The following is a 233,788-nucleotide window of genomic DNA, read 5'->3' as shown; positions in this document are numbered from 1 at the left end:
CAGAAGCAGAGATTGTGAAACTGGGTTAAAAAAACAAAAAAGCAATAACAACAACAAAAAACAAGACCCAACTGTATTACTGTCTATAGATTAAAGAACAAACATGGGTTGAGAAAAATATATCAATCCCATTCAATACTGAAAAAAAAAACCAAACATAACAAACTAGGAGTAAGAGGAACTTCATGTATGGAAAGACCTACTGCTAACCTTATAATTAATGCCAAAAAAACCCACAAAACAAAAAATGGAATACTTTCCCCCCTAAATTGGGAACAAAGCAAGGATGTCTATTTGTTCTTACCACTGCCACTCGACATTGTGTTGGTGGTTCTAGCCAACTCAATAGGCACATACGAAAATAAATGCACCTAGGCTGAAAAGAAAGTTAAAAAAAAGTGTATTCATTTGTAAGTGACACTTTGTATGTGGAAAATCCTAAGGAATCCACAAAAAATTACTATAATAAACAAATTCAGGAAAGGTCACAAGATATAAGATCAATATACAAAAATCAATTACATTTCTATATATTAGCAATAAACAATTGGGAAATGAAATTAAGAAATCATTTATATACATTCATAATAGCATAAAAAAGAATAACATGCCTGAGAATCAATTTAGTAAAAGAAGTGCCAGACTTGTACACTGAAAACTACGGAACTTGGCTGAGCCATCTTGAAGTTTTCCAGCAATCCACACACTTCCCAGAGGCTGGTACTCAACCAGGATGGGACTTTAGACCATAAAAAATGTCAAATAATTGTACAATTTCCCAAAAGTCCTGCTAGGGTTTTTGTTCCAAATATATTAGGCTTATACATTATTAATTTGGGTAGAATTGACACCTGTACAATATTAAATATTCCCATCCCTGAAAATGACTTGTGTCCCCATTTACTGAGGTCTTCTTTTATGCCCATGAAGGGAAATTTAAACATTTTCTCCACAAAGGCCAAGTGCGTTTTTGTTAGTGTAATTTCTGGACACTTCGTATTTTCGTTGATATGATAAATATCTTATTTTCCTATTTTCCTTTCTTCGTATTTTCTAAATGGTTATTGTGGTTATAAAGAAAAGTTACTCATTTTTATATTTCATTTTAAATATGGTCACCTGGCTGAACTCTCACAAGTTTGTTGGTTCTCTTGGGTTTTCTATGGAAATGGTCATACCCTTCTGCTCTTGACAGTAAACCCGCAGCGACTAAAGGAGCTGAAACCGGGGCCGGGACGGCCTCGGACACACCTGTTTCCTGCGGGCGGGACAGCGCCTCGCGCTCCGCCTCGTTCTCGGAGGGGCGCTCGGCCCCGCGGGTGGACCCACTTCTCCGCGGACGCGCCCCGGGAGGAGGGTCGCGCGCCGCCCCGCCCCCGCCCCGGCCAATCGCGGCGAGGAGTCGGGCCGGAGGGACCAATCCGCGCCTCCCTCCCCGGGCCGCAGCCCTGGGGCAGTGTGTGGATCCGCAGGAAACTTCTCCCGCAGGACGGCCCAGCGCTGCTGCCGCCGCGGCGCCCCGCACGGCCACCTCCCGGGGCCTCAGAGCCGCTGGCCCAGCCCCGCGCGTCGCCCCGTCGCCCCGTCGCGGCCTCGAGCTGCCCAGGCTCCTTCGCTCATGGCGGTGGCCGCGCTGTACACGCAGGTAGGCAGGGGGCGGAGGGCCGGGCGGGAAGCGGCAGGTGCCAGTGCTGACTGTACCTGTGCCCGGCCGCTCCTGTGCACCTGGCGCGCCCGCTGCCCGGAGGGGCCGCGGAGAGCCCGGAACGAGGGCGCGGGGAACCTCGCCCCCCGAGGACCCGGGTCCCTGTCGGTGGGAAAGGCGCCCCTGAAGCCTGGGTCCCCTCGGGACGGGAAGACCGAGTGTCACGGGGGCCTGAGCTTCCAGGGGTCGCGCGTCAGGCCCCGTCTCCGCGTCGCTCCGTCCCTCTTCCCGAGCCGCAGGTGGAATCTGTTGCCCGCGAGCTCGCAGAAATCTCAGACGTGGGAGAATAATCGCATCCATCATCTTCCCGGCCCTCGTGGGAGCCTCTTGAACCTCTGGGCTCCGAAGTGTAGGAGCGCGGCTTTGGGGCTGCTTTCTAGAGTTACTGGGTCTTCCGAAGGCCCGCGCGTGTGTTTAAGTTCATCTGAGGCCAGAGCTGCAGCGGCCTAGACGGGTGGCCCAGGCCTCACCCTACAAGTTGGGGGCTTCCCAGGAACCCAGGGCTCCTGACGACGTGCAGTCCCAGGCTTCTCACCTAGCACTGATGTGGTGCTTGCAGTTTGTAAACCACCTTCCATATACACCCCTGACCCCAGGAATCACTGGAGCATTCCTCGGAAACCTCATCTTCCCTGGGGGCCGAGGGCTCCACACTTTAGGTGGGAAGGACGGCATTCCCACGCGGTGTCCAGAACTTTCTGAGATGACCTTGGTTAATAATTGGGATAAAAAGTGTGAAAGTGTTGGTTCTTTTGGAAAAAAAAAATCCACTTCAGTCGCCATAAAGCCAGGTCCTCCTATACCCTCATCCCCAGGATTCATATTGATGAGACTACAGCCCATTCATTTCTCCTGACACATGCCCCATCTTTATATTTAAAGACACGTTTGCTATAGATGGAAACAATAGTTGTAAGTAAATATTTCAATAGCCTAAGCAATCTTTTTCTTCCACCTTGTTTAATTAGTAACAGACCTTTTCCCCGCTAATGCATGTGTTTCCATTAATGTGTTCTAAATGGACAGTGTTTGAATTGCCTCTGTTCTAGGCTAGTTTTACCAATGAGAATAGGAGCCATCAGCTATCCAACAGTGCTTCTTTGGTCTTCAATTTACTGGAGGTTAAAAAAAAAAAGTTCTTGAATAAAACCATTCTTGGAAGATACTTTGGAGGAAAGAGAAAACTGTTAACCCATTTTAAGTAACAATCCCTATCATCAAGTGCCTCATAAATATATGTAGGTTTACAGTTGTGAGTACACGTAACACGGAGTTTATTCTTAGACTAGAGGCCCGGTGCACGAATTCATGCACAGGTGGGGTCCGGCCGGCCTGCCCCAATGGGGGCCCCTCAGGCTGGGCTGGTGGGGAGGAGGGGCTGCGGGCAGTTGGCCAGCTGGCCCCGCCCCTGATCGGGGTGTTGGGGGCCGATTGGGGGCCTGGCCGGCTGGGGGCGGGGGCCTGATCGGGGCCCGGATCAGGCTTGTCAGCTGCCGCAGTGTGCGTCATAGCCACTGGTCGGTCCGGTCATTCTGGTCGTTCCACCATCTGGTTGCTGGGCTTTTATATAGATAGATTATTTATTAATTATTGTATTATTTATTTGTATTATAACTGTAAACCTATGTTTGTCCACCCATATATGAGATGCTAACTTGGACCAGGCACAGTGCAGGAAAATGGATATGGAAGAGTTTTCTAGAGATGAGCTTGAATGGATAGAGAATCTGAGAATCCCAGAGCCAGAGGAACCGTGACGGCTGCCCCTGCCCACTTTGTGTCCAAGTGGGCACACGTGTCCCTAAGCTGCCGCCTTCCTTCCAGGTGGGCAGTCAGCCCCCCACGGTGTCAGTTTCAGAGGTGGATGCTCCCCAGTTTGTGAAGCTGCCTGTTTAGGCTTTAGAGAGCTTACTTCGATAAAGATTTCTTTTTTAAAAAATATACTCAATTTTTCTTTTCCCATATTCCTCTCACTACCCTATTCCTCTCTCCCAAGGAAAAAAAACAAACTACAAAGTAGCCCTAGCTGGTTTGGCTCAATGGATAAAGTGTTGGCCGGAGGACTGAAGGGTCCTGGGTTCAATTCCGATCAAGGGCATCAGTGCTAGGTTGCGGGCTCGATCCCCAGTGGGGGGCATACAGGAGGCAGCCAATCAATGATTCTCTCTCATTGTTGATGTTTCCATCTCTCTCTCCCTCTCCCTTCCTCTCTGAAATTAATAAAAATATGTTTTAAAAAAACCTACAAAGTATATTGTGTACATTTTCAGAGAAGGAAAATGGTAATATATATTCTCATATATTCTTTACTCTTCTTTTCCATATCAGCACACACTTCATTTTTAAAATTTATTTACTGACTTTAGAGAGAGAGAGAGAGAGACAGGGAGGAAAGGAGGTAGAGAAGGAGGGAGGGGTTATTTATGCATTCAGTGGTTGATTCTTGCATGTGCCCTGACCAGGGATGGAACCCACAACCTTGGCATATTGGGGTGACACTCTAACCAACTGAGCTACCCGGCCAGGGCAGCATACACTTCATTATAGTTTACATTCAATAATATTTTGTATTACTTTCAGGTGTATAGCATAGTGGTTAGACATTCATATACTTTACAAAGGGTTTCCCCCAATATTTCCAGTACCCACCTGGCACCATACATAGTTATTACAATATTGTTGACTACATTTCCTATGCTGTACTTTACATCCCTACGACTATTCTCTAACTACCGACCTGTACTTCTCAGTCCCTTCACCTTTTCACCCAGTCGCCCAACCACCCTCCCCTCTGGCAACCATCAGTCTGTTGTCTGTATCCATGAGTCTGTTTCTGTTTTGTTTGTTCATTTACATCGTTCTTTAGATTCCACATATAAGTGAAATCAAGGATTTCTTTCTTAGACGAAATCTAAACCCTCTCCCTTGCTTCCCTACCACTCCCCCCCTCCCCCGTTCCCCCCACCCCACCCCTGATGCACCCTCCTGAGTCTAAAGATCTAGCCGATTGTCCTAGAATGTCAGCCCACAGGACTGGCCTAAATCAAATGTTAGTGACTGGAGACCCTTAGCCACATCTAACCCACACACCATCTTAGCCACACAATGTTTTAAAACAACCCGAAACTCATTTCTGCACCCCGGCAAATAGTGACCCTGCCGTGGGGTGGCGGGGGGGCTGTCCATTCAGGGCTCCCTGTGTGGCAGCCACACTGACCCCCATGGTCGCTTGGCTGCCCCAGTCACCCCCTTTTCACAGTTACCTGCCTGGCCTCTGTCTAATCTCCTCCTGCATACGTCTTGAAGACAGGCATACTCTCTCCCATAAAATATTTATTGGGCACTTTCTGTATATAAAACTTGATGCTTGGGGAAGGTTAGAAAGTGTTGTGTGTGTTTTTACGTGATAGTCCTGCCTCTCAAGGAGTTTTCTGATTAGTGAGAAATGAGAAATGACAAGTGACCCAGCCTGCTAAGGCGTAGAAGGCAGGGAGGAGCATGCTGGGCAACAGAGCGAGAAGGGGAGGGTCATGGCAGCCAGAGGTAGGCCAGGCCTTACACTCTGGTGAAGGTTTTAAGGGGGGAGGGGGGGACAGGATCAAGGGCGGTGTTTTAGGAGGTTGGGTGTGCCAGCAGGGCCTGTGGGACTCTGTGCCCATGGGAGAGAGGCCAGAGTCACATTGCTGATTTGTCAGGTCATCTTGACTGCCCGGGAAAGACTGAGGGCTGCAGTATTGGAAATGGAGGATGAGGCAGAGTCTGGAGAGCATGTGGAGATAGGTGAGAGGAGAGACTGGACTGGCGTGTGTGCAGGAGAGGGACGAGCAAGGATGACATGGAGGTTAGCGTCTGGATGATTGAGAGTGGGGGCGCACCATTGACACAACTAGGGACAGCAGGAGGTGGGGATGTTCCTTAGGAAAGTCGTGAGGCAAATCCCTGCCAGGGTTGAGGTGGTGGGGGCTTCCAGGTAGTTGCAGGTTTGTGCAGACTCCAGAGGATGGGCCAGGAGTCTTGTGCCCAGAGGCGGAGTTGAGGCCCAGGCAGTGAGGGCCTCGCCAAGGGAGAGAAGAGGGCCAAGACAGGGCCCTGGGAAATGCATCTGATCAGGGAGGGAGGGGAAGCGGAGGGGCCTGGGCTAGAGCCAGGGCCGGGAGGAGGAGACAGGAGAGCCGGCGTCCGGAACCAAGGAAGAGAGGTTCCGAGAAACAGGGACTCCTGGGAGGAAGTGGTGAGAGCCGCAGTTGCTTCGGGGAAAGTATACAACGGCCCATCTCTTTTCCAGTGCAGTTTGGCGACATGCCTTAGAAATGCCCAGAGCATTTGACCCAGCAGTTCCACGCTGGGAAAACCAGTCTGGTCATTCTCTTCTTGAGGCCTCTAGAGGCTCCGTCACTTTCAGACTCACTAACCGGCCATGAGGTCCCGCCGCTCTGCCTCACCTCCCAGCCCCCTGCCCACCAGCTCCTGCCTTGGCACATGCTGCACTGACTTCTTTTTTTTTTAATTTTTTTATTGATTAAGGTATTACATGTGTCCATATCTCCCCATTGCCCCCCACCCCACTCCCATACATGCCCTCACCCCCCAGTTCTTGCATCCATTGGTTATGCTTATATGCATGCATACAAGTCCTTCGGTTGATCTCTTACCTCCCTCCCCCTTCCCCAGCCTTCCCGCTGTAATTTGACAGTCTGTTCAATGCTTCTTTGCCTCTGTATCAATATTTTTGTTTATCAGGTTATAATGTTCTTTACTATCCATAAATGAGTGAAATCATGTGGTATTTCTCTTTCACTGACTGGCTTATTTAGCTTAGCATCATGCTCTCCAGTTCCATCCATGCTGCTGCAAATGGTAAGAATTCCTTCTTTTTTATAGCAGCGTAGAATTCCATTGTGTAGATGTACCATAATTTTCTAATTCACTCATCTGCTGATGGGCACCTAGGCTGTTTCCAAATCCTAGCTATTGTAAATTGTGCTGCTATGAACATAGGAGTGCATATATCCTTTCTGATTGGTGTTTCTAGTTTCTTGGGATATATTCCTAGAAGTGGAATCACTGGGTCAAATGGGAGTTCCATTTTCAGTTTTTTGAGGAAACTCCATACTGTTCTCCACAGTGGCTGCACCAGTCTGCATTCCCACCAGCAGTGCACGAGGGTTCCTTTTTCTCTGCATCCTCGCCAACGCTTGTCCTTTGTTGATTTGTTGATGATAGCCATTCTGACAGGTGTGAGATGGTACCTCATTGTTGTTTTGATTTGCATCTCTCGGATAATTAGTGACTTTGAGCATGTTTTCATATGTCTCTTGGCCTTCCTTATGTCCTCTTTCAAAAAGTATCTATTTAGGTCTGTTGCCCATTTTTTGATTGGGTTGTTTATCTTCCTTTTGTTAAGTTGTATGAGTTCTCTGTAAATGTTGGAGATTAAACCCTTATCGGAGATAACATTGGCAAATATGTTCTCCCATGCAGTGGGATTTCTTGTTGTTTTGGTGATGGTTTCTTTTGCTGGCTGCACCGACTTCTTGCTGCCTCTCAGTGCATTCCTCTGCCTGGGCACCTGGGCTCCCCCTGCTTGAAATGTTTGTCTGTCTCTCCTTTGCTCACCCCTGCCTGCACCTTCCAGATTCCATTTGAGCAGGGCCTCTTCTGAGAAATCTTTGCCCTCCAACGGGCACCTTTAATGTGACTGTTAACGGCTCATTAGCTCTCTGTCTCCCCTGTGGACCAAGAGTTTCTAGAGAACATGGAGCACTGGGCACTCAATATGTGTGTGATGTGTGCATGCATGAGTGAAGGAGTTTTTCTGCTCTCAGAAAAAGCTACGGGCATGAAAATGAAGATGTTGATGATGGTTACTTTTATCTCGGTCACTGAGTACTTTTTATGTGCCAGATACCGTCCTCAAAACTTTATGTGCCTTCTTTCACTTAATCTGAATAACCAATATCCCAGCCTTACAAATGACCCAGGTTAAGTTGCCTAAGGTTCCATAGATGTGATGGAGTCAGGATTAAAAGCCTAAATTCTTAACACCTCCCACTACCATCCCCTTGATTTTACAGCCTTATCATCTTCCTCCTCTTTAAGAGATCTGACCTTCCTCCCACTCAGAGGACTGGTGGGAAGTCCATCCACTTCATAGCTGCCTCCCTTTACGCCGCGTTATCACATCATTTCTTCTAATAACAAATGGAAACAAACCCAATGTCCAGCAAAAGGGGTAGAATTTGGTGGGTTATAGAAGACCCACAGGATAGAGTAGTTTGAAGCCATTTAAAGTGCTACCTAATGAAGAGTTCTTAGCAAAATGGGGGAAAATGCTCGTGTTACATAAAAAATGAGGGCACAAAAATTATATATGCTGTGTGATCATAAACATGTAATATATATGTTTATATATGGCCTTCTTCCTTTCAAACCAAGGAGGAAGTCCATGTGTCAGTAACTGAAGACTGGGCAGTCAGTTGTATTATAGCTGCCAAAAAGTCAGGGAGGGTGAGGGCCGAGGAAGCGTCATTAGGTTTGGCCACTAGGAGGTCCTTGACATTGCTTCTCTTTCAGTAGAACTGTGAGGGCGAAAGGGGACGCCTGAGCATGGTCACAGGCTGAAGAGAGGGAAGTGGAGGACTGGGGTCTGAAGCTATAAGACAGGCACCAGGCGTGGGGTAGCCTCAGAAAGGAGGTGGGGACCTGAGGCTGTGGCCACAGGAGTTGAAGACGTAGAGATACTTGGAAGGAAGCCCAGAGGCTTGACAGCTGCTGCGAATGCCATGTGGGCAGGGCTGAGAGGTTGGGGAGAGTGACAGTACCACCAGCCTTTTCTCTTACAGCATCATTCCAGACCCTCAGCATCAAGGCCCCCTTCCTCTGGGTGAGTTCAATACCTGATATCTATCTTATCTTAGTGGACTGTTTTCTAGAGCTGGTCTGCTGAGCCATGAGTGCCAGGGGACTGTGGGGTGCAACCTCCTGTGATTGCCCTCAGTGCAGGCCAGCCTTAAGTCCCCATTCCGTTTGTTTCAAGGAGAGCTGCTCCTGTAGGTGGTGGCTGAGGTTGAGTCTGGTTCTGCCCCTTGCTAACTGGGTGACACCGTACAAGTTACTTAACCTCCTAGGTTTCCACATTCATAAAATGGACTTAGGTTTTACCAGTCATTGTAAGGATTAAATCATCTGTGTAAAATCCTTAGCAAAATACCTGACACACAATGCTTAATAAATTTTTTTTAATATTGATGTTATTATAATACTGTTGATTTGGGGTACCTGTATACTGGATTTTACATTTATCCCTATTAAATTTTCCAACTTGTTGTTTAGTGTTCTGCAGATTGTTTAGCAGTCCTGACCTCCTTGGCTAATAACATTTCATCTGATATTTGATGCACACGTGTTGTTTTTCATCTGAGATGTTGGTGAAAGTGATGAGTGGAGATGAGGCACCAGAACTCTATGGCACCTCTAAAGACCTTCCTTAAAGTATTCGCACTCATTCATCAGAACTCAGGTTATGACTGGTTTTAGCCACAGATTCACAAATTCTATTATCCTTCAACTGTCTGTTTCTTTCACTTGTGCATGAGGAACTCACAGTGAAAGAAACTCACAGACGTCTTCATTGAAGTGTTGCTTAAATTCAGATGTGAAGTGTGTGTTTTTTTTTTTTTGTTTTTTCCCTGCAGCACTTTTATTTTGAAGTGTCCTGACTAGCAGTCTGGGGTCCGTGGCTAAACTCAGGTCAAAATTCAGTTTAATGACTTTCCTTTTGGCTCTTCTTTCTATATATCACCAACAACTCTGGAAAACTAGATTTATCTGTTGTATTGTATATGGGTGGTTCAAAAGAGTAAAAAAAAAAGGGGGGGGGGACATAAAGACTAAACTACCACCTAGTCTTTCATTGATGCAACTGAACTACTGCAAATTCAAGTTTTTGTTCAAAGATGTTCATTGAACATCTGGTGCTAGCTAGGGGCAAATCAGTGTATTGGGTTCCAGGGCAAAAAGACAAGGCTCTTTAAGTTCAAATGTCAGTGGGGGAGATGGAAGTGAGCCGGAAACCTGGGAAGGGTAGAGAGAGCTCTAAAGAGGAAGCATTCATCTCTGCCTGGGGTGAGGGTGCCAGGGAAAGTGCCGCAGAGAAGGGGATTTTGAGCTGATTCAACTGCAGTTGCTGAGTGATGGGGAGAGGAGGGTGGCTCGGGGGTGGAAGGACTCGAAGTGTTCAGGGTGCTCTATGAACTGCTGGTGGTTTGGGTGGGAAGCGGACAGAGGGCGGATTCACAAGAGGGCGACCCAAGGAGGAAAGTTGGTTAAGATCGGCATAATGATCACTTGAGCTTGGGATTTGTGTCTGAGGACATTTCGGGGTTGATGTCTAGAAGGCAATTGGAATTGTGGTCTAGACCGATGGGGAGAGCTGGGCTGGAGGACTCGGTGGTACCGTGTTGTGAGAAGAGACCAGGAAGGATTTTGGGAGACACGAGAGGAGGCCTAAGAAGGGCCCTTGGGAACGAGGGAAGAGGAGGGAGAGAGGGAGCACTGTGTTACCACTCTGGCCTGGCTGACCCAGAAGGTGTAGAGTCCCTTCCAGGCCAGAAGGCGGCTGGGGAGGAAACAGGTGACATTCCATGATCCCTGTGAGGTCTGCAGATGCCAGTAGACCCCCTCAAATGGGCGGGGGGCAACCAGAGAAGATGCTGCTCTCTCTCACGTGAGCATGTGGGGTATGCGGATTGGGCACGTTCCTGGGAACATATCACTTCCTAAGGGTCGGTCAGTGCCTTTGCCTCATTCCCGCGCCTCCCGTGGCTTGGGGACACCACGATCTCCCGGCCGGGGGGAGGATTCCCAGGAAAGGTGTGGGAGATGGGCCTGCCCCAGAGGGTGGCCTGAGTTGGGTGGCTCCTGCTCCAGGAAAAGGAACCACACTGGGGAGATCACATGAGAGCTAGTCACATTGTTTGCAGGAACTGCGTTTGTTTGTCTAAATGCTGTAAAGTTAGCTCTTCCGCTGCTTTGAAGTGTTGCCTTGTGGGTAAAGGAATGAGAGGAAGAAGGGAGGGACCGAATGGGTGTAACTTATGTGGAACTGGGTAAACTTTGGTGTGTTTACTTACCAGGCTGGGTTTCAGCCTAAATGACTGGCAGCGTTGTCGGTAGAGGCACCGGGCCCAGTAGGGGGTGGGGGACCCGGGAACTCAGGGGGCCAAGGAGGCCACTGTGTTCACACCAGAAGAGAAGCAGACACGTCCTAACAGTGCCTACCATGTAACACTACTTTGAGCTGAAATAAACCAATGAGGCAAATGTAACGCGAGTGCTGGGAGAATCTGTGCGCCCTCAGCCGGCGGTTGCACCTGGTCCCAGGAATGTGTCCGCACCGCAGACCCCCACATGCTCAGGAGAGATCAGAATTATTTTCAGGGCCAGACTCGAGTAGTTAACGAGTAGTTCAAGTAGGAGTGCTGGCCCTGGCTCCCCTGGAGGCCGCACCTTTGAGACTGTCTGTGTGGTATCTGGTGGGTTACTGACCTCTCTGGGCTCCAGTTTAGGGGTCAGGAAAACAAAGGGCTTAGATTGGCTGAGGGATTTGAGCATTACTTCTCAGACCCCAGGCTTCCGTGGAGGACTTGACAGACCTCAGCTGCAGCCCCCTCTGGGCTCCCGCCTGGACACCTCCATTTTCACCTCTTTCCCCGTTTCACTGAAGTCAGCTTTCTGCGGCTGTGTGAAGAACCCCTGGAGTAGACAACCTTCATGGGCCCTTTCAGCTCTAAAATCCTACCGTGGCCAGTTCGTGATAAACTGGGATATTCTGTTAATGATTTCAGCTTTATGAGGTTAGTAAGAAATACTTTCAGTAGCAGACCTGAGGTAGAAAATGGTAGCCCGTGGCAACAAGGATGCATAGAGTGTGGGCGTCTGTGTCTGAGAGGTGTGTGTCTGTGTGTGTTTATTAGGCTTCTGTCCACCTGTTTGCAGGGGGAGGGGTGTATCTGAGGATGTGTCATTGCCTGCCAAGTCATGCTTCCTCTCTCTCTCCCTCCCTCTCTCAGGTCTTACCCTCCCATGCTACATTTCAGCAAGCTTCTGCTCTTAACTAGCTGTCAATAATTAAAGCAACCCAAATAACTTAAGGAGTCATGATTGATATCCAACCAATTTTAAATATATATTTTTTATTAAGTGAAGCAATTTATGTTAACTAGCAGATTAATAGCTATGCTCCTCAGCCAAATTTGCCCAAGTCTAGCACTGAAACCCTGAACTGTGTTTTACACTTATTTTTTATTTCCTCCAACATCTTGTTATGAAAATTTTAAGCGTAAAGTTGAAAAAACTCTACAGTGAGCATCTGTCCCACCACCTAGATTTGAGCATGAACATTTCACTGTATTTGTTGTATCACATATCTATCCATCTTTCTATCCTTCTATCCAGCCCTCAACCCATCTTATATGGAAGCATTTTAGAGTAAATTGTATATGTCAATACCCGTCCTCCTAAATACTTTAGTATGCATATTGTTAAGAGTCCCTATTTGTTCTGTGTGTAAAATTTCCAGACAATGAAATGCACAAATCTTAAATCTATGTTCTCTGAAGTTTGAAAGTGCTTTGCACCTGTGTAACCCAAACCCCATCAAGACATAGAATGTAGCCATCACCCCAGAACATTTCTTCAGGCACCTTCCCAGTCACTCCCAGGCTCTATCTACCCCTAGAGGCAATACTGCTTGGATTTTCCCCACTGTATGTTAGTTTTACCAGTTCTAGGACTTCATGTAAAGGGACCTATATAGAATGTACTCGCTTGTGTAAAGCTAGTGCTTCAAAGACTCATTCAAGTTCTTGCTTGTATCAGTAGTTGACTTTTTATTGGTTAGTAGGATTCCATTGTGTGAGTATGCCACAGTTGTATGTCTTTCTCTTTTTAAAATGTATTCTCACATTAATGGACATTTAGCCTGTTTCCAGTTTGGGGCTATTATGAAAACTGTGGAGCTCATCTTAGCTCTGTTCCTGGGAAACTTGGAGGCCAGTGTTCTGTGGGCAGTGAGGGTCAGACACTGCCGGCCTCTCGGGCTTCATCCAGATCTGGGATCCTGGGCTACTGCGCCTTTAGATTCAACAGCTTTCTTTCCTAGGTGCTGCTTAATGTCTTCATGGGGGTGCTTTCCAGTTCTTGTCCCTGTTGGCCTACATTAGGGTATCCTGGAGGGGTGCCCTACTGATAGAAACTGCTGGTACTTGATCTGAGAGATGAAAATATGCACATATGCACAGGCCAGTGATTGGCTGGTTAGTAGGAAGACCATGGTGACTATGAGAAGATGCCTTTCCTTTTTGGTAACCCGGCACTGTGCATAATAGATGTTTAGCAAGTGTTTATTGAATGGATGAATGGATGAATGGATGAATGGATGGATGGATGGGCAGAGGAATGAATTTACAGACTGCTACAGGAGACTTAGATGTGGGGTCTGGGGGGAAGGGGATGATGTAGACAGCATGCCTGGAGGAGAGAGAAGAGCAAGTTATGGACCCTAGGATGGCAGCTGCAGTGTAAGCACTTGGCAGTCATCTTACGTTTATTTTTCTAAATATATATATATTGTTATTAGAAGGATTTCTTACCTTTTGAGACAGCATAGAGGGACCTAGAGAGTATTATGCTAAGGGAAATAAGCCAGTCAGAGGAAGACAAGTATCACATGATCTCACTCATATGTGGAATCTAATGAACAAAATAGATCCAGAAACAGAGAAGCAAAGAAGAGAATGTGGAAGGAAGGCGGGGAGGGTGGGTAGGTGAGAAGTGATCAACCAAAGAACTTATATGCTTGCATATATTCATGACACATGGACACAGACAATAGGGTGGTGAAGGCCTGTGGAGAGGGGCAGAGGCAGGCTAAAAGTGGTCAGTGGGGGAACAAGGGGGACATACGTAATACTTTCAACAATAAAGATTTTTGAAAAAATATATATATTGTTATTGATTTCAGAGTCAGGAAGAAAGAGGGAGAGGGAGAGGGAGAGGAAGGGGGAGAGGGAAAGGGAGAGAGAGAAACATCAATGATGAGAGAGAATCATTGACCGGCTGCCCCCTGCATGCCCCCTATTGGGGATTGAGCTTGCAACCCGGGCACATGACCTGACCCGGAATCAAACCATGACCTGCTGGTTCTTGGGTTGACACTCATCCACTCAACTACACAGACTGGGCACCTCGTCTTTATCTCGAACAACATTCAGGTATGACTGGTAAATTTTGGAGTGTGGGTCCACCCTCTTCCTAATATGTGAATTACTAGGCGTGTGTATTCATCGGCTTGGGTTGACATAAGACTATACTACAGCCTGGATGCTAAACAACAGACACTTACTTCTCACAGTCTGGAAGCTGGGAAGTCCTATAGCAGGGTGTTGGCAGGGTTGGTGTCTGGCGAGGACTTCTCCCCCTGGGAGGAGACAGCTGCCTTCTCACTGTTTCCTCACATGGCCTTTCGGCAGCGCATCAGGTGGAGAGAGATTGTATGTGTGCGAGCTCTCTGGGTCTCTTCTTATAAGGACGCTAATCCTAAAGATCAGGGCCTTATGACTTCATTTAACCTTAATTACCTCCGAAAGACCCTGTCTCCAGTCACATTGGAAAGTAGGCCTTTAACATGAATTTTGGAGGACGCAGTTCAGTACACAGCAGTGTGGTTCTGCCTGAAGCCTTGCACATCAGCACCGGGTGTACCGATGGCTCCTTGGGAACTGAGCTCGGCAGCTCCATCTGGACTTGCATTTCCCACAGTGGGAACCCTGGGCTGCTGGCCTGGGTGGCAAGATGGGGGTCATGCTGCTGTGACATTACCTCTACAGCACTTTGCAAAGTGCTTTCAAGTACAGTGTCTAATTTAACCTCCCAGCAAATCTGTGAGGTAGGCCTTGTTGTACCCATTTTATGGATGCGAAAAATGAGGCACGAGAAGTTAAGTGTCTGGCCCAGATCCCCATGGTCCATCAGCAGTGAACCCAATCTCTGCTCCAACGCTTGCAGGCAGCACTCAGGTCTTCCCTTTAGGGCACTCAGGGACTTCTTGTCACTCCCAGGGTTTCAGCTTTCCAGGTGGATGTAGGAGGCTTTGGGAATCCCGTTGTCTAGAAAACGAAGCAGCCAGGCCTGATGCGTGGCAGATACACTAAAGCTTACCTCCTAAGCAAAAATTAGGTGCAAGTGTTCCTATTGAAGGAACAGAAACAAACCTTCCGAGTCTAATCACCTGGGGATCTGTGTCTTATTGTCGAAGTGCTGGAATTAAGCCTGTCTCATTGTGCTGGTCAGTACAACAGGGTTTGGATTCCGGATCCTGAAGACGTTTGGAAATCTGCTGAAATAGCAAAGGACTACAGAGTCGGTGACAAAGTCCTGCGACTCCTGCTGGAGGATGGAACGGTAGGTCCTCGCTAGCTGTGGCTGCCATGAAATATGAAGGGGTAACCTGGGTATGTGTGAGTCGGTGCGGCCGGGGGTGGGGGGGGGGCACAGATGGTCTCTGTGGGAGCAGCCAGGGGAGGGCCCATGAGGGGCACCCAAAATGGCCAGGTGGTGCTGTGGATGCACTTGTGTGTGTACCACTCTCCCTTCTCTCCCCACCCCCCTACCCCCACCCCAGGCTGCCCAACTGAAGGCCAAAAGTGCCCTGCCTCAGCTGGGCCTCTCTTGCACCGAGGTGGGGCAGGCAGGGCACCGAGGTGGGGCAGGCAGGCCTGTGCCCTCTGCTGCATTTCCAGGGAGTCCGCACTGTTCGGAAAAGGCTGAAAGGCGATTAGCCATTTTGGTTTCCTAGGTCTTAGCTCAGAGACTGGGCAAAGAAAGACAAGAAACTTGGAGGGAAGTCATTTGAGCCCGAAGCATAAACTGGCAGAAAACAACATCAAGATGGGAAGAGAGCCCTAGCTGTTTGGCTCAGTGGATAGAGCATCGGCTCATGGCCCGAAGGGTCCCAGGTTCAATTTCTGTCAAGGGCATGTACCTCTGTTGCAGACTTGATCCCCGGCCCTGGGCAAGGCAAGTGCAGGAGGCAACCAATCCATAGGTCTCTCTCACTTCAATTTCTCTCTCCCCTTCCACCCTCCCCACTCTCTAAAAATTAATGGAAAAATATCCTCGGGTGATATCAGGGAAGAGGAAGAGAAACAGAGCAGGGAGACAGAAAATAAGACGGGAGTGGGAGGTGTGAGAGGAGAGCAGAGGGAGAGCGAGTCCGGCTGCAGGTGGATAAAAATATGAAGAATTGGAACCTCCACATGGGAGCATGATGGGGCGATGAGGAAAGTGACGGGAGGTGGGACAGGTGGACAGGAATGTCCAGCTTTGTGTGACATCATCAGGGCCTCAGTCCGTGTTGGTGTGGCGAGGGAGAGACGGGGCTGAGCAGTGCCTGTGGTGGAGCATGTTGGCGAGGACTTCCTCTTGAGGCTGGGTATGACCAGCTTCCGCACATTTGCCTTTGCTTTAGTTATCCATCGTGCGTCGTCCTATTCCTCCCGGTGCTGATGACATCCCACTGGGCCCATAGCTGAGGTGGCTTCACCTTTTTAGAATCAAGTATGAGGATGCAGAGCTGGACAGAGGATTCCTGACCCATCTGGATGCCAGAGTTGGTCTGGGGAAGATCATCTGAATATTTCCATAAAATGCTGGAATTTTCAAAGCATGCAAATGGCCTCTGTAGAGACAGGACACCCTGTTTCCAATCAGAGTATCCTGGATTTGGGAGTCACTTCCTGAGATACTGAAGGAAGATGAGCATAGATGTATGTGAAGGGCACATCCTCTAGAATCAATATCTGGATTCAAATCCTGCCACAGCTACTCGCTGGTCTATGACCGTGAGCCCCGTGATTGCTTCATATGTGAAATGGGTTAATAACGGCACCACAGCCGAAACCGGTTTGGCTCAGTGGATAGAGCGTTGGTCTGCGGACTGGGGCGTCTCAGGTTCGATTCCGGTCAAGGGCGTGTGCATTGGTTGCGGGCACATCTCCGGTAGGGGGTGTGCAAGAGGCAGCTGGTCAATGTTTCTGGCTCTCTGTCCCTCTCCTTTCCTCTCTGTAAAAAGTCAATAAAATATATTTAAAAAAAAAATAACGGCACCACAGCACAGGGAGGGTTGCTGCAGATCAAATGAGATGATCTAGGTGTGCGTGTGCAGATGCAAGAGACATGTAGTGAGAGGGTGCTGTGCCTCCATTAGCCTCTCCCTTCCCATCCGAAACTGCTCGCAGCATTTGTGGAAAACCTCCTGTGCACAGCCACGCTTCTAATTAGGGATCAGATGGCTCTGGGAGAAAAATCTCAGACAGCAGATGCCGTGGCGGCTGGCTGCCTTAGTAATAGCAGGGCCTCAGGTGGCGACATTCCTGGCCCTGAGCCAGCTGCCTGGAGGAGGAGGGAGAGGCAGGTGAGATGGAGGCTGCCAGGCTGCTCTGTAACTTGACTCTTTGTATCATGAAGGACAGAGCCTGCTTTGTGTAGGAGAATGGCAATTCTGCCCCGACTGCCAAGCTGATGTTCTTCACATTTTCTCCCTCTATCCACCCCCCCCCCGCCCCGCCCAGGCTGTCCCTTCCGTTTGTCTTTCCCTCTCTCCCTCTGTTTCTTACACACACACACACACACACACACACACTGGCTGAACTGGAAAAGGAGGCTGTTAATTTAAAACAGAAAACTCAGGGAATGTAAAAATTATGTATGAGCAGCATTTTTCTTTTATTCTCAAAAGTGTGTAGATGAAGAACGTTCTGCAAACATAATGACATTGACCATGGAACAGGGAGCTGCGCTGAGGACTCACGTCCAGTTGTCCGGGATTGTCCGGAGCTGCCCTCCTTACGCAGAGCAGAGCAAGCAGCCAACAAACCACACCCTGTCGGCGTGGACAGGGGCCATCCTGATGCAGGCTTCAGGGTCAGCCAGACCCGTATCATGTGTGACCTTGGACAAGGGCTGAGCCTCTCTGAACCTGTCTCCTTCACTGTTGCTCAGGATAGTCATGTCCTCCTTGGAAGGCAGTTTTGAGGATTAAATTAAACAACCAGTGCTGAGTGCTGACACAGTGGGCACTTGCTAAGGGGCAGCTGGCTCACCTTGAGCTGGTCCAGGACCAGGTATCGAAAGGAAGGCAGCCTGGGAAGGGGGAAGGGAAGCAAACTTGCTGGTGCCTTGTTCAGTCAATTCCCAAGCTGTGAACGGCAGGTGAAGGCAGTTAGAGCAGGTAGCCATAGGCCCCTTGGCGCTCTGACATCTGGAAGGTGCAGTTGTCTGAGGTGTGGACACTGCCAGGAAGGCTAACCTGGCCTTCACTCTGCTCAGGCAGCGGCCTCCGGAACACAAGGTGCAATCGGCAGAGGCCAGCCTGGGGTTCCCCAGCCCGGGGCTGAGGTTGGTAAGCACAGGCAGCCCTGCAGGGGGAGCCTCGCTCAGAGAGACCACCACCTGCACGGGCCCCTTCGGACACTTCTCATCCCGAAGTGTGTCAACTTCCAACAGAGATTCGGCAGCCTGAGAGCTGCAAGGGACCTTAGGTGACCATGTCATCTTTAGCAGCAGGATTCAGTTTTCAAATAAAGACTTCCAGGGCACCCAATACCTAAACCACATACGAGTAGGGCCCTGTGGTAGGACTGGGGGTGAGGCACCTGATCTGGTCCAGCCAGTGTTTTCGCAGATGAGAGAAGAGAGGCCCAGAGAAGGTGAATGACTTGTCCTAGGACACACAGCCAATACCCCAGCCCCTGGCTCCCACTTTTAAAAGCCAGCCATGAAGATAAGTTTCTCATTGCTCTACATAAGTTTGGTTTTAGAGTGTCGGGGTCACTCTGAAGGGAGGGAGGTAGAACAGAGATGGCGGTCCAGCAGAAACACCCAAAATCTTTCACTTCCAGAGCTTGACGTTTATCTTTGTGCACAGGAGCTGGATTATTCCGTTGATCCGGGATCTCTGCCTCCGCTCCGGAACCCTGACATCCTCGTGGGGGAGAATGACCTCACGGCCCTCAGCTACCTCCACGAGCCCGCGGTGCTCCACAACCTCAGGATCCGCTTCGCGGAATCCAAGCTCATTTACACCTACAGCGGTAAGGAGCGGCTCCCGGGAGCAGGCCCGCGCAGACACAGTGTGCTGCCCAGAGCACCCTGAGGATACATTCCATAGTCCGTTTATATTGGAACTAGAGGCCTGGTGCACAGATTTGTGCACCAGTGGGGTCCCTTGGCCTGGCCTGTGGGGATGGGGCCAAAACTCATTCTCCGACATCCCCTACGGGGCTCTGGATTGCAAGAGGGCCCAGGCCAGGCTGAGGGACCTCACTGGTGCATAATTGGGGCTGGGGAGGGGCCGCGGGAAGGCTCCAGGGAGTGTCCAGCCCATCTCGCCCAGACCAGATTGGCTGGACTCCAGCAGCAAGCTAACCTACTGGTCAGAGTGTCTGCCCCCGGTGGTCAGGTGGTCAGTGCATGTCATAGTGACTGGTCGAACAATAGAACGAACAGTTGGACACTTAGCATGTTAGGATTTTATTACATAAGATTGCTGACTTCGGTCAAAATGTGTAGTCCCACCTACACATGTGCCCGCATCTCCACCTAAACAGTACAGGCATTGGATCTTAGAGAGTCTGTTATGAAAAGAAGTGTCTGGGTGGAGAGAATTTTCAACAAGAGCTAAGGTTGGACTACCAAGAAAACTATATGTGGATGAAGCTTGTGTTTGAGTTTCCCAGTGGAGTTGATAAATTTATTACTTATTTGGGGCAATGACGTAATCATCATATTTCCATTGAGAATTGCCAAAGCCGCTCAGTATTAGGGCAGTCTCATCTGTCACCTCATCGGTCCCTCTTGGAGTAGCCCAGACATGGGGGTGGCATCGGCAGGGAACTGATTCAGAGCGCTGAGTGACCTGCCCAGAGTCACACAGAAGGTTTTTCAAGTGGCAGAGCTGGGGTGACGGTGAGAACCCCATCACTGTGTCTAACGTCTTTTCTCAGGAATCATTTTGGTGGCCATGAATCCTTACAAGCAGTTGCCCATCTACGGAGATGCCATCATCCATGCCTACAGCGGGCAGAACATGGGCGACATGGACCCGCACATATTTGCGGTGGCAGAAGAGGCGTACAAGCAGATGGCCAGGTAGCCTCCTGCGGGGCGGGCTTGCTCTTGCTCTCCTAATGCTCCTGCATTTGCTGGGTCCTCGCCGGGGAGGGGAGACATCAGGCTTGGTCTCATTAGATGTGACCGTCAGACCGGAGGGGCCCCGGTAGAGCAGACTACCTGTACCAAGTAGCAAATGACTCTCAGCGCGTACCTGACCTGTTTAACCGAGTCTCCTGGGTTTGGTTCCTTCTGGGTGCTCAAAAGTTGTTCCTACAAATCCGGCACTAGCAGGTGCCTCTCTTGCAGTGCGTTGGATTGGAGGAATACTGACGTATTCCCCCCTGTGAGATGTGGAAGCTTTCTGACCCACCCAGGGCAGCAGAGCCCAATGGTAGATGAACACAGGTTTCAGTGTAGACTTGGGTTTTATCCTCATTTTGCCACTTGTTTTTTGTGTGGCCTGGTGGAGTTCTTGCTTTGCTGGCAAACATTTATTAAAAGCCTCCTGTGGACCCATGACCACGCACACATGCCTGTACATCAGCCTTGCGCCCTCAGGATGGCCGTGACGGAGGTGCCCGGGCAGTAAACAGAATCCAGAGCCACCGCATGTACGAGGCTGGGATTGGCACTTAGATATTTTTACTCCATATGTAATTTCTTTTTCCCGTAACCAGGCTCTTTTGGCTTCAATGTCCTCATCTGTAATGCATGAAGAATAAAACACCACCTTATCTTTGTAGATCCTTTCACAGTTTGCAAAACAACTTTCACAGTAATCTTTGAGTTTTCCAGCACTCCTGTGAAGTCAGCTGAGCTACCATCGTTGCCCTCATTTCACAGATGAAAACCTGAAGTGAGGGACCTGGGCCTGCTCATTATTTACCATGTAACCTTGGGCCCAGTGCCTGGTCCCCCTCAGTGCCAGGGTCCTCACCTGTGAGCTGGATGCATCCATTCCAAGCTCCACTGCTTGTCATCAGGAAAAAATAATGGCGGCTTAAACAGGGTAGACGCGTGTGGTTCTGTCCTGCAGAGGAGTCTGCTGGGCAGTCAGGGCTAACACAGGACCTCTACCAATCACCAGGGCCCTGGTGCCTCGCTGTCCCCACCCCTGGGTGGCACTCGTCATCGGGGCCAAGCTGATACTTTTATTTTTTTTAGTATATTTTTATTGATTGCAGAGAGGAAGGGAGAGGGAGAGAGAGATAGAAACATCAGTGATTAGAGAAAATCATTGATTGGCTGCCTCCTGCACGCCCCACACTGGGGATCGAGCCCGCAACCCATGCATATGCCCTGGACCAAATCAAACCCGCAATCCTTCTGTCCACAGGCTGACGCTCTATCCACTGAGCCAAGCCAGCTAGGGCCAAGCTGATACTTTTAAAATAAATTTAAAAAATGTTTTTTATTGATTTTAGAGAGAGAGAGAGAGAGTAAGGGAGAGGGATAGAGAGGTAGAAACATTAATGAGAAACATTGATCAGCTGCCTCTGGGGGTCGAGCCTGCAACCCAGTCATGTACCCTGACCAGGAATCAAATCGGTGACCTCTTGGTTCATAGGTTGGTGCTCAAACACTGAGCCACACCGGCTGGATCCAAGCTGATATTTAGCCATTTCCTGCATATGCTAGGTGACAGAGTCCCAGGGAAGGTTGTGTCCCCTCCAGGTGAAGGAGACTTTCCAGAAACCCCACAGAGCACTTCTGATCACAGCTCATTGACCAGGCCCCACCCACATGGCCATGCCTAGCCACAAGGGAGCCTGGGATATGCAGTTTTTCATATGGGCAGCACTGTGCCCACTAAAAATTGGGGCATAGTCCCTAGGAAGAAACGGGAGAATGAATGTTGGGTAGAGAATTGCCAGTTAATAACCAAATACCTTGGTTTCTGCCACAGCAAGTTTTCTCCCAACCCTAACACACCCGTGTTGTCACAGTGCATTCTGGGATTTTCCCTGGCTCCCTGCAGGTCCAGGACATCCGCTTGATTAGTGTCCCTGGCTCAGGGTCCGAGGGGCCAGGGCTGCTCCTGGGTGCCAGCAGTATGCGCTGCTTGGAGCTGCAGGGCTGAGCCAGCTTCAAGCTTGAAAAGCCAGGTTTCTACAGGTCTGTCTGTCTGACTGTAGTAGCAGAACAAACATAAGACAGGCTCCTGTGGGACTTGCTGAGGCTAGACTGGGATCGGGAGAGCCCGGCATTAATAACCCCAGCCCCACCGTACCCGGCCGGCCACGGAACACTGGGGGTGTCACCCACCTCGGAGTCTTAGCTTCCTCCTTTGAACCAGGAGCGCTCGCTCTCGCTCTCCCTCTCCCTCTCCCTCTCCCTCTCCCTCTCCCTCTCCCTCTCCCTCTCCCTCTCCCTCTCCCTCTCCCTCCCCCTCCCCCTCCCCCTCCCCCTCTCCCTCTCCCTCTCGCTCTCTCCCTCTCCCTCTCCCTCTCCCTCTCCCTCTCCCTCTCCCTCTCCCTCTCCCTCTCCCTCTCCCTCTCCCTCTCCCTCCCCCTCCCCCTCCCCCTCCCCCTCTCCCTCTCCCTCTCAAGCATTCACAAGGGAAGCTGTGTGCTCTGAGCTCTGGGTCAAGTCTCTCTCTCTGAGTCACTGTTTTACTTATCTGTCAAATGGGTATAAGCGGCATAGGATTTTTGTGAGGCTTGAATGAGAATCCCTGTAAAGTATTCACAGAGCCCCTGACACATCAGCCGTGCCGGATACATAAAATGGCATTATAATAAAGTTCTACCACTATAATCTCATGACATGAAAAGTTCAATGCATTTTTTAAGCTCTCTGAGTTATGCAGCACAGCATTTTGGCTTGCAGAGCATCTAAATATGTTCCCAAGCATATTTTGAATAACTGCTCTCCAAATAATGTCTTTAAAATGTTTCATATTTAAGTGGGGGTATGCAGAAAGGGGTTGACATAGGCTTGAGACTGCTCTCACGAGAGGCCTGTTTGCAAACATGGCCCATGGCTGGCCTCTGGGGACCTGGCTTTCAGGAAGGTTCTCCCCATTTCCTAATTGATAAGAGTGGCTCGCTGTACTGACGCTTACTTCCGTGGTTCATGCTGAACATCTGCTTTCCTCTGGGCACCTGGACTGTTGGTACCCGTTAGGGGATGCCTGTGTGACCAGCCCCAATGGGAACTCTGGGCACTGGGTCTGATGCGCTTCCCGGGTAGACAGCATTTGCGCGTGTTGTCACAGTGCACGGCTGGAAGAATTAAGTGTGTCCTGTGGGACTGACTGGGAGAGGACTCCTGGAAGTTGACGCCTGGCTTCCTCTGGAGGTGGCCCCATGTGTCTCTGCCCTTTGCTGAGTTTCTTTGTATCCTTTCGGTGTAATAAATCTTAGCCGTGCCTACGTGCCTACGACTCCATGCTGAGTCCTGTGGGTCCTCCTAGCGGACCACTGAACCTGGGATTGGTCTTGGGGACCCTCAGCACAGGAGACAGGACACAAAATTGTGTCTTCAGCATGGTCACATAGGAAAAAAGACTGGAAGGAAATTCTCTGGAATGCTGAAAACAGGTACGCTGGAGCAGCGATTTTCAACCTGTTTCATCTCACAGCACATAAACTAATTACTAAAATTCTGAGGCACACCAAAAAAAAATATTAATTTTGCTGATCTGACAAGAAAGTAGGTAGAATTTTGATTCATTCACACTGGACAGCATTGTTGTGTTGGCTGTTGTCATTTTCTTATTTGACAACCTAAGGGAGAAGAGGTCAGTGCCCTGACTAATAGTCAGGTAGTGCATGTTTTACAAATTCTGTGGGAAAACCATTGTGCCTGCCGCCAGCGCCCGGGCTGAAAAGCACTGCTTTGGAGTGATGAAAGTTTCCCTTCCAGCTTGTCTGCATTTTTCTTAGTGACTAGATTCTGCTCTTGTAATAAGAAGGAATGTACATGTTAAAATCCTTTCATTTGTTTGCTTTAGAAACAATAAAAATCAGTCAATAATTGTGAGCGGGGAGTCGGGTGCTGGGAAGACGGTGTCTGCTCGCTATGCCATGAGGTACTTTGCCACCGTCAGCAAGTCGAACAGTAATGCCCACGTGGAGGACAAGGTGCTGGCGTCTAACCCCATAACCGAGGTGTGTGCCCCGGGTGGGCGGGGGCAGGCTGGGAGGCAATGGCATGTGGTGATGGAGAGGTGGGCTGGTCTGTGTGTGTGTTGTCCTGACTAACCATAGTTCCCTCCCTTGAAAGACCTCACTAACCAAAGTTCCATGCTTCTATGTCTCTGTCCAACCTCAGAGGGAAGGTGAGGGTGGGTGGGTGGGTGGGAAGAGATTAACCAAAGAATTTATATGTATAAATGCATAACCCATGGATGCAGGCACTAATGTGGTAAAGGCCTGGGGGTGGGGTGGGGTTGGGGGGCCAGGTGCAGTCTAGCAGGGGTCAATGGGGGGGGGCGAAAAGGGGACACCTATAATACTTTCAACAATAAAGATAAATTAATAATAATCTATATGTATAAAGAGCCAGGGGCCGTCACATCCTAAACAACTGAACAGATGACCAAACAGGCTGAGTGGGGCAACAAGGCCGGCAGGGGGATTAGTGAGGGGCAACCAGCCTGGCATGGGGGGCAGTTGGGGGCAACCAGGCCTGCAAGGGGGGGCAGTAAGGGGCAACCATGCTGGTGGGGAGGCAGTTAGGGGCAGTCAGGCAGGCAGGCAGGTGAGCAGTTAGGAGCCAACGGTCCTGGATTGTGAGAGGGATGTCTGTTGGGTTAGGTCCGATCCCTGGGATTGGGCCTAAACCAGCAGTCGGACATCCTTGAGGGGTCCTGGATTGGGGAGGGTGCAGGCTGCACTGAGGGGACCCCCCCCCCCCGCCCAACCGTGCACGAATTTCGTGCACTGAACCTCTAGTAATAATAATAAAGATCAAATAAGTGAGGGTGAGAAACAGCCTGGAACTCTGTTCTCAGTGGGAGCTGAAGGAGATGGGGCAGAGATTGCTGCCTCTGAGGCTCCCCCGTCTGTCTGCTGGGCTAGAAATTCTACCGGCAGATTTCAGGAGCCCCCTGTTTACATTTACATCCCGGGGAAATGTCCTCAACCACAGACACCAGTGCACAGAGACCAGCAGTTCTGCAGCCAGCGGGCACCAACTGTCCTGAACTGAGTGTTAAATGTGCAGGCATTGTATTGTGAGCTATTGTTGAACCCATGGGAGTTTGAAATCAATCATGGTGGGAGTATCCACACCTTAAAAATCAGCAAAATGCCACATAGCAAGGCTCTTCCTCTTCCCTGCAGCGGATTCATCAGCATAATATCGATGGTCACGTGTGGGCAAGGCCAGCGGTGATAGCAGCTAGGGGTGAGGACACTACCCTCTCAGAAGAAGGGGCATCTGAAAGGCTACGGGCAGGACCCAAAGGCCGGCTCTGGCTGCCTCGCAAAATGGGAAGAGGATTGATTTGGGTTTATTTGGAAGTGGAGCAAGTAATTAAGAACATTAGATTTCTAGACCTCTCCTCTCTACTTCCTTCTCAATGAATATTTATGTATCAGACCACCTATTTTGTTTAAGCCACTGTGCCAGATAATATGGGATGTAATGAAAAAGAATAAGACCCAGTCCCCAAGTTTTAAGGCTCCTCTAACATAAGCATATTTTCAAGTTAAATAGAAACATAAGTCACAGTCCAAGGTAGCAATAGAAGAGTCCAGAAGCCCTGCCCAGTGAAGTGCCCAGTGGGTGATTTTATGGTTATTTGTTCAGAGTTGGCCTTGCCCACCAGCCTATAAGCTCCATGAAGGCAGGACCAGGTCTGTTGGGTTAACCCAGTGGTCGGCAAACTCATCAGTCAACAGAGCCAAATATCAACAGTACAACGATTGAAATTTCTTTTGAGAGCCAAATTTTTTAAACTTAAAGTATATAGGCAGGTACATTGTTATTAACTTAATTAGGGTACTCCTAAGCTGGCCTTTGCTAAAAACTCAAGGGGCCAAAGAGCCGTATGTGGCTCGCTAGCCGCAGTTTGCCGACCACTGGGTTAACCTTTGCCTCCTGAGCACGTGGCCCATAGCAGGGGCTCGGTAAATACACGTCGTAATGGAGTGTGGTGACCGGGCAGGAAGCACAGTACATATGCATCAGAAGGGCACTTCCAGACAAAGGTGCTCAGGAAGGGAGACAGGCAGAAGAGACGGAATTCAAGGATGGAAGTAAAAAAGCTGAAATCGTGCTCAGAGTGTGTCTGTGTGTTGGGGTTCTGGGGAGGGAGGGGGGGAGAAGGCAGTTTTTTCGGTTAAAGGGAAGTGGTAAGGGCTAAGGATAGAAATAAAGGTTGAATGAAGGATGTGGACTTTTAATTGAGCATTTATACTATGTGGGGCATGGATGAGGTGAGGCACTTTATATTATCTCATTTTCCTCCCAATTCTGTAGGGTGCTTATTTCCCCATATTACAGAGAGAGACGAAATAACATTTCTAGCATCACACAGAGATTAAAAAGGAACCTAGGGACCTGAAATATCAGAGCCTGCGCTCTTTCTGTTCTGCTCAGCGTCTCCCAGAGATTGAGGAGAGCTGCTTTCCCATCCCCCAACCTCCCTCTGCTAATACCCTCCCCCCCCCCCCTCCATACAGGATTGGATTTACTAACACTGCTCCAATAATGTGAATGCAAAGAACTTTTTAATGTGGTTATTTCAAGGGAGTTCTATGCTTTGCAGGCTGTTGGAAATGCCAAGACCACCCGCAATGACAACAGCAGTCGGTTTGGGAAATACACAGAAATCAGTTTTGATGAGAGAAATCAAATTATAGGAGCCAACATGAGAACTTACCTGCTGGAGAAATCCAGAGTTGTCTTTCAAGTAAGGATAAAAATACTCGTTAAATTTTCCTTTTCCCAACTTTTTAAGTATTGTTTCCATTTATATACTCATTAGACAGCCTACATTGTTCTGTGACTTGAATAGAGTCACTTCATTTACAGTTTGTTTGGTTTCTTCTGTTCTTAAAAAAATGTTTTTAAAATTTTCATTGAATTTATTTGGGTAACATTGGTTAATAACATCATATAAATTTCAAGCATACCACATTATAATACAACATCTTTATACTATATTGTGTGCTCATTACCTGAAGTCTAGTCTCTTCTGCCACCATATATTTGACCCCTTTTTTTCTTTTCATCCTCCCCCACCCTCCTTTCTCTCTGGTAAGTACTGAGTCAAACTGACCAGGGCCATTTGTTGCTTTTGTTTTATATCCCACATAGGATTGAAATCATATTGTTCTTATCTTTTTTTTCATCAGACTTACTAGTATTTCAGTTATAATACCCTCAAGATCCATCCATATTATCACAAATGGCAATATTTTATCCTTTTTTATGAGTAGTATTCCATTGTATATATGCCCTACATCTTCTTTATAGTCTCCCATTGAAGGACACTTAGGTTGTTTCCGTATCTTGGTTATTGTGAATAATGCTGCAATGCACTTAGGGGTATATATCTTTATTTTATTTTTTAAGAGTAGTTTATTGATTTTTAGAGAGAGAGGAAGGGAGAAAAGAGAAACAGTGTGAGAGCATAGCAGCAATCAGCAGCCTCCTGCGTGGCCCTCTACTGGGGCAACCCCCAGAGACTAGACTTGAGGTAACGAGTAGTGTTGGTCTGTGCACCAAAGGGTCTTGGGTTTGATTCCCAGTCAAGGGCATGTATCTGGGTTGCAGGTTCCATCCTCCGCTTCAGTCAGGGTGCATGCGGGAGGCAATCAAGGTGTCTCTCTCTCACATTGATGTTTCTCTCTGTCTCTCCCCCCACCCCCTCCTTACCCTCTTACTCTCTCTAAAAATCAGTGGAAAATATATCCTTGGGTGAGAATTAGCCAAAAATTTTTAAAAAATAAAAAATAACATTTTCTCTGGGGTCATTATTTGGAGGGCCATCAGAGCCTCCAGTTCTCCGTCTGTAAGAGGCAGGGCCGGCCTGTGGGCCAGCAGAGGGAGCAGGGTGGGTGCCAGCATTGCTGATGCAGCAGAAACCAAGGTAGGTGCCTGGGTCCCCAGAACAGATCAGCCATCGAAGACCCTCTGGTAGAAACCTCACATTTTCATTTATAAAGATTGGTGTAATTTGGGGACTTTTCTTTCTTTTACAGTCAGAAAATGAACGAAATTACCACATTTTCTATCAGCTCTGTGCATCTGCACAGCAGTCGGAATTTAAACATCTTAAATTGGGTACGTGACGGATGGTATGTGGAAGAGTCTCTCTTTTACGTAGGGGTTTAAATTCTAGGTTAACTTCTTCTTACAGTAACATCACTTCAAAAATATATTCTGTCCAAAGGTACAAGATCCTTGGGTTTTGGTGTGGGATGGATGCCTCTAAGGAGATAGATAAGAGCTGGAGGGTAGGGTGGACCCACAGAGAGGGGAGCCCTTCAATTCCAGGCTTCTTTTCAAGGTCATGGTGATTGTGTCATGCAGCTAGAGCCACGTGGATAAGGCCTCCTGACAACTAGAACTTATGCTCTAAGTCTCCAAACTTTTCTTTTTATCTGAACTCCTTGGTCATTTTCCTAATGTGTATGACATATTTGTTCCTTCTAAGATAGAGTACTTTTATCATAATTTGAACTTCCTTGATGACTCAAGGTCACCATTTAGGAAGTCATAATGAAGTCACACGAAGATAATATCCATGCTTTGTGTGCTAAACAGACTGTGAATAGCGAATGTGGAAGAAGGGTTACCTATTATCCAAATATCAGATACACAGGAGGTCATGATCTTGTTTGTGGTGATGTTTATCAGAGTACACATATATCAAAACTCATCAAAGGGTACATCTAAAATGTGTGTGGCTCATTGTACATTTAATAAACCTCACTAAAAATGTCTGTGACACAGACATTTGCACAGAAGTTTGACACAGAAAGCTGCATAATAAAATTGTTAGAAGTGGGATCAAAAACCATGAGCTTGGAGGCAGCCTGTGTTTAAATTCTTGCCCTGCCATCAGTGCGGGACCCTGAGGAGCCTCAGCTTCTGCGTCTGTAGGTAGAATTCTAGGGAATAAATGGAGTAATGTGTGTAGAATGCTTACTATAGCTAATTAAGAACTTTCCTTTTTTATAAACTTGCATGTCCAAGTTTTTATGCTACAGATGTAACCATCTTGTGATTTCAGGGAGAGCGGAAGAATTCAATTACACGAGGATGGGCGGCAGCACCGTTATTGAGGGGGTGAGTGACAGTGCTGGCATGGAGGAGACGCGGAAGACCTTCACACTGCTGGGTAAGGGAGGCGTCCTGTCCACGGTGTGGCCATTTCCTCTTTTAAACAAATTTAAAAAGTTTAAAAGCAGGGTGCCCAGCATGCATGTGTGCAGAATATTCCTAATAAATCCTAACTTTAGAATGAGTCGATCAGAACATAGAGGCCAAATGATCAAGACTGTCTTTCCCGGAAAAGATGGAGCCCCCAGCTTCTTTGTCCTCTGCCTCACGGTTGCTGGGAGACGCCTGGGCTGTAGCCCTGTGGGTGCTCGGAAGCACTTCTGGGCTGACCAGGGAGTAGCTGACTCAGCTCAGAAGTGCAATGTTGACCCCAACTGGCCTTCGTGGACCTCCTGATGATGATAAAATGGTGGGCACTTATATGGAGTTTAGGTGTCACCCTGGGCACTTTACCATGCTTATCAACGCATTTGAACCTTTCAGCCACCCTGGGAGGTAGGCGCTAGTATTTCCTGCATTTTACAGCAGGTAAGCTGAGGCACCAAGATGGTAAATGATTTACCCAAGGCCACATGCCAAGTATGGAGGGAACTGGAATTGAACTCAGGGTCTTAAAACATCTCATTTAAAATTTTTTATTTGTTTTCAATTACAGTTTACATTCAATATTATTTTGTACTAGAGGCCCAGTGCACAATATTTGTGCACTGGGGCAGGGGGGTCCCTCAGCCCGGCCTGCACCCTCTCACAGTCCGGGACCCCTCGGGGGATGCTGCCTGCCGCAGAAGCAGGAGAGGCTCCCGCCACCACCGCTGCACTTGCCAGCCATGAACCTGGCTTCTGGCTGAGCGGTGCTCCCCCTGTGGGAGCGCACTGACCACCAGGGGGCAGCTCCTGCGTTGAGCGTCTGCCCCCTGGTGGTCAGTGCGTGTGATAGCGACCGGTCATTCTGCCATTTGGTCAATTTGCATATTAGGGTTTTATTATATAGGATTAGTTGCAGAGTATGGCATAGTTACTTGATAATCACATACTTTATGAAGTGTGTCCTCCTAATATTTCCAGTACCCACCTGGCACCATACATAGTTATTACAATGTTATTGACTATATTCCCTATGCTGTACTTTACATCCCTGTGACTACTCTGTAACTTCCAATCTGTACTTCTCAATCCCTTCACCTTTTTCAGCCAGTCCCCCAACCCCTTTCCCCTCTGGCAACCATCAGTCTGTTCTCTGTATCTGTGAGTGTTTAAACATCTCATTTTATATGGAAACCAAATCTTGCATTGCTAGGAGGTTGGCACAGGTGAAGCAGGTACTCTTCCCAGTCTTTCTCCAGCTGCTTTCCCTACATGGAGCTCATGTTTGGAAAGACTGTCAACCAAATGGTTTTATAACAATAGTCATTCTCTTTCCCTTTTTGTATTAGTCTAGGCATCCACACATAACTGCCAACCAGAGCTTCTGATCAGTGTGAGACCAGAGCCAGCTCAGCAGGTGACAGGGCGTGGCTGGCAGAATGCCAGGACTACAAAGGAATCTGCATGCTTTCCTTTCCATGTGCCTGTTGTTCAAAGATGCTAGCCCCAGACCGTGTTCTCTTCTGACTGCCTGTGCATTGGCTGTTAGACCTCACAGTTTAGTACTTAATTATCTGTTGTCATGTATTTTCTTTTTTTAAAAATTCTTACCCAATGAGATGCTTATTGATTTTAGACAAAGGGGAAAGGAGGGGGGTCAGGGAGGGAGGGAAGGAGAGAGTGGGGGGTATAGGGAGAGAGAGAAAGAGAGAGAGAGAGAGAGAGAGAGAGAGAGAGAGAGAGAGAGAGAGGCATCCATGTGAGAGAAGCATCCATGTGAGAAGCATCCACACCAGTTGTTTGCCTTCTGTATGTGCCCCAACTTGAAACTGAACCCAAAACCTAGGTATGTGCCCTGACCAGAACTTGCAACCAGAACTTGGGTCGATGCTCCAACCAACTGAGCCACACTGGCCAGGGCGTGCTCCAGTTTTTCATGTGTCATAACACAGGTCCTTGATCTCATGCAGGTCCATTATTATCTCCGGGCATCAGTTTTCCATCTGTAACCTGGAAGCATAATGACAATATTTAGTTGTTCCAGTTATCTATTGCTGTTCCCCAACTATTCGTGGCTTACAATGACAGTTTATTATCTCTTGTGATTCTGGGTGGACTGGGCTCAACTGGGCACGTCTCACGTGGGACTGTCGTGTGATGGTGGCAGGGGCTGGATCCTCTGTGAGCCACGGTGGCTGCAGCCACGGGGGCTGGGCGGTGTCTGTCTCTCCACGTGGACGTCCCCACAGCTGCTGGTCTCACAATGAAGGGACTGCACGTGTGTGGCTACCATCTCCCAGAGCCGGTTCCAACAGGCTCAGATGGACTCTGCAGGGCTTTTTATGAACCATCCTCAGAAGTAATGTGGTCTCACTACTGCCACATGCTAATACTCACAGCAAGCCATAGGCCAGCTCAGACCAGGACTCATGGAGGGAGCCATGCAGGCACGAATGCTAGGAGGGGGCCCTGGGGCCACAGGAGTAGCCACCACAGTAGCTGTGAGTGATGTTGTGAGATGAAGAGATAATGTCTGAAATGGTTTATGAACTGTGCCATGCTGTATCAGAGGTCAGTACACCTTTAATGAAAGCATGACCTCACTGCATGAATCACTAAAACATATCCTAGACCAAAGGTTGGCAGATGGCATCCCATTTTTGTAAATACAGTTTTTATGGGGACCAGACACACTCATTTGTGTAAGTATGGTCTGTGGCTGTTTTCACGCTGTGGTGGCAGGTGAGTAATGGTGACGTCAGCGGCACTGCCTGCAAAGCCTACCAAGAAAACCGTGGCTGACCCTTGTCCTAGATGAGAGTTTTCTTGCGATATGGGAAAGACCGAGGGAGTTCATGAAGCCGTCTAACTTCACCCAGTGTGTCCAAACACGCAAGTCCCCTGGTCACCCAGGGCCAGGCAGAGGGGGATGTGATTGACTCTAGAGGTCCAGTAACTGGATTCATGCGTGGGACCAGATGACCCCGTAACTTCATCATCCTGTGACCCTGCAGCCAAGGAGATCATGCTGTGAGCTGGCTTCATGGTCTCTAAACTGATGTCGTCCAACACAGTACCACCAGCCACAAGTACTTTAATTAAAGTGAAACGAAATTGAGTTCCTGTTTCACTAGGTGTGTTTCAGCTGCTCATAACACGTGTGGCCCGTAGCTCCTGAGCTGCACAGCGGAGCCATCATGTCGGAGAGTCTATCTCCTAACAGGTGAACGCTGCACCTGCTTTGCACGGCCTGTCCCATCGGCTCTGTCTCCTGTTTGTGCGCAGTGTTACCTGTCTCCGGCGGAGCCCTCCTCCAGGGCAGGTGGCCTAACTTGAATCTTACGTAGGCTTATCAGGCACTCGGCACGTCACCTCCGTTAAATGTGATTGCTAGTTGTGGTTGACTTGTCCGTGCCTGTGTTCTGTGATGGAAACAGGAGAGAGAGGCGGGCCGGTTAGAAATGAGGTCATCTCGTTCAGTTCACACGCCGCTTCACACCAGCCCAGGAAGCGGGCCTCGGAGCCCGCACACCCTCTTTGCCTGGCCTGGGTCGCCAGGGCACCTCCACGTTACTCACACCGGGTAAAGCTAAGACGGCTTCACAAACTCCACAGTCTGTCTACACACCGCAGTGGTCTGTTTACATAGGACATACCCAGCCTGACTGGGGGCAAGTGCCCTAGCCCTCCTGTGCCTTAGTTTCCCGTCTATACAATGGGAATAATCCGAATACTTGCTTTATAGAGTTGTTGTAAGCATAAGAGATGACCGTGCCCGAGAGACACAGGGTCCCACCATGTCCCCTTCCCACCCGGCTCCTGAGGCACCTCCGCCAGCCGGCCAGCTGCAAAGTTGCCCCCTGAGGAAGCAGAGGTGGTGCGTGTTGATCGTAAGCTCCTTCCTTTGTTCGCCTCTGACTCTTTGAACCCGTCCTTTGATCCTCGCCTGGCCAGCTAGAGCTCCCACAGAGAACACCCTGGACAGTCAGACCCAGCCGGGACTCGGGCCCAGGGGACCGGACATTGTGCTTCTCACTGAAATCTAACTCAGGCCGGCGGAGCTTTTGTGGAACGTTGTCTCCTTCGAGGAAAGTGCTGCACTGAGAGCTTACGTTCTTTCCCATCGTGGCTTTGGACTTACTTCCCTATTGTCGAGTCTGGAGGGCATGGCGTGGTGAAGAGGCTTAGTTATGGACCATGCCGAGAGGAGTGTCACTTTTGGTTGCTGTTCCTCGTCCCTGGCCTGTCATTGGTCATGGTGGCGGCCTGGGAGGTTGTTTCTGCCAGAGGTCCCAGTCCTTCAGTGGAGCTTTCACCGCCATGTGGCGAGGCGGCGAATGCCTGGACGCAGTTTGAGCTGAAGTCATCCGTGCATTTTTGGTTTGAAGTCTCTTGCGACTTTGATTTTGTGTAATCTTTGAAGTAGAGAAGCCACCTAGGTTTTGAAATATTGAAGAACAGGACCTCGCTGCTATTGAAATATCCCAGGAGTCCTCAGCCAGCGGCTCTCGCTCGGCCTTAGGGCCGGCTGCTTTGTGTCCGGAGAGCCTGGGGGCAGGTGGGGTCTCCGTTCCAGGTGCCATCCCGGTGCAGACCAGGGAGCTCGGACATCCACCTGAATGAGCCTCCCACCCGGCTGAGTGTATCTCCAAGCCCCTGGACTCACTGCAGTGTCATTGCCACCGCCTGCGCTTACCCTTCCACCCACCCGGCACCAGGCTCCTGACCTGGCCGAGCCCCGCTCACCACTGGCAGGTTCTCCACTGTGATTTGTGGGAGTCAGTCACAAAGTCCTTCCCAGTAGCCTGTTTGGTTTATTTTCAGCTCTGGGAAATGCACGAATCCCTTCCTGATGACCAAATATGCCAGGCATTCATAATCTGTATTCCGCCCACAGCAGTCAGGGTGCCAGTGGGAAACATGGGGCACACTCCAAGTAGGAGAAAAGGAGGAGGGCTTGTTCCTGAAGGGAGCAGCTATAAGGATGTGGGTGGGGCTTCGGGGGCAAGAGGGGCAGTGGGGACCCAGTGCAGCAGCAGAGCTGTTCGCTGCACCTTCCTGCTCAGGCCCAGGGGTGTTACTGGAGCCAGAAAGAAGGGTTTGGAAAGTCAGTGCTGGACCAGGAGCAGTGACCTTACATCAGTCAGCAACATAGTCAGCTTGGGGGATGTTACCAGAAAAGAGGCGAGCAGATCAACCCCTCTCTCCTCCTCCCCACAGCCCCCACTGGTCAAACCCAACCAGAGGCCAGAGGTCATGACAGCCCATGCCATGGTCCACACAGGTCAGCCCCCTAGGGCAAGTGAGATAAATCCAGCACCCACCATAAAAATAATTCAGGCGGCTTGTGAACGAAAAAGAAAAATGCACATTAAAGATAAAGCAAGTACATCATAGGATAAACGAGAGCCGATGCTCCCAGGCACCTGACACGAAATGGTTATGTGGCTATTAATTTATGTGGAACTTCCAGCAGCCTTGGCTGAGGGGGACCTCGCGGGTTGCAGAGTTCACCCTGTGCATTTGCACAAGCCCACCTGGGGAGAAGTGTGAGCCAGGTTCACCTGGGTCCACTTTATGCTCCCTGTCCCAGCTCTTGGCACTGTGGTCCTAGAGTATCTTAAAGGAACCCAGGTGTTCGCTTACTAGCGGCCAAGTAAGAGAAGAAATGCAATATTCCTAATTTGGGAACATTTTTGTCTTCAGGTTTCAAGGAGGATTTTCAGATGGATGTATTTAAGATCCTGGCAGCCATCCTACACCTGGGCAACGTGCAGATCACAGCAGTGGGCAACGAGAGATCCGCCGTCAGTGTAAGAGGCTTGCTTGTTCCACCCTGCCTGTGTTTGGGGGGTCATCGGTAGAACGTCTCAGGGTTCCCCTGTTTTTGCTTTTTAGCACCAGGCGCGTTGGACCAACTGGGGAGGCCAGCTTAATAGGAAGAGGAGAGCAAGGGTTTCCATGGGTTGTCTTCAAAGAGTAAAGCTTCTTTCTCTTGCAACAGAAGAGGAGGGGGAAGTGCATTTTCTATGTATTTTTCTTTTATTCAGCAAATTTTACTAGCACTGCTATGTGCCAGGCACTGTTGTAGGCTCTGGAGAAACAGCAGTGAACAACACAAAGCAAGGTGCCCCTCGAGGAGCTTTTCATCAGAGGAGAGGAGACACTATAAACAATGACAGGCTCTGGCAGCTGCTGATGGCTGTTCAAAAGGAAATAAGGCAGAGGAGGGGCAGAGAGGAGCAGGGCCTTCGGAGAAGTTTTCTGAAGGCCCTATGTGAAAGGCCGCCTCACACCTGAATCCTTCCTTCTTCCCTATACGGCAGCAGTGGGCAGAGGCCTGCACACAAGGACGTGAACTATGCCTGTGTCTGGGGCAAGGGGGTGTAATTTCAGAAATAGCAAAAAAGCCAGTATATCCCAAGAGGTGCGAGTGAAAGGAGGGGTGGAAGGTGAGGCTGGAAAATGGGGGGCTGAGGGGTACAGGTTATGCAGGGCCTGAAGGGCACGGGACAGTTGTAAGAAGAAAGGACACCTCTTGCCTCTTACCGTGTACGTTCCGTGGCAGGTTCCTTTATTAATGGACACTAGGTAAGTTTTCGTGTGCGTCTTCTGTGACACATGTGAGTGATGCTTGGTCAGGGGCACGTGTTTAGTTATTCTCATTAATGTCTGCACGGGGAAGAAAAGAGCACTAGTAAAAAACACGTCTATGAATGCAGATGGCAGCAGTGTCCGGCCAGGGGCAAGGTGCAGCTCCCGCCGCTGGGCCCTCCCGCTTCATGCCCAGGCCTGGCCGTGTCTCTGAGTCCTGGCCATTCTCACGCCAGCTCGTCCTCCTCTCATGCAGGCTAAGCGGGGGCCCAGGGGCCCTGGCGGGGGGCCCGTGCTGGCTTTGTTGGCTGACGGCCCTGATGGGGCCCGTGTTTGTTTTCAAAGGCGGATGACAGTCACCTGCAGGTGTTCTGTGAGCTCCTGGGCCTGGAGCGTGGCAGCATCGCGCAGTGGCTGTGCAATCGCAAAATCATCACGACCTCGGAGACGGTGGTGAAGCCCATGACCACGCCCCAGGCCGCCAACGCCAGGGACGCGCTGGCCAAGAAGGTCTATGCTCACCTGTTTGACTACATTGTGGAGAGAATTAACCAAGCGTTGCAGTTTTCAGGCAAGCAGCACACTTTTATTGGTGTTTTGGACATTTATGGGTAAGAGCCTATCTTTCCCCGTTTGAATGTCGAATGCCCATTATCCTTAGATCATTTGGTTCTGGTTCCTCCTCTGTGTTTCACATGATCAGAGAGATGGCGTCCTCAGTTTTTGCACGCACGGATGTTAAGTCCAGTCTCCTGAGCGACAGTGTCTTATTTAGTGTGTCAGTAAACGCTAACTTAACAACGGCCACCTCGAGAGCTCACTGTGGCCAGCGACCATGTCGGGTGGTTTCCATGTGCCGCTCACCTACCCCTCACTCAGCCCTGAGATTATCCCCTGTTAGGGTGGAGCAGCGAGGCTGAGAGGCTGGTGGGAGGACCCAGCACCGAGGGAGGCCCTGGCCCACTTCTGTCTCCTGATAGAGACCCCCTGAGGTGTGGACCCCATGTCCCTTTCCCGTTCACAGGGAAAGACGTCCCAGAGGTCCTGCCCTCGCCCAGGCCCCCAGGCTGGAGGAGGACTCACACCAAGGCCTCCACCACCCTGCCTCCCACGCCTACGTCCTCATCCTTTCCCGTATAATGCAGATCTTGCATTTGCCCCAGCCCTTCCCCAGGAGTCCCCACGTTGGAGTTCTGTTCTTCTTCCTTCTCTTTGCCCCATCATGCGTTCCTAAATCCCAGGTCAGACTCACGAACGATGCTCACAGACAGCCAGAGGGCGTGTGCGGCCAGGCCCGTGTGGAGGTGGGCTCAAGGGGCATCACATTCCGGCTTTATTTGTTGGCACCTGGCCTTCCACGCCCAAGCCCTCCCCTCCCAGACCAACCCTGGCTTCTCTCTGGGACAAGGGGCAGCTTGTCCCACGAAAGGCACCACAGTGTTCCCCCCACACAGGGAGCGGTCAGTCCCCCAGGTCTGTGAAAAGCAGCCCAGCCCCCTCCCCATGCAGAGGGGAGAGCCGGGCTGGGCTCCCCACCTGGGGAAGGGCGGGCAGGGGGCACACTGACCCCAGGTAAAGAGGGTGCCTCAAGGGAGTTACTTTGTTTAACTTAGACTCAGTTAATACAATGACTACCAATTAATAGTACATGTCAACAGTTATAAAATACTGAGACATTGCGGGATCTCGAGTAAATTATTTACCTTTCCTTGTTCTAAAAAAAAGGTATGTGAGCAGCCAGTAAGGATGTAAGTAGACTTGTAAAAGGGGAACAGTCCTGCCAAACAGTAGTCTCTTTGTGGTGGAAATAGGTGATGGTTGTATTATTCTCTGTGTTTTAAAAAATGCCTCAAAAGTAAATAGGCCTTTATTATAAGAATATTTCATTCATCCAACAAATATCTATACAAATATCTAATTGCCAGCCACGGTGTTGGGTGTGATCGGTGAACAGCATGGACACATGGCCCCTGCCCTTTTGGGACGTAAATTTTAGTGGAGTGGGCAGGTAGGTAATTAGGTGGGGATGGTTTGTTTGAAAGGAATGTGTGAGAGTTAGCTGGGGGTGGGGAGAGAGGAGGCAGCTGAGTGCAAGGAGCAGTAAGTGAGGAGAATGGCATGTAGGCCAGATTCAGATCCAGGAATCTGAATTTTTTGGCTAAGTGTGCAAACCTGAGACAGGAATAATTATAAATTCACAAGAACTTCTTAGAGTATGTGTTAAATTTTAACTTTAAAATTAAATTCCTCTTCAAAAAGTATAAAAGTAACATGCTTGCCACCACCCCTCCAAAATGGTACCCCTCCAAATAAATGGTACCCCTCCAAAAAATAAGCACCCCTTTTTAAGTAATGATGCTGTTGCCTAGGGTGAATCCTTTCATGCCTTTCTCCAGTATGCTCATGTCTATGTGAGCCCTGTTCCGTGTTCACCCTGAAACAGAGAGAACTGAGATGTTTGGCCTAGAAATGAGGCAGCCTCAAAGGCAGTGCCCCCTTACTCAGAGCATTTAAAGATGAAGCTGTGAGCTCTGAGGTGCAGCTGAGAATGACTGAGGGCTTGGGGTCCCCCAGCCAGGGGTGTTTGTGTTCTCCGGCCCCAGAGCTGTGAAGGCCTGGGCTGGGAGGTTGGACCCTGGGAGTGCGCACTGCAGCATACCGGACGTGTGGCCCGGAGGAAGCCACAGAACCTCTCCGAACCTCAGCTTCTGCATCTGTAAAATGGGGCCGCTGTTGCAGGGTATGATGAAGATCAAATAGGAGAATTGGTAAAGACATCTTCAGAACCATAAGCATCGTTCAAATGTGAAGTGTTGCCATCGCCAATGAGCTTCTGGCATTTTAAGTCATAGATTTAGTTCTTTCCATTGGGTTGTGAACTTTAGCTCTGGGGAAGGTGGGCAAAAGGGCAGGAAAATAATCACTGATGAGTGACATTCCGTTCCTGCTCTAGGAAGCCCTGCCTCTGGCCTTGGCTGTGCGTGTGGAGCACAGTGAGGCCCTTTTGACCCTCCCCAACCGGCCCCGGCCTGTCCGCAGTGTCCAGACTCAGGACCCCCGCCCTCGAGTGGTGTGGAATGGGGCTGTGTGGGTTCGGTTCCTGCTCCGAGTCAGCCTGGAGCTGTTTAGAGAAAGTCGAGGCCCTTCAACTGCCCAGGAAGTCTAAACTGAGCCAAGCTGGCTGTCGAGTGACACTCCCAGGGGATCCATGTTGGCAATGGCAGGAACCCCAAGGGATTAGAGAAGTGAAGAACCACAGCTTTGGAGGCACCAAGAGCTGGGGTCAAATGGCATGTCTGGCACCATTTGCTGGCTGCCTTCTCCGTGATGGTCACCATCTCCTGGGACCCTCACGTGTGACAGTGGGGTCGCTGTAGCCTCCACCTAGGGTGGTGTTGGGGCTGGAAGTGATGTGTATCTGTGCTGATGCCTGAGCACCGGGGAACTTCCTCCGGGCAGAAGCATTCACCTGGCCGGGTGGGGAATTTCATGCATGAGTTTTGTTCAGCCAATAACATTGGATAATTCACATAAACGTCCAGATTTCTGGCTTTTCTGGAGAATCAGGTGATCTAGCATCCTGACCTGCATTCATCCATGGCCACAGCTGGCGGGAGCTGAGTAGCAGCTGCCCCACTGGATAATCCTGTTTGCCACAGCCCTGCACAGCTTGCTGGCCGCTCTCCAGCCTGCTTCCCCTCTCTGTCACCTGCCCACCTCCTGCCTGCCAGCCCCCGAGTGGGCAACTTCAGGGCAGCGCCGGAGACAGCACTGAAAGTCTGAGGACGGAGGCAGGACATGTCTGCTGCAGACCTGATGGGGTCTGCTGGGCTATAGTATTAAATGGCCGTGCCCTTTTCTTCCAAGAACTGGGAAAGCACCCTGGAGGGGGCAAAACTGGGCTGCCTCTCCCTCCAACAGGCAGCGAGTGGGGAGTAGGAAAGAGCATTGCTTTTTTACCGAAAGCATCAGTGTTCTAGCCCGAGGCTCATAGCAGTCTGACATTGCTGTGTGGCCTTAGACAAGTTTCCTAACCTCTCGGAGGCTTATTTCCTCATCTACAAAGTGATGATAATAGTATGGCTGTGCATGAAATGACACGTGATATTGTGAGGTGCCTGATTTAGTGCCTGCCTCAGAGTGGACTATGAACTTTGTCCAAAAAAATACTAACCAATAAATGATGTATATGTCCTCCAAGTTACATTTTAACTTGTTTAACTGCATTTCAGCTTTGAAACCTTTGATGTGAACAGCTTCGAACAGTTTTGCATCAATTACGCTAATGAAAAACTGCAACAGCAGTTTAACCTGGTAGGTGACTTTTCTTTCTTCTTGAAACTCATTCTTAGCGCTGAGTGCAGGGAATCTGGACCAAGGCAAGCCAGGCTCTTCCCTCTCCAAGTTGTGATTAAAGGAGCCGCACACTGGGTCACTGCACCACCTTGTGGCCATATCTGAAATCACACCTTCCCACCTTCCTATTTTATCTTTTTGGAGCCACCTGCCTGCTCTTCAGTTCCAGTTCCTCATCTGTCATTCTTGGGTACAGACCCCAATATGCAGCCAGACCAAGTGGTTTTGTTAGCTTCCTGAAGCCCCCACGTCCTTGCAAAACTCTGTATCTTTGCACCTGCTGCTCTGTCTGCTGTCACCCACCTGCTGTTCCCATCCTTTCCCCACCCCTTCATCTTCACCTGGGGAGCTCTCCTGCTTGTCTTTTGAGAGTCATCTTCTCCCACACAACCCCGAAGAAAAGACAGAATGACATCCTGGAGAGCATGGACTTTTTCCCAAAGTGAACTGGTTTGAGTCTCAGTTCTCCCACCAGCTTCCTCTGGGACCTCGGGCTCTCTGAGACTCAGTTTCCTCACTTTAAAAATGGTTCAATAGCACCCGCCTAATATTGTTAAGACCTCATGTTGAATCATATTCAGTAACTGTTTCTATTCTTTCCTTTTTCTCACCCCAGAATTAATCCATGTGTAAGCATTAAGTGTTATGCTATTGCAAATTTCTATTTTATTAGCATTCTCAAGGAGTCCTGTGTTTCGCATTTAATGACCCCAACAAAGCTTTATTCCAAGTAGATATGCAGTATAACTAAAGTATAAATCTGCAGATCCTGCCCTCTCCCCAACACAACTTAAAATAATGCACACGCAAGACACCTCCTGGAAATAGCATAGCAGAGGCTGCAACTCTGTTTTCCTCCTGTTCTTCTCCACCTCCTTTTTTTCAAGTCATCTGTCAATGTGCAGAGCTCCTGGGAGGGGTAATGCCTTAAAATGTCAGCACTAAAGCCCTAGTGAGGACTGTCTCCTAGCTCCTGTCCCCTGAATCTGGCTGCTGCTGGGCCCCCGCACCTGGTGGCCTCAGGGAGCTCAGCAGTGACAGAGGGAACCCACCGCCTTCCCCTCTTGGCCTCTGTACCCTCCCTGCTTATTTCTGTGGTTAAACCACTATCATTGACACAGTGTCCTGGCCTAACGTTTGTCCTAACTATGGCTCTTGGTCATCTTCCTCCCCCAGAGTCCTCCGGGTCACCTCCTGTGTGTCCGGCCACAGCAGAACTGAGTCCTGATGGGCTTCTCTGCCTCCAGTCCTGCCCCCACCCCAAGCTGAACTACCAGGCCTCATCCTGACCCTCCCTCACTCATCCCCTCCCCTTCCCGGGTCCTCGCTGCCCCTAGGAAAAGGCCACCGGACCAGATTCTCTAGGGCACATGGGGGCTTTCCTGCCCCCCTCCATCTTACTGTGCTTTCCCATCAGCCCCCTTCGCTGCTGTGCTCTCTCTCTGGCTGGTTCTCAACCACCCACTGTGCTTCGGAGCTGCTCCCACTGGATGCTTCTGTGGGAGGCTCTCCTCACAGCCCCTACCCCTGCTGCCTGCAGCCGGGAAAAGCCTGAGCCAGGCTCTGGGAAGGCCCCTGATGCCCTCGCAAGTAGTGAGCGAAGCTCTCCTAGTGGCTGGCTCCTCACACGGCCCACAGCCAGCATTCTCGGCAGGCTGGCTCCATCCTGGAGAGCAGCAGTGCGTGAGCAGGGCGGCCCGGGGACCACCCTGAGTGCCATCGGTGCTGGAGGTGATGGGATGCGGGCACCCACCCAGACCGGGTGGGGAGGGAAGTCTAAACCCGCAATAGGAATTCACTGGCATTGGTCATGGATAAGGGGCATAGCCTGCACCTCTGGGTCCTCGACAAACATTGCAAATCTGTCCTGTATCTACTACATCTTCCAAATGCTTACACCCTACTCTTCAGAAGCACACCTCAATATTCTGTTTTACTCTGCATTAACTTCTGGATTCTTCCCAGCATGTCTTCAAACTGGAACAAGAAGAATATATGAAGGAAGATATCCCTTGGACTCTGATTGATTTTTATGACAACCAACCAGTTATTGACCTGATTGAAGCAAAAATGGGCATTTTGGAGTTGCTGGATGAAGAATGCTTGGTAACTTAAAAAAAAAAATTTCTCCCCCCAAAAAATTTTTTTTCTCCCAACTTGTGAGTAGTAACAGATGAGCATATTGTAAAGTGGATTTTTAAAAAATGTACATGTAAATTTTTTTAAAATATATATTTTATTGATTTTTTACAGAGAGGAAGAGAGAGGGATAGAGAGTTAGATCGATGAGAGAGAAACATCGATCAGCTGCCTCCTGCACACCCCCTACTGGGGATGTGCCCGCAACCAAGGTACATGCCCTTGACCGGAATCTAACCTGGGACCCTTGAGTCCGCAGGCCGACGCTCTATCCACTGAGCCAAACCGGTTTCGGCTAAAAACGTACATGTAAATTCTTGATGTGCTACCCAGTTGGTTGTATATTAATGTTGGGCAGCGTTCACAGCAGGAACCCATGAGGGCCAGGTGAGTCTCCCACCTCAGCGTGTGGGGTCCACCCTTGGGTCACATGCACGACCCCTTAGGTCACGTCCAGGAAGGAGGCGCCCTTTGAGGCGGTCCCTAGGCGTGTATAGAGTGCACATGGAAGTAGCAAGTGACCCCGTGCCCATTGTTAATGACTAACAAGAAGTGAGTTCCTGATTCTATGACTCACCCATCGGGGGGTGTGGCTGAAAAGTCAGTGCCATACCCTTGGGGAGAAGAGGTCCCTAGGAGTTCTCCTCTTCTTCGTTCCCCCTGCGAGGAGCAACCTCGTGGTGAGTCAGCCTCGCAGTGCCCTGCATGGGGCCACAGGAACAAATAATCCCCAGGACACTAGTCATTTTTTGGTTTAAAGGTGGTGTTCAGACATAGGTTCTGTTTCTTTTTCAGATATTTGTTTGTACCAAAAAAAGATTATAACGTTGAGGACTTATTGGTATTTTCTCCCTAGAATTCTCAGTCCCATGGCTTTTCTCACAGATCATCTGTTCTGGTGGCCCGAGCTTTAGTACCTGCAGTGATATAAGATTAAAGGGCCAGCATCAGTGCCATGCACTCTGGAATGATCTACTCGGGGCAGGGGACAGAGGACAAGGTGGTCTCTAGAAAATCACAGATATCCCTAGGTGACCAGTGTCACACAGCAGTATTCAGGAGTCATCCTATATAATAAAAGGGTAATATGCAAATTGCCCCCTCGACCGAGAGTTCCACTGGTGTTCAACCAGGGGGCAGGGCCCGCCAACAGCCCGGGGCCTCTCCCCGACCCCTCCCCCTCTCCCCCTCTCCCCCTCTCCCGCCGTCCCTGTCCCGGATTGGCGCCCCCCAAATGGGGGCGGGGCCGGCCGGCCGGCCAACCTCCTGCATCCCCACCCCCCCAGCTGGCAGCTGATGGGGTGGGCAAGCCAGACCCCACCTGTGCACGAATTCATGCACTGGGTCTCTAGTTTGAACATAATAAGGTATTAGATTCACAGCATTCAGGCTGAATATACTTGATAGCTTTAAAATTACCAGTATCAAGAACAAGTTTTGCAGCTAGCTTAGTTTGAGGAGGTAAGATCTTAGTGCAAGGAGCTAGTTATTCATTAGGCAGTGAAACAAAGAAAAACTTCTCCAGGAGGGTAGGGAACTACATTTAGGTGCTAGTCTTTCTCCATAAAACTGAGAATAAAGTCTTGTGCACATAATGGAATCAGTGCTACTTTTCCCTGAACCTTTGGACTTCTTTGGAGAAAAATATAAAAACACTGCCCATTTTACAGAAGTAAAATTCTTCATTCTTAAGTTATTATATGACCATTTCCTTGTAGTTTATAACATTTTGTTCTAAAAGTGCATTGATATAGCCATTTAAATATCACTCTGAAGATTGTTGAGATCAAGGACAGGTTTATGCATAGAGTTGCTTTTTTATAAAAGCATTTATTTATTTGTCCATTTATTTTATCCTCACTTGAGGTTATGGGTGTGTTTTTTTATTGATTTTAGAGAGAGAGAGAAATGTCTATCAGTTGCCTCCTGTCGTGTTCCAACCAAGGATTGAACTGGAAACCTAGGTATGTGACCTGACTGGGTATTGAACCCACCACCTTTTGGTGTACCAGACAACACTCCCACCCACTGAGCCACTGGCCAGGGCCAGAGTTGCTTTTTAAAAAGGATCTGTGGATCTAGAGCCCTTCACTCCTAAGGCCCCACATGTCCTGGTTTCTTAGAATAAGTGCTTTTCCATAGAAAGAAATGAAATCTTAATTATTTGTGACAGCATGGATTGACCTAGCAGGTATTCTGCTCAGTGTAAGTTGGTCAGAGAAAGACAAATATATGATTTTGCAGATATATGGAATCTAAAGAAAAAAACAAACAAACAAAATAGAAATAGACTCATAGACACAAAGAGAGAACTAGTGGTTGCCAGAGGGGAGGAGTGTTGGGGGAGAGGGTGAAAGGGATAAAGGTCTCATTTGATTGGAATGTTGTCCCCCATACACCAAAAGGTTGCAGGTTCCATTCCTAGTCAGGGTACACACCTAGGTTGTGGGTTCAATCCTGGTTGGGGCATGTTCAGGAGCCAACTGATGTTTCTCTCTTACATCGATGCCTCTCTCTTTCTCTCTCTCTCTCTCTCTCTCTCTCTCTCTCTCTCTCTCTCTCTCCCCCCCCCTTCTCACCCCTTTCTCTCTGTGTCTTTAAAAATCAATAAAAGCTTGTCCTTGGGTGAGGATTTAAAAAATACAAATTAGTACTTACAGAATAGTCACAGGGATGTAAAGTACAGCATAAGGAGTATAGTCAGTAATATTGTAATAACTATGTATGATGTCAAATGGATACTAGATTCATCAGGGTGATCATTTAGGAAGTTATATAATATCCAATCACTGGGTTCTACTCCTGAAACTAATATAATATTGTATATAGACTGTAATTTAAAAATTATTTTTAAAAAATGAGCACTTTTCCTTGCCTCTACTCAACCTTCCTCTCTGTTTTCTTTACTTGCTATTTGGTTTGCTTCCTCTTCCAGTTGCCACATGGAACTGATGAAAACTGGCTTCAGAAGCTGTATAATAATTTCGTCAACAAGAACTCTTTGTTTGAAAAGCCCAGAATGTCAAATGCATCATTTATCATCCAGCACTTTGCTGATAAGGTACAGTGAGTCTGGGAGTATGCTGTGTGGGGAGCCAGAGCTGCTTCTCATGGGAGAGGCTGGCCAGGGACTTCTCGGGTCAGATCCAACTCATGGGGACATGAGTATACGCAACAATTCTTCATTTGTCTTTATCACAAAACACATGCATTCCTGTTGTACTGCTTTAAAGATAAACATATTGCTAATGGTCTCCATTTCTGAGTTTGGATTTATTGTGAATTTATCAACCTCTTGTCATTTTATTTTCTATATGAAATTGTTATAATCAAGACAGCATAATTATTTCTTATAACAAAAGCTATGCCTTTTTTTGAGGTTTTTCTTTGTTACTAAGTTGTAATGTATTTATTATATTGGTGACATAGGTTGACTGAAGATGGTGGGTTTTCTAGGTGATCTTTGTTTTCTTGATATACCTCCTATTTTTAATAAAACAAATGTTACTCTATTAAAAAAGAAAATTAATTTTAAAAATCACATTGCAGAAAGCTTAGAAAATACAGGGTGGGGTAAAAGTAGATTTACAGTTGTGAGTACCCAAACAACTTATTCTTATATTATTATTTATTAACTAGAGGCCTGGTGCATGAAATTCTTGCATGGGAGGGGGTGTCCCTTAGCCTGGCCTGCACCCTCTCTAATCTGGGACCCCTTGGGGGATGTTCGACTGCTGGTTTAGGCCCGATCCCACAGTTGGACATCACTCTTGCAATCCAGGACCACTGGCTCCTAACCACTCACCTGCCTGCCTGCCTAATGCCCCCAACTGCCCTCCCCTGCCAGCCTGGTCACCCCCAACTGCCTCCCCTGCCAGCCCAGTTGCCCCCAAATGCCCTCCCCTGCAGGCCAGTTCACCCCCAGCTGCCCTCCCCTGCCGGCCTGATCACCCCTAACCCCCTGCCAGCCTGATCTCACCCCTAACAGCTCTCCCCTGCTGGCCTGATCACCCCTAACTGCCTTTGCCTCTGCCCCCACCACCATGGCTTTAGACCCAGTCTAATTAGCATATTACCCTTGTATTAGTATAGATTATATAGGAAAGGATTACTTAAATGAGGAGGGAAAGCCTTTTTCAGCAAGAGGAGATGCTCTTGGCAGACACAAATACATAACCACTATATCTGGACTGATAGCCAGCCATATGCACTATACTGCCAAACTGGTTATTAAAAAATTGAACTGCTTTCTTACACCTTACACCAAACAGCTGTTGCCCTTAAAACCCCTCCTCAGCCCCCACCTTAGGTTCTGCCTTCGCAGTTCACCCAGATTAGGTTCTGATTGGTCGGTTTCTAGGCCAGTCAGCGTCAAAAGCTCCACCTCCTAGGCAGCCATTGGCTCCTCACAGTTCACCCAGATTTGGTTCTGATTCATATGTTTCTATGCCAGTCAGCATCAAACGCTCCACCTCCTAGGCAGCCATTGGCTCCTCTGGGAAATCCAGAATGGCCCCGCTTTCACGTCGGTACCAGCCCTTCAGTCATGCCCCTAGTCTGCTACCGGGTGTATCTCTGGCCACTCTGAGAAGCGGCATCTGAGACCTGTGCTGGTGGCAATTTTGAATTCTCATCCCTGACCTTACCTTCTTACAGTGCAAGCCCCGTGAAGGCAAGCATTTGTCTTGTTCCTTCTTAGTTCATTCATAGACTTTACCTGTGTCTATGCATCTATGCTAGCACCGCATGGTGACTGTTTGAACAGTCGTTTCTGTCATCACGGTCACTGCCTTTATATATATATAGATTATTGTATTATTTTCCCTACAAACAACTGCAAACCTACTTTTGCCCCTCCCTAAAGAAAGGGGGGAAGACAAATCACCATAACCACCTGCCATAAACATGCCTTCTCATCTTGTTTTCCTTTCCCAAGGAAGCTCACTCTCCTCAGTGGCTGTCACTCTTCTGGCCTGGCCAGCACTGGGGATGCTGGGAACAGGCTGTGCTTGCCTGTCCCAGCCACCGGTGCTGTGAGTCAGCGCATGCTGGCCATGCGAGTGACCGAGGGCCTGGGAGGGACAGAAAGCTGGAAAGCAGTAGCAACTCTGTGTGCTAGAGGAGTGCTGTTAAATGTGATAGCCTTTTAGTGCTTAGGGTTTCTCAGATTTGGTTCCTGAAGAGAGGCATGTGAGATGGATGATGATATAACAAGTTATACTTACATTTTCAAGTTGTCCTTTACAATTTCCCATTTGGTCCTAAAGAGAAAAGAAAAGAAGGATCAGACTTCATGCAAAGCACCCATGGGATTTATTTCAGGAGGCCCTCTTTATACTAGTAACACACAGTTTCTGTACATCTCATGCTCTCACCTGGCACTTCCGAGAAATGCCTCGTAAAAGAATTGATGCAGTAACTCGAGTTGGCTGCGGATTGGTGGGAAAAAACACACACGCTGTAAGGGCAGCTTAGCTCGCAATTCAGTAAGCCGAGGACAAAGTCATTTAGAAAGTAAGGCAGCTATGCTTAGATGCAACAAGATGGCACATCTTCCCTCGGTCTCCTGGCCCCCAACAGAGGCACGCAGCTCTCTGCACCTTCCCCACAGATGGTCTCCCCAGATCGAAAAGGCTCTACATTTGTCACAGCTTTGCACATTTTAACAAGTGGCTCACACCACCAGCCTGGAAGAAGTTATACAAGAATCCAAGCACTACACTTCATTCACAAGGGAGTGTTTGTAGACAGTCAGTGACCCCAGTGAGGACCCTTCCTCACCCAGAGGGACAAGCAGAGTCCTTGCTCAGGGGTCGCTCAACACCCTCCCTGCGCCAAAAGCCTGTATCCTCGTAGTTAATATTTTATTCTCAAACATTTTTTTAATTTATGAAGAATATATGTCACATATTAAAGTACATAACTCAGAGGCAGATTCCTGAAGCCTCGTGAATCTGGAGGGGCTGCGTGGAGAGCTTTTCTAAGCCCGATTCAAGCAGTGCAAACACTCACCCACTCTCACCCCGACTCTAAGAGCTTTGCTGGCTCTGGGAAGCTCTGTGGTCAGGTGGTCAGGTTCTTTCCCTTCTGCCCCATTAATGCTGACTTAACGAAAGAACCCAAAGGGCACCGCTGAAATATTTCCCTCCCTGGTGGCTTCTAAGGCCAAGTGAGCCCCAGTCCAGGTCTTGTTAGACCTTTGTGTACATTAGCTGCCCACACTGCCCACAGTGAGAATGGTCAGTGTGGCCAGAGGGAGTGGACAGGCGAGAGAACAGAGTGATCAGCGGCCAGTGGGGAATCCAGGCAGTGGGCAGCCGGCCTCTTCCATCCGTGACATGTTCCCAGCTTTCTAAACTTCAGTATCTGTTGGGGTGGCTGTGATCGACAGAAACCGAATCTCTTTGTTAGGAGATTGCCTTTAGAGTCCCTTCGTACTCTTCCTGTAAAAAGAAAAGAAACTCCTGGTACTTAGATGCTGTCTGCGCTTGTCTTTTTGGAAATAATGAATTCCTTTCTCTGCATAGGTTGAGTATAAATGCGAAGGTTTCCTTGAAAAGAACAGAGACACCGTCTATGACATGCTGGTTGAAATCCTGAGAGCAAGCAAGGTTTGTCAAGTCCCGAGGGGTAATTAATGTTCTGCATTATGCAGATGCGTGTCAGGAAAAGAGTATGAAGTGTGAGTGAGTGTGTGTGTGTGTGTGTGTGTGTGTGTGTGTGTGTTGCAGTGGCAAATTGTAAGTCAGACATACAAAAAACTATTTTAGAATTGGGACTAAAATATGTGTCTAGCTGCTGAAAGTGTGCAAATCTCCTCTGTATGCAAACTCAGAAATCAGATGTGCAAATAACAGAGAGGAAGGACAGCTGATCCAGCCATTTAAAGAACCACAGCTCACATTTTATTCATTCAGTCACAAATATTTGTGCAGCTCTACCTTTTGCTAAGTACTTGCCTAGGTTCTGGGGATACAGCAGTGAGCAAGGCAGACAGGGTTCCTGCCCTGTGGAGCTCACATCCCGGAGGGAGCACCAGAGTTAAGCACATAATCGGCAATGGTAGGCAGTGCTGAGCGTGTGAGGAAAACCCAAGCACGAGGGAGAGAGAACCACACAGGGAGGGACAGCGGCTGTGGCCGGGGAAGCTCCTCAAACCCACGGTTCTGTGTGGTCGCTAGTGTCACCAAAAGAGTGACTTCTGGCTTTTTTTATTTCCTCTTTAAACATGTCTTTATTAAAGAAAGGCTATTTCATAAGCCTTCATTTTTGTGAAGATTTGGTTATCATAATTATTTTCCTTCTTTTAAAAGATCCCGGTCCTTTGTTGATGTTCAAGTATTTTGACCATTTCCCAGATGAGCACGGGCACTTCCACTAATGACAATAAATCAGTCACTGGCCATTATTGAAACTGATTCATGATAGAGAATCCATGTCCATGTGCCCCATGGAAATGGCCTGAATCTTGTATACAAATTAGTTGACTTAATTCGCCAGTTGTTTACTCACCCCCAAGCGTAGCCTGGGGTCCAGTCTGGAAGACAGAGGCAGATCCTGGGGAAGACCGATGGGTCTCCCGTAAAGCACACAGGCTCTCGCAGACTCAGGTCTCAGACCCACTCCTCCATGGGCACACCAGGATGCATCAGGCAGGGATTCTGCCCTGAAGGAGATCAGTGTCTGATTTAAAATAAAAAATAGGAGGTTCGCTCTAAGAAGATGGACATTTAAAGAAATAACTGATTAGGTAGAAAGTAATGAGTGTCTTAGAAGAGGTACAAATAAAAGATTAAGATAGTTCAGAGAGATTTAGAATTCTTTCCTGCTGGGCACCAGGGAAGGTATTGTGAAGGGGTAGGTGAAAAATATGTTAACAAGACCTTGAATGATGGGTTGGGTTTGGGTCTGAGGAAGTGAGGATGTGGGGTGGGAGGTAGGCCTTGTAAGTGTTTCCACCTTCCCGACACTGAGTGATGCCCGCATGTGGATAACCTCTGCTCCCATTCCCGGTCATCCTGAAGGAGGAGATCGCTCAAGGAATTGAGACTTGATATAAAGATTGTCGTTTGACCCTCCACTGGTTTGGATGGGCTTGTTGTGGTCATTTACATGGCTTGTACCAGCTGAGGGCTGCGGGTGAGCATTTTTGGACACTGAAATCCTCTCTGCTCCTTCCAGTTTCACCTCTGTGCCAAGTTTTTCCAAGAAAGTCCAGTTCCCCCTTCCCCTTTCGGTTCAGCGATCACAATGAAATCTGCAAAGCAAGTCATCAAGCCCAGCAACAGGCAGTTCCGGACCACCGTGGGGAGCAAGGTACCGGGAGGTGTGGAGGGTGAGGGGCCATGGGCTCAGCCAGGCCCCAGGGAGCCGGGCACTGGGCGGACCCACATTGTAGGCCTGGACATGGCACCACGCTCCATCCAATGTGGTGTAAACTCAAATGCAAAGAAAAGCAGTAGTTCCCCGTGGTCGCACCTCAGCCTCCGAGGGCACACACCTGGGCAAACCGCATATTTGCACAGTAGCGTGACTTACCACACTTCCTGCTGTGTGGGAATGTGGGACAGAGCGGTGTTCCGTCCAGGGCGGTAGGACACGCTGATAACCGCAGTCATGGGTTGAAAGCTTTCATAATAGATGTTTAGCATGAAGTTAACTTTTCCTCTTTACTTACCAAGGTGGGGCCTTTTTTTGCCGCGATGTAAGCATTCCCTTTCAGCACATTTGTTGTCTGACTCTGACTCCTAGTTCCGCAGCTCTCTGTCCTTGCTCATGGAGACCCTCAACGCGACCACGCCCCACTACGTTCGCTGCATCAAGCCAAACGATGAGAAATTGCCCTTTGAGTAAGTGCTCTCACGTGGCAGAGTGTTTCCGACATAATATTGGAGAGTGTGCCCAAAATTGTCTTGAACTTTACTGTTTCTGTTTCTGATTCAAACGATCCTGCCCTGTACACATAATGTTAGCACAACCCCTGTGGCCGAGCCCCTTATCTCCCGCATGAAGCAAAGTGGCGAGAGGTGAAGGAACAGTCTGCACTTGAAGTTTATGCAACCGAGAAAGCCCGAGTGTGTTCCTTGGTTCTGAAAGACTTTGTGTGTGTTTAAAGGAGAAAGGCTGAAGGAGGGGCCACAGTTTCACGCTCTGACATGGCAGGAGACATGAGACTTTTCTCTGGGGCCCCGGGAAAGAGCTCCAGACCTGTGAGTGGGAGGTCTCGAGTCCCTCTTAGCTGATGGAGCTGAGGGCTGGCTGAGGGGAGGTGCTGTCCTGGAGGTGGTGGATGTGGTCACCAGAGGGTCAGACCAAGGCAGAGGGCTGCCTGGTGGGTGTCTTGTAAAGGGAACTCAGGCATCAAACGAGCACTTGGACAAGGTCAGCTTGAACATTTCTTCCACTCTTGTCATTCGAAGCTCAACCCAGTGGTGTTTCCCCATAAGGCCTTCTCCCTGTCGCCTACATCAGAACCAGCCGCTCCTTTCTCTGTGTCCTCAGCTTCCTGACCTGTGTCACAGAGGTGCCATTTTCATTTGACATCAACAAGCCCTCATTAACTATCTGCTGTGTGTGGCATGTGGGCTACAGAGACGGCCCTGCTCCCTGGGAGCTCCCGTTCAGGGCAGCTCTGCTGCACTACTCATGGGCACGATCGTCCACGATGATGGCTTAACGCCTTGTAAAATCCTCTTCTTTAAGGTTTGACTCCAAGAGGATTGTCCAGCAGCTGCGAGCCTGCGGCGTCCTGGAAACTATTCGCATCAGTGCGCAGAGCTACCCATCCCGGTATGCGGTCTGTCCTTGTTTCGGGGGAAGGTGCCCAACTTCAGGTCTGTGCTGAGAACCGAGGGAGTGTTGGTCACATACTTTCGTAAGATGCTCCCAAGTTTTGTCCCACTGTGCTAGGCCAGAACAGGGTGATAGGCAGGCAGCGCGGAGGGTGAAGGGGGGGAGAGGGAGGGGAGGGGCAGTTGCCATCACCACCACCCCATCCTCAGCTGCTGCCGAGGGTCACCCGTGGCCTCCCAGTGCCTGGGAAAGGGAGTGGGGATGGGGAGAGGACATTGTTGGAGCTGAGCATTAATAAAATCAGTCCAGGTGTAGACAGATGTGCTCTGCATGAGATTTGGGTGGTGTCCCAGCTGGGTGGTGGGTCAGAGGTCAGGGCCATCACCCCAGAACAGACTGCACCAGCAGTGTCAGGTGACACGTTTCCTGTCTGGCACGCCTTCTTACATCCACTTTGACTTTCCAGGTGGACGTATATCGAGTTCTACAGTCGCTATGGTATCCTCATGGCCAAGCAAGAGCTTTCGCTCGGTGATAAAAAGGAGGTCTGCAAGGTGGTTTTACACAGGCTCATCCAGGTCAGGTTCGCTCACCTTGAGTCGCAGGCTCAGACCAAGAAGTGTGTCTCCCAAACGCGTTTCCTCGTCTTTGCCTCAGTCTCTGGACTGTAATTGTCATGGTGGCTAAGAGGAAAGAAGATGTGCCCTAAGCCTGTATGCGCTAAGGAGGTCAGAGCAGCGGGCTCATGGGCATCACCTCCTGGCAGCAGGAGTCTCCTTTAGGGACCCACATTCCAACCTTGGCTTCTCCCAGTGTCCTCCTGTCTGGCTTTGTTCGCCCACATCCTGGGGATCTTCCATGGGCCTGGTTTATGTTGCACAGTCCACCAGACGGTCACCGAGCCAGGGTTCCAGACGGGGCCCTCGGTGTGGGTTTAGATTATTGCCGAAGCAGTGGGTTATGATGGAAAAGAGGGAAGGAGTTATGACGGTCAGGAAGGGGGTCAGAGAGGAGCCAAAATGAAGACAGAAACCAAGCCTTTCCCGGTGCCTGTGCCTCTTCGTGGACAAACAAGTCAAAATATAAATTTCTAGATCATGATCAGAGTTTTTCTGCTTTATGTCAAAGAACAAAAATGTAAACATATCAATGTTTTGGGCATCTTTGAATCTCTAAACATCTTTTCCAAATACTGTAGAAAATCTGAAAAGATTTTGTTTCTGATTATTTTTCTCTTCCAGGATTCTAATCAGTACCAGTTTGGTAAAACCAAAATTTTCTTCAGAGCAGGACAAGTGGCTTATTTAGAGAAACTCCGATTGGATAAACTGAGGCAGGGTTGTATTGTGATACAAAAGCACGTCCGTGGCTGGCTCCAGAGGAAAAAATTCCTCCGCGAGAGACAAGCCGCCCTGACCATCCAGCAGTACTTCCGGGGGCAGCACACCGTCAGGTAGGTGGGAGCCAAGGAGGCGTGTGCCGTTGTGCAGCTCTCTTTGCTGGTCACGTCCGGGAGGGGGAGGGGCCTGTCAAGGACAAAGGACTCAGGGTGCATGTCCCTGAGGTGGCCATAAGCCTCCAGATGAGAAGGGTGTGTCCCTCAGGCAGGTAGTGCTGACTCAGCCCGCTGTCCCCATGTGGGACAGGTGACAACCAAGACCCAGAAGAGAGGAAGCCCCAGTCAGGGCGTCTCGGAGGAGGTCAGAATTCCCCATGAGACCAGGTGGAGGGACTGGGCCGCTCGTCTGTGAGAATTGAAAATGCCTAGGAAGGCTAGGGTCTTGGTGAAGCCCCTGAGTAAAGACGCCATAATAGCCACTGACCAGCCTACCGGCAGAGGACAGGAGACAGAGCACACCTGAGGGGACTGACAGGGAGGCCCTGCTAGCAAACGCAGAGCCCTCGGGCAAGGCTACGTGATGGCCCAAGGGGATGGCTGAGCGCAGGGCAGTCCCACCAGCCATGCCCGTCCCACCCTCCTTGGGAGCTCCCAAGAGGCCATGTTGGGCTGGCCAGTGAGACAGGCCTTGTTCCCAAACTGCACCGTGTGCTTCCATGTGTGTAGCACGGCTTGCTCCCTGGCTCGCTCCCGGGCATGCCCTAGGATAGTTGTGAAAGCAGGGGTGTCACTGAGCCTGACCTCTTCCTGCGCTTCTCCACGTGGTTGGTGCACCACCACCTTCCTCTCAGCCCGCCCCAAACCGGACTTGCCATCACAGCCCACGTGCCCCAGGCAACCGGCTTACACGCACGTGCAGCCAGGCTCGCCCTCCTGAGCTTCTTAGTTCAGTTAACAATGGCAGCCTCCAGGGCAGGAAACCCTAGACTTATCTTCTTCCCCAAGAGTGTGCTCCCTTTCCAGTCGGGAATCACAAAGCCTGACTATATTCCACGCACCCTTCACTTGCCTCTGTGTCGGTCCCGCTCGTCCCATTCCTGGGCACTTGACCTGGGTGAGGCCTCCATCATCACTTCCTTACACTCTTAGAGCATATTCCTTCACCTGCCGCCTTTCTCTTCATCTTCCTAATGCAGGGCCTGATCCAGCCACTGCCCTGCTCCTGTTCTGGATGCCTCCAGCAGCCCCTCTTTCCTACCTAAGAGTATTCAATCTTTTTATTTTTATTTTTTTAAATATGTTTTTATTGATTTCAGAGAGGAAGGGAGAGGAAGAGAGAGATAGAAACATCAATGATGACAGAGAATCATTGATTGGCTGCCTCCTGCATGCCCCACACTGGGGATCGAGCCCACAGCCCAGGCATGTACCCTGACTGAGAATCGAACTGTGACCTCCTGGTTCATAGGTTGATGCTCAACCACTGAGCTACACTGACTGGGCAGCATTCAATCTTTGCTATGGCCTGGATGCATTCATAAGAATGGAAGCTCCGTGAGGACAAGGACCATACTTGTCTGGTTCCCATTACATCCATACTAGGACCCAGCATAGTGGCTGTCACATAGTAGATGTCCAATATATATATATATATATATTTCAACTAGAGGCCCAGTGCATGAATTCGGGTGGGGTCCCTTGGCCTGGCTGGTGATCAGGGCTGATGGGGGCCAATTGGGGCGATCAGGGCCGGCTGGCCAGGGGGAGGGACAGCAGGAGATTGGCTGTCTGCAGGAGGTTGGCTGTGGGAGTGCACTGACCACCAGAGGGCAGATCCTGAGTTGAGCATCTGCCCCTTGGTGGTCAGTGTGTCGTCAGGTCGACCGGTCATAAAGGTTGCTTAGGCTTTTATATATATAGATATATATTTTAATAACAAATGGTTTCCATCTGTTTTTCTAACCTCATTGACTACTAATTTTCTCCATGTATCTCATATTCTAGCAATTTTAGACAGAGTCTCTTTTTCTGAACATTCCAGCACTGCTAGGCCTCCAGTATGAAATGCTTTTCCAACCTTTGCTGTCTACAGCCTTTTCCATCAAGGGCTGGCTCACAGATCAGCCCTTTCCAAGCAGTTCAGTAAGATCTCGCTTACAGATCTTTTAGCAGTCATTCTATTTCTCTCATATCCCACTTGGCCACTTATAAGTCTGGTTCACAAGGTGGTAAATCCTGAAGGTAAGAGCTTTGTCGTCTTCTCCAGTCCTTTGGATAGAAGTCGACAAATGTGTTCTGTGAGAGCTGTTGGGGCCCTGCCGTTTCTCTCAGTTATTCACCTCTGCCATGTAGCATGACATCAGGCACAGGGAATATTGTAAAGCATAGGCGTGGTGTGTTCCTGTAAACCCTGACCATCACAGGTGGACAGCTGCAGGCTTGGCCCTGAGGCCCTGGTTTGCCACCCACTCCCTGATCTAGAGCCTTCAGCCCAATGGCCCACAGAATGAATAAACAGGTGAAGGAGCAAGAGCAATGCCAAGGCACGGTTTTGTTGCTGCCGTCCCTGTGGGCATGAAGGAGATGGATTATCAGCCTGGATGTGAGGAGTGTGAAGTTCCTCATGCCTGGAGCCAGCATATTCAGATCAGGGTGAAAGGGGAGACGGTAATGACTGATCTCAATCTGGCATTACAATAAACCACTCACAGAGCATAATGTGTAGATTTGCAAAACATGTGACTATTCCTTAGTAGGAAAGAGCACACGCTGTAGAAGCCAGTGCTCTGTGGGTAACAGGTTGACTCCCCATTCTTCTTAACCAAGGAAAGCTGTGACCGCGGCGGCCTTGAAAGAGGCCTGGGCAGCCATCATCATCCAGAAGCACTGCCGTGGGTACCTTGTCCGCAGTCTGTACCAGCTGATCCGTGTGGCCACCATCACCATCCAGGCCTACACCCGAGGATGCCTGGCCCGGAGGAGGTATCGCAAGGTGCGGCCGGGACCACAGGCTTCCCCAGAGCTCGTGTTATTTTTCAGCAGCAGTACTGGCATATCTTGCTCTTCACAGATATTGTGGGGTTTTTAATATATAAATTGAAGGTTTGTGGCAACTCTGTGTTGAGCAAGTCGATCAGCACCATTTTTCCAACAGGCTCAGGTGATGGGTAGCATTGTTTAGCAATAAAGTATTTTTTATTGTTATGTGCTTTTTTAGACATAATACTACTACACACGTAATAGACTACACTATAGTGTACATAAACTTTTACATACCCTGGGAAACCCAACAATTCATGATACTCACTTCACTGCGATATTCACTTTATTTCGGTTTCTGGAACTGAGCCACAGTACCTCTGAGGTGTGCCTAGAGTGAGATAGTGTTTCTGCATGAAGACCTTCCTAGAGCAGGAAGCTCTGGTATGTGAATGTCCGGACATGGCTGCTAGAGGTGGGATTTGGCTATTGTTTCAAAGTCTGTTGTTGGTCCCTATGGGTGGATTAGAAGAAGTCCATATTTTGCACTGTGGGAACATAGTGGTAGTTGCACCTCCCAACATTGGAGGCGTTGATGAGAGAAAGAATGGCGAGCCAGTTTGCATTTCACAAAATCTTGTTTTAAAGATGCTGAAGGAACACAAGGCTGTGATCCTTCAGAAATATGCGAGGGCCTGGCTGGCCCGGCGCAGGTTCCAGAGCATCCGACGGTTCGTGCTCAACATTCAGCTCACGTACAGGGTCCAGCGCCTGCAGAAAAAGCTAGAAGATCAGGTAGGCGTTCCTAATGCATCTTTCATAATTACTTTTTCCAATAGATGTATTTTGTCCTGGCCAGTTCCTAAGCTATGCAGTCAAATTTATACTCATGCCAGGAGGTTCAGTTCACATGGACCCTGAGCTGGGAAACAGAAGCACATTTTAAAGGGCTGCTGCATATGGTCGTGCAGGTTGTACACTGCACAGGGCAGCTGCCCAGGAGGGCTGGTGGGGCTGAAACCAGCCTGGTTCTGCTTGCCAACCCATGTGTTCTGGCACAGAGATGGGCTGCCTGGAGGCAGGGGTGCCTTTTTTAATTTGCACAGAGCTGCTGTCTGGGTGCCAAGCCAGGCTCCCTCAGGGAGGTCTTGGCTCAGAGGAGCTGCCATTTCCTAATCTGCCCGAAGGTCCATCTGGCCTAGCTGCAGCCCTGCCTAGTGTGAGAAGACTCCCCGTGCCATTCCCACTGCTCTCCGCCCGTGGGCAGGGGCTGTGCAATATGCAGCGTCCAGGCCTATGGAGCTCACTCCTGGGCTGCCTCTGTTTATACTGAGAGTTTCCTGAGGTGAACTTTAAATGTAGCCTTAACTGTACCATGAGGATCCTTAGTGAATGGATCGACGTGCAAGCAAATACACTTGACATTTTGATGCAGTTTCCCCTATTGCTCTGCTGTGTGGCAGGCCTGTGTTACGTGGCTTGTGCAGAACATCGCACCACGTTCAAGGTGTTGGCTGAGCTGGTTTCCACTGAGTTGTCTCCCCTGGGCTTGCAGATGGCCATCTCCTCACCATGTCTTCATAGATAGATAGATTGATTGATTTTAGAGAGGAAGGGAGAGGGAGAGAAATAGAAACATCAACGATGAGAGAGATTCACTGATTGGCCGCCTCCTGCACGCCCCATACTAGGGATCGAGCTGGCAACCCGGCATGTGCCCTGACCGGGAATCGAACCGAGACCTCCTCCCTGTGTCTTCACATCACCTTCCTTCTGTGTGTGTCTGTGTCCCGATCTCCTCTTCTTATAAAAACACCAGTCATACTGAATTAGGTCCACCACATGGCCTCGTTTTACCTTAATTGTGTTTAAAGTCAGTCACATTCTGAAGTGCTGGGTATTAGGACTTCACCATGTGATTTGGGGGACTGGGGAACCCGATTCAGCCCACACCACGAGAGTTGCCTGGTGCTCTGGGATTAGACCGGCCCCACAGAAAAAGAACCCCACCAGCTCAGGAACATGAACCGGCCAGCGCTGCCTCGCTGTTTTCACTGGGACGAGGATGCTCATCCACGCCCTCACAATGATAAACGCGGCCAACTGAGAGACTTAGATGCCGTGTTAAAGGCTGTGAGAAGCCAAGGGAACGGCTTCTTTATTTGGGATAAACCCCTGAGCACCTGCTGTTCTTCTCTAGAACAGAGAGAACCACGGGCTGGTGGAGAAGGTGACCAGCCTGGCTGCCGCTCGGGCCGGTGATGTGGAGAAGATTCAGAAACTGGAATCGGAACTGGACAGGGCAGCTGCCCACAGGCGCAACTTTGAGGAGAAGGGGCAGAGATACAAGGCTGCCGTGGAAGAGGTCGGTGCTGGTTGTGATTGGCGACAGCTGTGAGTCTTCCCATGGGAGGCACCTCAGCGTGTGTCCCCACAGAGCTCCCGCTGTCAGAGGGGCCTCCCTCTCAGAGGACAGAGGGCAGAGCCGAGTCTAGGGAAGAAACACAATATGACGTTGCCTCTTCCTTTCGACTTTTGTCAAGAGACGAAGGCCAAGAAGGAGCCCTGCGGCTGCTTCCCCCTCTGCCAGGACCATCTTGGTCCCCTGTTGCTGGCCCATCTGGTGTGAGCCCTGGGCACCTCACCCAGAACAGCAGTGCAGAGCTCGGGCGGGGCGGGGGGGGGGGCGGGGGAGGGAGGGTGTCAGAAGAGCAGGAGATGTAAAAATCCAGTGTCCCTGCTCTAAAGCTTGTCTTTGCTGCTGTCTGGCTGGGTGGCCTTAAGCAAGTTGCCCTCACCCTCTCTGAACTTCAGTTCCTCGTATGTAAAACAGAAATGACAAAAAGTGACTTGGCAGTGTTGTTATGAGGATGAAATTTTCAGGTGAAATCATTTAGCTAAATGCCTGTCACAGAGCCCTGCACAAGCGTTAGCTGGTATTTTCTAACGAGGTGTCCTTATTCCCATCCATCCTCCTGCACGTTTCAAAGTCCTCAGCACCCAAGGTTGTGGCAGCCTGGAGTCCTAGGCATCTCTCTGCCTCTCCAAGGCCTGGTGCCTGGCTGCTTGCACTGCTCACACTGCCAGTCACCAACCATCCATCAGCGCCTTCAGCTGCCAGCCCGGCAGACACTTGACCAAGAAGAGCTAAAATAGTAGAATTTATATCATGATCACACAGCCTGCCTTCCTGAGTCATAACACTCTCAAAATGTGAATCCACAGTATGTCACAAATAATTTACATCACATTAAATAGATAAATACCCTGTGTGTTGAAAAGCTCAAGAAAAGGATAGAGAAGACTCCTTGACATGTGAGGTGACCTCGGTTTGGTCTGGCTCCTTGATCTCAGCCCTTGCAGGCTGGGAGCTGGTGTCTGCTTGCAGTCACCTGGAGCCCTTGCATGCAAAAGTAAATGCAGTGTGATGCCGTGTGCTGGTGCTGGCTGCTATCCACGGATAGAATGTGTGTGTGTGTGTGTGTGTGTGTGTGTGTGTGTGTGTGTACACATGCATACATACATACACACACATACATACATACACATAATATTTTTAAAAGACACAGCTTTTCACCAAGTAGGACAGTGGTGACAAAACTTAAAATGAGGTTTTCCAAAAAGTTTTTGCTTCCCTTTGCTAGAAATTGGCAAAGCTTCAGAAGCATAATTCGGAGCTGGAAGTACAAAAAGAGCAGATACAGCGGAAGCTTCAGGAGCAGACTGAAGAGCTGAAAGGTAAAGCCCACGGCGGCCTGATTCATCCACCCATGCGTTCGCTTGTCCAGTCATCCTGGAATAGCTATTGGCAGTGAACCGCGTTTTAGGCAGCATCGGGAGTCTCTGGTGTATACTTAGTATAACAAGAACATTGTTGCTCCACATAAAATAACTATATTTAAATTGTGGTAACATTACCCTATAGATTCATCTGTTTATTTCCATCTTGGTCAGACAGCACAGCAATCCCTGTCTCAGACCCTCCCTGGGCCACTTGCAAGGTACAGATGTTTGGCCATAAGCCTGGAGCCTTTTCCTCACAGGTGGAAAAGGATGTGTGTCTGTGTGTGCGCATGGGTGTGCTGTGGGGGGTTAGGATAATGTTGGAGTCGTGTTTGTTGTTTGCCAAGGATTTGCAGTCAGATGGCATAACTGTCCACCTTACTTGATCTAAGGGGTACCCTGGCCCTGAACTAAGGGTACGCTTACCTCATGAGCCACAGCACCCCCAGGCTATCAGGCACAGATGCTTGGAACCAGTGGTGGTACCACTTTTATTTAGGGGTGTGAAGCAGCCACTCTTAGCCTAGCTCTGTCCATTTGTAGCTTTCCAACTTGAATTCTAATCGTAAGCACTTGCTAAACCCCAACAGGCTCATGAACCTGGTGGTTCCTGACCAGGTGGTTTAAATCACCACACTCAATTGCCTGTCTTTTCCAGGGACCTTTTTCCTTAAGCTCTGACCTGGGGCAGTGAGGCCCGAGGGTTCAGGCCTGGGCATCTAGTATACCCCTGGCCCCCGCCGGGTGGAATCCGGAGCACAAGAGCCCTGGGGGTGCGGGTGAGAGTGTGAGAGGAGCCATGTCAGGAGGAGGGAGTGAACATCCCGAGTCCGGTCCATGAGAGGAGGAAAGGCCGCCCAGATGAAGCCGAGGACGGCGTGCCTCCTGCTCCAGAGTCTGTGTGCCCTGCACCCCATCTCCAAGGACTGATGATGAACAGGGCAAGGTCAGAGGTCAGGTCTAAGAGTAAACCTTGAACCTAAATGAGGGGAGGCCTTACCCATCGTTACCTTTCTTATTACAATACACTCCTCTTGGGTGCTTGTTCTTTTTTCTAACTTTAAGTGGCATTTCCCACAAGAACATTTAAATTCCCACAAGTGTGTCTTGAAAATTACATATTTGGTAGCATTAACATGTTTGGGTGGATAATTTTATACCTTCTTCAAAACGTGTTTGAAAACTGTCAAACCCAGTGTTCATAAACTGCTTGTCCCGAGGGTCTCCCTACACATGGCAAACAGTGCTCTGGGAAAGGCACCAGCCTTCACTCATCCTGGGACCCAGACGGAGGGATGTTATCAAAGGCTTTTCCCCTTTTTGAGATTTCGACTTGGACAGAAAGTCACATGTGAGCAGCCTCTTAACCTTCTTTTCAAATGGCCCAAGATGGTACGCACCAGAACAGCCAATTCTGGAGTGAAGTGAAAATTGAAATTATATAAAACTAGAAGCCCAGTGCACGAAATTGCGTGGACCTACCCACCCTCGCGTGCCTCGCCATGCCCACCCGCCTGCTGCCCCGCCCGCCCACCAGCCACCAGCCGTGCTGCCATCAGAGCGGCTCGCAGGCTGGGGGGGCGGGACCGAGAGGTGCTCCATGCACCTCCTGGTGACCAGGCTGCTTTGCTCCGGCCACCACCGTCACCTACCCGGTTCCCCATCCTGTCTTTGGTCATTATGGCGTTACGGCATTACGGCCATGGGCTTTTTATATATACTAGTGGCTCAGTGCATGGAATTTGTGCATGGGGGGGGGGGATGTCCCTCAACCCGGCCTGGACCCTCTCCAATCTGGGACCCCTTGGGGAATGTCTGACTGCCGGTTTAGGCCTGATCCCTCTCGCAATCCTGGACCACTGGCTCCTAACAGCTCACCTGCCTGCCTGCCTGATCAACCCTAACCATTCTGCCTGCCGGCCTGCTTGCCCCCAACTGCCCCCCCACCAGCCTGCTCTCTCCCAACTGGCCCTCCCTGCCAGCCTGCTCACCCCCATCTGCCCCCACTGGCCTGATCACCCCCAGTTGCCCTCCCCTCCTGGCCTGATCGTCCCCAACTGCCCCCCCACCAGCCTGCTTGCCTCCAACTGCCCCCTCCACCATCCCGCTCGCCTCAACTGCCCCCTCCTGCCAGCCTGATCACCCCCAACTGCCCTCCCCTCCTGGCCTGATCGCCCCCAACTGCCCCCCCAACAGCCTGCTTGCCCCCAACTGCCCCTCCTGCTGGCCTGCTCGCCTCTAACTGCCCCCCCCTGCTGGCCTGCTCACCCCTAACTGCCCCCCTCCCCTCCTGGCCTGATTGCCCCCAACTGCCCTCCCCACTGGCCTATCGCCCTCAACTACCCCCCTGCCAGCCTGATTGCCCCCAACTGCCTCCCTTGCTGGCCTGCTTGCCCCCAACTGCCTCCCTGCTGGCCTGATTGCCCCCAACTGCCCCCACCGCCAGCCTGCTTGCCCCCAACTGCCCTCCCCTCCTGGCCTGATCGCCCCTAACTGCCTCTGCCTTGGCCTGCCACCATGACTTTGTCTGGAAGGACATCCGGAAGGTCTCCCAGTCTAATTAGCATATTACCCTTTTATTAGTTTAGATAGACATGCCGGCTTCTAAATTTAACCTTAGGCATCTTCCCTCGTGTTTCTGGCTGACTCATGATGTTCTAAAGTAATCATTTGATTCAGGGACATTTGACACTGCACTGGACAAACTATTAAACTGTTGGCTTTTTTTTTTAACCAAATAATTTGGAGGATTGTTATTGTCACTTCATCCCTGGGCTCCCCTCTGGGACAGGACTCAGAAACCAGGCAAAACTCAAGAATGAGGTGTCAGCTAAGTACAAATAGGGACACCAGGCTCTGATGGGCTGCATCTGTCATCCTGCTCCTATTTTGAAAGGCACCTGTCGTTTGTGGACATGCTGGGGACGTGGGATTGTCATGGCCAGAGGCTGTCCGGACCCCATGCTACCTTAACCTGCACTCTGTGTTAGAGACCCCGTATTTAAATGAAGACATTTTATTATTTTCTTGGTTATCATGAATGACTGGTTTCAGTCAAGGTACCCCCCAGGACACTTGGCAAGGTCTGGACACATTTTTAATTGTCACAAGTGGAGAAGGTGCCACTAGATTCTAGTGAGAAGAGGCCAGGGATGCTGCTCAATATCCTACAGTGAACAGGGAGCTCCCCCCAACCCCCCACGATAAAGAATTACCTCCCTTAAAGTATCATAATGCTAAGATTGAGAAACCCTATCATAAATTGATCATTTTCTCCCCAAAGGGTTTCTGTTTACTTGTAATAAAAATATTTATTATCTCAAAGCCAATATGCCTAATTTTAATCAAACAAATGATATTCAGACCAATAAAAGTAATATAAATGAAATTATAGATTTCAATATGACAAATTTGTGAGGATTATTATTTTGAACCCCCGGACCTGTATTTCTAGTTTATGAAAGTGACAGTTACACTCGTTGTCCTGTTAGGAATAAATACCCCATGACTGTTCTTGCATTCACACTTTCTTAAATAAGACGTGAAGCAATCCAGGCATTGGTGTGCATTATGTCAAAAAGCGTTGTCTTTTCACAGGGAAAATGGATGACCTCACCAAGCAGCTCTTCGAGGACGTGCAAAAAGAAGAACGACAAAGAATGTATGAAAGATGGGTTGCCTTACAACTGCCGCTGTCTCTCTCTGCTGTTTTCTACTTTGCTTCTTGGCTTGCAGAGAGCAGGTCACAGGCACAGGAGAGCGGGGTGTGCATATTTGTAGGCAGTGAAGACGTGGAGGTTTGCGAGAGCGAATGCCCTCCCTGTGCACCTTGCAGACACTGCCCGGGTTCTGCAGTGTGGGCAGGGGACCCTGGGAATTTCTTGATTTCCCTTTTTTGCCAAGACAGTGAGGAGTTCAGACACTGCCACCCTTTCAACTTCCATGAAGCCTAAGAAGTAAGAGTATTGCCTAGGAAATACACCTCCCTCTCTCCCCGCTCCTGTTACACCTGTTCATGTGACTCTTGTCCCACACAGTAAGGGATATGAAACCCTCACAGAAACCAAGGCAGCTCCCTATGACCTTGTCAATATCAAACCCTTTACTAATCTCCAATCTGGGCTCCCTTCTCTTAAGAAGTCAACTGAAAGGTTTTAGATCTCAAAGTAGGGATGCGGGGCAAGGTGTTGGGAAGAAATGGAACATTCTTGGCATCCAGGGTGTAGGGGGCTAGGAGGCTCAGGGCTGCCTGGGGTGGTAGGATATGCAACCTCCTCGTGCAGTTAGTCAGTAGGCTGGGTCTGGGTGAGGAGGAGGATGCCAAAAAGTTAGGGGAGGGAGTGTCACTGAAGAGTCCAAAGAGCTAACGAAGTGTCTCATGACCCTGCATCGGTTTTAAAATAGGGATATTTGACTCAAAAATCTATTTTTCAACGAACTTGCAACTCTAGGAGAGGAGTTTGGTTTTTGGACCCTCACTGTGTACTGGGGCCACTTGGGAGTGACCATTGCAAGCAGGGGGCTGGGAGAGCCAGGCTGAGGCCAGGTCACCTTGAGCTCTTTGCAAACCTCATCAGCACTCACCTGTAGCTCCATCTGGTCCCTGGTCAGCTGACGGGGGACATCTTGGCCACGGTCACAACCCTACAGAGGCGCAAAGAAGCCCACAGTGTGTGGGAACACACCGCCTCATTTAGGCTACAAATTTAAGATTGTTTTTACATGTGACTGCCGGCTGCAGTCTGCTTCTTCAAAGGTATTTTGCTGACCTCTTAGGAGTACTGTGGGGTTTCTTTGGTTTTGTTTTTTTAATATATTTTTACTGACTTCAGAGAGAGGAAGAGAGAAGGAGAGAGAGATAGAAACATCAATGATGACAGAAAATCATTGATTAGCTGCCTCCTGCACGCCCCCTACTGGGGATCGAGCCCACAACCCAGGCATGTGCTCTGACCGGGAATCGAACTGTGACCTCCTGGTTCATAGGTCTACGTTCAACCGCTAAACCACACCGGCCAGGCGACTGTGTGTGTGTGGGGGCGGGGGGGGGGGAGGGGGTAGGGGGGGGGAGCGGGGGGGAGATTAAAAACCTGAAAACAAAGTTTAAATTTTTTATAATATCTATAAAAGGAAATGAAACAAAAACCTATTGGGAATGTGACTCTCTTCCTCAGGGATTTTCCTTTTGTGCTATAAAAGCAAGTCATAAAATAAACCCGTCGACAGTTTAGCAAGTAGAATGATAACTCATAAACTCATAGAGCCCCTAGGTCTGCTTCAGTTCTAACTGGGCTGCTGTGGACTGTGTTGGCTGGTCTAGGTCATGGATCTCTCTTCAGTTATTTTCTTGGTCATTCATCCCATATTTAATTGAGCAACCATCTCAGGAGGAATTGGGTTTTCATGGAAGTTGGGGCATGAACCTTATTCTAGAATCTTTGAAGGGCTGGATGCTTTGACATATTAAATGACTGCACTAACTTGGGTAGGACCAGGCCAGAGCCCTCCAGGATCCTTGGGACTTGGCAGGGGCCAGGACTTGGCCGAATGTGCCAAGGTCTTTGCCGAGGGAAGTGGCCCCTCCAAGAGAGCCACATGGAACTGGGATGGCTTTGGGAATACAGTGCCCCAAACACCACTGAGACTTTAAGTTCAACCTCCCGTGCTGTGTTTCCTCTGTGTGGGACCATGTTAGCCCCACACTTCTCAGATCAGAAAGTGTAAGAAGCTTCCTTACCCTAAGGGGACAGGAAACAGTCAGCTAAAAATAAGGCCATTATTATGGGAACTGTCACAATAGATCCTAATTAACTTGTCTCCTCCTTTCTGGAGTCTCCTCTTATTTTCAAAATGATGTATCGTTCTAACTCAGGGTAAAGACTTTAGAGACAATTCTGAATTATTTTTCCTTTTGCTGCCTAGTCTTCTTGAAAAAAGCTTTGAACTGAAAACACAAGACTATGAGAAGCAGATGTGCTCTTTGAAAGAAGAAATCAAAGCTCTCAAGGATGAGAAAGTGCAACTGCAGCGCCAGCTGGAGGAGGAGCGGGCCACCTCGGGTGGCCTGCAGGGGGAGGTGGCTCGGCTGAGCCAGCAGGCCAAGGTAGAGGCTTCCGCTTCCCCAGCTCCCTCTGAGTCAGGTCACTGCACAGGGTGTGTGTGTGTGGGGGGGGGGGGGGGGGTGAGGGGTGGTGGTGAAGGGAGAGCAGCTTTACTTTCCCACAGGATCAGACAGCGAAATGCAAATGCATGTGTGAAGCCAGAAGCGAAAGGACCCTGATTGCTTCAGTTCCTCCCAGTATAAACCCCCAGCCACCTCTGATTTAGCAATAATGGCTTTTCCTACTTTAAAGGTCAGCTCTCTTTTTTAAAATTACATTTGCATAAAGTTACTCAAATATCTTGACCTAGAGAATACATCCAAATTAAATTATAAATGGACATGAGCTCTTACACAGTCCATCATGGTGTTATCCTATATAATAAAAGGCTAATATGCAATTTGTCCCCTCAACCGGGAATTCATGCACCGGGCCTCTAGTGTAACTATAAATGCCTGTATTAAAATTACATTGCCGTACTGTCAGAATCTTACATTTTAAACTGTTACCAGCAACTCTCACAAAAGCAATGATGCATGCTTGGACAGTCAGGCTTAACTGGAATTCCTGCCCCGCCAGAATGTTCCTGTGTTCTTAAATGCAAAACATGTCTTTGCAAGGTTGGAAAGTTTTTAAGCTTCCACTGAATATGTGAAACACATGTTAGTAGATGTTTGTGAAGATTTTGCAAATATTCTCTGATTGTCATGGAAGAGCCATGCGTGGTTTAGAAGAGCTCTAGGAATCACCCCGGACTTGCCTGTGAACTCCACAGCAGAGCTGTCCATACTCTCTGTGCCCTGGGCCCCTGATGCTTAAAGTGGAGGGTGGGACCACCCAGCCCTGTGACTGCCTCACTCTCAGCAGTCACATGAGACGGCTGCCCCTCTGGGAGTCAGGCCGTCTGGCTACGGTCTGCATCCTGGGAAATCGTGTGGCTACACTTGGAGTAAGGCACCGATATTTGTCACTTCCTCTTTGGTAACGAAAACTATGATCCAGACTCTCCAGTGTGGCGATTAGTCTCATTTGCAAAGAAAGTAAATGTATCATCATCAAGTTATCTGTGTTATAATCTATCTATATAAATACACTTATAACTTACAACAATGACTGAAACATTACAAAGAGCGGGGCTTTCAGATTGGATAGTCCTGGGGCTCCATCAATTTGCCGTGTGATCCTGAACATGCCATTTATTCTATGCAGCTTCAGTTTTCTAACCTATAAAAGTCACCCTACTCGCCCTATGGGCCTGTTTTAAGGAAGAGGTTGTGTATATAAAATGACCAGCAAATGTCAATGTGATCTCCTTTCCCACGCCCTGTAGAAACAGGAGTTGTATGTAGGCCTTAAACACTTGGACTAACTGAGAAAATGTCAGCGAGGGCTTAGTCAACTCTGTATAGCCCCCATAGCTGCAAGCACAAACCTGACATCCTTGCTCAAGCTGAGCCGATCGGTGAAAGAGGCAGGATACAGCCTCCCCTCCACAACCAGGGCTGCCCCTCAGGGGACCCCGGCACGCCCCATGGCCACCCCCAAATCCTGGGTGTGCCTGGCTCTGCCACTGTGCCACTCCTAAACCCAGCTGGAGCCCAAACCCACACTTCGCAACGTGGCGGCCTTGCCCACATCCAAGATTTCAAACTGCAGTGAAAGAGAATCAGCCTCTTTGACTTTCCTTCTCTGGGCTCTCCTTCCTCCCCACCCCACCAAAGCTTGTAGTAATTAGTCATTGTTTCCCTTTAAGTAGGGAAACCAATTCTGTTGATACAACCGAGTAGATCTGGAAATAATTAACAGTATTTTGGGGCAGTTAAACATGTATCAAGGCCACGCTGTGTGTATGGGCAGGGATGGTTTAACAAGAGTTTAGCTAAGAAGCAGCAGTGAGGACACCCTGCATGGGTAGACGGTGCTGTAAGAGTGTTCCCTCTGATAAAAATTACAATAGCTCTTTTTTCTTCACCTGGTCATTGCTGTGATTCAGACAATCTCTGAGTTTGAAAAGGAGATAGAGCTACTTCAGACACAGAAGATAGACGTGGAAAAACATGTGCAGTCACAAAAGCGGGAAATGAGAGGTAAGAAAACCACGAGGCACCGAGCCCATGGGTGCAGACTGAATGTATCATAAGTGTCACTGGTAAGGAAATGCTCCTTTGACTGGCATGAGGCTGGTTGGTTAGCTGGTTGGTTGGATATATGGCAAGCTGAATAGCTGGTTGGCTCCATAGCTAGTTGGTTGGTTGGTTGGATAGCTGGTGGGTTAAATAGCTGGTCAGTTTCTTAGCTGAGGGGATGGTTAGCTGGAGACTCTGTGAAGGTAACTGGGCCCTAGAAAAAGAAAGGGAGAAATCAGGCAAGAACGTAATTTATACCAGCTCTTCTTTTCCTCTCAGAAAAGATGTCAGAGATCACCAAGCAACTTCTCGAAAGCTATGACATTGCAGATGTGAGAAGCAGGTAATCATTTTTGCATTATCAAACATTTAAAAACATGTAACACATGAGAGAGACGATAGACTTTCTTACCCTCCTTATTTTCCAGGCTGTCTGTGGAAGATTTGGAGCATTTAAATGAGGATGGAGAACTTTGGTTTGCTTATGAAGGACTAAAGAAAGCAACCCGGTGAGGAATTCCCCCAGGGTTCCTTTTTCCCCCAGAGATAATAGATGATTGGAAAGTGAAAAGTTTATCTTACATAGACTTGATACATAAAATAAATTTCTTACAGTAGAATGAGCTAATAATCACTGGAAATATTTCTTTGAGAATTAAGTAATTGGTAAAAAAAGTACACTCTTTATGGGATAAAATGCTGAGTGATAAAACTCATAACCTATACAATAAAACTGATTATATCAAACTAGAGGCCCAGTGCACAAAAATTCATGCACTCAGGGGGGTCCCTCAGCCCGGCCTGTGCCCTCTTGCAGTCTGGGACCCCTTGGGGATTTCCACCTGCCAGCTTTAGGCCCGCTCCCTGGGGGATCATCCTCTGGCAGCCCAGGAGCCCTCAGGGGATGTCCGACTGCAGCTTGCGGAGAGTGGGCCTAAGCCGCAGTCGGACATCCTTAGCGCTGCCGAGGAGACGGGAGAGTTTCCTGCCACTGCCACTGTGCTTGCAGCCACCAGCCCAGCTTGTGGCTAAGCGGAGCTCCCCCTATGGGAGCGCACTGACCACCAGGGGGCAGCTCCTGCCTTGAGCATCTGCCCCCTGGTGGCCAGTGCAGGCCATAGCAACTGGTCATTCCCAGTTGTTCTGCTGTTAGGGTCAATTTGCATATTACCCTTTTATTATATAGGATTGGTTTTGACAAATGTATAATGAAATGTATCTTTACCATTATTGCATCATACAGACATTTTTTAAACTATTAGAGTAAAAATATAACTTTAATAATGTCTAAAATAATATTTGTTATTAACTGCATGTTAATGCCACATATGCTTTTTAAATTTTATAATTCTGTGTTTCTAGTTCCATACCCTGTAGCGATGTACACATAAGTATGCTTTCTGTACTTAGCGCTTGGCTCTAGTGGTGGGTTTTCATAACTGCTGCACGTGCACACACTCAGAGCGAAGACCAAGTGGCTAATTTCTCGGTCCCTCCTCTAACAGCGTCTTGGAGAGCCATTTCCAGTCCCAGAAGGATTGCTATGAAAAGGAGATAGAAGCTTTGAACTTCAAAGTGGTGCATCTAAGTCAAGAAATAAACCACCTGCAGAAATTATTTAGAGAAGAGAATGACATCAATGAAAGTATTCGTCATGAAGTTACCAGGCTGACGTCAGAAAACATGGTATGGTCTCAGCCATGGACCCCAGTTGTGGGCACTATTCTAGAGATGTTATTCATTAGCCAAGTCATATGCAGTTTCTTGGCAATAAAACATTGGATCAGACTTACGTTTTCTAGGAGTGAAATACTTGGGTCAGAAGAGAAACTTATATTACCCCAGGCTGGAGAGCACTCTGATTTGAAAGTATGTGTTTTTTCCATAGGATGAGTCCACATTCTGGTGTGTGTGTGTGTGTGTGTGTGTGTTCTAAATCTAGCCAATACCCCTTGGAAACTGACAAAAGCAACATTAAGGTAAAAGGATAATTCGAGAGAGACATGCATTGAGGTCAGTCTCTCTTTTCCTGCTCCTCATCTCACCTTTTCAGAGGCTTCCCCTCCTGTGATGCCCATTCTTTCCTCCTGCACATGTCTCATCCTTTCTTCTAACTCGCGCCTACTGGCATGGAGAGAAATCTCCTCACTCAAAACTATCCCTTTCATGACCCCACATCCCCTGTAGCTACCACTCCATTCCTTTCTTTTTCCCTTTTTCTTTCTTGGTAATCCTCATCCAAGGATATTTTTTCCATTTATTTTTTTAGAGAAAATGGAAGGGAGGTGGAAGGGAGGAGAGAGAGAGAGAGAGAAACATTTATTTGAGAGATACATCGATTGATTGCTTCCCTAACGCTCTCCAACCAGGGCCAGGGAATCAACATGCAACCCAGGTACATGCCCTTGACCAGTGGAACCTATGACCTTCAGTGCTCAGGCCAACACTCTAACCACTGGGCTATGCCGGCCAGGGCACCACCCCATTTCTTTGGGGGTGTTGTCAGACTTCTCAGCAGCCATCCAACTGCAATCTCTCCATTCACCTCCTATTTGCTCTGTGGCCACCCCATTTTGTCATGTGCCCCTACCACTAACTGGTCTGTCTGAATCCAGCTGGACACAGAGGGGTCATTTCCATCCTCCTCGTTGTCTCTCAGCGGCATTTGATGACTTACTCGCTCCCTTTCCTTCCTTATTGTTCTGATGGCTTCCAGGGCACCACCCTCCTAGGTTTCTCATCCCCTTCATGGTTCACACTGCCCCTTCTCAGCTTCTTTGCCGTCTCCTCCTCCTCTGCCTAACCTGGAACTACTAGGACCTCTCAGGTCTGTGTCAGCAGGTGAGGAGCTGTGGCCCCGGCACAGCGAGCAAATGGAGCAGGAGTAAGGACCTTCACATCTTTCTTTGGTCCTTGGGTGAAACTTCATGAGGAATCTGTGTTGAAATCCAATTGCACAATCAAACAAGTATTCTTCATTTGAGCGTTAGCGGTGTGGGTGTTTTCATAAACTTGGACAACAGAAAAACTGTTTTTACCTGCTTGAGGGTAGAGGTGACAGACATTTAAAAAACTGTACAGTTGGACAAGGACAAAGGATTGAGCCCCGCCTAGAATGCAGAGGGCGCAGTGCGACCCCCTCGAGGTGGTCCGTCCCTAGATGAGGAGGTGAGGTCTCTGGGTCTGGACCAGAGAGGCTGCTGCCACCTCCTCACATCACCCTCCCTCAGCTCAGCATAGAATTCCCATCTGCCCCTGCCCCTCCACTACACACCCTGCTCTCCAGGAGACATCCTGATGGGGACCGTGGCTGTGTGGAACTGCTTCCTCTGAGCGTGCTGGTATTTCTTGTGACTATATAGGTCCCGAGGTAAAAAAATCATGATACCAATCCAGTATAATGTCTTAGCTGGCCTTCTTATACAATTTACTAGAGGCCCAATGCACAAAATTCATGCAAGAGTAGGCCTTCCTTCCCCCAGCTGTCGGCACCGGCTTCCCTCTGGCACCTGGGACCCGGGCTTCTCTCGCAGCCTGGCTTCGTCTGGAAGGTTGTCCTGAAGGATGTCTGGAAAGATGTCCAGTCTAATTAGCATATTACAGTTTTATTATTATAGATTAGATGTATGTTCCATGGGGTTAAACTCCTCAGCAGTTGGATTTGCTTCTGACGAGCTCTGAGATTTTAAACTTCACATATAAAAGTATTTCATAGTCTAATATTTCTAATCCTTCTCTAAAGATGATCCCAGACTTTAAACAGCAAATCTCAGAACTGGAGAAACAGAAGCAAGACCTTGAAATCCGTCTGAATGAACAGACTGAAAACATGAGAGGTAACTGGACCCCTCAGGGACCTGCTTTTAGAAAAAGGTTTTCTCCACACAGGACATGACAGAAGTCACTGCACTCGGGGTCTAATACTCTGACCCCCCGTGGGCCAGGCAGGGGCATGAATGTGAGGAGTGGGCTGGGTGGAGGGTGCAATAAGGTGCATGGGCATCAAAAGGGGGAAGCTGCCTCAAGCTCTGGGGATTGTTGCCACATAGAAATGCAGGCCCAGTGTGGCTTGATAGTCCTGGTTTTTTGTGTTTTGTTTGTTTTTTTAAGAGAAGCCATTTTTATGAGAAGTAAAAATTTTATGTGAAATATCACAAGTTTTAAATAATGACTTAAAATATTTTAAACATTGTTTACGCCAAACAAAACCTAATCTCTAGCTGGATACAGCTTAGGACCCCTGACAGCTATACATAGGACCAAGCCCAAATTGGAATCCAGTGATACAGCCCCAAGTACTGACAGTTCTTCTCACTGTAGGAAAATCAGAAGAATTATCTAATCAGTTGAATCACACTCGAGAAAAAGAGGGAATACACACCAGAGAGAAGGAGAAGCTGATGGATGACATTCATGCAATGCCAGAGGTCAGCGAGGGCTTGAAGAAACAGGTTGAAACTGAACGCAGCGTGGAGAGTAGCCTCCGGCAGGAAGCGTCTCGTCTCACTATGGAAAACAGGGTGAGGAGTTGACTAAGTTGTTGATAAATGACTGCCTGCCTGTGTGCAGATGTCACAGAACGGGGGACAGGGCACCTGGAGCACACGCTGAGCAGCTGTGGGCCAAAGCCACAGTCAGAGCACTCTGTTTCCTTTTGCAAAAGACAGGTGGTCTCGGAGGTTGAGCCCACTCGGGAGGCTCAGGGCTCACAGGGACGTGCCTGATAAAGCGAAGGGAGGTGGGGTGCAGGGGTCCTACGCATGGTCCCATGGTGGCACCCATCTGGGAAGACGATGTCCAAGTGTTCTCCTGGCGGTATGAATGTCCTTCCTGCAAACTTCATAGACAAAATGTTCTTCCATGAAAGATCATGATAGTAGGCAACAGACTTTAAATCATGAAAGTTTTCATCAAATTGAAGAGGCCCTTGTCAAAATGAAATTTGGCAACTCTGTGTCGGTCCCCAGCAATTCTTTTGTTAATAATTGGTGTGTGAAGCCTACAAGACTGAGACACACTAAGTAGCTGTTGGGGTGCTTTCCTGGGGGCTGGAAACTGAAGCCCTTCCTGGCCGAGCAGCCTCTGCGACGTGCCCAGGGGAGGGCTCACCAGGGCAGTGGGCACCTGGACATGCCCACAGGCCCTGCTCCCCATGGTCAGGGCCCCCATTTTCTATCTCACATGAAAACTATGATAGGGTGAGATTATATTTTACAGTGTCAGGATTTGACTTTGAAGAATGATTATATCTAAAAAGAGGAATCCAAGGAGTTTGATATCTAACAGGAAATAACACATTCCAGTCAGGGGCACCCAGATGATGGCCATGTTTTCTCAGGGGACACAACTTCCTCAGAAAATAGACTCATCAACTCACACCAGGTAAACAGCTGTCCATGGAGCCTGTGTGAGGATGTCCTGCCTGCCTACGTGTCCCTGGGTCTCAGTTGGGGCCAGTGGTAATGGGGATGGGTCACGTGTATGTTGCACGTCTTGTCCCGTGTGAACTGTCATTCCTTAGCTGTGAGTGTGCCTCTGGGTATGTATCAGGCCCTAATTGTGTGGGATTTGTGTGAGTTTGTTCCCGATGCTCCTGGACCAGTGAGGTCCCACACAGTGCCCTTCTTAGGAGCCCCGGCTGTGTGGCTCTGTTCCCAGGTGGGGACGGGCCAGCCTGCTGCCTCCACACTGAGCTGGGGAAGTCACAGCTTCCTGTTTTATATCTACATGGTCCATCTACATGGTCCTTCCAACGAACTCCCCCTAAACCAATGGGGAGCCTTGGTGCTACCAATGAGCTGATGATTATGCCACAAAGGACTATAATTCCTATAGATTAGGTGCTGGTTTTACCCACAAGTGAGGCTTAACTGCATTAGTTTCCTAGAGCTCCCATAACAAAGTACAACAAACTGGGTGGCTTAGAACAATGGAAATGTGTCTCTCATACTTGTAAGGGCCAGAAGTCCAAGTTCAAGGTGTTGGCCCAGCCACACTCCTCCAGAGTCTCTAGGGGAGAGGACTTCCTTGCCTCTCTCAGCTCCTGGCGACACCTGACATCCTTGGTTTGTGACAGTGCACCCCAATCTCTGCTGTCCCTTCACATGGCCTCCCCTCTGTATCTCTGTGTGCCCTTTATCTCTGTTACTAGAGGCCCGTGCACGAAATTCGTGCACTGGGGAGGGTGTCCCTCAGCCCAGCTTGCACCCTCTCTAATATGGGACCCCTCGGGGGATGTCCAACTGCAGGTTTAGGCCCGATCCCTGTGGAATCGGGCCTAAACCTGCAGTTGGACATCCCTCTCACAATCCGGGACCGCTGGCTCCTAACCGCTCACCTACCTGCCTGATTGCCCCCTAACTGCTCCCTTGCTGGCCTGATTGCCCCCTAACTGCTCCTCTGCAGGCCTGATTGCCCCCAAATACCCTCCCCTGCTGGCCTGATCACCCCCAAGGCTTTTATTAGTATAGATATGACCCTGCACAGAAAATTTTACTAACCCTGCTTTACAATAAGGGCTTGACGATTGAATCATTAGGACCAGACACCAAGATTTCCTTTCTTTGAATAGTGGAGGGAATACTTATCTTGTCTTTAAGTTGCCCGGAAATTAAAATGAGATAATGACTTAGAAAAGTATAAAAGCACCATATAAAGACAACTGTCTTTTTAATGAAGTGGCAAAATGAAAAACACTTTTTATTCTCCCCTTCCTTCCTTTACAGCCTTTATTTAAACTTTGAATTTATAAAAATTTCACTCCAATTTTCATTTCTTTACATTCAACATTATTTTGTATTGGTTTCAGGCTTTATATTAGTTACAGAATAGTGGTTAGACAATCATATACTTTACAAAGTGTTCCCCGATATTTCTAGTACCCACCTGGCATCATACCATCATTACAACACTATTGACTATATTCCCTATTTAAGTGACAATGGGTTTACAGGTTCCTTTCAGTCTTTCTTTTGTGTTGCTCGTCCTTCCTTTTCTTTCTCACTTCTTCCCTCATTTTCTTTATATAGTATCTCAATTGGCCATCAAAGCTCAGTGAAGGCACTGGGACATGCTTCATCCATTTTACAGACCAGGAAACTGAGGCCAATTCCAGTTGGCTGTGGAACTTGACTCAGCACACAGGAAGCCCTCAGAGCCATGCTCTTTGCGCTTCCTAAGGGGCAGCGGCCCAGCAAACAGAACAAACCTTCCAGTCAGGCTTCCGAGCCTCTTTCTCAAGCACCTCTTCATTGCGGATGCTCCACATTCTTTCCTTTCCCCCCATTCTTTACTGCCCCCCCTTCTCCGAAGCAGGTGGAAGGCTTCCCACTCACTGCCTAGGCATGCTCTGCTATGAGGCAGGGTGTAGCGAGCTTGCTTTTGGGTCAAGGCAGGAGCAGGAGTCACTGCCTGTGAAGTGTGAAGGCCGCCTGAGCGAGGCCCATTAGCACTGGGAGCTTCTCTGAATCACATCAGTCAGTCCAGTACCCTGCAGTGCAGCACCCCTCCACTGAGGAGGCACCACCCCTCAACCCCCGCCTCAGGGGTGAGGGTCCTTGCCCCTCTGCCAGGAGTCCTTCCATGCCCCTTGATCCCTGGCTGGGCCCACCCACGTCTTGGGGGCACTGCAGAACCTCTGTCTCTCTGCAGATGAGGCAGATCCCTGCCCTAGGTCTCCGCAAAGCTATGAATCTGTGGCCAGAGGCCTGGTCTGGGTCTCAGCAACCACATGCCTGCAATGTTCCCAGGGACCCTGGGAGCAGCTGGGCGAGTCCCGCCTCACCTCCCCGGGGTGCCGATCTCCCCAGGGACCCCTGGGAGAGGCTGGATGGGCCCGGCCATGCCCCCGCAGGTTGCCTATATCCCCAGGGACCCCCGGGAGCGGCTGCATGGGCCCGGCCACGCCCCCCCAGGGTGCCGATCGCCCCAGGGACCCCCGGGAGCGGCTGCATGGGCCCAGCCATGCCCCCCCGGGGTGCCGATCGCCCCAGGGACCCCCGGAAGCGGCTGCATGGGCCCGGCCATGCCCCCCCGGGGTGCCGATCGCCCCAGGGACCCCCGGAAGCGGCTGCATGGGCCTGGCCATGCCCCCCCGGGGTGCCGATTGCCCAGGGACCCCCGGAACTAAGAGGACTGGGTGCCGCCATCTTGATCTTCTCAACGGCCGGATAGGCCACATGGAGTCCCGCCCCCCAGCCTCCCGCTGGCCCAATCGTGGGCGTAGCGGAGGTGCGGTCAATTTGCATGTTTCTCTATTATAAGGTAGGATAAGGACAGTCTCATTGGATTCAGGACCTACCCCAATCCAGCGTGATATCATATTGATCTGTGGTTTAATTACAACGGCAAAGACCCTATTTCCAAATGAGGTCACATTCAGGGGTTCTCAGTGGACATGAATTTTGATGTTACACATTTAATCCCATATCTGATCCTTTAAGTCAAAGAAAATCCTTATTAAAAAAGAAATAATAAAAAGTTTTAGTGATAATCTCACTATTTATCAAAGAAATTCAAAATTAAAACTAGGTAATATTTTTGCCCCTGAAATAATAGAGATCTTATGGTGCTGGTGAGGCTGTCATCATATATGGTGTCTGGGAACATAAACTGGTGTAAGCTCTCTAAAGAGGTGCGTTTCCTTTGACTCAGGGATGAACCGATAAGATTCTATTCCTAGTAAGCAATCAGATATGTGGACAAATAATAGTGTTAATAATCATAACAAAAAAAGGGGGAATAAAGTGGATGTCTAATAAAAGTGGGTAGGTTAATTACTGTATATTACTGTATCCATTAAAATGATGATTTGGGTATGTTATCAGACATGGGAAAATATCTGCAATATAATTCGAGAAAAATATAGGATATAAAACTTCACATACAGTATGATCCCAATTTTGTAAAACGTATATGTGCCATATTAGAAAAAAGAAAGGAATGAAATAAAATGTGAGCAGTGGTTTCTTCCAGATTATGTATTGATGGGTGCTTTTTTTGGTTTTTAGACATATAATAGGATGGGCTCAAGTTAGAAGACAGTATACCCACACCCCCACTTCCAAGGTCAAATAAAGTTCCAAAGGTGGTAGCAGGGGGAGAGGTGGCCACAGGGGAGAAACAGCACGATTTCTCTCTGCCCAGGAGTCCCCGAAGGCACAGGGCACAGTGAGCATGGTGGGCGTTGCTGAGCTGGAGGGGCCTAATTCCTTCCTATGCCGAAGCCCCTGGGATTCAGGAAGAACCTGAAGACCCTGTGCCCTTTAGAGGAAATATTTATAGGAATCCCAGACTCTCCCTGTTCTTGAGCCAAAATCAGCCCAGGCAAGGCCACCCTTTTTTAGGAAGGAAGATCAAAGCCAGGACTCCAACCTCTGAAGAGTTTCTTTGCCTCCAGCTTCTAACATTCAGGGAGCTTACTTTCCCACATTCATGTTTTTTAACTCTCTACAATGGACATTATTTTATTAAGGGGAAAATAGATCAAGATAAGTATGGTGTATGCATGCAATAGGATATCATTCAGCCACAAAAAGGAATAAGGTATTGATACAGGCTACAGCATGGAGAAACCTTAAAAATATTAATGAGAGAAGCCAGACACAAGGGTAGATAGAGACAAAAGTAGGTTAATGGTTGCCAGGAGCTGGGAGGGAATTGGAGACCAGGGGGTGATGGCTAAAAGTCACAGGCTCTTTTTGGTATGCTGAAATGTTCTGGAATTAGATGATGGTGATGATTACACACAGACTATATACAAACCATTGGGTAGTATAGTAAACTATAAACTATATGTGAATTGGATAAATTATCTACACTAATAAAAGAGAAATACGCAAATTGACCTTCACAACACCCACCAGCCAATCAGGAGTGAGTATGCAAATTAACCCAACAAAGCTGGAGCGGCCCCACCCCCTAGCTGCTCCGGGCCTCTGAGCAGCATGCATTCAGGCACAGAGCGCCAGGCAGGGCGGGATGCCTGCTATGAGGAGCAGGGCAGGGGGCAGAGGGAGCTACAGGAGCAGCGCTTGGCTGGAGCAAAGACTGAAGGCTCCGGCTGGAGTGAAGATGAAAGGCGGCGGCCAGAGCAAAGGCCTGGGTCCCGGGTGCCAGAGGAAAACCGGTGCTGGCAACCAGGGGAAGGAAGGCCTATTGCACGAATCTTCTAGTAGCTCAATAAAGCTATTACCAAAAAGTAAATTTAGATGCTTCTATGCCAATGATCTTGTTTGTTTTCATCTCTGCAGGATCTCGAAGAAGAGTTAGACATGAAGGACAGAGTGATTAAAAAGTTACAAGATCAAGTCAAGAGTCTAACTAAGACAATTGGAAAAGGTGGGAGAAATAACATTTTCTTATTTCTTGAACTTTCAGCTAGGGTCAACATGTGTTGATGAAATGTTGATGAAATCATTAGTTTTTGATGTGGCCCAAAGTCTTTGAAACCCAAAGGAATGATTCTCAACTGGTGGAGTTTGGGGCTCAGTGATGGGGAATGGAAAGAAAGATCCTTTGAGGCAGGCAGATCGCTCACCACTCCTCAGATATTACCACGTCTGTCCTTCCCAACCCTCATTGTGTCCTCACTGTTGGAATGGGTGAATGAACTGCCATCTCTGCATAAGGACTTCCACAGCCTCCCACTCCTCACCTCTTTGCCAGAGTCTCAGTCCCTTTTGCCTCTAAGATTACCTCCTTTGCCTTTCTCTTATCACCTAAAGCAGAATGCATCAGCTTCCCTTCCTGTATTAGTTTTCTATTGTCATAACAAATTACCCCAAACTTAGCAACTTAAAACAACTAACACTGTGTGTTGCTACACACAGTTTCTGAGGGTCAAGGATCTAGAAGCAGCTTAGCTCAGTGCTTCTGGCTCTGAGTTGCAGTCAAGTTGACAACAGGGACACAGTCATCTGAGGGCTTAACTGGGGCTAAAGGCTCTGCTTCAAGTTCATTCACATGACTGTTGGTGGGAAGCCAATATCTCCTAAACACTGCATACGTGGCAATAGCTTCCAGGGTTCCTGTAAGGAACATGCCCACATATAAGTCTTCACACTCAAGAATACCCAAAGTTATGGGGGAGAAGGAGGACCTATGTAATACTTTCAACAATAAAGATTTAAAAAAAAAGAATACCCAAAGTATGATGTCTTTATCAGATACATCTGCTTCATTTATTGTTCTTCCTGGTCCAGATGCAATTTGCCAATCAGAGGTTATTCTTTTTTTATTCTTATTAAATGCTTTTTAAAAATTCTTACCTAAGGATATGTTTTTATTGATTTTAGAGAGAAAGGAAGGGAGGGAGGGAGAGAGAGAGAGACATCGATATAAGAGAGAAACAGGATGAGCCACCCAGCCGGGGCCAGAGGTCATGCTTACCATAAACAGTGTTGCTTAGTAAAGCAGTTGACACTCTACCTTTATCAGTATCCAAGGGAACAAAGCTAATAAGTTAAAAGAGAAATTCTCACGCAGTAGAAAGAGAGTTCTGTAACTCTTTATCTACACCACCTTCTTTTTCACCCACCAAAGGCTACTCTTATTGGCCCAACTGGAGTGCTGCCTCCTTCAAGAAGCATTTGCAACAGCTTCAGTTCACCTCTGTGTGAATCCTTTTGGCCCTTGTATTAATTTCCTGTGGCTGCTATAACATCACCACAAAATTAGTGACTTAAGAGAGTACAGATTTATTCTCTTAGAGTCCTGGAAGTCAGAAGTCCAGAATGGCGTTCACTGTGCTAAAATCACATATCAGCCAGCCAACATTTCTTCTGGAGCCTTCAAGGAAGAATCCATTCCCTGGCCTCTGCCAGCTTTTAGAGGCCACCGCATTCCTTGGCTTATGTGCCCCTTTCCCCATCTTAAAATTCAGAAGCATGGCATTTTTTAAACCTTTCTGACTCTCTAACCTCTGCTTCTGTCATCAGACCTCATTCTCTCAGAATGTACATGAATCTTTGAGGATCAGAAGGCAGACTGTGGCCCACCCAAAATGTCCCTCTCCCAATCCTGGGAACCTGTAAATATGTTACCTTACATGGCAGAAGAGATTTGCAGGTGTGATTAAGTTAAGGGTCTTGAGATGGGGAGATTATCCTGGATTATCCACATGGACCCAATATAATAAGAGAGACAGGAGTGTCAGAGCGAGAGAAGGTGATGTGAAAACAGAAGTAGATGGAGAGGAGATATGATGATGGAAGCAGAGATCAGAGTGATGTGGCCACAAGCCAAGGAATTCACATAGCTTCTGGAAGCTAGAAAAGGCAAGTAATGGATTCTCTCCTACAGCTTCTAGAAGAGCACAGCTCTGCTGACTGATTGATTTTAGCCCTATGAGATCCATTTTAATCTTCTGATCTCCAGAACTATAAGTTTAAAATTTTATGTTGTTTTAAGTCACTGTTATGTTAATTTCTTACAGCACATGGGACACTAATACTGTCCCCTCAGGGCCATGCACTTTGGTACTTTGCACACAAAATGTTTCATGAATCTTGCTTCCTTAACTGTAGCATCAGATCTTAAAGACAGGGAGGGGCTACCTCTTGAATTTCTTTTGTATCCCAGTGTGCTAGATGCGTGCCAGGCACTCATAAGGATTTCTTCAAGGATAACGCGACCTTTTCAGCAGAAGCTATACTCACTGATATACTCCCAGATAAGAATCACTATCAGAAGAAATTCTTCAGCATTCAAGAAAGTTTTCATTGATCTGAAATCACCAGAAGTTCAGGTGCCAACCAGTCAGAATAGGGTAGGAGATGTAGAGTCCTATTATAACGCCTGTGGAAGTTGTTTTTGAGTGTTTAACTAATTGTTTACCTCTGTCTGCAGCCAATGATGTGCACTTGTCCGTGGGACCCAAGGAGTACCTGGGAATGCTGGAGTACAAGAGGGAAGATGAGGCCAAGCTCATTCAAAACCTCATTCTCGGTAGTGAAACCTGGAACTCTGAATTTTTGCTTTGTTTTGCGAACTTGAACATCAGCCATTGCCACAGTCCTGCGTGCTGGCAGTCCCTTCTCTTCTTTCACTGCTTCCTGCCTTAGCCCAGAGTTTCTCAGCGTCAGCCATGTTGAGCAGATACTAGTAATTCTTTGTTAGGGGTGCTGTGTGCACTGTAGGATATTGAGAGGCATCCTTGGCTTCCACCTGTAGAAGCCAGTAGCAACTTTTAGTCATGACAATAAAAAGATATCTCCAGACATTGCCAAGTACCCCGTGGGGATGCATTGCCCTCGGCTGAGAAGCACTGCCCTAACCTCCTCCCAACCCTAATCACAGGGCCCGGATAGAAGACCCACTTCCACAGCTTCGGGTCTCAGAACAGGGTCCCTGGTGGGAGTGAGCGTGGCTCCTGTGCCCTATTTGACTTCTGAGAAGTGTATTTGCAGGCAATGTGACTGGGGCTTCCCAGCAACACCCCGGTAGCAGGAATGTCCATGTGCATCATGCTCAAGGGTTGGTGGTCAGAGAACTAATGGGACTATTCACCATGACAACCACATGCCTCTTTATCAACTGGTCCCAGGATCTCGGAGCAGGAAGCCACTGTGCAGCCTTTCTTCCTCCTCAGCTAAGGGAGGAAGGAGCACCCCTACCCTTCCTTTCCACCCTCACTGGGGCACAGCTTTGGAGCCTCCTCTTTGTCCCCCCCGTTTGTATGCAGCCATAGGGAGGTCTTTGTTTGCTTATCTTAATCCTATATAATAAAGAGCTAATATGCAAATGATCATCACACCCTCATTCTGTCAGGCAGTTAAGGCTCAGACACTCAACACTGGGGAGAGAGGAATGGGGACCAGCCAGGCTGCGGCCTGGGAGAGGGACAAGCCGCCTGACCTGTGGTCCCGGGTGCCTGCTGTTACAGGCCGGGCGAAGCCGCCTGTCCATGGTCCTCTGTGACTGCAGCCAGCCTGGGTGAAACTGCCCCAGGTCCTGGGTGCCCGTGGCTGGCCAGAGGGAGGGAATTCTGGGCCCTGGGTGTGGGGCAAGGCAGAGGCGGTTAGGGGCCATCAGGCCATCAGGGGAGCATTTAGGGGTGATCAGGCTGGTAGGGGAGCAGTTAGGGGTGATCAGGCAGGCAGTCAGAGGTAGTTAGGGGTGATCAGGCAGGCAGGCAGAGGTGGTTAGGGGCAATCAAGCAGGCAGGCAGAGGTGGTTAGGGGCGATCAGGCAGGCAGGCAAGCGGTTAGGAGCCAGCAGTTCCGGATTGCGAGAGGCAGTCGTACATCCCCTGAGGGGTCCTGGATTGGAGAGGGTGCAGGCTGGGCTGAGGGACCCCCCCCTCCCTGTGCACGAATTTCGTGCACCAGGCCTCTTGTTTGTTCTATAAAGATTTTCTCTCCCCTTCATCCCATCTGTCTCCCCACCATTCTCTCCTCTCCAAGCCAGCAAGGCCTCCTCTGCGGGACTGTTGTGCTCCTATTTTCCAGATTCAAGGCAGGTGCATGTGAACACTGAGATCACATTGCATCCTTATCATAGAGGCTGGGGCGGGGGTGCTTGGAACTGTGGTTCCTCTCTTTCACTAGAGATCTGAAATCCAGGGTCTCCACACCAGGGAGAAGGTACTTTGCAAATGAGAAGGAAGAGGAGCAGGTAGCATATGAACATTTTTGCCAAAAGGAGAGCCAAACTAAATTCTTCAAACAGAAAAGACATCCCTGTGCATTCAGGTGTTGCACCGAGTGCATCGAGCACAGAAAAGCAAACCCCTGCCCCATAATCAGAGGTTCCTTAGGGGGAGAGCTAACCACCCAAGGTCATCCTCACTGACTCTTTCTGCTCCAGACCTGAAGCCCCGCGGCGTGGTGGTGAACATGATCCCTGGGCTGCCGGCTCACATCCTGTTCATGTGTGTACGCTATGCAGACTCTCTCAATGACGCCGGCATGCTCAAGTCCCTCATGAACAGCACCATTAATGGCATCAAGCAAGTGGTTAAGGTAGGAACTACCTTTGACATTGGCCCTTGGAATTATAGGTCCTTTAGCAACATCTGTGGGGATGACCAGATGCCCATCCTTCACCTCCTGGCTTTGGTGAACCACATGATTCCTCGAACCAGTCTGAGGCCCAATCGGTGAAAGAAGCCAAGTTGTTAGGAAAAGACAAGTTAGGTCAGGGATCCCCAAGGGTAGGAATCTGCCAATTGACCTTGAAGCCTTACTTGCGAGATTATAGCCTCGTAGCCACCACCCCATTATTTCTATCCCTTCAGGGTGTCAGAGTCCCGGCTATAATGTAAGAAGTGTGAAAGGTGAGGAATGGGAAGGCCTGAAAAATTACTCATCTATAACTGTCCTTTCTAAAACTACATTGTACACCCTTAGTCCCAACTCAGAAACAAAGACGAGCTGCATGCTAGTAGGAAGCAGTAAAATATAGATCCAATATTTTCATTCCCCTACCACATGGGGAGCAATGTTTGATGTTGGGATATAATTGAATTTTTAGTTGCAAAAGGTCCTGTCTCACTTTTAGTAAAACATATGTTCTAGTAAAATCATGAGTAATTAACTCCTATTTTAAATATCCTAGGAAAAGAGAAGAATAAAAGCAGTGGATGCATGAGAGGTTAGAGTAATTCTTCCCTCGCCTCCCAAATATTTTGCGCCAAGAATTCATCAGGAGTTAAGAGGAGAAAATTAGCATTTGTTTGGTCCTGGTCCTTTATTGTCTTTGTCTTCACAGCAGCCACCAGAGTGTCCTAGGAAGGGCCTCCCATATGTGGATATTTTCCCTGTCCATATTTTCATAAATGGGGTTTTCTTAGGACACATTTGCATTGTATCCAGGATGCAGGCACACAGTATGTGCCCCATCTTGCTGCTCTGGAATGTTTAAATATTTAGAAAGTGAAAGATGCATGACACGAGGAGCATAAATACTTTCCCACCAGCATCTTCTGTCTCAGCTTCCCCAGCGCTCCGTCCTCTGCTTTTGCTGTTGCCAGTGCCTGCCCCTTCCGCTCCGGTGCACAGCACATTGAAGCAACCCTCCCTTGGCCCCACACCCTTAGCCACGGGGCCTTTGCCTCTATCCCCCTGTCCCCCCGACTGCCAAGAGCGTTTAAACTAGTGCTCTCCGCCAATTCTCCTTTTCATCCCTTGCCATCTGGCTTCTACCCCTATCACTCCACAAAAAGACCACCGGTAGTTCCTCTTGCTGAATCCAGTGGTATTGCTGTAATTCCTATTCTCCTTAAATAGAAGAAGCAGTAGCAACATCTCTTTGAACACCTTGTACCTCGTCTTTCAAATCCCAGGACTTCCCCAGTGTTCCTTTCACCTCTCTGATCACCATACCTCTGCCTCCTCCGTTGTTCCTCTTCGTCCTGTCCCATAAGTGGGGGTGTTTTCCCCAACAGTCCTGGATCCTGAGCTCTTGTCTGTCCCCCGCTTTCAAGGAGGACCATCCTCCCACTTCTCTCAGGAGGTTTTTTCAGCTGCCCTGGTTTCCCATGGTCCCTCCATCCTCTAAGCACAGTCTACATCCACTACATGGGCAATCAGCCACCTAATTACTGTGTCTCATATGTTATGTCCATCCTCCCAGTGGAATGTGAACTTTGGAAGGCAAGGCCTGAGATTGACATTCCGCAGGGTCCGATTTAAGCTTCAAACAAGTAACCTGCTAAATAACATAAGGGCCTATCATTATAGCACAAATTTAATAAAGACTTTAGTGAATAAAAGAGGACTCCATTTTGAGCAAAGACACTAACTAACCAACAGGTAAGGTAAGTCTGATCTTGTTCAGAGGCACCAGTAATCACCAACTCCACCGTTGTCTTTTCTTGTTTTGTTTGTTTTTTTAAGGAGCATTTAGAAGACTTTGAGATGCTGTCCTTTTGGCTTTCCAATACTTGTCATTTCCTCAATTGCCTGAAGCAGTACAGTGGAGAAGAGGTAGGGATGCTCGTCTGCTCAGTGTTCTGTGCCTTGACTGCCGGTCTATAACCTCCTCCTGAGCCAGAGCTCACTATGGGGGTAGGAATTGGGGCAGCCAGCTCCAGGGACAGCCTCTGCCCTCACTGGCTTTCTGGCCTCCTCCTCACCCAGGAGGTCAGCCTCCTATCACCAGGTAGACAGAAGTGACAAGCAGAAGACTTCTAAAAGGAGGCTTAGACTTTGGGCATGGTACTGAGCCTCAGTGTCCTTGAGTTTTAAATCAATGGGGTAGACTAGATGATTTTTAAGTTTCTTTCTGATTGTGAAATTCTGAAGTTTTCAGTATTAGGTCTCTAAACTACAGCCTTTAGTTCAACATGCCTGTTCCTTCAGAGCTGTTCTCTATAAAATTCTGGTTGTTCCTTCATAGTCTGTAAATCCTTGGCCATTTTGAAGGGACTGACATCAGAAAGGAGTTTTCCACCTTCAAGTATTCACAGAGCAGAATTTCATTGATTAAATAATAACAAAATGGCTTTTAGGGTTTTTACTGCTCTCCAAAATAGTTGCACCATTTTATAAAGTGTCTCATTCAGTAGTGTATGAAGTTTCCAGTGTCTCAGACCTTCACCAACACTTGGTATTAACAGACATTATTTACCAAGATCATGGACATAAAACAATACCTTGTTGACTTAAATTGAAATTACTTGATGCCAATGATATCAAGCATCATTTCATATGCTTATTGGTCATTTTGGTTTCCGTTTAAACTACCTATTTACATCTATTCTTTATTTTTTTAGGGGTGATTTTTTTCTTATTTACTTATAGAAAAATCTTACATATTATGGATAGATTGTGGTATATCTTCTAATTTTATTTATGGAGATCTTTTTCATACACAGTTTTTGAATTTTTATGTACTTAAATCTATCCTTATGTTATATGTTTCAATAAACTCTTCCCTACCCTGAAATCATGAAGATATTCTCTTACTTTCTTCTAAACTCTTACAATCCAAATTTAGAATTTAGAATTATGCTTTTACCTATCCCAAATTGGTGTGATTAGCTATTCTACATTAATTTGCGAGGTCATGATCACATATCTTCTTCCACATGGATAGCCAATTATCCCAATGAAGAGAAAGTAAAACAAAATATAAAAGTATTCCTACTGGAACTATAGAACAAAGGAAGAAATAAGTAAAGAAGATCCAAGCTCTGACTAAAGGAATGCCAAAGTGTGTGGGGAGGAGAGGTAGAAAGGAGAGGGGAGACACAGATCATCCATTTAAGAAAAACTTGCATCTACAAGGCATTAATGGGAAAGGATATTATATTATACAACAGCATTTACTTTTTGATCCTATTTTTGCCCCCTTCGGCCATGTACACAATGTTCTTTCCCCTGTCTGTTTTTCAGTTACTATATTTTTATTTCTAAAACTGTAATGGTTCTTTTTCACCTCTGCCTTTTATCATAGTGTCCTATTCTTGTCTTAATGTTTTCCTTTTATCTCTTGGGATATGTTAAACATATTGTATTCATCTGCTTGGGATGCTATATACAAAGTACCATAGACCAAATGACTTAAACAACAGAAAGTCATTTTCTCACAGTTCAGGAGACTTAAGTCCAGACCAAGGTGCCAGCAGGGTTGGTATCTGGTGAGACTCTCTCTCTCTCTCTGGCTTGCACACAGCCACCTTCTTGCTGTGTCCTCACATGGCCTTTCCTCTGCATGGGGGCGGAAACAGATTGAGCTCTTTAGTGTCTCTCTTATTATAACACTAATCCTAACAGATGAGGGCCCTACTCTTATGACCTCATTTGACCTTAATTACTTTCTTAGAGGCCCCATCTCTAAATATAACCACATAGGAGGTACAGGCTTCAACATATGAATTGGGGACCAGGGGGAGGCATGAACAGTCAGTCCCTAACACACATTTTATAATATTTCAGAGTAGTCTATAACCTGTAATTATAAAGTTGTGAATCTCATTTATCTACTGTCCTCTTTTAGCAGTTTGTATCCTTGGGTGCTTTGCAGGTTTTTTCTGTGAGCTTCCATGGGAGTGGTTTTCTACTGTGGTTTACAGGCCTGGGGGCACATATTTGTAGGAGTGATGTTTAGTTAATTATACAACATAAGTGCTACTCCAAACATCAAGAACCTTTTTGATACAAATCAGACATTAAATTGTAAAGTGTGGGAGTATAGTAGAAGCAGATTATGACATCATTAATAGAGATAGTATTTTCATTTCATATGTGTCTATATTATTTTAATATTTATATGCCCCAAATTACTTTCAGGAATTCATGAAGCATAACAGTCCACATCAGAACAAGAACTGCTTGAACAATTTTGACCTGTCAGAATACAGACAGATTCTTAGTGATGTGGCTATACGAATATATCATCAGTTCATTATCGTAATGGAAAATAACATTCAACCAATAATAGGTAAGAAAAGACTTGATAACCAAAAATATTTATAGTAACATTGAGGCCTTAAAAAATAAATCAGGTGTATGGTTACAATGTGTGGTTATAAAGAATATAATTTCTAAAACCAAGAAAACTTAGTTGTGTATATGTGTGCCTTTTAATTCTTTGTTTGCTTGAAGCAATTCCATATGTAAAAGTACGTGGTTCATAGTTTTTTCCTGTAAGAGCGATTCATCCGGAGGGGAAAACCTTGGAAGAACTGCAGCTACTTACATGGCTAATCCTGGGTCTTAGACACGTGTTTCTGAAATCCTAAAGTCCGTCTCAAATTCCTATATCCTTTCTTCAGTTTTCTGAAATGTAAATACCTTAAATGGTCCCAGACCATGAGCTATCATGCTAACCTGCTCCCATTCCCGCGATTTTGAAAGAAGAGGTCTCCAAGCCTAGCCAGGGGCTGCTGCCCTGTTGTAAACAGCATCTGTCCCATCCACCCTGCAGCCTGTGCTCCCCAGGCCTTGAGTCTATTGCTTTGTCACAACTACACCCACTACTAAGTCTTGTGGAAAATGTCACACCTCCTGAAACAGACACACAGAGCAGTGAGAAAGTCCTCTGGGTGTGCCCCCTGCAGTGCCGGGCATGCTGGAGTACGAGAGCCTGCAGGGCATTTCTGGCCTGAAGCCCACGGGCTTCCGCAAGCGGTCGTCCAGCATCGACGACACGGACGCCTACACGATGACCTCCGTCCTGCAGCAGCTGAGCTACTTCTACAGCACCATGTGCCAGAACGGCCTGGACCCCGAGCTCGTGAGGCAGGCCGTGAAGCAGCTCTTCTTCCTCATCGGGGCCGTCACACTCAACAGCCTCTTCCTGCGCAAGGACATGTGCTCCTGCCGGAAAGGGATGCAGATCAGGTAAAACCCAGACACCACCACTTCCTCATCAAGTCTGACACACACTCCGTTCCTCCTTCCCCGAGAGCTGCAATGCCAGGGGTAAGGGGCACGGGGGAACATGACTCTTAGAAGCTTAGAGTGTCTGCCATCCACTGCCCAGACCGCCTCCCATCACTCCACACTGTGCTCATTTGAGCTGTGGCAGAGTGGCTTTAACTGGGAACTAGTAACCCTGTATTTTAAAAGCCTGCCTTCTGTGGTTATCATACACTCACCCAGGGTTTACTGACCACCACCTCTGTGAGCAGCACTGCCTGGTGCAGGACAGAGGAAAGCAAGGACAGGGCTCTTCGCCAGACATAGGCATCATAGATGTTTAGCAAGTGTTTATTGAATGGATGAATGAATGGGCAGAGGAATGAACTTACAGACTGCTACCCTCGAGGGGTCCCAGATTGGAGAGGGTGCAGGCTGGGCTGAGGGACAACCCCCCACCATGCACAAATTTTGTGCACCGGGCCTCTAGTGTGTGTGTGTATTTCAGAGACAGGGAGAGGGAAAGAGAGAAACATCAATGATGCATGCCCCCCTACTGGGGATTGAGCCTGCAACCTGGGTATGCCCTGACTGGGAATCAAACCATGACCTGGTTCATAAATCGGTCGACACTCAACCACTGAGCCACACAAGCCAGGCTGTGGTTTGTTTTTGTGAACATTCCATGTGCAGTTGAAAATAATTTATATTCTGTGGTTGTTGAGTGGAATCCTATCTAATAAAAAGGGAATATGCTAATTGACCCTCACACCACCACAAAGATGGCGGCGCCCACAGCCAATAAGGAGGGATATGCTAATTGACTACCCCGCCCTCAAAGATGGTGGCGCCCACAGCCACAGGATGGTGGTGCCCAGTCCCCTCAGCCCCAGCCACTCCGCACGCCTGCCTCCAGAGTCCCCCAGTCCCCTCAGCCCCCCAGCTGCCCAGGGCCGGCCTGAGGTGCAGGCAAGCCTCAGATGTTGGCTGCCCAGCTGCCCAGGGCTGCCCAAGGCTCAGGTAACCAGGGCCGGCCGAGGCTTGCGCTGCTGGCAGTGGCAGCAGCAGAGGTGTGATAGGGGCGTTGCCTTCCCCTGATCGCCAGGTCGCCTCCCGCCCCTAAGGGCTCCCGGCCTGTGAGAGGGGGCAGGTCAGGCTGAGGGACCCCCCCACCCTCTAATGCATGCATTTTCATGCACTGGGCCTCTAGTGTTCTATAAATGGCAATTGTTGATGGTGTTTTTCACTTCTATACAGGGCGGGGAAAAGTAGGTTTATAGTTGTGAGTACACAAAACACAAAACAGTTTATTCCCCCCACATCTCATTTGGATATCATTTCCCTTTTGCCTGAGGAAATTCTTTTAGTAGGCCTTTTAGAGCAAGTTCACTGGCAATTATTTCTCTTAGTTTTCTTTTACCTGAAAATGTCTTCATTTCACCTTCATTCCTGAAATATATTTTTGCAGGCTTTAGAATTCTGGGTTGACAGTACTTTTTTTCCATCACTTTAAAAATGTTTTACTTTATTCTGGCTTTCATGATTTCTGATTAGAAATGCACAATCATTTGAATTATTGTTTCCATACAAGTAATGCATAGAATTTCTCTGATTGCATTCAATTTTTTTCTTTGTCTTCAGTTTTCCACAGTTTGATTATGATGTGTCTGGGTGTGATTTTCTTTGGGTTTACCCTCTTTGGGGGTTCCCTGAGCTTCTTGAATCTGTAGGTTTCTACATTTCACCAAATTTGTGACATTTCCAGCCAGTAATTTCTTCAGATACTGTGCACCATAATTTCTTCTTTCCTTCTGAAACTTTGATGATATAAATGTTAGATCTTTCATTATTGTCCTCTGAGTCCCTAAAGTTTGGTTCATTTCTTTCAGGTGTTTTTCTTTCTCTGTGCTCTTCAGATTAGATAATCTCTATTGATGCCTTAAAGTTCACTGGCTGTACCCTCTGCCATCTCTATTCTGCTATTGATCCTATTCAGTGAGTTCTTTTATTTGTTATTGTATTTTTTATGTCTAAAATTTTCATTTTTTAAATATCTTCTATTTCTTTTCTGAGACTTTCTATCTTTTCATTTATTTCAGGATAGTTTGTCTTTACTTTTTGGAGCATTTTTATTATAGCTTCTTTATAGTCTTTGTCAGGTAATTCCAACATCTGTGTCATCTCAGAGTTGACATCTGTTGATTATCTTGTTTAAATGTGAGTTGAGATTTTCCTGGCTCTTTATATGCCAAGAACAGATAATTCTCAACTTATGAGGGGTTACATCCTGATAAACCCATTACAAGTTGAAAATATTGTAAGCTGGAAATGCATTTAATACACTTAGTAACCTACAGAATATCATAGCTTACCCTAGACTACCTTAAACGTGCTCAGAACACTTACATGAGCCTAAAGTTGGGCAAAATCATCTAACACAGAGCCTATTTTATATTACTTTGACTATCTCATATAATTTATTATAAATATCACTTCACATCATCGTAAAATTGAAAAATTGTAAGTCAAACCATCATAAGTCAGGGACCATCTGGTAATTCTGAATTGTTCCCTGGACACTTCTAATATTATACTATGAGACTCTGGGTCTTTAAGTCCTATGGAGAATGTGGATATTTTTATCAGATAGTCAACCCATTTGGGTTCAAGCTGCAAGTTCTGAGTATCCCCTGGGGGCTGTGGTTCCCATGTCAGCTCATTTTTCAAAGTCTTTGTAAAGCTATTTAGTTCTGTCTCATGTATAACACACAGTGGCCAGACTGAAACTTGGCTCTTGCTCTATCCCATAGTTTAGTCCTCAAATCTGTATGTGCTATTGAGGGTCAGATCCATGCGTGGGCTCAGGGGTGCTCCCAGGAGTTCATAAACAACTTAAAGGGGTCACTTTCCCAAGCTCCTTCCTCTCCATAACCCCCCCTGGTACTTTCCAGCTCCCTACAGATCCCCTGTTTGCCATCCCCCCTCCAACTGAAAATGGGGGCTTTACTTTATTTTATTGATTTGTTTGTTTATTTATTTATTTTTTTAATCCTCACTGAGGATATTTTTCCATTGATTTTTAGAGACAGTGGGAGGGAAAGGGAGAGACACAGAGAGAAACTTCGATGTGAGAGAGACACATCAATTGGTTGCCTCCCGCATGCACCCCAACCAGGGCCAGGGATCGAGCCTGCAACCGAGGCATGTACCCTTGACTGGAATCAAACCTGGGACCCTTCAGTCTGCAGGCCAATGCTCTATCCACCGAGCCAAACCAGCTAGGGCTGGAGGCTTTACTTAACTTGCTGTGTGGCACAATTCCTAGAAATATCCCCATCTGGGGGCCAGGTGGTGGGAGGATAGAGCAGTGGGAGTTCTTGGACTATAGCTCCTCCAGTTGCAGTAACTTCCCTCCTCTCAGAGTTTTAGGTTTCTATTGGACCCTTTGCCACCACTGCCTGATATCACCATCTGATTGTTTGGGGATTGAATATGACAGAATGAAGAAAAGGAAAGACAATGGAGAACAAAGAAAAATGGGAGATTTCCACCCTCTCTCTGAGCATTAGGACACCTCTCTTCAGCTCCTTGAGCCGAACTAGATTCCTCCCCCTGAAGCTCATTGTTGGCCTCAATGCTCACTACTAAGTTTCAGGCTGCTTTGAGTTCAGGCCAACGAATAGCAGGAGGGAAAAACTGGCAAACTCACTATCGAGTGGAGATACTTCAAAGTCTGGTTTTCTTCCCCGATCCACCTGCTACTGTTCACTTTTCAGAGTCCCCAGACAGCTGCTCCAGGAATATGCAGGCTTTACAGCTGCATTTGGTGGGAGAGGCATAGGGGGGGGGGTGCTTTCTCCATCGTACCAGGAGCCAGGACTCCACCATAGACTTCTGAGCAGGAGGATTAACATTTCAAAATTCAGATTTAGAAAGTGCTGTGGCAGGATTACGATGGATAAGAAGGGGTGAAATGGGAGGCTCATTAGGTATCTATTGTAATAAGAACTCAAACTAGCAGGACAAAATAGACAATGAAAAAAAATGGGGGGATGAACCAGTGCAAGAAATGTCATTTCACTCATTGCATTCCTGCGGAATACACTAATTCAGCATTAGCGTCTCAGTGTTATAACCAGAGAGAGGAATCCCTATCCCCTGATCACCTAGTTCAACACTTCCTTTCTTGAAACATTGATATGTAATTTATCTGCCATGAAGTTCACCCATTAAAAGTGTATAATTCAATAGTTTTTGGTATATTTACAGAGTTACACAACTGTCACCACAATGTAATTTTAGAACATCTTCATCACTCCAGAAAGAAACCTTATACTCATTAGCAGCCACTCTTATCACTACCCACATCCCACCTCTCCAGTCCCCTCGCCCTCAGCCTACACAACCATGAATATATTTTCTTTCTCTATAGATTTGCCTATTTTGGACATTTTTATAAATGGAATCATAAAATATATTGTCTTTTGTGACTGGCTTTTTTCACTTAGCATAATGTTTTCACAGTTCATCCATATGGTAGCATGTGCTAGTTCCTCATTCCTCTTCATTGCTGAATAACATCCCATTTATGGATATAGCACAGTTTGTTTATTCATTAGTTGGTCATTAGTTGGTAGGCATTTGTGTTGTTTTCATTTTTTGGCTAAATTAAAAGCTATGGCCTGGCCAGTGTGGCTCAGTGGTTGAGCATTGACCTATGAACCAGGAGGTCATGGTTCCTTTCTAGGTCAAGGCACATGCCTGGGTTGCAGGCTCAATCCCCAGTAGGGGGCATGCAGGAGATAGCCAATCAATGATTCTCTGTCATCATTGATGTTTCTATCTCTCCCTCTCCCTTCCTCTCTTAAATCAATAAAAATATTATTTTTTAAATTAAATACTATGAACACTTGTGGACAGTTTTTTTGTGTGGACATGTTTTCCGTCTTCTTGAGTGCATATCTAGAAGTTGAATTGCTGGGTCATATGGTTCTTTTATGTTAAACATTTTGAGGAACTGCCACACTATTTTCCTTAGCAGCTATACCATTTTACATTCCCACTAGCAACGTATGAGTGTTCTCAGCATTCATTTACCCAGAGAGTTGAGTAACTTCCCAAGCTCACACAGTGGACTGGTGAGACGAAAACCCATACTTCTTAACTCGTAAATCTATGATAATTAGTGACAGAAAGGAGAATTAAAAACTCAGCGGACTGAAAGAAAGCCTTCTGCCCATTGAAAATGTTCTGCCAATTTAGGAAAAGAAATTAGTTTTCATACCAATGTAAGTCTTCTCTTCAGATACCACTGTTTTTTCCCTTTAATGATTTGCAAGTCTATTAGTGACTATTTTAATAGATTACTTTATAAATTATTGCAGTCACTATATTTGGCTCAGATTTTCCCACAAAGTTTATAGCTGTAATAGTCCCTCACCCTAGACTATCATGTTCCTTAGAACCAGAAATCATGGTCCTACACCCTCATATTATAAATGAAGAAACTGCTGGACTGTGATCCTGGTCTCAGTGTATTCTCAGGACATACTAGGGGATTCGGCACCCTCCCCTAACATGTCCTATATGGATTGCCCACTGTCTGCTCCTTTGGCTTTTACTACAGGTGCAACATCAGCTACTTAGAAGAATGGCTTAAAGATAAGAATTTGCAGAACAGCTTGGCCAAGGAAACTTTAGAACCTCTCTCTCAGGCAGCCTGGTTGCTTCAGGTCAAGAAGATCACAGATAGTGATGCCAAGGAGATCTTCGAACGCTGTACCTCACTGTCTGCTGTGCAGGTAACCAGGCTTGCTGAGTGTCTCCCTGATCTTCACTGACAGACCCTATCATTGGTGTCAGCATTCCTGGCCTAGCCAAACATGGAGTGCACCTGAGTCTCTGTGTGCTTTTTGGTAGCATAGTATCTCGCATAGCCCACCCTCTTATCTCATAAACATTTATTAAATACTAAGTCCAGGCCTCAAAAACACAAAAGTGCATATGACATATTGCCTACGCACTAAACTTACAAATGTGGATGGGGGCAGGAGGCTGGAAGAGGAGAGTTGTCTGTCATCTAATTGTGTGATTTGTCTTTGCTCCCTTCAATGCACTTCTCACCTTGTTTCCTTTCCTTGGAAAGAAATAACACATGGTTCCTAGAGCCAAATCCTATATAATAAAAGGGTAATATGCAAATTGACCCTAATGGTGGAACTACCGGGAACGACCGGGTGCTATGACTGCACTGACTACCAGGGGGCAGATGCTCAATGCAGGAGCTGCCCCCTGGCGGTCAGTGAGCTCCCACAGGGGACGCTCCACTCAGACACAAGCTGGGCTGACGGTTGTGAGCGCAGCGGTGGCGGTGGGAGCCTCTCCTGCCTCCACATCAGTGCTAAGGATGTCCGACTGCAGCTTAGGCCCACTCCCCCAGGGGGAAAAGGCCTAAGCCATCAGTTGGACATCCCCTGAGGGTTCCCGGGCTGCCAGAGGGATGTCTGACTGCCAGCTTAGGCCTGATCCCCCGGGGAGCGGGCCTAACCCAGCAGGTATACATCCCCCGAGGGGTCCCAGACTGAGAGAGGGCACAGGCCAGGCTGAGGGACCCCTCCCCCAAGTGCACGAATTTTTGTGCACTGGGCCTCTAGTTATAGTATAAAAGAGCTACCTGTGGTTCCTAGCTGTCCCAGAACCACCAGAACCATTATATCACAGGCAGAGCTGTCTTTTTTCATGGTCTAACATGTCTTCTGTATGGTTTGCAGATCATAAAGATCCTTAATTCATACACGCCTATAGATGACTTCGAGAAAAGAGTGACTCCATCCTTCGTTCGCAAAGTACAGGTGAGATCCTTAAGAATGTGCCTTTTAATTTTTAATAGAAGACAATTATATTTAACTAGAGGCCCAGTGCACAAATTCGTGCACCAATGGGGTCCAGTGGGGTCCCTTGGCCTGGCCTGTGGGATTGAACCAAACCCAGCTCTCCAACATCCCCTGAGGGGTCCCGGATTGTGAGAGGGTACAGGCCAGGTCAAGGGACCCCACCGGTGCACAATCGGGGCCAGGGAGGGATGCGGGAGGTTGGCCAGCTGGGGAGGGACCGCAGGAGGGCTCCAGGGTGTGTCCGGTCTGTCTTGCTCAGTCCTGATCAGCCAGACCCCAGCAGCAAGCTAACCTACCAGTCATAGCATCTGCCCCTTGGTGGTCAGTGCACGTCATAGCGACTGGTCGACTGCCCCCTGGTGGTCAGTGCATGTCATAGCAACTGGTCGATTGTCTGCCCCCTGGTGGTCAGTGCACATCATAGCAAGCAGTTGAGTGACCTTAGCATATCATTAGCATATTACACTTTGATTGGTTGAACAGACGACCGGACAACCAGACACTTAGCATATTAGGCTTTTATTATATATGATTAACGTTCTAGAAATCCAGGATTAAAGCATATTCACCAAATAAGCAGACAAAGCAGCAGGAATTTTCCCTGTCAGGTTCCCAGTTTTCAAAACCCATGTTACCTGGGGAAAGGGAACAAAAACACCAGAGGTGACTGATGTTCTTAGTTCCTTCAGCAGGTCCTGTTTCTTATCAGCCTTTGAGTGCCAGGCAGGTGAGCAGAGGCTGAATGGAAGCAGAGACCTATGGACCCGTCTTCCTTGTTTTAATCCCAAAAGTTTCTCCCCAATGAACTAGGGCAGCAGTTTGGTTCAAGGATCACTGGGATCCTCAAGACCCTTCTGGGAGGTCTGCAAAGTCTCCCTTTTTCCAATTCCATATCTGTACGAGGCCAACTTTTTTTCTTATACTTCAGCCAAAAAAATGAATCATGATAGGTTGAATGCAGAAGCAGATCTGAGATTCATTCCACCTATCATATTAAGTCAGACATTTAAAAGATCTACAAAAACATAAGATAATACCACTTCTCACTAATCTTTTTTGTTTTAAAAATATAGTTCTTTTTCAATAAAAATATATAAACATGTGTTGGGTTTGCTCTTGTCATTTTATTTATTTATTTATTTTGCTCTTGTTATTTTAGTGAATGAATACATTTTAAGTTATTGCTTTAAATACTAATATGGTAAATATCAGTAGTTAGACCCATATACACGAAGGCTCTTGGAATCCTCAATAATTTTTAAGAGTATAAAAAGAGGTCCTGAGACCAAAAATGTTTGCAAACCCTTGAATAAAAAGAAACCACTGAGTGCAATAAAAATTTAATACTTGAGATCTATTCATGTCTGGGCTTGGGATTCTGCCATGAGAATAGTGAAGAAGAGAGAACAGATCGATTTAGTGGGAAGTTATCTTCTGAGTGAAACAGACAAGGAAGCATTCAGGAGAGCTGGTCTGGAAGTCCCGCCAGACCTTTTCACCTGGGAATCGTGCTGTTAAAGGCTCTCTGTGTGTCCTCCCATGGCCTTTTGAAAGGAGTGTCTCCCTAGAGAGGGAGTTTGTGGTGTTTTCCTTACTCCTGGCTTTCAGATAGCAGTGAAGCAGAATGCACACGTTTCCTTACTCACTTCTCTCTGGTTCTCATTTCAGGCTCTCCTCAACAGCCGAGAGGACTCCGCGCAGCTGATGTTGGATGCCAGCTATCTCTTCCAAGTCGTCTTTCCTTTTACACCCTCTCCCCACGCTCTGGAAATGATTGAGATCCCCAGCAGTTTCAAGCTAGGCTTTCTCAATAGATTGTAGCAGGGGAAGAGAATAAATGCACTTTTTCCTCAAAAGCTACACGAAGGTCAAACATGAGGGATGTGGCATATTAATTGGAACTGGAAATGCTCTAGAATGTGATTTAAGGAAGAAAATGAGAACTCTCCCAAATGGGCCACATCTCCTCTCGCTCACAGTGGTGATGTTGCCACTGTCATTTTACAAAAATTAACACACACCAGCTGTGGCCTTGTCTAGCTCTGGAATCCCAGCTGGCTTTTACTAGAATTCCTGGAAGCTCCCATTTTCTTCAGGTGTCTCTTGGTCTCCATCTACCTTGTGACAGGGCTCCACCCACAGGGGCGTAAGATCCGGGGACACAGTGTCTCCCAGATTTTCTAAGGTTCATGTGAAGCCTGGGTACATTTATGAAGTCACAGTGGGGTCCAGGGCTGAGTCTTCCAAAAGTCCCCTCACCCCATGCCTGTTTTGGGGAGAGGTGAGGAGTGTGTGGGGGGTGGGGGGTGGGGGAGTTCCCACTGACTCTTTACTAAAAATGCTCCTGCATAAAAAAAATTTATTATTTCAGACCCTTCTAATTTTTAAGAGAATATTCAATCTGAATGAATTATATGAAGTATTTTATGTATTTATCTAATTAAAACCAACATATTATTAAAGCTTAATTGCCACACCATTTTTCATCTCCTCCTCCAAAAGAACATTTCTTAAATTTTGTCTGCCAACACATTTGCCATCATTTTTTATTGTTTAGTATCTTTCACATAGTAACCTTTTTTAAAAATATATTTTTATTGATTTAAGAGAGGGAGAGAGAGGGAGAGAGAAATAGAAACATCAATGATGACAGAGAATCATTGATCGGCTGCCTCCTGCACACCCCACACTGGGGATCGAGCCCACAAACTGGGCATGTGCCCTGACTGGGAATCAAACTGTGACCTCCTGTTTCATAGGTTGATGCTTAACCACTGAGCCATGCCAGGCAGGCTCATACAATAACTTTTAAAAACTAAGTTTAAAAAGACAACCTAAATTATTTTCTCTATCTTATCAGCATTGAAATATGTTTTAAATTTTCTCATAAAAATAACTGAAGAATTATGTTAGGTCCCTCCTTTTGAGAAGTCTGTGTTTCCCAAGCTTTATGACTATTCCTTGTCCCCCGAGATATCTTAATTCCTTCCTTTCAGATCATAAAATGTCACTTGGTAAGCCCTCCTAGCCTGTGGCCTGCGGACCCAGTGCCCTTTGCAACACCCCAAGAATCCCAACCGGCCCTGCTGTTTCTGACAGTCACAGGCAAGAGGAGTGATTCTGTAACACAGACATGTATCTTAGAAGTGGAAGTCACACATGATTATGAAGAAACATCACCCTACTAACATGGAATAATGTCTTTTCTTATAAGTAATTTAATTTAGTTCATTTAGATACATGTATAGGGAAGAAATGAAAAGTAGAACTTTGTAATATTTTAATCAATGAAATAAATTCCCATATGAATTGGGTCAGGTTCTTTTAATTGCTAAGAGATTATATTTTTCTTAAGTACACAAGCTTTAGTGCCTTTCTTTAAGGGTCATATCTTGCCGGGGCTGACCGTCAGCCCCTGAAGGACGGACGAACAGATTCCTCCGGCACAGTTTCACTGTGGGGGCGGGGGGGGGGGGGGAGGCTGAGGGACGGCCGCTGAAGGAGCCAGGCTGCCTCGGTTGCCTGCCTCTTAGGCTTTTATTGGAATTTTTAGCTTTAGATGCAATCAGTGGGGTGAGTAATCTTGGGAAGACACATGTGTTTACATTGTCCTCTAGGCAAGGGCATCCAGGGATTAAGCAAAGGATCCCAGTAAACACCCGGGGCTGCACATGCACAGGCTTGTTTGGAAAGGTCAAGGAATAATTAGGGGCTCCGCCTTCGACACTCCCCTAAGTCTCCCCTACGTCGGAATTCCGATAAACAGGGCAGGCAGCCTTCCACACACTTCCCTTTTATCAGAATGGCGTCCTTACAAACTTTCCAACCAAGTCTCGTGTGCTCCCCAACATCATCTCATACTATCGCATAAAACGTATATAAGAATTCTTAGAAAGGAAGAAAATATGCCCTAAGCCCTGCCTCGGGCCGCACCTCCGTGGGGCTCCCAGACTGCTGGGTTTGTGATCCGCACCATGCCTTCCCTGTGCCCCTTCCAGACCTTCCCTGTGCCATGAGGAGCCCATCGCCCTTCCTTTTCCTGCTCCCATAACTCAGGTTCGTGCCTGTTCTACAGCACTGACCCTCGGCTGGAAGCCCGTAACGCTGCCCAGTCCTCTGCTGGCCTGGCCTGTGGACCCTGGAGAGCAGGTCCACTCTCCCTCATCCCTGTTGCATCTTAATGCTGGGGAGGTGGGGGGGACTGCAGGAGCCAAGTCCTGCTGGAGGTGGCAGGATCGGGGTGGGTGGTGGTGGTCAGCCTTGGGAAGGAGTAGATCTTGTTTGGGGACCTGCAGAGGCTGAGGCGTGCATGCATGGGAAAGGGGGGAGCGGGGGTCCTCATCCCATAAGCTTGATCAGTTCTTCAAGGCTGAAGAGGGGAGGGGTGGCCAAAATTAATGAGGTGCTGGTGGGATGAGGATGGAGGAGGCAGGAGGTGCTGATGACATCCAGTCACAGGTGAATGTCAAGGTTGCCCAGGGGAGCAGGTCGTGGATCCAACCTGTGAACTCTGCCTCCTCAGAGGGCAGACGGAGAGCTAAGCTCAAGAAATTGGTCAGCGGGGGGTTCCGAGGGCACCTGGCAGCGGGGTGGGCAAAAGGTTCAAGGAGCGAGTGCCTGATGCAAATGGCAGCGAGTGCCCCGCGGTGCACGCGGGCTGCCAGTGGGCGGTGGAGCAGCTGCTGTAATGCCCAGCTAAGGGGATTAGGTGTGCTACAGCCCCTTTGCACCTTGGAGCTGGCGGCTCTAACTTCTCACCTTTCTGCTGATCAATTCCTAGTGCTAACTCTGTGGAAGGTATATATGTATTGATGTTAAATTAGAATACTTGGACTTCCGTAAGAGCTCAGAAAAGTGTTCAGGTATGTACACAGCAAGGTGCTAGCCGTGGTCTTTCTGTGTTCAGGTATGTACACAGCAAGGTGCTAGCCGTGGTCTTTCTGTGTGGCGGGAGCACAGGCGAGGGCTGGCGGTGTTTGTTAATCTGTATGTTCTAATTTTTCTACAATTCATGTGCATTTCTTTTGAAACAATGCTTTGTTTTTAAAATATATTTAGTATTGGGATCAGGGGGAAAGTTAATCATCTTTAAAATCATTTAATCAGTTTTAAAAATGGATCCAGGTTAATACTCTAAATGTCAACATAAGCCTCAGAGTGCAACTTATGGAATTGAAAGAGGTTTTTGACACTAAACATTAGTCACAGTGAGTCTGAGATACATCCAGGTTGTCACGTGTTCCATAGTTTATTCTCTTTTATTGCATATGTCATAAATTATTTATCTAGTCTACTAAATATGAACACTGTGTTTTTCCAGTTTGGAGCTATTATGAATAAAGCTGCTATGGCATTCTTCTTCTTTTTCTTCCTCCCCCTCCCTCCTCCCTCTTCCCTCCTCCTCCTCCTCCTCCTCCTCCTCCTCCTCCTCCTCCTCCTCCTCCTCTTCTTTTGTACCAATTTTTACTTTCCACAGCAAGAAAGGAGGTCCATTGTCCACATCCTCACCCACACTTCCAATTGTTAGTATTTTTCATTTCAGGTACACTAGTGGCTCAGTAATGATAGCACAGTGTGATTCTAACTTTGCTTTGATGACTAATGATGTTGAGCTTTTTATATGTTTATTGACCATATGAATATCTGCATTTGTGAAGTGTTTGTTCATATCTTTGCCCATTTAAAAAATAATTTTTACTGAGATATGCACAGAACAAAGAACTCGCCGTCTAATCCAGAGCACTCCCTTCACCCCAAAAAGGAGGCCCATACCCATTAAGCAGTCATTCCTGACCCTCTCCTCGCCTCCCTCTAATCTACTTTCTGTCTCTGTGGATTTGCCTATCTCGGACATTTCATATAAATGGAAACATAATTGGTGGCCTTTTGTGTTTGTCTTACTTCACTTAACATAATGTTTTCAGGGTTCATCCATGTTGTAGCACATTTCAGAACTTTATTCTTTTTTATTGCCAAACTAGAGGCCTGATGCACAAAATTTGTGCACTCGGGGGCGGGGGGGTGTCCCTCAGCCCGGCCTGTGCCCTCTTGCAGTCTGGGAGCCCTCGGAGGATGTCTCACTGCTGGTTTAGGCCTGCTTCCCGGGCCTAAGCCGGTAGTCGGACATCCTTAGCGTTGTTGCAGAGGTGGGAGAGGCTCCCGCCACCGCCGCTGTGCTCACCAGCCATGAGCCTGGCTTCTGGCTGAGCGGCACTCCCCCGGTGGGAGTGCACTGACGACCAGGGTGAAGCTCTTGCATTGAGCGTCTGCCCCCTGGTGGTCAGTGCGCATCATAGTGACCGGTTGTTCTGCCGTTTGGTCGATTTGCATATTAGCCTTTTGTTATATAGGATAACATTCTACTTTTGGATATACCACATTTTGTTTATCCATTCATCAGCTGATAGCCATTTGAGTTGTTTCCACTTTTTGACTTAAATGCTGTTACAGGCAAGTTTTTATGTGAACATGTATTTCAGTTACCTTGGGCATCTACCCAGGAGTGGCTTTGCCAGTTCAGATGGTAACAGCCCTGTTTAAGCTTTAGTGACTACCAACCATTTTCCACAGTGGCTGGACCATTTTACGTTCCCACCAGCAAAGGGTAAGGGTTCTTTTGCCCATTTTAAAATTAGGTCAATGAAGCATTATTTTGAAAGTAAAAACTGGAGATAGTCTATATATCCAACAATAGATTGGTTTAATAAATTATGATACTCCATAGTAGAGAATAATACTAAAGCTATTATCAAAAATACAGATAGATCTAAAGTACTGACAGAATAAGTTAGGTGAAGAAAACAAGTAGTGAACAGTCCTTTTGTATAGCTAACAAGGCTCTATCTAAGGCAGTCTTCAGCAAACTGCAGCTCACGAGCCATGCGGTTTGCCGCTCTGTTGACTAGTGAGTTTGCCGACCACTGCCTTAGGAAAAAACACTTAAAAAACATTTTAATAATGTGCTAATGTCTTTAACCTGAAGTCAAAACTTCTGGGTAAGGGTAATGCCTTACACAGTGGTCAGCAAACTCATTAGTCAACAGAGCGGCAAACCACGGCTCGCGAGCCACATGCCATATGTGGCTGGTGAGCCACAGTTTGCTGACCACTGATCTAAGGCATCAGCAAAGTCTGGAGGAATGTGCATCCATCTAAACAAGGGGAGTGAGTGCGGGGCAGGCAATGGGCACCTTCACTTTTGACTTTTTATCTTTGGCATTAATTCTTTTTTAAAATGTGGGAGGGGGCAATTTTTAAACCATATATTTAGGTGAAACATTTCAAAGAAATTTTGTGGTTGGTGTAGGGTTGGGGGAAGGTTTGAGAAGGTCTGTTAACTTTTTCTGCAGAGCAGCTCCCCATCAAAACTTGTTAAAATGGGGCATTTTAAAAAAAATACATTTTATTGATTTTTTACAGAGAGGAAGAGAGAGGGATAGAGAGTTAGAAACATCGATCAGCTGCCTCTTGCACACCCCCTACTGGGGATGTGCCCGCAACCAAGGTACATGCCCTTGACCGGAATTGAACCTGGGACCCTTGAGTCTGCAGGCCGACGCTCTATCCACTGAGCCAAACCGGTTTTGGCTAAAATGGGGCATTTTTATCGTGTCCTTGTCAAAATGCTCATTGAAGCATTTACTCTAGCTGTGAAAAGTTCCCTCGTCGTAAAAAATGATTATGACAATAAGTACAGTAGAATATACTAAAATTAAATCTAGCTCATGATATAAATACTAAATGAAAAACCTATCAGGATATAAAACTATAAACAGTATACATGAACAAATTGTCCAAAAATCTGTTCTTAATGTAAAAAGGGATCTCTCTGGACAATGGGACTATGGGTGGTTCTTTACTTTCTTACACCTTTTTTATTTTTTTCCAAACTTTCTACAATAACCATGTATAACATGTATGGTTTTAAAATACTATAATCTTTCAAATCTGGTTTGTAGCTTGCCCATGTTTAACCAGATCTAAAATGCTAGTTATGTGATCTAAGGTTGATATGACCAAAACTTGTGGTCTCCATTAAAATAAAGTGTTTTCCAAGAATATGCAATGACACGTGAAGACAAAAACACTATTAAACAAAAGTTGAAAGTTGTATATGGTATATAATTCTAATTTTTAAAAAGGTATACACATATATGTTTATGTTTTTTTCTAGTATCTTCTATGTTTATGAAGATACTAGAAAAAACATAAAATGCTATCAGAGGTCAATTATTTGTTAGTATTAGAGCATGTAAATGGTTAACTTTCCTTCTTCATGTTCTTTTGTTTCCAATCCTATATAATAAAAGCCTAATATGCAAATGGACCGAACAGCAGAAAGACCGGTGGAACGACCAGTTGCTATGACACACACTGACCACCAGGGGGTAGACGCTCAATGCAGGTGCTGCCCCCAGCCCACAGGCCCCAGGCCAGCCAAGACAGGTGACAGTGGAGGGCCCCCCAATTGCCCCACCAGTTGCCCTGCCAAGGGAGGTGTCCAGCGGCAGCGGCAGGATGATTGGGGGGCAGGCCTGGCTGGTGAGTGGGCGGTGCCACCCCCCCAATCGCCCCATCGGTCACCTCCCGCAGAAGGAGGCGACTTGTGGTGGTGGCGGGGGCTGGGGTTGGTGAGCAGGTGGTGCCAGGCCAGCCAAGGCTGGTGCCAGCGGAGGCCTCCCGATTACCCTGCCAGTCACCCCACAAATGGGCCCTGATCGCCGGCCCAGCCTAGGGACCCTACTTGTGCATGAATTTTGTGCACTGGGCCTCTAGTTATTTATAATGAACATAGGCAGCTCTTATAACTAAAAAATGGGAAGGAAAACATTGTCCAGATTTGGAATATTGACATTCTATTCTACTTCTAGATCTTCCTTGATCTTCCATAACTCCTAGCCTCCGTCTATTCCTTCTCCTCTTGGTTCTGGTTCTTCTCGCCTTTCATTCCTGCAGTTGCTTCTGGCCAGAGCTCATTTCCTCTTCCCAGAATTGATAACAGTCTCTTAACTTAGTTGGTTTTCCTGCTGTACATTCTGTCTCTGACCTACTTCTGGAAGCACTGATGCTGAAATAATCCACTGGACATTGCTCCCTTGCTGAAAATCCACAGCTCACCTTCCTAATGCTATTACTTGGAGTCCTCAGCACGACCTTGTGACTGCCCCCTGGGCAGCTTGGACAGTAGAGGGCAGCATCACCAGGGCCCCACCACAAGCCAGGCTCTCGTGGGCAGAACCTTTCAAGTTCTTTCACTCACTCGTTGTGGCAAAGCAGAGCATCTTCATGGTGCTAGCTTGATGGTAAGGGTTGTGGAGTCCCACTACATACAGATTCAGGCTGCACTGCTGACCTTGAACTCGTTTGACCCTCGGCATTTCCTCAGCTGTCGTACAGATGTCCTGCCGCCCTCCCAGGGTGGCTGTGAGAGGCCAGGGCTGAGCACGCTGTGGCTGGCAGGAGCTGGTTCCCTCTGTCCTCTCATCCTTTAGGGCTGTCCTCAACTCCTCAGTCACTTAGAGATCCCAAGAACTGTCCCAGCTGCCCCTTTGCTGTAGGAGTTCACCCCAACTCATGAAACCCCGTTCTCTCTGCAGCCCTGTGGTGACCTCTGCATTGTAGACATTCCTCTACGAGGTATCCCCACTGTCACCTGCCCCTCCAATACATCCCTCACAAATTTGGCTCCGTGGAAATGGTCAGACAAGTGCCTCAAAATATCTGTATAGTCAGGGGGTCATTTCTTTGAACCTTGGCGTGGCCCAGTCTTAGGAACACCTATTCAATCGGCATGGCCACAATGGCTGCCCCCGCCCACCTTAACCTCCTGTCGTCCATCTCTAGCAATGGTACCACAAACCCTCAGCCTTCCGAACGGAAACCTAGGAGTCATCGTAGACATCTCCCTCTCCCCGTCTCCACACGTTGCCAGGTCCAGCTCCTCCTCCTTCCTAATTGTGGTCCACATCCATCCCACAGCATTGGTTTAGCTCAGGCCTTCATGTGTCTTGCCTGAACTTTGGCAACAGGCTCCTCTCTGCTCTGTCCACATCTCCGGCCTCTCTCCCTCCTTCCTGCTGCTGCTGCTGCTATTACAGCAACTCCCAGGGCAGCATAACAACTCACTATATCCCAGCCTTGAGCTAAGTGCTTCCTGCTTAAAATCCCCCTGACAACCCTAGGAGGTGGACTTAAGATCCTCATTTTATAGATTAGCGAACAGAGATTCAGAGAGATTAAGCAACCTGCCCAAGCAGCAGGGCCAGGGTCCGCTCAGCCAAAGCCGGCACCTTAGCCACTGGGCAGTTTTGGTTCAACGTTGCCCTCCCTTCAGTGGCTTGGGCCAGTGGACTTCTGGGTGGAGAGGCAGGGACCCTGGGTCTGCGCTGTCACATGTTTAGTAAGGAAGTGGGATGCTGCGTTCCTGGCAGGGAGCCAGCATGCATTTACACCGACTCAGCACTGGTTGGAGTTAGGCTCTGCCATTTTCTGACTCTTTACTCCAAAAGTTCACCCTGAAGGGAGGAGTTGTTTTTTAAATTTCAAATTATACTCTTCATTACAACAATGCTTTCCATGTTGAGCCCCACAGAAATGATATTGTGCTGCAAAGATTACTTGTGTCCATGTCTGCAAGCTGCCAAAACAACCAGTTAAACCTAAGTTCAGAAGACCTATTGTCTGATGCTTCCTGATAGATAAGCGAGTTGGTGTTGACCCAGCACGTTGTAATAAATCAAAGGTTGCAGATTAACTGCAGATACTTTATCCCAGTGTAGAGGTCTGAGCAACCACCATGACGAGCTTTAAAACAGCGTTTTCTGTTGGCTTTTCTCACACACGCCCCTTCTCTCTCTCTCTTTCAGCTTCATCTTGCGTTAAAGATGTGTGATCAGACCTTTCTAGTTAACGTATTTGGCTCCTGTGACAAATGTTTCAAACAAAGGGCTCTGAGACCAGTTTTCAAGAAATCTCAACAGCTCAGCTACTGCTCAGTATGTGCAGAAATTGTAAGTGTAACTTTAAAAAATTTTAAATAGTGACCTATCTTAAAACAATGTCTAATGTGCGGGTCCTGTGACAGATAAGTTGCCACAGAATCAGTGTACACACACAAACATTTTCAGCGTGGCCAGGCTGGGTTAGGCAGAATAGCATGGGGGAGGGTGTGGGCTGGTCTCTGCCTCCCCGGGTTCAATCCTAGTTCTGTTCCTTGGTGGTTGTGAATCAACAAACTCACCTCCCTAAGGAGGTCTGTTTTCCCACCTGCACTGGTAAAACAGGAATAATAGCAGCTATCTCATAGGGCTTTGTGAGTATTAAATGAGTTCATTTGATAAAGGGTTTTAAACAGTACTCAGCACAGGATGTGGCCAATGACTGTTCCAGTGTTTTAGCTGGTACGCTTTTTTAGAGCTGAGGCTTTTCGCTTTTGTCCCCTATTAGTCTTCTTGGCAAGCAACCAAGCTAAAAGGGACACTGGCAAATCAACAGCTTGGGAGCATCTTTCCAAAGGCCCTGTGCCCTCTGCCCCGGGAACGGCTCTGTTGAGACTGAACCACACAGGGCCGCAGTAATGAGCACAGTTAAGCTGAAGGAAAAGTGCTTCTTGGACCTAAAACCCAACCTAAAACCCAAGCCTTCAGCAAGGGCTAGAGACTAAACATAAATCCTGACATTTTTCCCAAAGTACACAAAATCAATCCTCACCAGAGGTGGCTATGCACAGGTCTTATATTCGAATCTTTAATTATGGAAGATGTGTATTCAGATCTTGCAGAAAAAAAAAAATGTCCCGAGTATGACTGAAGCCCTAGGAATTAGACCAGAAGATTTGCAAAGCTCTGCTTTATAACGTGGCTGAGCCCAGCCGAGCCCCCATCTGGTCAAAAGTGGTAAAGCACTCTTCCCTCAAAGCCTAGCAGGAAATCCCCAATTATTAACACACTAGAGGCCCAGTGCACGAATTTGTGCACATTGAAAGGCAATTAGAAGAAATATTTTTGACGCCAGGGAGGGACCTAGGAGGTTGGCTTCTGGGTGTGTCCAGCCCATCTCACCCAGTCCCAATCAGCCGGACCCCAGCAGCAAGCTAACCTACCAGTTGGAGTGACTGGCCCCTGGTGGTCAGTGTGCATCATAGCGACTGGTCGAGCAGTTGGACACTTAGCATATTAGGCTTATATATATAGATAGATTTTAAAAATCCTCTTATCAAAAAGAGAAGAAAGGTGACTTTTACATTTTATCTAACTAAAGAGGAAAAGGCAATATTCACCCTCCTGCTTGTATTGTAACCCCTGACAGTGCTTTAAAAAATTATTCCCATAAAGTAAGTGGCACACAGGGAGGCACACAGGAAGGCACACAGGAAGGCACACGGGCTTGGTTTAATAACCCTGATGTCACAGAGTTCAGGCCCAGGGCAAGGGGCTTCTGCCTGCCGCACGTTATGTTCTAAACTTGACTCTGCAAATTGTCAAACTGAGGACATTCAATCCTGAAAATAAGCCTGCTTTCTGGTGGCCACCCTCCCACCCTGGAACAGTGCTCTTTATTAATCTAGCTCTTCTGTTATTTATTTTTAATTTTTTTAATATATATATATATATATATATATATATATATATATTTATTTATTTCAGAGAGGAAGGGAGAAGGAAAGAGAGATAGAAACATCAACGATGGGAGAGAATTGACTGGCTGCCTCTTGCATCTCCCCTACTGGGGATCAGCCCGCAACCCAGGAATGTGCCCTTGACTGGAATCGAACCTGGGACCCTCCAGTCCACAGACTGGCACTCTACCCACTGAGTCAAACCAGCTAGGGCCAGCTCTTCTGTTTTTTAAACAACTTTCTCCGTGGACAGAAGGAGCCCAAAATCCCAGAGGTCGAGTAATCTGGGACCTCATAGGTTCTTCCCAGCTCAGAGGCCCTGCCTGGAGATCGTCTGCAGGGGCTGTACCAGCTCTCACCGTAACAAGCACTTGGGGTTCCCACACAGTCAGGCAGCCTCCTTTGGCTGAGGAGACACCCAGATGACTGACAGCTACCTTTTATCCGAGTGTTTGGGAGTGTGTAGACAGCCCCCCGTGGGCCCTTTTCATGAATAGGGTCGCCCCTGTATCTCCACCACTGCTGAAATGTAGCAGATCTCCAGCTGCTCCACTTTTTAAAGAAGTAGCTAAAGCCAAAGTACAGGAAAGCACTTTTCCAGCTATTACGAGTAAAAGTCTGGTAGGCTTTCCAGACTGGAAGAGGTTTGGGATTTCTCTTACACAGAGAGCCTCCAGAGGAGATCACACACCAGCGTGAAGCACCGCTCATCCCAGGTCTACACAGATGGGCAAACGCACACAACCCACCAGGCCCAGGAGGTGCCAGCCTGAGAGGGCGAGGAGAGGATGCTGCTTGGATGACCCTGTGAGAAGTGTCCCATGCCCTAGTATCTCCTCATTTAAATTACTTCACATGAGTTGCTCCAGTGTACAGGCAGCCTTAAAAATAATAGCAAGCAAATACTGTGTGCCACACATTGCTCAGAATGCTCTACTCAAGCATGTCAAACTCGCGGCTGGCGGGCGGCAAGCCTCGAGGCATGTGGCCCGCCAGCCGTGAGTTTGACAGGCTGGCAGTCATTCCTCATGAGGACCCCCTCTGGGCTGTCTAATCTAGCTAGAACCTAAGCTCTTAACCTGTGCTCTGCAAACTCTTAAAACAGATCTATGAAGAGGTGAATGTATCTAAAACATGTATACACTTTATACACTTGATATTTTACTTAATTACATTTTATATATTTATACATTCTGCCACATGTCCATTTAACAAACTAACATTAACTGAGCACCTAATCCTACCTAATAATAGACAAATATGCAAATTGACCGTACCTTCGCTATGCCCACAATTGGCCAGGAGGCGTGGGGAGGCGGGACTTGGGGGGGCCGGGGTAGCTGATTGGGCCGGTGGGACGCTGAGCTGCATCGCCAGCAGCGGCACGAGCTCAGCGTCTGCGCCATGTCTGTGCTGCGGCACAGAAGGGGCCTCTGGGGCAGCGAGCTGACGTCCCGCCGCGGGGACCATCAAAAGCGGGGAGCTGAGTGCCTGTCCGCTCAGGCACTCAGCTCCCCCGCAATCGAAAGCAAAAGTGTGGGAGCTGGGTGCCTGTCCGCTCAGGCAGCAGGCCTTTCAGAAGCCTCCGCCACACCGGAGGCTTCTGAAAGGCCTGGTGCACCAGCGATCGAAAGGAAAGCGTGGGAGCTGGGTGCCTGTCCACTCAGGCACCCAGCTCCCCGTGGTCAAAAACAAAAGTGTGGGAGCTGGATGCCTTTCCGCTCAGGCACCAGGCCTTTCAGAAGCCTCTGGAGCCTGGTGCACCAGCGGACAGGCACCCAGCTCCCCTGTGATCGAAAGCGAAAGCGTGTAGGGCACCCTACACGTGCATGATTCAATCATGCACTGGGCCTCTAGTGTATTTATTATAGAGATTAATATTAGTATAGATTCCTTCCAACTTTTCTTAGGGAGGGCTCAGGATGGCAAGCCCAGGCTGGGTTCCTCAGGAGGGAGGGGCTACAAAGAGGCGATATTTCCCTTTAGAATGTGTACTGTGACCTGCCTTCCCAGTCTGGACGCACACACACATGCAGGGTCACGGAGAGGGAGAGAGGAAGCAGCTTGGGCGGGGTCCTCCACACCGACGTCCTGAAGCGTGTAACTGAACGGAGCCCGGCTGCCTGGGCCCAAATCCTGCCTTTGCCTTTCTGGGAGTGTGCACCCAGCAAAGCACTGAACCTTTCTGTGCCTCAGTTTCCTCATTTGTAAAATGGGATGATGATGGTACCCATTCAGGGTGACTTCGGTGAGTTATTAACGTAAAGGGGGCTGGAAAGGGGATGCCTGAGTGTCACAATGTGCGTCCTTGAGCGAGTTGTAGCGACCCCGCACTGCAAAGTGGAGGAAGCTGCCTCCGAAGTGACTGGGGTGAGACCCCTGGACAGGGGCTCAGAGGCCGGGGTCTGGGCCCCCGAGTGCCATGGCTCCTCCCTCCCCCCCCCGGGACTAATTCCCCAGCGAAGAAGGGAACAGCAAGACCAGCAGCGGGCCTGCTAAGACCCCGGAGCTTCTCGGAAGTCAACAAACGAGGAAAGTTTCCGGTTCGCTGTGGGGGGAGCCGGACCTCGTCGCCCTCTTCTCTCCCGCTTCTGCAGGAAGAGCCCTCCCGTCCCAGTGCGGGGAGATCCGTGCGGGGAGATCCGTGCGGGGAAGCGGGAGGGGGCGGGAGGGGGGAAGGGCAGTGTCGCCGGGAGTTCGCCAGCCTCCCGGGAGCCGGGCCGTCCGGGCTTGCAATCCCAGCGTGGCCCTCACTACCTGCGCGCCCTCCACCCAGTCGCGCCTTCCCCGAGTCTCGGTTTTCCCACCGGGAAAACGGGCGCCGTGCTCCCGGCTTCCCCCGGGCGGAGTGCGCAGCCTCGCTGACCGAGGCCTCGCCCGGGGCTGTGCGCCAGGGCGCAGCAGGTGCGGGGCGGGGGCGCCGAGGGGGCTGTGTGCCCGCCCGGAGGCCGGCGGAGGGGTGGGCCCCGCAGCCCCGCTCGCAGCCGCCGGCGTCAGCGCCGGAGGGCGGGGCCGCGCGGGGAGACGCGGCTGGAGCTGCGCCCGCGGCTCGGGCCTCCTCCGGCAGCTCCCCGCATCCTGGCTCTCCGCTTCCCTCCCCGCCGCGTCCCCGCACGAAGATGGCCACGGACGGGCTGCACGAGAACGAGACGCTGGCGTCGCTGAAGAGCGAGGCCGAAAGCCTCAAGGGCAAACTGGAGGAGGAGCGGGCCAAGCTGCACGACGTGGAGCGTGAGTGCGGGCCGGGCGGGGGCTGCGCGGGCGGCGGGCCGAGGGGGCGAGGAGCGGGGTGCGGGCGGCCTGGGCCCGGGGCGGGAGGCGGCCCCGGGGTCCCTGCGCCGGGTGAAGGCGGGGGGTGGCCGCGAGCCCCCGGGCGCGCGGGTGTGCGGTCCGCGTAGGCGGCCCCTGGAGGCTCCGGGCACCGCGCAGAGCCCCCGCCCGCCGCCGGGCCGGGCGCCCGGAGTGGCAGCCCCTGGCCGCCGGCCTCCCCAGGAAGGACCCTGGGACCAGTCACCTTCGTCACCTGCCTGGAAGGTGCAAACGGATCTCCTTCGAGCCCTTCCCAGGCGGAGGGGTGGGGGTGTTGTCAGCTGTGCTAGCGCGGAAGCCGTGGGGGCGCGGCCTAGGGTAAACTGTTTTGGTTTTTAATTGTTTGACCTCCTCCAACACGGTTGTGTCTTTTCTCAGTTTTGCTTTACACGGAACCAGACTCTGATTTAAAAGCTCATTTTTCCCATCTGCCCCGTGTCCTTGGGGGTGGAGAGCCGGATGGGGGAAGGGAAGGAGAGGAGCTTACCATTGAGTTCATTTGTGGCTGTTTTAAAAGCTTTGGATGGATGAGGTTGGATTGGCATACAAGACAATAGCAGTGTTAAACTTGCAGTATGGACCACTACCATCATTTGGAACCGGCTCCGTGGTTTTATTTGAGTGAGCAGTTAGGTAGCAGGTGGGCTGGGTCAGCTTCTCTTTTCCATGCCGCATGGTTCGCCCTCAGCAGCGCTTGGGCTCAGGGCCAAGCTTGGGAAAGGGGTCTTACCTGCTGACTTTTCAGCTCTGAGGGTGGCAGCTCCCCTTTGCTGAGCAAGACCTCCGCTTGGTGCCCTCAGGCACACCTGTACATTGTGCTCCCCCCATCTGTATTTGGTACCATCCCCTTTAAATTCCGTGAGAAAGAACGATGGGGTTCATGCTAGGCCCTATAGCACTGATTCCTTTCTTTGAAAGTTACTTGACAGAAGCAGGTGACCTGAATCTAGAGTGTGCTATGCTTTGGTAGGGGCCTCCTTTAAATAGGAGTCACACTAAGCCCCTATATCGTTTATATGCAGCTACAATGAGCTATAAACCCCTAATAAAGTAGTTAAGCAAATTGGTAGTTATTTTCTTACATAACAAGAACAAGGGTAGGCAGTCACCAGCTTTGGTTCAGCTGCCCAAGGTGCCATCCACACTCCTGTCTCTCTTCACCACCCTGAGAGCACTGGCCTTTGCCCCATGACTATAATATCGCTGCCACAGCTCCAAACATCACCCCTGTATCCAGGACAGGAAGGAGGGGGAATCTGGTTACCAGCCTCTGTTTCTCCTTTTTCCAGAAAGCAAAAGTTTCCCCCAAAATTTTCTTTCTTCCCCACAGGTTTTTGCTTGTGCATCACTGGCCAGAACTAGGTCACATGTTACAAGGGAGGCTGGGAAAGGGAGCACTGAACGGGGCACGTTGCCATCCTCAAACAGAGCTGGGTTTCTGTTATCAGGGGAGAAGCAAGGCGTGGGTATTGGGAGGCATGGGGCAGCCTTCCCCGTTTCTTTTTGCAATTTTGTAAACTGCGGATGATAGCGACGATGCTGTGAGCGTGGTGTTCTCTGAGGTAGGTCTGATGTCTCCATTTTACAGATAAGGAAACTGAGTCACACAGAGATGACAGGACTTGCAAAGAAAGACCCCAACTAACAAGTGGTGGGACCAGGATTCCAGCGCAGGCAGTCAGCGCTCCAGCCCAGCCTCACTTCAGCTTTTCTGCTGAGCCTCTGTGCTCGGTGCAGCGGGGTTCTCCAGAAACTCTCTTACTCAGGGTACAGGCTGCCCACTGGGATATTTTCCAGCCTTTTCTGTGAATTTGTAAATTGCCTTAAGGCAGAGAGATAGTCAAGATGCAGCTTTTCCACAGGGAACCTGTCCTATCAGGATGTAACGCCCTCAGAGATCTGGACCAAATTTGGCAGGGTGGAAGGAGCTATCCTCCCCTGTCCGTAAGTCAGGATTTTTGAGCTGAAAAGAAGTCATGTGGTCATGTTTCCCTTTATGCCCCTGCAGCTTCCAGACCACTTCTGCGCCCCCTCATAAAACCCCGGCTCCTGCCAGGTGTCATCCACGCTACCCTCTTCTCCCCCATGCGGCTGTCTCCTGACCTCCCAGCCAGGCTCCTTCATTTCTTAAGGACTTTGGCACATGGCTTGAGCCTTTCTTTTGACCCTAAGGCCTGCCCAACTTGGTCTCTTCAGGGTGACCCTCTAGCACAGCCCCCTGGGGTATTGTTAGCAGTCAGAACTCTTTCTCCATCAGACCCCCCCATGGAGATCTCTGTGATCTAGGATCACTGCGCCCTTCTCTCCTCCAGTCCCCAAGCCCTTTCTTGTACGTTTTTACATGGTTGTCATATAGATGGCCCTGTGACCCTTACCCTGGTTGGGGAAAGCTTTAAACCATAACCTTAAAGTGACCAAGTCATCTGGGTTTGCCTGGGACACTGGGTTGTAAAATGGAAAGTCCTGTGTCCCTGGAAACCCTTCGGTTCTGGGCAAACCAGGACAGTTGGTCAGCCTTCTGTTCGCTCTGACCTGCCCAAATTCTTGGCGTAAAAAAGTCACAACAACAACAAAAGTCCCAACAAAATTGTAGAACATAAACTTGGAGGAAAAGGGAACTTTTCCCTATTCCAGACTCTCAGATCTTCTTCACCTCTCATCCCTTTGACCTTCAGACAGCATCCTTCTGTGGGGCCCTCATCCCCCAGTCAGACCCTCGGCCAACATTACATACAGGAAGTGGCTCATGGGGGTGGTCTAGGGGGAAGCCAGCCTATATCAAACTCCATAGCGGGAGGCCCCATGCCTCTGTCCCTGCCTTTGCCGTTATTCCTCCCGAGCTTCCTGCCTGGATGTATCTCCTTGTCCCTTCTGCTTGCCTTCTGCCATTGGAAAGTGCTTCCTTGCTTGAGTCTAAGGCATTTGAGGTTACAGCTTGCAATAGTTTCCCATTGCTGTTGTACGCATTTCTACGTCGTGGCTTAAAGCTACATAAATTTATTCTGCTGCATTTCTGGAGGTCAGAAGTCTAAAATGGGCCAGCAGGGCTGCATTCCTCCTGAGGCCATAAGGGAGAATGCACCCCTGCCTTTTCCAGCCTGTGGAGGCCATCTGCATTCGTTGGCTTGTGGTCCGCATCACTCCAACCCTGTTTCTGTCATCACATCTCCTTCTTTGGCTCTGATCCCCCCTCTTTTAAGGACCTTGTGATTACAGTGGGCCCACCTGTATAATCTAAAATAATCTCCTCATCTCCGATCCTGAACTTACTCATGTCTGCAAAGTCCCTTTTGCCATGTAAGGCCACATATTCACAGGGTCCAGGGATTAGGATGCAGATATCTTTGGAGGACCTATCACATAGCTCTTAATTAGAGAGACCCACCTGCTTAAACCTTCTTGTCTTCACGCACTAAAAGTTTTCTTCTCCCAACAATCCCATCCCTCCCTCCCTTCCTTCCTTCCTATTCTCACCCAGGGATATGTTTATTGATTTGAGAGACAGAGAGAGAAACATCTATTGCCTTCCATACATGCCCCCACCAAGGATCGAACCTGCAACCTAGGTATGTGCCCTGACCAGGAATCGAACCCAAAGCCTTTGGGTGTACAGGACAATTCTCCAACCAACTGAGCCCCCCAGCCAGGACCAACCCCATCCCTTTCTTTATGAGGCTGGCATCCGGGAAGGGTTAGGGGATTTCCCTAAGGTTATGCAGCTACTCTAAGGAAGGATGGGGAGTAGGCACCAGCATTCAGGCTCCTAGTCCAGCTCTCCTCACCATGCCAGGCCATCCCTCAGAAAGTTGTGATCTACATTAAAAAGGGGGGAAAAAGTAAATTTGTGTGTGTGTGTGTGTGTGTGTGTGTGTGTGTGTGTGAGAGAGAGAGAGAGAGAGAGAGAGAGAGAGAGAGAGAGAAGTTGTCAATATTGTGGGTTGGGGGAGGGGAGCAAGTTGCAGAACAGTGTATATAACATGAGCTCTTTAGCTTAATCAAGAGATGCCCCAGGGAGTGGGGAAGTAGAGATACTTTTCACTTTAAACCCATCTGTGAATTTACTGCTTTTATGATTTTAAAAAATGAGTTCTGGAATGGGAGTCATGATCAAGAACATGGACAAGAATGATGTCCAGAAGAGTTCTTAACTTGAAAGTGAGCTGATGAGTGATCTAGGTCGGAGACAGGGTAGAAGCCGCCAGAGCAGGGCGGGCGCTGGGTTCCTTTCAATCAGCATGGACGCAGCCTGGTGGGGCTGTGGGGGGACATCATGCAGACTCCCCGTTCCTCTGGGGAAGGCTCTGATATTGTCTAGGAAGCAACTCAAAGAAGATGTCTGTAGTTTCTGTAAGTACGAATCCAGAGGAAATTTGGGCAAATCACAGGATTTATCACCCAATGCTATTTGCTTTTCTGCCTGTTCTAAATGTAGCTTGGTGAAAGGTTTTATTCGCAAAGGCTTGTTAACCTAAAAATAAAAAGGCCTTTCAAAGTGGAGGCAAGAAGCATTTATTTGAGATCAATAAGAACAGCTATTCGGGGAGCATTGATTCAGGCAGAGCCCAATAATGTCCCGATTAGGAGACAAAGGCAAAGGGTATTTATGAAAATGGGAAGGGGAACATTACATCAGAAGGAGGAAGGCATTTCTGTTGGTGCAGATAACAGTGATGTTAATTCTAGACAATGTTTTTCTTATTTTCAGTCTGGTAGTCATCAGTCCAGTAGTCATAACGGCGTTCTTATTACCTGTGCAAATAGTTCTTTGGGGCACAGTGTTGCATTAGGCCCAGCCCACAGGTTATGTTGCCCTGTTTTAATGTTCCAGAGGTTTTTTTGTTTCATTTTTAAATATGTTTTTATTGATTTTTAGAAAGAGAGGAAAGGAGAAAGAGAGAGAGAGAGAAACAGCAATCAGCTGTCTCCTGTACGATCAGTGGGATTGAGCCCGCAACTGCCCTGACCAGGAATTGAACCGGTGACCTCTTGGTACATGGGGTGACCATGGAGCCAACCGGCTGGGCTGTTCCAGAAGTTTGAGGCGTAAGATGTGCATGGCAGCTCCTCTGGTATGGCAGCACCAGCTCCACTTTAAAGTGGCTTCCTTTGTTTGTTTTCGTTTTGGACAGACTTGGCGATGGGAGCCTTGGATGATTCTGATTTTAGGGTGTAGGAAGAAGTCTAGGAAAACCAGATTTCTGGATTAGTCTGGAACAAATGTGTTGATTCCCTTTTTCCACGCTCTGGGGAAGTAGGCTGCGTGCACTGAGGCTCGTAGAAGTGAGTCTCCCGCAGAGTAATCCTCGCCCCAGCTGTTCTTCCCTGTGCTGCCCGCAGCCGTTCATCCGAGGAGCAGGAGGCACACCGCCTTTCATTCCCTCTCCCTTTTCTCCTGCTCTGCATTCTAGTGCACACGAGCTAGCGAATGCAAATGTCCCTAGAGCACGTCACAAACTAATGCCCTCTGTAGCAAATTTAGGGATGTACTAGTAGAAGGACGCAGGCCATGCATAACCGCGCCAACCCAGAGGTAGCCACTTTGAATATTTTGATGTATTTTGTAGCTTATGTGTTTTTCTGTGTATATCTATACACATCCTTGGGACTGTCCTAGGTATTGAGTTGGAGCCTCGTTTTAATTTATCCCAGTGGATTGAAAAGCTCCCCAGGTCTGTGCAGTTCTTCTCAACGTCAGCATTTAAAAATTATTAGGTGGTATTCTACATGGTATTCCATCTTAAATGCTGTACCCTGGCTTCACCCTTCCAACTTTTCATTAGGGAATTGTTTTTACTGTGGCTGATGCATGGTTTTAAAGAAATTCAAAAACCTGTGACAAATGTCCTGAGGTAATGTGATTGTAGATGTTTTCCTTCCATCCAGGAGTGGGAGGGTTTGTATATATCCCACCCCTTTGGATCTTGGTGGAATCAGACTGAGTTTTGGAAAATTAACTTTGGAAAATTTTCCCTCTTTGAGTCTTTTGATTTACCAAAATAGTGGCCATCAAAAGACTGTGTATTGGTAGAAAATTTACAAAGTGATTCAAGATCCTTTTTTATCCTTACCTGAGCATATGTCTATTGAACTCACTTCCAGTTGTTTTTATTTATTTAATAAGTAATAATAGTAAAGGACTTATAACCTCCTGAGTGCGGTAAGAATCCACGAGCCCACACTAGTGTAAACGAATGAATAAAGAAGTTGGGGTGGAGGAAAAGCTCTCTCTGTGTTAGAAAGCCAGCTTGAAAATGCAGAAGGGATGATGGAATTAGAAAAATCACCACTGGCCGACTCTCCCAATCACCAGCTCAGGCAAGAATCATGAGTGGGTGGATGTTACAACCAGGTATTCGAGTTTGAGGAGTAAGAAAATATTTATGTAGTCTCAACGTGCATCCCCGTAAGGTACTTTTTCATTACAAGAGGCAAAATGGTCACTGCAGTGGAGAAATCTGGAAGATGCCACCTCAACCAAGCGCTCACGCAGGTGCGTCCTGGTGGGCCACACGGGCAGGAGCTCTGCTCAGCTGGTGTGTTCCTGCCGGATGTGGGTCACCCGGACCTGGTCCCGGGAAGCAGCAGACAAGCCCAAACGGGGGAACAGAAGGACTGGCCCTGAGAGGACTGTGAAAACTGACTGCAACCCAGGGTCTTGGGGTCTCCGTTGCTCTAAAGCAGGCATGTCAAACTCAAAGGCTAACACGGGCCAAATAAACAAGGGTTAAGTTTATGTGGGCCGCAAAAAAACACAAGCTTCAATTTTCATAGAAACGTAGATTTATTTCAAAAAGTATAGTATAAAATAGAATAAGATCAACGATAAAATTAATGTTTTCTTACATACCGTTATATTGGCTAGGCCACAAAAATATTTGTTGCGGGCCGCAAGTTTGACATGCTTGCTCTAAAGCTGTTGTGGGACGGTAGAGGGCATCTCAGTAAGGCCTGTGGGTTAAGCCCGTGGTCGGCAAACTGTGGCTCGCGAGCCACATGCGGCTCTTTGGCCCCTTGAGTGTGTCTCTTCCACAAAATACCACGGTCTGGGCAAGTCTATTTTGAAGAAGTGGCGTTAGAAGAAGTTTAAAAAATTTGGCTCTCAAAAGAAATTTCAATCGTTGTACTGTTGATATTTGGCTCTGTTGACTAATGAGTTTGCCGACCACTGGGTTAGGTGTAGAATTGTTTCAGTGTTCATTTTCTGACTTTGGTGATTACACTGTGGTTATGTAAGAGTTCCTTCTTTTTAGGAAAACACACTGAAGTGTTTAGAGAAAAGGGAGGGGGGGGGAGCAGGAAGGAAGGGTTTCCCTAGAAGGCGCGTCAGCCCTCTCAGCCCAGACTCTTGGGAAGGAAGCTGGTGGGGAGCACAGCAGCTCCTGGCTGAAGAAGCCCCAGCCGAGAGGTTTAAAGGAAGGAGATTGGACTCAGCCTCCACCAGAAAGAGAATGGGGCTCCGTGAGCAGGAGGGACCACGGTATCCCTCGCCTGGGTTTCCTCACCTGCACGATGTGGGGCTGGACGGCACAGCTCTGAGACCTTCCTGCTCAGAGGAAACGGGTCTCCCTCTGAGACTCGGCAGTGACAGCATCTGGATAAGCCCCCCAGAGCTCTCCCCGGGCCCCAGGAAAGAGGCTGAGGCCCCGGCTCCTGAAAGACCGGTGTTTGCAGCTCCTTCCCGGGATAGGCACCTTCCCTAGGTCCTGTGTTCAGACTTCCAGAACATGGCATTGATCTCTGCCCACACTGGGAGTTTCCGGTAAACCCAACGTGGTTTGCTCGTCCGTTCTTTCCCGCAGCATGCGAAGGGGCCACCTACTGTGTCCCAGGCCCGCACTAGGCGCGGGGGTCAGTCGGGAGCCACAGGCCTGCCACGGAGCAGCGTGAGCACGCACTGCGGCACCTGCTGGGGTAGTTTTTGTCAAGTCACTTTTCCCTGTGACGAGAAAGTGGCAGATAAAAGAACCAGACGCCGCAGCGTCCCTCCCAGGGCGTTGTGTGAACGCGTATTAGCCAGGTGACCCTGTGCGCCTCAGTCTCCTCACCTGTGACGTGGGGAGAGCAGTCGCACTCTGCCGCCACCTGCCCCGCTTGCAGAGCTGTGGCCCTTCAGCTGCAGAATTCCGTACACGAGGCGGCCTTGTCCTTAGTCCCTCAACCTGCACGTGTGGCAGTGGCTTCAAAAACACAGAGAGAGACCGGCACCGTTGTCTCTGCCCCCTTCTGAGCCTGAAAGAGCGCGCAGGCGAGGGCGTGGCAGAGCCAAGGAGGCCCCAGCGGAGGAAGCCCGGGTCTGCCCTGAGCCGGCGTGTGGCTCAGAGCCTGGCCTTGCTAGCAGGCTGACCGTGGCCTTGTCCTCCCAGTGCACCAGGTGGCGGAGCGGGTGGAGGCCCTGGGGCAGTTTGTCATGAAGACCAGGAGGACCCTCAAAGGCCACGGGAACAAAGTGCTCTGCATGGACTGGTGCAAAGACAAGCGGAGGATCGTGAGCTCGTCGCAGGTACGTCGCCCTGTTGTGTGATGGTGAGCGGCTTTCCGGTTTCGGAGCGGAGGGGGAGAGCGGGCCTCCTCAGAAATCCTTTCCGGTCTTCCCGCCTCTGCTTCTTCGCCAAAGGACGTGAGTGTGGCGTGGCTGAGAGTTCTTTCACCCCGCAGGGCCGCGCTAACTTGGGGGGATTTGGAATGGGTCCTGCTGAAACGCTGTAAACTCTATTTGACTCACCACTTAAAACTGTTTCTTCCTGAGCATACCTCACGGTCTTATGTGTGAGGGAAGCCAACTGTAGCACAGTGGGTTTTCCCAGATTGAGGGCCACGTGGTTGAGAGGCCACCACGGCTTGTTGAGCAATGTTATGCCTTAAAGAACAAATTTAAGATATATATTTTGTAAAGACTTTTTAAAAACAGTTCCCCAGAAGGCAGGGGAGGGGGTGGGGTAAGAGATCAACCAAAGGACTTGTATGCATGCATATGAGCATAATCAGTGGACACGGACACTGGGGTGGTGGGGGCTTGTCCGGGGGAGTGGATGGCCGAGGGGGGGGGGGTCAATCGGGGAAAAAGGAGACATTAAACAATAAAAATAAAAACAGTTCTCCAGGATAAGGGCTGAGAACCCACCCCTATCTGGTGATGAGGATGAAAAAAAAAAAGATATATATTTGTGAAGCCTAATTTTTCATTCATTTCGTATAGTTGACATAGTTTATTTTCCATCTTACATTAGTTATCTATTGCTACATGACAGATTACCCCAAAAGTTAGCAACTGCAAACAACAAATGTTCATTCTCTCCCGTGGCTCCCGAGAGTCAGGGACCTGGGCAGCTAGGCGGGGTGGCTGGCTCGGTTCTCTCAGGAGCGTGCAGGCTGGACGCTGGCAGGCTGCAGGCAGCGATGAGGCCGAGGCTCACTCTGAGGTGGCTCACTCACGTGGCTGTGGCTGCAGGTCTTAGTTCCGCTCCCTGGGGACTTGCCACAGGGCTGCTCAGGACATGGGGGCTGTGCTCCCTAGAGCACGTGATCCAGGAGAGGGAGAGGGAGGCAGAAGCCCAGGGCCTCCCTGACCTGGCCTCACATCGGCTGTATTCCCTTGGTCACACAGACCAACCTGATATAATGAGGGAGAGGCCCATCCGGCTGTGTGAGACCCGGATGACTGGGGATTCTTGGAGCCTGGCAGCCACTGCTTAGTATTTTTTAGGTTCATTGTGATGTTACATGCATTGAACATACAACTGTAAACTGAAGTCATGTATTTTCATAGCCAGTTTGGGCTTCCTTTCACCCTTGCCTTCATCCCAGGTTTTTCAAAAGGGCAATTTGTTGTTGTTTTTAATAACCCTTTTAACTATAAACACTGTATATATCCTACATGATCCACAGCTCCAACATCCACGTCAGGGCTGTTTTGACAGGACCCGTGTCATTAATCGCCTGTATTAGCTACCAGTCTAGTATGTCACATAGCGCCTGCTTGTTTTTATGTCCATAAAAAGTTTAGCACTCGCACTTCACCACGTTTAAGAAGCACTGGAAAAGAGAACACAGAAAGGGTTTTGCTGCCACCACCCTGTCACAACCATTCTTTTTATTTTAGAGCGCTTCTTTCTACACTTTGTTTTTTCAAATGCTCACTTTTACAACGTGCTTATTGAGATGTGCGTGTTCCCACCTCGCCTTTCAGACTGTTTTATCCTTGAAAGAATAGTGTATGTTGGATTTTTTTTTGTCACTCTGATTAGAAAGGGAGGCGGGGTGGAGGGCTGACAGGCTCCATCCACCCGTGTCTGCTGCAGAGAGAGTGGCTGGGGGGTGGGAGGGAGCTGGGGACAGCAGGAAGGCTCTGGAACAGACCTTGAGTGACTCAGAGCCGCCCTTCTCCCTTAAAAGGCAGGAGATGAGTCAGCCTGGCTGTGTGGGTCAGGGTTGGGGTGGAGGCATCCTCTCGCCAGGCCCGCAGGCCCTGTTGTATAAGCTGTGCTCACGGAGGGGCCACATTTCATTTTATCAGACTGATTTTAGTCTCTTGGGTGCCTTTTTCTCTCCAGAGCGCACAGCAGGTGGGCAGCGAGGACAGGCAGGCCGGCAGTGCGGTGGAGGAAGCCACCAGTGAAAGCTGCCTGCGGGCGGGGGAGGGAATGGGGGGGGCTGCTCTGCACTGTGACCTGACCCTCCCACACATCGTGCTTGGAGTGCAGCCAGAGAAGTTAGACCAGGAGACCAGTGTCCTTAGGGATCTCGAAAGGCCCAACACTGTTGACTTGGACCTTGTTTCGGGCCCTCAGCCACACTCGGCATGAGCATGGAAGTCGTGCAAGGCGAACAGCGGTGTCACTTTAGATGATCACACCCTGCTTGTGCCCCTAAGTGGCAGTACCGCCCCCTCCCATCATCTCATTCGCCAGATTTGGCTCAAAATGGCTTGAGTGATTAAAAACATCAAGCCTGCTATGGAGACTGCGGATTCACCATCTCCGAGGGTGCCCGGGGGACCCATGCACTGAAGGAAGTCAGCTCAGCCACCCTCTGCCACTGTCGCCCAGAGCCACCACACCTCGTGAGCTCAGGTAACTGTGTTGTAGGGACCAGAGCCCCTGGATTTCTCTCTGGGCGGTTTGTATGACAAACAGATGACGTGGTAGTCACTCCCCACACCCCCGTGTGGGCTGCAGCATGGTCACAAAGGAGGTGGACTTGCTGACAACTCCTGAACGGTCTTCTCTTTTCCCTCCAGGACGGGAAGGTGATCGTGTGGGATTCCTTCACGACTAACAAGGTAAGGTGTCCCCGGCGCACTGGGGGCACCTCCGAACCCCAGCCTCATTAAAAGGTGCTCTGGCCCAGCTCCCCAGCCCCGTCCTCGTTTCCTGCCTCTCGGGGAGCCTGTCTAGGGATGAAAACCCCACAAAGCCCATCTGTGTTAAGACAGCGCAGCAGCCCACTGTGGCGTTCATTCCTCTCGAGCTGACACCCCCTGCCCACAGGGGAGCCCGCAGAGCCCCACGGAATGAGCTCACACTGGAACAGGAAGGGGCGAGGCCTGGCACACTGGGCCCCTGCACACAGGCAGCTGCGTTTATTCCTCCTCGGAGTGACGATAAGAGGTTCCCAGCGCCCCAGCTTCCTCTCCCCTCTCTTTGGCCAGACTCCATGGCACCGTGGACTTGAGCAAACGGTGGGTGAATCCCTGGCTGCGGCGGGTTCACGTGCTCTGTCCAGGGCGCAGTGGAGTCTGAGCCCCTTGCAGCTCTGGCCTGAGCGTGCACAGCTGCAACGCAAACCTAAATTCAGACTCTCCTAAAGAGAAAGACGGAAATCTCTAGGTGTGCTCGCACGCCTGCATCGCGTTGGCATTTACAGTAACGAGTATTGTGTATTGAGTATGGATTCTAACATTTACTTAGAAGAAAACCTTCCTTTTCACGGTACTAAAAAGGAGACGTATTGTGACAGATTTGAGCGATGCCCACATTCTGCATTATTGAATGTGTTTAGTAAGTGCCATGTAGGCAGCTGTTACCTGACCAGATCAGGTGAGGCCCCAGAGCCATCTGTAGAGCAAGTCCCTAGAGTTTAGGCCCCTGGGGAAAAATAAACAGTTTGCAAAGGGCAGTGTACATCCCTACCTCCATGGAGGACTCCACCTCTCCCCGCATGCCTAACAGAGCGTGCATGGGGTTGTGTTGCTTCTGTTTATACCTAGCGTGGCATGGAGCACACCCTGCCCGGTTTCTGGGAGCTGTAGGGTCACCACTTGTGACCTCTGGCCAGGAACCGAGCCATCACTTGTAGGGAAAGGGGCCTGGGATGCCCTGTGCTGAGAGAGCGGCCACCTCGCCTCACTCACTGGAGGGCAGTAGGTGATTCCCAGCCTCTGAGAGGCTGCAGGACTGTGAGTGACACCAGAATGTTGACAGGCAGTTCCGGGCCTGTTTCCCCATAAGAACACAGAGAATCTAGAGGAAAGGCCAGCGCTGGCATGTCCTGCACAAACTTAGTCCCATTCCCTCCCGTCACAGACGAGGATGAGGCTGCGTTAGTGCCAATGGCTGGTTTGCTGGTTGCACATCTTGTTGCTGTTGGAACCACGTTGTTGAATCGTGGCTTTGTTGTTTGCTCATCTGCACGCAGGAGGATGTGGGTGACTCGACCACCATCCAGGAGCCGGGGACTGTTAGGCTTCGCACTTCATTCTTCACTTTACAGGTTCTCTCACCCCTGAGCACAACTCAAGATCAGCCTCCCACCCCCATTCATCCCTCCCAGGAGTGGTTTAGGACTCAGGGGACCGAGGCTCTTGTGTACTTTCAAGTAAACAAACTTATAATATACACGTAAACAGTTATTCAAGGTTATATTTTGAATATGGAAATCAGAGTAAATAAGGTGAAGTATATGTTGGAAATGAAATTCGGATGGACCTTTAAAAGGAAAGGAGCCCAGTATTCATTCATTCAGAAGAACAAGTGGGGTATAACATTAAGAAAAAAGTAAAGCCTTAAGGATTTTTTTTTTTTTTTTTGCTAGTCGGGATTTTAACTTTTAGAATATATGACATAACAGCCTGATCAGTATGGCTCAGTGGTTGAACATCAACCTAGGAACCAGGAGGTCACAGTTCAATTCCTGGTCAGGGCACATGCCTGGGTTGCAGGCTCGATCCCCAGTGTGGGGCATGCCGGAGGCAGCTGATCAATGATTCTCTCTCATCATTGATGTTTCTATCCTTCTCTCCCTCTCCTTTCCTCTCTGAAATCAATAAAAATATATATTAAAAAATATAGAATATATGATGTAATGTTTGGTTGATTATATGGGGCTGAGTGAGACTCCTTGTCAGTTACAAGCTAATTGTTACCCCATTCCACTGCCCTTTGAAACTATAACATACGTAATTCAGTAAGATGGCCAGTGACTTTTTAAAAAGTAAATGTTGAGATGTGTGTGTGTGAAGCTGCCCTTGTTTATTCTATGAACGGTTCACACTGTGTTTCAGGAACATGCGGTCACCATGCCCTGCACGTGGGTGATGGCGTGTGCGTACGCACCGTCGGGCTGTGCCATTGCATGTGGGTAAGTAGGCCCCACAGCAGCTTTTCAGTTGTCCTGTGACCCATAGAACGCTGTTGTATAGGCAGAAATACACAGACAAGAACTTGTAATTTTTATTGTTTGCTTGTTAAACAATGTGTTAACTTGCTCCCTGAACATTATATATATATATTTAAAAAGCACAAAAATCTCTTTCATGATTATTTTCATTACAGAGTGACAGTGGTATAAGCTTTAAAACTATGCCCCTGACTCAGATGCAAACATCTTGGAATGCATGTTGGTAACGTGTATCAGACACCTGGAAAAATGTAGAACCTTTGATCTAGTGATTTTACATCTAAGAACTTATTTGAAAGCAATGACTCAAAATATAGAAAAACACATATGAATAATAACATTTATTATAGAATTATGTAAAATAAAGCCAAAGACAAAAAAGGGAAACAATATGTCCATCAAAGGAAATTGTTGAATAATTGTGGTACCTGAATTGAAAGGAATATTAGCAGCCATTCAAAGGAAAATGCTTGACCACAGTAAGTGAAAAGAGCATCTAGGTTACTAGGAAGATTGTACCTTAACCTCTGTTCTCCTGAAGATCAGTTTAACAGGGTTGAGCGATGAGAACTGCAGCCACGTGGTTCCCTGTCCCCGTGTTAAACAGTTGTGGGCCATTTAAGATACGTCCACAGTAGAATCTCAGCCATGTTTAGAAAAGAGGCATTAGTATAAAAGCTGTTTTCATCTCATGACACACATAAACCAGTTACTAGAATTCTGCAGCACACCAAAAAAAATGGATTTTTTGCTGCTCTGACCAAAAAAAAGGTATAATTTTGACTCATTCACACCAGACAGCTATTGTTGTGTTGGCTGCTGTCATCTTTTAATTTGACAGTCTAAGGGAAAGAGGTCAGTGCCCCTGACTAAATAGTCAGATACTGCATGTTTTACAAATTCTTGTGGCACACCCGTTGAAAACCTCTGAACTAGACTGAAAACACAGTACTAGTTCTTTCTGGATGATGGGACTATGGATGATTTTCTCTTTATAATTTTTTTATTTTTGGTTTTTAAAAGTAAGCACATATGTTTATAATCAGGAGAAAAAAGTTTTTTTTTAAATATGAAAACCCTGGGCCTCCAAGCAAACATTCTGGAGCCTTCTCCAGCCGGAGTCACACCAGCCATCATCCCCAGTGTCCCCCTCTTTGGGCAACTACTTTGGGGGCACCTTCCCACTCTCTTTCTCTGCTTGCTGAGACCTGGTGTGCCTTGGGAACCCATATTCACATACATGTATTTCATATTTTTGAATAACTCAAAAGTAGATTGTCTCTTCATTTTATAACTGGAAGGCAATACATAAAATTCATCCCCATCTACTTCCTGAAAGGATCTGAGGTGACCCCAATAAAAGCCATGGGTATATATACATATATATTCACAGAAATAAATATATACCACATATGCAAGAACAGTTATTTTATATATATATGTATATATCACAGTTATTTTATATATACACACCACACAATTATAAGGTAGGTACTAGGAGTTCAACCAGCTGTACAGTTAGAAGGCACAGTCCCCATAAGACTCCCCTCTCTTGAGATTCCAGCTGCAAATTGAAGGGTCCCCACCATGACCCTCTGGCTCAGTAATTGGCCAGGATGACGCACAGAACTCAGGAAAGTGCTGTGCTCAGGCTCACGGTTTTATCACAGTGAAAGGATGCCGTGAGAACCGGCCAAAGGAAGAGAGACACGGCAGAGTCCAGGCGGGGTGTGAACACGAAGCCTCCACTTGTGCCTCCCTGTGGAGTCACGGCCAGCATCACCTCCTCCCAGCGACAGCTGTGACTCTATGCCTTTTGGGACCAAAGACTTTATATTCACTCTCCAGTCTCCTGGTTTCTTCAAGGAGGGCGTGTCCCAAAGCCCCCGTTACAGATCACACCATTAGGCTGTCGGGTGGCCAGAGCCCCAAGCCAACAGACATCCCCATTAAGGATCACCTCCCGTGGCCAGGGCACAGGCCACACATTGCATTAGGTGCAGCCAGTTCTTCACTACTCAGTATAGAAATAAATACTCCACATTTTTTTTTCATTGCAGCATTATTTCTTTTTTTTTAAATTTCTTTATTGATTAAGGTATCACATATTTGTCCTCATCCCCCCATTCTCATCCCACACCCCTCCCCACACATGCCCCAACCCCCCTGTTGTCCTTAACCGCTGGTTAGGCTCATATGCTTGCACACAAGTCCTTTGGTTGATCTCTCCCCTTTACCCCCACCCTTCCCGCCCCTCCCTCTGAGGCCCAACAGTCTGATCCATGCCTCCTTGTTTCTGGGTCTGTTCTTGTTCATCCGTCTATGTTGTTCATTATTTCCCCTAGATGAGTGAGATCATGTGCTATTAGAAATACACTTATAAGAACCGAAAATGAGACAAGCAATAATGGTTATGGTGACAGGCAAATGAATCAGTCTGTAGTGAGTTTCTTTCTGGGCCAATATACTCCACATTTTTTAACTCTGGGATAATATGTTTCTAATTGGGCATTAATTTTAGTAAACGCATAGAGTTCGCTGAGTTACGTAATTGCTCAGTATTTGATGTTGAGATAGCAACTGTCTGGTTCTAAATTACAAAAAATATATGGGCTAGGTCACAACGAATACAATAACACAGTGAACAGTGTCTTCAGCGGCAGTTTAGAAATGATGCTGTGCCTCTTTCTTATTTTAACCCTCACTCCATGGAGCCCAGTGGGAGATTCCCATAGGGCAGGGGAGCAGGCAGGGAAGAGAACACATTTCCAAGACCCACCCGCATGGCTTTCTGGCGACACCCTGAGAGTCCAGATGGCGGAATGGCTAGTGCCTCAGTCCCCGTCATCTCCGCCTCCCTGGGCCGGGGCATGTGGTGGCCGCCTCGCAGGTTGTCATGAAAACCAAAGCAGAGGAAGTTCAAGGTGTGAATATTTGTGAAAGCATTTTTTAAAAATATGGGTGCAGTGGATGCGGAGAGAGCATCAGAAACTAAACTGGAAAGCCTGAATCCTCATCTTAGGTAAAAGCACCATCTCCCCCACTCGGACCTTCCCCTGAACTGCTGACGGCCACTATGGTTAATTTGAGTTTCCAGTGATAATCTAATGTAAGGTTTCCCAGCCGTGGCCTTGAGACATCTGTGTAACTCTGTGATCATACAGACCCACACCTACGCCACATTTTCTCAATGTCTTTATGGGTGATAATGGGGATATTTTATCTCCATCTGCCTGAACCGGGCTGTCTCAGTTGGTTCCAAACTTGTAAGCTAAAATTCCAGCAGTATTGACACAGTCCCCTTCTCAAAAATAACATGCTAATTGATTACATATATGTATAATTACATAGATATGTAAGGTTTTTTATTTGAGAGCCATATTCCCCAAGAAGCCTTCATTCAGGTATTGTACACTTGCTCTGAGTGACTGGACTGGGTGTCCTAGAGGAATTCAAAGTTGAATAAAATTTGGTGCCTGCCTCCAAGCAAGTAGACTATAAAAGTAATACTAATGACCACTTACTGGGCATCTATCATGTGTTAAGGACTATTCTGAATTCTGTACAGTCTTCACAACAGCCCCTTGTGATACGTGGGTGGGATCTATTCATTTTATAGTTGAGGAAACTGAGGCTCTGAGAACCTAAAAAGAAAAAAAGAAAAAGAAAAAGCAAGATTGCAAAAGAGCTAGCTACTAAAGCAGAAGTTCAACACCAGATGCGCCACACTGCAAACTTCGCTGCCTCTCATGCGTTGCAGGTAATCCTGAGCAATGCACAGCCCAGCAGAGCTACAAAACTTGCAGCGTCCGCATGGTGCGCCTCGAGGGTTGGGGAGCCCTGGTCCACAGCAGGCTGGTTCTGGCCACAGCCAAGTGCACGTCATTCTCACCCACACGATCTAGAAACAGTCTTGCCCAGGCTAATTACTGGTAGTCGACTACCCCTCACCTGCAGTTCCAGGCAGTTGGAAAGCGAAGGCGTCTGTCCCCCAGGCCTCAGGAGAGAGTGCTCTCTCCTAAATCTCTCTCCCATTAAAAGGAGGCAGGGCTCCTGGGAGTGAGGCTTATTGTAGGTCTGGGGCAGGACAAGAATAAAGTGAGCCTAGGATATTTTCTTGCTCCAGAAAGCAAGGAAACGTCCAGAACCAATAGAGCGGTATCAAAAGGAAACAGGAGCTGCGTGGAGAGCACCCCCACTCTGCAGATTTGGGATGATTTGGGCATCACGTGGAATAATGATAGTAATAGACCATAGCACAGTCGAAGAGAAAAGGGAATCCATTGAGTGTACAATGATACTGATGAAAGGGGGAGTCTTCAGCTAATCAGCGCAGGAGGAATTATCGAATTAGAAGGTCACCATTTTGTACTCCTGAAGTAATGTTTGCTTAAACAGATAATGCTGAAGCCATTATATGAAAGGCTGTCAGGGAACAGGGTATTCTCATGCTCTCAAAGTATCACACCACACATAGTACTTATTACAAAGGAACCCCCTTTCCCCAGGAGAGATCTGACGGTCCCTCCTCTAACCCCCCAAAGTCGGCATCACCACCCTTGGTGTGACAGGCACCACAGCCTCCTGAAGAGGGGCAGTAAGAGAGAAGTACACAGTGTCACCTCTGTTGTTGCCAGAGTGTCGTTCTTGAATCTAACCATTAAGAGACAGTGACAAATCCAGAATGTGTGACATTCTATACGACAAGTAGCCTAAGGTCTGTGGTCGTGAGCACCAAAAAACAGACGGAGGGCCTGTTCTAGATTAAATGATCTTAGAAAGATATAAAAACCTAATGCACTGTGTGACCCTTGATTGGGCCCTTGCAAATTCAGGTGTTTAGATGTAACATGTCATGTCTGCAATTTGCATTCAAATGGTTCAGAATTTGTTCCCGCAAAACGTTAAGTTAGGAGTTTAGGTGAAGGGATTGAGTATTCATTGTACTATTTTTCTTTCCGTCTTACTGTGCATTTGTAAATCTTCAAAGTGAAAGTTGGGGGAAAGGTTACAATGTGTGATACTGCTCAAGGGAACATTTTTTTGAAAAGTCTGTGTGAATGAGAAAGTATACGCACACTCTGTTGCCCTCCATCAACCTTGGACACTTCTTTCTTCCCATGCCAGGGGTTTGGATAATAAGTGTTCTGTGTATCCACTGACCTTTGACAAAAATGAAAGCATGGCTGCCAAAAAGAAGTCTGTGGCTATGCACACCAACTACCTGTCGGCCTGCAGCTTCACCAACTCGGACATGCAGGTGAGTGAGGGCCCGCGGGAGGGGCCAGCCTGCGGGAGGGCAGGGGAGGAGCCCCAGGGGAGAGCGGAGGCTTTTCCAGGGTTCCTCTTAGCAGGAGGGGTGCTCCAGAGGAAGCTCCTGTTCCTCGTTGGTTATTATTATTTTAAATAAAAGCAGAAATGAGGAAAGCCAGGGCTATGGGCTGTTGATAGAGGAGATAAACTACATGCCATATTGAACATCCTTCTCTGATTGCCTTGTTGGGGGTGGATCAGGGAGCCTGGGGTGGGAAGTCCATCTCCCGGTCTGAGAGGTGGGTCCAAGGCACGGATGTGTGTGCAACTTCACGGAGCGGCCAAGTTCCAGAGTGTGGGCGTTACACGCCTCGCTGAATCTGCTTCACGCTCCTGTTTGGACAGATGCAAAAGAAGCAGCTTTAGGTAGTAAATCCGTGCCCTACTCTGAGTAAACCCAAAGTAAAAACACTACTCAATACTCTGACCACATTTTCTTAGCGAGTTGTATAAGTACACTGTGGTTTATTTCTCCCATCTATTCAGCAAACCTTTCTAGATGTCCACCTCCCACGCTGCCAGGCGCTACCCGGCTCTGGGCCACAGGGACACTCAGTCTCTGTCCTCAGGGACCTTCACGGAAACCAGTCGGGACTGAACAGAAGAGAAGGCTGGGAGCTCAGGGCGGGAGGGGTGGTCACAGACCAGCTGCACGGAGTTGCCTGGACCAGCCTTGGAGGGGGAGGGTGTTGCCAGTGAGGTGTGAGGGGAGCCCAGTGGGGGGCAGGCAGCCCGAGAAGTGGGCAGGGACACAGCCCAGGGCTCCCCAATGCCCTGTGGATGGAGGGCAGCCCTGCAGGGGCTGGGTCATATTTGGACTTGTTTTAAGCAGGAGAGTATGCATCAGATAAAGCCTTCCATGGCCCACTCTGGCTTCAGCTGACTCCGTCAGGAGACCAGGTGACTGGGTCATTGTTTAATTGCTGACAAGAGGGGTGTCAGGCTTGACGTGTAGTATTTACACCTGGTGTTTGGGACCAGGAGCCTTGCAGACCTGTACAGCAGAGGGTGCTGTGGGCCCAGCTGGCTGCAGCAGCCACAACCTGACAGATGCCTTTGAGCCTGAGGAGTAGCAAAGCAACAGAGGATCTTGGTGTGGAAGAAGGAAGCCACAGAGGGACGCAGGCACAGGGGTCGTCGGGCATCTCAGGTGTCTCTGGTGGAGACCTATCACCCTCACTCTGAGTTGGGGACTGAAGGGGGCACCGGTAAGGCACAGTGCTTGTTTCCTAACAGGCAGCCAGAGGGAGACAGAATAGAGGGAAGTCCCTGGCCACACTGGCCACCTCGCCAGGGCACCAGGCACAGGGCACAGGGCTTGGCTCAGAGTCAGACAGCGGGGATCGAATCCTGGCGCCACTGCATTCCGGCTGGTCAGTCCTAAGCAAGGTGTGTCCCCTGTTTTGTTTTCTCACCTGCGAGTGAGGATGGCAATAAATGCCTCCCTGGTAAGGTTTTCTGAGGATTAAATTAGATGACTGGTTTAAAGTAATACATACAGTCCCTGGTAAATATTAGCTCTTACTATTATATTATTGATATTAACACAAAGCTTCATTGCACAACAGTTCAGGTACATGGCCTAGTGTGGGTACTAATGAATTAATGAACCTGAAGCTTCCTCCCATTTCTGGGATCAAGGATGAAAAAAAGAAAAACTTGCCCTGCTGCTGTGGCTCAGTGGTTGAGCATCAACCTATGAACCAGGAGGTCGCAATTTGATTCCCAGTCAGAGCACATGCCCGGGTTGCGGGCTCGATCCCCAGTATGGGGCCTGCAGGAGGCAGCCGATCAATGATTCTCTCTCATCATTGATGTTCTCTCTCTCTCTCTCTCTCTCTCTCTCTCTCTCTCTCTCTCTCTCCACTCCCTTCCTCTCTAAAATCAATAAAACTATACTTTAAAAAAGAAAAAGACAAACTCAAGGGGCTGGTATAAGACTATGGCATTAAAGCTGTAAATTCTTCACATTCTAGAATAAATGAGTGACACAGTTAGAGGTTATGTTTAGTGCATTTATGGTACTGAGTGTTTGGTTTTAAAAATTTATTTGTACTTACATTGTAATGAAGATCACAAAAGTATTTTTAAAATATTAAGAATTTACTTTTTACTTCTAAAAGCAATCCCATTTGTTTGATTGAAGAGTATGGTATGAAAAATGACCAAATTAAAGAGCTAGTCTGTGGCAATCATTTAAAGCAGATTATTTGGACCTGGCGTCCCAAAAAAGATTGGATTGACCCTTTGCAAGTGCTAGGACAGGAGCGGTGTGGAGCCTGCACTGGTGGGGGTGGGCCTGGAGAGATTGGAGGGAATTGTAGCATCGTTCCAAAGACAAGTACCCAAAGTAAGATGCGGTCAGAGTCCTGTGTGTTCATAAGCTACTTTTAGCAGCCTTGCTCATCTTGTCGGATGTACATTTGACAGAAGCTGAGGCTGTAGGGAGTCCCATGGACAGCTGCAGGGGTTTGCAGCCTTGGAAATTCCCCGAATTTGAGAGCTGCCTCCCAGTGGGGACCTTGAGGAGGACTTTGGGGACTAGACCCAAGAAGCCTGAGTGCTCCGGAACTCACCCAGCTCTTGTTCCGGGAGGTGCTCCAAGGGGCCTCTCCTGGGAAGAGATCCTAGGCCTCCCCAGACTTCCCAGCAGGACGTCCATGCCCGCACAGTGCAGCCTCAGGCACAAGGCCAGGTCGGAGCAGATTCCCCCCTGTGATGTGTTCCCTCCCAGCAGAAGAAAGGAGATTCCTTCTCAGTGCTAGGCCTAGCGAGCAAGAGAGCGGGGAATGGGAAGGCGGGAGGGGAGGGAGGAGAAGACGACAGCAAATGGAAATTAGAGGTGCAGCAGGTCAGCGGGCCTTTGCATGCCAGCCGTCCTTAAGGCCCGATTCCTGTCTTCTTTCCTCAGCCATCAGTAACTGTCACCCACAGAGGCCTCTCTGTGGGCACTTGACATTGCACAACCACTTCCTGCACTGTCTTATCAGCTCCTCCAGGCCCTGGAGCAGCCAGAAGGTGGGGCCCAGGGAGGTTCTGCTGTGACTTGTGATCCCCCCATGGCTTCTCCTGGCTCCGGGGTGCTGCAGGGCCGTCAGCTGGGTCTGGGAGCCCTGGATCTCACTGCCTTTCTCCCAACCCCACGAAGGTATGCTCAGCCGGAGCCCAAGCCTCATGCACTGGCTCTGCCCCGTGCCTTTCCCCAGGCAGCCCAGCGTTCCTCTCCCTGTGCGGGCCAGCCTCACTGACGGCTATGCAGAGGCTGCTGAGGGATCGCTCCACTGAGCTGGCAGAGTCTCCGAAAATATACCCTGATCTTATCATTCTGATTGGAAGCTTTCCAGAGCTTCTTTTTGTCTGCAGACTGAAGTCTTCACTCTCTACACAGACACACCTTTCATCCAGTGCAGAGGTAGGCGGGCACTGCAGTGCCCTCCCTCCTTCACCTGGCCAGCCGTCACTCACTCCTCTAAGACCAGCTCAGATGCCCCAAGAGTGCGTTTGGTGCCCCTCCCATGGGCCCACCTGTATCTCAGCACTTCTCACACTCTGTCATAGTGATCAGTGTCTTGTCTACAAGTGTCTACAAGACCGTCAGAAAAACATGCCATTCGGCAATGCTAAGTTCCTTAGACCTTCTGCAGTGAGGGAGAGAACCCAACCTGAGAATCTCTATAGGCCTTAAGGTGGAGGAATCAGGGAGGGCTGCTTGGAGGGTTTCAGATACTGCACTGGGTGGTTTTCAGGTGGACCTCTCACAATGAGAAACTGGTTGACGATATAATAGCTTTGGATTGGTGAGCCCAGCGAGATAAGGGTCTTAAAGCCCGTCTTGATGACAAAGCAATTAGTTTTGATAAGTTTTTTACGTGGTTCACAGTCTTATTTTGCAGGAGCAGGCATTACCTAGAGCTGTGGTCGGCAAACTGAGGCTCTCGAGCCACATGCGGCTCTTTGGCCCCTTGAGTGTGGCTCTTCCACAAAATACCACGGCCTGGGCGAGTCTATTTTGAAGAAGTGGCGTTAGAAGAAGTTTAAGTTTAAAAAATTGGGCTCTCAAAAGAAATGTCAATCGTTGTACTGTTGATATTTGGCTCTGTTGACTCATGAGTTTGCCGACCACTGACCTAGAGCAGGCAGGTAAGTTATTTTACCTTGGTCACTGTGTTATTTAGCACAGCATCAAGAGAGTATGCCTGGTCCCAGAACTGAATAACACGGAGACAGGGGATTAGGTTGGTTTCTGCTTTTACAGCCAATCCTGTTAAACTGAGCGAGCTTCTGGAGAGTGGGGGCCAAGACCCAATCCTCCTGCAAACCCTACCCCTAGCAGCGCGCTGGGACATCATCGGCACGTGACCAGTGCTTGCTGGCACCGTGCGCACCTCTCAGTGGCCCGGGAGCCTCTGGGGAGCGCCCTGACCTGGGAGAAGCAGCAAGTGGACAGTGTCTAACAGAATGCTGCCTCCACCCTTGCTGCTCCAGATGGGGTCCAGCGACCAGCGTCGCTTCACCGGGAGCTTGTGAGAACTGCAGAATCTCGGGACTCGCCCCACACTCTATAGCGAGCAGCCGGTGACCGGGTGCTCGTTAATGTCTGAGGAGCACTTTTCCTGTCTGGCCTGTGCAACAGTGGGCGAGGCTGCTGGTGGGAGTCAGTCACGGTTCTGTTCAGCACACGGTCACAGGTCGTGCATGCCAGGCAGTGGAGAGCCCCGTGGGCACAGCAGGGAGGCCTCCCGTCCGTGCCCTGGAGGACAGGCACAGGAACGCGCGGCAGTGACAGGGTGTCGGGTGTGCGTGTGCGTGTGCGTGTGTGTAAGGGGCCTCTTTTCCCTGATGGCCTTGCCCCTACAGAGCTAATAATGACAACACACTCTTCCTGTCCTTTCCCACGTCAGATCCTGACGGCGAGCGGTGACGGGACATGCGCCCTGTGGGACGTGGAGAGCGGGCAGCTGCTGCAGAGCTTCCACGGGCACGGGGCCGACGTGCTCTGCTTGGACCTGGCGCCCTCAGAAACGGGAAACACCTTCGTGTCCGGGGTAAAGACCCGAGGAAAACGTCTAGAGTCCTTTGTCTACCAGGGAGGATGGTGGTGGCAATTCATGTCACTTCCTGGGACTAGATGGGATGGGTCCCTGAAAGGGTGTTCAGGTACTCCTTAGCTCCCCTCTGTACCCCCAGGTCCCCACTGCACCCCCAGGTCCCCACTGTACCCTCAGGTCCCCACTGCACCCCAGCTCTCCACTGCACCCCAGCTCCCCATTGCACCCCAGCTCCCCATGACACCCCCAGGTCGACTGCACCCCAGGTCCCCACTGCACCCCAGCTCTCCACAGCACCCCCAGGTCACCACTACACCCCCAGCTCCCGCAGCAATGGTGGTCTGGGAGGGCCTCCCATTTTGCCCCGACATTCAGCAATCACGGAAGGATCTGGAATGTTCTCCTGATGTGACTGCTATCACTTGGGGCATGAATCTGCCACATTTAAAAATCATTCCTCAGATAAATAGCGGAGTTTGTATCTGACAGCATTGCTAGTGGCCAGCAGGGCACACGCTGGGTGAGGCAACACTGTGTTGTGAACAGGGCTTCGGGGCTGGGGGGACACTCTCCTGCCCCACCCCTGCCAGTCACCATCGAACAGTGTATCTGAGGTCTCAGAGTTGGGGAGACAGGCCACGGTGACACAGAGCAGCAGGAGGCTAGGAATCAGGAAGCCTGGGTCCCGGCTTTGCTACCTCACTCTAAATTCCATCATCTGTAAACTGGGCGTGATACACAATCGTTCTTGCCTCCCCCTCCCCAGGACATTATGAATAGTAGATAGAAGAGTTTACATTATGTTACACAAATAGTAGGGGCGAGTATTTTTGTGGACAGCTAGGAATAAAAATGGGGAATTAAGCTGGCTGACCTGCCCTCGAGTCAGTCAGGAGAGAGTGGTGAGAGGCCGGTGATGCTACACCATCAAATTGAAACATGGGGTTCAGGGTGCAGACTTCTCGTGGATTCTTGTCTGGCGAAGTTGAAGAATAAATTCGTGGACTAACAGATTTCTTTTATAAAAATGAGGAAGTTTATTGGAAGCTTATACAAACTCCATCTGGGCAAGAATCCCCAAATGGGACCCCCCTGGGGAGGGGCCCCCAAATGGGAAAAATCTCTCTCTCTCTCTCTCTCTCTCCCTCTCTCTCTCTCTCTCTCTCTCTCTCCCTCTCCCTCTCCCTCTCCCTCTCCCTCTCCCTCTCCCTCTCCCTCTCCCTCTCCCTCTCCCTCTCCCTCTCCCTCTCTTTCCCTCTTCCTCTCTCCCTCTCCCTCCCCCTCTCCCCCTCTCCCCCTCTCCCCCTCCCCTCCTCCTCCCCCTCCCTCTCCCTCTCTCTCTCTCTGATGGGAAAAATCTAAGTCCAAAAATCTAAAATCTGTCTCATGTCCCTTTGTCTCTGGTTTATATATGTTGTAGTTCTTTGTCTAAATCTGACCCTTTGCAATTGGACCCTTTCCTTAATTTAAGACCCCTGGCTTTCCTCATTGGTCATTCTGCTACATAGTATTAGTTTTAAAGTCTAAAGCCCACGTGGTCCCCCCCCCCCATTTTCTCCCCCTTATTTTGCAACATTATCCATCTAATCTGTTCAGGTTGGAGTTGCTTTTGATCTCCCTTATGGCTCTCTCTCAGTTGTCTTGGCCAGAGATGTTTTATTACCCCTGTGGCTTTCCCAGCTGCTCAGGCCAGAGATACCTCTGTCCTTGGTTTATGGCTATTTTAATTGCTCAGGCCAGAAATGCCTCCATCCTCCCTGGACCCTCCCTTCTTATCTGCCTAATTAAGCTAGCTAGCTAACCCTTATCAAAATGATGTTTGCAGCTGGAAGACATAAGGTCCTTTGCTCTCAGCTGTCCACCTCTTAGTTCTGGGCATCAGGTGAGGGCTCTCTGGCCTCTAAATAGCAGGGACCTCACTTTTGTTCTTAGAGGTTTGGCCGTCTCTGTGTATTTCATTCCTAAACCTTTGTATAACTGTTTATCTCTCCTCAGCTACACTGTTTACTCAAATTGTCAATGTCATGGTAGATTCTGTTGTCTCTTTCAGAGCACTAAACTCCTCTGATTTAGTGTCCGCTAACCATCAGAAGACACTCAGTGCTGAACCCACAGCAGGTCTTTCTGAGATGTCAGTATGGTACCTTGTCCCCGCCCCCTTCCTCTAAGATGAAACCAACACTTTGGACACCAATTTTAATCTATTACTTCTTCTAGTTGACAAGTGAGAGACCCTATCATAGTCCCCAAGCTTGACAACAGGACTGCTCTGCAGGACTTTCTCAAAATGCTCCTAGATCCATGCTCTTATAATGTAGGAATCTTATGTTTATGAACCTCTGGGCCGGGCTGGCAATCCAGAGAGAGAGGTTTACAGGTCTTGAGGTGGAAGCCCGGTAGGGGACTTGCCCAGGCAGCCAGCTAACTGCTGGCAGGGCCATGACTGGGCTCCTGCTCTGCTGATTCCCAGCGGGTGCTGCTGGGGTGCAGCTGGCCCAGAGACACCTAGAGCTCCACCTTGGCTCAGGGCTGCCCCTGACGCCTGAGACAAAGCTGGGAGGTCCCACCTGGCAGCCACTGTCTGTCTGTTCTCCCCTGTGGGCTCAGAGAGGCAGCGATAGAGGGAGGAGGAAGGGAAGGGAAAATGAAGACCTGGGAAATGCCCTGGGGAAGGTGAGACGTAGGCTCTGGACAGTTTGTGCCGAATCAGAAAGCTGCCAAAGAAGAAAACATGCTCCAGGGGGAAGCTGGGTCCTTCCCTGGTCCCCCGCCCAATCCAAGGTCTAGTTCTGGCCTTCCAAGGGCTCATCTGTTAAAATGGCCTGAAGCAAAGCTGGTCTCCGACATACATGGTCTGTGTTACATAACTGGAACGCATGGCTGTCTGTGCACGGTCCTTGCAGCGGCCTTAACTTTGGGCAACTTTGCATTTGTAGGGATGTGACAAGAAATCCATGGTGTGGGACATGCGCTCCGGCCAGTGCGTGCAGGCCTTTGAAACCCATGAATCAGATGTCAACAGTGTCCGGTCAGTGAGTAGGGTGTTCGTCTACTCCTCTGTTCTCCTGGGCTCCTGGGACTGGGGTAATCCTGAGCCCACCACCGCCTCTAGGCTTAGTGTACTGGCCTGAGAGGCCTCCCAGCAAGAATGGCTGATCTGTGGTGGGACTGAACGGCGCTCCAAAGCTCTCGGAGACTTTAATATAATTGTACCAGGGGCACTGGTGGCGTCTTCCCTATTGAGTATTTCTCGTTCATTAATTCAACAAATATTTATTGAGTACTCCTAGGCTAGACATTATTCCAGGAACTGGGAATACAGTTATGAATAAGATAGACAAAGTCTCTCCTTTCCTGCAGGGGACAAGAAAACGCACAAATAAACAAATGTATGATTTAATTTGAGATACTGATAAGTGCTCTGAAGTAAAGTAAAACAAGGAGATGTAGTGGGATGGGTTGTTTCTTAGAATGGTCAGGGAAGGCCTCTCTGAGGAGGTGATATTTAAATTGAGGCCAGGATTATAAAGAGCTGGGGGGAGATGAGAGGTTCAGGGACCTAGAAAAGGCCAGATTGTTGAGTTGGGGGAGAGGGTGGCTAACATGATCTATGTTTTGCCTTTATATATATATATTTTTTTTAAATATATTTTATTGATTTTTTACAGAGAGGAAGAGAGAGGGATAGAGAGTTAGAAACATCGATGAGAGAGAAACATCAATCAGCTGTCTCTTGCACACCCCCTACTGGGGATGTGCCCGCAACCAAGTACATGCCCTTGACCGGAATCGAACCTGGGACCCTTGAGTCCGCAGGCCGACGCTCTATCCACTGAGCCAAACCGGTTTCGGCTATGTTTTGCCTTTAAAAGATCATTCTGGCTGCTGTGTGGAGAACAGGTTATAGGGGAGCAAGAATGGAAGGATGTGTGACAGCCGGTTAGAAAGAAGTTGCATGAGATCAAGAGAAAAGGGATGGCGGCTGGAACTAAGAAAACATAGTAGAGACAGAACTGTCTAGAATTGGGAATGCTCTGAGGTCTTACCTGACCTGAAAGCTATCAAGTTAGGCTGCCACAAGTTCATGGCTGCTGGTAGATAGAAGACACGAGACTCCTGGATCAGAGATGAAGGACAGTTTATTACTCAGAGCAGTGGCAGTAGTCAGAGTGTCAGCATTTCTGTGCCGGTTACTGGAGCCCAAATTCCACAGGATGACATGAAAAGGGCCAAATGACATGCAGGATCTATGAATTGGATCCTAAGAAAGAGGTCAGTACTTGACATATAAATTTGGAAGATGACACTGTCCAGGCAGTATATATAATATAATCACCCAGGGATCTTCATTATGCTTAGTGGGCAATACTAGGCTTGTTCCCCTTAAAAGCAAAAACAAAATGAGACAACTTAGTTACAGTAGGAGTAGAAATGTTAGTAAGAATTTTCTAGCTCCCTGCCCTCAAATATGGGATAAGATAAAAGGAAAAAAAGGCTATTGCTTTTTGCAAATACGTAGCAATTACCTAGAAAATCAAAGAAAATCAATCCAGAATTTACTGCAGATAGAAAATGAAGTTACTAAGGTGCAGGACAGAATATCCACAAAAGTCAAGTAAACCCTTATGATGAAATACAGAAAAAAAGGCGCAGTCTCTCACCCATGCTTTTGCCTTTACCCTGACCCTCTTCTTCTGAAGGCCGTTATTCCACCAGGTGTCCACTGAGGCCTGCCTCTCTCTGGGGAGCGGATTGTAGAAAAGAGAGTGACGGTGACAGAAAGCATCGTTATTCACTGGAAGCTCTTTATTCGGCCACATTCCATGCCACAGTCTTTGCTGTCTTATTCCCTCTTGACGAGGAAACAGGCTGTGCAAGGTGAAGTCACTTTGCACAAGTATCCCATGTAGTCAGCGGTCAGTGCAGAGATCTGCATGTGGCTCTGCGTGTCTGATCCCAGTGTCTGTTTATAACCACTTTCTTATCCCTGAGCTCTGGGCCGTGTCTTAGGAATGAGGTATGTGGTCAAGGAAAACTACGGGTCCGGGGACCTGGCCTGTGTTCCATGCCTGGTACAGATACCTGTATTATCACATTTACTCCTCACCAACACTCTGCAAGGCCAATGCCACTGTCCCCCATCGACAGGGAAGAAAACTGGAGGCCAGTGGGTCTGCCGGATGAGCTTCCCTTTCTGGCCTCTGTAAACAAATGGTCCTTACGTCCCTAGAAGTGGAGATTCTGATTCCGAGGGCCTAGCATGAAACAGCCTTCCCAGACGGTTATGACGGGCATCCAGGGTTGGGAGTCACCACTCTAAAGTGCGTTCTCCCCAACTTCCTCTCTGCAGGTACTACCCGAGCGGAGATGCCTTTGCCTCAGGATCAGATGATGCTACGGTATGTTTCTAAGTCATTGAGAGCTTTCTTATTTGCGAGAGGGATGTGCTGCCTTCATTTTATTTTAAATAACTTTTATTTTGATCACAAAAATAATGTGTATTCGTAGAAGAAACCTTGGGGAGAAATTAAATTACCTTAATCTCCCTACCCAGGAAAAGTCACAATGAGATGAATTCCTTTCTCTCTTTCCTTGTTAAACAAAATTTGCTTTTTTTCACTTACTAATAGATTGTGAACATTTTCCTATGCCAATAAACATTGTTCTATATTATTTTTTCTTAGTGATTGAATAGTTTCCCATGTTATAGACAAAACCATCATTTACTTAGCCAGTCTTCAATTTTGGGACATTTAGGTTTTCAAGGTATGTGTTTTTTTCCTGTTAAAAAACACTGCTATAAGTAAGTATTTTTGGAGCTTCTCGTTATTTCCATAGAATGAATTCTCAGACATGAACTTACTGAGTTAAAAATAGGCCTAGTTTTAAAGCTTTTGATACTAATTGAAAAATTATGTTCACTGATTTTTTTAAGAGAAAAGAAATACCTTCTTGTGCCCTGAAAATACGAAATAAATTATTAAATAATAGTAATAATAGTTTTGATTCTGATTCAGTACTATGGAAGAAATTACAAAGAAATAGATTGAGAGTTTTGATAATAATGCAAATTTAAAACTTATGGATGTCAAAAATATATAACCAAATGTAAGTGCATACATTTTGGAAAAATCCTTGCTACATGTATGCCAGGCCAAGTCGAAATCCTTTAGATATGAATGGGAAGGCATAATCAATAAGATGTATACCACAATTTTATTTTGTTTTATTTTTTTAAATATATTTTATTGATTTTTTTACAGAGAGGAAGGGAGGGAATAGAGAGTTAGAAACATCGATGAGAGAGAAGCTCTCTCATCGATCAGCTGCCTCCTGCATACCCCCTATTGGGGATGTGCACGCAACCAAGGTACATGCCCTTGATCAGAATCGAACCTGGGACCCTTCAGTCCGCAGGCCGACGCTCTGTCCACTGAGCCAAACCGGTTAGGGCTGTATACCCCAATTTTAAAGAAAGATAGAATGCAGACCATTTATAAGGCAATACATCCAAAATGCTAAATAAACTGAAAATGTTTTCAAAATCACCTCTAATCCAAAAAATGCAAGTTTCAATGATCTATGCTCAGCTGCAGGAGAAATGCTCAGTGTGGAGGTGGTGCGGTGGGGAGCCTGGGCCCAGCCTACTCAGGACCCTGGGTACCAGCCTTCTAGAAAGCAGTTCTGTGATAGAAGAACTTTCAAAATATCTCTATCCTTTGATCTGGGCATGCTATTTCTTGGAAATAATTCTATCCTAAAGATTCTATTCCATAGCTCTTATAAGGAAAATATCAGGGATTTTTACATAAGAATGGTCACCATGGGAGAGAATTATATATATAAAAACCTAAGCGACCATTACAACCGAATGACTGGTCAACTAGTCGCTATGATGCTCACTGACCACCGGGGGGCAGACACTCAATGCAGGAGCTGCCCCCCGGGGGTCAGTGCATTCCCACAGCCAGCCTCCCATGGCCGGGCGACGGCATCAGCGTCTGGCGTCCGTTCGTTCTGCGCCCAGCCCGGCAACCATTGCCTCCTCTCCTGACCCCGCCCGGGGCCTTTGGCCCCTGGCTGGACGGGGACGGGGAACCGGGCCTGGGTGGCGGCGGATGTGGTCCCTTTCCCAGGGGGGCTGAGGGCCGGCTCCCTCCTCAGGGCCAGTGGCCAACCTCCCATGCCCTGTCCCTCCCCGCGGCCAGCAGGCCCTGATTGGCCGGCCCTGATCAGCCCTGATCACCGGCCAGGCCTAGGGACCCCACCCGTGCATGAATCCATGCACCGGGCCTCTAGTTTTATTATAAAAGAGAAAAATTAGACACAAGCATCTTTTTAACAGGGTATGGCTAGATTCTGATATATCTACATGAAGACTAACAACCACGTTAATTATGTTTTTTTTGGAAAATTACTTAATGATATGAGATAATGCTCATAATGAGAAGTGTAATAAACATCCACCCTGTGTTATTTTTTATTTCATTATTTTTTTAATACACACATAAAACAGAAGTAAGTCTGAAGGAAATAGATGTTAATCAATACCTCTAGGATTTGGGGTGACTTTTATTTTATTTTCTATGCATTTTGAGTTTTTCTGAATTTTCTACAATGAACATGTATCCTTCATCAGAAAAACGGCTGGGTTTCATTTTAGGTTTTGTACCTGAAGAAGCCTTCTATATTTGCTGTGTCTTTAAGTCTCCATTGGAGATGAATAGGAATTGGGGCTGAGGGAGAAAACACTAGGAGAGAAAACGTAAGAGGTGTTTCCCTTACCTCTCAATCTACACAAGCCATTGGCACCTGCTGGTGGCTCTGTGGTGTCGCCTCACCAGAGGGGAGCCAGAAGTAAGTGCTTCTTTGTTTGCACCCCAGTGTCGCCTCTACGACCTCCGGGCAGACAGAGAGGTCGCCATCTATTCCAAGGAGAGTATCATATTTGGAGCATCCAGCGTGGACTTCTCCCTCAGTGGTAAGATTTTATGTCAGAAACTTTCCCGGGACTGTGAAACAGGACCTAAGTGACACCCAGCTCTCTGTCAAGAGGCCCCTCAGCTAAACTTCCTGTGGGCCCATATGCCCAATAGTCTCCTTTCGTGCCAGTCTCCCCCCACCCCCACCCGCCGGGCTTTGTGAGCCCTACTTCGCCCTGCCCTCAGCGGCTGCCCCAGCCCCAGTCCCTTCAGGGGAAATGAAGGCTGTGCCCATCTAACACTGTTCTTCAAGGCCGATGGACAGGCAGTCACATGCACAGAGCCTTGAGGCATTGCTTCCCCAGCCTTCCATTCTCCCTTCACACCTGACAAAGGACTTTTTTTCAGAGGTGGAGGGTGGGTGACCCTTTCTCAATGAAGCTCCTGGCACCTCTGCCCTCACAGGTGGGGAGGCTGCTAGTGAACATTAAGGCAGCACTGATACTCTGGGTCACTGGACCATTCCATTTCTCAGACACTCCCCAGTTCTGCATCTGAGCCCTCGTGCATGCATGCTGCTACCCCTGCCTGAAACATCTTTTCTCTCTTTTCTCTGCGTGGCAAACTTCTGTTCGACCCTCCAGAGCCCATCAAATGTCATTTCCCCTGCAATGTCTTCCTTGATCCTCCCTCTGTGATGGCATAGCACATTACACACAACTGAGCACTTCCATTACAGCCCTTATCACATGGGGCTGTGATTTATGTGTCTGCCTCCCCAGACCACCCTCCACAGGGCCAGCAACTGCGCTTTCTCCTCCGAACCCTCAGGGCAAGGCACAGTATCCGACACCCGGGGGCACTAAATCACTGTTTACTGAAGGAATGAACAAATGAACGAATGAGTGAGTGAATGAACGAACAAGCAAGCAAGCAAGCGAGTCATGAAAAGAAAAACAGGAAGGAAGGAACTGGTTTAATAACTGACACATCCTCCCGCTTGCAGGTCGCCTGCTGTTTGCTGGATACAACGATTACACCATCAATGTCTGGGATGTGCTCAAGGGCGCTCGCGTCTCCATCCTGTTTGGACATGAAAACCGTGTCAGTACTCTACGGGTTTCCCCTGACGGAACTGCTTTTTGCTCAGGATCCTGGGATCACACCCTAAGAGTAAGCGAGGAGACTTTCTATTTTACTCTGGGTGTGAGAAGAGGAGTGATTGGCCTTCCTGAAAGCAGAAGTCCCAGTGAGCTAGGAGAGGCCCGGACAGCTACATGGAGCTCAGATTACTCAGAGCCACAGAAGGAATGAGTGGCCTGGGAGGTAGTGAATGCCCCATCAACACAGGTGTTCACACATAGATTACACAACTATGTATCAGCATGTAGTTGAGGGAATAGCTGGACTAGGTGATTCAAAAGGTTCCTTTTGACCCTAAAAGTATGATTCTTCTGAGTCTAGCCTTTGGCAAACCACAGATGGCCAGTCTCGCCTCTTAGAATTGCAGGGTTCTTGTGTGGTCACAGACCCCTCTGAAACCAACAGAGGGGCTTTAGGAGGGCATGAGCCCCTGAAATCATATGCCATATTTTATGTGTGTCCTCCTCATGGCTTTTAAAAAATATATTCTCAAAAAGCTCCAAGACTTTGTCGGGTGTTGGCTCCCCAGAAATAACTGTTTGCAAAGCAAAGCTCACCGCAGTGTGGAACACCACCAACTTGACAGTCTCAGTCGTGTCTTAGGAGGAAGAGCAAAGGCAGATCCTTGAGGTTCTAGGGATTTGAGGCAGATCTTTTGATGGAGGGACTTCGGTGGCATAGAGTTTAGGATTGCTGGACACAGGCTGGGGGAGGAGGAGGGTTTCGAAGATGGGCTTTAACAGGGACCAGTCACTTGATGCTCTGTTGTTCTGAGAAGTGCGTCTCTTCTGAAGAGGATACTTGACTCGTGTATTTGTAGGATAAAAAGGTGAATGGACTTTTGCAAAGTTCCTGAAAGAAACAGTAAAGTTATTTGTGACTTCATTCATCCTCCTGGTCAGGAGTTGCCTAAATTAGTAAAGTTGTGTTCATGTACTCAGAGAGCTGTCTGGGAACAAATGGCTTCTGTTGCCAATCTAAGAGTTACCAGCCCCACATAGGAGGCCACAGATGCCCTTAGACAGTTAACTAAGGGGGAGGGGCATCAGGTCCAAACAGACACCTTTCTCCTCTCAATCCTCAGGGCAAAGCACGGTACCTGACACACCTGGGCACTAAATCACTGTTTATTCAATGAATGAGCAAATGAACACATGAGTTGCTAAGAGGAAAGTGTTTTATTTTCTAAGACATGCAAGTGCTCTATTTTGGATGGACTGTGTGTGTGTGTGTGTGTGTGTGTGTGTGTGTGTAAAGAGACTTTGATTTGTCCCTTTAAACTCAGGATTTGTAAGTTGTTAAGTACTAAAGAAACTAACAGTTATCTGTTTGTGTCTTTGCAGGTCTGGGCTTAATCGTTTCCTCACAATACACTTTTAGGTACCTGACGTTAGAATTTGAAATCGCCACATGTCAATAGATCTTACTTCTAGAGGACTTGAGAGTTTATCACAACTTGGCTGAAAGGTCACCAAACATCTCCAATATTACTATTAAAACTATCACCCCTGGAAAAGGACCACTGTCAGCCTTCAGCACTAGGAGGACACCTTCAAGTACAGTGTTGCTGGGGGTTTTGTTGTTCTTTTTATTTTGAGCACTTTTAAATTTTATTCATTAAGAAAAAAAATATCCTATCTAATAATAGAGTAACATGTAAATTACCATCACTCCGCTATGCCCACGATTGGGAGGCTGGGGGGCGGGACTCGGGGTGGCCTATCCGGCCATTGAGAGGCACGGATCCGCTGCCACTGAGGGGGGCTACCCTGCTGTTGAGAGGCGCAGGGGGTGGGACTCCCGCCCCCTGTGCCTCTCAACAGCCAGTTCCGTGGCCGCTGAGGGGGCCTGCTGCGGACACCCAGCTGCGCCTCTCAACGGCAGGGTAGCCAGGTGTCCGCGGCAGCCCCCCTCAGCAGTCGTTGAGAGGCCCCCCTCAGCGGCCGCAGACCATCAAAAGTGGGGGAGCTGGGTGCCTGTCTGCTCCGGCACCAGGCCTTTCAGAAGCCTCAGCCGAGCCGGAGGCTTCTGAAAGGCCTGGTGCACCAGTGGACAGGCACCCAGCTCCACCGCGAAAAGCGAAAGCGTGTAGGGGACCCTACACGTGCATGATTCAATCATGCACTGGGCCTCTAGTATATATATATATTGATTTCAGAAAGGGAGGGAGAGGGAGAGACAGATAGAAATATCAATGATGAGAGAGAATCATTGATCAGCTGCCTCCTGCACGCCCCACACTGGGGATTGAGCCCACAACCCCGGTTGATGCTCAACCACTGAGCCACGCCAGCTAGGCTAAAATTATTCATTTTTAAGGTTATTCTTAATTATACTCGGCTCATCTCATTCAATTACCAACAGAATCCAGCATCTAATGTGTTTCCTGTTGCTTCTTTGCATCAGATTTGTGTCGGAGCACCTTAGAACCTGGTCTCTGTCGCTGCGCTGTGCCTGGGCCTTCCTCCGGAAGTGCTGATTTCAGTGGCTGTAGGAGGAGGGCCGAGTAACTCATCTGTGATGGGAGGACGTTCCAATTCCAAATGTAATTAGACAGATTCGCTTTTTTAAAAATGTGTTTTTATTGTAAAACTATCTTTCCCAGTCTTGCATCATCTTGTCTCGTTTCACATAAAACATTTTAATCTATGTGAACTGTTATAAATGAAGCAGGTGTGCGTAAGATGGACAGGAGGTTTACTTTACGAATCAGGTGATGATGTTGATAGGAGTGTTATCACGTGGACAGGACATTTTCTTTCAAGGGCAAAGCTGAACGCTGTTTGCGACACACACGCTTCTCAGAGCAAAACCTTTCTGTGTGGGACACAGGACGGTACACTCAGTGAAAGACCTAGCACCAGTACAGTCATGTGAGGATCAGTGGCATCCCTCAGCCTACGGTGGATCTTGTCCATAGCCATTCTACTCATATTTATTGCATTATGGATGTAATCGCATATGCAAATTAATTGCTAGGTTTCGAAAAATAATGTTTTATATTGAGAAAAATAACAAAAAAGATATCTTGTCTTTATTTGAAATTCAGCAATTCCTTCTGGAAGATACCAAGTGCTTTGTTACAAAACCCTTTGTTTGTTTTATCTTGTGTCTAAAGGTATAGAGATGAAAATGCCTTATTCATCAAGATGGCATGCGTTAGGGAAGTAAAAAGTCACCTCAAATTCCAAAAATCACTCCTGGGTGAGGCTTGCCCGTGGCTCCTGTGGTGCCCAAGGGCTGTGTCTGCTGCATCCCCTGGATCTCTGGTCTCCTCTCAGCCCTGTTTCCTCCCCCCCCCCCCCCCCCCCCCACCCCAGCCCTTCTCCCAGGGCTAGTTCTGGCTCTGCAGGCCCAGCCCCAGGCCCTGCTGCTCAGAGAGGCGCTTCCAGAGTGGGCACAGCCATCGGATAGGCCTGGACCTGGCACCCATAACCTCGGGGGTGCAGGACCACCCTCAGACCTACTTGGTCAGGTATCATAATGGACCAGTCAGGCCATCTTTTCCACCTGTTTTTAAAAAATAAACAGAATGGTTATATTCAGTCATTTGTGAGGGTTTTACTATGCAATAGCCCTGGTGAGAGAGCAATAGAAAAGGCTCCCGCTTGCCTCTGAAGAGCCCGGAGGGAAGAAGAGGACGTGGTCCCCAGGGACCGTCTTCAGCCACCTCCTCTCCCCCGCAGAGGACCGCCTGGACAAGGGCTCTGGGAAATGGGCACAAGGTCCACCCAGCTGCTGAGGGGGCAGGTCCCACAGTGTGTCCACGGAACCCCTGAGCTGCACTCCTACCTAGAACATTCCAAACTGCTCCTCGTCTCCTAGCTACGGCATCCCCACCTCCCACAGACCCTGGCCTGCCTCTGCACAGAAAATTCAAGCTTTATGTTTGGAGAGGCAGAGCACATCTTCAGTGAAAAACAGTCCATAACTTTCCAGTTAAAAGACAACTGTAAGGGCCCTATGGGAGTATTTTGTAGATTACTCACCCCCGGGCAGTAAGCCACCTCCCCTGTAAGTATTTCATCTCACAGTGTGTGCTGTTGAGTATTTATTGATGAAATACTTGGTTGGGAATATACTACACTATATGGACACTCGAGGGGAAACTCCAAGTAATAAATTGTATTTTGCATATTGAAAATAATGCCAAGTGGAGTTTTTCAACCAGTTTGTCTTTTTTTAGAAGACTTGGGGGCAAACCCACCAAACTGATTGTGGTGAAGGAGCCCAGTGAATGTGCCCCTGTGTGTGTAGCCTTGGACCCCCCTCCTCAGCCAGAGAAAAGAAGTGGGAGGCGGGAACGGAGTCCCCTGAGGAGGTGGGCCGTGATGGGGGTTGATGGGAAAGGCCTGTGACCTGAAACCAGGCAGCTGCTCCGGAAAGACCCAGCAGCAGGCACTCCACATCCCCTTTCCGCTCCCCGCCCCTTGGCCTCCTCCACTCCCTTCCCTGGATTATATGTAGCTTAATGGCAGCAAAGGTTGTAAAGGCCTCTGCATTCTGGGCTTTCATAGTTGTTTGGCCAGCTGGCTAGAAGGTGGCACACTGACAATTAGGACTCATCTGTAAGCTAGAGGAGGACAGCATGGTGACAATGGATGTGACCTTAGGTTCAGACCCAGCTCTACCCATTTTACAGGATATAGGGTATCATCCAAATTTCTCCCAGCCTCAGTGTCCTCATCTATGAAATGGGACAGCACTAAAGTATATACCTAGTTCAGCCTTGGCACATCTTCAATAGGGTCAATTCCCTGCTTCTGAGTTTTGTCTGTCCACCATCCTCCCTTTCCCTTCTCCCTTTCCTGTTACCTTCCTCTCCCTTATCTCTCTCTCTTCTCCCATCTCCTCCCTCCTCTCTTCCTATCCCACCTCTCTCCTTGTCTCCTTTCTTGCTCCTCCTTTTCTTCCTCTCTCTTTTCCCTCTCCATCCCGTCCCTCCCTTTTCCCCATTCCTTTCCTTTTTCTTCTCCGTCTCCTCCCCCCATTTCCTCCCCTCCATAAGCAGCCTCATTCAACTATCAACTTAGTAATTATCATCAATTAGAAAACCATCTGGGCCAGGGTTCTCAAAAGTTTTTGGTCTTATAATCCCTCTATACTCTTAAAAATTGAAGACCCCAAAGAGCTTTGTGTTTGTGTGGATTATATCTGTCAATATTTATCATTAGTAATTAAAACTGAGAAAAATTGTAAAACAAGAATAGAGACTAACCCATTCCACTAGAAAACTCCTGAGAGAATGAGCATTTAAAAAGCCACACATACAAAAAGAAAAGGTATTATGAAAAAAGTTTTGACCTTGGGGATCCTCCGGTGGGGACCACACTTGGAAAACAGCTGATCTGGGCTAAGCACCTTTTTAAGCACCTCTTTGGGAGGCCTCCCTGAGGCCAGGAAGGCCCTGGTAAGGAGCTTAGGAAAGGGGGAGGAAGAAAGGAGGGTGATTAGGGGAGGAGGGCTTAACGAGAAGCTCTCAGAGGATCCTTTGGGGTGACCACAGGCCCTGTAAGAGATCCTGGAGAGGCAATGGGAAAGGCTAGAGACCAACTGAGGCCTGTGAACGGCTGAATATCTTTTCAAAGGAGGACACTTGAAATCCTGAGTAAGTAAGCCCAGCTGATCAGTTAGATAGAGGCTGGGGTGGGGACCATATCACTTCACCTGGCTTTCTCCCAAGTCCAGGAGAGCTGACTGAGCAGGGAGTTGTAGATCTGCATTGCCCAAAGGTGGCTGCTGGCTCAACAACAGGTTAAAAATACAGATCTTTAGGGCCTAGTATATGAAATGTCCAGAGCGGGCAAATCCATAAAGACAGAAAGCAGATTAGTAGTAACTTAGGGCCAAGAGTGGGACGAATGGGGAGTGACTGCTAATGGATATGATATTTCCTTTGAGGAAATGGAATTACTAGCAGATAGTGGTAATGGTCAAAAAACTCTGTGAATATACTAGAAACCACTGAACATTTTATAAACTTGACCCCAAAGGCAAGGGAAGTAAAGGCAAAAATAAATGAATGGGACTATGTCAAACTAAGAAGCTTCTGCACAGCCAAAGAAACTAACAACAAAACAAAGAGGCAGCCAACCAGATGGGAGATGATATTTGCAAACAGTAGCTCCGACAAAGGTTTAATTTTCAAAATATATAAAGAATTCATAAAACTCAACACCAAACTACCCAATCAAAAAGTGGGCAGAGAACCTGAAAATACGCCTCTCTCAAGAAGACATACAAACAGCCAATAGATACATAAAGGTGTTCAACCTCACAGGCAATTAGGGAAATGCAAATCAAAACTACAATGAGATACCACCTCACACCTGTTAGAGTGGCCATTATCAACAAGACAAGCAATATCAGGTGTTGGAGAGGTTGTGGGGAAAAGGGAACCCTCATCCAGTGCTGTGGGGAGTGTAGACTGGTACAACCACTATGGAAAGCAGTCTAGTGATTCCTCAAAAAATTAAGAATAGAGCTACCATATGGCCCAGCAATCCCTCTCCTGAGTATATACCTAAAAAAAATCCTCAAAATCACGTATTCACAAAGATATATGCACCCCTATGTTCATTGCAGCATTATTCACAGTGGCCAAGGCATGGAAACAACCTGCAGTGGAGGACTGGATAAAGATGCGGTACATCTACACAATGAAATGCTACTCAGCCATAAGAAAGGGTGAAATAGCACCATTCGCAACAACACGGATAGACCTAGAGAACATTATGCAAAGTGAAATATGTCAGTCAGAAAAAAGCTAAGAACCATGTGATTTCACTCATAGGTGGGAGATAAACCTGAAACTCGTGAACACAAACAGCAGTGTGGTGGCTGCCAGAGGAAAGGGGGTTAGGGATGAAGGGGGTCCCAGTTAAGGTGACAGGAGAAGACCTGACTTTGGATGGCAGGCAATATACAGATCTTGTAACATAGAAGCCCACCTGAAACCTCTGTGTTCATGTCAATCAATGTCCCCCCCAATCAATTTAAGAAATATTCTTTAAAAAAAGAGTATCTCCCACAGACACCTGGCTGCTGCCGTCCAGTTGAGAGATGCTGATAATCCTCGCCAGTGGAGGCTGTGAGTAGCCTTCGTCAGCCTCTCCTTAAGAGAAGGCAAGCGTCTACCCAACTTCCCAGACTGTCCCCTCCAGGTTCTTGGGCCCCAAGCCAAGAGCTAGGCAACCATCCCAAAGACGCTCCCTCTGCCCTGAGGGCCGCGTGAGTGCGTGCACACGTGCACGCTGCTGCACCTAGTTTTCGGACCCGCCCAGGTGCTGGTGGGATGCGCATTAAAGGCTCCTTTGGGGCCTAGAAAAGCTGCCCCCGGGCGCGGCGGGGCCGGACTGCCCATCCCGGAGCCAGCGGAAGCGCAGCCAGGCCCCGGGCTGCCGCCAGGCCATGGAGAACCCGTTGAAGTTGCGCACCCTCCGGCTGCTAACCGACTACCTGGAGTACTGCGCCCGGAGGCCCGGCTGCGCCCCGCGCCCGCCGCCCTCGCTCGAGGCCGCGGTGATGCGCTCCCTCTCCTCCCGGATACAGGAGCATTACCAGCTCTCCTGGACCCGCTTCCGCCGAAGTCCGGGGAACCGCGTGGAGAGGGTGGCGACCGCGATGCAGAACGTCTTTCGACACCCCCGGGGCCCCAGCTGGGGCCGAGTGGTGGCGCTCGTGGCTTTCGCGGGGTTCCTGCTGGAGAGACCGCCGGCAAGCCACACGTGGGCACTGAAGGAATGGGATGCCAGGGTTGACCGGGACTGCCAGAGCCTGGGGACCTTGCTGTGCGCTTGTCTCACGGGGCAGCACCGCACCTGGCTGGAGGCGCAAGGCGGCTGGGTGAGCGGGGCGCGGGACCCTGTGCGGAGCGGGGGGGGGGGGGGGGGGGGGGGAGGGGGGGGGTGCGGGGCGGGCATCCCAGGGCAAGCCCACGCAGCTGGCACCCAGAGGGACCTAGGGGCGGCGTCAGTCCTTGGGGCGTTCGTTTCAGCGGCACGTTCGGTGTGAATCCGGTTTTCTTCTCTCTTGGCCGCTCCTAGACGGCTCTCTGGCTCGCCTGCTCAGGAGCAGCCGCGCAGGACTTAGGTTTGCACACCCTCCGGGTTTTAGGATGCGCCCCCGTTAGGCCTCGATGCTTTTGGTCATGAGAGATCCCCAAGCTGGTGAAGCCAGCAGTAGGGTGGTCCAGGCCAGGTGAATTCTTCCTCCTGAGCCTAGTTTAAACACCTCTTCGGAGAGAAGCACACTCATGGACTCTGCAGCTCTGCAGGCTGGAGAGCACCAGCCAAAAACGTTAGAATGAATGAAAAGCCATCCTCTTCTCCCGCCTTCACACCTCTGGTGAGTGGGCAGGGACACCCAGTGGCAGTGATGACTCAAGGTTCCTTAACTTCAAATACACTGCACCCAGCCCTAAGTGAGGCGCACCTAGGCATCCTGGCTTTCAGCTGTATCTCATTTGGTCTCTGTGGTTTAGGCTAGAGCAGCGATTTTCAACCTTTATCTCTCATGGCACACATAAACTACTACAATTCTGTCCCACACCTACAATTCTGTCCCAAAAACTACATTACTTTTTTTTTTGTTTTGTTTTTGCCAATCAGACCAAAACAAGAAGGTATAATTTTGATTGACTCACACTGGATAGCTATTCTTGTGTTGTCATTTTTTTATATATATAATGTAAGGGGAAAAAGGCCAGTGCCGCTGACTAAATAGTTGGGTACTGCATGTTTTAAAAAAATCTTGCGGCACACCAGTTGAAAATCGCTGGGCTAGAGGGCCAGGCGCTTGGCCTACAGCTCCCAAATCATGCTAAGGGTCAAATCAAGCCACCATCCTTCAGCAAGAGGGTAGCATATCTCTTGAATTCTGAGCAAGATCCCTGTTTCTTTCAACTTTATTGGAGTTGAATCAACGACTGAAGTAACCCAGATTGTAGAATAAATAGAGCCCAAACTATTTAAAAACAGCCATTAAAATAATCCAGGGAGCTAGGCAAGACATTGTAGGAAATTTAGCCTCATGTTGGCAGTTTCGTAGTGATGAATTGGGCTCCATTTGTGAAGAATAGGCAGTATCTAAACCAGAACCTTGACTTTGTATGAACAGTTTGGGGTGTTAAGCTTCAGTTCCTGCATACTTTGCAGTGTGTGTGTGTGTGTGTGTGTGTGTGTGTGTGTGTGTGTCTTTATCTTCAATCATGGAAACCTGTGAGCTCTAAGAACCCCACCTGAGTTGTTTGTCTTAAGGCATTTGGCCCCTAAGAGCCCCCTGCTTAGAGGAAATTGATTGAATTTTTTTTGGGGGGGCGGGGGGAGAGGAGGGCATTGTTTCTGCTCTTTAGCTAATCAACATTAGCAAAGGAATATCCTTTTAACATGAAGTCAAAATTTCCCAAATGCATAAACGGGGCATGCCCACCACTCTCCCGGATGCTGTTAAAATCTAGAGTCTGGACTCCAATTCACTTTCTCCCCACTTTTCTGAATGGAGCTGCTTGCTGTGTTTCAGGTGATAACTTTCGACCTAGTGTTTGGCAGTTTCCCAAATGGCATCTGTCCTTTGCTCAGGAAAGAACATAACATAATGGCCTAAGTCAGGAATTTTGTGGGTCAGCTGCAGAACACCGCAATAAAGTGAGCATAATCTCTTTGTGGTAGAAGGTCTTGCCTTCAATTTGTGTTTAAAAACAAAAGAAAACAAAAATAATGCAACACTGTGAAGTACAATAAAGCAAAGTGCAGTAAAACTGAGGTATGCCCCATAGGAGTCTACATCGCTTTTGGGTTTTGAAAGAAGTGAATCAAAAGAAGAGGAGAGTATTCCTGTTCTAAGTGACAACCTGAAGTGTCCCCTATGTCTTTTTCTACCTCCCATAATGAACTATTTATAATTCAGAACTCATCAAAAGTTCCTAATTGCAGGTTGCCTATTTGGAATTTCCTTTTTTAAAACTTTTAAAATCTAGGAGTTATCTTACTGTTTCATCTCGAACCTCCTGTGTATTTACTGAGTTCAGGTTTGGAGCATTATGAAACAATCTTAATTTTCCTCTTCTCCCTCCCCCTCGTAGGATGGCTTTTGCCACTTCTTCAGAGTTACACGGTCACGTCGGAGGAAAGTGATGGTTCCGTTTCTTCTGTCATGCCTTACACTAACAATCATAACCTATTTGTGTAAAAATTGAGTTGCAAAAATTTTAACCTATTTCCACCTGCCTACCTGTGACCAGCCAAGCGTATGTGAGATGTGGAAGAACAGAGTAAGGCACCTCCTGAGACATTTTTATCTGCATCCCTATTCGAAGTCCTGTGGTGACAATTCAGCCGGTGCTTTAACACCTGACAAGTACTCAGAGGAGTGTTAGGACAGAGGCACTTGAGTGGCTCTTCCCTGACTGGGGAAAATGGGAATCTAAAGGCTTATTGCTCCAAAGAATTGTAAATGGGAAACCTGGTGCTATGTACTGCATTTAGATAAATATAAATATGAGACTCTCATCTGTCCTCAATTTCCTGTGCTACTGCTGGGTCGGGGGTGAAATGGTGAAATGCTATCCAAAGTGCTCCAAGTACCAGGCTAACAAAGAATGTAATAGTAACATCTTCATAAGGAATTCTTTCTAAAGCCTTTGAAATTGAATTCTCGTGTTTCTAGAGTTAATATTAAGAATTTATATTTCTGACTTTAATAAGTTGTTAAATGTCTTCAAAGTTTTAATAAATGTATGAATCTTTTAAAAAAGCTTAGTTGGTTTTCCTTTGGGATACAATAAGCCTTTATTTTATTCTTAGGAATAACTTGAATTGATGGCAATTTCCTTTTTATATATATTTATCTCTTTAAATACAACATGTACAATTCTTTCTTATTACAGTTGATGTATGTACAAGATAATGATTAGATAATGATTAGACATTTATATAACTTAACTGTTCACCCTGACAAGTTTACTACCCATCTGACACCATAGTTATTACAATATTATTGATTCTACACACATACATATATATGTATATATATGTATATATATACTAGTACATATTACTTATGCTGTACTTTCCATTCCCATGACTATTTTTATAAGTGGCAGTTTGTATTAATCCCTCCCCTTTTTTCATCCATCCTCCCAAAACTCCTCTCACTTGGCAACCATCAGTTTGTTCCCTGTATCTATAGGTTTCTTTTTCTCTTGTTTGTTCATTTATTTACTTTTTTTTTTAATTCAATTACAGCTCACATTAAATACTTTGCATTAGTTTCAGGTGCACAGCATAGTGGTTAGACAATCATAATCTTTAAAAAGTGTTCCTCCAGATATTTCCAGTACCCACCTGGCACCATACATGGTTATTACTATCTTATTGACTATTTCCTATGCTGTACTTGACATCCCCATGACTATTTTGTGACTACAAAGTTGTCCTTTTTAATTCCTATACCTTTTTCAACCTCCCTCCTCTCTGGCAATCATCAGCATATTCTCTGTATGTATGAGTCTGTTCAATTTTCTTATTTTCTTCTTTAGATTTCACATATAAGTGAAATCATATGGTATTCGTCTTTCTCTGACTTATTTCACTTAGTGCAATACCCTCTAGGTCCATAATGCTGTCACAAATGGTAATATTTCATTCTTTTTATGGTGGAGTAGTATTCCATTATATGTATGTACCACATATTCTTTATCCAATTGTCTATTGATGGGCACTTGGGTTGCTTCTATATCTTGGCTACTCTATCTAATAAAGAGGGAATATGCAAATTGACCATCATGCCATCACAAAGATGGCAGCACCCATAGCCACAAGATGGTGGCGCCCAGTCCCCTCAGCCCCGCCGGAGTCCCCCAGTCCTTTCAGCCCCGCTGGGAGGTGGCAGGTGTGTGGAGTTGCCAGACCCACCCTCAGCCCCCCAGCTGCCCAGGGCCGGCCCAAGGTGCAGGCAAGCCTCAGATGTCAGCTGCCCAGCCATCTAGGGCTGGCCCAAGGCACAGGCAAGCCTCGGATGGCAGCTGCCCAGCCGCCCAGGGCCGCCCGAGGCTCAAGTAACCAGGGCCGGCCAAGGCTTGTGCTTCCAGCAGTGGCAGCAGCAGAGGTGTGATGGGGGTGTCGCCTTCCCCTGATTGCCAGGTTGCCTCCTGCCCCTGATGACTTTTGGACTGTGGGAGGGGGCAGGCCGGGCTAAGGGACCTCCTCCAGTGCATGAATTTTCATGCACTGGGCCTCTAGTTGTAAACGATGCTGCAATGAACATAGGAGTGTATATAATCCTTCTAATTAGATTTTTGGGTTTCTTCAGATGTATACCCAGAAGTGGAATTGCTGGGTCATAAGGCAGTTCCATTTTTAATTTTTTAAGGAGACTCAATACTGGTTTCCACAGTGGCTGCACCAGTGTACATTCCCACCAACAGTGCATGAGGATTCCCTTTTCTCCACACATCCTTGCCAACACTTGTTGTTTGTAAATTTATTGAGGATAGCCATCCTGACAGTATATAGTGATACCTCATTGTGGTTATAATTTGCATTTCTCTGATTAGTGAAGTTGAGCATCTCTTCATATGTCTATTGGCCATCTCTATGTCTCTGAAGAAGTGTCTATTCATGTCCTTTGCCCATTTTTTGATTGGATTGTTTTGGTTTGGTGGTGTTGTGTGTTTTTTTTTTGGGGGGGTGGTTGTTTTTGTGTTGAGTTGTATACTAGTAAGTTCTTTATAAGTTTTGGATACTAACCCATTATAAGATGTATCATTGTCAAATGGCTTCTCCCATTCAGTAAGTTGTCTTTACATTTGTTAATGGTTTCCTTTGCTGTGCATAAAACTTTGTTTGATGTAGTCCCATTTGGTTTTTTCTTTTATTTCTCCTGCCCAAAGAGATGTATCAGAAAAAAAATATTGCTAAGAGAAATGTATGATAATTTACTGTCTTTGGGTTTTTTTCTAGAAGTTATATAGTTTCAAGTCTTGCTCGAATCCATTTTGAGTTTATTCTAATGTATGGTATAAGAAGGTGGTCTGGGCCCAGCCAGTGTGGCTCAGTAGTTGAGCATTGACCTATGAACCAGGAGATCACGGTTCGATTCCCAGTCAGGGCACATGCTTGGGTTGCAGGCTCCATCCCCTGTAGGGGATGGGAAGGAGGCAGCCGGTCAATGATTCTCTCTCATCATTGATGTTTCTGTCTCTCTCTCCCTCTCCCTTCCTCTCTGAAATCAATAAAAATATTTTTTAAAAGAAGATGGTCTGGTTTGACTATTTGGGGTCTTCTGTGGTTGTATATAAAGTTTTGGATTATTTGTTCTAGTTTTGTGAAAAAAGCCATTAGTATTATATTAGTTGTGGGTTTGCCATAAAAGGCCTTTATTATGTTGAGTATATTCTCTGTATTCCCACTTTGCTGAGAGTTTTTACCATAAATGGTAATACTCTGTTGAAGATTTTTGCCTCCTGCACGCCCCCTGCTGGGGATTGAGCCCACAACCCGGGCATGTGCCCTTGACTGGAATCGAACCCAGGACCCTTAAGTCCGCAGGCCAACGCTCTATCCACTGAACCAAACCAGCTAGGGCTGTAGTTGATTCTTGATTGCTGTTGACTCTTTTGTGCATAGGGTCGACCCTCAGGCTGGCTGATTGTAAGGACTGACACTGACCACAGTGTATGACTGCTGTGTGGGTGCTGATCACATAAAACAGAATTCACCCAGAAGGTCTGGTGCTTGCTGAGATCTCCCCTGGGATGTGCCACTTGTGAAGCTAATTGAGTCATACTCTGGTGTGGTCATACCCTGCCACTGGGTGTGTTGGTTCTGGAGCCTCTTGGAAGAGACTCCAGGGTTATAGGTCATTGTCAGATGCTGCCTGTGACTGGCCTTGGGCTACAAAGCAATCCACAGTTTGTAGCAGCCTCTGCTAGTCCTGGATGTGCATGGGAGGGGCCAAGCTGCACACAAAGCCTGGCTTCCACCAGCACCAAGCCTTGGGTCAGGTCAGCAAAAGACCCAAAGCACCCTGAGATCTGCCTCCGCCAGCTGGCTGTTTGTTAAATTCTCTCTGAAAGAGTATCTAGCAGTTGCATCTGGAAGGTTCTCAGTGAGTCACCAGGTAGGGGTGAATGGCGTTCACCAGGATGATAGAGATTCAACCTCGGCACAAGTACTGGGTCTGAGGCCACTCAGCAAAAGTCTCAATGTACACCAAGGACAGCTGCCACCCGCCTGAGGCCTGTGGATCTTTGGTGTGGAGCGGGGTCTCAGGGAGTCATCAGGGAAAGGCCAGTAGAGTTCATCAAGCTAAAACCAATTAGTATTTGGCCATGTGGAGGGAGGGCTCTGTACAGGAATGGTGGCACCAGTTGGGGTGTGCAAGGGGTGGGAGAGAGGAGGAGATGGACCTCCTTGAGAGCCATCCAAGAAAGTCTGCGCCATGAGTCCAGGTTGATCACAGCCAGCAGCCTCCTCCACAAGGTACAAGCTTGGCTGGGTAGGGCCACAAGGAGTTGGGAGGCTAGTGCATCTCTTCAGGCTGATGAGGCATGGAGAGGAGTGCTCGACCCAGGAAAGATGGAATTTATGGGCAGTATGGAAGATGGACTCAGCACAAGGACAATGGCCACTATCCCTCTATCCCTCTCCTTGAAGCCACACAACCCGATCTCTCTCTGTATGACTCCAGTCTGCTGAGTCACTGTCTCTCTACTGGTGCCCAGGTTGAGTGAAAGAGAATTTGCATGCTAGCCCTTTAAGAGGGCACCTGGGTTTTTAGCATCCTCCTATCTCTCCCTGGTGGACAGAATCCATGCTGATTTTCACAGCCAGATGTTATATGGCCTCCTCTTCCTGGCACTGGTGCTCTGGACTAGTGAGCCCAGCATGGGGTTGCGATACCCCAGCTCCTCAGTGCCCTTCCTACCTATGTTTATGTGGTTTCTTCTGTAAATGCTTGATTATAAGACTTTTGTTCAGCTATTTGTAAGACAGTTGCAACTGTCAAAAACCAAACTGTGCGTACTGAATAAAACAAAGCAGAAAGATGAATTTATTGCCAGGCTTTCGCTGTGCCAGCTGGGAAACTCAAGGCAACAGAAACAATGAGTTGCGAATTGTTCACAGACCAAGGGGGTTTTATGAGGTACATGTGGAAGTTATTTGGCTTTGTCAGTTAATTGGTTGCCTAGGGGTCTTCCCTGTTTGAATCAGGGCAGCTGAGTCACAGGCACAAGACTCATGAGATGGCATGAACAAACTTGGTATCTTGAGGTTGGAGAGTATCCTCTGCTGATTTCTGGGAAGAGCTGTAAATTCCTATGAGATTGGGTTAAGTTTCCTTTGTGGGTCTGTGTTGACCTTCTCTGTTTTATCCCTGAAATAAAACCAAAATAAATTTTTTCTCCACTTTGTTTTGGTTCTGCAGAACCAAGTCCGTAGCTCATATTGACCAAATCACTGCTAACATTGCTGGGTTTGGCTGATTTAGCTGAGGAGGTCAGTGTAAATGGTAGTGGCAAACTGCTCAAGATGACAGGCTGAGCAAGCCCTGGAAAGAGTTACAATTGTTCTTGGTTCTAATAAATTGGTGATCGAAGAAGCTGGGCACTCCACTCATAGTGCTCTATATGTTATTCACGGTTTAGTGAAGCAGAGAGCTTATCCCAAGAGGTGGTGTTCCAGAAGTAGAGTTGACATGGAGGGGAGTGCTTGACCCAGAGGGTAGTGTTTGTCTATGGTTAATTGAATATTCACAAACATTGAGTGGTATGGAATCTTACTGCATTGGTGTCCTTTGCAGGAGTTATGGAGGTCATTCTGTCTATACTATCTGGCACTGACGGCCTGATTCCCGTTTCTTCAGTGACAGTATTAAGAAACCAGGATGCCCAAAGAGAAAATAACTACAGGCACTAATGTCCCACAGGGTGGTATCTCCAACTTTTGAGGAACTGGTTATCTAGCCTTGGTTGGTTTCAGTCAGTGAACTGACTCTAACAACTGAAACCATCCAAAGCATCAGCAAATAATGTGGTAAACACTCAGTAATCTGGATACCTCTGGCTGACTGGCGCCATCAGTGACACTGACCGTGAGGCTGGGCTCAAAGATCTCCTTGGTGTTCCTTGTTGTCTGGAAGATTGCTTCCTCTATGGATTCCTGGGATCAGTCTTCCATTTGGCATTTGCTTAAAATTATATTGACACAATTTACTGAAAATAATACATATTTTGTTTCAAAAGTGTGTCTCTCTCCAGGCCTTCCAGGTCATTTTTAGGCTTGGCATTTTATGAAACATCTGGACCTGCTCTCTTGACTCATCTTAGGGGCCCTTTCTCTTCAGAACATTTGGCTCTGCCTGGCTGTCCTGTCACCGCGCATTCTGCACTGTGACATGATAAACTGAGTTCGTCTTTCATTGCTGTGCATTTTAGGGTGTTTCTCCTCTTACTGGCTATTGAAAACAAGGTTGCATAGCGTTTTTTTATACATAGTCTTGCACCCATGCATGATTACAGGTTGTCCAAGCCCTGGAAAGAGTTGTAGGAGGGATACATAAAATGCCCGAGATTCTGAGTCACAGTTTATATGTACTAAAATCTGGCTACTTCAAAATTATTATTCAAAACTAGAGGCCCAGTGCACGAAATTCATGCACGAGGTGGGGGATGTCCCTCAGCCCAGCCTGCACCCTCTCCAATCTGCGACATCCCTCTCACAATCCAGGATTGCTGGCTCCCAACCACTCACCTGCCTGCCTGCCTGATTGCCCCTAACCACTTCTGCCTGCCAGCCTGATCAACCCCTAACCACTCCCCTGCCAGCCTGATCAATGCCTAACTGCTCCCCTGCCGGCCCGAATGCCCCTAACTGCCCTCCCCTGCAGGCCTGGTCACCCCTAACTGCCCTTCCCTGATGGCCTGACCGCCCACAACTGCCCTCCCCTGATGGCCATCTTATGGCAGCCATATTGTGTCCAAATGGGGGTGGCCATTTTTGACCACATGGGGGTAGCCATCTTGTGTGTTGGAGTGATGGTCCATTTGCATATTACCTCTTTGTTATATAGGATAGGATCTGCCAATCCAAACTTCACAAGGGTAGGGAATGCTTAGCTCCTTACATACTTGCTGGTGTTAATTCATCCTAAATTTTTGCCTTTATGGCTTTTGGAGTTTGGGTCTTCTTTGTCATCCTTGTCCCAACATTATAAAGAAAGTATTCTATGTTCTTGGTCACTGATCCATTCTGGAATTCTTTTAGTGTGGTGTGAAGTGGGACTTACTTCTTCTGAAAGAAGAATCAGGGTAGGTATTTCAGCATTGTTTATAGAATACCTATTTTTCCCCTACTGACTTGACTGTATGCTCTAGTTAGTTGTCTTACCTTTCGCTCTACCAATAGCACTTTGTCTCAATTACTATATGTTTATAGTATGTTTGACTATTTGGTGGTATAAGTCTTATCTCCTCCCCCACTGTTCTTTTTTAAAAATTTCTTGGCTATTTTTGTGAATTGTTTAAATTTTAAAAACCAGTTTATAAAGAATCCATTAAATAAACATTTCTTTAGGATTTTTATTGGGGTGGGATTGGATTACACATCAATTTGGAAATAAGCAGTATCTTTACAATATTGTGTCTTCTAAGAACACAAACTGCTTTTCCATTTATTTCTTTTATGATTTTCTTTTTTTTTTTTTCTTAATATATTTTATTGATTTTTTTACAGAGAGGAAGAGAGAGGGATAGAGCGTTAGAAACATCGATGAAAGAGAAACATCGATCAGCTGCCTCTTGCACACTCCCTACTGGGGATGTGCCCGCAACCAAGGTACATGCCCTTGACTGGAATTGAACCTGGGACCCTTGAGTCCACAGGCCGACGCTCTATCCACTGAGCCAAACCGGTTTCGGCTCTTTTATGATTTTCATCATATAGGTCCTATGTTCTTGTTGAGGGTATTCCAACTCTTTGAGTTCTGTTGCTATTGGGAATGGAATCTGGAGAGGCTGTTTTGCCTTCCCAGAAGCCCTTTCCCTTGACACCTCCCTTTTCTTATGGGAAACTCCTCCTCCTTTGTTCTTAAGCCATCTGGCTCTGGTGGAGTTGACTTCTCCGCACTTTGCCCCACTCCAACATCAGGAACATGACCCAGACCTGGCCTAACAGAGCCCATCCCTAAGTGAAGTTAACAGGACCCAATTCCAGGATTGCTGTAGACACTATCAGGTGAGAGCCTTGTTCTGCTTGGGTATCTCCACTGCACAGAGAGCCTGCCTGGAAGAGAAGACCTCCCTGAATGAAGCACAGAGGTCAGAGATTTGGGGTGGGACGGACTGTGGCGAAACAGTTCAGGTGTGTGACATTTCAGAAGTCACACAATGTGGCTGTACCTAAAGATACTTGGGCCTCAAATTTCCTTTTCTTCGTAAACTGATTTTTTTTTCTTTTTAATTTGTCTGTATTTGCCATAACCTTTTAAAGCAGGATATGACTAGAGCACTACACTTCTATTCACAAAACTTGCTCTGAGTTACTTTCAAACGGCTTTACAACATGCCTAGGTAGCTGGTATTTCTGCTATGCTAAACAATTTTTTTCTTTGGAGACAAACCCTATGGATAGTTACTACCATCATGTTGGTCAGCTTAGCATACTAACTTCTAGAGGCCGTACATGCAGTTGATAACTTAAGGGGATGTTAGGCTTAAAAAGTAGATCTTAGGGGATGAAGGTTGTTTTAAACACGCATCTCAGAACACTTTAGTAACAAAAGATTCAGTCTACTTAGGAATCTGCTGAGAGATAAACACTTCAGACCACAAAGCTAACAAACATTAGGCTACACGTATCTTACAACAAACATAATCCCACTAGAGGCCCACTGCACAAAATTCATGCACGGGGGGCAGGTCCCTCAGCTCAACCTGCACCCTCTTGCAATCTGGGACCCCTCGGAGGATGTCTGACTGCCGGTTTAGGCCCAATCCTGCAGCGGGATCAGGCCTAAACCGGCAGTCGGATATCCCTCTCACAATCCAGGACCACTAGCTCCTAACCGCTCGCCTTGCCTGCCTGCGTGATTGCCCCTAACCACTCTGCCTGCCTGCCTCATCGCCCCTAACCACTCTGCCTGCCTGCCTTAATGCCCCTAACTGCTCACCTGCCTGCCTTATCACCCCTAACCACTCTGCCTGCCTTCCTAATCGCCCCTAATTGCTTGCCTGTCTGCCTGATCACCCCTAACCACTCTGCCTGCCTTCCTGATCACCCCTAACCACCTCTGCCTCAGCCCCTGCCACCGGGGCTTCATCCGGAAGGATGTCCAAAATGACATCCAGAAGGTCATTTGGCTGTCCACTCTAATTAGCATATTACACTTTTATTATTATAGACTAAAGGCCCGGTGCACGAAATTCATGCATGGGGGTGGGGGATGTGTGTCCCTCAGCCCAGCCTGTACCGTCTCCAATCTGGGATCCCTCTCACAATCCAGGACTGCTGGCTCCCAACCGCTTGCCTGCCTGCCTGCCTGGCTGCCTGATTGCCCCTAACCACTTCTGCCTGCCAGCCTGATCGACACCTAAATGCTCCCCTGCCAGCCCAATTGCCCCTAACTGCTCTCCCCTGCTGGCCTGGTCGCCCCAAACTGCCCTCCCCTGCAGGTCTGGTCCCCCCCCCCCAGCTGTCCTCCCCTGATGGCCTGATTGCCCACAACTTCCCTCCCCTGCCAGCCATCTTGTGGTGACCATCTTGTGTCCACATGGGGGCGGCCATCTTGTGTTTGAGTGACGGTCAATTTGCATATTACCTCTTTATTACATAGGACTAGAGGCCTGGTGCACAAAATTTGTGCACAAGGGTGTGTGTCCCTCAGCCCAGCCTACACCCTCTCTAATCTGGGACCCCTCTCACAATCCAGGACTGCTGGCTCCCAACCACTCGCCTGCCTACCTGCCTGATTGCCCCTAACCGCTTCTGCCTGCAAGCCTGATCACCCCGTAACCACTCCACTGCCAGCCTGATTGATGCCTAACTGCTCCCCTGTTGGCCTTATTGCCCCTAACTGCCCTCCCCTGCTGGCCCAGTCACCCCTAACTGCCCTCCCCTGCTGGCCTGGCCACCCCCAACTGCCCTCCCCTGAAGGCCTGGTCACCCCTAACTGCTCTCCCCTGCAGGCCTGGTCCCCGCCCCCTCCTGTTCTCCCCTGCAGGCCTGGTCCCTCCCAATGCCCCCCCCCCAACTGCCCTTCCCTGCAGGCCTGATTGCCCCCAACTTCCCTCCCCTGCAGGCCTGGTTCCCCCCCCCCCAACTGCCCTCCCCTGAAGGCCTGATCACCCCCAACTGCCCTCCCCTGCAGACCTGGTCACCCCTAACTGCTCTCCCCTGCTGACCTGGTCCCCCCCAACTGCCCTCCCCTGCCGGCTTGGTTACCCCCAACTGCCCTCCTCTGTAGGCCTGGTCACCCCCACCTGCCCTCCCCTTCAGGCCTGGTCCCCCCCAACTGCCCTCCCCAGTTGGCCTGGTTGCCCCCAACTGCCCTTCCTTTCAGGCCTGGTCTCCCCCAACTTCCCTCCCCTGCTGACCTGATCGCCCACAACTGCCCTCCCCTGTCTTGTGGTGGCCATCTTGTGTGTTGGAGTGATGGTCAATTTGTGTATTACCTCTTTATTAGATAGGCTACATTCCCTCTATACCTACTTTGAGCATTTTTATCATAAATGGATGCTGAATTTTGGCAAATGCTTTTCTGCATCTATTGAGATGATCATGTGATTTTTATCCTTCATTTTGTTAATGTGGTGTCCACATTGATTTTCTAATTTGTTGATGTTTAATAGTCCTTGCATCCCTGGAATAAACCCATTGATAATGGTGTAAGATCTGGTCTTTTTTTAAATATTTAAGGTTTGCTAAATATTTTGTTGAGGATTTTTGCATCTATTTTCACCATGGATATTGGCCTATAATTTTCTTATGGTGACCTTGTCTGATTTTGGTACAAGGGTAATGCTGGTCTCATAAAATGAATTTGGAAGTGTTCTCTTCAATTTTTGGTAGAGTTTGAAAGGATTGGCATTAATTCTTGAATGTTTGATAGATTTCATCAGTGAAGACATCTGATCCTCGACTTTTGTTTGTAGGGAGTTTTTAAATTACTGATTCAATCTCCTTACTAGTATTTGCTCTGTTCATATTTCTATTTCTTTATGATTCAGTCTTGGAAGGTTGTATTAGGACTTTATCAATTTGTTGTCCAATTTGTTGGCATATAATTTTTCATAGTATTCTCTTATCTTTCATGCTTCCATGGTATCAGTTGTAACTTCTCTTTTATTGCTTTTATTTGAGCCCTCTCTCTTTTTCATTAGATTTTTAGTGACCTTCACATACCCAGAATCACATTAATCAATCATTAGTTCACTACATACTCATCATTGGTCCGTGCCTGCATGGATTTCTTATTTATTTTTAATGAAACAAGTAAGGATCGTAAACCTACCACACGGTATAAAAGCCGGGACTTTAACCAAACATATCTAGCTCTGTGGTCTTTCCAAGTCTTTGCTTCTTCAAGCACTTAAAACTACAAAATTAAGTGCTGTGCTATGATGTGACAGGGCTAACCTAAACTGAGAATTCAAGGATGGCCTCCATGTGGAGGTAATGTTTGAGTTCCAGGAAGATGAAGATCCCTGAGGAGCAGAGAGGAAGAAACCAGAAATGTGATGGAATTAAAAAGGAGGCAATGCTTTAAGACAGCGGTCACCAACCTTTCAGACCTCACGGACCACTGGTTGACGACCGCTGCTTTAAGAAGTCAGGCCTCCTTAACATCACATGACAAAGACTGCAGGGGTAATTTAGAGCTGACTTGATTTCTGATTTGATCCACAGGGCTCTTACCTGGAGTGGAAGTCCTCATTCTCTTCCCACTGGATCTTGACTGGCATCTCCACTCCATTATCCTTTTTACCAGCAGGGCAATGATCCAGTGAGGTGTCAAGTGTATATTCTATATCTAGTTGCCACAAGGACATATAAGTGGATCCACACAGGGCAAAACAATGTTGTTCAAGGGTCAGCTGTATAATCTAAGTTGGCTTCTGATAGTCCATGCCTAATGCAGCACACAAATGATCATGCATATTTTACGTGTCAGTTGTCTAACACCCACCTGATTAGTATACTCAGCCTTCATGGCTATGTCCATGACCACTGTTTATACCTATAAAAGTTATATTGAACATTATTGTGTTAGTGAGCTAGGGTTGCCATAACAAAATACCATACATGGAGTGGCTTAAACAACAGATATTTATTTCTCACAGTTCTCTAAGATCAAGGAGTCAGCAGCATTGGTTTCTCCTGAGCCTCTTTCCTTGGTTTGCACTCAGATGGCCATCCCTTATATCACACATCCCTTGTATCTCTTCTTATGAGGACACCAGTCCTATTGGATTAGAGCCCTGCCCTTATGACCTCATCTAACCTTAATTACCTTTTTGAAGGCCCTGTTTCCAAATATAGTCCCATTGGGGGATAGGACTTTAACATATGAATGGGGAGGGAGACACAATTCTGTCTTTAACAACTGTCAATCCCTCATCTGCTTTGAAGGGGGACCCAAGCAACTCTTTCCTCTTAGCAGTCTTCCATGTTGAAGCCAGAAAGCTTACTTAAAAGCCAACCTATTGGTGTGAAATTCCCAGTATTAAGTCCTATAATGGTGCCCTCAGCTTTCAATACAGTTCATATTGCTTAAATTAACCCATAAGCATCTATGGCATTGACATCTTGGTCAACTCTCTGGCCTTAAATCCTGCTATGTACAAGCCACCCACCACACACACTGCCTTTTCCCCCTCGGCCTCCCCACTTCCCCCCGCTCCCCCACCCCCAACACACACACACACACACACTGAGTTTCTTCTTTATGGAAGTGATTACAACTTTCCAATTTCAGGTTTTGTTCTGTGGGTTTCCATCTGCTCTTCTACCTATTGCATTCTTAAAATTGATTTGAGAAGGAGAGGAAGAGAGACATCAATTTTATTGTTCCACTTACTTATGCATTCATTGGTTGATTCTTTATGTGCCCTGATGGGAGATCAAACCTGCAACCTTGGCATCTCAGGACAACATTCTAGCTGAGCTACCCATCCAGGACTACCTGTTATATTCTTTATACAGTTGAATCTTATTGCTATTCACAACTTGGCTCAAGTGTTTCTTCTTCTAGAAGCCCCCTTGGGAGAATCCTCTCCTTCACAATACCTTCCCTGTGTTCACATTCATGCCTCAAACTGTGTCGCTTGACTTGTCTGTACCCATCTGAACCAGCACCTCTTTAATAGCAGGGATTGTGTCCTACTTAATCCAGTTGTATTCCTGTGCTTCACACAGTGTCTGGAATGAGACGGAGGAAGGGTCCTATGGAACTAATTTGAATACTGATGTGAATGAGATACTCTCAATTCCATCTCCTAAGCAAGTAGCTCTGTGTGGGGCTGTTGTGGATCCCTGCCTGTGCAGATGATCATGGGGGGCATCTTTTCTTATAGATTTGCTCACCTATCACTAGCTGGCCCTGGCTGCTGAGCTGTCTTGCTAATGATCATGACCCAACCTCACTATTTTTTTTTTTTTGCTTTGGTACATTTATATATTGTAATATGCTTGCCACTGTACCAATATTTATCACATTATATAATTGTATTATATTATCTATATTTATAATGTGTTACGATACTATTTTATACTGATCTCTATGGTTTATTTACATTCATTGTAAGTTTTTTACTCTTAAACATTGATCTTATCCCCTCCCCCGCCACACACACCCATTTCTGGGTAACCATTATAACCTATTTTTTATAAGTTTGACTTTTTTAGATTCCACATATAAGTGATATCATACAGTAGTTGTCTTTCCCTGTCTGCGTTATCTCATTTAGAATAATGTGCTCAAGGTCCATCTATATTGTAAATAGCAGGATATCTTCCTTTCTCATGGCTAAATAATATTCCAGTGTGTATATATGTGCCAGATTTTTTTATCCATACATCTGTTGATGAGCATTTAGGTTGTTTCCATATCTTGGCTATTGTGAATAATGCTGCAATAAAGTTGGAAGTGCAGCCCTGACCAGGTTGGCTCAGTGGATAGAGCATCGGCCTGTGGGCTGAAGGGTCCCAGGTTCGATTCTGGTCAAGGTCATGTACCTTGGTTGCAGGCACGTCCCCAGTGGAGGGTGTGCAGGAGGCAGCTGATCAATGTTTCTCTCTCATCGATGTTTCTAACTCTCTATCCCTCTTCCTTCCTCTCTGTAAAAAATCAATAAAATATATTTTTTAAAAAAGATGGAAGTGCATAAATCTCTTAAAAATCCTCTTTTCATTTCTTTTGAGTATATACCCAGAAGTAGAATTGCTGGATTGTAATGGTAGGTCTACTTTTTTTCTTTCTTTCTCTTTTTTCTAATGGTAGGTCTACTTTTAATTTTTTTAGGAACCTCCATATTTTTTTCATAGTGGCTAGACCAATTTACATTCCCACCAACAGCATACAAGGGTTCCCTTTTCACCACATCTTCACCAGCACCTTTTGTTTCTTGTCTTCTTGATGAAAGCCATTCTAACAGGCATGAGGTGATATCTCACTGTGGTTTTGCTTTGCATTTCCCTGATGATTAGTGATGCTGAGTATCTTTTCATGTGCCCTTTTGCCATTTTGATGTCCTCTTTGGAAAAACATCTATTTAGTTTCTGTACATTTTTAAATTGGATTTGTTTGGTTTTTGTTACTCAGTTGTATGAGCTCTTTATATATTTTGCATATTAACCCCTTATCTGGTATATGGTTTGCAAATATCTTCTCCTATTCTGTAGGTTGCCTTTTCATTTTAATTGTTACTTTTGCTGTGTAGAAACTTTTGAGTTTATGGCCCCGTTTGTTTTTGTTGTTTGTGCTTTTAGTGCCATGTCCAAAAAAATCATTGCCAAGACCAATGTTGAGAACCCTTTCCCTTACATTTTATTCTAGGAGTTTTGTGGTAATAAGTCTTATGTTTAAGTCTTTGATCCATTTTAAGTTAAAGTTTGTGAGTGGTGTGATATAGGGATCCAATTTTATTATTCTGCATGTGTTTCTGTAGTGTTCTCAACACTATTTGTTGAAGAGACTATCCTTTACTCATTGGGTGTTCTCAGCTTCTTTGTCAAATATTCGTTGACTGTATATGCCAGGATTTAATTCTGGGCTATTCAGTTTCATCAGTCTGTGGGGTCTGTTTTTTGTGCCAATACCATACTATTTTTATTACTATGGTTTTCTACTATAGTTTGAAATCAGAAAGTATGATACCTCTGGCTTTGTTTTTTGTTTTTGTGGGGTTTTTTTCAGGATTGCTTTGATTATGTGGTCTCTAGTGGTTCCACACAAATTTTAAGATTGTTTCTATTTCTGTGAAGAATGTCTTTAGTATTTTGATGGAGATTGTGTTGAATCATGGCTTGGCTCATATGAACATTTTAACAATATTAATTCTAACAATTCATGAACACATGATGTCTCTACATTTGTTTGTGTCTTCTTTGATTTCTTTCATCAAAGTTTTATAGTTTCCATTGTATAGATTTTTCACTTACTGGGTTAGGAAAATATTTAAGTGTTTTATTGTGAATGGGACAGTCTTTATTTCTTTTTCAGATTAGTATAAAGTAATGCAGCTGATTTCTGTATGTTGATTTTGTATCCTGCAACTTTACTGAAATTGTTGATTGGATCCAACAGCTTTTTTCACTAACTCTTTTGGATTTTCTCTATATAAAATCATACCTTCAGGCTCACTCGCTGATCCGGCGGCCGGTGGCTACCAGGCGTGGAGTAGGCACCTATGGTGATGGGAAATCCAGTTATCAAAATTGGCTCCAGAAAAGAGAACCTAACATCCATTAACAATGGAAAATTTTGAGAACATTACCAAAAAGCCACCATTCCTCAAAACACCAGGCCCAGATGGTGTTACAAGTTTAAAAAAATCCTTCATGAAGAAGACAGATCTTAAGCCACATGATGGATTCAGAAGCTCATAAAAAGAGGACGCCAATCATAACATCTTCAAAACAAGAGATAGCAACTCATATTACAGATGTTGGTAGACTGAAACATTATTTGTGTGGCTGCGGTGCAGCTTTCAGCAATGTAGTGATCGTATTTCCCATTCAGAAGGTGCTCTTTCGGCAACAGCTGTATGGAATCAAAACCAGGGACGCAGTGCTTCAGCTGAGGAGGGATGGGTTTCAAAACTTGTATCGTGGAAGTCTTCCCCCATTAATGCAGAAGACAACTTCACTGGCACTTATGTTTGGTCTGTATGAGGATTTATCTTGCTTTCTCCGTAAGCATATCCGTACCCCAGATTTTGCAACCCATAGCATGGCAGCAATACTTGCAGGGACAACAGAAGCAATTTTCACTCCATTGGAAAGAGTTCAGACACTGCTTCAAGACCACAAACATCATGATAAATTTTCAAACACTTACCAGGCTTTCAAGGCACTGAAATGTCATGGAATTGGAGAGTATTATCGAGGCTTGATACCTGTTCTTTTCCGTAATGGGTTCAGCAATATCCTTTTTTTTGGCCTTCGAGGTCCTATTAAGGAGCATCTCCCTACTGTAACAACTCACCGTGATCATGTGGTCAATGATTTTATCTGTGGAGGTCTATTGGGTGCCACATTGGGAATCTTATTTTTTCCAGTTAATGTTGTAAAAGTTCGCATGCAGTCTCAAATTGGTGGGGAATTTCAGTCTTTTTCCAAGGTTTTCAAAATAATCTGGTTAGAACGAGACAGGAAATTGACAAATCTTTTCAGAGGTGCCCATCTAAATTACCACCGGTCCCTCATCTCTTGGGGCATAATCAATGCAACTTATGAATTCCTGTTAAAAGTTATATGAAAGAAATAATCAACTAAGTGCCGTTTACCAATTGATTAGACCTTCAAAGAAGAATGTAGTTTGGCCTCATTCCTAAATGGCCAAATATAAGTTGGTATAAATTCAGGGCACAATGAATTATGGCAAAGCTGTTTCCCTTAAGCACCAACAAATTCAGAATAAAAGGTTTCAATAGGAAAATTTAAGGGTTTGGGGGTTTTTTGTTTGTTTTTTTTAATATGTTTCTATTGATTTTAGAGAGAGGATGGGAGAGAGAGAGAAGCATCAACGATGAGTGAGAATCATCAATTGGCTGCCTCCTGCATATCCACTACTAGGGATCGAGCCCTGGGCCTGGTGCCCGGTACCCGAGCATGTGCTGTGACTGGGAATTGAATGGCAATCTTCTGGTTCCTGGGTCAATGCTCAATCACTGAACCATACTGGCCAGGCTGTTTTGTTTAGTTTTGTTCTCATTATTACCTGAGAACTTTGGGCTAATTGCTTGGTTAATAGCTGTCTATCTGCTGGATGGCTTTTGATGAGGAAACTAATAGTCAAGATGGTCTTTTTCCCCAAAGTCTTTAAATCTTCTGTATTAAAACGTAAGTGGCCATGACCAGCCAGAGAAAAGGCTCCTAGGGCCCCTTGAATTCGGCAGGCTTACTTTTATTACTCCATTTCTCCTCTCCTCTTAGGAGGAGTTGCAAAGTGTAGTCTTTGCTAAACTGAAGCATATACACAAGGAACAGGACAGATAAGAAAGCTTAATGGGCGTAAGCTTTTCATGATAAATTGCTTGCATTAGTTAATGGGCGTAAGCTTTTCATGATAAATTGCATAGCACCTTTTGGGATAGTCATTATCCACGCTGCTTCTATTTAGGCATGGTAGACTCAAGCAGCTAATGAAAGCTCCCATTGGCTTTCTAGATTTGAAAGTTTCTGTTTAGTTCTGAATGTGACCTTAAACCTGTCCAAAATATCCTTGTGTTAATTTCACTTATTCCATTGCCAAAAGGTGGGGAGACTTAAATTTTGTCATAGGCATTTCATCTTATTAAGTTTCATATCTACACTAATAAAAGAGAAATATGTAAATTGGCCATCACTTCGCAATGCCCACCAGCCAATCAGGAGTGAGTATGCAAATTAGCAGGACAAAGATGGTGGCGGCCACAGAGCCAGCCAGAGCAAGCGGGAGGCTTGGGTTGCACCTGGCAATGGAGGAAACCAAGCTTCCCGCCCACCCAGGCCGGCCGCCGAAGGAGGGGCCTGTGGGTGGTGGACACGGAGCCGGCCCGGGCGCACACCAAGGGAAGGACCTGTGAGCGGAGGACATGGAGCCGGCCTGGGCAGCCGCTGAAGGAGGAGCCTGTGAGCAGAGGACACAGAGCCAGCCCGGGTGCGCGGGAGGCTTGGGTCGCCATCGCCTGTGCCGGCAGCCAAGGGAGGGGCCTGCAAACAGTCCTCAGCCCCTTACCCAGGCTGTCCATGTCCCCATGGGGTGAGGGGTCCCCACTGGGGGGCGAGGCCAGCCTGCAAACAGCCATCAGCCCCTCACCCAGGCTGGCCACGCCCCCTCAGCGGGGACCCTCACCCCATGGGGGTGTGGCTGGCCTGCAAACTGCCCCAGTCCCTTGCCCAGTGGGGACCCCCACCCCAATGGGGGCATGACCAAACTGCAAACCACCACAGGCCCCTTTCCCAGGCTGCCCCACCCCCAAGGGAACCCCCACCCTGATCCAGGACACCCTTCAGGCAAGCCAGCCGGTCCCCACCCATGTACCAGGCCTCTATCTATACTAATACAAGGGTAATATGCTAATTAGACTGGGAGACCTTCCAGGAGACCTTTCAGATGTTCTTCTGGACAAAGCCATGGTGGCGAGCCAAGGTAGAGGCGATTAGGGGCCAAGAGGGGAGGGCAGTTGTGGGTGATCAGGCCAGGATGGGATGGCAGTTGTGAGTGATCAGGCCGGTGGGGGGGGGGGGGCAGTTGGGGGTGAGCAGGCCAGCAGGGGGGCAGTTGGGGGCAAGCAGGCCAGCGGGGGGGGGGGCAGTTGGGGCGAGCAGGTCAGCAGGCAGAGTGGTTGGGGCAATCAGGCAGGCAGGTGAGCGGTTAGGAGCCAGCAGTCCCAGATTGCAAAAGAAATCCCAGATTGGAGAGGGTGCAGGCCAGGCTGAGGGACACCCCCCCCCATGTGCGAATTTCGTGCACCGGGCCACTAGTTAATTATATAAAGATCAAACTCTCTTTAGATCAATTTCTTTGAATTATTGTTGCCAACTTAGCAAAAAGCTGTCCCCTTTAGGTACTAGTTTATCTTACTCAAGTATTCTGTTCTCTTGAAACTCCTTTTAAAAATACTTCCATGCAATTTTATTTTAAAAGTCTATTTAATAGGAGCCCAGATTTTTATTTCTTTCTGTTTTCTCAATGTTTTGGAGGAGAGGGGAAACTCAGGAATGCTTTCACCCCACAATGTTAGCTATGTTTTTTTAATTTTATTTTGGTTTAGCTTTGGAAATAGAGACTTCCATTAGGATTTTTATATTTTGGGAATCCAATTTTACTATTTTATCATTAAAACAGTTTGAGATGATCAGATCTAAGTAAAGATATTTGAAGAGTTAATTTTAAATTTCTAGAAGTAGGAAATAGCTGGATAGTCATCCCTTACCTAACAAAAACGTATTTTTCAAAGGAATCAGATTTTAAAATGTATTTACCCGATAAGGCAAAATGATTCATACAACAGTTGAATGATTAGTAAAACATGAAACATCCTAGAAAAGTGGTTTATTTTTTAAAAACCTACATCTGTAAATATGTAGTTATAATTGCTTTCCAGCATCTGACATGGCAGAGTAGTTAGGATTCTTACTACCAGTTTTGCATCAGGCTGGGTAATTGCATATGAAAATGTGCACATAATGGTCAAAATAAAATCAGGGTCTCAATCGGTAGTTTATTCCGTTTCTGGGCAGATAGTCCAAAACAGATGTTTACCTCTACATGCAGTGTGGCTGGTCAAATAAAATGAACATCCTTCTTCCAACCAAAAGGATTAGGAAGCATAATCCAGCATTTGTTGGGCAATAATCAAGCTCAGGAGATTTACAACAGCTCTGTTTGACAATGTTGTGCTAAAAATGGCAGTTGACTTAAGCAACAAAGGTGCAGATGTAAGGATTTCAGAAAATTGTCACCAAATAAATGTAACATCCTTTGGCCTATCAAATAGAGTCAAGAGGATTGGAAGTGGTTCAGAAATAAATGACATTGGTACCTGACCCCTCATTTGTGTGTGTGCCCCTGAGTACTGCCTGTCTAGGTGCTCAGCATGTGGCAGGTGTGTGAGCCTGGGGTCATGCTCTGGCTCTGGGAGTGGACTACCCCGGCCTTTGGTTCCTCAGGGCTTGCTTTTGTCTTTACACTCCATGCAGGTGGTAGAAACCTAAGTTCTAAAGCACTTTGTAAAATACAAGTGAAGTGAGAATGTGAAGGAGGATGCTTTGGTTTCTGCTGTCTCAGTCTTCAGCAAATAAAAATTTGACTTCTTTTCCAATTTCGATGACTTTTATTTCTTTTTCTTACCTAAATGTTTTAGCTAGGACTTCCAGTACTATATTGAATAGGGGTGGTGAGAGAAGGCATCCTTGTTTCTGATCTAAAGGGAAAAGCCGTCAATTTTTCTCCTTTGGGTAAAATGTTTGCTGTGGGTTTGTTGTATATGGCCTTTATTATGTTGAGATATGTTCCTTCTATACCCAATATGTTAAAGGTTGTTTGTTTTATTTAATCATGAAAGGATGTTGTATTTGTCAAGTGCTTTCTCTACATCTATTGAGATAATCATGTGATTTTTATCTTTCATTTTATTGATCTGAAATACTACATTAATTGAGTTGCATATGTTGAACCATCCTTGCATCCCAGCGATAAATCCCACTTTGGCATTTTGTATAATCCTTTCAATGTGTTCTTAAATTTGGTTTGCTAATATTTTATTGAGAATTTTTATATCTATATTCATCAGGGTAGTTTGTCTATAGGTTTCTTTTTTGTGTGGTATCCTTATCTTGTTTTGGTATTAAGGTAATGTTGGGTTTGCAGAATGAGTTTGAAAGTGTTCCTCCTCCTTGATATTTTGGAAGAGTTTGAAAAAGATTAATTCTTCTTTAAATGTTTGGAAGAATTCACTAGTAAAAGTCCTCTAGTCCTGGGTATTTTTTTTTTTTATTACTGATTCAACCTCATTACTAGTTATTAGTCTGCTCAGTTTTTCTATTTCTTCTTGATTCAGTCTTGGTAGGTTGTATGTTTCTAGAAATGTGTCTATTTCTTCTTGGTTATGTAATTTGTTGGAATATAACAGTTCATATTAGTCTCTTATGACCCTATGACTTTCTGTAGTTTCAGTTGTAATGTCTTCTATTTTAATTTTATCTGAGTCTTTTTTTCTTAGCTAAAGGTTTGTCCATTTTATCTTTGAAAGAAGCAGCTCTTACTTTTGTTGATACTGTCCATTATTTTTCTGGTCTCTTTCATTTATTTCTGTTCTGATCTTTATTTCCTTCTTTCTGCTAACTTTGTTCTTTTTTATTTTTCAATTACAGTTTATGTACAATTATTAGTTTCAGATGTATAACCCAGTGATTAGACATTTCTATAACTTATGAAGTGATCACCCCAATAAATCTAGTACACATCTGATACCATACATAGTTATTATAATATTATTGACTATTTTCCCTATGATGTACTTTACATCCCCCTTACTATTCTATAACTAGCAAGTTGTACTTCTTAATCTCCTCACTTTTTCACACAACTCCCCAACCCTTCTCCCATCTGACAACAATCAGAATATTCTCTATCTATGAATTGGTTTTTGTTCTGTTTTTCTCTTTAATTTTTAAAAATGTTTTTATTTTAGAGAGTGAAAAAAAAACACTGATGGACTGCCTTCTGCATGCTCCCTACCAGAGATTGAGCTTGCAACACGGGCATGTGCCCTGACTAGGAATTGAATCCACCACCTCTCCGTGCATGGGACAATGCTCAATCAACTAAGCCACACCAGCAAGGGCTTTTGTTTTTTAGATTTCCTCATTTAAGTGAAATCATATGGCATTTGTCCTTCTGTCTGACTTATTTCACTCAGCACAATGCCTTCTAAGTTCGTCCATGCAGTTGCAGATGGCAAGATTTCATTCTTTTTTTTATGGCTGAGTCATAGTCCATTGCATATATGCACTTCTTTTTTTAAATGTATTTTTATTGATTTCAGAAAGGAAGGAAGAGGGAGAGAGAGAAACATCAATGATGAGAGAGAATCATTGCTTGGCTGCCTCCTACATGCCCGCCCCACAATGGGGATAGAGTCCGCAACCCAGGCATGTGCTCTGACGGGGAATTGAACCATGACCTCCTGGTTCATAGATCGACACTCAACCACTGAGCCACGCCAGACAGGCTATGCACCACTTCTTTATCCACTCACCTATTGATGAACACTTAGATTGCTTCTATATCTTGGCTATCCTAGCTAATAAAAGGGTAATATGCAAATTAACCATTACTCCGTCACAAAGACAGTGGCACCCATAGCCACAAGATGCAATGAGGCAAGCATTCTACCCCAGCCTCAGAGGGCCTCTGGGCTTTGGGCATGGAGTGGCCAGGGGGAGGGGGGAAATAGGGGAAATGCTTGCGTTGTTGCCCCGGCGATGAGGCAAGTGTTCCGCGCCTGGCGGCAGATGGACCTCTGGGCTGCAGAGAGCCTCTGGGCAGCAGGCGCGGAGCAGCCAGACCCCACGCAGAGCTACTGGTGCACAGATTCATGCGCAGAGCTACTAGTTGTAAATAATGCTGCAATAAACCTATGGATGACAGATATGTATTTATTGCCATTTTATTATTCATATTTTAATCTTTTTGCTTCATCTTCAATATGACCTTTTAACATTTCTTTCAAATATTTTTATTTTATTATATTTATTGGGGTGACCAATGTATAAGATTGTATAGGTTTCAAGTGTACATTTCTATGATACATGATCTGTATATCACATTGTGTGTCCACCATCCAAAGTCTATATACTTTGGGTGGTGGGCACACAATGCAATATACAGGACCATATATTTGGTCCCCTTTACTACTTCCCCACCGCTCTTCCCTCTGGTAACCACCATACAGTTGTCTGTGTCTGAATTTCAGTTTTATAACATTTCTGTAATACTGGTTTGATGGTGATGAACTCCTTTAGCTTTTCCTTGTCTGGGAAGCTCTATCCTTCAAGTCTAAATTATAGCTTTGCTGGGTAATTTGGTTGTAGGTCCTTCCTTTTCATCACTTTGCATACTTAGTGTGAATCCCTTCTGGCTGGGACCCCTCACTCCTCAGGGAATGCCTCCTCAACCAAGGTATCCCTCCCAATTTTTATCTACCACATGTGGCTGTGGGACTAGCCCCTTCCACATCTCTGCCCCTCCTATCAGTCTTCTGTGGTTTCTTCTTTATATTTTCCTTATAGGACTTCTGTTTGGCTAGATTTCAGGTGATTTTGAATGATGGTTGTCCTGTAGCTTAGCTGTAATTTTGATCTAGTTGAGAGAGGTTTTGAGTATCACATTTACCTCTGCCACCATCTTGACTGGAAGCTGGGTTTTATTCATTCTTTTCCTAGTTCCTTGAGGTATAAAGTTAGGTCATTTGAGAACTTTCTAGTTTCTTAAAATATATTAATTGCTATAAACTTTCCTCTCAGAACTGCTTTGCTGCATTCCACAAGACTCGATAGGTTGTATTTCCATTTTCAAGATAATTTTTATTTGCCTTTTGATTTCTTCCTTAACACAGTGGTTATTTAGAAGTGTGTTGTTTAGTTTTCACATATTTGTAGATCTTATTTTCTTCTTGTTGCTTTCTAGTTTCATACCATTGTGGTCAGAAATGATAGCTGGTATGATTTCAATCTTCTTAAATTTGATAAATTTGCTATCATATTATCTATCCTAGAGAATGTCCTGTATATGTCTAAGTTCATTTGTTCTAAAGTATGGTTCTACTCCAATGGGGGTTTTTGTTGAATTTTTGTCTGGATGATCTATCCATTACTGACAGTGGGGTATTGAAGTCTATTTCAATATTATCAAAGTAGAAATAAACAGTATAATAATTGTTTATCTGTTAGTATTTGCTTACTATATTTCAGTGATCATCTGTTGAAATTGTATATATTTATGATTATTGTAACTTCTTGATATATTGACCCCTTTATCATTATATAATGACTTTCTTAGTCTCTTGTTACCATTTTTGGCTTAAACTCTATTTTGTCTGATAAGTATGGCTACGCCCTCTTTCTTTTGGTTTCCAGTTGTTTGGAATATCATCTTCTATCCCTTCACTTTGAGCCTGGGTATGTCTTTAGAGCTGAAATGAGCCTGCTGTATACAGCAAAAAAGTTTTGTTTTTTAATCTATCCAGCCACTTTATACCTTTTGATTGGTGAGTTCAATCCATTTATACTTAAACTGATAACCGATATGTAAGGACTCACTGCTGGCATTTTCTTTTGCCTTCTGGTTGTTTCTCCATTGTTTCTTTTCCTTCTATTTGCGTCTACCTTCGTAATTTGGAAAATCCATGGTGATTTTCTTAGTCTCCTTTTTTTCTTTATGTTTCATGTCTCTGCTCTAGATTTTTGCTTTGTGGTCACCATGAAGTTGACATAGAACATCTCATAGATAAAAATATTTCAGTCCTTTTTCTTATACCAGTTTATCTTCATTTGCCTATAAAGGTTCCATCCCCTTTTATTATTATTATATATTATTCCAAAATTGAATTAGCTCTCTAATTCTGACTGTCATCTTAGAGTTTTATGGAATTTCATCTTTTCATTCAACTTGAAGAGTTTCTTTCAACATTTTTTGTAAGGCAGGTCTAGTAGTGGTAAACTCCCCACTTCTTGCTTGTCTGAGAAAGCCTTTATTTTTCTTTTATATCTGAAAGATAACTTTGCTAGGTAAAGTATTCTTGGCTAAAAATTTTTATCTTTTAATATGTCGTTCTACTTTTTTCTGGCTGGCCTGTAGCGTTTCTGCTGAGAAATCTGCTGATAATCTAATGGGAGATCTTCTCCACCACCCTGCCCCCATAATAACCATGTTTTAATCATTGACATTTCACAGTTTCATTATAATGTGTCTGGGTGAAATTGTTTTTGTTTGTTTGTTTGTTTTTTGTATTGGGATAATATGTTCTATTAGCTTCATGGATTTGCATATCCAGTCCCTTCCTCGGGTTTTGGAAGTTCTCAGGTATTATTTCTTAAACCCTCTGCCCACTTCTGTCTCTTATCCTTTTTGTACACCCATTAATCTTATGTTGGCTTTTCTAATAATGCCTTATAATTCCGTAGGGTTTCTCTCTCCTCTTCTACCTGAATCATTTCTAAATTCTGATCATCCAGCTTGCTAATTCTGTCTTCCATCTGATCTGCATTTTCAGTGCTCTCTAATGCATTGTTTCTCACTTATTGAGTTCTTTGGCTCCAGTATTTCTGTTTAGTTCTTTTTGGGGCATTTTGTTAAAGTACCCTTTTGTTCATTAATTTTATTCTTGAATTTATTGAAGTGTCTTTTTCAGTTTTCTTGTAACTCATTGAATTTCTTCATGACAGCTATTTTGAATTCTTTATCGGTTTTCAATATTCCATGTTTTGGGGGTTCGATTGCTGGAAAATTGTCACTTTCTTTGTGTGATACCATGTTACCATGATTTTTTTCATAGTATTTGATGAAATGTGCCTCTGCTGCCACATTTGAAGTAGCAAACAACTTTCCTATTTAGATAAGGCTTTCTTTACTTTGATTCTAACAGTTCAACTGATTGTCAATAAGAAGCCTTTCTTTTGTTTCCCAGAAAGTGGTGCTATAGCACCGCTTTTTGGTTTCACTGACTGTAGCTGACCAGCTTCTGAAGTGAGACACACACATAAAAAAGCCGGTGTAAAAAAAGGGGGGGGGGGGAGATTGCTGGTTTGGGTCAGGGGTTGAGTGTCAACCCATGAACCAGGAGGACATGGTTCAGTTCCTGGTCAAGGGGCATGCAGGAGGCAGCCGATTGATGATCCTCTCTCATCATTGATGTTTCTATCTCTCTCCCTTCCTCTCTCTGAAATCAATAAAAACGTATTTTTAAAAAATAAAGGGGGGGGGGGGCGGGCAGAGTGAGGGTGTGCTTTGGGTGTACTCATGGCCTGGTAGGGGGATCTTCAAGTGGAGGAGTCACAGCAGTCCATGGAGCAGACCTCTTACTGGAATCCTAGGGCAGACAGTTCCTTTAGTTGTCGTCGTCGTCTGCCTGTCTTCCCTTCCCTTTCCTTTCCCCCCCTCATAGAGGTCTAAGGAATATGCATGTTACTGAAGAGCGGTGGGACCCTCCAGTTGCACCCATGCAGGTGGGCAGACTTTCACTCCCCCCTGTCACTTTCCTCCTCCTCTGCTGCAAAGGGCACCACTGACACTGCTGCCACCACAGCTCCCTTGGTTCCATGACCACCTCTGAGGCCCAGTCCACTCCCTTTCCGATCACAAATGGATGCATCTCTCGGGTGTCTTGGTGTGCTGTGCAGGTACACTTTGTTCAGTTATGGATGTCCCTTTAGTCGTAAGTGAAGGGTAGAGAGAAAGAAGAAACAACTCATGTTACTAACATCACTCCCAGCTTTAACCTTGGAGCCAAATGCCAACATTTGTAGTCTTCCTTGGAACACATCCTTTCTTTGTACAAAACCAACACCAGACGGGAATCAAATCTGTGGTCTGGGTCTCAGAAGTAATACTTACTCAGTGGAGTTAGTGAGGTAAGAAGAATAACAGTACTATTGATGGCTGCAATTCTGGAAGTCAGGTGGAAAAAGTGTTTCAAGGAGGAAGGGGAGTGATCAATTGTTGAATCTTGCTGATGGGTTAGGTAAAATGAACATGATTGTTGGATTTAACAATATGGAGGTCATTGGTGATCTTAAGAAAAGCAATTTTGCTGGAATGATAAGAGGGCAAACTTGAATGAAGTGGGTTCAAGAAAAAATGGGGGGGGGGGGGGAATCAGCATGTTAGAATATATTTCAAGGAATATTGCCATAAAGAGAAGGAAAACATAATAGCTGGAGAGGAAGTGAAATTGAGAGTAATTGGACCCACATGTACTTGTTAGCCAGTTCCAACAACTATCAATACTTTGATAATCTTGTTTCATCTATAACCACATCCTTTTTCAGTGGAATATGTTAAAAAATCATGACTTCACCTCTGATAATTTTAGCATGTATTATTTATAGATGGGAACAAAGATTATGATCACTCCAGCAGTATTAACAATAGTGCCTTAATATGATTTAATATCTTACCTGTGTCTAGCTTTTTCCAATAGAGAGAGGCTTTTTAAAAATATATCTTTATTGATTTCAGAGAGGAAAGGAGAGGGAGAGTCAGAAACATCAATGAAGAGGGAGAATCATTGATCAGCTACCTCCTGCACACCCCCTACTGGGGACCAAGCCCACAACCTAGGCATGTGCCCTTGACCAGAATCAAACTTGAAACCCTTCAGTCCGCAGGCCAACACTCTATCCACTGAGCCAAACCAGCTAGGGCGAGGAGAGGCTTTTTTAAGGGAAAAATAACATCTTGGGAATGATCCAAGAGATGGAACACTAGATGATGCAGGAAAGAGAATGGGTCTTGGTGCCTATCTGAAGAAGCAGGGTCAGGATGATCACCCATGTTTCCTACACCCCAATCCAAGGAGGAGAAGGAAGGCAAATTATTCCACTTGGCTGCTATTAAGAAACAATACAAAGAGTATCCAAGGTGCGTGGTCCAGAAGCAAACATAGCTCCTGGGCTCAGAAATTTATCTTTGCTTTGGACACAATCTGAGTGCCAAGTCACTGGACATTCTATTTTTGAAGAACCGGTGTTAATGAGTGGTCCATTTCAAGGCCCGGTGAGCTGGTCATTGCAGAATTCTTCCATCTGGGTCTGAAAGGGAAAAACGGCTGCTCCCCCCACTTTCCATTTTATCCTTGAGTTTCTGCTTTATGATTTGAAAGTTTGCAATATCAATTTAAATGTTCTTCAATTGTTTCATGGCTAACTGAAAATTTATTCAATACATGATTTTTCCTCTTTTACCTTTCCAGTGATTTTTCCTCTTTTACCTTTCCAGTAATAATAGAATATTACTCAGCAATAAAAAAGAATGAAATCTTGCCATTTACAACAATGTGGATAGACCTACAGGGTATTATGCTAAGTGAATAAGTCAGAGAAAGACAAATAACTTAAGATGTCACTTATATGTGGGATCTAAAAAAAACAGACTCAGACACAAACAAATTAATGATTGCAGGGGTAGGTGCGTAGGGAGGATAAGCAGAAAAGGTGAAGAGGAATAAGAGGTGCAAATATTATAAAATAAATAAGCCATGGAGATGTAGTGCACACCACAGGAAATACAGTCAATAATATTTAATAACTTTGAATGGTGACAGATGGTTACTAGATTAGTGTGGTGATCACATCATAAAGTTATAAAAGTTGAATTACCATGTTGTACACCTGAAATATTGTATGCCAACCACATTTTTTTTTACTAAAGCACTCAGATTTTTTTTGAAATTTTTATTTATTTAATAAATCTTTATTGTTCAGATTATTACAATTGTTTCTCCTTTTCCCCCCCATAGCTCCCCTCCACCCGGTTCCCACTCCACCCTCTGCCCTTACTTCCCCACCACTGTCCTCATCCATAGGTGTACAATTTTTGTCCAGGCTCTTCCCGCACCCCCCACACCCCTTTCCCCCTGAGAATTTTCAGTCCATTCCCTTTCTATGCCCCTGATTCTATTATATTCACCAGTTTATTCTGTTCACCAGATTTTTTATTCACTTGATTTTTAGATTCACTTGTTGATAGATATGTATTTGTTGTTCATAATTTTTATCTTTACCTTTTTCTTCTTCCTCTTCTTAAAGAATACCTTTCAGCATTTCATATACTACTGGTTTGGTGGTGATGAACTCCTTTAGCTTTTTCTTATCTGTGAAGCTCTTTATCTGACCTTCAATTCTGAATGATAGCTTTGCTGGGTAGAGTAATCTTGGTTGTAGGTTCTTGCTATTCATCACTTTGAATATTCCTTGCCACTCCCATCTGGCCTGCATAGTTTCTGTTGAGAAATCAGCTAACAATCGTATGGGTGCACCCTTGTAGGTAATTAACTGGTTTTCTCTTGCTGCTTTTAATATTCTCTCTTTGTCTTTTGCTTTTGGCATTTTAATTATGATGTGTCTTGATGTGGTCTTCTTTGGATTCCTTTTGTTTGGGGTTCTGTGCGCTTCCTGGACTTTTAAGTCTATTTCTTTCACCAGGTGGGGGAAGTTTTCAGTCATTATTTCTTCAAATAGGTTTTCAGTATCTTGCTCTCTCTCTTCTTCTGGCACCCCCATAATTCTGATGTTGGTACGCTTGAAGTTGTCCCAGAGGCTTCTTACACTATCTTCAACTTTGCTTTTCCAGCTGAGTGTTTTTTGCTTCTTTGTATTTCAAATCTTTGACTTGATTCTTGTGTTCCTCTAGTCTGCTGTTGGGTCTCTGCATAATATTTTTTTATTTCAGTCAGTGTATGCTTAATTTCTAGTTGGTCCTTTTTCATATCCTCGAGGATCTTGCTAAATTTATCGGCCTTTTCTAGGAAATTCTTGAAAAACCTTATAACCATGGTTTTGAACTCTATATCCAGTCATTTGTTTTCTTCCATTTCTTTCGTTTATGATCTGTTTCTTGGTCTCCACATTTTTGCTGCTTCCCTGAGTTCATAGGGTAGCTTTGTGTGCTAGGTGTCCTATATGGCCCAGTGGGTCGGCCTCCCCAGTTACCTGAGGTGGACACTCTTGGAGCACTCCTTTGTGGACTGTGTGTACAGCCTTGCTGTAGTTAAGTCTTGATTGTTGTTGGTATCACTGGGAGGAATTGACCTCTAGGCCAGTTGGCTGTGAGTATCAGCTATGTCTACGCCGGGAGAATTTCTGTGCTGGAGACAGCCTTATGAGACAAGACTTGCAAAATTGCAAAAGCCTCTGTGCTCAGCTTGAATGGGGCGGAGTCTCAGGGCTGAGCAGACAGTCTTGGCTTCCTGTCAGCCCTGCCCTATGAGGCCCTATGAGGCCCCTGGGTCTCAGTGTCCCTCGGTAATCGCTGCAAGCACCTCTGAGAGAAAGCCACCCTCGAGTTTCACCCACTGCCAGACAGTCCAGTATCTCCCCGAATGAGTCTGGGTCCCCAGAGTCTCGCCCAGAACTGGAGTTCAGTGTAGTTGGGAGCTTCTGGTTCCCTCCAGCTAGAGAAAGCCAGCAGCACACTCAGCAGTCAGTCATTTCTGCGCGCACTTGCACATGCGCCTCTAGACCTCTGCCTTTCGCGGCTCCCCTGAGTTTCCACCTGACAGTCCAGATTCCCCCGTAAGAGCCTGGGTCCCCAGGGGCTCGCCCGGAACTGGGGTTCAGTGCAGTCAGAACTGGGGTTCAGTGCAGTCAAGAGCTTCTGACTCCCTCCCACTAGGGAAAGCCAGCGGAAACCTCAGTAGTCTGTCCTCTCTGAGCCCACTTGCGCGAACGCCTCCAGACCCCTGCCCTCCGTGGCTCCCCCAAGTCTCCATGTGCCTTTCTCTCTACCTGACAGTCCTGACTTCCTCCGTATGAGCCTGGGTCCACAGGGTCTTGCCCGGAACTGGGGTTCAGTGCCGTCAGAACTGAGGTTCAGTGCAGTCAGGAGCTTCCTTCTCCCTCCCGCCAGAAAAAGCCAGCCAGGCACTCATCAGCCCTTCCTCTCTGCGTGTGTGTCTCCGTACCTCAGCCCTTTGCAGCTCCTCTGATTCTCCGTGAGCTTTCCTCTTTCCTTCTAGTTGTGGAATTTCCACTCAGCCAGCTTTCCTGTGGTTCTGGATGATGTCCGTTCTGTCTTTTAGTTGTAGTTTTGAAATAGTTGTGCGAGGCAGCAGTTTAGGTGCTTACCTATGCCGCCATCTTGGTTTCTCCTCCAAGCGCTCAGATTTTTTGTACTTTGAGAGGCAATCTACTTCATTTCAACATGTCTGAAAGTTACATTTTTCTCTAAGTCAAAAGCATAAAATTATTTGTTTCCTTTCGGGAAAATGTACAGAGAGAACTAAGGCATTCATCCATTCCCTGACTACTTTCCCAGGTATTTGACCTTTAATGCCCAAGTTCTCTGTACCTCAGTTTCCTCACGGGAGGTTGTGATGTTAACATGAGCTCATAAGAAAGTTACCAGCTGTTCTCAGAATTTCCAAATGGGAAGAAGTTGGAATTTATTTTAAGACATTTGGGAAAGCAGTTGTTGACCATTCCTACATTTGTGCTGCAACAAACACAGCCAAACCCCCAAAGAAAAAGGTTCTTCTTCACTCAGGCATCATCGCGTGTGACCCAGCAATGGACTGGGCAACATGGCCAGTAGCAGTTTTTAAAAAACCCAATTGTACTTTTTTAATGTATTTATTTATTGGATATTTCGGTTAGAATTCTTAATATTGAGTGAAAAATGCTTAAAGGCTTTGTTCTAATCAGGACCATTGTAAAGCTACTTAGTTGAAATTTCAATTTCATGGTTCTGTCATCTGCATCTTTATTTGCACACTTTTCTGTAAGAGAACCCCACTGGCAACATTTGTGATAATTTGAGCATCAAATAAAACATGATATTTAAGGATAGAATCTGTTGAATAAAGTTTAAAAAAAAAAAGAAAGCACGAGTTTATGCTGATATAAACAACCAAGTGAAGAAGAGAAAGCCATTTCTCTAAGGAGACCTGGTTCCTTTGAGAAGCAGATGGTACTAACATGCTGAATTTTAAGTTTTTACATCTGTAGTCATCAGACTTCAAAATTTATTTTGTTAGCAAGACTAGGTTTAATGGAATGAATGGAACAGCTTTTTGTCCTTTGGTGTTCTATCATTTTTATTACTTGAAATGTTGATAATAGGAAATCAACTATTTTCAAGGTTTTCAAAATAAATTATCATATAATTTAATATGTATTTTGAAGCTTTCGTTTAAAGCATAAATAGTATTTTCTTCCTTCTCACACAGTATTGAAGACATTACAATTCAATAATCAATAGTAACATTAGAAAACTGGGTGTCAGTGTGGAATTTCCAGATTTAATGTCAATGGGAACAAATTGAAAGTAGGACCCAGCAGAGCTGAGGGAACTTCAGCCCACTTCAGGCAATAAAGAGACTCTTCAAAAAGAAAAAAAAAATTAAGCTTTCATCTTACAAAACTATGGAATAATACCAAGATCAGAAGCAGTAAAGGCGCAAAGGAGGGAGCAGTCCCTGGAAACTGGCTGGGGATTAAAGAGTGACTCACTGGGCCAATTTCCCACCCCCAAATGCTTAACTCTCACTTGTGTCCCAGTGGAGTAAGGCACAATGACAGCTTCCTCAAGAGAGAGTCTGGCAAGGGAGCCTCCTAGAGTGAGACCTGAAACCTCAGAAGCATTAGGGCTGGAGATCACAATACCATAGAAATGCCCAGGCAGAGACAGGCTAGCTAAACCCCTCACTCGGGGCTCTTTTACTTCCTGCTCCCTATAATCACCAAAGGTAGAGATTCCTGGGCCCCCCACAAACATAAGGTCGACTTTCCTCGGACCCAACAGTTACCTCAGGTAGATTTTCCCTGAAACCACAATCATCTAAGAGTTTTCCAGGCCCCCAAAATCATCTAACATAGAGTTTTCTAGGCCAACAATATCATTGAAGGTAGAATTTTCCAGCTCCCCACAATTGCCTAAAGTCAAGTCTCCTGACCTGAACAATCACCTAAAGCAGACTATCCTGTCCCACAAAATAAACTATTCCAGCCTCCACAATCAACTAAGATAGACTATTCTGACCCACACCATCACCTATAGTCAAGTTTCCTGGCCCCTGATAATCACCTAAGGTAGAAATTCTGGCTCCCTGTAATCACCTAAGATAGAGTTTCCGGGGTCCCCACAATCATCTAAGGTAAAGATAGCAGATGCCCACAAACACCAGAGACAGTTTCCTAATCCCTTACAATCACCTAAGGTGGTTTCCTGCTACCCTCACAACCCCCAATTAATCAAAAAGGTAGACTATTCTGACCCCTAACAATCAACTTAAGGTCAAGTTCCTGGCCCACCAGAATCATTAAGGTAGACTCTCCTCATCCCCTAACAATCAACTAAGATAGAGATTCCTGGCCCCCTTAATCACCTATAGTTGAGTTTCCTGCCCCCACCCCTGGCACTAGGCAGAGTTTTCTGGCCCCAGAATCACCTAAGGTAAAATTTCCTGGGCATTCACAATCACATAAGGTATAGTTTCTTTGCCCCCACAATCACTAAAGTAGAATTTCTTAGACCCATATAATTAACTAAGGTAGAATTCCCCTGGCCCACAATCTCTTAAGATATAGTTTTCTGGATCCCTATAATTACCTATGTTGCTTTCTTATGCCCCTGAAATTACCTTAGGTCAAGTTTTCTGAGCCCCAACAGTCAACTAAAGTATAGTTCTCTTGGCCATCAACTATATAGGGTAGTCCTTCCTGGGCCCACATCACCTAACAGAGTGTTCCTGGACCCCCAAATTTACCTAAGGTAGAGAGTTCCCTTGACCCACATCACCTTAGGACAGGGGTGGGGAACCTTTTTTCTGCCAAGGGCCATTTGGAAATTTATAACATCATTCTCAGGTCATACAAAATTGTCAACTTAAAAATTAACCTGCCAAAACCGGTTTGGCTCAGTGGATAGAGCATCGGCCTGTGGACTGAAAGGTCCTGGGTTCGATTCCAGTCAAGGGCATGTACCTTGGTTGCAGGCACATCCCCAGTGGGGGTTGTGCAAGAGGCAGCTGATCGATGTTTCTCTATCGTCGATGTTTCTAGCTCTCTATCCCTCTCTCTTCCTCTCTGTAAAAAATCAATAAAATATATATATTTTTAAAAATTAACCTGCTATATTTGGTCAGATATTTAATTAACTCACTCCTAATTACTTGAAATGTTGATAATAGGAAATTATTATAATTTATTTAATAAATTTATAAATGTATTTATAAATTATTATAAATTTTACCTGATTGTAATGCCTTGGCAGAGCTAGACCAAATTATTTTGTGGGCTTTATAAGGCCCTTGGGCTGGACACTCCCCACCCTTGCCTTAGGAGTTTTCTGGTCCCTACAATACCCTAAGGCAGTGGTCGACAAACTCATTAGTCAACAGAGCCAAATATCAACAGTACAACGATTGAAATTTCTTTTGAGAGCCAAATTTTTTAAACTTCTTCTAACGCCACTTCTTCAAAATAGACTCGCCCAGGCCGTGGTATTTTGTGGAAGAGCCACACTCAAGGGGCCAAAGAGCCGCATGTGGCTCGCGAGCCGCAGTTTGCCGACCACGGCCCTAAGGTAAAATTTCCTGGCCCCCACAATCAGCTAATGTTGAGTTTCCTGGCCCCACACCATCATGTAAGGTGAAGTTTCCTGGGCCCACAGTCATCTATGGTCGAGTCCTGGGCCCTCAATATCATGTAAGGTAGATTTCTTGGACCCTCACAATCAACTCGGTTGAGTTTTCTGGGGCCCCACAATCCTTATGCTCGAGTTTCATGATCCCCGCTATAATCACCTAAGGTCAAGCTTCATGGACCCCCATAATCAACTAAGTTCTAGTATCCTGAGGCCCGCATAGTCACCTAAGGTTGCATTTCCTGGGGCCCCAAATCACTGAAGGTAGAGTTTCCTGGGCCTTCCATCACCTAAGGTAGACTATCCTAACCCTCCAAAATCACTTAAGGAGCGTTTCTGGAGCCTCCACAATTACCTAAAGTTCAGATTCATGCCCCCACCCCCACAATCACCTAAGGTTGGTTTTTCTGGGCCCTCACAATCATCTACAGTATACATTTCTGGATCCAACAATCACTTAATGCAGAGTTTCCTGGGTCCCTTTTAGCTGTGGCAGTTTCTTGGGCCCATACACCTAACGCAGAGTTTCCAAGGCACACAATCAACAGAGGTAGACTCTCCCTGGCCATAATCACCTAAGATCATTTCTTTTGACCCCCATAATTATGTAAGGTAGAGTTTACTGGGCCCCAATAATCACATCTTGAGATTTCTGGGCCCCCACATCAGCTAAGGTAGAGTTTGCTGGGCCCCTCAACCAACTCAGGTAGATTATCATGACCCCTCCACAATTAACTAAGGTCAAATTTCCTGGTCCCCCAAAATCATCTAAGGAAGAGTTTCCTGGGCTATCACAATCAACTATACTATCTTAGGCACCTACAATCACTTAGATCAAGGTCCCTGAGCCCTCACAGTAGCCTAATGCAGAGATCCCAGGCCCGAAGCAATTACCTAAGGTAGAATTTCATAGGCTCTTACAATCACCTACTGTGGAGAATCCTGGGCCTTCTTAATCACTTAATGTGGAGGCTCCAGGAACCCCTCAATCACCTAAGGTGGTGTTTCCCTGCAAAAATATAAATCACCTTAGGTTGAGTTTCTGGGATCCCCTCGATTACCTAAGGTCAAATGTCCTGAGCCCTCATAATCTCTTAACATTGAAGTTCCTGGGCATCCCAAATCAACTAACATATTCTTGGGCTCCCACAATCATCCAAGCTTGAGATTCCATGTATAAGAATCACCTAAGTTCTTTTCTGGACTCCCAAAATCAACTATGGTCATTTCCTGATCCTCCACAATCACCTATGGTCATTTCTTAGACTCCACTATCACCTAATATAGAATTTTCTGGCCCCATACAACCACAGAAGGTAGAGTTTCCCGATCCCTAACAATCACCTAAGGTAGAGTTTCCTGGGCCCCACAGGCACCTAAGGAGGACTATCCTGGCCCCTACATTCACCTAAGTTCAAATTCCCTGGTCCCCCCCTCCCCCAAAAAATAACCTACATTTCAGTTTCCTGAATCCTCAAATCACCTAATGTAGAGATTCTAGGGCATGCAATCACATTAGGTAGAGTTTTTCAGGACCAAAATCATCTAAGATCATCTAAGATAGAGCTTCTTGTACTCCCAAATTACAAAAGGTAGACTATACTGTCCACACACACCCCCCCCCCCCACACACACACACACACAAATTAACTAAGGTAGACTATCCTGGCCACCCACAATTAAAGTAAAAAACACTGGGGCCCAAGGGTGAGTACATGCCTCCCATAATCAACAAAAGATTGATTCATGGTCCCTAAGAATCACCTAAGGTTGAGATTCATGGGCTCCAAAATCAACTAAGGTAGAGTTTCCTGGGTCCTCAGTCACAAAAGGTGTAGTCTCCCAAGGCATATTCACCTAAGGTAGAGTTTCCTGGGTCCTCAAATCACATAAGGTCAAGTCACCTAGGACCCCTCAAACTCCTAAAGTTGAGATTCTTTTGACCCACAACCCAATAAAGTCAAGTTTCCTGGCCCCCAACCATCACCTAAGGAAGAATTTCTGTGGCCTTCACAATTTCCTAAGGCAGAGTCTCCTAGGTCCCAACAGATACCTTAGTTTCCATTTCCTAGGCCCCGACTAGACTCATGGTCCCAAATAACTACCTAAGGTCCAGTATCCCAGGCCTCCAATCTTGTAAAGTCCGGTTTCTTGGTCCCACAATCAGCTAAGGTAGACTTTCCAAGCCCCGACTCTTACCTAAGGTAGAGATTCCAGGGCCATGACAATAACCTAAGGTCTAGTTCCCCAGGACCCGACAGTCACCTGAGGTCAAGTTTCTTAACCACAACAATCAGGTACGGTGGTTTGCAGGCCCAGCAATTACCTCAGGAATCGTTTCCTGGGCCACCCAGTCACCTAGATAGTTTCCTGGCCCCACAACCATCTAAAGCAGAGTTTCTAGGCCCCACAAAATAACCTGTATGTAGTTTCATGACCCCCCAAAAATGCCTAAGGTAAAGAGATTCCTGGCCCCTCCACAATCACCTAAGGTACAATCCTGACCCCCAATCAAATAATGTAGAATTTTATGGACCCACAATCACACAAGTTAGAGATTTCTGGGCCACATCACCTGATGTAGAGTTTCCACATTCAAATTAGGGTAAAATTTCTAGGCCTCCATAATCATTTTCCTTCTAGTTTCTTGGGCCCCTACAATAACCTAAGGTCAATTTTTCTGTCCTCCCCCAACCCCCACAATCACACAAGGTAGAGTTTCCCAGACCCACTATCTCTTAAGATACAGTTTCCTAGGTTTCCTCAATCTCCTAAGATTGATGTTCTTAAGAACCCACAGTCACCTAAGTGAGGGTTTCCAGGGCCCCTAATCTTCTCAGAGTTCCTTAGCCCCCTGAAATCATATAAGATAGAATTTCCTGGGCCTCCACAATCATCCAGGTATTACTTTTGGCCCACAATCACCTAAAATAAAGTCTCTTCGACCCATAAGCACCTAAAGTAGAATTTCCTACATCTCCACAAGCCACTCAGGTAGAATTTCCTGGCCCCCACAAACAACTAAGGCAGGCCATCCTACCTTACCACAATCACCTAAGCTAGAATTTCCTGGACCACCTATGGTAGACAATCCTTGCCCTCCACAATCAACTAAGTTAGACTATCCTGCTGCCGCACATTTACCTAAGGTCTAGGTTCCTGGACCCCCACTATTACCAAAGGAGAGTTTCCTGGATCCCTGAAATCACCTAAGGTAGAGATTCTGGCCCCACACAATCACCTAAGGATAAGTTTTTAGGGACCCAACAATCGTGTTAGGTAGATTCCTTGCTCCCCATAATCATTTAAGGTATGGTCTCTAGGGGCCCCACAATCTCCTAAGGAAGAGTTTCCTGGTCCCCCACAATCATCTAAAGTCAAGCCCTAACTAGTTTGGCTCAGTGAATAGAGCGTCGGCCTGCGGACTCAAGGGTCCCAGGTTCGGTTCCGGTCAAGGGCATGTACCTTGGTTGTGGGCACATCCCCGGTAGGGAGTGTGCAGGACGTAGCTGATCAATGTTTCTCTCTCATCAATGTTTCTAACGCTCTATCCCTCTCCCTTCCTCTCGGTAAAAAATCAATAAAATATATTTTTTAAAATAAATAAATAGCCGAAACCGGTTTGGCTCAGTGGATAGAGCGTCGGCCTGCAGACTCAAGGGTCCCAGGTTCGATTCCGGTCAAGGGCATGTACCTTGGTTGCGGGCACATCCCCAGTGGGGGGTGTGCAGGAGGCAGCTGATCGATGTTTCTCTCTCATCGATGTTTCTAACTCTCTATCCCTCTCTCTTCCTCTCTGTAAAAAATCAATAAAATATAAATATATATATATATATATATATATATATATATATATATATATAAATAAATAAAGTCGAGTTTCCCAGGCCCACCATCACCTAAGGTCTAGTTTGCTAGCACCCACAACACCTAAGGTTGAGATTTATGTTCCAGGCATTCGCCTAAAATCGAGTTTCCTGAGCCCCTACGATCACCCGAGTTCACGTTTCCTGGCCCAACCACCACCTAGGACATATTTCTTGGTTTCCCACAATAACCTAAAGCAGAGTTTCCTGGCCCCACAAAATGACCATAGTTTTCTGGGCCCTCATGATCATCTAAGTTCAAGGTTCCTGATCTCCCACATTCACCTAAGGGCAAATTATCTAGGGTTCACAATCACCTAAGTGACAGCAGTATCTTTCTTGCTGGGCTCCTGGGTGGGGTCTGGCCACCAGAAAGACCAAGCCTTTATCTGAATGTTTTACAAGAATGCAGGTTATGTCTGGCTGGGGAACACCCCCCCTACTGAGTATTGTAAAACCAGAACCTGTGGATGAAGTCCTAATAGAGGCTACTGTTAGGAACATAAGAGTTAATGGACTTACGGTAAAAGTTTGTAGGAGATTTGGTATATTTATACAGGCTTCATGTGAAGTTGTTGCACCTCTTTTACCTGATTGTATTATGGAGATGGACATGGTATCTCACTGGGGAACGTTTCCCCTACCTAACCTTGTAAAACAGAAGGCTTGTAAATCACCCCTCAAGCAATATTAACTAGACACGCTAAACAGGAACCAATAAGACTTTCCAAGCCCACACCATATAAAATAGAAGCTGGAATGTTGGTGGGAACAAATTCCATGTGTTGATAGGCCTTTGTGGGGCATTAACCAGGGCTTACAGCAAAAGCCTGTGTGTGCCTACCAGAGGTGACTACTGGGACTTTGGGCTAGAGAATTTCCACTTGAGGGGCATTTACTACCTTGCTATCAGACATTAATTGAAGCTACCCTAATGACTGAGGACATAAAAGGATCTTAAAACTTGAAATATCCATAGTGTCTGGGATGATGTCAGAGAAATGCTTGAATGGAGATGGTCGGCCCTAAAAGAGTTCCATAATACAATGAAAATGGTTTGTATAGAATCATGCTGCCTGGGAATGCAAGAAGGAGACACTCACAGGGAGCCTCTTTTCTCCTAGGATGCACTCTGGAACTCTCTGAGGAGCTGCTGGATTCTACTATCACTTGGCCTATAAACAGCTCTCAATTGAGCAACAAAGAGCTGTTTGGTTTGTAGATGGCAGTTCCATGGTGAATGGTGGACATCCTGTTTGGAAAGCTGCTGCATTGAAGACCAGCAAATGGAAAGACACTGGTTGAAGAAGGTAAAAACAGATCCGCTTGGTAGGCTGATTTGCATGCTGTGTTTCCTAGCAGTGATGGAAGAATTGAACAGTGGGAAAAGTCACTGTGTTTGGGTTTTTACAGACTCCTGGGCAGTGGCCAATGGCTTGGCCATACGGTGAGGTAGAAGGGCAATGGAAACCTGGCCTATTACAGGGATGCCCACATGGGGCACAGCCCTGTGGAAATCACTATTTAAAGTTGAGGGGGTGCATTAAAGTGTGGCATGGAGCTGCCCATCAGAAGAACATCCTTCCAGGTTCAGCGGCCAGCTGGGTCCATGAAATGAGTGGATGTGGGGGTGCTGCAGTCATGCAAAGATGGGCTAAATCAAGACTCGTCCTCCGCACCCTCTAGCACAAAATGCCAACAAGAACTAATCTGTCTGCCAGCAAAAGAGACAGAGACTACAGATGGGTTTATGGCAGATTCCCTGGTGGGAGGCCCTGATCAGAGCTGGCAAGAAACGCTAATTCTGGTGGCTCTGAGGGGCTACAAATGTGTCCTAACTAGGATATCCACTGACTTTGGACCAGGCTTTGCTTAACCTGTGGTAGGCAAATGTTCAAAATACTATCAAAGAACTGGAACAGAGATATTGCACCAATTTGGCCAGCCAGCCATCAGTTCTTCAGACCAAGGAACACACTTTACAACCCAAAATGCCCTACAAAGAGCAGAGAGATATTCTTCTCAGAGTACTAGTTTGATAGAAAATTGGAAGGGTCTGATGGAGCGGAATGTGCCTTCACCCATCTGGAAAAATCGGAGCCAACAATGAATGCAACTACATTGCTGCTTTAGGTTGTTGTGGTTGTCTAAAATGGGCACAAATAGGTGCCTTCACGGCCGCTGCCTCCTGGCCCGCAGCTCACCCCGCCCACAGTCCGCCCTCTCCAGCGAAGGGAGCCAGGGGCCCGGAGCCGTGTGCCATGCATTGGACATGCCCCGTTACAAACTGGCCTTGATCCTAAAAGTCATGCAGCGGGTATTTTTTGGTGGATTTTTATGCACCAACAACAACTGTTGAAAGCATGATGGAGCACTTGTCTTGAGACACTGATGTAATCAGACCTAATATTGTAAAACACCCTCTGACCCAGGAAGTAAAGGAGTGTGAAGGGATTGTCCCGGTCCCACTTGAAGAAAAACTGTATTCCACAAAGAGGAGGAAATGAGGATTCTCCAGATTTTTGCTTTCTAGTCAGTTCTCTCACTTTTGAGCATCATGGATTAATAATTTACAAGCTTGACCTTTACATAAAAGTGTGTTAGGTGCCATTTGAGTATTCTGGGTATTTTTAGCTTTTGATCCCCTTTGCTGTGAGAGGTGGGGGATGGCTTGCTTGGAGCCACTGTGTAATCTGCGCGGTCCCAGCACATCGTTCTTGATTTTGTAAAATTAAATGTAATGTTTTTACCCTACAGCACTAACACCATTTTGAAGAACAAATCTTATAAAACTATCTTGGAATGTGAGCTAATCATTCATACTGTATAACCATGCAAAATAAAATATTCAGATTGTAAAATCAAAAAATAAATAAAATGGGCACAAATAAAGGCAAAAAGGGCTGGCTTACACACCTTCGTGAGTGTGTGCTCACACTCAACATGAGTGGGACTAAAGGAGGGTCCCCTGGATAATGCCTCTGTTTTGGGGGTGGGTCTGGGGAAGTGGGGGTTAAGGAAGGATCTGACATGAGTCTCTTTTTGCCAAGGGAGGGGGATGTTGGTATAATGACTACATTTTTTTTTTCTCTTTCTTCCCCACATCCCCTCAACTTCTTTTGTTTTCCCCAGTGGCCATATGACCAAGGCTATGACTACAAGGGCCGGAAACAGTGATGACTCCTCAGCAAGAAATTGCACTGTTTTAAACATTATGTCAGAATTCCTAAGGGCCAGATAGAGCAGAATGTGCCTTCACCTATCTGGAAAAATCGGAGCCAACAATGAATGCAACTATATTGCTTGGTGGTAAAGATAGCCCCCTATGCCGAAACCGGTTTGGCTCAGTGGATAGAGCGTCAGCCTGTGGACTGAAAGGTCCCAGGTTCGATTCCGGTCAAGGGCATGTACCTTGGTTGTGGGCACATCCCCAGTAGGGGGTGTGCAGGAGGCAGCTGATCGATGTCTCTCTCTCATCAATGTTTCTAACTCTCTATCCCTCTCCCTCCCTCTCTGTAAAAAATCAATAAAATATATTTTTTTAAAAAAAGATAGCCCCCTCGTTCTGCAACTGTGTAATCTTAACCTACCAGGATGGAGTGCGCTGAGGGAGAGGTACTTGCTAGGCTAGTACTGCTGCATCCCATCTAGACCAGCAGAGTAACCAAACCGTCCTCCACCTTCGAAAGGTGGAAATGTTTGACTATAAATGGAGAGAAGGAAAAAAAGTGTAGTTATGGGTAAAGGAATGAAAAATGGCTTGTGTGATAAGGGAAAGCCAATATTACATTCATACCTGATGCCTGAGAGGGTGAAGCCATATGTTTGCTGAGGCAGCTCCTGCATTTGGAATCTGATAAGATTGAATAGAGGCCTACAAACCTGAGTGGCCTCTCCCTGGGAAACATTTTTCATATGACATGATGGACTGGAGTGATGATTAGTGACTGCATGGGGTTCTAGTAATGTGCCAATATCTTTTGACTTATGTATCATTTTGCTGTGAGGGGTCCATGGTCAGAGACAGGGGGATGGGCTGTGAGATGATAGAAAATACAGGGTGGGTCAAAAGTAGGTTTATAGTTGTTCACATGGAAGATAACACAATCATTAATAAGTAATAATACAAGAATAAACGCTGCTTTGTGTGCTCACAATTGTAAACCTACTTCTGCCCCACCCTAAATATATTGGTCTCTGCCCCCAGTTCCTGGGCAAAGAACTTTGAAAACCCTTATAACTTTTAAAGTAGTAAGAGCACTAGGATTATCTTTTGTTCTAATATTGGGCTTTGTGATACTTTGATTTATAGTAAATATAGATTTGGTCTTTATCCCCTGTCCTGGCACAGAGCGCCCCAGGCCCTTGGCATTTCCTCCGTTTTGAGAGTGATCTCGGTGTCTTTTGTTGTTAATGAAGTGAGTGTTGGAAAGCACCTAGGTGGAGGGAGGTTGCCAAGAGGAGCCAACTATGTTGCAGGGGTGGGGAACCTTTTTCTGCCAAGGGCCATTAGGGTATTTATAACATCATTCTCAGGCCATACAGAATTATCACCTTAAAAAGTAACCTGCTCTATTCGGTCAAACACTTAACTCACTCGCCCCTCATGCCTTGGCAGGGCCAGACCAAATGATTTCTTGGGCCTTATATGGCCCACAGGCCAGACATTCCCCAACCCTGGAGCGGTTCAAGGATTATAACTTTCAGTCCTACCGCTTCATTTCTGGGGAGGGGAGGGCGACTAGAGGTTGAATCCTTCACCGATGGCCAATGATTTAGTCAGTCATGACTAAGTAATAAAGCCTCCATAAAAGCCCAAAGGACAGCTTATTTGGCCTGGTATCAGAGAGCGCCCAGGTTGGGGAGCCGGCGCCTCTGTGTGCCACTGTGGGAAAGGCGGGCCCAGCTCCAGTACAGAAGCTCCTTACACCAGACCTCCCTCTGTGTGTCTCCGCATCTGGATGTTGACTTGTACCTTTTCATAGTCTTTGTAATAAATCAGTAATCTAGTAAGTAAACGGGTTTTTTTGAGTTCTGTGAGCTGTTCTAGCAAATTAATGGAACCCACATGACATAGAATATGTGGCAAAACAGCTATAACCAATAAAGGCTACAGGGACTGTCAAGGAGATAGTAAGACCAACCCCCAACGGACTTATGGCTTAGAACCTGCAGACACCAGCTTGATCCAACATGGCGACTAATATCACCTTCTGTAACCCCTATCCTCATTATATACTCATCTACCTATATATATAAAAGGCTAAGTGACTAACCGACCATCCGTCCGACCGGCCGGTACATATGATGCGCATTGTATCACAAAATCATGCAGCCACGCCCACCCGCGCATGCCCCGCCCACAACCTGCTGCCCGGCCGTGCCCGCTGGCAGCCAGCCTTGCTGCGATCAGAGCCTGTGGGCCATGGGGGAGGGACTGAGAGTTGCTCCATGCACTTCATAGTGACCGTTGTTTGGTCGTTATGGCGTTACGGCATTATGGCCACGGGCTTTTTATAATATATATATATATACATACACACACACACACACACACACATATATATATATATATATATATATATATATATATATATATATATATAATTTAAGCTGACTGGCCGACTGGCCAGTAGGTATGACACTCACTGACCACTAGGAGGCAGAAGTTCAAAGCAGGAGCTGCAGAGCGACAGCAACTTTGCAGAGTGCCCTCTTGCACTCTGGGACCCCTCGGGCGATGTCAGACTGCCGGTTTCGGCCCGATCCCTGCAGGCCAGGCCAAGAGACCCCACCTGCCAGAGGGTCCCCGCTCACTCCACAGACGCCCTTCGAGCCCTGGCGCCGCCCCAGGTGCAGCCAGCCAGGGAGGGACCTAAGGAGGTTGGCTCCAGGGTGTGTCCGGCCCGTCTCACCCAGTCCCACCCCACCGGCCACCTCCTAATTAATTTCCTTTCAATGTGCACAAATCTGTGCCCCGGGCCATTAGTTGTAATATATTAGCACACTAAAAGACACCTCCTAAGCCACCATGATCCAAATGGAAAGCCCATATAAGAACACAAAATGGCCAATGGGCTCTTTCCTAGAAAAGTCCTGAATATTCCTCCCCCTTATTGAATGCCCTGCCCCTCAGTTAAAGGAGCCTCAATAAAAGAAATAGATCCCACTAGGGAGGGGCTGCTCTGGCTGTGGAAGAGCCCACTCTCTGTCTCGCTGCTTCACTAATAAACTCACTTGCACTTTAAATTCTATTCTGGCTCATATCTGAATTCTTTCTGAGCAAAGCCAAAAATCCACAGTGGGTGGCAGACCCACAGTTCCCTGGACCTCTGAAACACCTGCATCACAAGGAGGTGTTTTGCAGCTGGTAGTCAGCAGCAAAGGTAACAACCTGGGCCTGCAATTGGCATCTGAAATTGAGACTTGTTGTCTTGTAAGACTGAGCCCTTTACCTGTGGAATTTGAGTCTGTCCCTAGGTAAGATAATGTCAGAATTGGGTTGAATTATCATACACCCTACTAATGTCCAATAATTGTTTTTTGGCATGGCGAAGCCCTCCCCCCACCACACACACACACACACACACACACAGGAACGAGGTCCAGGAACCCCTTTCCAGTGTTTAATACCAGTTTCTGACACAGGGCTCCTGAAACCCTTGTGATCTCTTGGGTCATAGGGGTGTCTTCTGTTCTAATGAAATGACTCTGGGTGGGCTCCCGGATGAGGGCTGGTCACAGGAAAGACCAAACCATGATTAGAAGCTTAGAATTTTCAGCCCCCTCTCCCACCCACACACATTCTCTTGAGAACAGCTGAGAAAGAAATTGATGCTCAATCATGCCTATGTGATGAAACCTCTGTACAATTCTGAAAGCACAGGGGTTTGGAGAGCTTCTGGGTTGGTGAAGACATGGGGGTGCTGGGAGGGTGGTGTGCCTGGAGACGACATGGAAGCTCCGCTCCCCTTCCCACATATGCTGCCCTACACTTCCCCATCTGGGTGCTCATCTCTATTCTTTATCATATCCTTTAATAAACTAGTAAACCTAAGTAAATGTTTCCCTAAGTTTGTGAACCATTCCAGCAAATTCATCAAACCTAGGGAGGGGGTCACTGGAACTGGTGATCTGTACAAGTGGTTGTCAGTAGCATGGGTGATAACCTAGGCTTGCATCTGAAGTGGAGGCATGGGTGAAGAGTCTGTGGGACTAAGCCCTTAACCTATGGGATCTGACACTACTTCTGGATAGATAGTGTCAGAATTGAGTTAATTGTAGAAAACGTGGTTGATGTGGCACAGAATTGCTTGGTGTGGAAGAAACCTCCACACATTTGGAGACCAGAAGAATTAGAAGTGAAATGTGCTGTGTGAGAAGTAAAGGAGGCACACAAGTAGGAAAGAATTGGGTTTTCCAGTATATAGGAAGGGGGGGGGGGGGGACGAGGTTTATTTCCAACACAGGCTTCCCCGCCTGTTCGAAAGTAGACCATTACTATGAAACCTTTCATAAGCTAAAATGGCACAGAACGAAGAAGCAGTTACCTTAGGACACATCTTGCAAACAGATACAAAGTAAATCAAGATAAAGCACAGATGCTCACCACCACAGCTCAAAGCCCTGGCTGCTTGATGCTGAGCGCAGTTCCTGGAGAAGGCGCTTGGTGGCGCCACTCGCACTGCTCAGGCTGTGCAGCGCCTCTGACTGCTGACTGCAAAACAAGCACTGACGGCTATTATTGCTTTTTGCCTTTTTTTTTTTTTTTTTTTTTTTTGTAAAAATGAAATCCTCTTCGGATTTCTTTCAATTAGTAAAAACAGGCACAAATGTAGGCCTTTCCTAAATTAAAGTGACATAAAGCAAACTTTCAAAAACTGGGGGATAGCTGTATACCCCCTATAAGAACTGAGATAGAATTTCCTAGACTCTACCATCAACTAAGAATTTCCTGGCCTCTGCAGTCACAAGAGGTCCACATCCCTGGATCCTCATAATCACCTAAAGTCGAGTCTCCTGACCCCCACGATCACCTAAGGTAGATATTACTCGCCCCCTAGTCACCAAAAGTAGAGTTTCCAGGGCCCCACAATCTCCTAAGGTTGAGATTCATGGTTCCAAATAATCATCTAAGGTGGAATTTCTCGGACCCCACAATCACTTGGAAAGAACTTCTTGGGCCCCCACAATCTCCTAAGGCAGAGTTTCAGGAGCAAGGATGATCACCCAAGGTCGAGTTCATGGGACCTGACATTCACATAAGACAGAGTTTCCTGGGCCCTAAGATATACCTAAGGTAGAGTTCCTGCCCCACTATAATCACCTAGGTAGACTATTCTGGCCCCCACATTCACCTAAGATCAAGTTTGCTCAGCGCACAATCACCTAAGGTGTTTCTCTGGCCCACCATCACCTGAGGTTGAGGATCCTGGGCTACCAAAATAAACTATGGTTGAGTTTACTGTCCCCCCACAATCACCAAGCTAGAAATCCTTGAACCCCTCCTCCATTATCACCTAAATTCGAGTTTCCAGGACCCCACAATCACCTGAATTTATGTTCCTGGGCTCCCATCATCACCTGAGGTAGAGTTTGCTGGGCCTCCCTAAATCACCAGACCTTTCTGAGCTCACAATTACCTAAGGTTAACTTTCCTTGGCCCCTACAATCACCTAAGGCCAAATACCCTTGCCCTCAGCAATCACATAAGGTAGATATTTCTTGCCCTTCATAATCAACTAAGGCAGTGGTTGGCAAACCGTGGCTCGCGAGCCACATGCGGCTCTTTGGCCCCTTGAGTGTGGCTCTTCCACAAAATACCACGTGCGGGCACGCACATACAGTGCGATTGAAACTTCGTGGCCCATGCAGTTTTCGGCCTGGGCAAGTCTATTTTGAAGAAGTGTTCTAATGCCAAGCCACACTCAAGGGAACAAAGAGCCGCATGTGGCTCGCGAGCTGCAGTTTGCCAACCACTGACCTAAGGTAATCTTCCCCAGGCCCCCAAATCAGCTAATGTAGAGTTGTCTGGGCTCACAATCACCTAATATAGACTTGCACAGGCCCACAATCATTTTAGGTAGACTTTTTTGGGCCCATAATCATCTAAGGACCATAGTCACCTAGGGTCAAGTTTCCTGTGTCCCAACAATTGCCTAAGTGAAGTTTCCTGGGCCCCCAATCACCTAATGTAGAATTTCCTGGGCCCAAAATATCTATAGTAGTGCCTTCTGCCCCACAATCAGCTCTGATAGTTTCCTCGGTGCTCTCAATTACCTAAGGCAGTGGCCGGCAAACTCATTAGTCAACAGAGCCAAATATCAACAGTACAACGATTGAAATTTCTTTTGAGAGCCAAATTTTTTAAACTTAAACTATATAGGTAGGTACATTGTTATTAACTTAATTAGGGTACTCCTAAGCTGGCCTTTGCTAAAATCTCAAGGGGCCAAAGAGCTGCATGTGACTCGCGAGCCGCAGTTTGCCGACCACTGACCTAAGGTATTTCTGGAGACTCCACAATCATCTATGGTCAAGTTTCCTGGGCCCACTAACCCCTAAGGTCAAGTCTTCTGGACCCAAAACCACCTGAAGTTGTTTCCTGGGCCCCCACAGTCACCTAAGCTAACGTCCCTGCCTCCCCCCACACACATACATAAGGAAGGCTTACCTAGCCCCCATATTCAGTTAAGCTCGAGTTTCCAGAGTCCCCATAATCACCCAAAGTTCAGTTTCTTGGGTCTTCACAATCACCAAAGGTCGAGATTCCTGACCCACATAACTAAGGAAAACAATCCTGACCTCCATATTGCCTCAGGTCAAGATTCCCACCTACCCCCCATAATGTACTGTCAAGATTCATGTGTCTGCACAGTTCCCTGAGCTAGAGTTTCCTGGGCCCCTGCAGGCACATGAGTAATAAATCCCTAAGCACCCCCCAATTGCCAAATTAGACTATCTTTGAACCCCACAATAACCTAGGGTAGAATTCCTGGGCCCATAATCACCTAAAGTCAAGTTCGCTGGGTCCCCTCAATTACCTACATTAGGACCCTCATATTCATCTAAGGTAGAGTTTTCAGATCCCCTACAATCATCTATGGTAGGGTAGTTTGGCCCCACAATCACTTAGGTCAAGTTTCCTGGACAACCAAATTACTTAATGGTAGTTTCCTGGCTTCCCACAATTAGGTAAGAGAGAGATTCTTTACACCCCAAATCACCTAATAGTTTCCTAGACTCCCACAGTCACATAAGGTCAAGATTCATAAGACCCCAGTTACCTAAGATAGAGCTTCCTGTGCCCACAATCACCTTTGGTAGAGTTACATACCCCTCCCAATGCCCCCCCTCCCCCCCAATCACCTAAGGTAGACTTTCCCAGGTACACAATCACCTAAAGTGGAGTTTCCTGGGCACAAATCATCTAAGGTTGGGTTTCTGGAGTCACAATAACCTTAGATAGAGTGTCCTGCTGCTCCCCCTCCCAACACATACATTCTTCAATCATCTAAGCTAGAGTCCCTCCAACCCAAACAAGCACACAAGGCAGACTTTCCTGGGTCTCCAAATTAGCTAAGCTAGAGTTTCCTGGTCCCCAAACTCACATCAAGTAGTTTCCTGAACCCATAATCACTTAAGTTGAGGTTCATGGCCCTCACAGGCTCCTAAGGTCGAGTTCTGGGTCCCCACATCCCCTGAGATAGAGTGTCCTGGGCCCCAACAGTCACATAAGGTGTAGTTTCCTGGTCCCACAGTTATCTAAAACTAGAAGCCCAGTGCATGATTTAATCATGCACGTGTAAGCTGTCTGTCCGCTGGTCGGCAGCTCCGAAGTCCCTGGGCCCCTAGGGCGAGGCGGGGCGGGGGCGTGGTCCTCCTGCGGCCGGAGCCCAGCCGGGGTCTTGCCTTTGCCTCCCGCCCAGGAAGGCTGGGGCCGCCGCCACGTGCTCCTGCGGCCCAACTGCCGCCAGACTCCTCCCCGGGGAGCCGCGCTGCCTGCCCGCCCCCCCCCCCCGCCCCCCCAGCTGCCTCCAAACCTCCAAAATGCGGGCTCCCTGCCCCAGAGGCCCGTCTGTGCCGCAGCACAGCCATGGCGCAGACGCTGAGCTCGCGTTGCCAGTGGCAACGCGAGCTCAGCGTCCTGCCGGCCCAATCACCACCCCAGCCACCCCGAGTCCCGCACCCTGTGTCACCCGCTGGCCCAATCGTGGGTGTAGCGGAGTGATGGTAATTTAAATATTACCTTTTTATTATGTAAGATAGCATTTCCTGGGCTTATACTCACCTAATTTAGAATTCCCTGGGCAACTACAATCAACTAAAGTTGAGTATCCTGGGCGACCACAATTACCTAAAGTAGACTTTCCTGGTCCTCCACAAGCACACAAAGCAGACTTTCCTGGGCCACCACAATCAGTAATGTTTCCCGGGGCCCCCACTCCCCTAAGGTAAGAGTTCCTACTAGGAAACGGCCTCGGACTTGGCTGGAGCCTGCACATGGGTTCACTGAGATTAGTAGTGGCCAACTCCACTCACTCATAGCTCCACTTGGGGGAGCACTGCCCCAAGGCCAGGGCCGCTCTCACCTCCCTGACATGGTGATGAAGTTGGCCTACCTGCCCGTTACAGCACTCCCTGGTGATTCTAATCAGCAGCCAGAATTAAGAAATACTGATGGAGACCCTCCTCAGTAACTATGAACTAACCTCCAAGGGTCACCAGACACTGAAAGAAAACCGTAGCTGCGTGGGAGAGGTGACAAACTCAGCAGAAAGAATATTCCAAGGAAGCAGCAAAAAAGAAGAAAATAGAATAAAACTTTAAAGTAAATATTAGTACCTCAGATTTGGAAAGATCTCCAGCCAGTAAAATCTTCCTGTGGTAAAAGTTCTTGGAAGTTAAAAATATTACTTAAATAAATTTGCTTGGTATTAAGCAAATTTTATAGCAACTTTGTAAAAAAAAAAAAAAAAAAAAAAAAACAGCTTATCTTTTTAATGCTTTTTCTTCCACAGTTTTTTGCAATTTTTGGATAAAACTCACCATTTTAAGCATTTTAAAGTTACAAGCCAGTGATTTTTAGTATATGTAAAATATTGTGTCACCATCACCATATTGTGTCACCATCACCATTTTCTAACTCCAGACATTTCCGTCACCTCAGAAAGAAACCCCATATCCATGAGGCAGTCACTCCCAATTCCCCTGCTCCCAGCTCCTGGCAACCACTAATCCGCTTTCTGTCTCTATGCATTTGCCTTTTCTGGACATTTCATACAAATGGAGTCAAACAATAAGTGGCTTTTTGTGTCTGGCTTCTTTCACTCAGCATAATGTTTCAAGGTTTTCCATGTTGTAGCATGTGTCAGTACTTCATTCCTTTTTTATGGCTGAGTCATACTCCACCATGTGGACAGACCACACTTGGGCCATTCATCTGTTGATGGACCTTTGGGCTGTTTGCACTTTTGGGATATTATGAATAATGCTGCCATGTACATTCTTTTACAAGGCATTTGTATGAATGTACATTGTCAATTTTCCTTTTTTTTTTTTTTTTTAAATATATTTTATTGATTTTTTACAGAGAGGAAGGGAGAGGGATAGAGAGCTAGAAACATCGATGAGAGAGAATCATCATCGACCAGCTGCCTCCTGCACACCCCCTACCAGGGATGTGCCCGCAGCCAATGTACATGCCCTTGACCGGAATCGAACCTGGGACCTTTCAGTCCGCAGACCGACGCTCTATCCATTGAGCCAAACCGGTTTCGGCCATTGTCAATTTTCTTAGGTATATTCCTAGGACTGGAATTACTGGGTCAGATGGCAGTTCTATGTTTAACATTTTGAGGAACCGCAAACTGTTTTCCACAGAGATTGTACTATTTAGCATTCCCACCAGCAATAGATGAGGGCGCCAACTTCTGCTTTTAAACCTCGGGGTTTCGAAGGGAACAGGGAGAGACCTGCCCAGAGATGATCTGAGGGACATACACCTTGAGCCTTTACAATACGGAAAGGACTGAGGCCCTCAGCACCCTGCCCCTTGACTTCCCCAGAGCATACAGCCACCCAGCCTGACTGGCCAATCCCACAGCCCGAGGGCAGAGTGCCTCTCCTAGGCGAGGTCAGAGGTCAGCTGCTGTTGTCCTCCCTCTGCCCTGCACAGACCAAACTGTTAACCCACTTCTCCCCAAGGTCTCATTTTCACTTGTCTGCCATCCGGCTGCTGTTACATGTGCTGCTCATGGAGCGAATCAAATGTGTCAGTTTACATTTCTCAGCCTTATCTCTTCTAATATCACTTGAAATTCACAGGAATTGGCCATGTGGGTGACCGCAGTTGATATAAAACCCTGACACAAGAAACGACGATCCTTATTTGGTTAGGCATGCTCGTGGGGGCATGCTTATGACTTACCGGCTGCAACTCTCCAAGTTCGATGGCCGCTTCAGTGAGGCATCCCCAGTCTGAACACCCAGATCGGGACTGTGCCTTCCTCTGCACTGCTGACGTCACTGCTGCATTTTAACGTCCTCCTGAGTTCGCCCTGAGGCCCGAGGCTTTGTAAAGCAGCCTCTCTGAGCTCAGCTCATCACTGAGCACGTTGCTCTCCCCTCACACCAGGTACTCCAAATGCAAGGCCTACCTCTTCCCGCCGCCACGTGGGAAGCGTTGCCTCCCAGTGCACGTTGAGACAACCGTGCCCACGAGGCCAGAGGTGTGCGTTACTCCTGGAGCACTCCAGGCCTCACCTGGCCTCCGTGTTTTTTCCAAGAAGCAGAGCCTGGAAGGGAGGGTTGAATGAAGGAGGATAACAAAGGGGAGAAGGGGGGGCACTTGGCACCACCATCATCTCCACCTTCTACCGCCTCCAGCAGCCTTCCTGGCATTTTTCCAGAGTCCCTTTTGCCCTGTAGGTGTTTAACCCAGTCCTATCCTGGCACAGGCCTTCTACCTTGGACTCTGATTCTTCTTGTAACTACCTGAAGTCCTTCCTGCAAACACCTAAGCAATGATCATGCACAGAGCACGGGAACACTGCTGTTATCTCTGTCCTGATGCCAGGGCCAGCGCAGGGAGGGCTAGCCAAGGGAAGTCGGCGAGTTTGTGTTGCAGGGGAGTGGGGAGGGGACTCTGTTTAGCTTACAAGCCAGTTTCCATCCTATACTTCAGAGAGGGGCACCCTGTAACTGCCTTAACTGCCTCCTCCAAGAGTTGGGGCCCAGCAAGGCCGTTGTTCTCAACGTGGGCTGTAATCACAGTGACTTCAATCTCCTGATATGGCCCTGGATATCCTGGCTCGGTCTTGCCTCCAACTGTTTTCTGCATTCGATTTACGAGGAATGTCAAGTGGGGAGATGTTTCTGCTGACCTTATGCTTGTCCACAAAATGTCTGTAAACATAGGATGCAGACCTGATGCAGCATGAAGTCATCCTGCTGAGACTAGTAGGAGAGAGGCTGCCCGCCCAAAGAGAGGGGCGGATTTGTAAAGCCGTCATCAGTGCGCACTCAGCCTCCGCCAAAAACAATCGTTTGGAAGACTTGATTGTATGTGTTTTTATTTTTAAGGGTCACTGGCAAACTTGTACTCTGACCGCCTGATGAAGAGGAAATCTCCCAGCACTTGGCTTTCAGGAGTAGTTAAAAATGCAAAAAGAAAGGCTAAAGTAAATAAATCTGTGATCTGCACCCTGCAACCCTTCTGCTGTGTGAGACCCTGGAGGCCACTGCTCTCCTGACCACAGGATCATAGTGACACTGACCTTGACATCTCCATACAGTGTGGACGCCCTGGTCCAGTCCCACTTCCATGCTGGGTCTGCATGTTAGCCTCCGCTTACATCTTCCACATCCCCTCCTTCTGGAAGTGGGGCCAAACTCTTCATTAGATTCTGTGCCACTGATTAAGTACTCTGTAAGCTGCATTTAAAGAAAATAGGGTAATTTGACTTTGAGTGGTGGGCACATGGTCCTAAATACAGATTTTGTAAATTAGTAATCCACACATGTAACCTATATATTCATGTAGACTAATGTCACCCCAATAAAATCCTGTATAATAAAAAAAAAGAAAATAGGGGAGCCTGGCTCAGTGGTTGAGTGTCAACCTATGAGCCAGGAGGTCACGGTTCGCTTCCCAGTTAGGGCACATGCCCAGGTTTTAGACTAGATCCCCAGTAGGGGTGTGCAGTGGGCAGCCGATCAATGATTCCCATCATTGATGTTTCTCTCTCTTTCTCTCTCCCCCTTCCTCTCTCTGAAATCAATTTTAAAACATATTTAAAGAAAATAGAGTACATTTTAAATTATGTTCCTCAGGTTGTCATGAGACTGTCATTCTCCATCTTGATACACAGAAGAATCACCTGAAGTGCCGTTAGAAGGAGGGATGCCTCTGTGGCTCTGGGGATTCGATCACATCGGTCCAAGTGGGACATGGCTTGAGCGGGTTCTAGAAGTTCCTCAGGTGATTCTAAGGTGCAACCAGAGCTGTGCAGCCAGGGTGGGAACCATTGCATTCAATGAGTACCTGATAGCCTTTCAGGATAACCAAGTTCCATTTGAGCTCAATCAAGTTAATTGACCTGGTCAAGATTTCAATTAAATCTTAAGATACTTGAAATCAGATGTCCACTTGAATTAGATAAATGTCAACTTTCTTTTTTTGAACTTCTACATAGTTGAAATTTAAAGAGCCCAATAGTTTAATAAAATCTGGTGGGGAAAACAATAGTTTCTAGTCTCCTCCTTCCATTTCCCAACTCTAGAGACAACTTCTTTTAGCTCTTTTAACCAATTCTTTGGCTATTTGCCTCTATATCTTTAAGTAAAATGCTTGGAGCCCTAACTGGTTTGGCTCAGTGGATAGAGTGTCGGCCTGCGGACTGAAGGGTCCCAGGTTCGATTCTGGTCAAGAGCAGTACCTTGGCAGCTGATCAATGTTTCTCTCTCATCAGTGTTTCTAACTCTCTATCCCTCGCCCTTCCTCTCTGTAAAAACTCAATAAGTAAAATGCTTGGATTACTATTTATTGATTTTCAGTTTGGGAAATTATCTATTTTCTTCACACGGGACAAGTGGAGATTTCTTTCACACACACACACACACACACACACACACCTGTCTCCTGCCACACTCAAATTTGTCCTCCTACCCCATCCAATATAATTATATCATAATTTTGCTTAAATCAATAATAATTTCTACATTACTAGGATTTTGGTTACCATCCAGAGCTTAGCCATGTAACAAACTATGATTACTTCTCCTTACTTGAACTATGATTACTTCTCATTTATTTCCTTGAATTAATAACTGTCTTAATTTTTCACCTGATTAGTTTTTTATTAGTTTTCTATTTACTTTTCAGTAATCCAGCCTTGAATTCTCTACCAGTTGTTTAAATATCTACTCAAGACCTTTATTCACATCCGGTACTTTATTTTATTTTTTTTAGATTTTATTGATTTTTTACAGAGAGGGATAGAGAGGTAGAAACATCGATGAGAGAGAGACATTGATCAGCTGTCTCCTGCACACTCCCTACTGGGGATGTGCCCTCAACCAAGGTACATGCCCTTTACTGGAGTCGAACCTGGGACCCTTCAGTCTGCAGACCAATGCTCTATCCACTGAGCCAAACCAGTCAGGGCCACATCTGGTCTTTTATCCATTTCCTCTTCCTGAAAAACTGTCTCCCAAAGTCTCTGACCTGCTCACACCTGGACTTGTCCTCTGCGCCTGATACGCATGGTCATCCTGCAATATTCCTGCAGTGTCTTCCTTGTGGGATTCCCTCACTTTTCTCCCCTATTGGGTCTCCTGTTCTTATATTCCTGTCTTCTTCTTTCTTGGTTTACTTCCTCATTTTGCTGAAATGAAAGAGCATGTAAAACCCCACCACACACACAACTATTTTCTCTTCACAAGCGTGGAGAATTATAGTATTTGACAGTAAGGGGATGGCACTTCTTAAAGCAGCTAGAAAGGGAAAAGACCTAAAAGGTCTGGTAGGGAAACACTGGGTTTATCCAAAATACGGGCAAATTCATTTGTGGTTTTTTTGCCTATTTTAAATTTGGAAGCAAAATAATAATTACTCTGTAATCTGTGCTCCCAAGGTAGATCATCCTGGAATCAGTGTTTTTAACAGGGAGCAAGAGAATAGCATAAAAAATAAAGCTCATTTCATTAAAGCTTTATACTAGTAGAAACAAAAGGATTTCAGCATGATTGTAATTATGTTTTTCCATCACTCAAAAAAATCAAGCACGAGTAAATTTGATTTAAAATAAATATATTAAGCATCAATTGCACATCCAGAAAAGGCCCAGTTTGGCTATGAAATTGGTTTCCTGCTGGAAAGTCAGCCAAGGTCAGATTAAGGGATGCCATCGCCCCCACAGACGGCCTGTACCTTTAAGGAACTGGAGTTTCCCCACTGGAGACAGACCAGCTATTCAATGGGTGAAGACTATTTCTCAGAAGTCAGTTTTCAGGAGGGAGAAGTTGGGTTGACTGTGGTTTGACAGCTCTGACCACAGTCTTTACTGCTGCTATTTATATCTTTAAAGCTGTTTTCCAGTAACTGTGAGCAGCCCTTGAGGGTTGGCAATTGTCCTAAGAGGCCTGAGACCCAGGTCTGCCCCCCAAGGAGATGGAAGGTGGGAGGGGGGGGGGGGGAACTGGGTCAAAGAGGTGGGCAAAAGATAGCCAGTGGCATTGTAGTGAGGGAAGGAGAGGGTACCTGATGGGCTAAGAACAGCTGGTGACCTGATGCAGGTTCAGCCACAGGGTGGGGCATGCCTGGCATCTACGCTGCCCTGAGGAAGGCATTCAGAGACAGCCCTGCTCGCCACCAGTGTCCCAACATAACCTGCTCGTTGGCAGTGAAAAGAAGAAAAAAAATTCTTTAAAAAAACAATTCTTAGTAATCCTGACTCCTCTCTACATGAAGGGTCAGTAAATGCAGCCTAGGCTCTTGCTTCAGGGTGCCCCCTTGTGGTGATGTGGAGCCATGACACCCTCTTTGCCTCTAGGCACAGAATTGGCCTTCTGGGGACCCAGAGTGCTTGGTTTGCCTTCTCTCTGTTCCAAGAGGAGAGAAGAGAGCACAGAGGCATAGGCACCCCGTGATTGCCAGTGCAGTTCCTCTGTCTTACCTTCTTTTCAGTAGAATTGATTTTCACTCTTATCCTTAGCCCTTTACCCATTGAAGCTAGATTTTCAATTGCTTATTCTTTTAACACTACATACAGTTAGGTCCCTGCAATTCTTTACAACTTGGTCCTTTTTATACTTAAAGTTTTCAAACTCCCAGTCTAAATAACAACTTGTCTTTTAAAGTGTATTTTAAATAATAGAAGCTTGTATAAATAATTTATAATGCTTTAAATCTATGGAGCCATTTTAACTTATAATTATGATTTTACAACTCCTACTGGAAGGAGTAGAAATCGGCACAGCCACTTTTTATTTTATTATTTTTAGATTTTTATTATGGACAATTTCAAAAATACAAATTTAAAGGAAATGATGTAATGAACCCCCACATACTCAATACCCAGCTTAAACAATTGTCAACTCACAGCCAATCTTGTTTCATATGTACTCTCCCTACATCCCAACTCTTCTTATAAGCAAATCACAGCCTTTCCATGACAGCTCCCAAGTTCTTTGGCATGAACATGTAGTCCGGCTAACTGGAGTGACAAGATGTTCTAGTTCATCCTGTACCTTTGCTGTCCCAATGGAATTAGCCATCTCTCTTCAGTAAGAAATTGTATTTAGAAACCACAATCTGGGTTCTTGGGGCATTTTGCTCCTGAGCTGGTCACTGTTACTAGGTTACAATGCCCACTTGGCATTCTTTTTTATTTCTAATAGATATTTGGACTCAAAACTACAACAGGCCACACTTGGTATTGACTTCACTTAGAATTAGATTAGTTTAAGGGCAGGAAACACGGCACACCAGTTCTCTAGGCACTCCCACCCCCATTGGGTCACCAGATAAAACACAGGATACCACATTAAGCTTGAATTTCAGATAAACAATGAATAAAAGCCTCATGTCCCAATTAGGAACCAATATCTCTAGTAACAGTTTATTGGACTAGCTTGCTTCCATCTCCCCTTAAGGGTCGTGTCCAGTTCCAAGTCAGAATTCTCAGGGAATGCCAAAGCTACAGCTTCCCACCAGGTCTTTCTAATTCATTCACTGTTCTCACCGTCCAGGTGCAGTGATTGATTGATTGACTGATTGATAGAGATAGATAGATAGATAGATAGATAGATAGATAGATAGATAGATATAGATGATAGATGCAGATGATTCATAGATTAGAGATTGACAGACATCCTATATAATAAAAGGCTAATATGCAAATCGACCGAACAGCAGAACGACCAGTCGCTATGACACGCACTGACCACCAGGGGGCAGATGCTCAATGCAGGAGCTGTCCCCTGGTGGTCAGTGTGCTCCCACAGGGGGAGCACCGCTCAGCCAGAAGCTGGGCTCATGGCTGGCTAGCACAGCAGTGGTGGTGGGAGGCTCTCACGCCTCTGCGGCAGCACTAAGGATGTTCGACTGATGGCTAACATCCCCTGAGGGCTCCCAGTCAGACATCTCCTGAGGGCTCCCAGACTGCGAGAGGGTGCAGTCTGGGCTGAGGGACCTCCCCCCCGCCTCCCGAGTGCACGAATTTCATGCACCGGGCCTCTAGTGGATAAATAAATCACATTATGGTTCATATTGATACTTCCAATTCCAATACAGGATTATAAGGTTTTTATTTAACCTTATTGATCTTCATCTCCACTGTCTTTCTCCCATGCTAAAAATCCTAGTTTCAACACACACTCACTTACTTTTTACATAATATATATCCAACAGTCTTGAGATAAGAATACCAATGCTGTCACTAATGATATAATTCCTGAGAACAGTTTAGGATCTTTTGTTGTTGTTGTTAATCCTCACTGGAGGATTTTTTTTTTTTTAATGTGCCATTAGAGAGCACTTGTTTATTTTAGTACTTTATTAATAATGTTTTATCATCTGGCTGAGCCATGAGATAACATTTGCCAAGTATGCCTTCAAACTTTTTTTTTTAAATATATTTTATTGATTTTTTACAGAGAGGAAGAGAGAGGGATAGAGAGTTAGAAACATCGATGAGAGAGAAACATCGATCAGCTGCCTCTTGCACACCCCCTACTGGGGATGTGCCCGCAACCAAGGTATATGCCCTTGACCGGAATCGAACCTGGGACCCTTGAGTCCGCAGGCCGATGCTCTATCCACTGAGCCAAACCGGTTTCGGCTGGAGGATATTTTTTCCATTGATTTTTAGAGAGTGGAAGGGAGGGAGGAGGGAGGGAAAGAATGAGAGAGAGGAAAGGAAAGAGGGAGGGAGAGAGAAAAAGAGAAACATCAATGTGAGAGAGACATATGGATTGGATGCCTCCCGCATGTGTCTCAAGTAGGGAGGGGAAAGAACCTGCAACCCTGCAACCCAGGTATGTGCTCTTGACCAGGAATTGAACCCTTGACTCTTGGGTGCATGGGCCAACACTCTAACCACTGAGCAACACTGGCCAGGGCTTGTAGTTCCTTTTGTCCTTAGGGATGTATAATCAAATAACTCTGTTATAAAGTCACTAGCAAAAGTTCTTTTTATATAGTTATGTTTAAGCAAAGTTCATGTTGCTTTTAATTGTTTAGGGATTTATTTTTTAACTAGAGGCCCGGTGCATGAAATTCGTGCACGGGGGGGGGGGGGGTGTCCCTCAGCCCAGCCTGCACCCTCTCCAATCTGGGACATCTCTCTCACAATCCAGAACTGCTGGCTCCCAACCGCTCGCCTGCCTGCCTGCCTGATTGCCCCTAACCGCTTCTGCCTGCCAGCCTGACCACTGCATAACCACTCCCCTGCCAGCCTGATCAATGCCTAACTGATCCCCTGCCGGCCCGATTGCCCCTAACTGTCCTCCCCTGCAGGCCTGGTCCCCCCCAACTGCTATCCCCTGCTGGCCTGGTAACCCCTAACTGTCCTCCCCGGCTGGCCTGGTCACCCCTACCTGCTCTCCCCTGCTGGCCTGGTTCCCCCCAACTGCCCTCCCCTGCAGGCCTGGTCCCCCCCCCCAACTGCCCTCCCCTCCAGGCCTGGTCCCCCCCCAACTGTCCTCCCTGCTGGCTTGATCATCCATCCACAACTGCCCTCCCTTGCCAGCCGTCTGTGGCAGCCATCTTGTGTCCACATGGGGGCAGCCATCTTTGACCACATGGGGGCAGCCATCTTGTGTGTTGGAGTGATGGTCAATTTGCATATTACTCTTTTATTAGATAGTATTTGTTTTATAATTATACAAACATTTTCATGGTTCCAAAGCCAAATCTACAAAGTCTGTTCAGAAAATTTAGGTTCTCTCTCTGACCCTTTGAACCTATTCCCTCTTCTTCCCCATCCATAGATAATGATTTATTTTTATTTAATGGTTTCCCTTTCCATTGTGATTTTTTAATGTAGTTTTAGACCCCACCTTAGGAAAACAGTAGCATATTATATACTTCTCTACCTTGCTTATTTTTCAAATTCAATTTTTAATGTAAAAGCTTTAATGAGATATAATTCACAATTCAACCATTTAAAGTGACAACTCAATGATTTTTTAGTGTACTCAGAGTTGTGCAACCACAATTTAAGAACATTTTCAGTACTCCAAAAAAAACTGGGTACCCATTAGCAGTAACTCCCTACTTTCCCAGCTCCTCAACCCTAGCCCTAGGCAACTGCTAATCTTCCTTCTCTCTCTATGGGAATGCCTGCTGTGGATAATTCATATAAATAAAATCATACACTATGTGACCTTCTGTGTCTGGCCTCTTTCACTTAGCATAATGTTTTCAAGGTTTATCCATGTTGTAGCCTGTATCAGTACTTCATTCCTTTTTATTGCCAGATAAAATTCCATTGTATGGATTTACTACATTTTATTTATCCACTTTACCTTGCTATTTTGGTATTACATCTGTTATTCAACGTTAGCACACTCTAGTGTAGATTTGCCATAGTTTATGCAACCAGTCCTGATTGGTGGATATGTGGGTTATTTCAGTGTTAGAAGTGCAAGAAAAAGCCTTCTGCCGGAGTCTTTTGGGGGCAATTCGGAGCTGACTCATGCCTTGCCCGAATGGGTTGGCCTCAGTAACTGCTAAGGTGCTTTTAGCTTCAAAGATCTCAGACCTAAAGAAAGTGACATCAGCCTCCTCTGGTTCCTGGCAGCCACAATGGTGGCTAACTCCCCCCACAGCCAACCCTGAATGTTTAGCCTTTGCTGGTTCTCATACATCTTAGTTTATTTCTACAAATCAACAGGAGCATGAGTCTAAGGGCACACCACACCCCTTCACCTCACAAGCAGACACTTGCTTTTACGGAAATATTCCAAGTCCTGTGAGACGGCAATCCTCGTTGCTTCCCTTTAGCAAAAGCCCCGACTTCAAGTGGGGGTGTCTCCTGGCACCTCACCCACTGAGCCCAGAAAAGGCAAGCGCACTGTTGTCTAGCACAGAGCAAAGCCCAGGCTGGGGTGGGACACTGGAGGCCATGAGGAGCATTCCCAGGGAAGCAGAGGCGGAGCAGCGACAACCTCACAAGGCCCTTCTCAGCCTGATACATGACCCCCCCCACCCCCACCCCCGTTCCAACTGATAGAGTCGACGAAGTGGGAACTAAACCATAGCTCTGCCCCTGGTGCCCAGGCCCTGGGACTGTCCCCTCAGCTGCCTGCAATGTCAGGAAAGAAATAAGCAAGTGGCATGGGCCAGGGGACACATGGCTCACCTCTAAGTGGCCGTTCTCACTGGTTTCTGCCAGGTGAGAATGCCTACATTCTCTGGGGGTTTTTCAAGGAAAGTTGGAAATCTGGATTTCTATGTAAATTTTTCTGATTTTCTGCCAAGTTTGGCAAACATGTTGGCAGTTGTATTCAAATATCTCTGCAAAAACAGAGAAAATTCAGGGAACTGAGCCAGTTGAGGATTTGACTGGAGAAGTCCAGGAAGGTGTGTCCTGGCTCAGGGCCCCTCCTGCAATCAGAGCCACACAGGTGGCTTCAGAAGCCAGATCCCCAGCACCAGTCCCCCACAGCTGACGGGCACTCCTAGAGGCAGAATGGGGCCTGACATTATTTCACTTCGCTTCCTCATCTTCAAAACAGAGAGTATCAGAGGTCACTGACCAGGCCCTGAGCTGTAACCTGCAAAGTACAGTGCTAGTGGGAAGAGGCATTAAGCCTGAACATGTACAAAAGCATGTGTTAAATTCATTGAATTGATTCACCTTCTTGGAATCTCACTAAAATTTTGGGAAATGGAGGGTAGCTAAAATTTTTTTTGAAAGGTAAGGAGAAAGTTGAAAATACAAATATTAAAAGTATTATAATGTCACACTCACCTAAACAGTATAGCACTAATGCTACAACAAACTGGTAACTCACTTGCTATCCCAAGAATAAATCTAAATATATTTACATACTTTATAAATGATAATAAAGTAATCAGAAATAAATCATGAAGGCACTAATTATTAATAAGTATAATTGGAAATGATCATTTGGGAAGAAAATCAACTGAGATATCTGCCTTACATTATACACCAAGATTAATTTAAGAATTAAGTATACCCCTGGGTCCGGGTGAGCCTGGGCCCCGGGTCCGGGTGAGGCCGCGGGCCCCTGGGTCCGGGTGAGCCTGGGCCCCGGGTCCGGGTGAGGCCGCGGGCCCCTGGGTCCGGGTGAGCCTGGGCCCCGGGTCCGGGTGAGGCCGCGGGCCCCTGGGTCCGGGTGAGCCTGGGCCCCGGGTCCGGGTGAGGCCGCGGGCCCCTGGGTCCGGGTGAGCCTGGGTCCCGGGTCCGGGTGAGGCCGCAGGCCCCTGGGTCCGGGTGAGCTTGGGTCCCGGGTCCGGGTGAGCCTGGCCCCGGGTCCGGGTGAGGCCGTGGGCCCCTGGATCCGGGTGAGGCCGTGGGCCCCTGGATCCGGGTGAGCCTGGGTCCCGGGTCCGGGTGAGGCCGTGGGCCCCTGGATCCGGGTGAGCCTGGCCCCGGGTCCGGGTGAGGCCGTGGGCCCCTCATCCGGGTGAGCCTGGGTCCCGGGTCCGGGTGAGGCCGTGGGCCCCTCATCCGGGTGAGCCTGGGTCCCGGGTCCGGGTGGGGCCGCGGGCCCCTGGATCCGGGTGGGCCTGGGTCCCGGGTCCGGGTGAGGCCGTGGGCCCCTCATCTGGGTGAGCCTGGGTCCCGGGTCCGGGTGGGGCCGCGGGCCCCTGGATCCGGGTGGGCCTGGGTCCCGGGTCCGGGTGAGGCTACGAACCCCTGGGTCCGGGCGAGGCCGCGGGCCCCTGGATCCGGGTGAGCCTGGGCCCCGGGTCCGGGCGAGGCCGCGGGCCCCTGGGCCCGGGTGAGCCTGGGCCCCGGGTCCGGGCGAGGCCGCGGGCCCCTGGGCCCGGGTGAGCCTGGGCCCCGGGTCCGGGCGAGGCCGCGGGCCCCTGGGCCCGGGTGAGCCTGGGCCCCGGGTCCGGGCGAGGCCGCGGGCCCCTGGGCCCGGGTGAGCCTGGGCCCCGGGTCCGGGCGAGGCCGCGGGCCCCTGGGCCCGGGTGAGCCTGGGCCCCGGGTCCGGGCGAGGCCGCGGGCCCCTGGGTCCGGGTGAGCCTGGGCCCCGGGTCCGGGTGAGGCCGTGGGCCCCTGGATCCGGGTGAGGCCGCGGGCCCCGGGTCCGGGTGAGGCCGTGGGCCCCTGGATCCGGATGAGCCTGGGTCCTGGGTCCGGGCGAGGCCGTGGGCCCCTGGATCCGGGTGAGCCTGGGTCCCGGGTCCGGGTGAGGCCGTGGGCCCCTGGATCCGGGTGAGCCTGGGTCCCGGGTCCGGGTGAGGCCGCGGGCCCCGGGTCCGGGTGAGGCCGTGGGCCCCTGGATCCGGGTGAGGCCGCGGGCCCCGGGTCCGGGTGAGGCCGTGGGCCCCTGGATCCGGGTGAGCCTGGGTCCCGGGTCCGGGTGAGGCCGTGGGCCCCTGGATCCGGGTGAGCCTGGGTCCCGGGTCCGGGTGAGGCCGTGGGCCCCTGGATCCGGGTGAGCCTGGGTCCCGGGTCCGGGTGAGGCTGTGGGCCCCTGGATCCGGGTGAGCCTGGGTCCCGGGTCCGGGTGAGGCCGTGGGCCCCTGGATCCGGGTGAGCCTGGCCCCGGGTCTGGGTGAGGCCGTGGGCCCCTCATCCGGGTGAGCCTGGGTCCCGGGTCCGGGTGGGGCCGCGGGCCCCTGGATCCGGGTGGGCCTGGCCCCGGGTCCGGGTGGGGCCGCGGGCCCCTGGATCCGGGTGGGCCTGGCCCCGGGTCCGGGGGGGGCCGCGGGCCCCTGGATCCGGGTGGGCCTGGCCCCGGGTCCGGGGGGGGGCCGCGGGCCCCTGGATCCGGGTGGGCCTGGCCCCGGGTCCGGGGGGGCCGCGGGCCCCTGGATCCGGGTGGGCCTGGCCCCGGGTCCGGGTGAGGCCGTGGGCCCCTGGATCCGGGTGAGCCTGGCCCCGGGTCCGGGTGAGGCCGTGGGCCCCTGGATCCGGGTGAGCCTGGCCCCGGGTCCGGGTGAGGCCGTGGGCCCCTGGATCCGGGTGAATCAGTGCCCCTGGGTCCGGCCGAGACCAAACCAGAGGGAGTCGGACCTGCATTACCACCATTTGTCCACCATCCAGAGCTGAGGGGTCAGTGCCGACATGTACTCATAGGGAACTGGTGGACATTGATATTGGGTCTCAAAAGAACTGTTGGTCCAGAAAGAAACTCACTACAGACTGATTCATTTGCCTGTCAGCATAACTATTATTGCTCGTCGCACATTCAATTCTTATAAGTATATCTCTAGTGACACATGATTTCGCTCATCTAGGGGAAATGATGAACAACATAGACTGATGAACAAGAACAGAACCAGAAACAAGGAGGCATCGATCGGACTATCGGGCCTCAGAGGGAGGATAGGGGAGGGTGGGGGGAGGGGGGAGAGATCAACCAAAGGTCTTGTGTGCATGCATATGAGCCTAACCAATGCTTAAGTTCAACAGAGGGTTGGGGCATCCAAGGGGAGGGGTGTGGGATGGAAATGGGGGGATGAGGACAAATATGTGACACCTTAATCAATAAAGAAATTTAAAAAAAAAAAAAAAAAAAAAAAGAATTAAGTATAAAGATTAGGACCACAAAAAAAAAAAAACTTCCACTGTGTTTAGAACAATGTTCTAAGCATAAAAGCAGTGGAACACATAGCAAAAAAAAAAAAAAAAGGCAAAGCCAATAAATCTAAGTACAAAAGGAACTTTTTAACTACTAGATTTTTTAAAGCCATAATTAAGTTAAAAGTTCAACATCAGGCAAAATATGATTGACAAAGCAGCAAAGGGTAATGCCTAAAGGTATACATATTAAATACAAAGAGCTCATATGATTCAATAAGAAAAAAATCCCTGAAAATTGGGCAAATATATAAACTGGCATATCACAGGGGAGGGGGGGGGGGGGGACAAATGGCCAATACCTGTGACAATTTTTATAACTTCTTTAAAAATCAGAGAGCCCTGGCTCAGTTGGTTGGGGCATCATCCCATAGATCAAAAGGTGGCAGGTTCAATTGCTGGCCAGGGCACATACCCAGATTGTGGATTCGATTCCCAGTCAGGGCCCATGCAGGAGGCAGCCTATTGATGTTTCTCTCTCTCTTCCTCTCTGTCTCTGTCTCTCTCCCCCTTCCTCTCTCTAAAAAAAAATATCAGAGACATAAAAATTAAAATAAAATATAATTTTTGGGTCTGGAAATTAACCAAGATTAAAAAGAGAATCTATTCAATGCCAGTAAAACTTGGATGAGACTGAGTGTCTATTATATAGTTCAAGCATTGTGGAAATCAACTTGGTATTGGCCATCGGGAAAACTTTAAATGTTGCTATTCTACAATCCAGAAATTAATCTTCTATGAATTTACTCTAAGAAAATAATGAAAAAATATGAACAGAGATTAAAGTACAAAGAGGTCTATCAAAGTATTATCATGATGGAAAATTATAATCAGCCTAAATTACATACAACAGAATGGTTCAATAAATCATGATATAAAATGAAATCCTATATACTAAAAGACTAATATGCAAATTGTCCCCTCAGGAGTTTGACTGCTCACTATGACATGTGCTGACCACCAGGGGGCGGTGTGGAACGAAGGGAGGCTCTGTCCAGCAGCCGGCAGCCAGGGAAAGGAAGGCCCCGATGGGCCCTGATTGCCAGCCAGGCCTAGGGACCCTACCCGTGCACGAATTTCATGCACCGGGCCTCTAGTGTTATATACTTTTATTATATATGTTTACAAATTATTTTTAGTAATGAAAAATGGAAAACATATAACCGTAAGCCACTTTTCCACAAAGATGTATGTAGCACCTACTGTGTGCTTGGTACCGCTCTAGGCATTTGGGACACAAACATCATGGAACAAAACTAACAAGATCCTACCTTCTTGGAGCTCACATTGAGGGTGTGAGAGACACACAACAAACAAATATAAGAAATAAGAAAACTGTACAATAGATTAAAGGTGATGTGTTGAAGCAAACAACATGAGAGCAGGGTAGGGGAGCGGGAAGTGCTGAAAAGTGGGGTGAGGGCGGGTTGCAGGGCTGAACAGGGGCTCCAAGACTTGAAGGCCTGGGGCTTAGCCACGCTGCTGTGAAGAGGGGGAGACATCTATTGCACAAGTGTATCTAGGACCTCACCTGTTACATTTATATTTTAACTTCTATATTACATAGGTAGCCTTATGTAGATTCTTTACATATCTCACATATTTCCATAAGAGACCAAAAATATACCAAAATAACAACAGTGGCTGGCTACCTGTGGAAGGTGGGATTGTGGTGACTTTTTATCTTTTTTTATAGTTTGCTGCATTGGCTAAATTTTATAACACGAGTGGGCCCAGTTTCATATCAGGAATAAAACAATGTATGTTATCACATATTTTAAAAACCAGAGTTAATCTACCCTTTCACCTCAGGAAGGGCTTTCCAAAAGGGACAAGATGTTTAAAAGTGGTGGTGTCCAACCTTTCTGCGGAGACGGCATTCTTCCACAAGGGGGCGCCTTGTCTTCACGTAAGGAGCTGCCTGAGCCCTCGGTTTGGAGTGGGTTTAAGGCTAAATGTTGCATAATTCCCCTCCCACGCCTGAGACCTAAACTCAGAGCGGCTCAAAAAAGGTTCTGGCACTCTTCAACGCTTGGTCAGTAATAATATAATCCATTTTCCCTGAAGTCAATTAGCAAGTAGTTTAGCAAGGCATTAGCTCAGGAAAAAAAAAAAAAAAGGAAGAGAATGTTCCTTTCCCTTGGGGAGTTAACCCAACCAGAAAGGCCAAAGTAACAGTTACTTTTCACAGTGTAAGCGTTAGGGGAGGAGGAGGAGGAGGAGGCCTGGGTATGTAGGGGAGCTGGGGAGAAGGAAGAGATCCAGCAGAGAATAATCAATGCAGAAGTAAATATGAGTCAGCTGGATGTTATCAGATGCTGGAAAGATAGGTGCATAAACGGGGGAAAGGCCACGGGAGAGGGGAGAGCAGGGAAAGAGACAGAGGCTAGGGTACGGGTGACACAGATAGGGCTGTGCAAAGCCTCTGACCTGGACAGTGCTGGAGATTTTGCAACCTAATGACCCGAAAGGACTGGTTTACCAGGAATTACGCTCCTGGCCCTGGTCTCAGCAAACCCGACTTATCTGAAACCAAACAGCAAAGAGACGTCTGTGGCTCCCGGTGCTGACGCAGCCGCTCTATCACCGCCAGCCAATTTGGATTGCAAGTGTTTACTTATCTGGTCAGAGGGACGCTGGATGCACCCCAACTTCCATCACCAAGACTGGCTTCCCCGCATACCTGGGAACACAGTGGCCAGAGGACTGGGGAACGAAGGTGAACAAAGACAGGCTTGGGAGGGTCAAGCAGGGGGAGACCTTGCCTGTTCCAACACACAATGTAATGGGAAGAGAGAAGAGGATCACCTACCCCAACCTGGGGGTCAGGGACTGCTCCTGGAGGAGATGGTACTTGAGCCAGTCAGGAAGGACGGACAGGAGTTTGAGAGTCGGAAAGGGCCCCAGGCCAAGGGACGGCACAGGAGCAAGAGGCTGTGGCATCTGTCCATGCAGGTTGCTCAGCATGGCTGGAGCCTGGGGTCCGCGTGTGGAAGTGGTAAGAGGTGATGCTGGAGTGGAGGCCACTTATCTGGAGGGCACTGGGAAGCCTTGAGTTACCGGATCATTGACATGGAAGTTTGCTGACGTCACAATGGCCTTTGTGTTGCCAAATCCATGGGTACTTTTCAATCCGCGTCGTACGTGAATTCTCTCAGTAGGACGTGGATCTGCCGCTCCCTCCATCCTGGAGCATTCTCAGTCACCCTGCGCCCCTCCTGCCTGCCTCTGGTCCCTCTTCCTCAGCTTCCGCTCTCTGGCCCTGGAGTGTTGGTGTTCCATCGGGCCCTGTGGTGGTCTCTCCTCATCTCCACACTTGCCCTCAACCTCCTCATTCATTCTCAAGGCTTTGCATGTCTATTATATCTAACAGTCTCAGGAGAGAGCAGGGTCCAGAATCAAGTACGGGGTCCTATGTCCTGGGTGTCAATACTGGGTGAGCATGTTCATGCTGAATCATGAGCGATCGTGGGATGAGTCAGGGCAGGGAGGTCAGGATGAGTGGTTTGGGGATAAGCAGAGGCATGTACTGGAGCAGGAAGAGAGGTGCTAATTACCGCAGTCAGTGTCCTGGATCTGAAAAATAGCTGAGTCCAGGGCTCACTGTTCCCAAGTGCGGAGGGAGTGGTAGACACTCTGATTTGTGTTAAAAGACCAAGTCCAAGGTCTGAGAAGAATGAGAATGCAGGGAGGTGCCGGGAAGATAGCTAAGTCCAACTGGGCAAGCTGATTCCAAAGTCCAGGAAGTCACTCAGGGCAGGATCCAAGCCACAAGAGCAAGGCCAGCAGCCTGGGGGCGGCCTGGGGGCTGGTGTGGACCTCTGCTAAGTTTAAGCAGCAGACATACGAGGACATGTTCCCAGCCTGGGGGACAATGGTGTAGGCGTGTTGGTGGGTTCCGTGTGCTGTCCAGACCACACTGACACATCCGTGGTGAGGTAGGGAAGTCATGAGCCATTCCTGGTCCCTTCTGTTTTCCAACCTCACATGCCAACAGGACAAATAATTTCTCAAGGCATCAACATTATAGCCACTGATCAAGCAAATTCTGTTTGTGTCTCATCAGGAGTAAGGTTTCAATCAAGATTCAAAATGGTCTTAAGAAGTGGCATTTACACCCTAGCTGGTTTGGCTCAGCGGATTGAGCGTCAGCCTGTAGACTGAAGGGTCCTGGGTTCGATTCCAGCAAGGGCACATGCCTGGGTTGTGGGCTCAATCCCCAGTAGGAAGCTTTGCAGAGGAGGCAGCCGATCAATGATTCTCTCTCATCATTGATGTTTCTATCTCTCTCTCCCTCTTCCTTCCTCTCTGAAATCAATAAAAATATATTGGGGGGGAAAAAAGAAGTGGCATTTACAATTAGTAAGGACAAGTAGATTATTCAGCAAATGGTGCTAGAACAACTTGCTGTCTTTTTTTTTTTAAGTTATAGAGTCCTACCTTAATATCACACTCAAAAAATAAATCTGATAATTAGTAATTAATTAAAAACTTCTCACAAAGAAAAGCCCAGGCTCAAAGGACTTGATTGATTGATGAATGCTACCAAACATTCAAAAAAGAACTAATACTAATCCTTCACAAACTCTTCTAAAAAATAGAAAGAGGAAGGAATACTTCCCCACTCATTCTATGATAATAAGCGCACAGAATGGGAGAAAATAGTTGCAAATCACATTTTTAATAAGAGATTTGTATCTAGAATATGTAAAGGACACTTACAACTCAATAATAAAAAACAAAACAAACCCAATTTAAAAATGGGCAAAGGATCTGGATGGACATGTCTCCCATGAAGACATACAAATAACCAATACACACCTGAAAATATCTCAACATCATTAGTCCTAAGGAAATGGAAATCAAAACCACAACGAGACACCATTTCACACTTACTAGGATGGCTAAAATGAAACTAAAACAGGCACTGAAAAGTATTGGAAGGATGCAGATAAATTGGAAGCCTCAAGTTTTGCTGGCGGTAATGTAAAATGGGGTAGCTACTGTGGAAAAGAAATTGGCAGTTCCTCAAAAAGTTAAACATAGAATTACCATACCACCCTCATAGGTATACACCTGAAAGAACTAAAATCGGGCTTCCATACAAAAACTGTATGTTAATGTATACAGCAGCATTATTGAGAACAGCCAAATGTGAGACAAACTAAGTGTCTACCACGTGATGAATGGGTAACCAAATTGTGGTATATATAATGGAATATTAATTATTCAGCAAAAAAGAAATGAAGTACTAACAGAGGCTACAACATGGATGAACCTTGAAAACATTATGCTCAGTGAAAAAAGTCATTCACAAAAGATCACATATGGCATGAATCCATTATATGGGATGTCCAGGATAGGCAAATCTAGAGAGACAGGAAGTCAGGAAGTCGATTAGTGGTTGCAGGGGAATGGAGAAGGGCTGAGGATCAGAGAGTGACTGCTAATGAGGACAGGGTTTCTGTAGGAGATAAAAATGTTCTGAAATTAGATTGTTGGTGATGGTTGCACAACCTTGTGAATATAGTAAAATGCACTTTAAAAGGGCAAATTGTACAGTATGTAAATGATATCAAAATTAAGCTGCTAAACATATAAATGTGAAGTGGATATAAATGTAAAGTAAACCTTATAAATGTAAAATAAACCTTAAAAATAAAAGAAAATATAGAAATCTGGTGTAATAATTTTGGTGTGGGGCAGATCATTTTAAATACGATACAAAACTTGCAATGTATGAAGGACAATATAGACAGATTGAATGCATTGAAATAATCTTCAGTGAAAAGACACTACAAAATTTAAATATATGTAAATATATCTATATAATAAAAGCCTAAGCAACCGTTACGATGGAACAACCAGAATGACCGGTCGCTATGATGCTCACTGACCACCAGGAGGCAGACACTCAACGCAGGAGCTGCCCCCTGGTGGTCAGTGTGCTCCCACAGGGGAAGCACCGCTCAGCCAGAAGCTGGGCTCACAGCTGGCGAGTGCAGCAGTGGTGGCAGGAGCCTCTCCCGCCTCTGTGACAGCACTAAGGAGCAGAGAGTTAAGGACCAGTGAGCAGGCAGGCAGTAAGAAGTGAGGGGTCCTGGACTGCGAGAGGGTGCAGGCCAGGCTGAGGTGCATGAATTTCGTGCACTGGGCCTCTAGTGTTATTTAATCATGAAGGACTTGCACAACATGTGTAACAAATATAGAGAATGGTCTTTAAAATCATTATGAGATGAACCCCCCAATAGTTTGCAGTGCAGGCCAGAGTGGGGGCGGGGGGGAGGAGCACTGATGTGGAGCAACAGTGAGTAAACAGGGGCAGCCATTGGGAAGGCAGCTTGGTACCCAGAAGTGACCTGCCCACGTTTCCATGGGCGTGGCACACTCCAGTCAGAGGCACCAACTGAGACAACGGGGCTGCCACTCTGAGGCAGACGGGCTGGAAGTCAGCCCTGGAGGGTCATAGGCAGATTTGTGTCCCAGGATTTCTACATCTAGAATTGTATCCTCAGGAATGCCTCAAAGGCGCACCGAGAATGTTTGCTACAGCGGTGTTTGTAATGGTAAACAATTAATGTCCATTCATAGGAAAGTGGTTATAAATGACGCGGCCTCTCCATTGGATGCTACGCAGCCATTAAGAAGACAAACATAGCTCAGATACACCTGACATGGGAAGATGCCTAAGATGTATTGCTAGAAAAGTAAGTTGCAGAAGAGTATGTATAATATGTTCTTAATTATGAAAAGTAATTGTATGCACAACAAATCTGTAAGGATTGGAATATTTAGAGGGGAGAGAGTAGAGAGAGAGGGGAAAGAGGGTATTAGCTTACACACCTTTAAATTATTTTTATAAATTTTTAAATATGAAAAGTAAGCAATTAGCTTGGGAGAAAATAAGGAAGAGAGAGGGAAGTTACAATATATGAACAGTGATTAACAGGAATTATAACTATGAGGTGAGGTTATGGAGAATTTTTTGCTTACCTGCATTTTCTAATTTTTCAACAATGGGTTTTTATTACTTGCTTTAAAAAAAAAGTAGTAAGAAATAACATCCTCATGCCTTTCTGCTCACCAAGTGGACAGATAAGGCCTGGTGATATCAGTGCAAAAGGAGACAGATTCTACACAATGAGGCCATTTAGAGGATAATGCTAAGAGGGAGTTAGTGATAAGAATGGAATCCTAAATCCCCTATGTAGTAATCATGAGTCCTTGAGACTTCAGGGCTTCAAATTTTTAATGTATGTTTTGTGAAACATGGATTTGAACCTCTAAAGTTCTTTTATACTAATTGATCATTAAGGACAACAGAACTCAATTAACATCTGTGAGTCCAGATGGCATATAAATTAACATCCTAATGTTAGAAGTCTTAGAACTCCTTTGTCTTTTCTCCTGCTGTGCACGAAGGTAGCTAAATCAATGAATTTTAAAGCGATATGCACAAGAAAGTGCATTCCAACAAATTGGCATTTTAAAAAAAATCATCTGTTTACACTCTAAAGAGAATATGTGCATGTGTGTGCATGTAGATTGTGTGTATATAGGTATAGATAACACAGGACCACTATGTAAGAAGACACATGATTACCTGTCGGGTATGGTGGGGCTTTCGAAGAGGGAGAGGGTGTAGAGACCTGGGAAGAACCAAGCAAAGAAAATAAAACGCACTAAAAATGTGTGAAATACATGTATGCATTTGTGTTAAATCAAACAGGGATTCAACAAATATTCGAGGGTTCACCACCTGTAGGTCCTGGGTGTCGAGGTGCATCAGGAAACAAGCTTGACAGAGACCCCTGCCCTCGTGGAGCTAACACGGCAGAAGATAATCAACCACAGACATAACATGTTGATAAGTCATAAATTACACAACTGCGCCGAAACCGGTTTGGCTCAGTAGATTGAGCGTCGGCCTGTGGACTGAAGGGTCCAGGGTTCGATTCCGGTCAAGGGCATGTAACTTGGTTGCGGGCACATCCCCAGTGGGGGGTGTGCAGGAGGCAGCTGATCAATGTTTCTAACTCTCTATCCCTCTCCCTTCCTCTCTGTAAAAAACCAATAAAATATATTTAAAAAATAAATAAATAAAAAATAAATTACACAACTGTGGTGATGTGTAAGGAAATTAGATAAACTTTACTCTCACACCACCACCACACACACAACACTGACACCACACCAAGCAATTCTGCCACAGCAGCTGGGTGGGCCACAGTTTAACTCATTCTGACACTCTCTACCAGGAGACAACGGCAGGTGCCACAGGCTAAGGGCTCAGTCCCACAAGACTGCCCCCACTTCAGATGCCAATTGCAAGTCATAGGTCCCAGATGACCCACAACGTCTGTCCCACTTAGCTATAAACCGGAAGTTCCCAACGAAAGAAAAACAACTCAATAAATCAGAGGTTCTTATGACCTCCTCCCCCTTGGATTCAATCATTTGCTAGAACAGCTCACAGAACTCAGCAAAACACTTATTTACATTTACCAGTTACTATATCATAAAGGATGTGATGAAGGAGACAGATGAACAGCTGATGAAGAGATACGGAAAACGAGGTCTGGGAGGGTCCCAAGCACAGGAGCTTCTGGCCAGGTGCAGTTGGGGTGCTCCACCCTCCTGATACGTGGATGTGTTCACCACCCTGGAAGCTCTCTGGGATTTCTGGAGGTTTCATCACATCGGTATGATCCATCATTAACTCCCTTCTCCCCTCTCTAGTACATGAGGATGTGGCTGAAAACTTAAGCTTCTAATCATGGCCAGACCCTCTTCCCTCCCACCAACCCCCCCACTTCCCGCCCTAGGAGCCCCCCTAGAGTCACTTCCTTAGAACAAAAGACACTGCTATCACCCAGGAAATTCCAAGGGATTTAGGAACTTGTGTCACAAAGTGGTGTCAAAACCAAACATTAGAAAAAGATGCTCCTAGTGCTCTTTTCACCTAGGAAATTACTCGGGTTTTAGGGATATTTTTCTATTATTTCACAATGGATAAATATAATTTTTAGACTTAATTACAAAGTGATAGGTGTGTAAAAAATTAAAACAACATACACGCATTTTAAAATTAAAAACTGCTAAATCAGTGATTTAGAATTCAACACCGCCAACAAAAAAAATATATATATATATTGAATGGTGTGACACTTATCAGACCTATAGGTAAATTTTTATTATACTTAAAAAAAAACAAAACACTGAAAAAGCACCTAAGAATTAGGTGGCCTGAATTCTACTCCTGGTTCCATCACTGCCCAAACTTGAGCACGTTACTTAATTTCTCTCTCTATGTATCCTTAACATGCAAGTGCAGATAAGAATATCTGGCCTACTTGACCTCTAGGGTTATTGTGAAACTCACATGAAGTATAAAAGCATGCTTTAAAAATCATCACATGCTATGAGAAGGTCAAAAAACTGATCAATAAAGCTACAGATTGACCTGATGAACCCAAGACACAAGTCAGTGGACTCAGTGCCTGGAGGAGCTCACTAGGTCCAGTTGGAGAAGCAGTGCCCTCAGAATGGTTCACAGGTGACCGACAATTAAGAGGAAACAGACAGCCTATTACCATGTGTTGCAGGTACATCTGGGGACAGTCAACTAGAAACAACTCCACTACCTGCCTTCCCCTCTCCTTCAACAAGGGTTGACTCCCAGCAGCAGTTTCCTCAACATAACCCTGCCGCCTGGCCATAGTTAACTGGACCAGGGATGGGCCAATATGATATCTTTCCAGAGAAACTTTGAGTTAGAGAGAAGTAGACAGGGATGGACAGCCAGACGCAAAAATTCTATGTAGCTGGAAGTTACATTGAGGTTAGAGCAATGAGCAGCCATCTTTGGACGAGGGGACTCCACTTTGTGACACAAGTTCCTAAATCCCTTGCAATTTCCTGGGTGATAGCAGTGTCTTTTGTTCTAAGGAAGTGACTCTTGGGGGGCTCCTGGGGCGGAGAGTGGGGGGTTGGTGGGAGGGAAGAGGGTCTGGCCATGATTAGAAGCTTGAGTTTTTGGTGGAGGAAGAATGAGGCAGAGTTGAGAAGCAGTCTAGCCCTCCTTGGGCTGCTGGTGCCCTCTGGCCTGGTTCTGATTCTTCCCAAGGCCCAGTTCTTGGGCTCTATGAGTCACCCTTGAATCCTGATAAATTTCCCCTTTTTTCAAAGGCTAGTGAGATGGTGTCCATTGCCAAAGATCCTAATCTAAACATATAATCTAGGCCTGGCTCATTTGGCAGCATTATGATTAACAGGAATAGTAAAGAGGCAGTTAAAACACAAACCACTTGGCACTGACTTAACTGGGTCATGAACATATTGTGCAACCCTGACAGGTACAGTCATTCCAACAAAGAGGACAGAAAAACAACTGAGTCGGGAGCAATACAGTCATTAACCTTGACTGCACCCACATTTGAAAATGAAATTCAGGATAATAAACCAGGCCGGACCAGACCACATTTTCTGAGAATTTCTAACTGCTCTTGGGGATTGCAGCTTAAGTGTTTTCTGGTTCTGGAGAGTCACACCTAAAAGCCACAAAGTTTAGAGTCCCCCCTGCAAATGATAGAAAGTTGCAGAACCAGAGAAACCAAGATGGCAACATAGGTAAACACCTAAACTGCTGCCTCGCACAACAATTTCAAACTACAACTAAAAGATAAAACGGACATCATCCAGAACCACAGGAAGGCTGGCTGAGTGGAAATTCTACAACTAGAAGGAAAGAGAAATGCACACTGAGACTCACAGGAGCTGCAGAAGGCAGAGGTACTGAGACATGCGCGGAGAGGACTGGCAACTAAGTACGTGGCTGGCTTTCTCAATCGGGAGGGAGACAAAAGCTCCCGACTGCTCTGAACTCCAGTTTCGGGCGAGACTCTGAGGACCCAGACTCATTCGGGGAGAAACTGGACTGTCTGGCAGCGGGCGAAACTCGAGGGTGGCTTTCTCTCAGAGGAGCTTGCAGCAATTACCATGGGACACTGAGACCCAGGGGCCTCTTAGGGCAGGGCTGACGGGAAGCCATTGCTGTCTGCTCCGTCCTGAGACTCCGCCCCATTCAAGCTGAGCACAGAGGCTTTTGCAAGTCTTGTCTCATAAGGTTGTCTCCAGCACAGAAGTTCTCCCAGTGTAGACACAGCTGATCCTCACAGCCAATTGGCCTGGAGGTCAATTCCTCCCAGTGATACCAACAACAATCAAGGCTTAACTACAACAAGACTGTGCACACAGCCCACAAAGGGGTACCAAGAGTGTCCACCTCAGGTAACTGGGAAGGCTGAGCCACTGGGTCCTACAGGACATCTAGCACACAAAGCCATTCTATCAACTCAGGGAAGCAGCCAAAATGCAGAAACAAAGAAACAGGTCACAAATGAAAGAAATGGAGGAAAGCAAACAACTGGATATAGAGTTCAAAACCACAGTTATAAGGTTTTTCAAGAATTTTCTAGAAAATGCTGATAAATTTAGTGAGACCCTCAAGGATATGAAAAAGGACCAACTAGAAATTAACTCTTTGCACTCGCTTGCTTTTTTCTCGATTCCTGCTACCGATGCTAACCGTGTCGAGTCACACTCGACATCCGAGTGCAAAAGGTTAAGCATACACTGACTGAAATTAAAAATAATATACAGAGATCCAACAGCAGACTAGAAGATCGAAAGAATCAAGTCAAAGATCTGAAATACAAAGAAGCAAAAAACACCCAACCAGAAAAGCAAAAAGCAAAAAGAATCCAAAAATATGAAGATAGTGTAAGGAGCCTCTGGGACAACTTCAAGCGTACCAACATCAGAATTATGGGGGTGCCAGAAGAAGAGAGAGAGCAAGATACTGAAAACCTATTTGAAGAAATAATGACAGAAAACTTCCCCCACCTGGTGAAAGAAACAGACTTACAAGTCCAGGAAGTGCACAGAACCCCAAACAAAAGGAATCCAAAGAGGACCACACCAAGACACATCATAATTAAAATGCCAAGGGCAAAAGACAAAGAGAGAATCTTACAAGCAGCAAGAGAAAAACAGTTAGTTACCTACAAGGGAGCACCCATACGATTGTCAGCTGATTTCTCAACAGAAACTATGCAGGCCAGACGGGAGTGGCAAGAAATATTCAAAGTGATGAATAGCAAGAACCTACAACCAAGATTACTTTACCCAGCAAAGCTATCATTCAGAATTGAAGGGCATATAAAGAGCTTCACAGATAAGAAAAAGCTAAAAGAGTTCATCACCGCCAAACCAGTATTATATGAAATGCTGAAAGGTATTCTTTAAGAAGAGGAAGAAGAAAAAGGTAAAGATAAAAATTATGAACAACAAATACATATCTATCAACAAGTGAATCTAAAAATCAAGTGAATAAAAAATCTGATGAACAGAATAAACGGGTGAATATAATACAATCAGGGGCATAGAAAGGGAGTGGACTGACAACTCTCAGGGGAAAGGGGTGTGGGGGGTGCGGGAAGAGACTGGACAAAAATCGTACACCTATGGATGAGGACAGTGGGGGGGGGGGCGGTAAGGGTAGAGGGTGGGGTGGGAACCGGGTGGAGGGGAGCTATGGGGGCAGGTGGAGAGGAACAATTGTAATAATCTGAATAAAGATTAAAAAAAAAAGTTGCAGAACCACAGATGAAACTGTAACCTCAAAACTAATAAGCAAGTCTCAGACGTATCAGTCCAATCCCCCTGCTCCTGAGCCCCATCAATCCAGGAGCTTAGAAAACAGCACTCATCCCTATTTTCCTTCATTCATCCAGCAACTACTGAGTGCCCACTGTGCCAAGTGCTTGTTAGGGTCTGGAGATACAACAGCGAACAAAACGATGAAGTCCCTGCCTTAAGGAGCTTGTTTTAAGTGGAGAGCGGTGATATAAAGCGTGCTGGCGTATGTGCTGGAAAAGAAAAGCCGAGCAGGGCAGGTGATCACAGTGATGGATGTGTTATCCTATATGCATTATTCAGGCACAGCCTCTGAGATAAGGTGACAACTGAACTGAGACTTCTAAGAAGGGAGGTTGGCAGAGATGCAGCTCTCCGGGCCAAGAGCTTTCCAGGTAGAGGGAAGAGCTAGTCAACACCCGGTGGTGGGAGCCGGTGTGGCTGGAGCCGTGAGCTGGGGCGGGGGTGGTGGAGGTGCCTTGTGGGCTTTGTAAGGACTTCCACATTTCCTCTGAGAAGGGGTCAGTCAGGTTTTAACGAGAGGGAACTACGTGACATGACTTAAAAGGATCAATCACTCTGAAATGACTGTGAACTGGCACTCAAGGTAAATGAAGAGTGGGTATGGACCACCAAAACCCTAAATTTCTTTAAAGGTTCCTGTTTTAGCTTTAAAAATCAATACATTTTGCATTCCTTTCTGTAATGTATCCATTTGTTTTAATATTAAAATGTTAAATTATATATATATATATATATATATATATATATATATATATATATATATATATATGGACCACTCTGGCTGCTGTATTGAAAATAAACTGTAGAGGGGCCAGGGAAACCAGTGAGAAGACTATTGACCAAGTCCCGGCAGACACATGATGGTGGATTAGATCACGCAGCTGTGGCGGAGATGGTGAGACATGGTTCGGCTCGGACATGGCCGCAGGACTCCCTGGGGGATTGGGTGTGGGTTTTCAGGAGTATAAGATGATCCCAGGCTTTGGCTTCCAAATAAAAGTGCTTGTTCAGCTACAGGTCTGTGAGGAAGACAAAAAAACTGGAGCCAGGAGCTGGGCAAGGTTGATGAGCACAATGGCCAGAACTGAAGTGACGATACTTAGAGAATGTGCAATACTGAAAGCAAAATCGAGGTCAGAGTTTCGGTCCAATTTGAGGGGCAAGGACAATAATTCAAACAGGACAAGGGCAATAATAATTTATGAGATACCAGGCATTATGCTAAAAGGCTTTGTAGACTGCCTTTTAAAATCCTTACAACCCCAGAAATTGTGTCATTAGCCCTATTTTACAAATGAGAAAAACCAAGAGGCTGAATAACCTACACAAGGCTGGGAAGCAGTAGAGTGCAGTTTTCAGTTTGGTTTGGATCTGACTCTGAAGCATGTGTGCTGAAGACTATGCAATACTGCAAAGTTCAACGTCTCAGTTGGAGGCTGAAGTCATCTCTAAGGTTCAAGTGTGGGAGTGGTGAGCACAGTTGGAAGCAAGGTCCAAGTGTACAGACAAATACGCATCCAAGCTTGCGGTTTCAGCTGGGCAGGAAGAAACAGGCTTGGACTAGAGTGTGAACCAGGAGCCAGGATCTGCCGCAGAGCTAGGCAAGGCACTGCAGAGGGGGCAGTGGTCATGAAAGGGAAGCTACATTTGTAACACTACCACTACCACAAGGCATTGAAGATACACATGCAAACCTTCAGAATCTGATTGCTAGACCTCTGCACTGGGATGGAGCCAGTGCCCCCGCACCGGTGATCAAAAACCCTCCTCTGTAAGATACTT

The 233,788-nt window shown here is 47.2% G+C and overlaps 3 protein-coding genes across 6 annotated transcripts; all 3 read left to right on the top strand.

Annotated features, from left to right (window-relative positions):
• The first annotated feature begins 1,452 nt into the window (after positions 1–1,452).
• Positions 1,453–97,868, top strand: MYO5C (myosin VC). Of its 3 annotated transcripts, XM_079769239.1 has the most exons (40): positions 1,453–1,645; positions 15,056–15,166; positions 18,690–18,855; positions 19,768–19,912; positions 23,832–23,988; positions 26,595–26,738; positions 28,033–28,114; positions 29,067–29,174; positions 34,907–35,013; positions 36,140–36,405; positions 40,027–40,108; positions 42,116–42,256; positions 45,225–45,350; positions 48,817–48,900; positions 50,471–50,605; positions 51,041–51,138; positions 51,992–52,078; positions 52,548–52,659; positions 53,323–53,534; positions 56,247–56,412; positions 57,048–57,194; positions 58,600–58,764; positions 60,044–60,137; positions 63,780–63,843; positions 66,105–66,285; positions 68,277–68,370; positions 68,689–68,752; positions 68,838–68,918; positions 69,915–70,095; positions 72,152–72,245; positions 72,730–72,929; positions 78,660–78,747; positions 81,256–81,354; positions 83,215–83,369; positions 85,245–85,334; positions 87,642–87,792; positions 88,412–88,694; positions 94,339–94,513; positions 95,483–95,563; positions 97,274–97,868. In XM_079769239.1, exons 1-40 carry the CDS (start codon positions 1,619–1,621, stop codon positions 97,424–97,426), a joined length of 5,196 nt encoding a protein of 1,731 aa, XP_079625365.1. In that variant the 5' UTR covers positions 1,453–1,618; the 3' UTR covers positions 97,427–97,868. The 3 variants fall into 3 exon arrangements, with proteins under 3 accessions (XP_079625365.1, XP_079625366.1, XP_079625367.1); XM_079769240.1 differs by lacking the exons at positions 94,339–94,513; positions 95,483–95,563; positions 97,274–97,868 and adding an exon at positions 90,602–90,710; XM_079769241.1 differs by lacking the exons at positions 1,453–1,645; positions 15,056–15,166; positions 18,690–18,855; ... (1 more) ...; positions 23,832–23,988; positions 26,595–26,738 and having other exon boundaries at positions 28,072–28,128.
• Positions 97,869–110,395: 12,527 nt separating this feature from the next.
• On the top strand, positions 110,396–148,666 carry GNB5 (G protein subunit beta 5). Of its 2 annotated transcripts, none has more exons than XM_079769617.1 (12): positions 110,396–110,469; positions 111,341–111,452; positions 119,894–120,030; positions 122,767–122,808; positions 125,029–125,105; positions 130,272–130,404; positions 135,359–135,502; positions 138,442–138,533; positions 140,856–140,904; positions 143,390–143,486; positions 144,434–144,600; positions 145,914–146,317. In XM_079769617.1, the coding sequence occupies exons 2-12, from the start codon at positions 111,341–111,343 to the stop codon at positions 145,923–145,925; spliced, it is 1,062 nt and encodes a 353-aa protein (XP_079625743.1). In that variant the 5' UTR covers positions 110,396–110,469; the 3' UTR covers positions 145,926–146,317. The 2 variants fall into 2 exon arrangements, with proteins under 2 accessions (XP_079625743.1, XP_079625744.1); XM_079769618.1 differs by lacking the exon at positions 110,396–110,469 and adding an exon at positions 146,977–148,666 and having other exon boundaries at positions 110,913–111,452; positions 145,914–145,950.
• A 21,858-nt stretch (positions 148,667–170,524) lies between these two features.
• On the top strand, positions 170,525–171,543 carry LOC307098576 (mitochondrial nicotinamide adenine dinucleotide transporter SLC25A51-like; the record flags this gene model as incomplete). Its single annotated transcript, XM_079769500.1, has 1 exon — positions 170,525–171,543. The coding sequence occupies exon 1, from the start codon at positions 170,650–170,652 to the stop codon at positions 171,541–171,543; it is 894 nt and encodes a 297-aa protein (XP_079625626.1). The 5' UTR covers positions 170,525–170,649.
• Between the last annotated feature and the right edge of the window lie 62,245 nt (positions 171,544–233,788).

This window comes from Cnephaeus nilssonii (assembly GCF_951640355.1).
Source record: "Cnephaeus nilssonii genome assembly, chromosome: 4".
Taxonomy (NCBI): domain Eukaryota; kingdom Metazoa; phylum Chordata; class Mammalia; order Chiroptera; family Vespertilionidae; genus Cnephaeus; species Cnephaeus nilssonii.
Note: the sequence above shows the minus strand (reverse complement) of the source record. Positions and strands in the feature narration are given on the sequence as shown.

Bases quoted from the DNA above. Each gene is read 5' to 3' on its own strand.
- MYO5C (XM_079769239.1), top strand. From the start codon at position 1,619: ATGGCGGTGGCCGCGCTGTACACGCAG. The intron at 18,856-19,767 runs GTAAGGAGCGGC...GTCTTTTCTCAG, and splicing joins GCTCATTTACACCTACAGCG to GAATCATTTTGGTGGCCATG. The intron at 56,413-57,047 runs GTGCGGCCGGGA...CTTGTTTTAAAG, and splicing joins CCCGGAGGAGGTATCGCAAG to ATGCTGAAGGAACACAAGGC.
- GNB5 (XM_079769618.1), top strand. From the start codon at position 111,341: ATGGCCACGGACGGGCTGCACGAGAACGAGACGCTGGCGTCGCTGAAG. The intron at 120,031-122,766 runs GTACGTCGCCCT...TTTTCCCTCCAG, and splicing joins GGATCGTGAGCTCGTCGCAG to GACGGGAAGGTGATCGTGTG. The intron at 135,503-138,441 runs GTAAAGACCCGA...TTGCATTTGTAG, and splicing joins GAAACACCTTCGTGTCCGGG to GGATGTGACAAGAAATCCAT.